Source organism: Phaethon aethereus (genome assembly GCF_964289735.1).
Source record: "Phaethon aethereus genome assembly, chromosome: 1".
Lineage (NCBI taxonomy): Eukaryota > Metazoa > Chordata > Aves > Phaethontiformes > Phaethontidae > Phaethon > Phaethon aethereus.
Window position 1 is genome coordinate 1,781,341 of NC_138575.1, and position 266,985 is coordinate 2,048,325.

General features: G+C 48.3%; 6 protein-coding genes across 6 annotated transcripts; 1 reads left to right on the forward strand and 5 right to left on the reverse strand.

Moving 5' to 3' along the window:
- Window positions 1-12,886: 12,886 nt before the first annotated feature.
- On the reverse strand, window positions 12,887-13,445 carry LOC309411427 (calmodulin, striated muscle; the record flags this gene model as incomplete). Its single annotated transcript, XM_082008057.1, has 1 exon — window positions 12,887-13,445. The coding sequence occupies exon 1, from the start codon at window positions 13,334-13,336 to the stop codon at window positions 12,887-12,889; it is 450 nt and encodes a 149-aa protein (XP_081864183.1). The 5' UTR covers window positions 13,337-13,445.
- Window positions 13,446-19,757: 6,312 nt separating this feature from the next.
- Window positions 19,758-30,989, reverse strand: NET1 (neuroepithelial cell transforming 1; the record flags this gene model as incomplete). The annotated part of the gene is made up of 10 exons (XM_082011154.1): window positions 29,968-30,989; window positions 25,316-25,423; window positions 24,338-24,505; window positions 23,502-23,564; window positions 22,964-23,060; window positions 22,765-22,841; window positions 22,010-22,267; window positions 21,642-21,812; window positions 20,543-20,729; window positions 19,758-20,158 (listed from the first exon to the last, which is right to left on the reverse strand). The coding sequence occupies exons 1-10, from the start codon at window positions 30,058-30,060 to the stop codon at window positions 19,758-19,760; spliced, it is 1,623 nt and encodes a 540-aa protein (XP_081867280.1). The 5' UTR covers window positions 30,061-30,989.
- A 56,827-nt stretch (window positions 30,990-87,816) lies between these two features.
- On the forward strand, window positions 87,817-91,230 carry LOC309409815 (tubulin alpha-1D chain-like; the record flags this gene model as incomplete). The annotated part of the gene is made up of 3 exons (XM_082006038.1): window positions 87,817-88,033; window positions 89,368-89,516; window positions 90,247-91,230. The coding sequence occupies exons 1-3, from the start codon at window positions 87,832-87,834 to the stop codon at window positions 91,228-91,230; spliced, it is 1,335 nt and encodes a 444-aa protein (XP_081862164.1). The 5' UTR covers window positions 87,817-87,831.
- Window positions 91,231-96,064: 4,834 nt separating this feature from the next.
- LOC309408925 (tubulin alpha chain) lies at window positions 96,065-98,353 on the reverse strand (the record flags this gene model as incomplete). Its single annotated transcript, XM_082004931.1, has 3 exons — window positions 98,134-98,353; window positions 97,788-97,936; window positions 96,065-97,033 (listed from the first exon to the last, which is right to left on the reverse strand). Exons 1-3 carry the CDS (start codon window positions 98,312-98,314, stop codon window positions 96,065-96,067), a joined length of 1,299 nt encoding a protein of 432 aa, XP_081861057.1. The 5' UTR covers window positions 98,315-98,353.
- Window positions 98,354-104,827: 6,474 nt separating this feature from the next.
- UCN3 (urocortin 3) lies at window positions 104,828-105,396 on the reverse strand (the record flags this gene model as incomplete). The annotated part of the gene is made up of 1 exon (XM_081999504.1): window positions 104,828-105,396. The coding sequence occupies one exon, from the start codon at window positions 105,394-105,396 to the stop codon at window positions 104,926-104,928; it is 471 nt and encodes a 156-aa protein (XP_081855630.1). The 3' UTR covers window positions 104,828-104,925.
- A 17,505-nt stretch (window positions 105,397-122,901) lies between these two features.
- LOC309416284 (uncharacterized protein) lies at window positions 122,902-229,907 on the reverse strand (the record flags this gene model as incomplete). Its single annotated transcript, XM_082013841.1, has 87 exons — window positions 122,902-122,969; window positions 123,384-123,554; window positions 127,084-127,251; window positions 130,391-130,429; window positions 131,289-131,337; window positions 132,701-132,754; window positions 133,943-134,020; window positions 138,300-138,416; window positions 139,820-139,882; window positions 140,332-140,394; window positions 141,146-141,199; window positions 141,561-141,614; window positions 142,804-142,884; window positions 150,005-150,040; window positions 150,576-150,647; window positions 152,166-152,237; window positions 152,406-152,462; window positions 154,885-154,920; window positions 156,099-156,134; window positions 157,470-157,514; window positions 159,385-159,444; window positions 159,740-159,775; window positions 159,956-160,027; window positions 160,700-160,825; window positions 161,462-161,521; window positions 162,309-162,344; window positions 162,703-162,738; window positions 163,314-163,358; window positions 163,939-163,983; window positions 164,106-164,141; window positions 165,128-165,178; window positions 165,278-165,358; window positions 170,859-170,975; window positions 171,250-171,378; window positions 173,568-173,687; window positions 174,270-174,404; window positions 175,278-175,313; window positions 175,489-175,527; window positions 176,901-176,954; window positions 177,232-177,273; window positions 178,953-178,988; window positions 179,100-179,135; window positions 179,819-179,890; window positions 180,172-180,216; window positions 180,767-180,802; window positions 183,679-183,759; window positions 184,871-184,906; window positions 185,752-185,811; window positions 186,643-186,696; window positions 188,078-188,110; window positions 189,308-189,343; window positions 192,647-192,682; window positions 192,878-192,937; window positions 193,500-193,571; window positions 194,899-194,952; window positions 195,829-195,855; window positions 196,523-196,609; window positions 196,726-196,794; window positions 197,528-197,572; window positions 199,592-199,618; window positions 199,707-199,787; window positions 200,076-200,150; window positions 201,382-201,513; window positions 201,993-202,183; window positions 202,491-202,634; window positions 203,934-204,057; window positions 205,221-205,360; window positions 205,696-205,899; window positions 206,039-206,185; window positions 209,359-209,478; window positions 210,413-210,559; window positions 210,862-210,999; window positions 211,755-211,904; window positions 212,227-212,355; window positions 213,634-213,792; window positions 214,433-214,552; window positions 214,758-214,904; window positions 217,076-217,192; window positions 217,705-217,860; window positions 218,420-218,536; window positions 219,985-220,114; window positions 221,243-221,403; window positions 222,342-222,515; window positions 223,574-223,667; window positions 225,272-225,431; window positions 226,229-226,409; window positions 229,838-229,907. The coding sequence occupies 87 exons, from the start codon at window positions 229,905-229,907 to the stop codon at window positions 122,902-122,904; spliced, it is 7,479 nt and encodes a 2,492-aa protein (XP_081869967.1).
- Between the last annotated feature and the right edge of the window lie 37,078 nt (window positions 229,908-266,985).

Genomic DNA, 266,985 nt, shown 5'->3' on the forward strand with positions numbered 1-266,985 from the left:
CGGTTACTGACTTTCCATGAACTTCAGCGGGCTTTGGCTCAACACCAGCAGTGAGGACAAACTGCTGCCAGATCAGGGTTGACTTTGCTCCTTCCTTGCTGAAGATGAGCCAGCTCTTACTGTAGAGTTCCTCTACGGTAACACCATGTCTAATTTTCAAGCCCAAGCAAGAAGCAGGTCTCTCTGCAGGTCCAAGGATACTTCCCTCCAGACGGCTGGTCCTAAAGAATATTTCTCCACTTGCTCTGAGCAACTGTGGCCACTCTGTTGGTTTTATGTGAAAAATAAGTGGCAGAGCTGCTGCCCAGTGGCACCTGCAGTGTGGCAAGAGCACATCCCTCGTGTAGTGGCGTGGCAGATCCCTGTGGTGTATACCCACACATGAAAGACGATAGGAGGGCTGAACTCTGCCTTGGGTTTTGAGATTTTTATTTTTATTTCTCCCTTTCTGAGTTTCTCTCTAAATCCTGGAGCCTCTTCAGGGGTTGGCAGTGGGATCCAGCCCTGAACCGTGTGCTGCTGAGTGTTGCTCTCAAATCCTTTGGCTTCAGCAGGCACGACTGCAGCTTTGTTCTTCGGTGATTTAAACCTTCGGGGTGACATTTTTATGAGCTGAGCCAAAATTGTCGTCTACCTTCCAGATGAGACGTTACGTGTTGTCTGAAGGTAGTAACCTACAGGGTATGTGGTACTAAGGGGATGGGGCTCCCTGATGTCCTCATGGCAAGTCTTAGCACTGTGATGAGAGCAAATTCCTCCTCTGAGTGACAGCAAATGTTACAAAATCCGCTGTCTAACGTGGCATTGAGCTAACTCGGGGCTCTCAACATCCTTCATGCTGTGAACTAATGCTTGAGAGCAAACGGCCGCTTGCCTGCTGCCTGCAAGACCTTGTGCTCCTGCAGCAGGCACAATGGGGCTCACCCTCGGGAGGGAGGGGGAAAATAGCATAAGCACAGGGTTAAAGAGCTGAGGTGGAGCTGAATGCACTTTAAAGGTGACCAGCAAATCACTTTGTCTTTTTCATTTTTGGTTAGGTTCATTCTCCCCCGCATCCTTTTGTTGTTTTCTCTCTCTTTTTTTTTTTTTTTTCTGTGCTGTATCACATAGAAGAGGACAGAAAAGTTTTCAAGATCCTGCTCTTTGGGGGATTGTCTGTTTATAATACTGATTTTAGTGTTTAAAGTATTAGAAATGTGAAATTGCCAAGAAGCTCAGGGAAGCCCTAGAGATGTTTATTGTGGGATTGATCCCTGTGATTGGTAGGATAAAGGCTTTGTATTGCATCTTTCAAAAAAAGCTTCCTCTGCCCAAAAGGCATGTCATTACAGATAAATATGTGTTAGGAAAGTGCACCTTTTGGTAATCTGGGGTAAAAACCTTCCCTCTTGGTTCAAATTCAAATCCCTTGTTAGGTTGCTTTTTTAACATTGCCTAAGTTGGTGAAGTAATGAAATGGTAGAGTCCAAGTTTCCAATGTAAAAACAAAAGACTCCTCGAACAACAGAGAATAAAATTACAAGTTCCTATTTATGTCAGCTTTAGTTTTTTCCTCTCTTTCAAGTCACCTCTCTGGGTAAGTCCTAAAATTTTGTTATTTCTTTTTTTTTAATCTCTTTTAAGATGTCCTGCTGATCAGTGCATGCATCCAGGAAGGACTTACTGAGAGCGCTAAGCACCTCTCATTTGGTGGCGATAGCCAGACTGGTTCAGTAGCAGTTTTCTTGAGACATCCATTTGTTATGGCTGTGTCTGAAGGGAAAGATGTTCCAGGGAAGTCCTTTGAGAGCCCACGAGCTAGAAAACAGCAACCGAGTCCTTGCCCGGTGTGCTGTGGTACTGAGGCAGGTGGCTGGATCATGTTGATGACCTGATGGTCATGTTTGCTTGTGTGTTTCTGGGTTTCTAAACTGCAAGTGAAAATTGAGATTGAGACTCTTTCTAATCTTTTATCCAACCCGTCTAGCCCTCGGTTCTTTTAATCCTGCAGGCATTTCTCGGCTGGTTCTGAAGCATCTTCTGAGCTATTGCGTTTTACAGCTCAGAGTAGAGGCAAAGTAGATGCCAAATTAAACTGATGTGATGCTTTGGATTCCCTTAATATCTCAGACTGCAATTTTTGCGGCAGTTAGCAGTTACTGCACGAGTAGCGGCGTCATCCTTGCCGCAGGTATAGTCTGGAGAGCTGGGAATCACTGCAGCCATCCCAAATTAAGATAAAAATTAGAAGCTTTGGAAGATAGCGTTGCCCTAACAGGGGTTGGGGGGCTATGCTGGGGGTCAAATTTGGATTACAGTGTCTCCTCTCCTGGTGAATTGCTGAGGGTACCTCCATGTACTGATACAAGAGGCTGTCGCAGGTTGTCAGAGAGCCAACCCCAGCACTCCGCTTCTGCAAACCCATCGCACTGTGCTGCCCTGCTTGATGTGACACACAGGAGCGGACGGCTCAGGATCACCCACAAGACATCCCAGAGGCCGTGGACGCACTGTTGTGTATCCCATTAAGCCATATACTCATCTCTCACGCACCATCACATCGCAGGTGTGGGTTGGGAAAGGCAGTTGTGGCTGCCCCCAAGAGATTCCTCCTCCCTTTATTTTTAGACTGGCTGTGTTTTGTTTCTTATGTTCATAAGAAAGAAGATCTCAAGAAGACCTTATCTTCTGGAAGTTTTATGTACGTCAACTGGGTGATGTGCCCTCTGGCCATGTTGACTGTTCTCAGTTATGGGTTAAAAACCTTGGAGATCCCAAGCACCCAATTCACTCTTAGTATTGGGTGTTTGGTTTTGGTGGAAGCTGAAGGACTGGTGGGTTTGCAAAGAGTTTGGAGATTGTTGGGAATGAAAGAGACTGTCTAAATCTTGGGTATTATTAAGTGAAACTCCTTGGCTGACTCTGCTTGGGTTACACCCTTTGCTTTACTTTTGTGTCAGGTTCTGGCTATTATTAGACTTCCTTCACCCTTTAATCCAAACGTCAAATCAGCGCATGAATCCAATGCAAACAAACCCAAACCCACCAGGCCAGTCCTGCTTTCATCCATCCGATTCTTGGGCTCCCCAAACTGCAAACCCAGTTGAGTATTTTGGGCCACCTCCCCTCTCCTATGGGTTTCTCCTTCCTGCACCACCAGCTTTCCTATGGGTCCAGCAGCATAGAGAGCACTCTGAAATAACCCTGCTGCTTCGGAGAAGCCCAGGTGAGAACAGGGCTTGGCTTTCATCTGTGAAAATCATCTTTCGGACAGTCAGCCTTGCTCCTGGGCGCTGCCGGTTGCTGCTGGCTGGGCTTCCTGAGGTCGGCTCGCGAGCGGGAAGCTTGATCGTAGTAGCTTTTCTCCAACTATGTGAAGTTTGTCCAGAAAAAACAAGGTGTGCCTGAAGCTGATGCCTTGGAAGAAAGCCTCATGGCACTGAAGAATTAAATCCTTGTAATGCCAGCAGCCGTTGCTTTCCCTGGATGAGATGGAGAGGAACCAGCCTTCCCCTCCACGCATGGAGGAAAGGTTTGTGCCGTTGGTTGCAGCTCCCCAAGTCTCAGCGTAAAGATGCAATGGAGGAGGGAAGATGTTGAATGCAAATAGGGTTGGTTTTTTTAATTATTTTTTAATATCTTCAGGAGACTTTGTACAAGAGAACTGCCCTAACCTTAGCAGCAGCAAAGACCTCAGTGTGCTCTGGAAGGTGGCACCTGAAGATGAGTAATGCAGTGGTTGCATCATGTTTGGAGCTAGCATGAGCATGAAGTATCTGTTCTACCTCTTAATTAGAAAAAAAACAAAAAACCCAACAAAATGCTGAAGACCTTGAGTATTTACCTGAGCTTTCACACACCCTGTTCGTTGCTTCCCTCCTTTCTTCAGGGGATCAAGTGATCTTGCAGGCCCTTGCAAGAAGGTGGCGCCTGTCCCATACGCTTGAGTGCAAGCCGGTGTAAATCGAGTTGGGGAGGTCTCTGCTGACTTGCACTTGCCTGAGGTCCAGCCTTGGGCTCAGAGGCTGGTGAATGTCCTGTTCCCCTGCCTGGGGGCAGCTGGAGCACCGGTTGTTTTGAAATCGGAGTTTTTAAGGCTGTGGTGGTTATTTGTGGACTTAAAGCGAGCACCTAAATCTGTAGCAAGGTAGTGAAGCATAAGGGAGGAAAAACCCTACTGGTTTCTTAGGACCTCTGGAAATCTTGACTGTTTTGGGCTTGCTTCTGCTGTTAGTTAACCCTGGGCTCTCCTCCCTGCATGCCACCAGGGACAAAAGCCCTGTCTCCTGCAAAAACACCCCCAACCAACTCACTTCTTCACTCAACAGCGTAGGTGCCGCTTGTGCTTTGGTCAGTACCCTATAACTGTGGTTACCTGATGCTCCTCTGGGTTTAGGCGCCGAGACACTGGGCTCGTAAAGCATTGAACTCTGTTTGGAAAGAATACAGCACACTGTGAAGATGCTCTTTGTATTTATACCTGATTGATTGTCTGATTTTTAATGGTTTTCACGATGGTAAGATTTGGATGGGTGCTGGGTTGCGAACGGGCTGGAGTGTTATTCATGATTAAAACTCAGTCTAAAAGGTTTCATCTCTGCCCGACTGTGTTTCTTCTGTAGAGAGTTGTGGTTGGGCGTGTGGGGTCTGCGCAGGAGCCCTGCTAGCTCCTCTTGCTTGGTCAGCCTCATCCCTAATTGCAACGAGGCTGTGGGCAGGCAGCGCATCAGCCCATGGCTTTATGGTCCTGTGCAACCAGCTGAAATTACCCTCCTGAGGGTGAACCAGCGCAGGTCCATGCTGGCTGGGTGGCCGTGTCCAAGGAGTTACAGACGATGGCTTGATGTCCAAGTGGAAACTAGTAACAAGGTATGTCCCTCAAGGGTCTGTACTGGGACCAATATTCTTTAATATCTCATCAATGGTGTAGTGGCGTTGACTTTGCAGATCATAGAATCATAGAGTCTTTGTGTTGGAAGGGACCTTTAAGGTCGTCTAGTCCAGCCCCCCTGCCATGAGCAGATGACGCCAGGCTGAGTGGTGCGGTTGATTTGCTAGAGGGAAGAGATGCCATCCAGTGGGACCTGGACAGGCTTGAGGAGTGGGCCCATACAAGCCTCATGAAGTTCAACAAGGCCGAATGCAAGGTCCTGCACCTGAGCCCCCCAGTATCAATCGAGGTGATTGAGAGCAGCCCCATGGAGAAGGACTTGGGGGTCCTGGTGGATGAAAAGCTGGACAGGAGCTGGCAATGTGCGCTCGCAGCCCAGAAGCCAACCGTGTCCTGGGCTGCTCCCAAAGCCGCGTGGCCAGCAGGGTGAGGGAGGGGATTCTGCCCCTCTGCCCCGCTCTGGGGAGACCCCCCTGCAGTGCTGCGTCCAGCTCTGGAGCCCTCGGCACAGGAGAGACATGGACCTGCTGGAGCGGGGCCAGAGGAGGCCCCAGCAATGCTCCGAGGGCTGGAACAGCTCTGCTGGGAGGACAGGCTGGGAGAGCTGGGGGGGCTCAGCCTGGAGCAGAGAAGCTCCGGGGAGACCTTCCTGCAGCTGCCAGGGCTGAGAGGGGGCTTGGAAGAAAGATGGGGACGGACGTTTTAGCAGGGCCTGTTGTGATAGGACAAGGGGTAACGGTTTTAAATTGAAAGAGGGCAGATTTAGACTAGATCTAAGGAAGACATTTTTGACAATGAGGGTGGTGAACCCCTGGCCCAGGTTGCCCAGAGAGGTGGTGGATGCCCCATCCCTGGGAACATCCCAGGTCAGGCTGGACGGGGCTCTGAGCAACCTGCTCTGGTTGAAGATGTCCCTGCTCATGGCAGGGGGTTGGACTAGATGGCCTTGAAAGGTCCCTTCCGACCCAAACTGTTCTGTGATTCTATAAAAATAGGCTTGTTTTTATAGTGGTCACAGGCTCTTAGGGACAAACTGGCTGCGAGTTTGAGAACACTGAAATAATGAAAAAAAAGGCCCCCCCTGTGCCCCCATAAAGTGTTGGGTTCTTCCCACGTCTGGCTGGTATGTGGGGAGAAGCGCTGGGACTGGGAAAACCTCTTCCCCCCCGGGGCAGCCTGCGAAGGGGTCGGGGGAAATCCTGAGTCCTGGAGGAAAACGGAGGCTGGGAACAACATCCCCGAGAAATTGGGAGGGGGCTGATGCCGTTGGGGGCGAAGGGACGGTCCCTCTCTTCCCTGAGCTCTCCGGCCAGCCTGCTCACCGGGTCCTTCTCGTGGACTGCAGAAGCCGGTCGGAGGAGGAAAACGTGCCTGTGGGATTTTAGGGAGGTGATTTTGGGGGAATTGGCACCGATTTGTGATGGGGCTGTGAAAAGCTTCAGAACCTGCAGCTTTCGTTGCAGCCGGGGTTGTGGGGAGCCTCTTCCCCCCGCTTGGCGGTGCTGCTCCCCCCAGTAAAACCAGCAGAACCTCCCTGGGGAGTGGGAAGTATTTAACCAGCTGGGTTTGCCCCAGCCACGTTTTTGCGGGAGAAAAGCAAATCCTGGAAAAGCTTTGAAAATCTGTTCCCCGAGACAAGTTTGGGCGCCTTTCCGTGGGTGGATGGCAAAGGCATCGTGGGTTCCCCCGAGCCAAGATGCTCTTTTAGTCCATCAAAGCTCTTAAATCTGCAAACATGGGCCTCGTTTCACCTGTATTTGGGTTTTTCCCCCCCCTTATCCTGGGTAAAAATGAATAGCAACAACAAATCACCTCCGGGCGATTCAATTCCTACCTCCGGGCTTCAATTCTCTGTGTCGTAAAAAGCTTTTTTGCATTCCCCAGATCTGTCAGTAATAAAACTCCCTCTGATCTCGGCTCGGGGGGGTGGTGGTGGTGCGTTTTTAAGGCGAAAAAACAGGAATTGAGGGAAAAGCTGTGCAAACCCAGCCCGGCTGGGGGGAGATGGGGAGTGTGGGGCGGGTTGTGCCTCCCTGGATGGGTTGAAAATAGGGCAAAAAATAGGGATGGAGAGGCTGCAGAGCAACTATTTCTTCCTCTCAGCTTTGCCTGGGCTCATTTTTTTGGCATTTCTTTTTGCGAGGGCTGATTTGGGGCTAGTATGGACCAAAGCGGGCAACTAAGTTGTTTTTTATTTTAAGCTACAAAGAGGGGAAGGTGCTGGGCTCTAAAGCTGCGGACACAGGCATGTTTTTCTTAAATTTTTTGTTTTTTTCTGGGTGTGATTTATAGAGCTACAGCACCATCCTCCTGCCTGTCCCGGGGAGAAAAGAGGGAGAAGACCCCAAAATCTCCTGTGGGTGGGATGCGGTGGGCTGTGGTTACGTGGGGCTGCCGGCACGCGGGCGAGCGGGGCCGCGTGCGTGGCGGCTGAGGTCATGGTGCTATTAATTTCCCGTTAAAAGCTCCAGCGCTGCAGGGATGGAAAATGAAGCAGCTCCGGTTGCGGCCGCCGCAGTTAACCCCTGCAGGGATGCCTGACTTTTTGGGTTGAGAGAGCCAAATCCCACGGTGCCAACGGTAGACTACATCCCTTGAAGGGATGATGGTTGCCACCTTGGCCACCCTATGACTGCCGCAGGTCCTCATCTGGCTCCTGGGGGACTCGGGGTCCCTTCAGACGTCCAGGAAACCCTCCCGGCGCCTGCAAAGACCTCATGCGAGTTAATCCCCCGCCAGCCGGCCGGGCTGGAGCCACATCTGCCCACCCTGCCGAGGCTGGAAACCCGGCCACCGCTGAGAGCCTGGGCGCTGGCGGCTGGTTGCATTTCACGCTCGGAAGGCCCCAGGGCTGAGACCGGGGGCTTATTTTGGTAACTTGAACTTGGGAAACCCCTCGGCCGTGGAAGGGGGGAGAGGAGCCTGGTGAAATGCGGCAGCAGCTGGGGCCTCCCGGCGTTCCCGCGAGGAGCCCCAAACGTCTTCACAAAATCCCTCCGGGCTTTACGTTGAGCCTTGGGAACGCCGGGGAAATGAAATGGGGGAGCCGGGGAGGTGTCCCCCTCCTTGCAGTGGGTCGCAGGGCACTAGAGCAGCCCTGAGGCCACTCTTGGCTCATCTCGAGCCCCAACAAGCTACCCAGCTCTGGAAGAGCCTGGGTCACAGAATCACAGAGTCACTAAGGTTGGAAAAGACCTTTAAGATCATCAAGTCCAACCAAGTCCCTGTCTCGGTCTCCTCTCCTGGCCACACTTGTCCCCATCTCCTGGTTGTTTTGGTCCTCTCTTCTCGTCCCACTTGTCTCCTGCTCCCGCTTACCCCCAGCCCAAAGACTTGTCCTTGTCTCCTGGTCCCACTGGTTCCTTCTCCTAGTCCAACCCATCCCCATCTCCTGTCCCATTTGTTCCATCTTTTGGTCGCATTTTTCTGCCTCTCCTGGTTCTTGTTCCCAAACCCTCATCCCGCTGGTCCCGTCTCTTGGTCACGCTTGTCCCCAACTCCTGGTCTCATTTGTTTCCTTCTCCTGGTCCTGATGGTCTCTTGGTGCTATTTGTCCTCTCTCCTTCTACTCATTCCCATCTCCCTGTCCCACTTGGCCCCTCTCCTTGTCCCACTTGTTCCCTCCCCCTGTCCTACTTGTCCCCTCCCCTGGTCCTGCTCTCAGGGGTAGCAGAGGCAATTTTGGTGCAGACCCAGGGGGATTCAGAGCAGCCTTTTGGGGCCGGAGCCTTTCCCCATTGGGGGAAGCCCAATGCAGCCCCCCAAGCCTCATCACTAGATGCCCCAGCAAGTGCAGCCAGGAGGGTAACGTGATTTTTGTCCCGTCTGTGAGCTGAGACTGGGGAAACTCATGCCATGAAAAGGAGCTCCGTGCCTCGGATGCTGCTGGGCATCCGCATTGTGATGGTACTTGTAGTCCCATGTGGGGCAAAGGGGCTAATGCCAAAAAAAAAAAAAGGAGGGGCAAAACCAACCACTCTGGTCTCCAAATCAAACACTTTGCCCCAAAGCAATTCCCCATCTGGTGCAACCTCGGGCTCGGCGCTGGATCCGTCCCCAAACGGCTCCGTTCAGCATCATCTTGGCCATCCCCAGGCAGCGTGGCCCACCCTGCCCCTACCCGGTGCCTGGTCACGGGGCAATTTGTGGGTTTTCATTTCAATTTTGCCCCCACGCAGTGATTCCTCCTTTCACAAATGACCTGAAAGTGGAAAATCAGTGAGAAAAAGCGCTTTAAAAGAGGTTAAAAAACACCTCTGAGAAATGAAACAGTTTTCCGCCAAACTAAATATTGGAAAAACGTATTTGCAAAGGTGGTTTGGGTTTTTGGGGGGATCTGTTTAGTTATTTATCTCCCCACGCAGAACCTGGGTTGCTGCAACCCAACTGAGCTCCCCTCCGTGGCCCTCCCCACTGCAAAAATCCTTTTTTTCCCCTTTTTTTACGGCAGCTGGGTGTCGAGGGGCCTCCCCTTCCCGCGGGCAGCGACATTTCCCGGGCAATACGTCATGTTTGCTTAAGAGCAGAGTTATTGCCGGGGAGGAGGCAGGGAGCCGCGGCCCCGGGGGACTGTGGGAGGGGGGAAAAATGGGGAAAATGGGGAAAAAATCCTGCCCTTCTTTTCACCATCCTTTGGGAAGGCTCAGAAAAGCTCCTTGGTTCCTCTTGAGGCATCTCGGTGTTGCTTCCCCAACGTTTAATTAACGTGTTTTCAAAGCCCAGTTGCTGAAATGGTATTAAAATGTCTCCTTTTGCTAAAAGAAAAGGGAATGAGGAGAACTTGTGACCGACGCCGCAGCACTGGAGCAGAAGCACCTCCGGTCCCCCGCAGGGGGTGAGGCTGGGGGTTCATGAGCTGCTTTTCTGCAAAAATGTGTCATTTTAGAGAAAAACTGTGTCCAGGTGAAGCAGAAGCATGAGCAGGGGAAGGGGAGCCGTGGGAGGGGTAGGGCTGGGTCCCTGTTTTTCGGTGGTGCTGGAGCCCTCGGTGGCTTTTTTGTTGGAAAGGCTGGCGGAAGACGGTGGTAGAAGATGGTTTGCCAGCAGTGGAGATGAGATCAGCTGCTACAGTCTGGATCCAGGAGATCCCCCCAGGTCCCATCCCAAGGGATGCCCCACGCCCCATCCTGCAGGATCCTCCATGTCCTGTTCTAGGTCTCATCCCAGATGAACCCTCACGTCCCAGCCCAGCTGATCCCCCATGGTCCATTCTAAGCGATCCCTCATCTGCCACCCCGTGTGGCCCCCTCTCAGGTCCCATCTTAGATGATCTCCCAGATCCTATGCTGGGGGATCCCCCAGGTCCAATCGCTTGGAGGATCCTCCAAGCCCCCCAAAGTGCTGCCCCGTGTGCCATCCCAGGTGATCCCCTCCCAGGGCCCGTCTCAGATGCTCCCCCAGCTCTTATTCCAAGGGATCTCCCAGGACTCATCTGAGATAATCCCCCAAGTCCCACCATAGACATTCCCCCACGTCGCATCCCAGGTGACCCTCCTCCAGGTCCCCTCTTGGCGGATCCTGCGGGTCTTTCCCCAAGGGACCCCCAAGTCCTAGCCTAGATGGCCCCTCAGGACCCATCCCAGGTGCCCCTACCCCAGGTCCCATCCTGCGATCTCCACCCCCAAGTGCAGAGGACCATCCCGACCAGGTTTTGCGGTGGAAGTGGCTGGTCTTGCCCTTACCACCCCACGCCCCCACTTTTCACCCTGCATGGACCACCCCCACCAACCTCCCAAGCACCGAGACCATCTCCCACAGCCGCTCAATTAATTTAATCGTTAACCAATGCCCGACCTGAACCGCCCCGTGAGTCACGGACCGGAGGCAGCGCGCAAGGGCCGGGCCGGATCCTGCACACCCCGTCAGCTCCTTCCCCTCCGGCGGGGCGATTTGGGCCTGGAAACCTGGATTTGGGGAGCAAAACCCCCTCCCTTGGCAACGCTGAAGCAAACAGGACCCTCCCGTCCATCCGTCTGTCCATCCCGAGCGACGCTGGCAGAAACCTTCCCGCCATGCTCCCGGGCATCAAATTTTGGGAGAAACGGGCAAATGTCGCGGGTGCAAAAGCACAAATGAATTTTCTTCCCCGGGCTGGCGCCGCTGCTGGCGGGGCTGCGGGGCCGGCGTTTCTGGACGGGGTCCAGCCCCCCGCTAAAGACCTTCGTTAAGAAAAACCAGCTCAGGATAAGCGGCGTGAAAAAATACTCCGGTAATTAAACAACCGCAGAATAGAAGGAGAAAAGGTCAATCCTAAAAATACGGGGTATGGGTCCGTGCTGGAATGTGGCGTTAATGAGTAATCGTGGTTTTGGGAAGGTCTCGTTTTAGCGACTCGGGTGCAGACCGCCTGGCGTGACCCTTCCGCTGGCTTCGGTTTTGTTGGATTTGGGGCTTTTTTTTTTGCTCCTGTCCCGTCCCCGGCAGAGCTGCGGGCAGGTTGGGTGCGCGAGCAAGAGGGCAGCACGTGGTGAAGGCACCGGGTGCTGGGCCAGGGGCCGTGCCCGGGGTGGAGCGAGCGCGGGCGTGCTCAGCCCTGCCGGTTGGCGTGCGGGCACCCGCCCGGCTTTCCCATCGTCGGGAAAACAACTGGGATTGCCAAAGATCCTGGCCCCGAGGGTGGGCTGGAGGTGGGGGGTGACGTCCTCGTGGTGGCTTGAACGTCCCCGGAGCTGCGATGGCCCCCGCGAAACTGCTACGCCCCGCTCGCGCCGCCTCCCCGCTTGCTCGTTAGTGACTGAGCGTTTCTAAGACCCATTATAATTAATTCTCCTTCAAACCCCCCTGTGGAGGGAACCACCCCAGCCCGGGGCGGGACGGCTGCTGCAACGGAGCTTCACCCTCTCTGTGGGGAAACTGAGTCACGGGGGAGCATCCGGGGTGGATTACGGCCAGGAAAGGTGAATCCTGCTCCACTCGTCTTCGGGATGGGGGTTAGGGCTAAATCCAGCTGCCAACTCTCCTCTTAGCTTGGGGGAGAGAAAAGGACCCCTGATACCCTGGGGATGCAGGTAGCAGACCCCAAAAGTGATGGGGATTTGGGGTGGGGACAGCCACAACCTGGGGGGCTGCAGCTGGAGGGTGCCCAGCACCCACGAGGGGCATCTTTCCAGCTTGTAGGGAAAAACATGGGGGGGAAGAGGATGGGGTTGATGCTGGGCTTGACCCTGGCTGGAATCTCAGAATCGCAGAATCATTAAGGTTGGAAAAGACCTTCAAGATCATCAAGTCCAACCGTCAACCCAACACCCCCATGCCCATTAAACCATGTCCCCAAGTACCACGTCCACACGTTCTTTGAACATCTCCAGTGATGGTGACTCCACCACCTCCCTGGGCAGCCTGTGCCAATGCTTGACCGCTCTCTCCGTAAAGAAATTTTTCCTAATATCCAGTCTAATGCATACTGGTGATTTGGGGGGGTTGTTTTTTAGCAGGGACCCCAAAGAGAAGCCAAATGAAGCACTGGCAGCCACCAGGACGTGGGGGGGGAACATTTCTTTATTGGACTCGGCGCCGTGTTGGGGAACGTGCGGTGACCACCGGGACCTCTATGGACATGAGAGGCGCGTCTCTTGGGGAGCGGCGGGGAGGGACCTCCTGTGTCCATCTGCACCCCGAGCCCCATCCTGCCAGGTGGGATGCCCGCATCCGATGCAGATGCTGACTGGTGACGCTCTGGCTGGGATAAAAGAGGATTTTCCAGCCCAGGATGGCGGAGAGAAGGCAGTAGGGGATGGAGGGGCTGGGGGACCACCACAACCTCTGTCCCCTATGAAAAAATGAAGTAAAAATTACAAAAAGCGCTATGAAAGTCAAATTTTCACTTTTTCCAACCGCCGGCATGAGCTGCAGGGCAGGAGGGGGTCGGGATGGGGGAGAGGCAGGATTTGGGGTGGCCGTTGCAATGGCTGGGGTGGACACCTTGGTCCGGGACTTTCCATGGACGCTGGGTTGGGTGCGAAGCCGCATCCCAGAGAGTTACCTGTGAGGTGGGGTTGGAGGTGGGTGGTGGGGGGCTCACTTCTCCGTCATCATCCTCACGAACTCCTCGTAGTTGACCTGCCCGTCATTGTTGCAGTCGGCCTCCTTGATCATCTCATCCACCTCCTCGTCCGTCAACTTCTCACCCAGGTTGGTCATGACGTGCCGCAGCTCCGCCGCGCTGATGTAGCCGTTGCCGTCCTTATCGAAGACGCGGAAAGCCTCGCGGATCTCCTCCTCACTGTCCGTGTCCCTCATCTTCCTCGCCATCAGCGAGAGGAATTCAGGGAAGTCGATGGTGCCGCTGCCGTCGGCATCCACCTCCCCCACCATGTCCTGCAGCTCTGCTTCGGTGGGGTTTTGCCCCAACGAGCGCATGACGGTGCCCAGCTCCTTCGTGGTGATGCAGCCGTCTCCATCCCGGTCAAAAAGGGAAAAAGCCTCCTTGAATTCGGCGATCTGCTCCTCCGACAGCCGCTCGGCCATGGCGCTCCCCGCTCGCACGCGGCTCTGCCCCGGCACGCCGTGACGCCGCGGGGAGGCGCGGATGGGGCCTCCTCCCTCCAGCCTGCCTCTCCCCGGAGGAGGAGGAGGAGGAGGCAGGAGCTGGGGCACGCGGGAGAGCCTGAGCCACGGGGTCAGCAGGAACGGTTCAGCTGGACCCCAGCGGAGCGGGCAGGGGAGTTTCGGGGTGCTGGAGAAGGAGGGTGACCACCAGCCCCCTTGGGCCACCGTCCCGCTTGCTCCACTAGTGGCATGTTGCGGGGCCGGCTCCTAACGAACGCCCTAATTAAGGGATTTGTGCTGTGGCTTGCAGCGAGGTGGTGGTTTCGGGGAGAGGCAGGGCGCTGGCGGAAGGGGGGTGATACACGCTATTTTTGGCTGTTTTAAGACGATTTTGGTAGGGTTTGGAGTTCTGCAAAGGCCTCCAGCCCCACATGGGGGTTTGAGAGGGGTCCCCCTGGTCTCCCCAGCCCCGGGGCCACCACAGCGATGCTGGCAGGGTGCCAAACCTGCCGAGGGAGGATTCCCTCGTGCAGGTCCGGGCAGAGCCTGGCTGCCCGAAGCTGATGTGCTCCGCGCTGACGGAGACCTGAGTCAGCCGTGATGCTTCTTCTGGGCTACCCGAGAACGGCCCCGCAGCCCCCGGGGCAGCTGACGTGGTGGTGCATCAGGTGAGCGGTGCCATGAGTCCTGCCCAGGTTAGTCAGGGGTTAACCCTGGGGATGAGTGAGGGTTAACCATGTTGTAATGGCTCGCTTTCGTTTTTACTCATCTCTTACAGCAGGGAGTACAGGAGGGTTCAGAGACAAATGATGATGAGGGCTATTTCTCTGTCCAGCTGTCCATCCATCCTACTGTCCATCCCTCCATCTAGTCTCACTACCTCCCATCCATCCCTCCATCCATTTATCTGTTCATCCATCCATGCATGCATTTACCCAGCTGTGCATCCATCCACCCAGCCACCTAAGTCTCCATCCATGTGTCCATCCATACACTTAACCACATTACCAACTGTCCCATCCATCCATGCATCCACGCATCCATGCATCCATGCATTCATGCATGCATCCATCCATCCATCCCACCAACCAAACCACCCATCCATCCCACCAACCAAACCATCCATCCACCCAACCACATTATCATCCATCCATCCCTCTGTCCATCCACCCGTGCATCCAGTCACCCAATCATCCATCCTGTCAACTATCCATCCGTCTCTCCAACCATACGTCCATGCATCTGTCCATCCACCCACGCATTTACATTACCATCCCTCTACCTGTCCCTCCAACCATCCATCCCCCTTTCCTATGTGCCCATAACAGTGACCTTCACCAGGCAGGCCAAGGAGCTAATGGACCAGATGACCAGGGTCCACAGCAGAAGATAGTTTGACTTTCTACAGGAAAATGGCACCAGTTTACCCCAGTTTAACCCAGTGAGGAATCAGGGCTGTGGGATTTGGAGGGAAGGCCACAAAACAGAAGCCAATCCATGGGACAACTGAGGAACACGAGGGAAATGGGGCCTCCAGGTGGGACAAATTGTGGGAGGGGATCACCATCCTGAGGAAAAACATCATCTGGAAAAAACTCTGGGCACATAAAATGCTGCAGTTGCTGGGAGGAATCGGCCAAGCTGTGCCGGGAACCCGTCTGGCGAGAGGCGCGGCACTACTCGCCCCGCGAGCGCGTTTCGGGGAGGGGAGGTCCTGGCAGCTCTTCTTGTGCAACGAGCTGCTCCCTAATTGTCTGTCTAATTGCCCGCGCTTGCTGTTCTGCTCCGGATTTAATAAGATCAAATCAAAATTGCTGTGAAAGAGCCTTGGGCAGCCAAGCAAGGAGCCAAGAGGAGGGGGAGCTGGCTCGGACCCAGCTGGGAGAAGCAAAACCCAAGAGATAACCGGGTGTTTTCAAAGCCCGAGAGGATGAAGGTGTGTGCTCAAGCAACTGGCGGAGCTGTTTGAGCTCCAAAATGAGGGTGGGCTGAGTGGGGGGACCCCGGGTCACTTTGCTGAGGACAAAGGGGTTGCTCCACCCTGGGTATCCCTTGGTGCTGAGCGAAGCTGGAAGCTGCTGGGGGTTTTGCTTCCCCATCACCTCTCCATCGAGGGCACCCACCACCTCCTCATCACCTCCCGGTCACCAGCACCCATCGCCAGCACCCATCACCTCCCCATCGCCTCCCCATCAGCAGCACCCATCGCCTCCCCATCAGCAGCACCCATCGCCTCCCACGCTTGCAGCAGTCCTTGGGAGAACGTCAAGCCAGCCCTTGATTTGGACTGTGCTTAACTGCGCCCTCGTTAACATGACAGGATAATTAACCTAATAAAACCGCCTGCTGGCCCATAAAATCCTGCGGTTCATGGCCGAGTCCTATCTACGGCATCCGAGCTGGGCCGCGGGGTAGGAGAGGAAAGTGGCGAGGCCGCCATGGTGGGAGGCAGGAGCACGCAGCCACCGGCTGACGGGTATTTTGGCAGCCGGTTTTCCCTCGGGATGTCTCCAACCGGAGCTGGAAGGGTCGATGCTTTGATGAAGGAGGGTGCACACGGCCGGCGTTAAAGCCTCACGCGGCTTTTTCCAAGTGGCCCCTCCGCCCGGCATCGCCCCGCTCAGCCTCGGCGTCTGGCTTTGGGCGGTCTGATGCAGGTAACCGCTGGAAAAAAAAAAAAGACCCAAACCAGATGGTTAAAAGCACCCAGTTGGATCACCCCGAGCCCGCGCGGCTCGTAACGCCCGCCCAGATGTGCGCAGATGTGTGCGGCGATGTCTGGGTTTGCATTTGCAGACGAGGTGGCGGGGGAGGCTGACGAATTTGTGGAAAAAGAGAAAGTTGGAGGCGGAGAGGGAAACCGCTCCGACGGGAAACCTCCGCGGGGCCCTGTGCCCCGACGTGAGCCCAGACATGCCGAGGCCGGCCGGTCCCACGCGCGTCCGTGGGGATGTGGAGGAACCTCCGCAAAGCCCAGCATAAATTGCATCAGGGTTTAATGTGGAAAACGGGATTTTGGAGAGGCTGAGCTCGGGCACGATCCCACAAAGGCTGCGGGGGTCTCCAGGGGACTGCAGCTGCTGGGTGTAAGATTTGGGCTTTGGTGACTTGTGTTGTATTTTAGGCATCGTTTTAACGGAGGGCGAACTGCAGGGTCTGCAGGGCAGCTCCTAAAGTCGGGTTTTTCTAGCCCAAGCGAAGGGACCCCGGTCCCACTTTTGGGCCTGCCAAACGTCCCTGCGGCGGAGGAGGGAAGCTGGGATGGGGCTGCTGGGGAGATGCTCAGGAAAGGGATGTGCCCCGCTCTGAGCCCGACCCTGGGAAGGTCTCTCCTGTAAAGCAGGGTGCTGGTGGGTCTGCTCCGCACGTAGCACCCGAGCTGGGTGGATCCCCACAGGTAAATACGGGGCTGGGTCACTGCTTACCCAAGGCGGAGGTGCCCACGTGTCCACCGGGCACGGACGCCTTCCCCTTCACTGGCCACGACGGGGACGTTGCTACGGCCGGGGTGGCTGAGGATGGCTCAGCGGGGCTCGGGGACCCCCCTCTGCCCTTGGGTCGCTGTGTCCCAGGGTCCCCCCTACATGGGATGGGGGTCTTGGCTCAGCGGTTTAGCAGCACAGGCGAGGAGAGGGCTGGCCAAGACCCGATGGCGTTCAGCGCCGGAGGAAACCAGGGAAGCCCGGCTTGTTTAGTCTAGCAAAGCCAGGGTGGAGGAGGCGGAGGGCTGCGGTCTGCACATTCCTCCCGGAGGGACGGAGCAGGGATAGGAACCACTGGGAGTCGGGGAGGGGGATTTACTTTTAAAGGGAAATTAAGTTTTTGGCTAATTTGCTGTCTGGCGGCCACAGGACGACGAGACGAAGGTTCAGCCCCAGCCTGACGTGCGGGAGGATAAGCAGGCTCTCGGCAGGATTTCCTCTCTGCTGAGGACAAGCTCACTAATCCTACTTTTTTTTTTTTAAATCTTTTTTTTGGCAAAAGGAGGTTTTTTTCCCCCCCGTTTCCCCCTGCATGGGAAGGGCTGAATCCCCTCCAGATCAAAATGCAGCTTCACAGGTCAAAGCTCAGCTGTAAACCCAGTCCCTGCAAACTGAGCTCTGCCTTCCCTCCCGAGCAGGGCCCCGAGGGCGCAGAGGGGGATCCCGAGGGCACGGGCCTGGAGCCGGGCTCGCAGGGAGCTGCGGCCATGCCCAGACACCACCCTAGATGGTCAGGCTGCAGCGTTTTGGGAGGGCTGCGAGCTTTTCGTCACGCTGCTGATCACCGGGTGCTCCCCACTGCCCTGGCAGAGGGGATTCTGCTCAGTGGGGTCCCCCTTCCGCTCAAGGCTGCTTCAGAAAGTTCGTTTTCTAAGTATTTGCTAAACCAGGACCCTTTCAGTTCTGCAGGGTGGTTTCTGTTCTGTAGGAAGGAGGTTTCAGTGCCCCAGGAGGGCAGGGATTATTGCCACTGCTCCCTTTTCCCCCAGAAACGGAGGAGAGTGATGCAAGTGCCGGCGTGAGTCACGCAGCTGCGCCCTGTTCTGCAGCGACCGCCCGTCGCACTTGAAGGGCAGAGGCTGCCGGGCCCCACGCCGCACACTGAGCTGTAAAACACCAGCTCGTCTCCTGCCCAGCCGCGGCGGCACAAAGAGGAACTGTGACAAGAGAAGAGGGTTTTGAATAAAGCCACGGCTTCCTTCTGCGAGCTCCAGCCCTACGTGCCTGGAGCATGCAGGTACGCGCTTATCTGCTGCCGTCTGGCAGCACCCACTGCATGAGCACATCCCTCCCGGGCAGTAACTCAGACGACGCGGCAAGAGGCTGTCAGGAATTTAATTGTACTTGGCACTTGAAACTGTACAATACATTTACAGAGAACCACAGGTTTGTGTCTATGTACATCCTCTTCCCATTTCCAACATTACTGGCCAAACACGTGACAGGCCATAACCCTTTACATGTGAGTTACGGCTCCTCAAGCACGGATTTCAGGTAACGCTCGAGGCTGGGTATCATGGGATTGCTGTCCTCGCCCTGTAACCACCAGCTGAATTACAGGAACAACCCGTTGTCTTTGCTCAAAGCTGTCACCGCTTTGTTTCCTACAACGCTTTGCAGTGCAGTTACCGAGCTGGCATCTTTCACACGAATCTTTGGACCTCTAGAACATGGCAGTGTCGCCATTATGAGTATATACAACCACTACCTCTTCTCTCCTCACGCTTCATCAGCTTCAAATGCTTCCTCTTCTCTACCTTTCTACCACATGCAATAACCCCTTGGTTGCCTCCAGTCCTGCCTCCCTGCAGAGGGCATTTCATTTCCAAAAGGCAACGATGACAAGAAAAATCTACCTTCACTCCCCGCTATTCCCCTCTAGCTGCTGCTCCTCTTCCCTCCCCAAACCCTTTAAAACGTGCCTAAAACCTTCCTAAAACCCATTAGCGATGCAGTTCTCTTTCAGTAGTCCGGAGCGCACACAAGCCGTTTACGTCGCTCATCGTAACAGGGTACGTTCAGCGTCTCCTCCCAGTCACCGGCTTGTAACGCTACAGCTTGCCTGCGCTCTGCAGAACTGTGGAGCGACATGAGAAACAGTATGTACATGCATACCTCAGAGCAAGAAGGATCAAGTACTTGAAAGGAAATGCCAAGTCTGAACAACAACAAAATACAAAAGTAAAAAAAAAAAAGAAAGAAAAACAAAGAAATCCCCAAACCCCCCAAACAAACTTGAAACAAAACAACTAATAAAAAAAAAATTAAATATCTGGCAGGTTACAAGAGTGAAAATGAGGAATGTACAAAGGACACACTAAGATGAAAGATTCCAGTAGGTAAATTGAGAACCTGTTGAACCTGGGATCTGTTTTTCGTTTTGGTGGTTTTTTTTTTTTTTGAACATGAAAAGTTGTATGGATTATGATAATCATACACTGCAAAACATGCGCTGCACCAGACAAGAAGAAAATGTGAATTCAGGTTTTGAGTCTACTTTAAAAGGACTCGTGCAGCGTTGATCCAAACTCCCTGCAAAGGGAGGTGCTGCCAGGCTCGCAGTGGCGGCCCAAACTTCCGCTTTAGGTTTACTGTTTTCCAGCCTCAAACACCGTGCGTGGAACTCTTTCAGAGATCAAAGTGTGTTCTTCAAATCTGCCATGAGCGGTCAAAGGCACGAGGGCTTCCGAATCACTCACTCAACAGCATTAAAACCAGATTCAAAGTGGCTACGTTTGTAAAAACAGACTCCAGTTCAACAGTGTTAACTGTATACCAGTAGCTGCCATTACAACATAAAAAAACCAACAAAAAATTCTTTTCAGTAGAGTGAATCCAATCATGCTCACATTACAAGAAAAATGTACACGTTATTTATAAATAAACAGTCTTCCACCAGGATGTTGCTGGGCTCCTCTTTACACTAGCGTTTCTTTCCGCTTGCCACTTAGCTGCTTCTCCCTTGTTTTTCTGTGCCCAGACGATGTTCTGTGTGTTTTCACGCCCTGGGCTTCCTCCGAGTCCAGGATGGAGCCACACTCGGATGTGCTTTCGTCTAGCTCCATCTCAGTTATGCCAGACATGGCAGACTGCCTCTTCTGGGCTTTGATGTTGGGCGCAGAGGGGTTGTTCTCCTCCGACTCTTCGCTCAGCTCCGGCAGCTCCTTCAGCTCTGCTGCGGCAGCAGTCCGCTGGAAGGGAGCGATGGCGGTTCGGATGCAATTAACCCATTGCTGCTTGTGGAAGACATCATTGGCCTGCAGCGTGTGGGACTGGCCTGGGGAGGGATCTTGGAAACGAACTCGGAAGATATTTTTAGCTGAAGATAAACATAGGAAAAAGCAGATCAGTTCCTAGCTCAATATTTAGATATTCCATTGCTAGACAAGTGACCTGGACTGCCCTGCTCTATTTCAGGGAAAGTGTTCAAAACCCCACAAAAAAAAAAAACCAAACCCAACCGAGCACAGACATGTTGAAATAAATGTTTTTAATCTGAGCACCCGCTGTGAAGCACCATAAGTAAGTTCACGGCCACCAAATATAAAGCTGCAAAGCCCAGCAGCAACAGTCTAAAGGTAGACATTAACACGTATCACGTGTCTGCTATCCTAAAGGAACCTCAGTGCATGGGGATCTATGCCCTGGTGTACTCTCTCCTCACCAACCAAATCCCACGCAGATGAGCTGGTTTGGTCCATACCTTTATCGGAATTGCCAAAAGCTCCTCGGAAGGATCCTCCCATTTTCACATCACCATCCTGCAGGTCTTCGAGGAGCAGCTCCTGGACGGGGATCGGCTGCCTGTACACTTGGTAGGCCTGACGCTCATTGCGAGTGACCGGCCGGGTCAAAACCAGGATGTCTTGGAAGAGGAAGACGTAGAGCTTCTGAAAGGGAAAACATATTGGAACATGAGCGAAGCGTTGTACTCTGTATTCAAAGTGGTTACACATCCTCTGGGAACCAAGGCCACGTTATCTGAAGTTTCACCCATGTTAACTTTCTGACAGTTTCCTGCTACAGCAACATAGGGCCCTGGCAGTGGTGGCACAGACTTCACATATATCAACAGGTTTATTGTTTTAATGACCCTTAGAAAGTGAATTATGATTTACAGATGGCAAGAATAGGATGATTAGAAGCAGTATCTTTTCTGACAATACAAAATGCTTCATGTATACAGAAGTGTAATGGCCAAATTAAACAAACAAAAAAAAACCAAACCCAAAAACCCAACCAATCAAAAGAATAAAGAAAAAGGTTTAGTTTAAAAGATTTAATGTTTAAAACAGGGTTACCCCTGCAAGCCAGAACAAAAGGCAGCAAACCCTTGAGTACAGCAGGGTCCTTCAGCACTGCTGCAGTGGGAGATAAACTCCTGGCAGTTCATTGCAAAGCCAAACAGGCTTTTGCAGGAACACTTTTGTTTGGAAGAGCTGTGCGCCAGCGCTCATAATGGGGAATGTCAGAGCACCTGAAAGTAAACAGCCAGCAGGAAATCCCTTTTGATGGAGTGCTTGGGCACAGAGCACACTTTCTATGGTAATTTGGTGCTAATTATTCTCCAGCTTCTGAAGGCCAATTGTTAAGCTGTCAGCAGGAAACTTTCCCTTACACCCTGAAATGCAGACTGCCATCAGGTGCTTTCTCTTCTGTTTTTTAAATTGAGTTAATTGTCTAAACTAACCCAAAGGATGCAAGGGCTCCTGGTCCTGCTATAACAGACAAACAGTTTTAACTACCTCTGAGGGAAGGTTTTCAAACTTGAGAATTAATTACCATGAACACGAGGGACTTACATGTCCATTTTTATTCTTCAGCTCGCCATGGCACAGTAAAGCTTTGCTGCCTTCAATCCTTGGGTCCTTCTGCTTCTCATCCAGGTACTCCAGCTTGTCAATGTAATATTGGCACTCTGACTCCCCCTTCTTCAGGTTGATGTCAGAGAGGACTCCTTGGATTATAGTTATCTATAAACCAAAACATTTACAAATTATTAAATCTATGTGGACTGATCCCTCATCTGCTTTCATGAGGGGTTAGTCACAGATTTGTGTCCACCAAGAAAACCACCCCATGAAATTGCTGAGAGTTTAAGAAAACTTCCTGAAACTCCAGAATGACATGCTTATGTCAGAACAACAATCACAAAGTCACTATTACTTACTGCTTCTTCCAGAATCTGGATATCTGGATGGTCTTTGGGAGTGTGCCTCAGGATCTCTTTTAGGAGCAGAGGGTATTTGACCAGCCTACTTCGAGGAATATCCAAGAAGCTCCAAAGGTCTAGCTTGCGGCTGAAAGGAGACTCAAGGCAGCGCTGAAGGAAGTCCTGCACTCTCCGGTCCTGCTTCTTCTGATCCAGAAGTGCTTTGGCTGCCAGCTGATTGCTACAGTAACCTTTGTAGGCATGGAGTCGTGGTAACTGCAGGAGAAGAGAACGATATTCCAGAGTCAAATTCCAGGTATGAAAAGCAAATCATATTAACATGTCAAACTCAGGGAGTTCTACTTCCCTTCCTGCAATACTTTGCCCAATAAAAAAAAGCTAACAGACTACCTTGTATATGTTGCTAGTCTTTTGTGAGGAGAACAAGGGCATCCTGCATGCAATGCCTTTGAAGTTCAGATGTTTGAGATTAACAGTGATAACACTATTGAAATCACATCAGTGGCAAACAGTCCAGAAGATATAGACATTTCAAACATAAATCAGCAAGTAATTGCAGTCACACTAGTGTAAGTCTCTAGGGTGAAATCATGGCCCATTACGGCTGACAGACTCCCATTGTTTCCAGTGTAGCCAGGATTTCCGTTTCAATCTTTTGCTCAAGGCCACAAAAGCCCACAGCTTTTCGGCTTCTAGCTTTAAACGTTCTTTAAGCACATTTTTAGCCTGCTGTCTCTAAGTTATGTACTCACCCACTTCACAAGAATGGGCCCAATCTGCTCCACTGTTCCATCTGGTTTTGTTGCTTCTCCTAAACTTGCCAATAAATCTAGAATTAAAACGCAAGAATAGAAATTGCATCAACTCCCCAGTAAGCTGTTCTAATGTGAGAAAGCATAGAGTTTAACTCTTAGTCAGCAGATTATGTGAAAATGATCCTGTTGCTCTTACCTTCATGCAGAGGAATATAAGAATCCAAGTCCCCGAATATGTGGGTGAGCTCCTCCTCAGACATGATAGAGAGTTTCAGCATGGGATCATGATAGGCCTGTCAAAGAACGTCAGTATTAAAATATATTCAAATCTCCCAAGCCCAAAAGTTGACAATTTAAATATGAGGGGATATATCACGTGCAGGACAGATACGAAGTAAAGCCAAGAGAAAGAGTAACATCGACTTTGGAAAAAGATTCACCTCTGTATGAAGGTATCAAGGCCTTCAAATGAAAAGGACTTTCCTGTCTGAACTGTCCTTATGTGGGAGCGGGACTCCCCAACTAGCTCTGCAGGACTGCGAAGCACAACTTTTTTTGGCTGGGTTTGTTGCAATCAAACCGGTACTGTGGGACTGTTTGTGTCAACTTTCCAGGCCAGCTTTCAAACCGGGGATTCTGGGCCTGACAAAGCTGGTATGTAATGTTTGCAGATGCAAAGAAACTTCATTATTATCTGTAATGCGATCACTGACTGCAGTAAAAAACACACTCACCTTTCTGGCAAGCTTCAGGTCTTCGATTAGGTCCTGCTCTCCCCTGGACATTTCGTATATTGCCTGTGAGGAAGGGGATGAAACATCGAGAGTCATTTTTAATCCCAGTCTTCCTCTGAAAGAGCCTTTCAGCTCACATAATGTACATCCTGTCTCTGCAGCTTGAATAGGCAGTTTTGCCATCTGAATCACTGTATGCCACCTGGGCACGACAACCTCCAGTAAATCTGCCGGCTTTCCCAGCTCTGAGAAAGCAACATTACTTACAACTGTGTGAAAGCTCTGATGCTCACGCACAAGCCAAATTAAATATTAGCGCCTTTTAAATCACTGCTTTTACACAGGCAAGTACGAAAAAAACAAAACCCAGAAAACCACAGAGGTCAAATCCCAGGCGTCTTTAGTCAGCTTCTGTGTTGTCACTAGCAGATTTGTCTAAGAACTACAGGAAAAAGACAAGCCAAGGCCTTGCCATTTGGCTTTCAACCAATTGTCAAGAGCTTTAGAAGAAAGACAGCTGGCTTTACAAGGAACCTGACTTTGGGTCTGCTGCAAAGCAACCAGCATGGCTGGGTCTCGAATTTCAGGAATGCTGGGAAGAGTTTGGCATCTCTGAAGGGTCAAACTGGGGAGATGAACTTCCTAGTGACTCAAGAGAGAGAAGCCTACCTTTTCCCATGCCTAATGCAGAAATAAATCTAGTGGTTCAGAAATGAAGGTGCACAGGAAGAAAAAGTCACCCACAGATGCTCATTACTCCCTTCCCCGCCAAGGAAACGGCACAAGCCAAGGCCTTGGCTGTCTTTCTCAATCCTGCTGTTTAAGAGACAACCTACCTCCTGGCGCTTAATTTCTTTGGTGCTCAGGGACTCTTTCATGTTGACATCTAACATCTCAGACCAAAGTACACTGTTTCTTCTTTTAGGAGGAGTAGGAGCAGCAGATCTGCTACATGACTTCTGGGCACAGCCAGGAGACTTGCTGTCACTGCGAAGGGCAAATGACTATAGGGATTTAAAAAAAAAAAAAAAAATTAAAAAGATATATGTAGACCCAACGTTTCAGAAGTATTATAGTATTATCCATACCCCTCCCAATCCTTCGTCCTCCTCTGTTGTACAGGGCAGGAAAACACACCCAGACACTTTTCCTCAGAAAAAGGAACACTTTAATCAAGCTGCTGAGAAAGCCCTGAGAGCCCAGAGATTAGCAAGCTTTTCCACATGCCTCTCCCCGCACGGATCCAGCGGCAGCACTTGGGAGGAGGATGGGCAGGTAAAGCTTGGGTCTATTTCCAAGGTATGAGGAAGTAAACAAACCAGGATCATAATTCTACCTATAACGGGCCTAATCAGGAGCCACTTGAACTTTGCTCTCGTGATTCACAATGTTACTCAAACCCAGACACAGAAGTGCTCTTATCTGCATGTGTAGGGTATAGTGTTCCTTAGACAACACTTCTCTAACATTATCGAAAGATCACTGAACAGCAGGGTCAGTTTGCATTTAAGCACACGCTCCAATACACATATCTCAAGTACTGGAACAGTTTATCAACTAATTCTCCCTGAATCACTTTTTTTTTTTTTTTTCCTCAATTTAACTGCTTAAACCCTCAATAACATCGTTCTCTACCAAGCTACCTCTGAACTCTTCTTTACCCACAAGTCCCAAGCAAGCTTTCTGTCCTTGCATAAATCATATAGGAGATTTTCAAGAGATGCCTTGAAATCCCAGTACCTGTTTTACACCCATACAGCCAGTACCTTCCCCGTGTCTCTACACTTCTAGGACTAGAAGGGTCTGCTTTTTACCTGTATTGTCTGCCCAAAGCGCCGAACCGCACCATTTCTTACAGGAGAGATCAAGTTCGCCAGGGATGTGACCCGTGCTAAAGGCCGAACCCGCTTATTGCTTGGCTCCTGTAAATAAAGCAGAGAACAAATTGTACTGGCTGTGACTCCCATTTAATTTCTCAAGCTGCCCGGGTAGGTTTAAAAAGCATGAACCCACTCAAGGAGTGGGAAACACAGCAAAGAGAGTGTTTTGAAGTAGGCATTTATCTTAAAAGGAAAGCAGAAGCTGTAAATATTTGTCTGAACTTTAAGGCTGCAATTAAACTGCAGAGACTTTGCCTGGTGTAAAAGAGGCAAGATAACATACACATCAGTCAGAATTCAAAATAGGGCTCGACCAGGGACTGTTATGGTTTGAACATAAATAGACTGAAGCATTCTCTTCTGCAAGGCAAGTGACTGTCATCTAAAGATGGAGCTGTGATCTGCTTCTCCATTTTATCATGTTTTCCTTTGTAGAAAGAATGTGTTTTTCCATTTTAATTTTATTTTGGAGAGAAAAGTAGCAGTTGGAGCCCAGGACAGCCTCAGCAGCTATTCTAACAAATAGCAAATGACCACATGCTGAACATTCCTGTGAGGGACACACACACACGAAGCGGATAAAGTTTAAAACCCTCAGTTTACAAAACTTCCCCCCCCTTCTGCTCCCCTCCATCCCCCACAAGTCATCATATTTTTCTTGTATGTTGTTTAGATTTGAAAGATAGAGCTTCTGCTTTTCTACACCACTAATCCCTGCCGGGAGCGTAGAGCATTTTCAATTCTGTCCTGACCGAAATGCTGCCAAAAAAGAGGAAACGCCCCATGGAACCTCCTGCTGCTTAAGCTCAGATCAGTTTTTAAAATCATGCTGGCAACCCTACATCTTTCACATCAAGAATATCGTGTTGCAAGGACTGTACAGGAAAGGTGCACACAACAGGAAGCCAGGAAGAGATGGCCTCGGAGCTTAAGGCTAAGAGAAAGGCTAGATGAGGTGCTCTGGTGCTCTTAAACATCTGGCAGATGGCTGGACGTGACTCATCATCACAAGGAAGCTTCTTAGCATGAAGTTCAGATGAGCTGATGGAGGCAGCCTCTTTTCTGAGTTCATCTCAGTAGAAATGTTACCAAAGCTTTATTAGGCATTTTTGGTTAATCGCAGTTGAATCTCTCCTCTTATGTTTCAAAAGGCTACAAGGCAAAGTCTGAGAAGACTGCTTAGGACAAGCTCTGCTCTTTCCAGTCTGAGATTGCAAGATGAAGTGCCCAAACTCTTTGCTTCTGTGTAGCAACAGAAGTGACAAATACTGAAAACAAAAAAGGGGACTAGGAACACACAGAGCTGGATTCCAGTTAGGAGACTGAGGAAGCATAAAAGCTACGTGTGCAAGATCTGATTTCAGCAACATGACCCGAGGAGTGGCCCGTCTGTCTGCCTACGCACAGTGTTAAGCAACAGAAGAGGTTAGCTCACACTGAATTAAGCCTTCAAAGTTGCAGGGGGGAAAACATGAAAAGGAACAATTTATGAGTGATGCAGAACAGAAAGACCTCTTGGCACAGCACAAAGCGTCTTCAAAGCTGTGCTCGAAATGTTTGGGTAATCTCAGAACTGTGAGGGTACTAGAGAAATGGGGAAAAGCTGTAAGAAAGCGCCCTCAACCCCAGGACCCTGACCCTCAGCTGTGTTTAGGTACACCACAAGGAACACTGCAGTCACTTTGCCCTTTGCCAACCATGAGCTACTGCACTCAAGATAGAGTCAGTCAGGACAAGGATTATGCAGAAGGCTGGAAAGTTAGTCTGGGCTCAAAAGAAGACAAGGAAACCTGAAATAATCACAGACGTTTCTGAGTGGAGGAAAAGGACAGATAATTTACTTCTTGAAAACCATGTATCAGTGTACTAGAATAAAGGAACGTAAGCCAAGAGAAGCTTAAGAAACTGCAGGAACGTAAGCATAAAATACACAGACATAAGCCACATACAGCTTTGTCAAGGCCAGCAATATAAATAGCATGGAAAAGAAAAAGATGACACTGAATATTAATAGCAAGAAACCTCAGTACTTTAGGACGCTTGAGCAATCACTGTTAAAGGGTCAACTCTGCAGCCTTTACAGACATGAGACACAATGACACGCTATCTGTGCGGAGGGACATGTGCGAATGCCTTCCCAGCACATCTGTGCTAGGCTGAAGCGACATGTGCATATGCACAAGGTCTGGCAGAAGGCATTCCTGCTCTCGGTGCAGGACAGGCGGTACAAAGGGGCTCCCTGGGATTATAAATTGCCACTTTTCCGAACAGTTGACATATCGTGAGACATGCAAAGACAGGCTGGAAGTGAAAAGCACTGGTCTCTTGGACGAGAGGGAGCATGGCTCCCGAGGAGCCCTGCTCTGCTCTGAGGAGGGAGGAATTTCGCACAGATCGGCATGACCAGAGCGTTGTCTGTACATGCAATGTGCTCCCCTGGGGTGTTTGGCCAACAGAAAAACTTCTGTATGCTATAAATTCAGTTTAGCAAAAGGCCATTTCCTCTTCCTTAAAGAGAAACAAATCCCACTTTCTGTCCTGTGAGTACTCTCAGACATGAATGGCTTGACTGCCAAAAAAAAATCATCTGTTTCTTCTCCTTCCAGCAATATCATTTGATCCAAGCTGGGGGGGGGGGGGGGAAATCCCTCTCCTTAGAAACTTCACCTTGTCCGAGATCTGCATTTCAGCTTGCGGTTATGTACTCGACTTACAGTCAAACTCAGTCACGGTGTAAACTGAGACTCAGTGCAGTTCATACTATGGATAACTTTGGCTCAGTATTTTTTCAGTTCTGTACTTGGAAACAACGATTAGTCCGTCTCCATGCTGTAATACTTACAGAAGCCCAGATTAGAATGAAGTCTACAAAGTTCCTGTAACAAGCTAGTGGTGTTAAGCACTACAGCACCCACAGATAATTAAAACCCCAGTGAGTTCAACAGCACTTCTGCTTCCATTCAGATTTTTTTTCTTTCCCCCAGGGGACTCTTTATTAAAACCGAATATAAATATATCATAAACATACACACAAAAGCTAAATCTGTGCCTCAGTGCCTCAGCTGGCAGGCAAGACTTCACACTAGTGGAATTTGTTCAAGTGCTTCTACATGCGGGTTAACTCTTTACATTGTGAAAAGACTGCACCTTGCTGCTCGAAAGAAAACCAAGCTCTACTTTTGAGCAACAAACATTTTCCTCTAGCAGCATGCACATCTCCAACCTTTCCTCCCATACTAGGTAATAATTAGTGGTTTTTACAAGGATCACTTACTAGAGTGCAATGTCCTACGTGCCAGTCCCATACCACTGCGTACAAACACCATGACAAATCCAAAAACCACGCGCAGCAAAACTTTTCCTATTAAGCCAAATAAGCGAAAAGGGATTTCAGTCACCAGCTGGAATAACTCCTGCCAGAAATCATCACCACCTGACTATCTTATTTTAAGATTCACGTGCAAAGGAGCTTGCTGAATCTCAAGCTCTGCTCTGAAAATGGCTGTCTGCACTCAAACCGAACAACCAGCCTCTGGCTTGACACGTCAGTACGGAGATTACAACCCTCGCCTTTCTCAAGTTCAACAAGCTGTTCGTGACCAAGGGAGAAATCTGGCCTTATGCTCCACTGATAACTTCAGGGGCTCTTGATAGCAACTCAGCAGCTGGCACCGATAGGAGTGTTGGCTTAGAAGTCATTACTCAAGCCCAGACCCAGCATACAAGGCTATACCCTACAGAAAATACACTTTTGAAGAATTAGAGACGATTTGCTCTCCTTTAAGAGATCTGGTTTGTGTTATTTCTTTCCCAACATCTGGTTTGCCTTTTGCACAATGAGATTGCCCAAGTTTCGCTGTTTTAAAGCCAGGATTTTAAGAGGCTGGCGACTCAGACTGGAGCCCTCAAACCCCAAAGCTGTCTGGAGCTGCCTTTTTTTTCTTTTCCACCTCATCTCACCGCTAATCTCGGCAATAAAACCCTGCCCAGGGCTGCGGTCCCTACCTGGCTGCTGAACTTTTGCCTTCTGTCGCAGCAGGAGGCATGCGAGCATCTACCAGGAACGCAATTATTCTCATCTACATAACAACAGACGATAAAAATAACAATACTTCAAAGAAAAAAAACACTCAAGCCCCCAACCAACCCCCTTCCCCCTTTTTTTAGGGGGGGAAGGGGGATGTTATGCAGCGAACAAACACCCTAATTAGGAAAAATTCTGTCAATGGAAAGAGCGCACAGAACAGGCGGTTTTTTACTGAAAATCCCGCTGGGAGGAGCGGGGTCAGGTGAGGCGCCGAGCTCGGTTTCGGCTCCCTGGTCTCACTCCTCCAGGGACTATGAACTTGGCATTTGAAAAAAAAAAATATATATATATAAATACTTTTTTTTTTTTTTTCAAATCGCTGCCTACACCTCACTCCGGCGCCGGCTCTCGGCCGGCGGCGCACCCGGCTCGTCGCCTCCTCTCAGGCGTTGAGAGCGGGAAGGTGCGTGGGGGCTCCCAAACCCACGCGCTTCCCCCTCAAAATTCCCCCCTCCATCCTTCCCTTATTCTTCCCCTCTCCGCCGCCGCTTCTCCTCACCTCCTGCTCCCTGAAGGACTGGTTCTGCGCGTCGATCACCCGGATAGTCCTTTTGATGGGCAGCAGCCCCCCGAGCTCGTCGTGCGCCACCATGGCCGCCCGCCGCGGCCTCCCCCGCCCGCCGCTGCCTCAGCCCGCGCTCATCCCCGCTCTGCGCCCGCCGCCGCGCCGCTCCCCGACCTCACCGGCGGGGGCGGGGCTTACCGTCACGGCCCCGCCCCACCCACCCGAAGCCACGCCCATTGGCTGCTAGCCCCGCCCCAGCGACACGGTGCCTGGGGGCGACGACCCTCTGGACCCCTTTCCCAGCCCTTATTTCCTCCTAAACTCCCCCAAAATGGGACCTCCGAGAGGCTCTGCTTCAAGACAAGGTGATGCAGGCACCCACTGAGGGTCAAGGGGAGTGTTCTACCACACCCCACACCGGAAAGCAGTTTGAAAAGCGTGGGGCTTTCATTATGTGTGCTGAAAGAGACAAAACCAAATGTGTGTTTTAGCTTTTGGCTTTTTTTCCCCCCTCCTTTTCATCACTGGCACTTGCAGAGCTGGGGCCCGCCACCGCCTATGGCTGTCTCACAAGCGTGGCGGTGGGACATGCTCCTCCCGAGGGCGGCTATCATTGCCACCGCTGGAACATAAATCATTTGCCCTGTGAGGTTTTTGTTTGGTTTTTTTTGTTTTTGTTTTTTTTTTTACCAGCCTCAGCCCTCCTTGCTCAAAAAAAAATTCTTGTCTAGACCTGTGCTTTTAAGTCTGCTCTCAGCTTTAAAGGTTGCGCTGGCACTGCTCTGTTAGCCAGGGGCTGGGCTGTGCCTCTCCCCCTCAAACAGGGGAGCCTGTCCCAGCAGGCCTGGCCATAGATGCAAAGGGTTTGTATTTTCTGTTTGTTTGTTCAAGTCATATTATTCCTGGCACTGCTACAAATCTCCAAAATAAAAGGTCTCTTGTGCTGGTAAAAATAAACTGAGTTTATTTGGTAATAGGAGGGCAGCTGCATTGCTGCCTACCTATGCTAACCAACCTTTATCTCAGTGGACATAGATTTGCGGTGGCCAGGAACACTGCAGGGTCCCCGCCAAGCTGGTCTGTAGCTCCCATGTGGCTGGCTGGGGGCCTGGCAGAGGGTTTGCAATGGCATCTTTCAGAGAAACAGGCAGGAGGAGAGTCCTCCTGTCCCCTCCCCTGGCTTTTTGGGTCGTGTTTTCCCCCCTTCCCTCCCCCCCTTCTTTTTTTTTTTAAATTTTGTTTGCTTCTCTCCCATGAAGAGCTACTCTCAGCAAATCTGTGCCCATTTAAGCTTTGCGATGCGAGACCAGGACATTTAGGATCGTCCACCGCAGGATTCTCAGAAACTCAGGATACAGCAAGTTTCCGTACCCTTCTTGAAAGGACAGACTGTGACTGTCAGATATGGGTAATCCTTTTTTGGATTACTGAAGTCAACCATTTTTAAGACAACAAAAGACCAAAGGGACGATGACTCTGGCAAGGAGCAGGCAAACTCTCCATTGATTTTGATCATTTTTTTGGGGAGTATCAAACAGGCCCATTTCTTCTGCAGTCAAAGGTTTGTTAAACTTGGTCTAAAGATTCAGGAACACTTCTTCACCCTGAGAGTGTACCTCCCTTCAGTGAGATGTAGACAGGCCGTGCAGAGTCACCTAAAAATAGGGGATGAACAACCAGGAGCTGAGAGGGAAGGTGTGAAACAGAGTCAGGCACACAAAGGTGGCACTTAAACGCTTCTTGTTAGGACTAGAACATGATGTCCTGCGTCTTGAAGCACTTCATGCCATATGAATGTTTTCTGTGATGTAAGTGTTAAGTAGTCCTTCTCCTTCCCTAGCCCTCGGGGAAGGGACCTGCTGCCGTGCACCAGGGAAGCACGTGATTCACTGACTGGGAGATCCCTGACTTTCTGCGTGACACCTTGTGAGGCTAACTAATTTGTGGTGATGCACGGTCCAGCTGATGCAGCCTGCTGATGTCATGTTGTGGAAACTTAAAGCTCTGGCCTGATGCAACAGGGCTCCCTGTGTGCCTCCTGGTGCGGCACGTGCAAAGGGTTACCTGCCCTGGACAACTGCCCTTTGTTCAAAGCAAGGGCTGGGTAAGGCCTTATAGCAACAAAAAAACCCCTCTAAAGATAAGCAGTTCCCAGCTGCCCCTGTAGCAGATGGGATGATTTCTGTATGCCAGCTCCATCTGTATAGATCATCAAGCACCATTTTGAGGCAAAATCCATCCTGAGCGGTGGAGATGCGCACCATGCAGTGGGTAATCACTGACCAACATACAATGCAGAGCACACAGGGAAGGCAATAAATCTGGAGAAGCCTGAAGATAGCAAGGATGGTCTTGCACAGGTAAAATAACCACTCCCCAGGCCCCCGGCGGCCCCTCTACAGCAATATAATCAGCATGGCCCTAGAGCAACTCAGAGCGCACTACGATACCTGCACATTGCTTACCTGCCTCTGCTCTACTTACAACACATGCAAGCGGCAGTGTGAATATGACCTTTAAGTTAGTAAAGTTCATTGTAGCGCAAACCACACTCAACAAGGCTGTGGCACTTGGGAAACCTCTGATGAAAGCCAAAACAAATGGAAAAAGAAAGGACAATTGTTCCTCGTGCAGCAGAAGCAACGAAGATGGACTTAAGGATTTGCACCCTATGCACCCTACACCCTAATCCCAGCTTCTCTCTAACTCAGGACATATTTTTCTACCCAACACCATCTCCCTCTGTCTTCCCAGTGCCCCCTTACCCTTCTACCCCAGCCCCAACCTCCTTCGTGCCCTTCCCTGCCCCTCCAGCCCAGCGGGCAGGGATCAGCCCATACTGTGGTAGCTCTGAAGCCATGAGAATGCAACCTGGCCGGTTGCTGCGCTGAGCGATGGATAACAGACCAGTTCTTCCTGCTCTCCTGCCAGTGGGTATTAATAGCATTCCTCCCCTATACTCAAATGGGGATTTTCACTTCTAGGAGCAAAATACATTGGTGACTCCAATCCTACAATCAAATTTGGGAGCTGGGAAGAGTTCAAGTGACAAAAGGAGTCACCCAGCCTTCGTTGTTTTACTCTTATTTTTAGCTTGGGTTTTCATTTCCACAGAGAAGGGAGGACTGCTGTTACACGGAGCTGTTTGCCTGAAGTCCCTGGCGGCCTCATACCTGCGACATTCCTCGCTCCTGCAAGTTATTCTGGGTAGGGCTGCTACTAAATAAAAAATGCTCTCCAGGGTATTGACATGCCATTTTGTTATTTCAGCCCCAAAGCATCATCAAATAAATTTTAGATTAACAAATGATGAATTCCTAAGAAAACATGCATCCAAATTCCAGTGTACAATTCCAGGCTGATGTAAGTTTTCACAGTTAAAAATACTCAGTTGTTCAAGCGACACATGGCATCTGGCTAGTGCCAGGGTTTGCCAAGCGTGGCATGCAGGAATGCTCCCCCAACAGCTGAATATGTCTGCCAGCACCTGTGTCCAGGGTGGCCAGCACTCATGACCTGATCCTGTCTCTTCTTTTGGCAGTACTCAAGCAAATCACGTGCGAGAACAGCAAGCAGACACAGTTAATATAAAACCCTAGCAGGCTTGGATTGTGACTTTTTAACTTATCATCAGTGGAAGAGAGTCATTACAACACCCTCAATATCCTCATAGTTCAGGTCTGGCCAGGTTACACAGCCCTGACCATCAGCCAGAACACTTCAGGATTGCTTTGTTTTATACCTAACCCTGCAAGAAGGGTGTTTGCTGCTGCTGCCAAGAGCCAACGACAGATCTCAGTTCTGCCACTGGCTGGAGAGGAGAAGGCTTGAGCTGGTGCATTAACAGAGCCTGGAGGCAGGGGCTATTCCTCAGTGGGCAGTTTTCCCAGTTTTCACAGGTCCTGGATGCCTCTAATGTGTCTGACATCTGGATTCAATTTCTTCAAAGAAAGAACCTGCGACATTTTAATCCCTTTGGCGGCTTGAAGTCTCGGGGAAAACGAAAGCATCCATTACATTCATAGCATATACATTTTCATTGTTGTGTGTGTACGTTTTGAAATCCTATTTACTAGGAAATGAAATCCACCTAAAAACTCACTTTACAGCTATTCTTAATATGCTATATATAGCATAACATGCAGAACACTCGAGGACTGGAATAAATAAGACCTCCACAGGCAATCTTCTCCCATACATGTTCACGCGCCCAGGGCAGTCAGACCCCCTCTGCTGTACGCAAAGTTGTTTACTGTCCATGAGCTGTGTTTAACATTCCACTCCCAGATATTTATATTCAGAGCCAAATTCAGAGCAGTATTCTGGAAAATGAGCAAAAGTAGGCTATGACCCATCAAGAGGCTATTGGGTCATCTGAAGAGTTTACTGTCTGGAATCCAGCATTTATTTTGGATGGTGGGAGGTCAGTATGATTAGCTACCATTCAACTCCATTCTACAGTTACAAATAAAAAAAAAAAACCCCACCCCAAACAACCCCAACCCACAGCGCAGATGCATTTTTACTGAAATACAACCTATGACATTCTGCAGACCCCGTAGAAAACGAGTTACCTCAACCATCCCTGAAGTGAACATTTGTGCGCTCAGGCCAGAAAAGCAATTTCCATCTTATGAATATGAATGCAACACCAGAAAACATGGACCATCCAATCTCGTGATATTATTAAACACAACATCTACCCTAACAACAAAGTAATGGAGCGAGAAGCTACAGTTGACTTCAGCTCCCAACCCGCTCATGTGCCAAATGTTGTTTTTCAGAGTTGCATGGTGTAGCCAATGCCAGAGATGTTCGTTTTGATCAAAGTCTATTTCCAAATACAAATTGGTAACTTATGCATGGGCACGTTCTTGCATGAATCAGACACGCCAATAAAATTCCCATAAAAGTCCTTTAGAGCGCTTGTATCTTTGGGAGGGGGAAGGGAGGAGAGGACTGTTTTTGTTGTTTCTTTAAAGCTTGTGGGTATATTTTTCTAAAGGAAGGAATTACTGCTGCAGTTTCTTTCATTATTTAGTGATGGTCTTTAGGCTGTGTTGTCCCTGTCTGAAGCCAAGTTGCTTGTCAGAACTCTGACCATGGAAAGACACTCACTGGTGGTTTCAAATGATCTGGACCAGCAAGAACACAGACACAAGGATTCTCTCTACCCCTCCTCTTTTTCCAAGTAATTTTTTTACATCAGAAAAATTCAATGTTTATCTGTCTGCCTTGTAGAGATTGTCGCTGTCAGCTTTATCGTCACAGTCTTTCTCCGCTGCCAATGCTAGCACAACTCTAGAGCTTGTTTGGGCTGAACTCCTGCCCAGGCTGAGTAATATTCACAGCATTAGTCCCAAAAAAGGTGAGTAAGGCTTTGAGAGGACACAGCATGGAGGTTCATAGAAAGGGTCCCCACTAACACTTCACTTCCTCTCCGAAATCCCTCTTCCTACAGCCTTACAAGGACATCCCATAATCAACAGAAAACACCATCCAGGCGAGACGTGATTCTTACACATTACTCAGCCTGGCTTCATTTTGCCTCTGGTAAAATACACCATCACATCCGTCTATTCCCTGTCATATACTGAAAAGTATTTATCTAGTTGCTAACAAACATTAAGATACACACACCTTCAAAAAACACAGTGCTGCTTCCTCCCATGAATCATTCAACACCTTACATAACCATGGGGGTAATATGGAACTATCTCATATGTGATCACTTAACAAAAAGTTGGTCATAAACCTACCTGAAATGCAAAAATAACTCTCAGTATTAAAGCATAAAGATCTGCTTGAGAAATTCCTGTCCTTAATTTCTTGTTTCTGTCCCTGCACTGCAATTCACTCTCCCTGCTGTCTTATCCAGACAATTATCAACAGCCCACGTTGTAGTACAGCTCCAGACATGATCTGTGGAGAAAATACCTTCCTTCTCCCAAAAGGAAAGTGTTTTGGCACAAGAGAAGTGGTGGCTCGGTGCTGAAGGAAGTGGATGCTGTATCTATGGTTTCAAGTTGTCACTTCCCACTCATATTTTGGTAATGTTTGGAGGGTTTTAGGCTGTATGTCAAATTAGAAACTTAAAAGATCTGGTTCATTTTTGAGTAGGACTCTAGGCAGCAAGGGGGAGGGTAACAAGCCAAAATAAACAAGAATAGCTGGGGCAATGCAATCCATCTGGGCTGGCATGATCTCCCCTGCCATTTCATATACCATCTTCCTGGTATGCAGAACAATGATCTAGAATATGTGAGGTTTAAACATCATTAAAGGACTGCTCAATCTTTTCAGAAAGACAGGTACACATCCGAATTAAATAAATCCTTCTCCTTAAAAAAAAAAAGCATACATTGGGTAGGGTGTCAAGGCTGGGCTACTAGGGTGCAATTCCCTGCTCCAAAGCAGTCCTTAATGGGATCACCATTTATATGGCGGTTTTGTCAGCACAGTTATGTCTGGTAGGAGTGTGAATGCAGCATGCTGGCAAAACTCCTCCGTTATTACAAGTATGGTGACAAAACAGCAGCTTGTCAGCTGAGCTATATTTGCTGGGGGAGACAGTGGAGCTGAAACAACAGTTATGCTGTGGAGTTAGACACTTTATAGAGATAAACTCTGCAAAATCAGTTCCCATCTGCAAGATGGGGATAAAAAATTTAAGAATGTTACGTGTAGGTCAAACCATACACTATCTTGATATTCTCCTGTGACCTTACTTCATCAATGAAAAAGATCTATCAGTGTCTGATGGATCCAAATTTTAGCCTATTTGTTGACCCTCATCAAATCTACAGAGAGCAAAGTACAATCTGTACAACTGTGTAAGTGCTCGATGAGAATCAGAAGTCCTGGTGATGCATTTTCAAAATCTGACTGTAAATAGTTGACTGTGGTCCTTTCGAAACTCTTAATAACCTGGAGAGTCGGTATCACAAAGCCTGAAAATTACAATCCAGTTAGTACCATTAATGTATTTTAACAAGAATACTGGAGTGTATTTGGTGGGTGTGCCTCAAATTCTCAAAAGTCCAGGAGAGCCTGACCCTTTCAAAAGAACAAGTTAAAAAGTCAGGTTAAACAAAAGCTGCAGTCTGAACTCCGACTGTATTAGCCTGGGGATTTCCCTTGTTCCTTGGAAGATTTCTGTTAAAACTCTTAAAAGTCGAGTACACAAATTACTGTTGATATTTTAGTTTCACCTTGAAGTGATTGCTTTGTGAGAGAAGCCCTAATTCATGGAATTTTGTCCAACACCAAAAGTGTAGCTCAATTAAAAAGAAAAAAAAAAAAAAAAAAAGAAAATCCTCTTCCCTGAGGGTAGATTTCCTAGCCATAACGCTCCCATCTGCATCAGAAAACCAGAAAGACCTCAGAAACAAAACAAGCCCAAAGAGAGTCAGTTCAGAGGCATCAGCACTGCTGTGTCACAGGCCTCTGCAGATAATCTTTTTTTGCTCTTTTCTCTCCCCTACTGGGAAATTACAGGGATGGTCCTATCTGGAACAGGAGATCTAGTCTAGAGAGGTCAAAGCCCAGAGTTAACCTGCCAGACAGGACAATCTGTCATGGAAAGTATCCAGCAGTAGCCAGGTTAAGCAAGGCTAATAAATAATGCACAAATGCAAAGTAAGTGACAAAAACAGAGGATGCACTGGTCATTAGGTCAAACAGGAAATTCCCCACTAACAATTTACTTTTAATCCCAGTCTAATAAACCGTAAAACCCACTTAGTTAACTCTCAGCTCAATAGCTACCTTCGCAGGAAAAACCCTATTTCTCTTCCTTCCCCTCTTCAGAGAAGTGTCTCTTCCGGGTGGTGCAGTTTCTCTTTCAGAAAACCAAGCTTGGACAGTCCTTGGAATAAGATGCAACTCTGCACCTCCCCACTCTCATTTTTATAAGTCACTTTAATCCATAGCTTTAAGAACAATTTACCACCCAGCCAGTCCAGCTTGTTTGCAGTACAATGAAGTGCGCTAACTAAAGTCCCACAAAAGCAACATTTGAAGGGGCTTTGCACAGTTTTGCTTCCCAGCACTTGAAAATGCTTATGTTATTGCTAAGGATGAGTTACATACATTTATTTCACACAACATTAAAACTGTGACAGATTTAGGATTCAAATAATTAAAACAGGAGATCACAAACAGTGTTATGGATATCACTAGTAGGATTCAGCCCACCCCAGAGGTGTATGCAAGAGCAAACACAGCTGTGCACGTCTCTAAACTGTTGATAGTGAAATGCAAACACAGAAAGTATGGCATTCCCCAGTAGAAGCCACTATAGTTGACAAAGTGGATGATTGCACAATATTGTAGAGCAACGTGTTTTGATTACCTTAAAGTCAAGGCTGCAAAGACTGACTACATCATCGTCTTTCTCTCGGCGCTTCCTCTTCTGTAAGAAATGAAACAGAGTTATAGCTGTACATTCGATTTGCATTCAGAAAGAAGGCTCTGTTTTTTATAGAGCAGACTAGAGACATTTTCTTCCTTTACACCCCCAACTAACTGTAATAACTTGGAAAAACTAAAGATTGAAAACAAATGCAAAGCATGTTTATGCTCTTTCATGAGGTTTGTCACCTGGTCGATACCTATAAATTATATGCCTATAAGCTTGTTTCTCTGCACTCCCATAATTGTGGTTGTGAGTAAAGTCTTAAGTAGGAAATCTCAGTAGCCCAACAGAATGCAGCAGTTACCACTGTGAAATGATTTGAGATTCATTTAGTTAAATGAAACATTCTTTGTGCTTTCTGAGGTCAGCAATTCAGCAATATAAGTTGGGCTTTTTGGAAGAGTTAGGTACCAAGAGGGTCAGACTTGGTGGTCATTAGGATCTGAGGTCTCTAGGGGACACTAGAAGAAACCATGCTTAATTCTCATAATGTTTGCTCACCAGCACAGCTGGGCTTGGGCAGGGGTCTGTGAGTGAGGGGATCTGCAGATTTCACCCTGGAGGCAGTGCCACCATAAAGCAGTTTTGCACTAGGTTGGTTGTTCCTGCTCCTCAGCTACCCTCTAATACCCAAAACAGATTTTGTTCAGGGGATTCTTACTGTGTATCAGGGATTTGTTTTAGAGTGCAGTTCCCTAAACAGCTGAATGCATGTATGTGAGTGCATTTTGATAACCTACTTAATTCATTACTTTCGACATAGTTAGTAGACAGCTGTGCTGAAGCATCCTTGCTAGGAATGCAACAGGCTAAAAGAATAAGCGTTTTTGTGGAAGAAAGATGAGGCTTTTGGCCAGGGACGTCTCAGCTACTTTCCTTTCTTAAGGAGAGCACAGTGGAACAATGATCAAAGACATCTGCACTAAGCTTCCTGATACCTCCCACTATTTCTGTACTATCTGGGCTTCTACATTATTTTTTCATTACCCAGATAATGGAAAACTAATTGTGGACTTATCCTGTTAGACTGTGCCAGCCTGCAAATCACCTGGTCTGGAAAACATGGGTCACGAGCATAAATTGTTTGGTCACCCATGAAACAAGTAGTTGATTTTCATCCTGTGTTTGACCCTTGTCCTTCAAACATTTCAGAATTAGTCAAGTTCATCCTCTTCCACTTCATTAAGTACAAAGGAAAAAGAAAAGAAATTATTTTGTATTTTATAATGGCTTACATGTTGTTTATCAGTTTAACAGACTAGACATCGAACTAGGTGAAATGGGGAAAACACCCTCTCTGCAGCTGCAGAGGGAACTACTACCACAAGTCCACTCTGAACTTCAGCAAGTTTCAGTTTTGTGCTCTACCAGTTCAGTGGCTTGACCTTCTGTCAGGAGCAAATATTGTAATTCCTGTTTTCTTAGAATTTAATAATCTATCCAAATAACTTAAAAGTTTCATCTTTAATTGAGGTTTGTCATCATCATGGGTGTATTTAAAATGTTTGAATACAAGTATTTATACAAATTATTTTAAAATGCTGACCAGCCTAGTTTCCATGGTTCTTTTGAAAATCTGATGCTGTTGAGAGAATGTCCAGCTTCCCTTGAGCGTTCTCAGAAACCTGTTCTCTTGTTTGCTAGTCCTTCCATACAATGTGTTTTTAGGCTCCAATGTGTCTTCTCACCTGTCCACACTATGCTGACTCTACCATTTAACTATTAAATACACACATGTAATGGTGAGGTATTACAGACGTGCACTCACTAGTTTCTTATATTTTGAGTTTTGGTGCTCTGTTTTTTTTCCTCAGCTATTCACACTAGCTACAGAAGTGGATTCAAGTACAAAGTTCCTCATTGATTTAAGTTTTTCTGCACTTTTTTTCTGTATTTGCAAAGACAAGATACTGAGTCTGTCACGTGAGTCACTTCAACAACAGACTTGCTAACTACAGAGGAAAAAATTCTCACATTAGACATTATGCCTGACAATATTTGTAGCATTGACACTGAATTAATGTCCCAGCACACTCCATACTTTTTGAACAGACCTTTGGCAGGCTTGAGAACACATGCAGATGCAGACGTTTATTTTTTTAGGTTTAGTAAAATATTCAGGGTTGGTTATTTATCAAACCATGCAATAAAAGACTGCTATAACCACACCTTTTTGGTCTGCAGATTATTTTTCCCATATGTAAGTCAAGGATATTAGCAACTATTTAACAGAAGAAAAGTTGCAATAAAGACAAAGACACCACGCCTTTTTGGTCTGAATATTATTCGTTCCTTATGTAGTCAAGTATATTAACATCTTTAACATACAGCTCCAGACCAAAGCCCAGACACGAAAGGAAGGCCAAAGTTTTGTTTTTAAACTGGCTAGACTTATGCAATAAGTATTGCATTGGCTGGACCCCATTTCCTTTGCCCAATATAGTTTCATACAAAAACTTAGACATTTCACTACAAAGCCAGCTGTGTCATTCCTGAGTGGTGCCAGAATAGAAACAGATTCCAAGAAAACGGCCTCTTCAGACCGCTCAAATCTGGGTATTTAGAGCCATATGATAGGAAAGCAACTGCTATGGTACTGCTTTCTCACATTGAGACAGTCACGATCAGAGATCTGATATGCTAACCTTCTCACGAAACTCAAGTCATGTGGAAAAAGTTACTTTTACGAAAGTTATTAAACTGTAAAAACTGTGAGACCCAATTTAGACTCTCAAAGAGGTATTGTAAAAGAGAAGCATAAAAAAATGCTAATCAAGAGGGAAAATCTAAATATTTTGTGACTTATTTTAGAAAGATGTAAACAATGCTAGAAGCATGAATGTTAATTACATTTCAAGGATTCCGATTAAAGCTCCGGGAATGCTTTTTCTTAAAAAGTACTGATTTTCAATTTGAAAACAATTCTAGTCATCTAGTTTTCCTCTCTCCTACTAAGGGCTTTTGCCTAAAACCAGGATATTTTGTTCTTTAGGGATCAGCCAGGTTTTTGCTGCTTATTGCCCACCTGAAGTCATAAAATGCCAATAAGGCTTCAGGTGAGGAATGTGCATCAGGACCGTTAAGTCAACAAAGATCAAGTGCCTGTTTCTCATAAACGAATCCTCCTTAATGAAAAGGGAGAAAGGAAAACAGATCATGAATAACCTTGCTTCTAATCAGAAGCCATCCAGAGGATGTTTTACCCCAAACTGCATTAATCTTTTCTTAGAATTGTGCAGAACAGGCAATAGTCCTTCTCTTTAAACCCACCCCACCTCTGCAGGCATGAAAAGGACACTTGGCTTAGTTACCCACTTCCCCCTCAGACTCAGGCCAGGTACACTTTTACAGACTTTTGGCCAAACAGCTGCATAAACTATGGCATGAAGAGATGCTATTTGTGACCAGAATATGAATACTTGGTGGTCATGGGGAACAAAACCTCATGCGTGACACAATTACTCCAGCACATGAGAGACATGACACCAAGAAAAGTAGTCTTTGCTTGCTTACAGGCTGCTGCTAAAATACAGCTCTCAGGTCAACGTATGTCAGTGTAATTACATTGGCAAGGCCTCTAAACAGACCTGGTCACCAGCCATGTGGTAAGGGTACGTCTGCTGGGCAACTGAACTGCACAGCTACGCACTCTCCTTCATTATTCTTTCCCTCCTGTATTTGCTTCTCTTCCAGTGTTAGGTGTATCAGTCCAAGACTAACCTCTCACTACTCACTGGAGAGTTTGGATCTCCAGAAGAGGGCTGGAGTTCAGGAATGCCCACTGTCTGTAGCTGCAAATGAAGCTATTTGGGCTTGAAGGGAGAAGTGGAGGTGGACTAGGTTGATGAGGGACATTGATGGAGGAATGCAGATAAGCAAGACATACAATACGTTCTAACTGTAATTGAGAGTCGAAATGAATGTGTATAGCCAAATAAAAGAAGATTAAAAAAACATGCAAAGCACAGGAATAACTTGAAACTCAATCAAAATACTGTTGTGATGTTAGAGCACAATATTTTCAAATTTGAGAGAGTATAATTTCTAGGGCTTTGTAATATTCAAATGCATATGCTTAATGTAGCTGCAGTCACCAGATGAAAGTTTCTAAAATTAAGCAAAAGAAAAATCTACAAGAGATTATGGTTTTGTTTAATCCACTCCCACACTGGACTGGTGTTTGTGCAACCTCAAAATTGCACATGGCTGCCCTTCAAGGCACAGCCAGCTAACTGCCTGTCTAAATGCATGCTTTCAGAAGAAGCTCCAGCTGATTTTAGATGGGTTTTCCTTCATAAAAGGTAGTCCTGTCCTTTTCTCCACCTCCAGACATGTTCTCACGCCCTTCCTCTTGCCGACACAGGCATTCATACAGCTTGTGCAGTCAGCTGGATCAGCTCATCCCAAACTCTTTGTTTTCTTTTTGGTAAGGCAAGTTTTTCAACCAGATCAGTTTGCTGGCTGAGGATGGGATTCCCGCTTCCAGGGGCAGTGGGGGGCAAATCATCTTAGATAGCTCATAAAAATGAGCTCTTAAGATGGGACAAGATCTATATACACAACACTAGGCACTATGCACCTACTTCAGCTGACTAATCACCTTGCAATCCTCAGTGTGTGAAGAGGGACAGACTTCATGAAGCAGCAATTCAGAACAGAAACCCAGTTTCTGCTGAACACTCTGCAGAGTGGTTCACCTTTCTCTACCAGCTCTAGAGGCTGCATGTGAATCACTTCCCTAGCAAGCGATGTATGGTTAAAGGATGGAGAGAAGGGAGTACAAGGCTTACAGCAGTAAGGCCATGCACTTGCTTTAGGTAGCTTCTCTGTACCAACCAAAATATAGATTTTTCTTTTTTTATTTAAGAAAAAAAGGTTTATTTCTACACTATGTTTTAAAACTCGCCTATTGCATTGCCAGCTTAGTTAGCAGGACTGCTGAAACACATCAGAAAGTAAGAAGTTTTTAAAGAAACCACAGTGTCCAGGATATTTGGCCTTCTCTTAATTCCTGTGTGCAAAAAGCACCCTCTAGCTAAAGCTCAGAAGCCTTAGTGGCTCAGAAAGTGTCTAGCCAGGTAGAGAGGAATGTGTTGATTTTCTTTCTCCTCCAGGCACAAGGACCTTCACCTCTGTATTCCTGCTTTTGTTTGCATGCTTTTGCAATATGCACCCACCAGTTGTTTTACTCACCAGGGTGAAGTCCCAGTGTGGTCCGGGAGTCAGAAACGTGAAAGAGCTGCCTCGTCTGAGAGGGTACCTGTGAGCATAAGAAAGGAATAAGGTAAATAACTTTAAGTTGCTGTAGCAATTTATAAATTACATCTGATTTCCACAACTTTGATGGTATCATACATCCTTAGCTGTTAGCACAAAAGTCACAAAGACAATGATGTAGCACAATCTTTGGGAAGGAGAGACCGAAAGGATTGCCAGTATTCCCCACGATGACTGCAGGTGTCAGATTAAAAATCCCCATTTCTACAACAAATGGCTCTGTGCAACAGAGGCAGGAAAAAACCTCCCACTGAGCCCTGCAGGCTGGTCTGGAGGAAAATCTCTCTTTGACCACAAACCTGCCAATCTGACCAAGAGGAAGGATAAAACAATAATAATAACAGTAAAAAAAATTAATAATATTGTGGCCTCATTTTCCAAGGTTAATGAAGCTGAAATGAAAGGACACAACAAACTGTACCTTTAACAACACAGCCTTGTCGTTTCCCATAAAATTACAACCAGGAATTGAGTTGTGGTCTTTCATTAAGTCATTGTCGATCCAAGAAAGTTAAACCACCAGAAAGCACTACACACAATAGACCGTTTGTATAATCCTTGCTCTTTGAACAATGGTAAACGAATTGCCTTATGCAAGTCATTTATTGTACTAGCACCGAGTTAAGCAAACAAGTTACATTCCAACTTTCACTGTCTGGTGGACTTAAGGTATGTTTCCAGCAACAATTTTTTAAAGCTTATTCTGGCCATAGTATGGAGAAACATTTTTGTCTGTCATTGAGTCTCTGCATGTAGAATTTTAGTCCCAAACGGGCCACACACTTTTTTTCAAAGGCAGCCAGCTGTATCACCTAATGGGGAGAAGATTTCTCCTTTGCTGTCAAAAACTCAGACAGAAAAGGCAGCTCCTGGCCAGCTGCACCTTTCTTCTTTTGTACTACGATCCCACAGGATTATAAAAACCCTGGAAATAATATAGGAATGCAAATCCTTCTGACTTTCAGGGAACTTGCACTCCAGCATTGCTCAGGCTTTGCTGAGAATTCATCTCGCAGAGTATTGGTAGCATTTAATGTCAGCAGCTCTCCATATTGGAAGAGAAAAAGCATTTGTGTGTGAATGGTTTGTGCAGGGTGGGGTGTTCTGGATTGGTATTTGGAAAATATAAGTCAACCACCCAGGTAACACTTTTGCACTTCTACCAGCCAATGCAGAGCAACAAGGTAAATTTCATATGAAGTGTACCAAGATACTTCTGGTGATGAGGCAAACATTTTCATGGAGACATAGACTGCACAGGTGAGCTTATTCACACTTTTGCTCCATAAATATATTTCTATGCTGACCCTTTGCTTAGCGTATACCTGTTAATACATGCAGCACCATATTTTACTTCAAATTCAGATCTGAGAAGAAATCTAACCAACTGCTGAATGCTTGAGCTGGTTCTGTGCTGCTCACTCCAGGAAGGACCAGTGCTGGGCAGCAGATTTTGTTTCTTGGGATGCCCCAAGCAGATGACCCAAAAACTGTTATCTGGCACCTGGTACCAAAAAGACAAGACCACTACGCATCTTCCCTTCACTCCCTACTCATGAAGGAATGTGTCTGCCACATAAAAAGCTGAAGCAGCCTTAGCAGAAAATTATATACTTTGATGCAGACAGGGAGTGAGAGCTGTTTGGCCACCTCAGTAGGTCACAAAATAGGAGCAACATTTCCCTGCAGCTTCTGGGGTGGCTGAAGTCCCCTTGGGACCCATTTAAGGAGCATTTCACCGGCTTCAAGGGTTTAAGCAAGGCAGCCGCCTTGTAAGCAGTGAAAATGCTAAGCAAGAAGCATCTGCAGTGGAAAGCTAGGAAGCAGGAACATCATCATGGGCTTCAAAGTGGTTAGAATAGTAAAAATACCATATATGCTATATATACACATATACTTAGATATCTAGATATATAGGTATCTAAAATATATACCTAATACATAAAATATGTAAATATAAAAAAATAAGCTTGTTCAAAGTACCATGGACATGAATTACAACTTATGTAAAACCAGAGGAAACTGTTCCTCAGACCACATGACCTTCAGATACCTTCGGATCAGCCAAAAACTTTTAATACAATCACTATGTCTGTGACATGGCTCCAGAAAGGAAAGTGGCATTTCCAAGAGCTGCATACCAGTACATTGATTGCTAGATGGAGAAGAAACTTCTGGAAGGGAACATTCTTTGGGATTTATAAGAGTACATACCGCTCGGGAAGAAAATCTGGAAATGAGCATTGGATTCTTTGAAATGTAAAGTAGAGCCATTTTTTCTCATGAGAAAGAAAAATCCTCACTGCTTAATCCCAACATCTAACCTGCTAGGCTGCCCAGACCAAAATTTATGAGTTTGATTAAGCTGTACATGACTACAGATAGAAAAGCAAAGAGATAATTAATGGTTTGCAAACTGTGCCCTGCACAGCTGTGAAGAGCTACCAGAATGGACTAACCCTCAGTCTCTACGGCAGGCATGAGCTTTCATGCTGGGAAGCAGGAGCACAGTCTTATTCCATGAATCTTGATCTCTGACACCAGAGGCAGCCAAATTGCAGCCTGGAAGCCACGCGAAGCTTGCAAACTGTTCAGAGTAACTCCCAGTCATGCCAGTACAGATGTGGGCTGCTTGTAGCTGCCCCAGCTGCATTATCTGGGGTTCTGGGTGCACCCCAAGTTCTGTCCCCCTGCTGCTGGGAGCAACAGGACCGCAGGTACAAGTTGCCATTGAGAACAAGCACGAGTTTGGCCCGTCTGTACTAGTGCACTCAGTTTCCAACCGAATGGGGACTTTATGGGGTATAATCAAATAAGTTTGGTTACAGCAGCCTTTCAGAAAGCTCAAATGTCCTCTTACATTCATAGGTTTAAAGCAACCACTGTAGGTTTCCTTTTACTGTCCATTTACAGAATCACAGAATCACTAAGGTTGGAAAGGACCTTCAAGATCATCAAGTCCAACCAATAATCCAGCACCACCACGTCCCCTAAACCATGTCCTGAAGCGCCACATCCACATGTTTTTTGAACAATTCCAGAGATGGCGACTCCACCACCTCCCTGGGCAGCCTGTTCCAATGCCTGACCACCCTCTCAGTGAAGAAATTTTTCCTAATATCCAATCTAAACCTCCCCTGGCGCAACTGGAGGCCATTTCCTCTTGTCCTATCACTAGTTACTTGGGAGAAGAGGCCAACACCCTCATCGCCACAACCCCCTTTCAGGTAGTTGTAGAGAGCGATAAGGTCTCCCCTCAGCCTCCTCTTCTCCAGACTGAACACCCCCAGTTCCCTCAGCCACTCCTCATAAGACTTGTGCTCCAGACCCCTCACCAGCTTCGTTGCCCTTCTCTGGACACGCTCCAGCACCTCAACGTCCTTCATGTAGTGAGAGGCCCAAAACTGAACACAGTATTCAAGCTGTGGCCTCACCAGTGCCGAGAACAGGGGCATGATCACTTCCCTACTCCTGCTGTCCACACTATTTCTGATACAGGCCAGGACGCTGTTGGCTTTCTTGGCCACCTGGGCACACTGCCGGCTCATGTTCAGCCGGCTGTCAACCAGCACCCCCAGGTCCCTTTCTGCCGGGCTGCTCTCTAGCCACTCCTCCCCAAGCCTGTAGCATTGCATGGGGTTGTTGTGGCCGAAGTGCAGGACCCTGCACTCGGCCTTATTAAACCTCATACAGTTGACCTCTGCCCATCAATCCAGCCTGTCCAGATCCCTCTGCAGAGCCCTCCTACCCTCCAGCAGATCAACACTCCCACCCAACTTGGTGTCATCTGCAAGCTTACTCAGGGAGTTCATTCCTATTATACAGGCATTATAATAAGGTCCAAATACAATATCCAAAGCAGTGTTTTTTTTGGCATGCACACTTGTAGGACTGCCTATGCAGTATTTCACTTTGCCCTCTGCTCAAGCTGGGGTGGGACTTCTATAGCTAAATGCGTGAGATGCCTCCCACTCTGGCCTCCCCACTGTCCTTGAAAAGGGCTTTTCTTGGTGTCTCCTGGGAACCTGCCTGCTGGTATCTTCCAAAAGACAACCTGCAGAGATCATCACACAGGTATTAACCTCTCTACTGCTCAATATCAAGACCACACTATTCTTTCATGAAAAGGAGAAAAAAATCACATATGAGAGGCATTAACTTCGAAATCTCAGCATTATAAAATGAATTGTAGGGATGGGGAGTACAATAGGATTAAGGTTCAAAAATCTATAGCTAGCTTTGTTTCCAGTTGTCCGCAAGAGTTGGAAAGAAATTTCTCCATCTCAGACTCCATCATCTAAACTTTCACCTTGGTCACTCAGCTGTGGGGAGAAACGCAGCTAATCCCTCCCACAAAAGGCGTGTAATCTGCCCCAGTTAAAAAGTTCCCTTCAGTCCTCCAAACATCCAACACAGACCTTCTGCAACAACAGAGCCTGTTATAGACTGGCTGCTCTATCCTCCTCTTCAATGGTCTAGTAAGAGGACTCAATCAAGAGAAGTACACAAAGTAGAAATCAGAAACCGCTCCCTCTCACATGCCACCAACATCAACAGTGTTCTGGGAGTAGGAATTCTCTTATTTGTTCTAGATCTTGGTATTAAAGACATTTCCCAACCATGTTTTGTTAATAGGAATGAGCCTTTTGTGGTACAAAGATCTTGCTGATCCTCCTTCCTTTTCAAGTCTTTGGCCAAGTATGGGGAGCTCAGATCTGCCAGGAACCATCAGGAATGGCAAATGGACAGGTGTCAAAGGAAGCAGACTCATGTGCTCAGTGGAAAAGAGACCTTTAGGAAAGTGGCCTCTGTCATTTCAAAGTTTCATCACATCTCATCCCGGTGTCCTCTCCCCAGTCACTGCTTGCTGACTGAGCCCTGATGAGGTACCATTTAAGCAATGATCATCAGCATGATTGCCAGCAGAACTGCTTGATTTTTTGCTCTGCCTGTAGCTCTGTTACAGCCTGCAGAGCTCTTCAAAAGTACAGAGCCAAATTTAGTCACCTGCATGACTACCACGTGTATTACATGCAAATGGATGACTCATGATTGCAGTGCTCAGATGGGCATCCCTCGCAAGGTCTGTCAAGAATCTGAAGACAGTGCTGGTGAATTAAAGGTCAGCAATGACCAAAAGAGCAGTCCTGGGAGTTTTACCTAATGCATCTCACAACACAACATGAGAAAAAGCAGAGCTGTGTGACAGACCATTGCACTGTTGGTTATTGCTCAAAACACTGCGTGATTAATTGAATCAAGTACAGAGAGGCCTGGATGTAATGTTTTAGTACCTGAAGACAGCAGAATAAAGTATTGTGCTGGTGCAAACAGTTGGGTATAGTAATTACTGTGTTTAAAGAAAAGCTTTTGCAACAGCCCAGCCCAGTTGTAGGGACATCCATAGATATCCCTGCTGTGTCACCCAAACGAAAAGACTAAAGTTGTGTTCAGTCACTTCCTTGATAAAGATTCTTCTTGATAGACTGTCTCCAGCATAATTCCCTTGTTTAAGACAGGATGAGCAGATATAGACTCTTTCCTTATCTTACCAGGCTCAAGACAAGCAGAAAGTGTTAATTATAGCTGGCTGATTCATGTATCTTTGAAACTTATTTCAAAGTGATGAAGAACTTTGGGGTTATGAAGATGATTACGTGAACACACAAAAATAATTTTTGAGATGTAAGATGTTGCAGCAACACACTGGCAAAGCAAGTCTCTCCAAACTAAGAGCAGGGGAAGGACAATCTTGTTGAGACTGTACAGAAAGAACATACACTTCTGATTTGGTACCCTCTGTTTGCTTCAAGAAGTGAATGTTCCAGGCTGCTTACCAGCAAATGATGATACTGCCAGTCTTGCCAAGAGTAAATCTTTCCAGAGCCTGTTAAAATAGAGATTGCCATGCTGATGGTCCATAGAGAGATTAGTTATGAAATATTTTTTAACCTTAAAAGAGCGTGTGCCATTTGTATTTTCAAGTTGGCCTGCAAGAAAACCAGCTACCAACATTGAGAGAGGCAGGAGAAGTCCTGAACACAAAACCTGTTTGGCAACATAGCAGGAGAGGGGATGGGGCCCCAATAATCTTAATAGAGGAAGTTTGGGCAATTTAGTAGATAACGTATTGATAAAGGCAAGTGGGCAGGCTCAATTGTTTCACATTGAAACCAGACTAAGGAAACAGTCATTGTTCACCGCTTTCCTTGAATAAACACCAGGATCCTCTCACCAGCACAGGACGGCATAGATGAAGCAATAGCAGTGAGCACTTGGCCAAATTTGTCCTCACAATTTAATTTCAGGATTGATGATTCCCTTCAGAGCTCGACACATCTTGAAGTTCAGAAGGGAGGGGTAAACAGCAGTGAAAACACACACCTAATCACCTAATCTTAAATTAATTTATCAGAAAGCAAATGTTTCTGTCAAGTACTGTGTTGCTTCTTAAGCATCTTTTTATTGCTTGTCTTTTCCAGTGACAGTTTTTTTTTTTTCCTGTTGATTTTTGCTATTTTTCTGAGTAAGGGGGGTGGGATGGGAAGCCATAAAGGAGATTTCGGGGTCAACAAAAATCCAAGAGACATCCACAAAGGGCAAGCTAGAATAGATTCCCATTAGTCAGAGCAGAGAAGAGTTAGAGCAACTTCCCATTAATGTTATTTGAAACATTTTTCTCCCTTTTTACTGTAAATCCGCACAGCCTAGTCAGCATCATTTGACAGTCTGCACTCTTTTATGTATTTTTGAAAACTTATCCAGGAAACTGCAGAAATGCCTTGATCTGGCAGTTCTCAACTTTTTAAAGTTCCAAAATACATTCTTCAGACTAGGCAGCAATATCTGTGTTTCCTTCCCCTCTGACTTCCAACACCCCCTTTTTTTTTTTGTTTTCAGTGCAATCTGTTCTTAAATATAAACCACTTGCACCAGTTAAGTACTAAGATGGTGAATATTACAGCAACATGAACAGATGAAAACTAAGTCTTTCCCCAAACAAGCAAGCCACACTGGTGAATCCTGTTTTGAAGGACAAGAACAGAAGTGCTCCATAGACAGTCTTTTGAATTTTAATTTAAAGCTTTTCTGCAGGGGGAAAAAAGAGCCTCTGGATTTCCAACCTACTATAGTTAATATTTCCACTTCAACAATATCCAGAGGCCTTGGCCAGCATGAGAGGCCTCCCAAGCATTGTGCAAACAAACCTCTGACTAACGGCACTTACGGCAGTGCTTGTCATGGTTCCTATCTTGAAAAGCTCCAGAGTAAAAGCCTTACTTGAAGAAAAACCTATTGACAGACATTTTAAATATCTAAAAGCAAGACAGAAGAACTCAGTACTTCAATGGCCGAGAGGAAAATGGTGCCAGTGAACTCTGCATGGAGTTCAAGTTTGCAGACTGCTTCTCCATCATTAATGCTGCCTCATTAATGCTATCGCTGCCAGTAGCACACAAAAGGAAGCGGGATACTTAGAACCGTAATTATAGAGAGAGCAAAAGAATGATGGGTTGCTCTCTGGAAATATGGTTTAGAAAGCTGCAATAACTTTCTGGCAGCAGCAGCAACACAGTTTGCAACACTGGTGCAATTAGTAATTCTAGCAGTCTCAGCTTTCAAATAGCAAAGCCATGAAAACGCATGGCCAGCAGTGGAGTTAAACAGCAGTCAAAAACACTTCAATCCATCTACCACTTGGACAGGACTGAGCAGCGCTACTGCTGAGCTGAGAACTTCTTGTACTTTTCAGACACTCTGGAATAGCTATTATTTTGTTCTTTTATGTTGGAACAACTTCTGCTTCTAAAAGGAAGTGCCTTCAGACACTCTGGGCAGGTTTAATTTATACAAAGAACATTAAATTTTTGTTTAAATAGTTTTATGAAGTTCAGTGCAGACTGAATGGGAAGACTGATTTTCCCTTTCAGAAGTGTTTGCTCCTCACAGGTATTGATGGAACATTATAGCTATTTGCCTGAAGAAGCAATCAACAGCAGCACTGAACACAACGAGATAAGCCCCAAGGAGATTAAACATGCACCGATATCCTTAAATAATCACATGCCTGACCTCTCCAGAGCTGCACATTTAACAGTCTCTCCACAGCCAACACAACAACATCTAGTTTCATCTGAGGACTGAGTGATATCTTTTCACCACAGACTTCCCTTATGACCCAACCATCTTCCTTCCAGTTTGCCTTCACACTTCCCTCCCCAGCTGGGTATCTGCTCCAAGTCAAATTCAGTAAATAACTGAGCACTAGCACTGTTGGTAAGGCTGGAAGCCAGGCCTTTCTGCAGCAGAAAGAGAAGGACTTTTCAGTAGCACATGGTCAAGTGTCCTCTCTTCCCCACCCCAATCCCTGTCCAACTGTTCAAGTTACTTCGATGTTTATGTTTAGCACACAATGGCATTTTTCAAAGGCTTCTGGTCGAATGACGCACTGCAGCACACCATCAACCAAGCACTGAAATGAAACAGGTAACAATAGCTTTTTGTGAAGATTATTTTGAAGAGTACCATTTCAGTGATTTAGTTTACAACATGACTGTGCAAACATTTGCGCTGGACAAACCAAGAGGTAGCAAACATAAGCTTGGGTAGAAAAATCTTTGTTCCGCTTTGCTCGTGAGCTGGCCTGCTGAGACAACTCTGCAGCTGCACAGACCATCTTCAACTGCCATCGTGGCCTAAGGTTGCCCCTAAAAGCACCTGCAAACATGGCGAGGAGGTGGTGGGAACGCTGTGAACATGCCAGAGAACCTGTACTGCTGAGGAAACAAAGAAAACCTGGGTGTCTCAAGGAGTCCACGAGTCCAGGCCATGCCCAAGAAGAGAGGACAGTAGTACCACAAGGCACAAGCTAAAACTGTGGTGCTTCAGAAGTACGGTTCCTCTTACAGGGCACAGGAGGGAGCTGGTGTCCTTACAGACTCATCAGCATTAACATCTTCATGCCAGTGGTGGCCCAGAGCATCACCCAGCTGTTCCCTCACCTGGACATTTGCCCTTGCCTCCATCCATGCTTTGCTTTGGAAGATGGCAAGAGCAGACGCTCCTCCACATAGCCTTATGGCACGCAGGAGCAGAGCTGTACAAAGAGAGCTCCAGTTCTGCAGGTATTTTTGCCTTCAAGAGAGGATTATGGCAATAATCCATCACTAGAAAGAGAAAAACTTTATTCCTCTTTATTAAGAGAAAATGAAAGCTACTGACAGAACTAACATCTCCTGATACATGATTAAGTACATGCTGCATGTAGTAATTCTGCCCACTTCAGAGAGCTATTTGTACTCTCATTTCCAGAGATATGATGTAAATGCTGAAGCGGAGGGGGGAGGAGGATGATGGGGAGAAGCCGTGCAGCTGCTGACAAAATATTTTGCTTGTCAGCAGCCGTGCAAGCGCTCTCACTGCTGCAGGATCATCTCTGGCAGAAGAGCACAGCTCCCTGCGGCAGAGCTAACGCTCCCCCAGCTCTTGAGTCGCCGAGTTTTGTGCATCAGGCCCTTGTCAATCAGGTTTGTCAGCCACGCACGACTTCTCGCATGAACGATGAGCTAGAAGATAATCCTAACAATTAAAAACCAGGAACAGAAATAAAACCACACCAACACCACATGCCAAACCTTGGCTCCCCTTTTCCTGCTGAGTGTATAGCCAGGCCAGGGCTTATCTCATCTGTCAGCCCCCCTGACAGGGAGGCAGTTGTCCAGGCTCCCCTGTCACTCCTGGAGAGAGGCTGACACCTCCAGCCAGGCATTTTAAGCTGGCTTGGTTATGCCCTCGAGGCGCCTCTCTCTCTGCATCAGCTATAAAGGAGCCTTGTGTGCTCAGATTTAGAGCAACCAGCTTTTAGGTGACCAAAGTTAGGTGAAATGAATCTTCCATGCAGTGCTTAGGAGATACCAGCTGACGAAATTTCTAGTTAGAGCTCAGATGCAATATTCATAAATACATTTTTGACTCACTTGATCATGTCATCCTAGCTGTACAGTTGGTAGCAGGTACCTCTAAAAGCTTAGAGAAATCTTTAGTCAGGCTTTATTCTAAATAGTTCACATCCTTTTCAACAATTTTGGTCCCAAGGTCAGAAATGAACTCTGTTCCAGAGAAGCCACCACCGTTAAAAAATAAAAGCAGACTTCTCAATGCAGAGACGTTAAACTTAATGTGACCAAGTGATAATGCACAAGCACAAAAAACACCACGAATAAACACTTAGGTATCTGGACTGCATTCAAGGAGGAAAGAGAAAGGAAGCAAATGTTGTAAACAATAGCCATGCTTACAGGAAAGCACTGTCTCAGAGACTAGACTTGAAGATAAGGCCATCTTCACAGTGTTTTTATGTACCAAATTGTAGGCCACTATCTCTGGGTGCTTTAATGAACCACTAACCCTTTCGGATTAGCTTTACCTGACTTTTTTTAATTCCCACAAAACCAGGCTCTTGAGGGTTCCAAGTGAACTTTAAACTTTTCAAACATTTCCAGGAAGGGAGCAAAAGGCTCCAAGTTCAGCTGAAACTAGTTGTATTTAAACATCACTGTTTCCACTCGGTGTCACCCCTGCGAGCCCCTTCCCCTGCGATACCTATTTTGAACACTCTCAGGGGAGAGCAGTTGGGACAGAGGAATTCCAAGTGCCCAGAAGCCATGGGAGCGAGCTCTGCTGCCCAGCAGCCATGGCAGCCAAGGAAGACTGCATCGATTCAAATCCAGACGACTATTTTGAGTTCTTGTGGGAACCAAGCTTGATCCAGTAAATATTAGAAGTTATCACAAGAGAACACTCAGGAAAACATACATTTTAGTGCTGACAGGCACAAACTTCTCTTTTTAAACTCTAAGCAGCTATGCAAACAGTCACTTCAGCTGTATGTTTTTCTTTTTTATGCAAATTGTCCCTGCAAGCCCCTGGTATGAATGCAGTTATGCCAGTTGTAGGGCTCAAGGGATGGAACAGCAACTTAACGTGGTGTAACAAGTTACCACTGACCAGCTGAAGCACTATGAAGAGTCCACAGGCATTCCTTGCAACCAGCAGCAAACGAGGTAGTCCAAGCAAGAGTTCAGTTAGCCTTGTCCTCAGTGAAAGACAAGCATCTTCTGTTGAGGCTGAACACATGCACGTAAAAGGTTATTAATGAACAGCTGAATCGTGCTTGCTTGCGCTTGCTAGCATAGCTTTTTTTTCTGTTATACAGGACTACACTGCAGCACAAAACTCTCTTAAAACTGGAGGAGGTAGGGGATTTGTAACAGCAGCGGTACTGCCACGTGTGTATTTAAAGGAAGCCATCTTGCCCTTTGCTATAGCACCAGCATCGGGACTCATCAGCACTATAATAATGTGCTTGTAATTACTTATGAATCATAACAAAAACAAACCAAGCCACAGGATGGCTTCTGCTTGAAATAATCTAAGCCAGCATTTTTCCTGCTGCTCAAGGCAGTTCTGCAGAAGCCATAAAATACGGTGTGACTGGGGTGGGGGCAGGTCACATCCTTTTTCCTGCCCATTTCAGTGGAGGAGAGGCTTTCCTGGCCACAGCCCCACCAGGAACACCCCAGGTGAAAAACTGACCTGCAGGACTCCTTGCCAAAAGCTACCCTGGATGCAAGGTCTGCATGGGATCGAGATGGGTCTAGGTACAGCCTTGGGTGAGATTTACTGGGGGCTACTAAGCAGACAACTTGAAAACTGGTGGAGTCTCGGGCAGTACAGGAGAAAGGAGCATCATAAATGTCAGTCTTGTTCTCACTTAGCACCCAAATCGTTGCTGGAAACAGTGCATTGGGTCAGAGACCCCCTTGTTCTGAACCAGCTCTTATGTTCTGAAGAAAGTTCACCTCCTCCTCATGTTTGGCAGGGCTATAAAAAGATGCCCTGCATTGCTTTGCAGGCTGAAGGAGATTAGCACTTATCCCACGCAGGAAAAAAGAAATGGGGGCAGGGTTAGATTCGGGCAGAATAAGCCAGCAGAAGCAGTCTAGGAACCACGGATTAAAAAAATGGACCATAGGAAAAACAGAAAAGGAGACAAGAGAAAAAAATAATCAGAAAATACCAAGGACTAAGGAGCTGGGCAGGAAATGGCTGCAGGGTGGAGCTGTATAATGTAACGTCTATACAATTTAAGGGTAAGATCGGAAGAGAAGCAGGCCTCAGTAGGTGGGTGGTAAGGCAGCACTGAGTGACTTCATATTTTAAATATTTAAACATTACAAGGACTTGAAGGTGTACTTTGCTCTTACAAAGGAGATTGTTTAATGCTTTTACTTTTTGAAGGCACAATCCCTTTCATTCTTTTCTTACTAAATGTAATAATAAGTAAACACATTTAGGACTGATATCCCAGGCAGCTCTGCAAGCCAGTAACAAATTGACCTGTGCTAAGTTGACATAGGCCAGTAACCACCGCAGGAAAACTAATTTTCTCAAACAGGGTTTGCACTGTTTTATTAAATTCATTTAAGGCACTTTAACTAATGCGCCTTCTGTGCTCAGGCAAGATGACTGTTTCCTTTCACTGTGACTACCTTTCTTTACACTATTTTAACGTTGAACTACCTCCTTTCCCCTGCGTTTGGAGGCTTCAGATTCCTCGATGGGTTCCCTTTTCATGCAGCATTTCAGCCTTGCCCTTTCCATGAGAGCTTCAGTAATGGGTCCCAACTGAAGTTGGTCCAAATGGTTGGTACCAGTGTTTGACCTAAGCTTGCAGTCACAGAACCCCAACATAAAACTACATCAATGTTTCTCAGTCCTCCCTGCCTCCATGCCCATCTATATGTGTTTAGGACTTATCTCCTGATGCTTCCTGCTGAGGTCCTCCACTCTCTCCTGCTGGTGGGAAAGAATTAGAGGAGTAACAGTTCAAATGATTTGGTTCAAGTCCTAGACGACAGTTTCCAGTTTGAGATACCTTCCATTCTCCTCATCTGGCCAATTTGGCTCGATTTGCACATGGATGGCGGTAGAGATTAAGTTAGACCTAAGGCTAGAAGCCAATTCTCTACCAGAATGACAGTCTTGGATGTTATTTGGCTATCTGGCCATAGAGGTTTTAGAGGCAGTAGCAGATAAGGAACAGAGTAAAGAAAGACCTGCAAGGAGAGGAAAAGAGCTTGAAACTCAGACAAGACAATACAGATGAAGGATTAAGAAATCACGGAAAATGTAGTTACTGCAGTAGACAAGGAACTGCTCCCTCCAGGGATAATTTTATGGAGGCTGGCAGGGAAAGGCAGCTGCTCGGGGGCCAAGACATATGAGCTAGCCTGATGAGAAAAGGAGGAGAGTTCAGACATGAGTCTCTAATCTCTTTCCCTGGGAGAAGTATAAATACATCTGAAGTCTGTTTTCAAGTTTTAAACAGAGAGTAATAATGAAGTTTTAATAAAAGCGTTATAGCCATTTCCAGTTATTACAACAAACAAACCGAACACCCACACACAAAATAGATCTCACAGTGCAAGGGGAAAATAGCACCTCTCTAGAAAGAATGTACAGTCTTTAGAGAAGAGAAAGTCTGCTAGACATGTCCACAGGAAACCCATTATTAAAACTCACTCAGCTCAACCAGTGGTTATTCATGTTCAAGAGAACATTCTTGGACAGTTAGTGTAAAGATTACTCTGTCTCTGCTAAAGATTATCTTGAAGCAATTCTTTACACAAAGAAAATCGATTTAGGTTCCAGGACAATCTCAAATCTGCCCCCTTCCGTGTATGAATTAGTATTGCAACAGCCCCACTACATGCGACTACAAAGCACAGTAGGCTTGATGCAGAGTGATAATCATTAACAAATCAAAATTAATGTCAAAAACTGAGTGGGAGATACATTAGTCAGCTGAAATAACAAGCAGCAACACAAAACATTACATATGTAAAACTGGTTCAGAAAACACAGCTTGATACGATAAGGATTATTGCATTAACAACATTGTGTATCTCAACACTTCACCTATTACAGAGAGCACCTACTTTCCCAACTGTTGATACAGGACAAGTTAAAACATCAACTCATTTTACTGATATAAACCACCTTAGGGAAGGGGACATGACACCAACGGCAGCTGGCAGCCTTCTAGGCAGGCGAGCCAGAGGCCAGGCTGTGTTGTGGTTAATAGACATTTTGCTGAAAGTCAGCACTTCTGTATCAGCCTTGGTCTGTCCTTAACTGCTGAGTTTCAAAGCTGTTCTAACTGTTTTACAGAGGGGTCAAAGTCAGCTCTTCAGGCCCGCTGCTTTGAAAGATTGCTGTACGAAGTGCAAAGTCCCATGAAACTAATAGCAATGTCATTTGTGAAGGACTTTGAGTATGGGCCGCTAATTAGTTAATGCTTCGTAGTGCCCTCGGTGATATTTTCGAGCCAGTTTAAGGGACTCATGAACACAACTGGTATTTTAAAAAGCAAAAAAGTCACTCATGGGAATTAAAATAATTTAAGGCTTGCTGGAAAACCTTACATCTAGAGGTTTAAACTAAACCAAGCTCTGTAGCTGACTGAGCAAGATACAGAAGCAGTCTTAAGACCTTTATGTGTGCGGGGGAGGGAAATCAGCTTAATTGTAACTTTATGCAATAGGCTTTTTGTGGTCTCTCTGATGCCAAAGATTAACATATTCTGGGTTCTCAGAAATAAATCTGGAACCACCCAGACAACTTTGCAGAAGAGCTTTTAAGTGAAGATACAGGTGATGAATGCTCCCGGCCCTGCTGCGTTCCGCTTCCAGCCCACCCACGTGCTGAGATCCCCGGGCATCCAGGACGTGTTCACGTGCTTTGGTTCCCTGCTTGCTTTTCCTCCCTCAAGTCACCTTTGAGCTGACTGAGTTTAAATGGTTTAGTAAAAGGACATGGTCAGCAGACAGTATGTCATGGAAGAATATTAATTCAGTGTGGGAAAGGAAAAAAAGTCAGCCTGTAGTATTCAAGAAATTATTTCCTGATGAATCCTGGGTGAGGAAGCACTAACCATTTGACTCAGTACAACGAAATTAATCCCAAATGTAGCCTAACTGGTCAATTTGTTGTAAATATTAAGCTCAAAGCAGGAGTGAAATACTAACAACTCAGGTTGTATTTTGGGCTGAAATGGAACAGAAAAGACTGTTTCCCAATCCAGTGGTGACACCTAGAGGGAGAGGATTTCATTGCGTGCTTGGCAGCTCCCGAAGGGACTGAGAAAGAAATTATAGAGCTCTGCCTGAGCCAGCATTGGCTCTGGAGTCCCTTGTTCCGTACTCTGGAGTTCCCACTGTGTGCTCCAGCACAGGAGGACACAGCAAGAAGAAAGCTCCTGGCAGTAACAGTGCTCCAGAAAGACACATGGAAAAGAGGGAGGAGAAAAGGGAGAAGCCTGACCATCTTCCAAAGGGTGCCAGAAGGTCTCTGCCTTCCCAAGTACTCCCCTGCGGCAGCTTCCTGCTGCCTGGCCACCCTTCACACTGTAGGAAGAGCAAAGTATTTTGCACAGCAGCATCAGAAGGATGCACATCATGCTCAGCCACCTCATAGCTGATCATAGCCCAGGAGGGCCCAGGCCCCCAATAGCAGGTAAGCCTATTTATGTCTTTCCTAATAGACCTTACCTCTGTTCCCCAATCTCAAGGGTTCTATCTCCACATGCCTTTTTTTGTTTGTTTGTTTGTTGTTTTTTTTTTTTTTTTTTTTTTTTTTTTAAGCCTTTCTCTCCCAACTTTGCTCATTGTGAATGAACTGTTACACCTCAACCATGGAGGTGGGGAGAAAAAGACGTCAGAGGATCCAAGCACAAGCCAGCTCCATAGGAAACCAGGCTGCATTATTGTCTGTCCTTGGGACTGCTTGCTAAAACATGCAGGAAACTTTAGCCAAGGTTGTTACTACTCCTCCACATAAGGTGGGGCCCACCTGGATTTGCAATTCTAACTACATTATTGGCTTTATGCCTTTTTTGTTGTTGTTGAAGTCTGCATTTTCTTTGACTTCACCAAAATAAAGATCAAGAGTAAAGGTGAGCAGCGAGCCATCCAAGCAGAGCAGGGATAATATTTGCAGCGTGAAGCCTGTAAGACTGTCGCTGAACAGATATACTTTATACCTCTCTCCAGGTAGAAAATGCTTCTTTTTGAGAACTTGTTGACAAGCATCAAGTCCTGCTCAAGGAACAAAGAAATCACCTCACCCACCCAGGCTCTATCCAAACATCTGACAGTCAGGTCTGAAATAATCTGTGCCTTTTTCCTCCTTGTTAAGACTACTTGGGGGGGGGGGGGCATCCTCACTTTAATTTCTGGGAAGACTTCAAAGTAACTCTAAATAAAATTGCCCGAGGAGGACAAGGCACCGGGAAGTCAAGGCCTGTGATCAAGTCTGCCTTCCTGTCCATTTGCAGGTAAAGTTGAAGGTTTGGTCAGATAATTGCTTATAATTATGTCAGCACATCTAATAAGGTACTTCCCCTCTCACCAGGATGTGGTAACTGTGGGACCACCAAGTCTATGGCACCACAGAGTTAAACAGATTTGCTGGCAACCTGTCATTTCAGGTGCAGAGAAACTGAAGAATTATTTATGTTTCTCACAGCAAAGGGATGAGGTACCCCAGCTGAAACAACGAAGCTGCAAATTTCAAACTGTTAAAAGAACAGGGTATGTATTTAGGCATGTGAATACTACATGAAACTGCAGCTGCTTTCCAGGGACCGCTGAAATTTGCCTTCTAGAGTATAAAAAACTGGGGAGAGAGGAAGATGTGCAGCTAGGAATACAAACTTAATGACCATTTAAAATCCTATTTGGAGGCAAGTCACAAACTTTCACCTGCCATTTTCTCCAGCTCATTTGGTGTGTTAATAACATGACATGCTTTAGTTTTGAAGATTAATCTAATTCCTAAGTTCATGCCTGTAACCTTTGCATGCAGACCTTGTCAGGATGTGACAAAGTCACGCTCGAATGGACATTGCCCATGCATGGCTGTGAAGACACACACAAAGTAAAGCAGTGGTTGGCCTCTGAGGACACACTCCTACCACATTTACCGAAGGCCCAGTTCTCCATGACACTCCACCACATGAAGTATTTTTCCCCCATAGGACACAAAGCAGAAATGTCTCAGCAACAGTCATCCCAGTTGCTGTGACAAGCTCTGTGGAGATGGCACATTGGCCAACTCACTATAGGACCCACACTTGCAAGACAAAAATCCTTTCAGGAAGAGCTTAAGTGATACTATTTGTCCCCAAGCCAAATTCAAATTGAATGATCTACTTAGAGTCTTTTCCAGAATCCAGCTGATGCATTTTCCTAATCTGGAGTATTTTATATTTATATTCAGCTGCTAGTCTTGATTAGCAGATGAAGCAATTCCTGCATTCACTTACATTTCAATTACAGCAGTAAAGGGCATCAGAGTACCAGCTTGACTGTTATGGTCACCCACACTAAAACCCCACATTACACAAGAGACACTATCTTCAAGAACAGCTCCGATGCAAACATGAATACTCACTACTTGGGAGCAGAATTCTGAAATTGAAATAAAATAATTCAGTGTATTCGGGATGTTTACATATTTTAACTCTCAAAAAGCAGCCAAACATTGCCAGTATAGAAGGAATGCAAGTACTCAAATTCCATTAGCTTCCCTGGGAATTGTCTATATAGAGCTTAAGCACTGTCTAATCTTCAACTGATTTACACTGGGGGAAAAGGTTTTTCCATCCTCATTAACTGCTTTACCTCAGCAGCCTCAGGATCATCACCAGCTGTTTCCTCCTCACTTATAAATTATTTTTTAGGGAAACTTTCATATAATCATTTTGTTTCTTGCTTCCCATTGTTTATTCATCTCTCACTATCACATTCCTTTCTGGCAAGAGTTCTTCCTTCCACATATTATTGTCAGGGCTGCCTTATCGCTGCTTTTCTTTCTCAGACATTTCAAAACTTTCCTTTAAGTTTCATTGCTGCAGTGGCTTGATGCTCACCAGAAACACCACGTTTCCTGCTGTTTCTTCAGAGCAACACCACAGATGATAGCAGATTTAAAGCTGATGCAGAAATTAAAGTATAAAATATACTGGCAGACCTGACAGGAAAGGAAGAGAAGGGGGAAGGGAAAAAAAGAAGGCAACAAGTAACCTTAGCCAACTAATAGCAGAACTAGAAAACAAGCATCAATAGTAGGGATGAAATTTTTCCAGTATCCAGAGAGGAAATCCTTGCAAGTCAGTAGAGACAGGAAGTTTCCATGGCTGTCAAACTGACTGTCACTTGAAATGAATCCATTATACAAAGCAGTCTAAGCTAAAATCCTGGAATGCTACGGTAAAAATCAGTGAATTTACTGGGAATTTCACCATCTGTTTCAGTGAGGTCATATTTTCACCTGTGTATTGCTTTTAAATCTTAGCAATGTTTTAGAAGAAAATTGTTGCTGAAAAGCCCAACAAGAAAGGAAATCAAATAGTAGTGACAAGTAAACCAATGTCCGTAAGAAACTGGTTGCTTCTAGGTCCATCCAAGATTTATAATCATAAGATCTAAACTCTGTTTTCCACCAGCATGCCTCACTCATTCAGGTACTTGCAGTCATAAGCTTCCAAACTGCACTTGCTTACTCCTACAGACAGCAACATCCACTACAGCTGCCAAAAGATACCACTTCTATAGTTACCACTTCACACAATATATGAATAAATATATTTTAAAATCAGTTACCTTGAACTGTCTTCCCCCAAGCCTCCAGCAAAAATGAGCCCCTATTTAGGAATCGTTCATTTATAAAATTATGTTAATAAGTTTCTAAATTAGCGCTTGTTCATTATCTTCCTACTGAAAGATTCACAGGTTAAATCTGCAGCCACTAGACATGCACACTGAAATGCTTTAAACCATTTCTCCATACTTTTAACATATGTGAATCTAGAAAACTTCTTACCGTATTCCCATGTCATAGATCAGGCAAAGGCTGAGTAAATCTTTCTTTTCAGGCAATAAAAGTTTACCTACAGCTTATCCTGAGTACTTTTAAATAAGATATTGGTAAAACAACCCCCCTAATATTTTAATAAGTTGAATTCAAGAAAAATGTCACCCTCCTGAATACATGAGGAAGGCCAAGAAGTATTTTGCACTTCTCTTGTGCTATTGTAGTAAAAGGAACTGCTTCTGTGAAGTGGAAGAGGAAGACAGCTTGGCAGATTTATTACTTCATAAGAGCTGAAGGGGACTTTAGCTCAGGACATCTACTTTGACACTTCTGAAAAATGGTCTAAGGCATTCACTCACATCCTTTCACACATGTAAGTAATTCCCAGAAGTGAAGCCCAGAGGAATAAGAAACATTTTCAAATCCTAATGGGTTGGGTTTTACCTGGCATAACTTTGGCAAGACAAAGAGCAGAAACGAACAGAAATTAAGCAAAAGCTTCCTAATAGAGCAGAAACCAAAAGCCTTGACATCTGGTATGACATCAAGTGTGAATACTGTGCATTGAGGTCAGTAGGAATAGGAACAAAACAAATATTTAAAGTACACAGCTTTGACATTTGAAAAGCTTGACCCAACACTGGAATTTGACTATGTCTCAAATTCTCTGTTGGTGAAACAGCAGCACAGTCTCATTCTTCTACCATCAGACATGCAAATGCCTCTTCTTCAGCCTGTACAAGCTTCTCCTCCTACCCCTATTTTCTCCATAGCCTTCCCTTTCACAAAGATACCTGGGTCTAGCCCTGCAGAGAGCTGCCACAAGTGCTACAGCACTCTGCTTTCTCAAACCTACTCACATTTCCAACCCTCCTTTGCAGAACATCACACATTAAAGCCTATCCAATGTGACAGGCAATTCTGCAGGTTAACAACAATTTTGCCCCTACTTGACATGCCCAGTGCTCTATTAAACTCAGTCAAATACCATCTCCGTCGAGAAGCAGAAGAGCTTCGGGGCTGCCAGTTTTTCTCACTTCCTTCAGTAATTTGCTTAGCTATGTTTACCAGAGGTAATGCTCCCTCCTTACAAATCGATCACTGCCAGCTTTACAGAGTGCATTGAGATGTCTCTAGCAGGCACACCAAGATGATGAGGTTTTCTGGCTACCACCTGGAAACATGCATGCCAGGATGTGAGAATGAATGACAGGTGATTTAATAATCAGAAGCCTTATGGGTCCACCTGGGCAGGAAAAGATTTTTGGAAGCAGTCTTTACATTTTTCATCTCTGATTTAGACAAGAAAACAACTTGTCAAGAAACTAATTTTCCAATTCTTTTCAACATAAGCTCTTGAAAACACTGGAAACAAAACTGGGAGTTTAAACCCTGTCAAAGGATTAAGGGCAAGCAACGGGAGCTGGTGGATTTCAATTTCAAATGTTTCTAAGGTTTCATGTCAGGCTAGGGCAGTCAGGGAAGCAGTCATACCTTGAGTCTGTGCTGTTTTTACATCCACTCAGCATGATGAAAAGCACCAAAGCACCAGGGTGCTGGTCTGAAGCTCTGTCTCCACATTCCCAGACAGTTAGAGCTCAAGTTCTTACAACTCCTTTTTATTCAGGAGACATGCGAGTACAAGGTCTGTTATGTTTCTGGAGTTGAGGAGAGGATTAAGCAAATAAAACCAGGTCTTTTCTCCTTCACAACTTAAACTTTTCTTTAACCCTTAGGCTGTTCTCATCTAAGCTCGTTAGACTTAAGGTCTAATATGGTGGCAGCATACATGGTACATCCAGGCTGCCTCTCTGGCAGTGGAGTACAAGTCAGGAGGCAAGATAACTTTGCTATGACTTGGACCTCATACTTGAGCATATGTCAAAATCTTGTTGTTCTAGGGAAAAAAAAAAAAAGTCTTTTTCAGGAATAGATGCAGCTTTTCCCAACAGCTAAACTCTACTCACTCTTTGGATAAGCTTTATTATCGATTTAACACTTGTCCCTTATATTTGCTAAAGTCAGGAAAACTACTGCACACTTTTTTGGCAAACCACTACAAAAATGATTTCCTAGTCCTCCACATTAATGACATTATTCCACTCCTCACCCTCCAGCCCCCTATAGAGGATTCATCTTTTTATGTAGCATCCCATGTATTTGCCTTCATTTTAAGGCTCCTCACAAAGACATCCACTGCTATCCTCAAAGGAGCCTGTGCCCACCACTGTTACTTAGAAGGAAGGCTGATAACTTTCTGCTCTTCTTGATTAGCTGAACTCTGGTATTTCCCAATGTAGTCTCAGACTATCTACCCTCCACAGTATCTAACATAGCCATTCTTCCATCCCTTACAAGTTATGCTGTTCTTGTGCTCCCTTGCCTGCCTTTAGCTGTTGTCTCTTTCATTACAGATGCAAGATTCAGTCCTTTGAGAAAGACCATATTTATGTTGTTTCAGTTTCCTCTGATCACACATGCTATAGTCAAGACATGCAGGGTATCCTCCTAAAACTAAGATAACTGAGGTAGATGCCTGGATAGTCTCACTTGCACATTTTCAGTAAAAGGATTCTCCTCATTTGGAGTTAGTCTCCCCTGGCTAGATCAGCAGGACTGTAAGGATTAGCTGCTTTTTCTTGGCCTTTCCCTGCGAAAGCAGCAAGGCCCATTTCATAAAGCTCTTCTTCACGTTAGTTTTTCTATGAGACCAACAGTGTCATTGATTTTTGTCTCTTCTCTTTCCACAGCAGATTCCAGGAGATCAGCGATCATAACCAGCAACTGTGAAACCTGCTCAAGGGACCTGGAAGTGTGTGTAGTCTGTAGTGAGGGAGCATGAAGCAGACATTTTGTAGGCTCTACTGCACTGTCATTCGCAATTGCAGGAAACACCTCTGTGCTCTATTCCTGCCCCAGTAGGAAATTCAGGCATTAACATAATTTGTCATTTTGGAAAGAGTATTTTGACAATGTGCCTCAGATAACAGGACAGTGATATCAATATCTGCTGCAAATGCATTTGATTAAGTGCTTTGGTTTTTTTCTTAAGAACTACTGCAGCTACTCACAAGCAAAAAATCGGGGAAGAGTGAGATCTCCCCATCACACCAAACCATGTCATTGCTGTGTGGGCTTATCCCAACCTTTGCCTGATAACTAGGTCAGAAGCAAGCCCAGTCAGAAGAGACAGAGTTAAGAACATCCCTAATTGTAGAAAAGATACCTTCAGCACACACAAAGATTACTTCACTGGGTTCAAAAGCACTGAAGGGCTCATGTTTACAGGAAAGATGCTATCCTTATCTTTTGACTAGCAGGACTGAAGTTGGCTTGGCTCAGCAGTAATATCCTGTCTTCACCCACTGCAAGTTACTTATCTGAAGGAAGCATTCTGCAAGGCATCTGGAATGAGCTTGCCCTGAAAATATTAATTGAAGCAGTAATAGCTAGGCTTAAGCGACTGTATGTTGAGGATAATGATTTGTGAGTGAAGATAATTATTTGGTAAGTGTAGCATGACTTCTGTTCTACAAGACACTAATAGGCAGGCTATCATCAGCATATAGTAATTAAGAGACTGGTGTTACCCACAATCAGCATTCACATAGAGGGATGTTGAGAGTGCTGCAACATTTTTAAAGGTTTTAATAACTGGCTGGTGGCATATGCCATGTAGGTTGGGAAAGCAGCAGTACCATCATTTAGAAAAAGCAAATTCTGAATGATTTTACAGGTCTGTCTTTCTTGCCCCAACCCTCATCTCATCTTCCCTATGAGAAAGCTCATTCATTTCCAGCAACTCCAAACACTGAGAAACACCAAACTGCACTGGGAACACACGGGGTGGAAGAGCATTCCCACAGGCACTACCAGCATTTCCTAGAGACTCTTGTTCAGAGGCCACCAAAAGTACATGAAGTGTTTACTTCAGCTTGTTTTATTAATTCTGCCTGTGTTTTAACACATTTCCTACATCCTAGCAAAAAACTCAAGAACTATTTCCAGAGCTCTGCAGCTGACTAATCAGGTATGCTCACACCTACTTTGTCCTTGCAGAAAAACATCAGGTCCAACACGGTTGCCTTGCACCAGGTGGTTGGTAATAGGAACCCAGTAAGTTCACAGGTGTCCAGTAAGGTCAGGATTTCATTCCAGTTTGATGGATTTTAATAAACCCTCTGAAACTCAAAGTGTGGGAAAAGAGAAAGACGACCTTCAATTGGTACTAGCTGTTTCACTGAAAAACAGTCTATAGAGGAAGAAAACACAATGTCACAAGATCACTGCTGTCAGTGTAAAACCTGTAATTTTTCGGGATACTTTGTTCCTAGCCCTGTCCCAGTTGCTGAAACATTGTGAGTTCTTGTGCAAAGGACAGCTGAGGAAAAGCACAAGTAACAAAGTACACAAGTGGTGTTTTAACCCTTAAAACGCCCAAACACTTATTTGATTTTTATGAACAATTGCCAAAGTATCAGCATTCTCTTACAGTAACTTCAGGTCAAAATATGGACACATGATTTAGGATACTATGGCTACTGCAGCATTACCCATCTCTTGTGAGTTGTGTGTTTGGGCCCTGTGGAAGGACAGCTGACTGAAGTGGTTGCATATAAACCTGCTGTGCCTTGAACACATTCAGATCCAGACACTCACAGCCTGTTTTTGGAATAAAAAACAGTGGTAATACAAGAGAAGAGCCTCTAGACATTTTCTGAAAGCTACACTGTAGCTTCCAATTATGTTCAAGTGATGCATTTTAATAGCTACCTTCTTCAGTGAAATAAAAGTTTCCATTTGTGCTAACTTTGATGTGATAATAGGAAGGAAAAGTGTATGTTTGCACTCTTCATTACTATTTTACCAGCCCAAGAAAGTCTGATGGAATATAGGCTTTAATCACAACAGAGATCAAGAGCAAACAAACATTCATTTCAGAAAAGCCATAATTAGGGAGAAGAAAGGAAAGGAGGCATCACCATCAAAAACACTTGGCCTTCACAACAGAGTGTTAGGTCACTGGCCAACAAACAACTGACTTTAAATAGGATAAATGTGTATAGTGAATAAATAAAAGTCAACTGAAGAGTTTGCTGCAGATTGTGCCGAACAAGTGGGAGATCAGGGAAGTTTGGTTTTTTTTTTTTTGGGGGGGGGGGTTTAATATGTAGACATATGTATGATTCAGGAAGGGCTCTCTCTCTTCAGATACCTCCCAAAAACCCGTCCTTATCCTGTGTGGACAACCAGCTGCTTTGTTCCCATCTCTGCTACAAAAACCTCTTCCTGACAAACCTCCTACACAGGCTGCAGTGAAGGGTCTCACTTCGTATTACATCTCTCCAGTGTGACTGCAGGCTGCCACCAAAAAAGGCCATCTTTCTCTCTTCCTCCCAGCTGGATCCCTGCAAGCTGGATTCAGCTTTCCATAGGGAAAGGTGGTTCAGCTGCTGTTTTAATGTAAAACTTCTCTTTTTGGGGTGCAGGTTCAACAGAAAACCAACTACCCAATTCACCCTGCAGCCGCAGTGACTGGGACTGCTGCAAGGAAAGCAGCAGGAACAGAGCTGGCTTGGGGAACCCAGACCCCACCTTTGGCAGCAGTTGGCAGTTGCACCATCTGTGAGAAAACACAAAACCAGACTCTCAGCTCTTCTCCAACACCTGCTACTCTACCATGCTCCTTTTGCAGCCTCATCCATTGATCACACCAGACACAAACTGTTTGTCCTTGCTTTCTCACATCAACACCGGTCAGCCTGCTTCAGACCACATTTTGCTCAGGGGCTTTGCCATGACACCACCCTTGCTCACACAACTTGACAACTGAGCATCTTTTCCACCTTCCACCCTAATGTGACCTACATAAAAACACTAGTTTCTTTTAATCCTTCCATACAAAGTCAGACAGTTAATTGAGATTAATCCCATTTGAATAACTACTGAGAAGTGACGGTTACAATTGAAATATTTACAAGTACATGAATATGTACAATCATCTGTGTCTCTCCTTCCCACTGCAGATAGCTTGTCTCAAAGTGACACATCACTGTCTCTTGTTCAGAACTGCACTGTCTTTACAAGGTCTGGGCCTGAGGGAGTACCAACAGATCACAGAACAGGCACACCACAAGCGAGTCAGGATCGGTGGTTGAAAAGAGCTGTGGCTCTGTACTACCAAGGATGCAGACGCTCAAGGGGAGCGTGAGGTAGGGCTTTAATTAGATGTGTGACTTGACAGCCTATCTCTATCCTCAGAAGCTCAGCACAGCAGTACACTCCAACCCTGCATGATTGCCTCTGGCTGCTTCTGCAATATGAAAGCTGCAGAATGTTTCTAGATATCGGAGAGAACAGTTGGCTCTGGGCAAAGATAAAAAGCTTTTACAAGCTCCAGCCTTGCCTGGGGTTGGAGGGTGCCTATCTCCTCCCAGCAAGGTGCTGGGCCATCCCAACTGGAGGGAGTTCCTCCAGAGCCAGCCTCCACACCAGCTCATGCAGCTTGGCAAAAGAGGTCTGCAAGATGCAAGTTGAGGTTAGATAGCGTGTCTGGGGCAGGAGAGAGGACTCACTGTTTTATGTGTGTTATCTCAGAAGAGATAACACGCCCCTGAGCTGTCAGCTTCACCTGGATTCACCTTGAGACTAGATAAACTATGAAGTTGGGAACAAGATTAAAGAGCAAACAAACCCCAAACCAAAGTTTCTTTTATCTGTCCCAGAAGCCTACCTGCAATTTTTTTGCCAGCTCCTAGCTGCCAGAGCTGGGGGGACAAGGTTCAGAGAAGCACTCATCCAGCAACTAGTAATGCTGTCCGATTCTGGGTCAGAAACTACCTGACAACAGACAGAATGCATTCTTGGTAAGTCCATTCCTCATTCCTCCCTCCTTCAGGACTGCTCTTCTTTGGGCATACTCCATATCTTCCTCTCCCTTGGTTCAACAGAGCAATGACTTCTCATGTCTATACCTTAAACCTGATTCACATTGCTGTGCAGGAACTATGGTAGTACTGCCAGTGGGGAAAAGGGAAGAATAGAAAATTAAAAGGTGTTAAAGGAGTCCCCAGATCAGAGCTATCAGAGGAAAAATTCACTGTTCATAATTGTGTGAAGTCACTGTCTCTAGCATGCTATCAGCTGTCTCCTCCCTTTTTAGACACAACTCTGGGATTACACAGAGAAGAGGCTGACTACAAATACTCTGTCCAAACCACACCCCTTCACAGCTCCCTGGCCACATAGCCCTCCTTTGGAAGCGTCAGGAATTCTCTAGCATCACAGAAATGAAACTTGATGCTTCCTATCAAAGTCAAACTAATACTTAAAAAAAACCTCAGATTTGAGACTACTCAGGAATGTTGTAGCCGAGAGTCTAAGGGTAAAAAAGCAAGGCAGGGTCTGCAAGAGGACATGTCTAATAAAGAATATTACCTCACCCTCAAACATCGCTGAATGTATTTAGTGCATTCACAGAGTCTCTCAATCAGAGGCCTCAAGACTGCAACTGGACCTCTGTTTCTGCCCAGACATTTGACTAAAACCAGGCTGCTGGGCAGAGGACTCCTCTTCCATGGTCAGATTACAGGGCTGGAGACAAAAGCTTTTTCATGCATGTATGCACACACACTCACAAAGGTCAAGGCAAATTAACAGGGGGAGTGAGGTAATTTATCATGGATATGTTCAAATATTTTTATGTTCTAGTGCAAAAGTGCTTGCTTAGGGAGTAGGGGCCTTTGCTTAAGTGCTCCATGTGGCTCTCCTGGAGGCTCAGCTGAATTCAACCCCCAGCTCATGGGTTTTCTGTTAAGAGCAGCCCTGTGCAGCAGGCTGGCTGTTCGGACCACAAACACAGTACAAACAGTTGGAGCTCTTGCCTGTCCTAGCCCAGAGACTCAAATACTGATCCTGCCCGCAACAGGTGGATAGATGCAGTCACCATTAAAAAAGAGAAAGTCACATACTAACCTATACTGGCCCATGCAAGGTTTAGACTGGCTTAAAACACAGGAATTGAGCCCAGCAGCAGACCCACTCAGATAGAAGACACAGATTTTGTATATTTGGCTAAAGTGGTTAAACCCCAACAAACCAATCTGGAAACACATTAAAAAAAAATAATTCCAAACAAACCTGTCCGTCCATCCTAATTTGCCACTGCCCCAACAGCTGAAGAGGTTAAACAATTTAAATTCTGTCATTTGATTGTATTTAATTGTAAACAACTGTATGTATTGTTATTTATTTCTGTTATTCTGTTTGCAGCAAGATGATTGGCTCTGCATTACTAAGGTGGCAAAACCACAGCAAGCAGGTCAGATGATGCCAGTCAGTATTTGTAAGACCCCATCTGGATACCGGGTCCAGCTTTGGGTCTCCCAGTACAAGAAACAACAACTGGAGCATGTCCAGCCGAGGGCGAACGAGATGGCATTGGGGCTGAAGCACAGGATGAATGGAGACTGACAGCAGGTTCACTCAGCCTGGGGAAGGGAAGGCAAAGGGGGATCTAACTACTGTCTACAACTATCTCTAAACAACCTGACTTAGATTTGCAGTTAGCCTTGCTTTGAGCAGGTGTTGGACTGGAGACCTCCCAGAAGTCCCTTCCAGTTAAATTTTTTCATTATTTTGTGAAAAAACCTCAAGACAGTGACTTCTTGAATTGCTCTACCTACATCACAAGACCACATCTAGGTGCCGAACTGGCATCATCTTGCCTGTGAGTCTCCAGAGGAAGGTTTAATACATATGTGTCTTATCTGCATAAACTCCTTTCCCAGTTTTATCACAATTTCCCTGGGCCTCTCCACACAGACAAGCCTCACAAAGGAATGTGCAACCATCCCAGAAACTGAGCCGGTGTGTTTTATCACCTCACCGAATCACCGAAGCCTTCAATTATGCTACGCTTTTCAAGTGCGGTAATTAGGGAGCTACAATTTGATCTTCAAGATGATATTGCAGCATGTTTCTATGAAAACATTTATTTTTAAAAGTTCATTAAAACATTCTGCTATCCAGAACATGCAATAGTTACTAAAACCAGCCATTATGAAAACTATGCTCATGGACATTTACCTTGCTTTGATTTAAGTCACCTAATAAAGAACATCCACTCCAGCCTGTGGGGAATTTCACCAGGTTTTAAAACAAGCTCAGTCACCTTCCTCTCACTCATTCCCATGGCACAAATGAAGCTGGAGGAAGAGCAGGAGCACCTCTCACCACTCCAACCCAAGCAGCTGCTGGGCTGGGATGCAAAGGGCTGCAATTCCCCATCAAGCGCAAAGAAGCAGAGCAGCGAGGAGAAGACCCTGATCACACCTGGGAGTGAACCTCTACCCAAATACAGCATCTGGAGGTAGAGGCTGGGCTGAGGTAACTAGAGCCATGTTTGTCAGAAATGGGTGGTTTCTACACCACCTGCACGCTTGGAGAAGTCATTTTCTAACCTTGAGGGCAACAGAAAACACAAGCTGCTTGCTGCTCAGTCTGGATTTGTCTAGGTATGAGTCAATAGGAGATAGGTCACTTGGGGGTCAGCTGCTGATAGGGCATGAGCTGCTTATAGACACATCCAGAAGTGATTATTGGGGTCAACACTGATAAGCTGATCTTCAGGTTAACTTAAGAAGTAATGGTTTCTTTCACTGGGTGGTCTTGGGAAAGTCTCCCTAGTTCAAGTTGTCACAGTAACAGTAATAGGTGGCACACACAAGGATTTAAAAAAATCAGAGTAAAAGCCTAAAAGCCAGGGCTGACACTGGAGCTAAGGCGGGTCTCCCAGTCCCCAGGAGAGGGAGTTGATCAGCTGTTATGGCCTGCAGAAATCCCAGAGGCTCAGCCAATCTCTCCAAGGGATGTAAAAGACATGCCACCCCCGAATTATTCCCACCTAAGGAGCAGGTCCTCCTTCTCCCAAACTGATGTGGGCTGTAGGCAGCCTGCCAGACACCACCACAAGCAATGAGGGAGGAGGAAAGTCTTTGCACGAAAGCCTAGGGGTAGTCTGGCACGCAGAGAGGGAGATAGAAGCAACTTAACCCCCTTATGGGACAGGAACAGGCAGGGACACCGGTTATGACCTGAGGAATGCCTCTCCCCAACTCCTACTGTGTAAGATGGGGCGTTGGCAGCCCCCTCGCCTAATTACAAGATACTCGGGGATCCCCTCAACTCGCGGATGCGTTCACTTTATAAGGCAGGAGAGAAAGCCTGCCGGGGGTGTCCTCCATTATAGAACACAGAGGGAGGCCTCCGGGGGGAAGGAAAGAATTGTCCATCTCATACGGTTGGAGGGCAAGGAGTCCCTTACAGCCTGTAGAAGAGGAATTCCCTTTATGAGGTAGGAGGGGGGGTTCCATACAGCCGAAGGGAGGGAATTTCCCTTGTAACATAGCAGGGTGAGGGGTCCCCCACAGGAGGGCGTAAAGTACCCTGCAGGCTGAGGGGAGGCGCCCCCGCCTTATAAGACAGAAGAACGGTGAAGACCCCTTTTGCGGGGCGCGCACAACCCAGGGAGAACCGCGGGCCACTGACAGGGCTTCAGCCCCTGACGGGGGGACGGGGAGGGATCGCGGCTCCTACCGGCTGCAGGAGGCGGCCGAGGAGGCCGCACCGGGTGTGCTGTCCGCCGGAGGCGAGCGGCTGGCGCGGGCCCCGGCACTAGCCCTGCCCCGTCTCCGCCGAGCGGGCTTCTGACCCACGGGCTCTGCCTCCATGGTGACACGTCGCGCCGGGGAAGGCGGGGACCAGACCAAGCCGCGCCGCTTCCGCTCGGCGGATAATGGCGGCCGCAGTAGCGGCGGCGGCGGCGAAATGACGGTTTGAAAATGGCGGCGGTAGAGGCGGTGGCCAATCAGCGCGATGGGCGGGGCGCGTTGCTAGGAGACGCGTGGGCGGGGCAAGCGAGGGGCACGGCTCTGAGGGAAGAGGGGCGGTGGAGGACGGAGAGAGGGCTGTCGCCCCCAAAGAGCGCAGCGCCCCCTAGTGTCCCGCGGGGTGGGAGGACCCCGGCTGGGGGGAAACTGAGGCACGGAGCCGTTGTGGCCGGCCGTCGCTCCCCCTCTCCGTCCCGGCCAGCGCTGTGCTCCTCCTCCTCCCGTCCTCCGTCCTTCCCTTCAGCCCTTTCTCCTCAGCGAATGCAGGCCAGCACCCCACGGCTCCAGGGAGGGCAGCCACGTCCTAGTGCCCGTTGGAGGGAGGCAGAAATCAACAAGGCATTGGAGAAGAAACAGCTCTCCCCCCACAGAGAAGACTCCATACCTCAGAAATCAGCTCAAATCTCAAGAATTTACCTCAGACACCCCCCACCCACCCCCCCGAAACAGACACAAGTGATTTAAACGGGGTATGAACTTGAGGACGTGCCCTGGGCATGGGGTTGAGGCAGCAGCTTCCTTCACAGAGCTGCCTTCCTGCACTCCCCGGCCCCCTTTTCTTTCTTGCTTTTACAGGGTTTTCCCTCCCTCCAGACAACGTGGGATGTGCCAGGACCAAACCGTCCCCGTGCAGCATCGCAAAACCATGCGAAGGAGGAAGGTGGGATTTCGGGATTTCTTTTGCTCGCTGGTGCAAGGAGGGTGGGATCTCGCAGGCTGTGGTCCGTTGTCCCTGAGCCAAGTGCACTGTGTAAACCATTTGCACCGGGGTCTTCAATTCTGATAGTGCTGGCGAAAAGCAGATGCCTTGGCTAGACAGATGCTGGCAAGCAAACCCCAGAGACTCTGCCTTGAAAAGCAATCCGGAGCCCTCACAGTTCCTCCTGCCCCACTTCAGGTTAAAGTGGTGCTTTGAGCAAGACACTGGGTGAAAATTTAGACACCTCAGGTGAGGGTATCAGCTGGAAATGTGCCCCACTTGGCTGAGATTTTTCCCCTCCATTTCAGCCCTTTCCCTCTGTGGAAAGTGGCTGTCATGGAGGGCATGGGGTCTCTCCCCTCATGGGGTAGCAGCCCCAACCGTTCCTGTGAGAGAGGGTGGGTTATGGTTTATCCTTGCTTATAATTTGGAAGGATCTCCTCTGGAGTTCAAATCTGTCTTTAGACCAGACAATTTTGGCAGAAAGATCTTCCCTTAACAAAGCTGGCACCCCAGGCAGCTATGCTGGAATGGCCTTTTACAGTTTATCGTGTTCATTTCAGTTGCAAGTTGATCTCAACTTCTGTGTAGCAGTTGGATGAAATGCTTTGAAACCCGTTAAAAACCCCACATATGCACAAGGCATTTCACTGACTTGGCTGTATTTTAGTAATGAATCAGAAATGGATTATTCAGAAATACTAAAAAACAAGTCTACCCTTTTGAAGTGGAACCTGCAGCTTGGTTCAGAAAAGTAAATGCCCCCCTTTAAGCTGAACACAGCATCCTGCCGAAAGGTTTAACATAACCATATGCGAGACAAAGGTTTGAAGGTTTCAGAAAGAAGTTGTGCTTCTATTTTGCAACGTACCACTGGGATGCGAGAAAGAGTACGCATACCCAATACACCAGGCTTACTCTCAGCAGAGTATGCCAGAGGAGTCAGACTCAGCGCTGATATTACGCTAAAGCTAAGGGAATTAATTTTGCTGCTTTTATTCCAGTGCAGACTTAACATGACAAAACTGTGAAGTTTCTATTTTTGTTCAAACCTAAACGGTTTAGCAAGTTGTATTGCCTCACTTGGTATTTCATTTATATTGGCTTATAGTTACTGACAGACTTCATACACTTCATCTCTACCAGCCAAATTCTTTCCCTTCTTTCCAGTCCTTCTCCACAGCTGCCTCCTACCCCAGAGACCTTCCCTGCTCAGCTGGACCCTGGTTTCTGCAGCAGCCGTCCACAAACTGGTGTGTCCTCCTTGTTTTGAAAAGCTTCTAGACTTTCAAGACCTCCTGTTTTTTGCATTCTGCAGTGACCACAGCTGCATCCCTCCCCGGTACAGCAGGCAGTGAGCCATGGACTTATCAAATGACTTTTCCATCTAGTTGGAGAACTCAGCACAGACGTTGGTGATCTGAGAGGTGCTTGTGGCAGGCCTTTTCTGCTGCGACTGTAGGTATGTAGGTCATGAGGACAAAGCATATCTGAGGATGTGGTCACCCGCTGTGTCTCTCAGGATGAAGTCGAGACTGAAGGCTCTGTTAAACCAAGGATGCGATGGGGGAGGACATCATCCCATCAGCAGGTACAAGTGGGATGCTGGGTATCCAGGTTTGTGGTTGGTGATGTCACAGATCTATGATATGGTCTTCTTGTCTCCTGTGGAGCCCAAGAGCTCCAGGATGGGGTGGGAGGTCAGCGCAGAGCCACCTGTGGAAGCTGGCAGGTCTCTCTGTCTTCAAGTCAATAGGCAGAGCTACAGCTTGGATCTGAATGACCAGGAACCCTTGCAGGATCCACCGATCAGCAGGCAGTAGAAGGGGGTTCTGAGGGCCTGCTACAGATGGGTCTTCAATCCAAATGTAGATTTTTGAAGGCCATACTTCATTCGGAGTCAATCACAATTGGATTGAGCTGTGGCTGGTCTGGGGAGGGAAACATACCCTGAAATCTGAACTTGAGCAGGGTCAGGTCTGCCTTGTGATCGACTCCTGTCACAACCACCTGTCTTTGCCTTTCAGTTCAAGGCAAAGAATGTCTCCATCTGTCTTAAAGCACGACTGTGACAGAACTCAGACTGCCTCCGCGCTGCACCTATTGTGCTTTATCTGCCATTTTGGAAGTCTCATCAACCAGTGTCCAAATCCAGCGTTACCTTCCCAGGGGCATAGCAGTCTCAGATGGTTGGCACCATCTCCATTCCCATTGGCATGCGGCTCGCAGTGAAAGAACAACAGTGGACACCAATCTGAATTTCAACTGTAGCAAAGCATGTTCACTGGAGATCGTAGTAAAAAGGAGGTCAGGTGGCAGTGGAAAGAGGGGAACAGAACAGAGAGAGGTAGACTGAAAATGAGAGTCACCATTACTTTTCTCTAGAAGGGTCTTAAGTCTTTATATCAGATGAATTTAAGTTACAGAGACTCACCTACAACTCTCCTCAAACTCTCATCCACAGTAGTCACAGGATCTGCTGAACAGTAGAAGGCAAAGGGGAACCTCAAAGTGTGGGCCACAGCTCAGAAGAGGGAAGAACCTCTCATTGTGCGCCACAGGATTCCTAGTGCAAACATTTTAGGAAAGTTGAGAAGCCAGTCCAGCTCAGGGGGCCTTTTCATGTCTCTTGAAATCCTCTGTATTAGTTTTCCACCAATTTTTGGTATCTCTCCAGTGACTGTGAGCTCTGGAGCTAGATGGACGCTCTAGACAGCTGCTCCCCGAATTCTCTCTCGCTAATGAAGGACCCAGAAGAGCTTGTTCATTTGCTTGGTTATGGGAACAGGCCTTGTGGTTGGACTGTCCATCTTACCACCACCCTGTCTGGCAGAGTCAGAAATGCAAAACCCCTGAGTAAGAACAGGGAAGAGGCAAACTGAGATGTTCTGTGAAAGAAACCTTTTTGACAGTTTCCATTCCCCGCTGAGAGGCAACAGCAACAATTTCATCAGAGGGGCCAGAAGCTGCGCAAGAAAATCCTTCCTGATGCCGAGGAGATCTGCCTCTCGCACGTGCCTCTCTTGCTCCGCCTCGTGGCATTGCCTATTAAGCTGGAGACGTGGTGCCCAAGGGGATCCCCAGCTTCTCATCCCAGGCAGCCACGAGGGCAAGCGTGGGGCAGGAAGAGTACGTGACTCTGTTACTCGTGAACCAAAGTCTTCAGCTAGACACGCCAGCCTCACCCTGTATCTTCTTCCCCTGACTTACGCATGAGACTTACCAGCTGCGTAGCCCCGATAACTGCTACTTGTGCAGTTTATGTGCTCGCCAGAGCTTGGAATTTTAATAAGCATAAGTGGATTTAGGATGCTATATAAAGATATTATCTCAAAGTCAGGCATTCAGCTCAACATGGGTTGGTACAACCAGCCTCTTTCATAATGGTCAGGACAGAAGCTCTGCCTTGCTTCAGGCCACATCCTGACTTTATGGCTCAGTCCTCGGTGGTGTCTGAGGCCATTTACACTGCTGAAGATGGACTCGGGAAGCCCAGTGGCCATCAAAGACACGTAATGGTTGAAGATTATGCCCACGAGATATCTGTGCGATCTCATGAGTGGTGCACAACTGGAATTACTACCAGAGCACAGCCTCTCAAGGGCTTGCTAAGAGGGTGGTGAGAATCCCACCGATGCTACAGCACCTACCTGCTCGCAAGTGCTGTCGGGGGTTGCAAAACACTTTCACTGCATTTTTGGAAGGTTGTGATGCTCCAGGACAAATTTTAAGTTTGAGCTTTGCTCCGTGCTTCATCTTCGAGGCCAGAAAAGATTTTGCTCAAAAGAGGACTTTCGCTTGCTAGATTTGCTCCTCCCCACTCTCAGCAAGGAGCAGTAGAGACTCTATTGACCTAAACGTCTGTCTTGTTAGGACTATTCCCTTTCGTAAAGATTTTTTGGATTAGACGGGGGATTAGTAACACATGCATTAAGGACTTGTGGTTCTCAAACAAGCAGACTTAATTAGGCAAAGATTAAAGCACGCTTCATTGACACCGATCTCTTTCACATTCAAAGCATCAAGTTATTTTGTAGAATTTTATACACTTGGCAACGTTGCTCATTTAAGCACTTACACTACTTCGAAAGTAGTCATCTGGAGGATTCAAGGCAGCTTAGACATTTATAGTGTCATAAAACCTTAGGCCATAAATTGCACATGATTAAGGAGTGTGTCACCACCAGTATTTAGAGCCATTTAAAACCCCTCCCAACCTGCCTTGTATTTTCATTTAGAAAAAAACTCCTAGAAAATAAGTGCCACAAAACTACATGAAAATTATCCTTGCATTCCAGGTAGTCAGCAAGCATTAGGCTAGATAATACATGTGGTTCACAGCCACGACAGGAACTCTGCCAAGTGACACAATCAGCTCACGAAAGGTTTCACAGCTCTTCCATGAGGCTTATGAGATGCCCAAGCTGGCCAAACTGCTGCTGTAAGCCTCAGGTGATGCGTTTCCCAACTGTTGCACACCATGCAGAATTGATTCTTTTTAAGAAAAAAAAAAAAAGGCAAATTATTTTGGATAATCCAAGTCACTCTGTTCTTCTGTTCTCAATCCTTGCACCTTCTGCAGACATTAGAGTTGGGCCTTGCCTCTCTAGTCTTAGCCAGAGAGCTGACCAATGTCAAAAAGTCAGTTTTAATGATAGCGCAGCCCCACGTGTGTTTTTACAGTGCATTCCAACTTTCAGAAAATGAAGAAAAAAGTGTTTTGTTTTACGTCTTCGAAACGATTGTTTACGTAGGTTTAATGACACCATTTATCATTGTCAGAGGTTTAGGATCATTAGAAAAGCCCTGTGAACTGCAAGTAATCAGAATTGTCAATCATGTATTAGCTTTGTCTGTGGCAATGGGAAGGGCTCTTGCTCAAAACTTCTCCTTCGCACAGCTTGGCACAGCAGGAGAACAGTTCTCTAACCACAACATTACGACGCCCTTTTGACACTGCTATGGATTTTATTTCAGCAGCTCCAAAACAATCCTTTTCCGTAAGGGAACGGGGATATGTGCAGGAATGAGAAGATCCCATGCTGCCAAGAACAGTCTGGACAAATAAATGTGTCTACCTACCTTTTCCAGCCGTGCAGCAGATGTCTGTGCACTGCACATTCAAATTGATTCCAATAATTCAAATTAAACCTCTGCGCTGAAATCTAATTCTTCCAAAACACTTCAGTTTTAAACCCCACTAAAGGCAGCATTGGTAGCTCTGGCATTTGATTGAAAAACAACTTGCAAGACTGGTAGTAGAGTCAGCTACTAAGAGAGAAGAGAGCTGCTAGGATCCTCTGCAGAACCAGATAACATCACTTTATTGGCAAAGAAAAAGGCACAATTCGGTTTCCTCAAGAAATGTGCACACACAAACACGTTCTTGACTGCTGAGATGGTTTCAGCTTTGTGGACAGGGAAATGCAGGAGACAGATCACGAAGAAAAAAAAAGGGATATTGGAAAGACAAAAACAAGTCACGCAGCAGGAAGTGAGTTACTCGGAGTCCTGCTGAACAAATTGAAACTAAAAGTGCCCGTGAGCGGACACTAACGTTGGGTGAGTGGACGCTAACGTTGGACAACGTTCAAGGGCATGAGACAAACATGGCAGGGAAATGCATCGAGGGTTATTGAGTATGTGGAAACCACATGCAGTTCAGAAAGTCCCTGAGCTGCATAAAAATCAGAGGAGAGACTTCAGGGGATATGTTATACACATTTTCCCAGCCCTTTACACTTCTCCAAGTAGCTGCTCGTGGCCACGGTTGGGAGCAGGGCACCGGGAGGCAGACCTTTGCCTGACACACTACAGCCACCCTGAAACTCATTAAAGAACGTAAGTCCATCTTTCTTCAAGTTACTTTACAAGAAAGCTTTACCTTAAAGCATTTACCTCATTACTCCTAAGACAATTAAAGGGAGAAGAGTAGAAATAGACCTTTGCAACTGGAAAATAAATAAAAATATATCCTTATGCACTCACTATTGCTACAGCCTAACCTCACCACAAAGCAGCCCGTACCCCACAGCTGGTTCCTATCTGTTTTAGGGAACGCAGAAGAGAAGCACAGCTGTGCAGACACAAATAAAGAGATGGTGCTTTCTCCACCCTCAGTTACAGGAATAGCTCTGAGGCAGAGCTGGTTGGGGGAATTCTGCTGGAACTCTGTTCTGCTGAAATATGCAGTTCCACTCCAATCGAGCTGTCTAGCAGAATGAGATGGGCCTGCCAGAGTTTTCTTGGAAAGAAAAAGCAGGGGGAAGAAGTTGGATTGTCAAAACATCCCATCTTGATAGCCTTGAAATGAAGGTTTTTGGTTTTAATCACTTTTGCTGTAACTTTTTGCATTACGATACAGAATGCCAGAAGTTGCTACTGATGCCGAGTGCTTCTTTTGACAGTACTGTATTAGTAATTTACTTTTGTGGCAAGTTTAATTCTTTTTTTTTTTTGTGAGTATATCTGAATGGATCCCCCTGCATCAAAATTGCTCCGCTGTCTCACGCTGCGAGGATGTGTTTGCAGCAAAATCTGTACATTGAAGGATGGGTAGGAAATCACATGAGCAAAACAAGTGGAGTTGTCCCTGCTTGCATCCTTCACGTGCACAAAGCAGAATGGGCTGACGCTGAGGCCAGAAAAGGAGCAGTATAAAAACAAACCATGGATGTACAGAAACAGACACAGTGAAATGCTAGAGATACGCAGGCTCATGCTTGGATAAGTCATCTCTGGTTATCAGTAACAGATGCCTGAGCTGAGGTTGGGGCCTCACTGCATGATAGATAAAGGACGACCACTATCAGGAGCAGCGCTTCAAAGTCAGGCCTGGCAAACCTAAATTAGGGTAACAGTGTCCTGAGGCCTCCCTACAAGGAGAAGCGGGGTTGTCCAGGGGACTGGTTGGCCCATCAATAAGTGGGTGCCCCTTGGGAGGGTCCGCATTTGTTCATAGAACCATAGAATAGTTTGGGTTGGAAGGGACGTCTAAAGACCATCTAGTCCACCCCCCATTCCATGAGCAGGGACATCTTCAACTCATCAGGTTGCTCAGAGCCCCGTCCAACCTGACCTGGGATGTTCCCAGGGATGGGGCATCTACCACCTCTCTGGGCAACCTGGGCCAAGGTTTCACTACCCTCAGTGTCAAAAACTTCTTTCTTAGATCTAAAATCTGCCCTCTTTCAGTTTAAAACCGTTACCCCTTGTCTTATTGCTACAGGCCCCGCTAAAAAGTCTGTCCCCATCTTTCTTCTAAGTCCCCCTTAAGTCCTGGCAGCTGCAGTAAGGTCTCCCCGGAGCTTCTCTGCTCCAGGCTGAACCCCCCCAGCTCTCCCAGCCTGTCCTCCCAGCAGAGCTGTTCCAGCCCTCGGAGCATTGCTGGGGCCTCCTCTGGCCCCGCTCCAGCAGGTCCATGTCTCTGCTGTGCCGAGGGCTCCAGAGCTGGACGCAGCACTGCAGGGGGGTCTCCCCAGAGCGGGGCAGAGGGGCAGAATCCCCTCCCTCGCCCTGCTGGCCACGCGGCTTTGGGGGCAGCCCAGGACACGGTTGGCTTCTGGGCTGCGAGCGCACGTTGCCAGCTCGTGTCCAGCTTTTCATCTCCCAGTGCCCCCAAGCCCTTCTCAGCAGGGCTGCTCTCAACATGAGGGCTCCTCAGACATGACGCTAAAGGCCACATGGCAAAATTTGCAGGGCCAGCATGTGATGGCTACCAAAGCTCCTGAGGGTCGCAATGGCCTTGTGAGATATGGGCTGAGCTTTAGGAACTGTTGGGACAGGCAAGTTCCTCCCCTGTCAGAAGCTTGTTAGTGGATACCGGTGTTAAGTGGGATGAGCCCAGGTTTGCTCACATCATTGCGGAGTTCCCATTAATGATGTTAGTGACTTTATTCCTCTGGAGGACAACGGAGGCAGATGAAGACCTGCTGGGGAAGGGGATCTGGTAGTTCAGGCTAAAGTGGAGGACGGAGATCTCTAGGACTGTTGTTCTGCATATCTGGCCAGCGCTGAATTCACTTGAAAAGACAACAACTGCCTTCGGGGGGATGAGGGTGTGGAAAGTTGGCAGCTTTCATTCCCCAGAAAAAGGCATAATGAGAGCCAGTGGCTGGAAGCTGATGCTAAGGAAATTCACATGTGAAACGGGGAGCAAATTTAACTAGGTGCACAATTAAGCATGGGAGCAAATTATTTCTGAAATGGTGGATTTTGGAACTACATGAAGCATTTATTTGTTCAGTTCAGCCAACAAACCAAAAATACCAAAAAATCCCACATTTGGCTCAGCCTGAAGAAAAGTGAGATTTTCCCCCCCACTTTTTCCTGCTTCAGCAACACTAAAAATTAATATTGAATTAAATAAATTAACATTGAATTAATTATTTTCTCTCCCCAGGGACAAAATCTTTTCATTCCATGGGGGCTTCTCTAACAAAAACAAGCGACAGGCGTAAAAGGTGGCATTTAAGTGCTGTTCTCCAAAGTAGCACAGTACCTTCTCTGTTCCTCGGCAGCCTGGGGGTTCGAGTGCTTGTGCAGAGCGTGGCCACGGATCAGTTCTTCCCTCCATCTCAGGACACTCATCCAGCGTGTTTTGGGACACCACCCACATCCTCATGAGTAAGGATTTGCTCTGCAGAGGCGAAGAGCAGCTGGTCCCACACCACATGGTGAGGACAGCAATAGGAAGACCAGGGAGGGTGAGGAGGCAATATTTAGGACGTGGGAGTGGGAAGAAGGAGGCAGCAGCTGTGAGGTTGGGCTATAAAAAGGCTGGGAGCTGCCGCAATGGGTCCTCTGGGGGGGTGGTCTCTGTCCTTCTTGTCAGTGCCGTTCTAAATATGTCTCAGAGCTGAGAACGCAGGCAGGTTGTCTCTGTCACCACCAGACTATAGCGCTTCTCTCTTTTGCTGTTTTCCAAGACAGACAGAAACCAGCCCCAAAATGTTTTGACTTGGGGTTGACCAAAACCACATCATTTAGTGAACAAATGCTTCATGCTCTAAACGGCCCAAGTTCCTCATTTTCTCTTTTTTTCATTGAGGAACAGATGCCTCTTGGAAAGAAAAGATCTTGTCTGACCGGCAGGCTTGGTGCACACATTTGGGAGGCTCTTTGTTTAGGCCAGAAACGAATAGTTTCTCTGTACTCAGAGGCCAACTTTATTCCCAGCAGAGGTTTGGAGGCCATGATGCTGACAGGGGTGTTTGCATGATGCTCTATCTAAGAAAAGAACCCTGCCTGACCCAATTATGTCTGAATTCCTCCACTTCCAAAACAGGCATAGCCGTGTGCCCAACCTGCTTGGCTTGAATTCCCTAAATCCGTGGCATAGCCCCAGGTGGGAACAGGGTAATGCTCCCATCTGCCCTCAGAGGCAGAGGTTGGGCTGAACATTCCAGTGGAGGAGAGCTCTTCCATAGATGCCTTCCTCCTCCAGGTCAGCTTATCTCTTTGCCCATCAAGGCTGCAGTCTTGTCCTTTGCCTTGGCAGAGCTGGGGTGAATACGCTCCACGCTCCAGGCTCAGCTGAACCCATATGCGGTGCTGACAGTACAAAGGCAAACAAAGCTTCTCTAAAGAAATTTACCCTATGGCTGGGGATGTTCTTACAAACAGGCTGGTGCATACAGGTCCTTGATGAGAGGGTTAATTTTGCCTCCTAAAAATACTTTGAGGTCAACTTAGAACAATCCTTCTAGAACTGTTCCTCAAGAACACTTGAGGACTTGCGCAGGTGAGTTTTGAATATATTCAAGGAGGAAAATTTCCCCTATCTTTAGGTTCCTGCTCCAATATCTGACCACCTTCATGGTGGGTTGAAAGGTCTTCCTGTCTCGATGATTAGCAAACCCCACACTTAACGCTGTCCTCCTACATCCTGTACTCCAAATTCGACCAGCTTGGCGGTCTGTGCTGGACTTGCTCCAGCATACCAATGTCTATCTTGCACTGGGAAGCCCAAGCTGGACCCAGTAAGCAGAGAGGGTCTCACGAACGCTGAATGGAAAAACTCCCTGTCCTTGACTGCCTGGCTGCCCTCGTGCTGATGCAGTCTGTGACATGATTATGACCCCAGAGCTGTCAACCTGTTGCAGCTATGGCTGAACCAAAGAAGGTTTGGGAGCCTTTTAATGGGAGAATGAGAGGTAAATAAAGGAATTAGTAAACAAGTTACCACTAACCACTCTTGTCTACCTGCTGTTAGTAACCACACAGGCACTACTGAGACTTAAGGGCAGATCCAGAGTACTCTTAAAGATGCACCTACCCGTTTGCAGGACGGGGCCAAAACTTGGCAGGAGGGCAAAATGAACCCTTGATAGCCAGTGGGTAAGGCAAGTGGAGGGTCTGAGCCTACACTTGAGTGTCCCAGAGGTGCAAAAGTCAGCAGGTTCCCATGAAAGTCATGGAGCATACGGAACAAAGACCGAAAATTGTGGGATTGTGTCTAAAAATAGACAAGGTACAGCACATCAGTGGCAGTTCCCTGAATAACAATAAGGGGAAGATTGTTTCTGTGGCATAAAGTGAATCAGATAAGGGCACTCAAACTTCCCCAGAGTTTCCTTCTTTTTAGCCAAATCCAAACTTTGGCATGTACTTCCTCCACCCCCCTGCTCAGTTGAGGCTCTTAGAAAAACACATAAAAGAATCTCACATTGCACGGTACCCAAGGCTGTTTAATCACAGAAATCACACCAGCTAGACACTAATAGCTTATTTTATCCCTTGCTATTTCTAGGGATGCAAAGGAAAAGGAGCTCTGTTCCTTTAAGCTAGCAGAAAGCTTCTTTATATTCAGGTGGAGTCAAGCCTTCCTGGGCTATAAAGTTGCAGGGAGAGGCAGGGGCAGCAGCTGTTTTGCTTAGATCTTAGCAGGCTTCCAGTCTCACCATGGTAAGAGCATGCCTTGTATTTGTATTAGCCTAAACTTAAAATGTAGCTTGTATATTTTCCAAGTGTACTGAGCTAAGCAGCTTACTTGCCTTTTCTCTCCTTTCTCCTGGGGATGTTAATTCCAAACAGCTTTGTTTAATTGCCGATTACCTTATGGTTTATTGATTCTGTGTTTGCTCCTTATAAGGGAAAAGTGAGGGACTTGGAGAAGAGCTATTTAGGTGGCCTCTTGCTGCTTTTCACTCTGAGTGTGCAGCTCCTGAGGTGGGGTCTGTAGAGTTGCAAAGTTTCTGTCTCTTTAATGCAAGTTGGGTTTTACTTTTTTTTTGGGGGGACCAGCATATCTTGATACACAACTATGTGATAGAATAAAGTTTAAATTTTGACACTGCTGGCCCTTTTCCCAAAGTTTAACGCTTCAGCTCTTGCACTGCCATAGGGAACTAGTGCAACTTGCAGAGACCTTTAGGGTTTTTTTTCCTTAGGAGTGAGCTGCCATGTTGCCTTTGTCTGCTACAAACCCATGGGTTTAGATATTAAATGAATAAAGTCCCCCTTCCTTCTAGCTTTTTAATGGAATCTTTGAGTCTGTAGCTGTGAAACTGAAGTGGATTGATCTGGTTACTAAAAAACCTGCAACCCTCAGCAGTGCTGGCGGATCTAGCTGAAGCTCTTTGTAAGGACTAACACAACTGTCACCTTACTGTGAATGCAAAAGAGTAACCTGTTGGAAAATCTGATGGTGGCCCTTTGCATGTTGCAAATGGAAGAGAACTTCAAAGTAACTCCTAGCGAGCCAGCTTTTGAACTTTTCCTTTTATCTGCTGACTTCTAGAGTCTGTCTTGGCTATAAAACAGTTAAATATTTACATGGTATTTCCAATGGGAAAATCAGCTGGACAACAATAGGCTGCCTATAGCCAGAGTCTGTAAAATGCAGTTCATCTTGTGGTGAATGTTGGAGACTTGGGATCTCAAAAACCCTTCCAGTTTATTTGATGGGGGGTGGCAGGAGAAAAGCTGCACTTTCTTCTCTTCATCAGGCCCCTCTTTTTTCTTTCTCTCTCTTTTTTTTGTTCCCATTCCCTCTGCTCTGGGCTGAAAATACCAGTGCTCCCTTGAAGCAGGTGCTGGGACCAGGGAGCTGGGAGAGGGTCGTGAGCGGAGCAGCTGTCCCAGCTCGCGCTGGCGAAGCGGCTGCGGTGCTGACCCTTGCAAACTCTGGCGAGGAGCTATTGCAACCATCTTGCTGAGAGGGATGGGCAAATGGCAGCCAGCATTTCCCACATAGTGCAAATATCAACTCGGAGAGGGAGGACTTAAACACAGCCTCCACGCCCAGAAGAACTGGTGGCCTTGGCCCAGACCTGGATTAAGCGGTGTTTAGTCGGCTGTGGGTAAGGGGGTTGGTGTCCCGCTGCGGTACTGGGAATGTTCATCCAGCTAGTGCCTGGCTTTGCGGTGGATGACCTGGCCATGCGGTGGCCATTGGCACGTCCATGCTTGGAGGTGAAGAGGGGAGAAGTTGCATTGCATCCTCTCCCTGATGAGTCCCACTGCTGCCACAAGGGGTGGGTGTCCAGGACCGCCTAGCGTTAATTAGAGGGTAATGACTTCCAAGGGACAGAGTGCCTCTGGCAGGGTAGTTATGCCTGAGGGTGTGTGCACACAGTGTCCTCTCAGCCCTGAGACAACCGCGCTGCCAGTGGCATTTGTTATGCTCTGCCCAAGGTGGGCTACTTGGAGCAGGGGAGATGGGCTCATCTGTGGAGACCCCCAGCTCTGGGTAGGACTTTGAGGGGTGGTGTGAAACAAGGTGAGACCTGAACCAAACTGCGCATCAATGCTACAAATAATGGGATCAGCTGCACTGCTTGCCGTCCCCAGGTAGGATCACCAGCTCCCTTTCATGGTGATCCCTTGGGAAGCAGCACTGATCCCTGCCATGCACTGTAGTAACTGGGAGTCTCTGCTTGGGAGCTGGGACATGAGCCTCTGTCATTGCTGCAGCAGAGCTTTGATCTCGGGGTGGTGGAAACAGCAGAGATGCCAATTACCCAGGGAAGCACGCAACCATCAAAAGTCCCCAGAGAGTCTCCAGAAGACGCCAGTACTTCCAATACTGCCCTGGAGGTAGTTTGAGGCTCCTGGAGGGTGACCTGGTTAAATCGGGACTCTGAACCTCTCCCCAAGTGTCAGCCCGCCCTTGTTCTGGCCCTGGGCAACTGCTGGTTTCCTCCAGCCTCGTTTCCTGCTGTGACTCCCGGCTTGACTGTGAGTTTCCCAAGCTTGGCTTCTCCCTGCTTGCTGCAGAGCTTTTTTAGCTCAGGGAGCCTGGAGCTGTTGTCCCTGATACCTCATTGCTCTGGGACCCAGGGATTGACAGCAGCTCTGCTCCGTGGCCGGGCCAGCTGAGCACTGAGCAAGGCGCCAGCATTGCTCAGCTCTTCCTGCCTCAGCACAAAACCCATCACCTCCTTCCTTCCTCCTACCCTGGACTGGGAGAGTCCTTCCTAGGGACACTATGTGTGCGGCTCGGCTCTGTCCAGCTGCCCTGCTCCTGGCAGGCGGACAGAAGCTGCCACTTTCCCTAATCATCCGCAGCAGCAAATGGCTCAAACAAGAACCATGGGGGCTAGTGCTAAGTCATGGGATGTCTAAAAATCACCTTAACAAACCATTTCCCCTTCCAGAGGGAGTGCATTTCCATCCACATCGGGCAGGCTGGTGTGCAGATGGGCAATGCCTGCTGGGAGCTCTACTGCCTCGAGCACGGGATCCAGGCGGACGGGACGATTCCGGGCCCCAAGCAGGTGAAACCTGTGGAGCCGAAGTCTGAACAAGTGGATTCTTCTTTTGAGACCTTCTTCTGTGAGACAGCGTCTGGGAAGCACGTGCCCCGGGCGGTGTTCATAGACTTGGAGCCCACTGTCATCGGTAATAGTAGGGCAGTTGGGTGTTGTGGCATCTTGAACCATGACTCCTGAACCGTCTTACTTGGGGCTCATGTTGCTGCCCATATCGCCTAGCAGGTCCCACTCCTCTGCTCTAGTAAAATGTCTCCAGCCATCAGAAGGAGACAAAGTTTGCATTTCCAAACGGACCTGGGAGTGACCAACCCATTACCCTTACTACACTGACTTGTCTTTAGTTGATCCCTCCTTTTGAGACATGCTGTCTTGAGCAGGATCCTCAGCAGGTGTAAAGTGGCATGGATTTATTAACCTCAGTGGCTCTGAACTGAGTTACAGCATCCTATGACCTGATGTGGCACATCTGGTTTTAATGTTACCTGTGAAGCTTCTTTGGGCAGATGGGTGCTACACATTTCATGGTTCTGTGGAAACTGGATGTCTTGCTACTGCAAGCTTTCTACTTCCACTTCCAGTCCCAGCTCCTTTAGTGACCTCTGGGTGTTTGACTCAGTCGTGACACTTTGATTTAGAGTACCTTCCTAGAAAACAAATTCTTTTTTTGCTCAAGGAACTGGGTGGAAATGACTCCCAACCCTCTGCATTCATCTACCTGCTTCTGCCCTCTAGGCTTCTTCTGAGTGTTTGCTCCTATCGTACCATCTAGGATGTGTGAGTCATTATTTCATCTAATGGAAGGAATGTAGACTTTTGTTTTGGTTCCACTTAATTTTTAGGCATCTTATTAAGGCATTAAATTTGGAATCTAGTGGGTAAGCCAGTAGAATATGAAATCAATCCAATATTGAGACTGAGTGGGTTTAAACGACCTCTGGAGGTGTCTCCAACCTCATCGACTGCATGGAGCCTAGAGAAACTGCTCCTAATGCTTTATCTTCATAAGGTGCCTGAAGCTGGGTTGGATACATCTAGCAGAAATGTCAACACTGGAGGCATTCTGTCTTCTCTTCAGTGTGGTGTAGAGCAGAGGATGGAGGTAGTGCTTCTAGTCACCTCAAGATGCTTTGCAGCAAGCAGAAACACAAGCTGCATGTGGTAATTTATAATCCTACAATAATGCTGAAAATGTAGGCAATGTCCTAACACTTTAAGCCATATTACATTAGGATCTCAAGGTGGCTGCGGGGTGAAGATGGAGGAGGTATAGTAGGACCATGGCAAATTAGCCTGGACAGGGTTATTCTTACCCCTTCCATTAGTCCCACATTGAACTAACCATGCCATGACTGTCATCTCACATGGGCTCCTGGTAGCTTTGCTATGTGTTTTACTGCATTACACTAATGTCCAGAACCTGTAACTGTGTGCTGTTCTCCATGATTGCTCCTCCTTGTGTAGATGAGATCAGGACTGGGACCTACCATGCGCTGTTCCACCCAGAGCAGCTCATCAGTGGCAAGGAAGATGCTGCCAACAACTATGCCCGTGGCCACTATACCATTGGAAAGGAGATTATAGACACTGTCCTCAGCAGAATTCGTAAAATGGTAAGAGAAAAGGCAGTCTTCTTCCTTAAAATAACACAGCATGGACAACACAAACTTTGGGTTTGGGGTAAAGTCTTAGAAGAAAAACCCCTTTATGTCAGCTGAAGGGCTGCTGCTGCTGTGATTAGGTTTGGGGCTCAGTAAAGCAAGGGATCATGTGAACCTGTATATCTGCCCTAAAAGCAACTGTCATTGCATATCATACATGTATGAAGTGACACAACACTAGAGATGGAAGAGAAAGACTTTTGACCACAGGGAAGCCACACCCTGGTTGTGCAAATGTGGGTATTAATTTTCAATTGACAATTGGTAGCCAGGCTGGCAAGACCAAAGTCCACATTTGATAGGATTGAAGCAGGATTGTAACAACGTACTTGGAAGCCTGTCAGTGAAATCTTTTTGAGACGTCTCCTAAGGGTCTAGGACCCACATGATACCTCCCATCCCCTCTCAGGTGCTGAGGTATGCATTGAGCTGATAATGGAGCAATTTGCCAAGAGTTTCCATCTGACTGTGCAGAGCTACCTGTGGTATCTCCATGGAAATGCTGCAATTAAGACATGTATACTTAAGATGCTCAGTAGGGTGACATACTGAGTGAATCCACTCTAGGGATTGGGTGCACTCTGGCCAGTAAGTGCTCTAAGCAGAATTTATTGTTGTATTATTTGGGATAGTTATTCCAGTCCTTAACAGGGAGAGGTAAATATACATTATTCTGCTGCAGGCTGACCAGTGCAGTGGATTGCAAGGGTTCCTGGTGTTCCACAGCTTTGGGGGAGGCACAGGCTCCGGGTTCACCTCCCTCCTCATGGAGCGGCTCTCCGTGGAGTACAGCAAGAAGTCCAAGCTGGAGTTCTCTGTGTACCCAGCCCCACAGGTCTCCACAGCAGTGGTGGAGCCCTACAACTCCATTCTCACCACACACACCACCCTGGAGCACTCAGACTGCTCCTTCATGGTGGACAATGAGGCCATCTATGACATCTGCAACCGCAACCTGGACATCGAGCGTCCCACCTACACCAACCTCAACAGGCTGATTGGGCAGATTGTCTCATCGGTCACTGCCTCCTTGAGATTTAACGGTGCTTTGAATGTTGACCTGATTGAGTTCCAGACCAACCTGGTGCCCTACCCCCGGATACACTTCCCACTCACAACTTACGCGCCCATCATCTCAGCAGAGAAAGCCTACCACGAGCAGCTGTCGGTGCCGGAGATCACCAACGCTTGCTTTGAGTTCTCCAACCAGATGGTGAAATGTGACCCACGCCGTGGCAAGTACATGGCATGCTGCCTGCTGTACCGGGGTGACGTGGTGCCCAAAGATGTGAACGCAGCCATTGCAGCCATTAAAACACGCCGGTCAATCCAGTTTGTGGACTGGTGCCCCACAGGCTTCAAGGTGGGCATCAACTACCAGCCTCCCACGGTGGTGCCTGGGGGAGACCTGGCCAAGGTGCAGCGGGCTGTCTGCATGCTGAGCAACACCACGGCCATCGCGGAGGCGTGGGCCCGCCTGGACCACAAGTTTGACCTGATGTATGCCAAGCGAGCCTTTGTGCACTGGTACGTGGGGGAGGGTATGGAGGAGGGGGAGTTTTCAGAGGCCAGGGAGGACCTGGCTGCCCTGGAGAAGGATTATGAGGAGGTTGGAAGGGACTCAGCAGATGGTGAAGAAGATGAGGCTGATGAGGATGAGTATTAACAAACTGCAGTCTGCTCTTAATGAAGTCAAACCTCAAATGAAATACAAACCCTCTGTCATCAGGCTAAACTGGTCCTGAGTGCCTGGAGGTGCCAAAGGATAGTCCTGAACCTCAACGCTACTGTTTGACGTATTATACCTTTTCTGCTTGCATAGTCTATGTGCTCATAGCGCACTTTTGTAGCATGGGTGTCTCGATCATTATCACACTGCTGTTTATCGATGAGTGAAGCTGAATAGGTGCCTGGCTTAGTGTTGGGGACGCATCCTGCCTGGGCAGAGGATCCTGGTTCCTAGTCCAAGGGAATGTTGCAAGCTGCCTGCTTTGGCTGAAATGGCAAACTCTTGCTCTGGCTTTTACTGTAAAAGCACCTTTTAATTAGAAATGTATCTGTACACTTCTATGCAACTTTTGTATTTGAATAAAGACTTTTTTTTTTTGCTTTGAGTTCTTTGGATTCAATCAGGTTTTTTGGGGAGGGAGGTCCCTGCTACATGGATGTTGTCTGAGGGAGACTAGCAAATGCTGATAAGGGTGTGCTCTGCGTAGGCCATCTGTGAGGATCATCAACCATAATTACTGCTGTGAAGGAAATGTCCTATATCCTGCAGGGACATGTCTGTCTGGAGCTGGATGCTGCTCTTCTCACCCCCAAGAGCAGCCCAGAGGAAGCGTGTCTGGGAGCAGGCAGGGAATCCCCAGTTTGACCAGTGCCATAATGGGGAGTGGTGCCTGGGTAAAGAGCACCTTTCTGGTGGGGTTTTGCCTCCTCACCATCTTTGGTAAAACTTATTTGTTGTATGAGCAAGTCCTGGTTGTTGGGGCAGTGCTCTGGGCTGGGGTCTTGCTCAGGAGTTGCTGGAGTGGGTGTGAGTGTGAAACCAGCCCCATGTGCCTGGGCTTGGAGTTTGCCCTGAGAAGGTGAGCCAGGCCCATGTGATGGGGTGACTCAAGAGGAAAAGTAAGGAAATGCCCCTGATAAGATATGGAGAGGGAGCGTTTATAAGCCTGTGAGGTAAGAGAAAGCTAGCTCCATGCTGCATTGAGCCCTGCTCATGACTGTTGCATTACATTTTGTGTTTGTTGCATGCCATAGCCCCACATCCACCCTTCATTTCAACGCTGGGCTCTGTCTCAAAGTGGAGTCAGTTATTCCCTCCTAGACCTCCTCCATGCCCTGTAGCTACAGCTGCCCTCTCCCCTGATGGGGGTGTGATTCTGGAAATGTTTCCCAAAGTGATGCATGGAGAGGTCCATCTGGGGATGGTTAGAGAGATGGGGAGGTGTTGCTGTGCTCCATACTTGGGAGATGGAGGTGGAAGGAGCGCAGAGCTCAATGCCCAGAGCTGTTAGCCTAAAAAGCCACATACTGCCCATTTGTGCTGTCAGCCTTGTGCTGCAGATGGGACTCCTCTGTGCTCAACTCACTGCTGTGAGATTACGTGAGCTGAAATGCTAGGCAAGCCCCATTGCTCTCAGAGAGCCTGGTCCTTCTGGGGATGGTAGTCAGCTCCTGCCTCACCTGATGGGTCCTATCCTTCATCTTCAGGTCTACTGGGGTGAGGGGCCCCATTGAAACAGACCAAAGGTGGTCACCTTTGGGCTGAGTGGGTTGCCTCTCACTCATCCTAGACAGTCACTTTCCACCCACTGATCCCTAGGGACAGGACATACCCATCTCCTGGGTTTCCACCTGGTTGTCCCCACACGCTCCCCCTAGCACTGACAATAACCCTCACAGGGGAATGGTAGCTGCTCTATTTGCCAGAAATGAGACTGTTCAGTGCTCAAAGATGCTTTTTTAGAAGTGCAAAGATGACTTCTGTCTCTGTGCCCACAGGTAAACATGCTGGGAGGTTTCCAGGCATGGTCTTGAGGACTGCCAACTTTCCCTGGTGGCTCCATTTCCCACTGGCAGCTGGGGCTGAAAGCTGCTAGTTAAATCCCCCAAAATGTGACAGCAGCCTGGGGTGGGGATGGCACAAGCATCACTCCCCTTTGGACCCACAAGCCAACCCAGCATGGCTGAGCAAGGGCAGAAGTGCAGCCACCTGCTCCTGCAGCTTGGAAAGCCATCAGCACAGCACCAGGGCTGATGTAACTGGAGCAGTTGTTTATTACTGAAATCAATTACTCTGGTACATCCATCAGCACAGATCCGCTCTTGCTCTCCCATGAACACAGTGAGGAAGAGAAGGAAAGGATTTTCCTTGGGGGAAGAGAAATCCCACGGCTTTTGGGGAGTTGCCATCTCCAGGTCCATGGCCATAGGCAATGCTTTGTCCTCTCCCCAAGTGGTGGATCCTCCAGTCCCACACCCAAGAGTGGCACACACTTCATTGCACAGCTTCAACTTTTTTTTCCCCTCTCTGTGTGCTGGAATAGCAAAGCTGGTCATAAAAAACCCATCCACTCAACAGCAACCCATGGAGGAGACTGCAGGATCCCTGTTTCCACCACATTCTTCCAGCCCGTTCACCACCATTCATTCACTACATTACTGCAATAAGGGTAGACCACAGGGGTCAGGGCAGATTTGTTCATCGTTGTCCTGCAGGGAGAAGACTCAAGGTGCCTGTAGAGCTCTGCCTTTGACTTCTCACAAGGCCTTGGGCAAGTTCCCTTTTTCTTGGTGCTACCCAGCCCTGATCCAGTAGGTCTGGCTGCCTCTTAATTCCATCCCATGGCCTGGTGCAAGCCAAGAGCTGTGGCTGGAGCAGCTGGGGAGCTGTGCATGGTCCTCCTGGGGCCAGTGGTGATGAGGCTGCTTAGGGGAGGTTGGTCTTCAGCACAGGGGAATATGATCTTCATTTGGCTGGGGAACAGACTGTTCACTTCACTTCTGGTCCCAACTTAGAGCTATGGCACACAGATATGATGGAAAGGATCCTGCTGCCACTACAAGCAGATGAGCCTGAAGCTCATGAGCATTTACAAAAGTGTCCTAATGGAGCTGCAAGTCTGTCAGGGCAGTGGGCAGAACCACACTGTGCTGCAGAGACCCACATGTCCTCAGCAGACCAACAGACAGACCTGCATTCCCAGGTCAGATGAGGGCTGTGCAGCAGCTCACACCATACAGCTCTGCCCTCACAATAAGCTCTTTGGCACACCAAAAGATTTAAACAAGAATAAAAAATAAAGATAGCACTTTTTCCAAGCAGGATGTTAACCCTCCAGGAATACAGTGTTCAAAAGATCCATGGAGATCAAGCCCTTTCAGTGTCATAAAACCAGATGTTCTAGATGTGTCCTCAGACCACCAGAGTACAGCCACTCTGGCTGCTCTGCTTCCCTCCTGCAGCCCTGCACTATGAGCATTGAGATGATCTGCCTTGACAGTGGGCCACAAGGAGGGCACACCATGAACCCCAAAACAGGACCCCTATCCCAAAGAAACTGTCCTGAGCAGAAGAAAAGCTCTCCCCACCAAAAAAACCCAAGCAACCCTCACTCAGCTCCTGGCCAAGTACTCAGGAGGGGAAGGCAGAGCTGGCATGGCACCTGTCCGAGCTACTTCTGCTCTGTCCCCGGCTTCTTTGCTGGAGGGAAGTTTGGGCATCACTTTGGGGGTCTATGTCAGCCCCGTGCAGAAAAGCATTTCCCAGCACATAAAATGGCATCTGGTGGGGCCAGGAGGCTCAAAGGAGGCACAGGAGAGCTCATTCCCTCTTCGGCAGTCCTCCCATTGCCAGCCCCACCAGTCCAAGCAGCCTTGCTTCCCCAGGCAGCTGGAGGCCAGACAGCCCCCAGGAGCACCCACCTGGGTGACCTTGCAAGGTTGCCATCCCCAGGAGCCCAGCTGCGTAATGGCAAGCGGAGACAGGCTTTAATAATAACCACCCTCCTCCACCCTTGCCTCTGTCTAAACCTTCCTGCAGTGGGACCCAGAGCCAACACTGTCAGCCCTTCAGTTACAGCCTAACTGCAGATCCAGCTTCCCCCCATAGCACAACCAGCTCCTCTTCTTGGATCACTTACTGGGAGGGGAATCCCCAGTGGAGAAATAACCTGCTCCAGTCCCAGGGATCTGCAGAGATCAAGTTAAATCCCCTTTTCAGCTCATTAGCCGTTAGCAGGGATTCTTGTGCTGTGTAATGGCAGCTCCCCAGACAAGAGGGACAAAGTCTAGTTGGGGAAGACAGCACCTTGCTTCAGAGTTTAGAGATCGGACACGGTTTGGGTGCTTTTGCAGGGGCCTGATAGACAGCAGGTATATTTGATTTCTCATCTTGGCTCCAGTTAGACTTCCAGGCAGGCCCAGGCCTGGCAGCTGGACATGGATTGCTTTAGCAGGTCTCTGCACAGCAGCAAGGAACCGGAGAAACCTGATCCGACTCCCTGCTATGCCTTGGAGCAGAGTGGAGCACAGAAAACCCAGAGCCAGCTGTGTTTGAGCACAGAGAGGCCATGGGCAGCCAGTGCCCGAGTGGGATGATCCCAATGTTCATTTTAACACAGCAGTTCCACCCCACAGCAGATGGCTCGCATCATGCTATCACCCACCCCAGCATCTACAAGCAGGAAAGCCCTACGGGTAGGACTGCAGTGGCCAAGACAACATGGGAAGTACCCTGCAGCCACCACCCCCAACTTCCCACGAGCCAGTTTGGTGGCACATCAAGATGGGAAGATGTTTTGCTGGTCACCATTTATTCAACCAATACTGTGTATACACAAGTCTTGACCAAAGAGTTGCTTTTGGCCAAGCTGTAGGCTTTCCTCACAGTGACATTTCCTCAGACCCAGCCCACAATTCCCTTCTCTGGAAGGAATTGTGAGACTAGAATACAAAAAGCTTCATCCAAGCTGACTTCCCGCAGGTAAAAAACGTTACTCATCATATTCTTCACCATCTGCTGAGTCCCTTCCAACCTCCTCATAATCCTTCTCCAGGGCAGCCAGGTCCTCCCTGGCCTCTGAAAACTCCCCCTCCTCCATACCCTCCCCCACGTACCAGTGCACAAAGGCTCGCTTGGCATACATCAGGTCAAACTTGTGGTCCAGGCGAGCCCACGCCTCCGCGATGGCCGTGGTGTTGCTCAGCAAGCAGACAGCCCGCTGCACCTTGGCCAGGTCTCCCCCAGGCACCACCGTGGGAGGCTGGTAGTTGATGCCCACCTTGAAGCCTGTGGGGCACCAGTCCACAAACTGGATTGACCGGCGTGTTTTAATGGCTGCAATGGCTGCATTCACATCCTTGGGCACCACGTCACCCCGGTACAGCAGGCAGCATGCCATGTACTTGCCACGGCGTGGGTCACATTTCACCATCTGGTTGGAGAACTCAAAGCAAGCGTTGGTGATCTCCGGCACCGACAGCTGCTCGTGGTAGGCTTTCTCTGCTGAGATGATGGGCGCGTAAGTTGTGAGTGGGAAGTGTATCCGGGGGTAGGGCACCAGGTTGGTCTGGAACTCAGTCAGGTCAACATTCAAAGCACCGTTAAATCTCAAGGAGGCAGTGACCGATGAGACAATCTGCCCAATCAGCCTGTTGAGGTTGGTGTAGGTGGGACGCTCGATGTCCAGGTTGCGGTTGCAGATGTCATAGATGGCCTCATTGTCCACCATGAAGGAGCAGTCTGAGTGCTCCAGGGTGGTGTGTGTGGTGAGAATGGAGTTGTAGGGCTCCACCACTGCTGTGGAGACCTGTGGGGCTGGGTACACAGAGAACTCCAGCTTGGACTTCTTGCTGTACTCCACGGAGAGCCGCTCCATGAGGAGGGAGGTGAACCCGGAGCCTGTGCCTCCCCCAAAGCTGTGGAACACCAGGAACCCTTGCAATCCACTGCACTGCTCAGTCTGCAGCACCAGGAAAGAGACCAGAAGGACCAAGTTACTAGAGTTATTCAATCTCATGGGAATTAAGCCCAAATACTGTGTTCAACCATCAAGTTTAATTCTTTTTTTACTACTGCTTACACACACCTTCCCCTTCTATCGGGTGAGATCCATTACACACAGCAAATGCAGCTGCTTTGAAATTATCTCATATTTTTAGCAGGCAGAAAGGCCTGGCCTGAGTGTCACATATTGGCTCAGATAGAGACTCATGATACTAACAGTCAAGAAGATGAAGTCTGAAGGCCAATAGGAGGTTACACTGAAATCAAGAGTATCTTAGTGTTATCATAGAGCTTTGAGCATCTACATTGGTGAAACCTTACATTCCAGAGCAAGCCACACAAAGGAAGAGAGGCCTAAGGCAAGAAAGTAGCCAGCAGCTGAGCTGTGACACTGGTTGGGATAAGGTGCTGGATCAGGACTGACACAGAGCAGACACTACACCCATTAGGAGAAAGCCATCTTGCCTAGACAGATCACAGCTGCTTGTTTTCCTGCTTAAATTGAGAGCATCCTTTAGACCCTTGTTTTCCCTTCAAGTCACAATCAGCAAGACACACATCCACATGCATCCCATCATGTTGTTCCAGATCACAGTGGCATGGTTAAGCTGACCAAAATCTGCATGCCCTTCCCCTCCATTGCATCCCTTGATGGCCAGGGCAACAGCAACCAGAAGGCTAATGCAGAAGACCCTCCACAGGGTTATTACCATTTTACGAGCCCTGTCAACAACAGAGTCAATGATCTCCTTCCCGATGGTGTAGTGGCCCCGAGCATAGTTGTTGGCAGCATCTTCTTTGCCACTGATGAGCTGCTCCGGGTGGAAGAGTGTGCGGTACATCCCAGTCCTGATCTCATCTGGAGGAAGTCACAATCTCATGAGTGTCACTGGCACAAGGTCCACTGTCTACCAAGTTACTTGCACTAATTTAGATGCAGTTTCCCATGGAAGCTGGCAGCCTCACCAGCAGTTTAGGTGGCCAATGCCACACTTCACGTTAGAGAAGGCACTCCCCCACTGTCCCCAAGAGGTTTGGGGATCTTCTATGACTTACCAATGACAGTGGGCTCCAGGTCAACAAATATCGCTCTGGGCACATACTTCCCTGATCCTGTCTCACTGAAGAAGGTCCCAAAGGAAGAGTCTACTTGCTCTGAGGAGGCATTGGAGGAGATGATGCCATCTGGCTCAATCCCATGCTCCAGACAATACAGTTCCCAACATGAGTTGCCCATCTGGACACCAGCCTGGCCAATGTGGACAGAAATACACTCCCTCTGTGTGGGGATGGGAGAGAAGAGGAGGTTATGAACATGCCCTGAAGAATTAGACTAAGGCTGGCTCTTCAGGTGTCTTTATAGAGCACATGGCCAACAACCTAGGGACAAGAGGAGCATTATCCCGGCTTGGTGGCAGCCAGGGCATTTTCTCCATAGTAGGCACCCAAGAGCTGCTGAATGAGAAACAACTAAGCATTAGTCCTTCAGAGAAAGGTTACAATGCCCTAATCTCTGCATCTGCCTTCATGGGAGGTTGCAGTAAGTCCCTCTGCATCCCAGCACTGTCCTTGCATTGCTCAATAGCCTTCTTCCCAGGAGCAGCCCACTAAGTCCAACTGCTCATGGCTTCTTCTCTTTGCTCTTCTGATCCTGCCTTGGGGCAGAAGACAGGGCACAGGCAGCCTTCCCAGGTACTTCACCTAGTGCTCTCGGCTGGGGAGGAGGGAACGATTCAGCCCAGCCAGCCTTGGACAGCACTGCAAACACTCCCCCCATGCCCTTCCCTGGGAGGTAGGGGCAAATCTCTCCCCACCCAGATGGGCAGCAGCAGAGGACCTCTACCTCTGATGGGAGAAACCTGTGCTGCTGGGCTCCAAATATTGCCTGTCAGAGCAGTTTCTCCCCTCCATTTAGACTAGATACAACCATGCAGGATCAGCTGGCTGGAGACAGCTAAAGAGGATCCAAGCTAGGATGGGTAGGGACTGATTATTCATCTTCTCCATACAAGACTAGCAGTTGCCCTATGAAGCAACTGCTCTTGGCTCAAGCCGAAGGAAGGAGTCCCTATGCATCAAGTGTTGTTGAGCTGTTGAACCCCTTGACACAGGAGGCTCTGAAAACCAGGCTTTTGGGTTCAGAGAGACTGGACTAGACACTCTCCCCGAGGCTTACTAGGGCAAAAAACCCACATCCTATTCAGGAAGCCTTAAGCTACAAGATAGGGAAGTCTCAGGTGGACTTATCCAAGGCTTAGTCTGCTCTCTCCACCTGCTTTTAATTGTGGCCTGGGCAGGGCACTGGGACAGAGAGGCAGCACAGCAACTCTCACATGATCTTCTTGCAAGAAGCCTGGCACAGTAGGTCCCCTACCAAGCACAGAAACAGGGCAGCAACATCCTACACTAGAGCAGAGAGTCCTGCTTTGATGGTTGGTATCTAATGTATCAGCCCTCAGCCACCACTGCATTTCTCTTCCTACTCAAACAGTTCCAGGACAATCTTAACAATCCTCCACACCAGGGCCAGAACAGGCATGCTAAGCCAGTCTTCACAAGCAAAGACCTTCATCCCCTGCTCCAGGTCTGCCTCAGCCCCACAGCAGCACCAGAGAGATCAGATGCCACCAGCAAGACCTTCAAAGTATCTTTATGCAGGTCTGAAGGCATTTCAGCAGGGTACCTGCTCTTCCTGTCTTGGGGAGGACTAAACACCAGCCTTGCAAGGCCAACCTAGCTCTAGAGATCCCTCTCCCCTTAACATGAGCACTGCACCTCCAGGAGCCCCTTCTCCGGTGCTCACATGCTCCTCTGTAGCCCAAAACTACTTTCTACCCCAAGGGAAGCCCAAAGCAAGGGGCAAGACACTTTCCCCTGGCTGGAAAGAAAAAGCTACCTCCAGCCTCATCCTCCTGCAGAGCTGAGAAGGACCAGCCATGGCTATCAGAGAACAAACCTAAGCCCCACATCTACTCACCATGGCTCTGAACCACCTGGGCTCCTCACCACAATCACAACCACCTCACCAAGAGCACATCCTACCTGCTTCCCTCTTGGGCCTTTTATAGCAGGTAGAGCTGAGCTCTCTGCTAAAGGGCTCCCTCCTCCCACCCGCTCCTCGTGCAGGCACCTGCTGGCAAAGGGTTCAGGTGTTTCTGCTTTGGGGGGGCATAGACATGTGGAGTAATCAAGGTACTTTGGAGGTCTTGCACCTGCAGACCCGTGGAGTGTGAAGTTTCTCTGGCTTTTAGATACTCATTCAGCATTGCTTTCCATGAAATCAGAAAAAGAGCTTCAAATGGTTTGTTTTGGGAGGAGTGTCTGGATTAATTAAAATTTTTTAAATTTTTTTTTAAGAATGAGGCTCATTTTTAAGACTTTCCTTACAATCTCCAGGGCTGGAAAAGTGCTTTCTACTTTCCGTCCCCCTTTTTCAAATGCAAAGAGCACATCTGTTGAATCTCCTGGGGATGGACAGGAGTTGCAGGGTGGGGCTCCTGCCGTGGAGTAACGTCATGGGGCTGGGATGGCTTCTGCAGCACCGGTGCCACCAGAAAGCGTGACTCTCCCAGCTCCAGGACAGCGCTGGCTCCTTGAATGCAACTTAGCTTAGTGCCTGAATTTTGCAGTATCCCCCTCCCTGTCCCCAGGCCATCGACAGTGCAGAGACCAGAGCTCTCCCCAGCCTGCCCCATGGAGCTGGGTCCTGCTGCCAGAGGGGAGCGCAGGACCTGTGCGCTGCAGGCACACTAGTGGGAGATGGGACTTTGTTCCCCAGTGTCCCTTCTCTAAATGAGGGATAACAGCTGTTAGGTGGCAAAAAATCATGAGAGATGTTGATGCTGTTATGTGATGTGGGGATCATGGATGTCCTGGAGGACCTGGAACAGCCATGGGGAGAGGTGATGGTATGTGGCATAAGGCCAGGACTGAGAGACACCAATCCCACTGCAAATGGACAATGGTTTTATTTTCCGTGCAGCATACATGAAAGCAAGAAACACACTGACAGGGGATATGTGTTTGTGTGTCATGTCCCAGAGGTCAGAAACACAAGTTTAAAAATCTTATCTAGACTTAAAACATGGAGACTGCCTCTATGAGAACTATTAAACCTCATGGTCTGGTGCCCTGGACATGGATGGGTTACCCTCTCTCCCATCAACTCTTCTTGGGTTCGGTGGGAGGGTTGGGGTCTTCTAAGAAGGAAAGCAGAAAACGGGACTCTCCTGGGGAACAACCTGCAGAAAATGGTCAGGAAGGCAACCGTCCATGAGTCAAAACAAAACCATGAGAGGGAGCAGAGCAAAGCACCAATCATCAGCCAACGGAGCTGGGACTGAGGGTGGGGGCAGTTCCTCACCCTCCTCTGAAGATCGGGGTTGGCTTTTGCATCTTAATGTACTCCTGTCCATGTCACGAGTTACGTTGAGGGGGATCCATGCAGACCTCCTGGGTGGCTGGGGGTGGCTCTGTTCCTGGGAAAGCTGGTCACAGCCCCTGTAGCCCAGCTCAGAGCAGGAGAGGACATCCCAGGAGCAGAGTGGGACAGGACATCCCAGGAGCAGGGTAGGGCATCCCAGGAGGAGGCTCTCATGACACCAGGGATGGCTCCGTGTAAGCGTATCTGCGGCCTGAAGTGCGTCTCACCCCCCTGCTTAGGATTCAGCTCCTGATGTAACTCTCTGCAAGGCCACCATGTTCCTGTGCTCTCTGTCCTGAAAAGCGTGGGCTAACTCTGCCCGTGGTTGCTGCTGGGAATTGGCTTGGTTTGCCTAGCCAAGACCCCATGGATGTGAACATCGTTACCTCCTTGCGTGGTAGGAGTGCATTTTTGGCCAGATGCTCAACGCTTGTTGAGTTACGCTGCCTGAATCCTTCCCTCAGCCAGGTGGACATGTGTCCTCCTTGATCCCAGGATGGGGTTCAGGAGCTGCCGTCTTTGGGGGTTGCCTAAACCACTGCAGCATCTCTGGTTTGCTCTGATGTGCGTGAAGAAGGCTTTTGAGCACTGGCATGTGGAGGAGGAGGAGGAGGACAAGGAGGGTCCTGGAAGCCAGGGAAGAGCTGGCTGCCTGGGGGAAGGATTATGAAGAGGCTGGAAGGGATTCAGCAGTGGCAGCAGAAAGATATGTTGGCCTGAGTGAGCCTGCAGCAGCTGTGCACCCACGCCTGAGCAAACCACTCTTTTTGAGTGCAATACCAAGAGTTTGGGTTTCGTCCCTGCACGAAATGGCAGAAAAGACCAAGTCCTCACCTGGCTTTTACAAAACTGCACATATCACCCCAAACAGCAACGCTGTCCCTCCCAAGCACGGCGGCCTTGGCTTCACATGCTCCCAGACCCAGGTGGGTGCTGATGGAGATTTCAGTGCTTCTATTTCCATCCAGCTTCCTCAGGAAATCTGGCTGCTCTGAACTCCGCCTGTGTCCCAGCCCCTCCAAGCAACCCCCGGCCTCGCTTGGCAGAGGTTGAGAAGGAGGATTAATTTTGGAAGGGTTTGTCCACGCCCGTGCCGGGTGTGGGGGAGAGTCCCCCGCGGGGATGCAGCTGGGAAGGGAGGATCTCTGCTTTCCCCATCACTCGCCGTGAGCTGGTACCTGCTGTCCCTGTCTCAGCTTTGCACGTGCAACCACAGCCTGGTTCAGTGAGCAGCAAACACTTGGCTCGTCTGCTCCCATGGGGTTGTTTCAGTGCTAATTGCCTTCGTTAAAGGGGAGCAGAAGAAAGACCCAGTGTGCGCCCCAGGGGTGGGATGTTTTGATTTCCATGCCTAGCACAGGGAAAGTTCCCCTCGTCTATCCTGGTGCAGGGCTGGCGCAGATCCCCATGGCAGCTGGTGTTGGGGGAAAGCCTGTTCCCAGCCTGGACCATTGCTTACTGGAGCTCACTGGGGAGCACAGGAGAAAACCTCTTCAACTTTCCAGTCAAAGCAATGATTTCTCCCTTGGCTCTGAGCAAATCCTTCTGTCGCTTCTTGCTGTGCCAAGGCTCCTCTAGACAGCCCTGTGCATCAGAAAGGCTGAGCCTGGACAACCTGGGGACACCTCTGGCCAAATCCACAAAGGAACAAGAGTGCACCCAGCTGGGTGCCTGGCCAGGTCTGACCTTGCTCTGCCCTGATTTACCTGACCTGATGTGAGCGGGCATGTGTGCTTTAGTTTCCCTGGGCGTAAAATGGGCACAAAATGCCTATATCCTGCTGAACAAGAGCTCATTATACTGATGGGGGGTGGGTGTGTAGGCTGTTGGGTTATAAAAATGTATCAAGCTATATACAGTGTACATAAAGGGCCATATAGTCCAAGGCTGCAGCAGATTCCAACAAGGAAAGACCTCACCTGTACACGCTTGGAGCTGAGGCAGGAGGAGGTCATTGCACAGAGATGCTGTGAGCATGTTGGTGTGTTGCCTGCTGGAGATGTGTGCTGTGAGGGGAAGACACTAAAGTGCCCGTTGTATTGTTTTGTTTTTGCTTTTTAGAGTTCAGCTGAATTTGGGTCCTGAGTCCCCAGGCTGTGGGTCATCTAGGAGCCTTGGCCACCTGAGCACGGGTTCACTGGGGCTGAATTCGGGTGTGTTGCATCCTCTGGATACCCAGTGGGGTGGAGAGGAGATGCCTCCAGCTATGCCTCCGCAGATGGCTGGTGGGTCCATCTGCCAACCCTTGAACCGGAGACAGGTTATGTCCCACCTGGAGTGCTCCTCATGGCCATGCCCTGGATGGGACAGGTGGGAGCTGATTTGCTGCTCTTGGCAAACATGTCCTGGGGAAAGAGGACCAAATTTCTGCCCACCTCCCACGCCTGCTACATGCAGGGATGGAGGCCATGAGATGTAGTTTCATCTTGGAGCTGGGCTGGGAGGTGAAGAGAAAGGGATGTTTAGAGGAAGGGTTAAATAGTCCACGGTGAAGGGATGGGAGCTTGGTGAACTGGGTGGAGGGTGGAAAGAGCGTGGTGAATGGGCACGGTCTGTGTGTGGGGAGCTGAAGCTGTACCAGCTGAAAGTCTGGTACAGAGATCCAGCAGGAAAGGGAGAGCGGTGGAAAGGAGGGCAAGGGCAGATTGGGCGACATGGACAGACCCCATGGGGTAGATCTGGAGCAACCAGGGAGGTACCTGCAACCCTTGGTGGCCAAACTCACCTGAGGCCATGGGGTGGCCCTGGCCAGGGCCAACCGATGTCCTGGGAACACTTGTGAAGGGCCATGTGGATAGGGAGGTTGATGATGTTCCAGCTGTGACTGGTGAAGGTGCTGGTGGGGAAAGGGGTGGTTGCAAGACAACTTTAAAACCTAGGGAGCCCTCAGGAGGAGAAACTGGGAAATCCCTCTTGAGGTCCCCTGACCGGTCTTGCTTTTCCCTTCTCAATGCAGCGATGATTGTGTGTAGGGACAGCTCATGTATGGGGACTTGGGAGGGAGCAGGGTCTGGACCATGGTGGGAACAGGGCCATGAGACTGGGCGGGAGGGATGTTTTTGGAAAGGCTATGGGCCCAGACAGACCCGACCGAGCACCCGGTATAGGTAATGGGAGAACAAAGCATTGGAAACTCTAGAGATGGTAGCTTTAATAGGGACCTTCCCGAGGCGACACGTTCCCTTGCCCTGCTGCAGACATGAGCCTCTTCCCCACACGTGGAAATGTCCAGGAGGAGGGATGGAGGAGATCGAGAAGGAGAGAAAGACGAAGAAGAGATCTGAAAGTTAGGTAGCTCTATGGGTCAAAAATATACAACACTGATATCATACATGGCCATCAGTCCCCTCTGGCCTGCAGGCTGGGGCCGGGTGGTAGCCCCATGCAGCCAGCCCTGCTCCGAGTCCCCCCTGCCCTGTGGGGGGTCACTTTCTCCGCCCGATTTGGGCCATGAGGTGTGCATTGGCAGCGGCCTTTGCCCGCAAGTTCTTGGCTTTGGCGATGTTGAAGAGGATGTTCATGATGTTGGTGGGGACGTCGAGGGAGAGGGTGACCTTGGTGCGGCGGTCGCTCTTGGCCTGGTTTTGGTACGTCTTCCCCTTCACCTGCGCTTGGGAGACGTATTTGTAATGGCCTTCACCCGGGAACGTCCTTTTCCCCATCTCTTCATCCACCGCGTCTTCCCCTTCCTCCTCCTCAGAGACCTCCTCCAGCAACGGGGAGTCAAAGCCACGCTTGTCCAAGATGGCGTTTTCCTCCGGGCGGCTCTTCTGGGCTTCAGCGAGGGCTGCGTTGAGGCAGCTGAAGATGGAGGCACTGTTGTAGAGGCAGAGAGCTCGGCTGGTCTTGGCGGCACAGAGGAGGGCGAGGAGGAGCAGCAGCCTGGCGTGGGGCATTGTGGTGGCCTGCCCAGCGGAGAGAGTGAGGGGAGGGCAGAGATGGGCATGAGCTTCCCGTGGGGCCTGGGGCAGAATGCCGTCATCCCCCCATCCCTGGACATCTCATTCTCCCGGGTTCACCTCCCAGGTTCCCCCCAGGTCCCATCTAATGGTTAGGGCAGGTGGGAATGAGTTCCCTGGGGCCTTCTCCTTCAAGGTGTAACCCCCCAGCCCTTGCTTTTGGGGTGTTGGGTGGGAGAGGGGGATTTCCAAGGTGTTTTGCAAAGCTGCAACCTCCATGGAGGGGAGGATTGGGCCATCCCTTTGCCAAAACACAAGTGTCTGCTGCAGGAGAGCTGGTTTCTACCATGCCCCCTGCCCGGGGCGATCTTGTTGCTGTCCTCATGCAGCCCTCTCTCCAACTCGCAAACACCTCCACAGAGTAACCGTGGGTACCACCGGCTGCTGTAAAGCTGGATTTTCCTTTCAGCTCCTCTTTGGTCAGCGTGAAGCCACCAGAGATGTTTCTGTGCTCTCAGAGGTTGGCAATTGCCCGTCTCGCCCAGCTTGCTCCAAAAAGGGCATGGAGAGTGGGGTAGAGCAGCCCCAGTGCTGGAGGTGGGATCCAGTGTGATGGCCCCGTGTCCCCTCTCCAGCCGTGGTCTGGGGAGCTCCAGGGTTGCCTGTTACCCCATGGCTTCGTCCCCAGGACCCCCTTCCACCCTGGGTGCAGGACAGGCTGCCACATCTGATGGCACACCCAGGGCGCATTCCCCACCGAGGACAGCCCTGCCCGGGGACCAAAATCACAGCACAGCAGCATCACTCCCTGCTAGAAATATGGTCATTTTGGGACCTCGGGAAGGCTGAAAACCTCAGGGTAACCCTCCTGCTCTGCAAAACCTCCCCGCCTCTGGGTCCTGTCTCTCTGGGAGGCGACACATCTCCCCGTGTACCCACCCAGCCGCTTAAGGAGGCCACCTGGAAGGCCACAAGAGATCTCCTGGTGGGGGTCTTTGCCCGCCTCGAGGTCAGACGAGCGTCTCTGGGGCCAGCCCCGAGGGCACACGGGCCCTCCCAGTGCCTGGCGGCATGCTGGCATTCCCAATCTTCGGGCCCCATCTTGTGGCAAGCGGATTGCACGGCAAGCCCTGGGCGGGGACAGTCGCCAGGGGCGAGGGGACCCTGCCTGGGGCTGGGCTTTCACTGCTGGTTTGGGGCTGTGAGCTGCGAAGTGACTTCCCTCGGGATCGCGAGTGTGGAGGGGCCAAGGGTGCTGGGGAAGCCCCCGGGAAGCTCTTGTGGAGCAGGATGGCTCCTGGGGGTGTCCTTGGATGTCCGTGTCTTGGGGCCACCGGTGGGAAGGCAGACTGTGCCTTGCTGCACGAAGGGCTGCTGGGTGGGGGAGATGTCCTCAGACCCATCCAAAAGTCAAATCGCTTGTCCCCAGGGAGCTGTCACCTGCTCTTCTGCCGCTGAGACACGGTCCCTGAAACTGCTGTCACCTTAACTCTGCCCTTCGCTGTCCCGTGGCGGGGGGATTGGGGCAGGTCGTACAGGCGGGATTTGAAGGAGCCGCTCGATTTCCACTTCTTTGCCTCACTCACCCCTGCACAAAACCCCACAGAGCTCCCCCAGGCAACACTCATCCCCTTAACTCTGCCCCGCATCCAGATGACAGATGTGCAGCAGCCAAAACTCTCCTTCCTTCAGCCCCAAAGCAGACATTTAAATCCTGGGACTTAGTTTTTGCCTGCAAAAGCTTCACAGGACAAATGACTTTCTCCCACCCCCAAAAAACCCTTTGCAGCTGTGATTTAGCCCCAGATGAAGCAGCCTCCCCCGCCAGCAAACTCCATGCGGCCCTCGCTGCAAGGACAGGAGGCTCGGGGCATGAATTTAGAAATTGCTAAATTTCTCGCCTCTGCCTGCAGCCCCCGCTCTCCTGGGGACACTGCTTGGCCCTGAGCTGCTGGATGGAGAATGGGATCATCACCAAAAGCCCTGAGCTGGCTTGAGCTGCCCCTGCCCTCTCTGGAGCCGTGGAGCAGCATGTCCACCTCGCCTCTCCCGACAGCTATGTCACGACTCTCTGAAATGTGTGGCTTGGCCCCGTGGCTGGCTCGGGATTTTTCCGCTCAGCAGAACTCTTTGGGGACCTTGGCCGAGCGAGGGAAAGGCAGAGCAAGGGGGAAACGTGGCTGAAGCACATCCACACCTGGCGCCTGTTTCCCTGGTCCTCAGCTGTGGGGTGGACAGCCTGGCAAAAAGAGCAAAAATCAAGGCAAAGCAGCAAAAAAAATGCAGCATCCTGCGCTGGCCGGACAGCATGAGCTGATAATTTGGGTTTTGGGTTTTTTTGCATGGTTGTTTTGTGCCCTGGCATGCTGGAAAGGTTTTGTTTTTTTTTTTTTGTCCAGAAAGCAAGCTGGAATTGGGTTTCCCCCTTCAAAATAAAGCAGGAAAAGAAGAAAAAACACCTGCAGCGGATCTGAGGAAGTCAGAGTTAAATCTGCCGCTGCCGGAGGGTGACCTGCGGGTGCCGTTCGCTGCGGGTGGAAATTGCCGGGATGCCCGTGAGGAAGTTACAGGCATTATATTGCGATGGTGCCGACAGCCACGGCAGGACCGTTTGTGTCGGCTGAGGATCTGCCTCTCGGCTTCAATGGAGAAAAGTCAATCGCTCCGGCAAGGCAGCTCTGCAAACTGGGGACAAAGCTATTTGCTGGTGATCGCGGGCTCCTCAGCAGCAGAGGCACTGGATTAAGCTAATTTTTTCCCCATCAAAAAGTAAGTCTGGAATAAAATAATACTGTGGATGAGACCTGGAGACTTTTAAAACTCTTTCTGTCTGATGCCGCCTCCACTTTCCTAATGAATCTCTCCCGACGATGCTGATTCCCAGGGCTCCAACATTTAAGCAGACCCAACGGGGATGAGGCTGTGCCCTCTTCTTCTCCCCGTCTCTTTAACCACAGCAGTGATTTGTGATTAACTTTCCAATTTCCCAATATTTTCAAACCCTTCCCATGCTGCCCAGCCTGACCGCCCTCCAGAAATTGTTATAATAATAAAAAAGACGTTTCTTTGCTTCGGAGGGAGGCTGGGGGGGAGTCTCTCAACACAATATCTTGAGCTGCTTTTCCCTATCCTGCCTTTTCTTCTTTCTTGCAGAGAAACATGGAACCTGATCTCTCAAGGAAAGCACTGAAATATTTAAAGTTTGTGCCAGTGAAGCCGGCCGCTGGTTAATAAATGAAATCCAGGCACTCACCTGGTAGTCCTCGATGGTCGGGACGGGAAGGGGTTGCTGCGGTCTCACTCCGAGGAGAGAGGCATCGGGCACGTTCCCCTGAACTTCTGCACCCTCGCTTTTCTTTTATTGATATTAAGAGGGCTGTGATAGTTTTTCTCTCTATGGAAACGCTTTTCCCCTCCCTCGTGTATATATAAAAATGAGTGATCACGGGGTTTAAGTCGTAACTCCAGACGTGGAGCCTTCATTTGGGCATGATTTCATTAAAATGAAATCAGAGGGAGCTGACAACGTCACGGGGCTGTGGTGCCTCTTCCCATTCAGAAGGAAAAAAAGGGGGGGAAAGAAAAAAGACGTCTGGGCCTGACAGCCCGGTGGGAGTCATCTGAAAACGGGGCTGTTGCCAGCACCGGGACTTTGCAGGGTGATGCAGACACGCTTTTCTCCCGCTCCTCCTGGTAGCCAGGCACCTGGTGCAAGGCGATTTTAAATGCAGAGGTTTTTATGCTCCCTAAGGATGCCTGCTGGCGTTTTCACCCCAAAGCCACTGAGGTCCAGCTGAATTAATTCAGATTGTACCAAGAAAGCAGCCAGGCAGGAAACCTGCCCAGTCTGGGGTCCCAGGACCACTCTGGTCCTGGTGTGATCAGAGAGAGGTCTCCTGCAATGTCCCACAGTACTGGTTTGTAAGCGCACGTACTTTGTGCTCTAAAGAGGGATGGAGATGTCCCTGCTGGAAACAGGGGTTGCTCCATGTGGTCCGGGGCTGAGACACCCAAAGGAGTCAGGTCACTGGTGGAGGGTCTCCCCAATGGCCACTGCAGATTTGTGGCTGGGCTGGGGGCTCCTGGTGGTCCCAGGGCCCTGCTCGGCTCTGACTGCTTATCAGAGCTCCTCTCAAACCTGCTTTGAAATGCCATCACCACCTTCTTCTAGCAAAGGGCTGGCGGAGTGCAGTTATCCCTGGGAAGCGATAAATCCTACCAAAAGTGTGGAAAATCCTCTGAGCAGCCCCGTGAAGGGTGACAGTAGCCAGTAGTGACCCTGGATGGGCTCTGAGTTAGGATGGGGAGATGTTCCTGCTCCTTGATCACACACCAGCGTTGGCCACAGCTGCTCCTTTGGAGAAAAGGAGCCATGACTGTAGATATTCTTGGATGAGCATCTTTGAGCTTCTCATCCAGCCTCTGAAGATGCTGGCCATTGTCTGAGAGGCAGCGGCCGGTAACAATGAGGCTCTACTTTGGCTTCAGTCCTGTGTTTTCCCCTTAATCACCTCCAGCTGTTGGCTGAGAGACATCAGGATCCACTGCTCCAGCACTTCACTCTTTCATTTTCATTTGAAGCTTTCATCTCCTGGACTGACATCTTCCTTTCCCCTCCTTCACTGAGACCTGGAAGACGGTTTGGTTATCCAAATCTTTAGAGCCTTTGGGTCGTATTTTTGGGCAAGCAAACCTGCTTGAGAGATGTCAACGCAAAGAGCTGGGTGGGAAACTCCATTACAGGGACTCATTCCCAGAAAGAGCGAGGGAAATCACCATCTGGCCCGCAGTCCTGGCTCCTCTCCCTCTGGCAAACGCTTGTGGGCTCATTTATCGCAGAGGGACAAGCTTTCTCTAAGGGCTGCATGGTCGCTAGAGCTGATAAAACCCTGCAGCTCCTGCTCTGTGGTGAGGGAGCAGTGATAGATGAGAGCTATTTCTAACCCATCCCCTGCGGTGGAGGTCCATTAAAAATGATTTCCCCTCGTGCTCGTTGTGGCTATGCAAGTGCTGATTCTCAGCGGCCCTCAGCTTCCCCCTGCTTGGCTTGTGTCCTGCCTTTTCGTGACCTCCAAAGGGTAAGAGGGTCTTGAGTCAGCACCGTTACCCAGTAACTTAATTAGTGTTGGTGGACAAAGTGACATTGCAGGGCAAGGCCTGAAGCTTGGCAGAAGGTACCTAACTAGCTTTTTGAAATATATGCAATTCTTTGGGTGGTGCTAAGCTCCCCCCAGGTTTGACTCAACCCAAGTTTGATTACCCATGGAAGAAGGCTTTGTGCCTGGCGGGGACAGTGGGGGCTTCACCAGCATTTCTCTCCCATTGTGCCTCCTTGGAGAGATGTGTTTTGCATCCTTATGCTCCCTGAGGGCTGCAGATGCTGACTGTGGTCCTTGCAGAAAGCTTAGGAGACCCTTGGACCTTGTTTGGCTCAGACCACTAATAGCCCAGCACACTTCAGAGCACGTTAGGGATCCACCTCTGCGGATTTTTTTGGTCTGGGGGTAGAAAAATGGGGTTGACCACATAAATACGTGTGGGATGGGAAGTCTGGGTGCTGACCTGGCCAACTGGTACTTCATGAAAGGTGTGTGGGCACTCACAAAGTGGGTCCCCCTCTGCTTACCAGGCAGGGAATGTTTCCATCCCATGCCCTGGCATCACATCCCATCCCACTGGGGTAGCAGAGCACTTCTTTAGAAGGGCCAGGGCAACTACTGAAAAAGTCTCTGGTGGCATTTTGGACTCAATTGTCACCTGCTCAGAGGAGATCAGCTCAGGAATATAAAAGATGCAGAAAGGCTACTGCTTCTGGCATGGGGCGTGGGTTTGGCATCCCCCAGCCCCTAAGGTAGGGCAAAACTTGTACCCCAGAAATCAAGGCCTGGTGCAGCCCTCTGACACAGGGACCTGGTGTCCCTCGTCACCTCCAGGAGTTTGAGGTCTTCAGGCCAAAACCGAAGCCCTGCTATTGCCAGAATCACTGGAAACTTGTGATTCAGGTGCTTGGGGAAGGGAACATAGGTTAGGAAAAGCACGACATCAAAGTAGATTACTTAAGCCATCCTAAAGCCCACTCTCTCCCAGAGGTCATGAGGTCTTTAACTTATTGCAGTGCATCTCCGAGGTGAATTAAACTATATGAAGACTGTAGGTTGGGACAGGGGAAGGTCTATTTAGCTGCATCTACATGACCGATGGCTGCTCCACCTTTGCAACCGTCCCATCCCTTGTGGTGGGGTGGTAGTTCTCTGTCACTGAAGCTTTCCTGGGGTTGAGAGGAGAGTGTGTGTGATGGAGGGAGAAGGTGCAAGCGTGTAGTTGTTATCCGTTGCAACTGCTTCAGGCTGCCACCATGGGTTGTGCGTGCTCTGGATGGTTGGAAATGGGGAGTTCAGCCCTTCCTGGCTGGTGACTGCAATGAAGTGACTTGGGGACACTGGGAAAGGGCTGACTCACATGCCAGGAGGCCCTGTAGGACCCTGAGGGGGTGTTGGTCAGTGCCAACTCCCACATGGGCCCTTCGATGTCTGCAGCTACTGCTGCAGCCTTGCAAGGGAAGGTGACAAGTGCAGTTACCCACCTCCACCATAGGTCCGTCTTCACATGGTTGGGGTTGAACCTCACCCCATTTGACTGAATTGCATGGTAGTGGATCCCAAAGTTCTCAGGGGACCATGAGACCATGCACAAGAGCAGACTCTAAGGCAGGGACGGACTCAACGCTTAACAAGCTGCTTTCCTGGCCAGCCAGGCTTGAGGCAGATCATTCCCATGGCTGCAAAGGCGAAAAGCAATCAAAACAACCATAAAGACACACGACATTTGAAGGAATGGTATATACACATGGGTCCCCCTCAAAAGTCAATCCTGCTGTCAGAATGACCTGCGTAAATGTGAGTCTATTTATTTTTTTTCCTGCAGTTGACAAAAACTCTCCGAGAGAGAAGTTGGAGCATGGAGGTGAACGCGTCTCCCAGGTCCCCGCTGGAGCCGGGCGGGGAAAGCCATCTCCATCAGATACTAGGGTGTATTTCCATGCTTGATTTACCCATAAACGCTTCGCTGTTGGGAAGGGTGGGTGCAGGACAACGTCCTTGCAAGAAGCAAATCCGCATGCCAGACGTGGAGCCTTCACGGTGATTTCATTAAGGGAAAATGGAAAAGAGGTTGCAGCGCCTAAGAAAGAAAGATGAAAGAAGTCAAACTGCCTGGTTCATCCCTATCAGTCTGCGTTAAAAGCAAACTGGACCATTTTAGCTGTCGCTGGCTACTGCGGCTTGCAGATCCCCGCTTCGGTCTTTGCTTTCGCTGGACATCAGAGAGGAGTTTTTGCTGCAAAACCAAGAATATCACGGCATGAAAATAACCCCAGCTGGTCCTGGGGAAGGAGGGACCCACGCTCCGAACAGCCTGGGGCACCCCTGGGTGCTGAATGCTGGCAGAGGGGACTCAAACTCTCAAAAGTTTATCCAAAAATAACCAAACTTGTGAAAAATGCAGGCTTTGTCATGAGTGTCCTCGCACGTCTCCCCTGTGCGTCTGTCTCTTCAGGAGCAGGACACCTTCCCACCTCTCCGCAGCCTCTCTCGTTCTCACCGAGCTCCATTTCCTTCTGTGAATCATCGATTCAAGCCCAAATGTGGGCAGCTGAAGAGGCTCTTATTAAAGTTTCATCACTACAACCGTTCTGCTGCTGGGAAAAAAACAAGACACAGCGACTCGTGGTCGTATCACACCAGAAGCCTTGAAAGCAAAAATTGTGCCCCAGATGCCAGCAGGGAAGTTTTGCCTGGCCCGGGGAGGGAAAGGCAACGCGATGCGAGGTCCTGTTTACTGCTTCCAGCACCAGAACGGCTCGGAGTCGTCCGGCACGGACGCACTGTGGGTCCACAAAGGGGCAGAAGGGAGTTTTCTGGTCTGCTTTGTCCCTTCTTTAATACCCTGTAAGATTCAATTTGCATTTTCAAGGCTATGGAGGGAGAAGGACCTTGCTGTGGTACAAGATTGCCCACCTCTCATCTCTCTGTAGCCCAACGGTGAACGGCCCTTCCTCTCCCCTGAGGCTGATTTTTGGTGGGTTTCTCTTCCCCATAGCCCCATTTTGGGGGTGATTTTCACTCCTTCCAGCAGCTCAGCAGCAGCAAGTCCCTGCATGTCTCTCCAAGGTGGCTGTCTAGCGGGCGCTGGGGGCTTGGAGAGCTTTGAGCCAGGATCTCAGCAGAGGGAGGAGAGGAGCTGAGGAGTGGGAGTTTGTTAGTTTTGCAGGAGTTGAATTATTGTTTTGCCTTTTTTGACCCTTTTTCACCTTCTTGGGCCCTGAGTCTCTCGGTGCTGCTGCAGGATCACAGGGGATTTACAGCCCTGATTGTATGCAAAGCACTTTGCTGCCTGTAACGAACAGTTACCCGCCCCATCATCAGTGTTTCATGTTCCTGGCAATTAATTAGCTCTGCTTTGAGCTTTTGATGCATGTGTAATATCAAAAAGCCTCTTTGGGATAAAAAATATTTTGCAGACTGCTACATATGTTTCTCCACAAATTGCTCGGGCAAAACCCAAAGATCAACTTCACCTTCATGCCTTCAGGCATGAAATAAAGCTTGGTTCTTGACGCTTTCCCTCCAAAGGAAGAAAAGAAAAAAGAAACGGAGAAGAAAAAATAATCTTAAATCCTCTAAATTGTCTTCCCCAAGAGTTTACTGCAATGGTTTTATCTGTTATCTCTCTGTTGCACCTCCTACCCCTTCTGCAAAGAGGTGTTTGCACCTACCTGTACACATGGTACGTGCCTACAGCTACATGGACATCACATCTCCAGTTGGAAGGAGATATCTAAAATCAAGGAAAAATGTACAGGGAAGCAGCAGGAGCCTGGTTCCATGTGCAGGAGTGGTGCTGGCCTTGGGGAATTTATCCTGACAGTGGGTCTACACATAAAACCCATTTATACCCTGTGAAGTACAAAAAGAGCTGCTTGTCCTTTTTTCTGCCTCCATAAGCAGGGATCGGTCCCACTGGTGAGGCTGCAGCAGCTGGATGAGGCAGGTAGGAGAGACATTGCTCAAGAAATGTGATGGTTGCTCCTCTACAGATCGGTTATATTGCTCCTCCAGCATTTCTTTGCCACTGGGATCATGGCCATGGGTTGGCTCCTTGGCTTCACAATCCATGGGGAGCTGGTTGGGGTGGTTTCAAGGGCAGGGTGGGACACATCTGGGGGATGCAGGGCCCACCAGTGGGGCTCGGGATGTTGGGCTAAGGGATGCCCAAGGTAGGGGATGGGTGAAGAGCCATTCAGAGGAAGCCTGAGGGATGAAATAGGACTTACAGGGGTGGTTTGGGGTGGAAAAAGGGGCAGAACGGACAGCTCCCGGATGGGGAGAGTTTCTCCTTGGTTTTCCTCCTAACCCACACGGCAACGATGTCAGGGGCAAATCCATCCCCACTTTTGCTCCTGCTCGTCCCAGCTCAGATGGGCAGAGCTGCCTTCCTGGCACAGAAGGTTTTTCAAGCTTTTTCAACATTTTCCCTCCTTCTCAAGGGTGTCGTGACTGTTGGGTTGCAATTCCACCCTTGCAGTGGGCAGGGGATATTGTTCACCAGTGGCCTCCCACAGATGCTGGAAAGAGGCTCTTTATACCAGTACAGTGACGTAGCGATTACTATTGCTCCAAAAAGCAATGGATATCACCCAAAAGGGCTGTGGACAGCATGCAAACCTCCACCGCCTCCCACAGAGCCTGAGCAGGAGGGTTTTGCAAGATGGACTTGCCGGTGCTCAGGTCCATTGACTCATGGCCACTTCCCTCCACGGCATCTCCAGAGCCTGAATGACTCCTGCTCTAAAAATATTGTGTAATTAATTAACCTAGCTTAGTGCAATTCAGGCTGGTGACACGGCGATGAACTTTTTTGTTGCTCTTGACTCGGGTGGGAGCGAAGACGGGGGCTTTGGCAGCTGCCTCCCAGACAGCCTGCCCGCTCCGATCTGCTGGGCGCAGCCGGAGGATGCTGGGTGATGCTCGGGGCCCAGCTGTCAGTGCTGGCAGCCGTTTCAGGGACTGTATCATTATCAAATTACTAAATTACGCCGGCCCAGCCTCCTCATCTCTCACCATCCATTTTCTTTTGTCAGGGTTGCTAAGGAACTGCCCGCGGACTTCGGATGCCGCGATGAGGCCGGTTTCTCCTCTCCGCACTTCCCTGCAAGACTTCGCTGGCTGGATGCACGAGAAACCCCCTCCTGCAAAGGGGCTGCGTGTGCCCGAGCTGCAGGTGCACATACATCCGTAGATGCAGACCCATGGGCTCAGTCACTCGTGCTCCAATGTGGCTTTGCACGCTCCACGAGGGCTCGCCAGGCTGCTTCTACGTGCGCTAAAGCCCCGGCTTTTCGCACGCCCGGGGCTGAGCGCTCGTAGCGATGCATTTTGCTTTCTAAGGCCATTCTCCAACGCGTGTTCAGGAATCTTCTGGCTTCGCCCGCTTTGGAGCAGCCCCAGCTCCCCGCGCCTGGAAAGCGAATCATTCAGCCCTAACAGTCTCCCCCACCTCGCAATCAAATAATTTCAAGAAACCCAATTAGAGTGGCATGACATTTCCAAGGAAACACCGAGGATGCATTCCGGTAATGTTTTGGCCCTGCCAAAGCGGTTCAGATGGCAAATCAATAGTAAACATTTAAGGCTAGATGTATTAAAGAAAAATCAAGTTATCAATTTCCCATTACGCCTAAGCTCCCAGAGCACTGATGGGAAATTCAAGCTGCATTTAATACACCTAGCAGCGGACTGAACAGCCTGATCTTATACACTTGCCCACAATATTGGTTTTCACTTCTCAAGTCTTCCAGCCGCTTTGCAAACCTGAATTAAGTCACCTGGCTCCCTGGTGAGCTGCTGCTTTGGCCTGTGCCATAAGCACAGTTTATGGTGAAGGGTCTTGAGCCAAATCACCCCCACTGAGAGACTCTGACCCTTTCCTTTGGCTAAGCTTGCCCATGAAACCAGGTGGCCAAATTTGCCTCCAGACTTGGCTTTGGGATACGTGCACTACGCCAAGCGCGGAGCCAAAAGCTGCCAAGAAATTCTCCGCATGGGGAGGTGAAGACTTATATTAAGTGATGGCCCTGGACTTAAAAGGAAAAGCGAAGGTGTGTCCCACTTGTTTGGTATCTGGAAATAGTGAGGCAGAAGGAGAAATTCCTCATGTTCACTGGGAGGTCCCAGGTCCCCCAAGTCCATTTGCTCACCTGCTGCTGCTCCAGACCCTCGCTGTGCTGCTGATTCACAGCCATGAAAATGATCTTCATGCAATTATTATTGCTGATTGTCTCTTCGGGCTTGATGTCAACGTGCCTGCCAAGGGATTCACCGGCCCCCAGCAGTGCACCTTCCTCTTCTCTAATGCTCTGGTGCAGTTGATAGTTGGAGGGGGATGGTGGAATGCAGGGCTGGGGTCCCTGGGAAAGCAACCATGGAATGGAGAAAGGCTTTCTCCTCTGGGTTGGGTAAATAACTGCCGCTTTGAGTTACTCATGAGCTGTCTGGTGGCAACGGTCCCCGAGGAGGGATGCTGTCGCACCCTGAATTGGAGAAAGGCTCCTGGGAGCATCTCTGTTGTCTTGGTGGAAATCCAACATCGCAGCACACAGGGAGGGCAGAGACAGGGCATGGTGGCAGATGCCCAAGAGGAGAGGTCCTGGGAGGGTCTGGGGACCAAAGGAGGCAGCGGGAGCGTGCACTCTACAGGGCACGGCAATGCCAGCCCAGCTTGTGGGATAGGGACAGGTCACTCGGTGACCCTGAACCATGTGCTGGGGACATCGGGTGATTTGCACACCAAATCACAGAATCACAGAATCACAGAATCACAGAATCACTAGGTTGGAAAGGACCTTTAAGATCATCAAGTCCAACCATTAATCCAGAACCACCATGTCCCCTAAACCATGTCCTGAAGCGCCACATCCACACGTTTTTTGAACACTTCCAGGGATGGCGACTCCACCACCTCCCTGGGCAGCCTGTTCCAATGCCTGACCACCCTCTCAGTGAAGAAATTTTTCCTAATATCCAATCTAAACCTCCCCTGGCGCAACTTGAGGCCATTTCCTCTTGTCCTATCACTAGTTACTTGGGAGAAGAGACCAACACCCTCATCGCCACAACCCCCTTTCAGGTAGTTGTAGAGAGCGATAAGGTCTCCTCTCAGCCTCCTCTTCTCCAGACTAAACAATCCCAGTTCCCTCAGCCGCTCCTCATAAGACTTGTGCTCCAGACCCCTCACCAGCTTCGTTGCCCTTCTCTGGACACGCTCCAGCACCTCAACATCCTTCTTGGAGTGAGGGGCCCAAAACTGAACACAGGATTCAAGGTGCGGCCTCACCAGTGCCGAGTACAGGGGCACGATCACTTCCCTACTCCTGCTGGCCACACTATTCCTGATACAGGCCAGGACGCTGTTGGCCTTCTTGGCCACCTGGGCACACTGCCGGCTCATATTCAGCCGGCTGTCAACCAGCACCCCCAGGTCCCTTTCCGCCAGGCTGCTCTCCAGCCACTCCTCCCCAAGCCTGTAGCATTGCATGGGGTTGTTGTGGCCAAAGTGCAGGACCCGGCACTTGGCCTTATTAAACCTCATACAGTTGGCCTCTGCCCATCGATCCAGCCTGTCCAGATCCCTCTGCAGAGCCCTCCTACCCTCCAGCAGATCAACACTCCCACTCAGCTTGGTGTCATCTGCAAACTTACTGAGGGAGCACTCAATTCCCTCATCCAGATCATCTACAAAGATATTGAACAAGACAAATCCACACAAGGGGTTGGTCTGTAGGGTGGAGATGTGCCCCATGCATCACTGTGTCACCAAAGATGGTGCAGCCACACGTGGGCTGGCTTGGGAGGATAAGGCAGGAATGAGCAGTCCGGCATTTCCTCTGATGACCAACCCGAAGGTTTTCTTCTCCAATACACCTCCTTGGGAAAACCTCCCCACCTTGCTGGGCCAAACCCCACAGCCCTGGGTAGGACTGGCCAAATGCTGGACCCTGAGTAACATGCAGTCTTGGGCATCCCAAGAGAAGCCAAGGACAGGGAGGCTGGTTTGTGGGGACCTCCAGAACTGGGTCAGAATAGAGCTGGTCCAAAGTTACTGCAGCCCCATAAATAAGTACTTTTTTTTGCCACTGCTAGTGAAAGACCACGGGCTTTGCAGTGGCCTGACAGCCTGGGTCAAGTGGTGGTGGCAACGCAAGTATGACAACCCCATATTTCTGCCAGAGGCCACTGGTGCCTTCCCTGAAGGGATGCTGGCAAGGTGAGCACCGTACCAGAGAAAAGGGAGATGGTAGGAGGGTTTTTTCTTGTAATAATAAATATAAGATATGAGCTTTTTCTGTATTAATTCAATTGTGAGAGCTGTTTGCAATGAGTCCCCTTTTGCCCATACAGATATTTTTGCTCCAGTCCAGCCGTGGGCTGATTTGCATCAGGAAGGATAATTTAGGGAATGGGAGTTTGCAAGCAGAGGTGTCCAAAATCAGATCCGCGTGGGTGAACCTTACTGGAGGTGCATCCCCAGCCCTTCATATCTGTGAATTTCTTTCCTCGCCCCTCTTTTAAGGCTCTGAAATGTTGTTTTCTCTGCACAGTTGTGGGAGTTCAATGACTTATGCGCCTCGGCAAGGTCCCACCCGAATAAAGATTTTCATACCAGGGTGCCAGATGAACCTGTGGGTCATGCACTCCATTCAACCTCTGTTTTCTTGTGCTCAGTGATTATTTTTGTCAATGCAATTTAGGAATGAAGGTTTTTCCTGCTGGTTGCAAACGCTTTGCTGCCCTGGATGGTCTCAACTCTCCTGGGCTGATGCAGGAGTTCAAGTCACTCCGTATCTCTTGGGCTGCTGAAGGCCAGAGGCTGCAACACCTGCACAGCCAAGCTCCCCGCGAGCTCCCCAGCCTGGCCATGGCTCTGCAGACATCGGCATCCTGCAACCTCCCTTTACAAAGCGTCCCCCGTCATGGTGCCGGGGAAACGTGAAAATGTGGGGTGTCTCTCAGAAAAACACCTGTTTCTCACTGCTGTGGCCTCACCTGGAAATGCAGAAACGCTTTCTTTTTGGGGATGCGGTACCCGTGTGCTTGGATGGGAACATTTTGTTTCTTTTCCAAAGGGGTATTTTTCTTGCCGTGATGCAATACCTGAATGTTTTTCTTGCCAAAGTACATTTCGATACAGAACAGCATTTCAAGAGGAGAGGATGGAAATGTCAGTCTGAAAATGGCACTTATCCCATTGCCAACATTTACCAAATTCTTTTTTTTGTTTTGAGTAAAAAAGATTTTAGCTGGAGCAGAGGAAATAAAAAATCACAAAAATATCTGCTGGTCCCTCCTTTGGGCTTGGGCTACTGTGGGTAAGGGGAATCCTTCTTCTGCCAGTGCTACCAGTAGCAACGAGGCAACCCTGCTAGGCTGGGGAAATCTGAGCTCAACCTCACCAAATTGTGCAGCCAAACTTTTAACAAAACCCACTGATTTCTTAACTGTCTCCCCCCAGCCCCACTCCAGCATGAATCCTCATTTGGCCATTATGTTCCCACCAAAGGTGTTTGGAGGAGGAAAGGCGATTCCCAGTGCGATCCTTGAAGACACAATGCCATGTGTGTTCTTTAATGAAAACAGGTTTTATAAAAGTCTTGGGCATGTATATTGGGAATGGAGAGAGGAGTGGAGGCTTGCACCCACGGATGTGCACATTGCCAGGGCACAGCAGAGCTCCCCAAACAAAGGACCGGGTGCTCAAAATGCCGGCACCAAAATGTTGAAGAGAGCCCTGCCGAGCCAGCAGTGTGGGCAGCCATGATGTGTTCAACCAACCCATGCCGCACCTGAGAGGTGTCATTTTTAGACACCATGTTTCCTACCTGGTTGCAACACAACAGCCATTTGCTTGCTCCTGGGGAAGGCAGAGCCTTTTGCTTCTGCTGTTTCTTCAGCAAATTCCAAATATTAAAAAAGCTGAGGAAGACTTCCGTGCCATCGGAGCTGCTGTGACCCTTCCCAGGGGCTGGCATGCTGTCCCATGATGTGCACTTGGAGGAGATGCTGTTGGATAGGACCACTCAGCTGGGTCCATGTGGCCACCAAAACCCACAGGTTTACCCTCTCACTTGTTGGATTTCCACACCTCTCCAGGCAGCAGCTCCAAACACCTCAAAGACTTGGGGGTGGCATTTTGCAGGGAGAGGCCATGCCTGGTTTTGAACCCTGTTTTTTTCTTACTGTACAGTTTGGAATGGCTCCTCTTCACCTGCCCAGGGAATGGTCAAGTGAAGGAGAAGGTGGGACTTGCTGAAGGCCGTGGAGAGCTTAGGGACAAGCTTATGGCCTCAAGTTGCGCCAGGGGAGGTTTAGATTGGATATTAGGAAAAATTTCTTCACTGAGAGAGTGGTCAGGCATTGGAACAGGCTGCCCAGGGAGGTGGTGGAGTCGCCATCTCTGGAAGTGTTCAAAAAACGTGTGGATGTGGCGCTTCAGGACATGGTTTAGGGGACATGGTGGCGCTGGATTAATGGTTGGACTTGATGATCTTGAAGGTCCCTTCCAACCTAGTGATTCTGTGTGATTCTGTGATTCTGTGATTCTGTGAAGCTGAAATGTTCTCTGCTAAGGGACAGGGCTCAACCTGCCTACCCAGTCCGACATGGGGCAATGGAAGTTCCCAGCTTTCTCTCTCAAAGGGTTACTGCCTCCAGGGGAATTATGAACTAGAATTATACACAGCAGCATTAACACATCTTTATTTTACAAAAATAAACTCAGGGGTATGTGTTGCCTGGTTTTGCACAGTAGTCCTGCGGGCCAAGTGGTGCAGTGGTGAGCCTCTGGACATCTCTGCTTTCCTGAGCAGTCAGATGTTTCCCTCTCGTCATACCGATTTATTTCCTTCTCATAATCACAGTTTTCCAACACCTTTTTTCAAACACCCTTTGCCTCTTCACATTAAATGGTTGGTCTTGCTTGTCCAGTCTCTGAGATGTCCTGGAGACACTTCTCACAGCTCTGTTTCTCTTCATTTAAACATGGCAATTGCAACCGATCACCTCCCTCTGACTGGTTTTCGAAAGCGAGGAAAGAGAAAACAAAGGGGATGTTGGAGTTTGGCTACAGCTTGGGCTTTGTCTTGGACCTCCCATGCTCACAGTGGCTTGGGAAGTCCCTGACACAATGGGAATGTTCATGCCAGGTCACATCACAACACGTCAGACATCCATAAAGCAAATGTCCTGATCTGGGCCAGCTCCAGGCACCATTTAGGGTCAGTCAGGAGAAATGAGCACATAGAGGACACAAGGACCTGGCTTGGTTTTGGATGATTCCAACTCCCCAGCGGTTGCTTCTTCCCACAAAGGGAGTGCAGACACAGTGCTGAAGGTATCTACAGCTGCTTTGTGGAGCCTACACTATCTCTTAGTGCTTATGGCTGGGGGTAAAGCGCTGGCTGGGAAGAAGTTCACTTATTCCCTGCTGCTGCTGGGACTGGATTTAAAGCACTGAGAGTGGCTTCCCCTCACGCAGTACATCGCGAAGAAGCAGGCCACCAAATGTGGGCACTGACCAGGCTAGATGGGCCCACTGGTCTACCTTGACTGCCCTTATGGTCAACAAACAAGGATGGGCTTCCCAAGGAGTGATGCTAACCCTTGCAGCGGGTGTGGGACAGAAGAGGGCACCCAGTTTGGGCTGGCTCCACTGGGGCAGCAAATCCCTCCTTCCTGGCCGGTCACTACATGCTCCTTCTCCCCAAAGAGCACTTCAGCTCTCCAGGACGGCACTGCCTGTCCTAAACTGGACTTAGAGCAAAGAATATTTGCACTGCCTTCTTCCTTGCAGAGTAGGAAGCCCGGGCTGTGCAAAGTCCTTTGCATATCAGAAAGATTCGAGTGGATGACAACAGCCCGTGCAGTGGTCTTGATTTTATGCATAATAGATGCCTGTCTAAAAACCAACCAACAAAATACAAGCCACCTGAAACTCTGAAATTAACCTGAAATTACGGATCTCCACCTTTAATTTCTGTCTCTTTTTTAACATGCCTTCAAAAACAGAAGACAAGCTTCACCAGAGTTTTTTAGAATGTACTGTGGAGAACTAATGCATTTCTCCTGAATGCCCGAGGTGGTTGTCTCCACGTAGAGGAAAGGCTGAGAGAGGAGCATCTTTCTAGGAAGGCTGGTTTCAGCCACAGCTTGTGCACTACTTGGCAGCAGTAGTGTTTGCATTACCGTCAGGGCCAGCAGGAGCCCATTTTCCCTGTGGTGAGCTACCATATCCTGGAGATGAGGAAGAGTCATGCAGACTGACCCCACAAACCCTAGATCTGGCAGCGGGAGCCCAGCTGGGCTTCCATGAGTGAGTTTTTCCCACTGAACCCCTGGATGAGGTGTAACTCCAGTGCACGGGCATTTGGGACTGCTCATGAGCTGGTCTAGATTAGGGCAGCTCCACCAGCTTCAGGCTCTGCCCAGAGTCCTTGGTGGCTGGAGATTCCAGAGAGGTGCCTGGATGGAGCAGTCCAGGGTTCAGAGAGCACCAGCACCCAAATTCCTGCAAACCTCAGCCCTCAAAAGGCACAAAGTGACTGAGCTTGAGGCGTGCAAACTATGAGGACCCAGCGCTGGTGCCCAAGGGGACCCTCCTCATCACCCACAGATCTACCTGCACCCCATCAGTGGATGTGGCCCGAGAGGGGAGATGTCCAAGAGCTCCTAGGAAGGGCTGTGCGGACCAGAGTGAGCTGGTATGGGAGGGGAATGAGACCTTGCAAACTAGAAGCACTCCTCCAAGTCCTCTCTTGGTCCTGGTGGGGCACCACAAGGCAACAAAGGTGGGCAGATCGTGGGTGGGTTTTCCTGCTTTCACCTCACTCCTGGTTGGAGGAAGAGGAGGGTTGGTGGGCTCAGGGGCTGCCTTACCTGCTGAGGCTTTGCACCGCTGCTCACATTTCCACTTGGTTGCAAAGCGGTTGCTGTTCCCTCGACATCCCCCAAAGATGAAGGGCCGGCAGGCGTTGGCCTCTGCGTGGTAATACCAGAGCAGGGTGTAGCGCTGGCAGGAACCCTCGTCCATCGGCTGCAGGCAGGGTGCTGCAGGGGAACATGCCCCCAACCCTTGTGTGATGGACCTGGGTGGGAAAGGCCACACTCTGCCACCCCCATCCCCTCCCTGGGCAAATGTGTGGGGCTGGTCTAGGGACTTCCACTGCCCCACAGTCAGGACCAAGGGTGGGCATCTGGCAGTGGGCTTCCATAGTGGGAGAAGCACGAGGCTCCTTCTTGCTCCGTGGCACCATCCACCCCTGTGGTGCCCATCATGGTGGTCTCTGACCTTTGCAAGGGAGTAATTCTCCCCTAGGACCTGGGGAGGGGGTGTCTTTGCAGGGGTGGTTGCATTCGGGGTGTTGTCCGGGGGACTCTCACTGTGCATTTTGCTGGGATCGGGTGAAGACACCCTCCAGTTTGTTCACCACCAGCTCGACACCCTGTGGCAAAAGCAGCTGCCTTAAGCCAAGTCCAAAACTGAGTTTTGAGCCTCTGCTTGCTGGCACGTGTAACTCTTTCAGCGCTGCATCCCCTCGATCTCAAAGCCAAAAAGCACTTCCCGCCCGGGAAGTGACTTCCCTAAATGTCACTTAATTCAGTGCATTTCACCTGGTAATAGACTGGGGGCTTCTCGGCGCTTGTGCTGAGAGGGACCCGCTATCTGCTGCACCCGGGGAGCTGCTGGGGAAGCAAATGGAAATCACACGTAACGAGGGCACGCAAACAAATTAGCCACCATTTAAATATAGATCACTGGAGCCTTACATGGCTTTCCGCAGGCTAACAAGTTCTCTTAATAAATGTCACAGAGCAATTGGCGAGGGGAGGGAGGCACCGGTGGCAATAAAATTCTTAATGGTGTTAAACAACTCAGTCAGAAAGGTTGGGTGCTAGTCAGAGAAAATGGAAGTATTTGTGGTTGTTTGCAGGAGATAAATGTCAGGCCGGAGTTTTGTAAATCTTCGAGCTTTGAAAAACCAGGAGCGATTGTAATCTGGCAGTAATAACCCTCTGATTGCAGAATCCTGTTAACATTTAGAGCGCCCATCCACGCTCATCACTTAGCAGAGTGATTTATTAGCCCTCCTACCTCAGCCCCGGGCTTTAATGGGATTGTCGGCTGGCGACGGCTGGGGCTGTGATTCAATAACATGTGGTACGCCCCATCGATCTGAAACGGCCCAGATCCCAAATGCTGCCTTGGTATCAAGTGAGTTTAAACCCAGAAGGACGATGTCTTTGACGCAGACATCAGGAGAGTGCTTGGGGGTGGGCAGGAGGAAGGTGGTGATGGTTGGGGGCCAGTTTCAGGCTTAGCTGGAGTTGGGGAATTTGTTCGGTCCTTAGCAGATTACACAGGGGAAAAAATGAAGGTCATCATCAATGGGTTTGACTTAAAACTCTTCCCAAAACTCAGGGAAAGGGACATCATGGGTAATAAACGTCAATGAGCGTGAACTGTAGGTCAACAGCTTGTATAGGCTACACCTTGTTTTGGGGTGTAAAAGTATGTAACATTGGGGTGTCTTGCTCAGTATGAAAGTGCAATGTGATTGTTAAAAAATTATTTCTAGAGGAGAAGGACTGGTTGGCCAACCCATGTGCTGATTGACCAGCTGATGAGATGACTGGCCAGCTTTTGTGTGATTTGCCACTCAGTTGCTGCATGGCCAACCTGCAGAAAGCTTTGCCCCACAGATGCTGGGAGACCAGAGTTTGGGCAGGAGCATTGTAGGGTCACAGGATCTTGCATTTTAGATGTCTCTCTTCTGCTGAGATACATCTGGCCCTACAAGTACCTAATTCTCTGAGCAGAAGCACTGATGCAGTCCCCCTGCCCATGTCAATGGCAGCTCCACCAATGCTACCCAAACCTTGTCCTCCCGGTGGCTAAATCTGAGCAGACGTATCTTAATTTCTGACTTGCTGAATTGCAAGAAATGAGTTTGAAGTTTCCCTCCTTTTGAGTCCTGACCTGTTTTGGAGTGTGTTTGAACTTTGAGCGCCAAATGCAGAAAGCCCTCTACAAGTAATAGTATATAACATAATCCCGTATGCCTCCCCCTCCAGCCCTTCTACATCATGTTTTCACTCTCTGTATCCCATAAATCAAGATTCAAAGCCAAGTCCTGATGAGGAGGTCAGTGGGTCGAGGGGTGGTTGTGACATGGATTTGAAGATGTGATGGACCTGGAGGAGGGCAGCTCATATGGGTCCTTCTGGGTGAAGGTCATTTCCAGGTTGCTGCTAAAATTTAGGGCAGAGCTACCCAGAAACCCCTCAAGCCAGTCATGCCGAAGGCTGCTTGTTGCCTCCATCAGCATCGTTTCCCATAGGGCCTGGAAAAGCCACCCATGAGCCATTATCCCATGGGGACAGGAGAAGGAGGATATCCGACTGGTAGGTCCTCTGTGCCAATGGGACCATATTGCTCATCAGGTCTGCCATGAAGCTGGGCCAAGCATTCCCTCATTTTAATGCCCACTACAGTGGTTCACGGTCAGAAGAATGGGTAAGTGATCTCAAATGCTGCTAAAACTGCCCCATCCTGTCCTCTCCCTGGAAAGATGGCCGTTCTCAGCCAGGCATTAATAGATTTACCTGTATCCATCGGCCTCATCCCCTGGGCTTTTCCATCAGGACAACTGTGTCCCAATGCATCCCAAGGTGGTCCTGGAGCCTCCTGGGGAACCACCCCATCAGCTGTACCTACAGAGTTGGCCATGAACCTCCCTCCAGCCCATTGGCAGGACTTAGTTCACCTCCCTGTGGCTGAGCAGCCTTCATCCCCAAAACGGTTGCACCTTGGCTAACTAGCACTGCTCAGGATCCTGCTGGGGAGCTTGTTAATACCTAAAAGCATGGCCAATCTTGGATCATGCTCTTGCCCTGTCCAGTTGCCTGGTATAGAGGTAGATGCAGTGTTAGGAGATGCCACAAACTCACGGGTGTTTGTGTACAGGCAGGTCTGTATGGCATTTGTCCTGACGTTGGCCCTTCTCTCTTCCCTCCTCTCTTGGGCAACACAAAGGGACAGAAATAGAGCTGGTTGTTTTCCCATTAGCTGTAATCAGTAGCTTTACCCATTAAAGTGTTCATGAGGCCCTGGGCAGAAATAGTCTGTAATAGCTTGAGTGTTTGGTCTCGGAGATGTAATTTCTGGCTGGTAGGAAGCTTTACTACAAGTTGCAAAGGACATAGTGGAGAAAAGGGGACAAAATCAGCCTGAAAATGGCTGCTTCCTTCCAGCCTTTCAAAATGTATCCTTTTGGAAGTGCTGATCATCACTGAGGCCACACATATTTGGCTTTTCCCTCACCCACCACCCCTTGCAAGGACATCAGTTCACCTCATCCCTGAGCATCCCTTTTCAGCATGGGCCACGGCAGCTTGGGAGCCCTCACTGGAAATCCCATCACTGCCTTATTTCTTCCCAGTTCCAGAGAAGAGGATTTAGCACTGGGTTCACAGGGTGTTGTTCCAAAAGCTACCGGCTGCCACAGTTGGAAAAATGGAAAGCATGCGGCCATGCTTTGGCATTGGCATTGCAATAGCAATAAGCCATTGCACTTACCTGCAATAAGTGAAGGTGGCTCCATGAAGGGCTTCACCGAAGTCACCAGTGTGGCCACACTCTGAGTTTTGTTAAGCATTTCTTCCTGACTTTCAGCGTTCCTTCTGATGTGTTCCCAAGGCTGAAAGTACCCTTGGATCTGCCTGTTGATTTCAGCTGCCTCCAGACCTGTGGATTTAATCATTGGGTCAGTGAGAATGAAATCTAGTGCCACAGTTTGAAAGCCACCATGCTTTGACAAATGGTTGTAGCTCCACAAAATTACTGCCACAGCACAACACAGTGTAGGAGCCAAGTCACAACACAATGTTTTGTTGGCCAAAGCTTACAGACCACTGGGGTATGTGGTCAAGGTAGGAAACCTATTTCCAAATCACAGAAATGTTGAATGGTTTAGGTTGGAAGGGACTTTAAAGATCATCTATTTCCACCCCCCCGCCATGAGCAGGGACACCTTCCACTAGACCAAAGCCCCATCCATCCTGGCCTTGAACACTTCCAGGGTTGGGGCATCCACAACTTCTCTGGGTGGCCTGTTCCACTGTCTCACCACCCTCACAGTGAAATTTCTTCCTTATATCTAATCTAAACTTGCCATCTTTCAGTTTAAAGCCATTACTTCTTGTCCTATCACTACATGCCCTTGTAAAAAGTCCCTTTCCAGCTTTCTCATAGGCCCCCTTTAGGAACTGGAAGGCTGCTGTAAGGTCTCCCCAGAGCCTTCTTTTCTTGAGGATGAACAACCTCAGCTCTCTCAGTCTGTCATCATAGAAGAGGTGCTCCGATCAACCTCATGGCCCTCCTCTGGACACACTCCAAGAGGTCCATGTCCTTTTTATGTCAGGGGCTCCAGGTGGGGTCCCATGAGAGGGGCAGAATCCCCTCCCTTGACCTATTGGTCACGCTTCTTTTGATGCAGCCCAGGATACAGTTGGCTTTCTGGGCTGCGAGTGCACATTGCCAGGTCATGTTGAGCTTCTCATGAATCTCATCAATCACATATGCTCTAGAGAAGGGCAAGCAATTAAGAAGAGATTGTACTGTCTACTGTCTTCTCAAGGAATGGAGCAGGGGATATGTTAAACTTATTCAGAATAAAAGCTGTTTTTGAGGAAGTGGTGCCCAAGAAGTGTAGTGGGCCTCCTTGTGACCTCCATGACTGCAGGGACATGTTCCCAGTGTCAGCTGAGATGGTGTCATAATCAAAAGTACATGAATAATTAAATGCTGCTGCATCAGCATCTCCGTGAGATAGGTCTCCTGAAGTCCTGAGCACTGACAGTCTCCTCAGGTAAGACTTGTTTAGTAAAAGGCTGGAAATCCACAAAAAATTTAGCTAAGTTATGCACGAACAGTTGTTATGTCTGGATGCGTGTGAGGCTGTGGGTCCTTCATACTGGGTATGTTTGGTGCTCAGTGCCTTGAGGGACAAGTGTGATCTGGACCAGGCTGGCAGGCACATTAGCAGAGCAGATATTTTAGCAGTTTTAATTTTATGGTGGATGTACAGAGTTTGCAGGTAGAGGACAGTAGACCTAGCAGAGCCTGGCTGTGCAAAGGTTAACCCAGAAACCTGTTTTGAAGCAATGTGGACAAGCAGACTGAATCCATCCCAGATTAATTCTCTGTGGTGTGTCCACTGTGGTTTTGATCCAGCTTTGTTTTTTCTTCACTAACTTCCCGTTTTATCTAAATGATGCTCTGAGCATGGAGGGATGGAGAGGACCACATGCTCCTGGCTGAAGGATCGACCAGACAGATAACACGCAGGGCCCTTGGGTAACACCTGAGACATGAAGGCAAAACACTTCCATGAGGGTTGTCCTTTGCAGGAGTATGGAGGCTGCTGTGTCCAAGAGCATTCACTGTGCAGGATTGATTTGCTCTTATTTATTTATATTACAGAAGAAAATGGAGGCTAGGGCAAGGGCAGGATTCCAGGTTTGGGACCATGGATAGACATCAGGGAGAGATGTTCTCTACCTTGACAGATTTGCTTTCTAAACACAGAGCAGGAGGGTAAACAGTGCCCAGGAAGGAATATCTCATGTCTCATGTAATTGCGAATATGCCACACCAAGAGAGCTCCCAGCTACTCCAGTCACCTACAACTATACTAGCTTCTTACATCCAGGGCAAGGATGCTGCTTCTTGACCCACCTCTCTGTTTAGAAAGTCCTTGCTTTGTAAAATACTCTGCTTTTGTACACGGTGAAACAATGTGTTATGAAGGCAAAAAAAAAAAAAGTTTAATGTAACAGTTATGAAGGAAAAATTAAAGCAAATCCATTCCTGGAGAACATGAGTTCACTGCAATTTAGAGTCAAATTGCTGCTCTGAAGTTCCTCCTTCGTCTATTCCTGTTTAAAACATTAAAAATAAGCTGTGGTGAGGGACCCTTTCCAGGGCTAATGATGGCCTTGAAATGTAGAAGGAAACATTCAGATTAGATGAGATGTCCCAGGGCAACCGAGTCATCAAAGCCGGGTTGACAGATACGACACAGACCTACAAGACACCTGCGCCCATAGAGAGGATCCAGCAGGATACATAATATGACTTATATATGGGCAACACCCAGGAATGAAGATCAAATCCAGAGCTGGAAACTTTCCTCTGGGTGCCTTCATGTGAGCTGAGTGTCTTCAAAACCTACTATGACCAGCTGAGATCCAGAACCTGGTTCAGTATCTCCCGTGGGGAAACTAGACCCTGAATCACCTGTCAACATGTAGGCAAAGACACGGAGGAACCAACTCCTCCCTGAAGCACAGAGGATGAGCCCCTGACTGAATGTGGGGGTCTACTTTGGGGTTGGCAGGTTGGCGCTCCAGACTTCGTGGATTATATGGATTAGATCTCCACAATGGGAGCTTAAATGATGAATAGACACCTGCACTGTAGGCACCTCACTGGAGCTTATCATGTCGATGGTTTCGGATGGTGGAGCAACGGGATCTGTTTCATGGGCGGGGAGAGGTGTTCCTGTGGGTGCAGCTTTTAAAGCTGTGTGTCAGGAATTGCTTTGATCCTGTCTTATAGTAGAGGGTGGAAGCAGAAGACCTCTCGGTGTCCCTTTCAACCCTGTTTTCTCAGATTCCTCTCAAGAAATACCACCCCCCAGAGCCAGCGTCTAAAAGCAGTCAGTGATCTGGGGTCATTGTCTGCACTGAATCACAGAAAAAATCACTTATTCTTAACAACATCTATTCACTTGCAGTTTCAGGCTGTTTTGGGGCAAGGAGAACATCCTTTACTCTACTGCATGAATTGACATGCACTTCTATGTAGATATCATCAGCCTTACCTCTTTCCATGAGCATCCTTCCCAACTCACCTCCACAATCTGCAAACATAAGACAGACAGGGCATAATTTGTTTGCTACTTTTTTCCCTATGTAAATAAGATTTTTCAACAAAATCATTATTTTTACAGGCAGCACATGCTTTCATGGACTATTTTTCATCCTTTTTTTTCCCCTTCAAAGCATTCAAATGCCCCCTGACACCTCTAGGCAGAAACGAGTGAGGCTCCAGCTTAAACGTCTGAAGCATCTTGGCAAATGTTGGTGAACCCAAACCGCCTTTGGCCATAGGCAGACCCCAGGGAGGGGGGCAGGAGTGGGACATCTCTCTGCTGGCCCTCAGGTAGCTGGACCTCTGCAGGGCAAAGTAAGCAAGACCCCAAAAGCCTGACACCCTTGTGATGTTGGGATTCCGAGGTAAAATCATCCCCAAACGCGGTGGCTTTTGCACTGGTTGGCAGTTATTCACTGCTGGAGAGGAGAGGTTTGTATGTCAAGAAGTTCCACGAAGTAGACAGGAATTAAAAGATTGTTATTAGGCAAAATGCAGCTCCAAACTTTCCCCCGTGACCCGGCGCCTTTCGCCAATCAGCGGGGAAATGGAGATGACCAGGGAGGAAGGCTTTGCTGACAAAACCACGGGGGAGGGAATGGGAAGAGAGAGGATTTAAAGGGAAAAAATTAAGAGTTTGAGTAGGAGGTCAGGACTGTGGCAGAGAACTTGTGGCCCAGAAGCCCGCACTCGTCTCCGAGCGTGGAAAGGCGACGCGTCTCCACTTGCTGCTAATGGGGTGATATTTGCTCTGCCGAGCCAGCGTGTGCTGGCACTCAAATTGTTCCAATTTAGCTGCTGGCAGGTGCCAGAGCGTGGCCCCGAGCATGGCTTGCTGGCCGACTTACCGCATCTGCCTCTTATTTCACTCCTGACCACCTCCTTCACATCTTCCTCCTGTGCCGCGGGGGGAAAGCAGAGGTTAGCAGTGATCTTCTACCCTGGCACCATCACACCATCTGTGCCCCATCCCAATTCTGCTTGCCCCACTGGAGGTGGCCTTTGGTGAAATCACCTTAGCTTGGGTATGCCTGAGATCAGAGACATACATTTGGTGTCACAGGGACCTCAGTTCAAGATTTGTGGTTCATGAGGGAAATTCATGGCCATCCTGTAGCCAGCTCCTCTTGCCACGAGGAGCTGGGATCCCCAGTCCAATGTGAGGACCATGGCACACCTCAAGCCTGGGGCGGCTTTCCAACTAATCTCCCCACCCTTTTGGCACTGTCCCTGAAGCCATGGCCTCTCAGATGTCCCTTAACTCTGAGAAGCTCTATCAAGTCACCTGCATCCCTGTAAAGGGGCTACTCAAATTATATTGCAGGCTTGACCCAGGGAGATGGGTTGTAGCACTAGCTTGGGATGAGCTGCACTTCATTTTGATCTTCTCTGCCTCTTTACTGGTAAGGCCGTTACCCACAGAATGAGACATCTGGTCTCATGGATTTTGGGTCTATACTTCACCCTTCACCCTTGGGCCAGCCAACTGCCACTGTTTCAGCTGAGCATCTTCCATGTGTGATGGTTGCTGTTCTACTGCATTTCACGTGGTCGCCACCTCTTATCCTTTGTAGGGATGACAAATTTTGGGGCACTTTCTACATAGGGAGCTGGGCTTTTCAGCAGCCCACACATAGGGCAACCTTGCCCATAACACCCATGATAAAACTAATCCTGCCTGGCCTCCACACACTGGGAAGTTGAAAGTAGCGCATCGTATCAGTCAAGTGGCACAAAACACATTTGCTCAGGCAACAGGGTGGAGACCCTAATGTCAGGGGAGCTGCAAAGGGGATTTTGCCCTGAGCCAGGTGGGTCAACCACTCCTTCTTCTTCAGGGTTTATAAACCCAGAGCAGCAGCTTTTGCAGTAATGCCAGCTCCCTAATCGCTTTGAAAATGGGGCACATTGCTCTTTCCTGCTCTTTCTTGTATTTGACCAGCCCTGGGGCATTGGCACTGATCCTATCCGCCAAGCAAAAGTTTGAAGCATCATGGGTAGAATGGGAGAGGGAAAATGTGCCTAGGGCTCTGGGTTGCTGTTTGGGCTTGGCATCCTACAGCCCAGCACTGCTCCCGCCTCAGCCTGTGCACGTCTGACGTCTCTGGATAATGGCCAACACTCTCATTTCCCGGATACTCTCTGAATGAATCTGTTTCTTAGCATTTCCCTCCTCCCCTATGCCTCTTAGGGACAGTTTGTCCTATTTTCTCTCTTCAGACCTGTGTAACAGGATGTGATCTTGGGCTGAAGTACTCACAGAAAGACCAGGATCTCCCTTTTCTCCTTTCTGGCCAACAGGACCATTTTCACCCTGTTAAAAACACTTAAGTCATTACAAAAGCTCAGTAGATTGACCATTAAACACTCCAAGAATAAGTACACCTTAGATAGGCTAGGAAGGGAGATGGGGAAAAAGGCTCAAATGTTTTCTTATAAATTTTAAGGATATCTGTGAGCAGCTCACTGAGCAGAAACGAACAGAGTCATCCACGTGCAAGGAAGCAAGAACAAAAGTGTGTATCTGAGAGCTGAGTGCAGGCTCCCAGATTTTTTGGGAGCTCTGCTCTGTCCAAACAATAAGGACGTTAATAGCTACAGTTTAAGTCAGGTTTCTTTGCAATTTGTAAGGGACCACAAAGGATGAGGTGGAGGGGTGGAGAGGATCTGGAACCAGACCAGGCAGAAGATTGCAACTGGGGTTGCAATCTGTGCTGAAAAAATGAAAGACAGGGAGATGCCAAGGTTTGCCGACAAGGCTTTCTGCCTCCTAGGAGAAAATACCTTGAAAAATTTTCCACACAGACCTGGTGAAAACGGGATTTGTTGATTAAAAATACTTAAAAATATTAAAGGAAAAGGAGCACAGGAAGAATTAATGCTGTGATGGTCATTTTTCTCAATCCATGCTCATTTACCGAGGCTGGAGCGTGAGGAAAAATCGCATTACTCTCCACCAACACATGGAGCTAATGCAATGCCACCTCCTGATACAAAAAGGCCTTGAGGTAGCATTGGCAGGACCTGCAGCGTGTAGGGACTGACCCGGAACATGGGTTGCAGGTTGGGATCTTGAGATTAAGCTCATGTTTGTGTTCTCTGGTGTGCATCAAAAAGCTGAGCATTGCCCCTCTGTATTGAAGTACTGCACTGAGTATTGTTTTACTCCTGGTCTGCCATCGCAAGCACAGTTGAGGATGTGCTGGCCCAAAATATGATGTTTTCCCAAAGAAGTCTTATATAAGCAACTGGCAGCCCACAAGGCTCGCAGCAGTTGTCCCAGCTGGAGATACCTTCAGGCAGAAGCATAGGCAGCATTGCCCGTGTCCAGTGCCTGGCACTTGGGAGTAAAATGCTCTCTGTGTTTTCGTTTTGCAAAATTTGGAGACCTGAGAAATGCAACCCAGAGGAGACAGGGTTTATCCAGCCCCAATGCAGAGCTGTGCTGCAGGGTGGTGAGGAACCTCACTGTGAGGCGAGGCTGGCTCATCCCCATACTGACCATTTCTCCTTTTCGTCCATCCATGCCCGGGGGTCCCCTGAGGCAGAGCTGAGGTCTCCCTCTTTTCCCTCGTGGACCCTAGAGAGGGAGAGGAGAGCTGTTAGCAGTGCCTGAGCAACCTCCGGAGACATTCCATGCCACCGGTTGGGCATCCTGGGCATCCTGCCCAACCTGGGCATCAGTAGGAGAAGATACTCAGAGCTCTCTGGATTTCCGATGCTCTCCAGACAGGTCAGACGTGATGGGTCAGAGCCTTTGCCCCCTCTGTCCTGGGCAACCATGAGGTGTTTCCTATGGTTCCTCCCTCCAGGAAGGATGGATGCTGCAGGGGCAGAGGGCAGTTTTCTCTCTCTGACACTCTGTCCTGGCACTAATTTAAGAAACAGAGTCTCAGCAGGAGGAGAAGGATGGAGATAATACCCTCCCACATTAGAAATGAGGGTGGCCTTGCTGCTGCAGCTCAGACCCAGGGACTTTCTCTTTTAATTTAGGGAAAAGACAAGTAGCAGTGTGGGTGTAGAAAGTGGCATCTCACAGTCTCTCTTTAATCAGTGTCCAAACAAAAGCCATTCATTATCTCATACATGGCTTTCTAAGCATGCAGTGCTTGTAACTGTTAATATTAAAACTTCCAGCCTTTTTAAACATAAATGAGGGGATCTCATACTTTTGGCTCCTTCCTCCCTTCTGTGATTCTTTTGATATATTTTTCATTGCAAGGTACAGCCTGGGGAGCAAGGGAAAGAAGACTAATGTTGCTACTATCGTCTAAAGCTGGATCTAGTCTATTTTTTATTGTTTTGGAAGGGTTTTTCTACACCTGATCCCCTTTAGGGGAAGGCTCAGGGGCAGTCCTTCGTATAATCACCCTGTGACTGGTGAAGCACTGGGTGGAATTCAGCTGTAGGCTCATCATAGGCTGATGAGCAATGCTGGAGGCCCAGAGCATCCTCTGTGTGCTTGTACCGTGGAGCAACTTGCTCTAGGTCAAGCCTTTATTTGATGGCATCTCAGGACACAATACCCATGTTCAGTTTGACCACCAGTGCAATGTGGACCTGGCTGCACAACCTGCATTTTTCCTTCCTTAATAATTTTTTCCCTAAGACTTAACACCCAGCGTTGGGTATTTTTTGTTTCACGGCTCCAAAGAGCAGGGTACAGACTTTCCCAACATGTGACACTCTTCCTCTGTATGGGGGAAAACCAGGTTAAGTATCACTAAAGCCTACATAAACACCTTTATACCACCCAAGTCAGAAGTCCAGCAAGGGCTTCTAGGCCAGGGAGATCCTTGAGACCCAGGAGAGCTGATCTAATGAGGTTCAGACTCATTCAGACTTTCACACAAAATTGGGTCTGAATTGTCCCAACTTCTATCCTCAAAAGCCAAAGCAATTTTCAGTGGGGTACCTTTACCAGCACAGTCCTGAACTGTCAGATGCAGCTACACATCAACTAAATTCTCCATGCTATTGAATGTGCTTCTCATTTAGTGAAGGACAATCACTGGTGATTGGAATTTGGATTATTTGTCTGAAATAATTTGGCAAGGCATGGCAGATTAAAGAAGAAAATCCTGCCAGGTTCTCTACCTCCTTTCTTTGTTTTCAAATCAGCAGCACAATCTACTTCTCACCTAGCAGAAAACTCAAGTATTTTACAAACCGTATTGCGTATGTGTGTATACGCAGTCTCTACACACGTGCACATGCATATGCATACATATACACACACACAGAGGAGGATTAAATTCTTACACGTACTTATATAAGGATGCATCACTGAGGGATGAAACATGGCACACTAAATATCTGCCAGACTCACAGGCTGGCAGGAGTTAAACCAGGGCTATCCCTGAGACAGCTTATGGGAAACGGTCTTTCAGGTAGTTACCCAAGTTCAGCTTTTCTGTTGTTCTTGATTCTTTCATGTTAATTTATGTATTCTCTTGTCAAAGCCTGAAACCCAGCCAGTCCCACCAGCACAACTGAGAAGGGTATTTTCATTTCCAGTCTTCTTCCACTTGAAAAGTTCTTTGTTACTTAATGGATGCTGTCTAAGGGTGAGTGATTAGCATTAATCTCCAGCATCATTCCTCCGCATTGTGTTGGCAGCAGCAAGACACTCTTCATTACCATAGATTCTGGGGGCAGCATGTTCCTGCTCATAAACAGTATTAAGATGTCTCATTTCCAAGTCTTTTTGTTACATTTCAAAAGGTGCCCAGCATGTCTTGCATGCAAAGACACTTATTAAGTATGGCCCACAAATGGGGTCTGAAAGCCACCAGCTCCTTCCGAAACCTTGGCATCCTGCTCCCCAGATAATTAGCAACAGGAGGGGTGCACTTGATGCCCTGCTAACTTGAAATTATCAGCCTTCCTTTCTTTACTGAGAGGTCACATCTTACACTGCAGATAGGAGAAGAAGAGAGGAAAGGGAAAAAAAATTCTCTAGTGATAAATGCATCAAGAGGTGAAGTTGACCAAGATCCCACAGAAAGATGGCAGACATTGCAGCCATCCTCTCTCAACATGAAAGACCTCAGGTGCCATTTTATAGGAGGGGGCTGTACATGCACATGGTGACATGTGGTGACATATCTGGGGTGCTATGTCACATGAGAATATGAGGTGCAACCACTTGGGGGGCAGTTGGGGAAAAGAATTCTAGCAGAGCTTCCCTGGGAAAGTGAATCTGTGAGGTCTAGGGCAGCATTGTACCTTCTCCTGCTCTTGGATGAGCATGACTGTGGTTGAATCCGGAAGGGCTGGGAGGAGGATCCAGGGAACTACAGGCCTGTCAGCCTGACCTCAGTACCGGGGAAGATCATGGAGAGGTTCATGTTGAAGGCACTCACAGGCATCTGCAGCACAACCAAGGGATCAGGCCCAGCCAGCACGGGTTCATGAAAGGCAGGTCCTGTTTGACCGACCTGATCTCCTTCTATGACCAGGTGACCCGCCTAGTGGATGAGGGAAAGGCTGTGGATGTTGTCTGCCTGGACTTTAGTAAAGCCTTTGACCGCGTCTCCCACAGCATTCTCCTGGAGAAACTGGCGGCTTGTGGCTTGGACGGGTTTACTCTTTGCTGATTGAGGAACTGGCTGGATGGCCGAGCCCAGAGAGTTGTGGTGAACGGCGTTAAATCCGGCTGGCGGCCGGTCACAAGCGGTGTTCCCCAGGGCTTGGTTCTGGGGCCAGTCTTGTTCAATATCTTTACAGATGATCTGGATGAGGGGATCGAGTGCTCCCTCAGTAAGTTTGCAGATGACACCAAGCTGGGTGGGAGTGTTGATCTGCTGGAGGGTAGGAGGGCTCTGCAGAGGGATCTGGACAGGCTGGATCAATGGGCAGAGGCCAACTGGATGAGGTTTAATAAGGCCAAGTGCCGGGTCCTGCTCTTGGGTCACAACAACCCCATGCAATGCTCCAGGCTTGGGTAGGAGTGGCTGGAGAGCTGCCCGGCGGAAAAGGACCTGGGGGTGCTGCTTGACAGCCGGCTGAACATGAGCCGGCAGTGTGCCCAGGTGGCCAAGAAGGCCAACAGCATCCTGGCCTGGATCAGCAATGGTGTGGTCAGCAGGAACAGGGCAGGGATCGTGCCCCTGTACTCAGCACTGGTGAGGGCGCACCTCGAATCCTGTGTTCAGTTTTGGGCCCCTCACTCCAAGAAGGACATTGAGGTGCTGGAGCGTGTCCAGAGAAGGGCAACGGAGCTGGGGAGGGGTCTGGAGCACAAGTCTGATGAGGAGCAGCTGAGGGAACTGGGGTTGTTCAGTCTGGAGAAGAGGAGGCTGAGGGGAGACCTCATTGCTCTCCACAACTACCTGAAAGGGGGTTGTGGTGAAGTGGGTGTTGGTCTCTTCTCACAAGTAAATAATGATAGAACGAGAGGAAATGGCCTCAAGTTGCACCAGGGGAGGTTTAGACAAGGCAATAGAAAAAATTTCTTTACTGAGAGAGTGGTCAAATGTTGGAACAGGCTGCCCAGGGAGGTGATAGAGTCGCCATCACTGGAGGTGTTCAAAAAACGTGTAGACATGGCACTTGGGGACATGATTTAGTGGGCTTGGTGGTGTTGGGTTGATGGTTGGACTTGATGATCTTAAAAAAATAAACTTAATGATTCTGTGATTCTGTGAATCCTCACTAGGGCTGCCCCAGCATAAGGCTTTCTAGACAGTGGAGGGGCCATGATGGTGTCTGCCCATGTTGGAGGTCCAGGCCTGGCTGCAAGGGAGTGCAGATCCCAGACCTCTTGGAAGACAGCTTATTAGAGTTTATCATTCATGCTCTCCTCACACCAGACCTCACCAGGGTCTAGGGCATGCTACGGACCACTTGCTGCTCACCTGTGGCCCTGGTTCACCCTGTGGCCCTTGAGGCCCATCTGGTCCAGCGACTCCAGTCTTCCCAGGCCATCCCATTTGTCCTTTGAAGCCTCCCAAGCCAGGAACTCCCTTGGCTCCCTGAGAATCACCGACAGAGATCAGTTCAGAGCTTTTATCAAGCACAAATGATTTTAGGGATGGGCCAGTCAAACGCTACCCAAATACTTTCATGGCATTTGCAATAAGAGGAGAATCTTTACATTCTACTTTGCTGTTGTGGTATTTACAGGGCATCAGTAGGATGGTGGAGATCACTTCAGCTTTGTTCTCCACCTTCACTTGCCCAGAAGGCATCTCACTGCTTGGTGACAGGGATGTCCCCTTCTCTAGGATGATACCTAGATAATTTCTAATGCCCAACTCTGTACATCCTTTAGTCTGTAACCCTGGAAAAAACAGTGACTCCTGAGGAGGAAAAAGAGTTACCAAGAGCTGGCCTACAAATTTCATACTCATCTGCACTGTTGAACTTTCTCCTGGAGCTGCTGTGAACAGAAAAGGCTCCCATTAAACACAGCAGGAGGAAAGACCTCCCGTCAGACCAACACCCAACCTTTAGCAGTGGCTGAAAGCAGATGTTTGTGGGAGAGGAGAACAGGAGAGGAAGGGAGTGATATTACCCCAGAAATAATCCCCCAGCCTCCAACCATTCACAGCTCAGAGACCTAATGAGCCAGAGGTGGTGCTTGACAAGAGAAGAACCCTCAGTGTTTGATACAGGTGACCATCAGGGGATGAGGACCAGAAGAGTTGTTATCAATAAAAGCAGCAAATTCTTTAAGATCAGCTGGAGACCAGATAGTGGAGCTGAATGCAAGAAGGGCCTGAGGGGCTGGAAAATGCCAAAAGACTTGATGGAGGCTGCTGGGATTATTGTGTGTTTTTCTTTTTTTTTGAAACAGTTACTGTTTTAACTGAAACCCCATTTTTTTCTCTCCATGGAAAGGTACAAATTTTAGACTTGTTCTTTTAGGGAAGAAAATGAAAAATTAAGCAATGCAGAGTAGGAAGATCAGTGGGGAGTGATGGTGGGGACCCCACAGGGAGCTGAGCAGAGCCCACTCTAGCCCTCTCCAGAGCTTGGAGACCTCTCCCACTCCCACGGCCAACGTGCCCAGGAGGCAGCAGCATTATCTGCTTTTTCTGTCCTGCAGCATCCCAGGCACCCTTTACCCAAGGCATGTGGTGTTGAATAAACTCTGACAATTAATCCCACTTCAAGGGTTTGGATGGCTTTTCCTCGTACTAAGCAGACACCCTCCTGGGCTTTCATACATCGGCGGAGGGTGATTATGAGGAGACCTCCCTCTCCTGCCCTTTCCCACTGCAGTGCCAGCCTTAATGCTCCAGACAGTTGACATTTTCCCACTGGAAAGGGTACCTATGATGTAGAAAGTGTATAATTTTGTTAACTCAACCTGATGGATGTGGGATTTATTCTTTTATAAATGGCAGATTGATGCAGTCTGGCGAGTACTAACCTTTTCTCCTTTCTCCCCAGGAATCCCCGAGGCACCATCGTCTCCTGATGCTCCCTGTTCACCCTGGAGGGAGCCAAGATAAAATCATGGCCAATGCGGACTTGGCAAGGCTGCAATTTGCTGAATGAACCGTCTCTTCTTCAGATTACAATATCATTTACTGAGTGCAACCCAGCAGGGTCTCTCAGCCTGCACATCGGTGGTACTCAAGGAGACTGAAAAAAATTTCATTTAAAAGCTCCATTACTTGACACATGCACTAGCGCCTGTGGAGCATCAGGGCTGGGGTGGATGAACTGGGTCGAGTCTTGCACAGGTGGGTGAAGAGGTCCCTACCCCAGATATCCAAGCATCTTCACCCAGATCTGTGCTATCTTATAGGAATAGATTCAGAATAACCCCATTTGTGCCCTTGGAAAGAAAGAATCATGTTTCAGAGGTGGATTTGCAGCATCTGCAAAACTTTTATGAAACTTCTTACTTGTAGGCAGAGGCATAATTTAGATATTCACCTTTGGTCCATATGGTCCATCCAATCCTGGGATTCCTGGTTTTCCAGGACTGCCAGTTTCTCCCTGTGGATGAAAAAACAGTGTACGGGCTGTAAGCCCACACAACCCCTAAAACTTTGGGAAAACTGGCTCTGGAATGGCAAGGTAAGGGGTACTGAAGGGGGAACGTGATGACACTCCTGGTAAGAGAAAGACTAAGTATAGACAAAGTCCTATTTCAGACCAGTATAAATTTTAGACTGCCCTGACTCCAAGCCTACCTATGTGAAAGCAGGTGGGAAATTCACTGAACAGTAATTCATTTACCCAATAGGCCAGGCTGATGAAGGAAAATCTTAATAACAACAACAATAACAGCATATCCCATTGGCTCAGCTATCAATAGCTCCCTTACTTCTTATCAAGCTTTTTAAAACCCTTCATAAAAAGACAATTAAGGGTCATTTTCCCTCTTTATAGAGGAAGGACCAATGGTGCTGACAATCGGAGCGATGTGCCCAGCAGTAATTGCTAATTGAGTCCAGGCAGTTGCTAAGCCACTGACCAGGAGGGGATTTGGGCAGGGTCTGTTTTTTTTTTACCCCAGATTATCAGAAAGTTCCCTGGAAGCCTTAAAACCTCCCCATGCAGGGCTCCCTGCTCTGCATGGCCACCTCCCCCTGTGCTGCAGCCTGCAGACCTGTGCCACCGAGGGGGACTTCTCCTGCCAGAGTTAGGGTGGCTTCTTCATGCATGATGCTATCCTGGGGATGAGAGGGAAATGCTGCTGGAAATGGGGCAGCTAGAGCAGGATGGAAAGCTGGGCTGAGCTCACCTTGATGCCCTCAGCTCCGGGAGCACCGATGCGTCCTGGGAGCCCTCGTAAGCCCTGAGGATAAAGCAGATCATGGACATTGACGATAAGTCAAGGTGAGGGCAGGTGGGAAGAACGCTGTGTGTACACAGGGCTAGCCCTGATGTAGTGCTACAAACTCTTCCCTTGCCTGCAGCATCTTTCCCTATCAGTCCCACTATGGCCTGGAGCTTGAGCTCTCTTCTCTGTTTGTCCCAAACTTTATTTCACAGAATCATGGGGTGTTTCAGGTAGGAAGGGAATCCTGGAAGTCATCCTGTCCAACTCACCTGTCCAAGCAGGGCCACCTAAAGCTGGTTGATCAGGACCATGTCCAGACAGCTTTTTAATATCTCCACCAGGATGGAAATTTCATAGCCTCTCACCCATTTCCTACCTTTGTTCCTTTCTGCCCAATGTCGCCAGTGGTCCCAGGATCACCTTTCCCTCCCTACATAAAAAAACCAGACAAACATATCATGCACAGCCTGAAAGGTTAAGAATACAGCCCTGGTGATAGCATCACCTTGCATTTATATTGTACTTTTAACCACCAGAGGCTCCTTGAAAATTTGCAGATCGTGGTCAACTTGCTGCTAGAAATGCAGCCAGCGCTGGGGTGGGACAGGGAACGGCCTTGCAGAAGATGGGTGACTTCGAGAGGGCTGCTAGTGAAGTGGGACAAAATACTGTGATGAGTCGCTGCAGGGTCTGTAGCTTACGCTGGGCAATGTTTGGAGAATGACCCCTGAGGACCTGTGTCTTGGAGTGAATGTTACTGAGGTTTGGCAGCTAATGGAGTGGCAATAATCACAAAGACCTACACTGTGGAGATGTTAGATGGTCTCTCTCAGCTCTTGTGTTGGTCACTGCCTGTGGAAACTGAGACTGTCATTCAAAGACTGGATCCTTCAGGCACTACCTGAAGAGGAACCCGATTTAGAGGATGTTCATTAATTTCAGTGAGGTCTTCCTTTCCTGCTCCCTCCCAAAATTTCCTACTGTTGGGGTTTTTTTTCTCTCATGGGAAAACAAAAGAGAAAAACCACCAGCAGATTTCAGCTTGTTTCCGGGAAGTAAAATGAAGACATGTTCCCACCGAGCATCACTTTGGAGATGTGTTTTCAGTAATAAAGGGCCATATGGGGGAACTTATCTGGGGGCAAGGAAGGCATCCTGTTGTGACAGAGGACCAGCCCATCCCAGGAAAGCGAGGTTCATAAGGGCTTCAGCAAAGGATTGCTTTGTTCCCTGCTCCCTCCATCAGGCAGGTCAGCATCTAGGAGAACTGGACTTGGTACATGAAGGAACTTGAAATTTGGGCCTTGGTAAGTAACAAAGGAAAACTCATGATGAAAAACATGGGAAAACTTAGAAGTTGCTAGAGACATGGACACATTATCTGCTGGCATCCAGAGACTGGCACCTCCTAAAAATTGGGCTGGGATGTGCATTAGAGACTTCTCCAGGAGGTTTAGGAACCGATTTCATCTCTCTTTTGGAAAGACTCACCCTGAGCAAGAACCTGCCTCCAGTAATGAGGCACATAGGGTATGGGAGCAGAAATGAACTTAGGGCTGAGAAAGGCACAGAGCCTCTTTCTACCTGCCAAACAAACCATGTCCTTTCCCACTACTCACCGGCTTCCCCTTCTGCCCTTGAAGACCTCTGTCGCCTTTGGCCCCCTTGTTTCCATTCTTCCCATTGAGACCTGCCGCACCCTGCCAGAAAGAGGAGGAAAATGGATTTCTGTGTCAACTCTTGCAGGGAGGTGGCTGAGGACGGTCATCAGGATGGAAACTCAATAGTAGGAGCCTGGAATAGTAGAAGGTCAGAAGCTACCCTAATACTAGCACCGAGACCTGACTCTGGGATGTAGCACAGGTTCCTCATTGACTTGCAAGGCACTAGCAAATGCAACCTGTGAGTTGATTTATTTATGATTACAGCTCGGGAAATTGCAGTACATGGCAGCTAAAGAGTAGTCCTGGGCCACGAACACTGAGGTGGTGATGGCTGTTGTTGAAAATAGGAGCAAAGGTGTGAAGCGGGCAGCATCACACTGCGAGTGACTTAGAGGGATGCACACAACCCTGAGCACTGGGTCTGCAGCTTCAAATGCCGCCAGTGGAGGAAAGCAGTGCTGGGTGGTGAAATTTGGTTTAGTGAATAAGTGGATCCATGCATGGGATTGCTCACAGCTGCATTTCAGAGAAGATCTCCCATCTGGGGAGTTAAGAGCCAAAAGAGAGATCCTCATCCAGCTCAGACTTGTGGGCAATGCTGGACGGAGGTGGTCCCCCAAGATGACACCTTTTTGCCACACTTTGGAGGTTCTCAGCTTGCAGAGCCACTTTGCAGCTCAGCACGGGACATCGGAGCGACATCCGGCATCAGGGACAATTTGTGTGGGGTCTCCCACTGTTTCAATAGCAAACCAAGTTACTAGAAATGCCCTCCCTCCCCCCCTTTTTTTTTTTTACAAGGCTGCCACAGTCTACTCATACATTCTGGCCAATTTTGACTGCAGTTTTCAGAACCTGTATGTGAGATGAAATTGGATTTAGCCCCACTTGAGACACTGGTTGCACAGGGCTCAGCTCACTCAGAGGAGAATGAATTGGCTGTTTAAGCAGATCAAGAGATGAACAAGTGGCATTCTCTACTTGGAATTAATTTGCAGTAGGTTGTTGAAAGGAAACACATTTATCAAAAAAAAAAAATCAGCCACCAGATTTGTATGCCAAGCAGTCTCATCACCTCTCCAATTACTCCTCCTCTCAGTGATAAATGGACACTTCAAACACCATCACAGTGACAAGCAAACATCCCAGAGACACATGGGTGGGACAATGCTGTCCCTGATGATGGCTCAGACTGCAAGGACAGACCTGTTACCTTTTCATTCCCAGATATAAAAATTCAGTTCCTCCTCTGGGAAACATGTTGCTTCTTCAAATCCCTCCCCAAGCCTCAATATATTTTACGTTTCAGGGTAAGAGGAGCATTTGAGAGCTGACCAGGTGCTCCTCCAATGCTCTGCTGGTCACATCTGGATCAGTTAAAGTCCACGTTCCTCAAGCAGGAACGATCAGGCACAAACATCTCATGCAAGCTCTTTATTTACTAGTAACTATTTATTTATGCAATCAATATAAAGTTCCATCTGAGGCAGTAAATGGACCATAAAAAACCCCAGCTAACTAAAGTGTCTCTGTTTGCTAGGACAGATTGCTTGCCTGGAGGGTAATAAACCTTCTGGTTTGATGGTTAAATCTCACAAGCCCAGGATACCTTCAAGTGCCTGGCGTTTTTGAGATAGCTTTGAACTGGGTACAAATCCATCTGGCCAGGGATTTACACACCTGTATCCAAGGGGATGGGTTAAAAAGCTTATTCTTGAGCACTGCCTGATCCTGAAGGAACCTGACACTAGTTAGAGGTTTCCCAATTAGCTTTAGTATTTCTCTTAGTTGTCCCTAGTGTCTCCCGTGTCGTGTAGAGACCTTTCCTTGTTTTCCTGTGCTTCCCCACCTGCCTGTATCCAACTCTCATTTCTTATGTCTGCCTTGGATCATGAGACGCTTCTTGACTGCTCTTGACCTGAAAGGAGCCCTAATGGTTTTAGGAAGAGTTAAGCTCACAATATGAGCTGATAGGCAGAAAGGTATCTGGGTCTAAGCCATGCCTACTTGGTCCAAGGAAGTTTTTGACCTGGGCCTTATCTCACCATAGGTGGACTCCCATTCATCACGGGCTGAAGAGACTTTGTCGTATGGACTAGAAGGTTTATAATAAGGCTTGGACATGACAGCAGGTCTGTCCCTGCTTCAGCTTGCAGGGGGGTGGGAAGCAGGTCAGAGAGGTGATGCTTTTCAAGGCCAACTGCACCCAGGGCAAGAAAAAGATGGAATAGGAGGAAAAAAAAGAGAGGAAGAGGAAAACGTTTGAGCACTAGGCAAGGGAAAGAAGCTGAATGGAAATTTATTCCCTCAGATTTACATTCTGCATTCTGACAGGCAAATAAAGGCTGGGCAGTAAGAGCTATAAAATGGCAGTTTAAAGGCAATTACTGGTGGAGTACTGGAAATGGCTCTTGCTATTTGGTTCTGTTATTGAAGTGTTGCTGGAACAGGCTTCATTTAACTGCAAAGATACCAGGTACCACGAAGGCACGGCAATGAAGAGGTTTAGTCATAAATCCTGAGCACTGGCTGTGACGCAAAGACCCCTTAGATCAGCCAAGGATCTGTGCTTCCAGGCACAAATTCCCATGAAACTTTGGGCTGGAGCCAGGGAGGAGCCTGCCTTGTCTCCAGGCTTATCATTTACACCCAGACGAATGAGCTGTGGAATTGATTGTGTCATTCTGGGGAAGTGTGAAACCCATTGGCAGAAACGTTGCCCCAACAGCAAGCCCCAAAAATGGTCAATCTGTTTGAAGACATACATCAAAGGTCTAATGCATTTCCAAACCATGGTGTAGGCTGCAACCTCTTCTAAAATGTTACCCACCTCCTGGGCTTCAGTGCTCGGTATTTGATGATATATATGAAGTAGCTGGGAGTCTCAACCTCAGAGTTTTGTTTGTGTTTTTATCCCTTCCCTGCTGTGTCTTTTCTCTAGACTGTCCTGCCCACAATTATTTTCTGTAGTCCTGAGCATCCTCCCCAAAAAATCCCTTCTTGGTGTGGGAGCTGCCACTGGTCCTCACATCCATAATGAGCATTCGTTCTCAGGCACTACATCTCAGAGATGGGTCAGCCTGACACCCTACTGCAAAGCTTCCAAGGTATCCTGGGCAGAGCTTTCCACCTGTGGTCAGACCTGGCTGACTATCTTCCCTTTGACCAGTCTGGTCAAAGAGGTGTCATGGAGAGACCTCCCAGGGCAAGAACTTCTTAGGACATGGCTTTTTCCACTCTGAGTCACCAGGGGCATCTCTTGTCAAACCCAGGGCAGACTTCGACACCCCACCTTTCCTATCCTCTGGCTTGAAATGGTCCACTGTTCAGCAAGCAGGAGAACTGGGATGCCATATAGGTTCACCTAAGCCCTCATGCAGCTGATGGAAGGAGTTAGGTCAGTACCTCTTCAGAGTTGCCTACCCACCACTCTTATCTATATCAAGACCTCTTATGCTCTTAATACCTATAGTAAAGTCAAATTCCTGCTTATAACCATGCCTGTGCCTACCATACTCTGGGTTATAGGGACGTAATTATCACTTAGTTTTCAGACCCTGCAGAGTGCTCTCTGGTTTTGATTGTAGCACTGTGCTGTGTCATGGTGGCAAAAGAGTGTCCTTTAGACTTCCTTCGGCCTTCCTGGAATGGCCATATTTAGCATCTGATTGTCCTAGTGTTAACCAAAATCCCCTGACTTGCTTTCACTTCTTGCTTTGTCTTCAGGTGTAGGCTTTGCTTTCATGCCTTGTGAACTCCATCACTCCCAATGATCAGTGTGGACCAAAAAGTCCTGGATTCCTCCCATCCTTCCTCTCATTCACAAGCTGATAGCTCTGCTCCAACACAGGCTTTGGCAGATGTAGTCTGGCAAGCGTTGCCGAACAAAGCCTGTCAGAAATGATTCAGAGAGCAAATAAGAAGGTCCAGGGATCTGGTGGGTCTCCCACCTTCCAGGCAAGTTGAAGCAGGGAATAAGGACATGGCTGTGCAGATGGTGTCACCACAAAGTCCCTGGCTTCTTCAGTGATAGGGCAAGGATCCACAGACTGCTGGCCAACTACAGAGACAAGCTCACAAGAGGAGGTGAGGAACACCTCTGAGTTCCAACTTGTACACCTGGTGAGGAGGATTGCCAACCAGGATGGAGAGGGCCAAGGAACACTGGTAATTGTAGACCCTGGAATCCCAAAATAGGGTGTAATGGCAAGAGAGGGAGAAAGAGGTATTCATAATAGAGCTTTAGGAAGAATAATGGGTTAATTTGCCAGTATATTGGTACACAAAACATAGGAAATAAAGAATCACAGAATCACAGAATCACTAGGTTGGAAAGGACCTTCAAGATCATCAAGTCCAACCATTAATCCAGCGCCACCATGTTCCCTAAACCATGTCTTGAAGTGCCACATCCACACGTTTTTTGAACACTTCCAGAGATGGTGACTCCACCACCTCCCTGGGCAGCCTGTTCCAATGCCTGACCACCCTCTCAGTGAAGAAGTTTTTCCTAATATCCAATCTAAACCTCCCCTGGCCTAACTTGAGGCCATTTCCTCTTGTCCTATCACTAGTTACTTGGGAGAAGAGGCCAACACCCACCTCACCTTTCAGGTAGTTGTAGAGAGCGATAAGGTCTCCCCTCAGCCTCCTCTTCTCCAGACTAAACACCCCCAGTTCCCTCAGCCTCTCCTCATCAGACTTGTGCTCCAGACCCCTCACCAGCTCCCTTGCCCTTCTCTGGACACGCTCCAGCACCTCAGAATCCTTCTTGTAGTGAGGGGCCCAAAACTGAACACAGTGTTCAAGCTGCGGCCTCACTGCAAGAGGTGAAGACGAGCTGGAAGCCTTAATACATGATCAGGATTACAACTTAATAGGCATAACACAGACTGCAATATTAATATAAAAGGGAGCAGCATGGCAGGAATATCGATGTAAAAGAGCGCAGTGCTTTTAGAAAAGAGGAAAAAGGAGTAGGGGGTGTCTTGAATATCAAGAATGCACTCATTTGACTTGAGGCCCACTTGTAAAGTCAACTAGATTCAATTAAACTCTCTGGGTATTGATTGCAGGGAGAAGACACAAATGCTGTCGCTTGGTTGGGAACTCCTACAGATCACCAACTCAAAGAGTAAATGGATGAGGGTTTTACAACTGGTTAAATTACTCAGCATGAATTCAGCAGGACTGAAAGGGATCAGCAAATTTTTGCAATGAGTTGGTGGCAATTTGTGGATATGAAAGACGGAATTAGAGGGAGCTGAAGGAAAATGAGAAGCACTAGCCATTACCTTTGCACAGGACAGATGTGGTACAGGTAGACTGGACCAACTAGTGTCTGTCTTCAAGAAAAAGGGAGAAGAGGACTTAGGGAATGATACACGAGACAGCCTAGCCTACCACACCAGAATAACTTGGGGAAAAAATAATCAAGGTATGTGTTAGCACTTAGAAGATAAGACTTGGGTTTGTGAAGAACAAGTCACATCAGGATGTTGCATCCTAACACAGGTGTCTGAAATAGATGATGTGAATCATGCTCTAAGAGTACCCTAAAGCTGCCAACAAAACAAGTCTGAGCATGGATCTCTCAGATGTAGAAAGTGAACATGGCAGACATCTAACCTGAGGTCAGATGAATTTCACCCAGGATGTCATATATCACGGCCAACACGGCCCCAGCTCTGATCCGACTTTTGCAATTTTAGAAATTTAATGAAGGACCAAAACAGGGCTCTGTTATCTCAGTCTAGCTCCGAGCACAGCACAGATAGCATTAACCTGCAGCAGCAGCATCCCTAAATGTTTTTTCTAAGAAGGATTACTTAGCTTTCCTCAAATATTGATTGACAAGATACCGATTGCTGATAGTTAATTGTATTATGTGCTGATCCCTGCGGGCGCCAGCAGAAAAAAGCACGTCTTCCAACCATGACCGGATGGTTGCTGGCCAGGATGGTGGAGTCCAGCTGTGCTTCCTTTGCACTCAGCAGCCTCAGAAAACATCTTTGCTCTTCTGCACTACTACTGGTTGTCACCTGTGGATTCAGGTGTTCACTACAAAGCAATTCCAAAAATGCACTCGATCCAATGCCTACGTGCGGTGATCCCAGATGATGAGGTCTTACAGCACGTTACGGCCTCATCACTTTGCTCAGAAGATTGTTTACAATTAGGTAGGGGTTGAAATACTTAATTGAATGAGGACCTTTTTCTTAGTGAGCAATTACCAGTCTGGATTATGGGCTTGTAAATAGTTACACAGCTGTGACTTGTAGTCAGTAGGCAGCGCTAAATGGCTATGGGGCCTCCACAGCAACAGAGAGTTGCTGAGAGTCACCCACTCACACACAAAGAGGCATAACTGGGGAACAGGTTAAGAAAATACTGATATTTCTTATTGCAATAAAACAATTGAACATGCTCGTATTTCCTTGACCTGAGAAAAATTCCCGGTCTCCTTTTGGTGTTCCCTCCCCTCCTATTCCTTCCTTTCCCAGATGAAATCAGCCGGGACTTTTTTCACTTTGGACAACATTGGAGACCATTTTTTCACTTGGGGTTTCTTCCAGGTGAAACGGTGAAGTTCAAAGGCAAGTAAACACTTTTGCAAACCAAAATTACTTTACTTCCCCCCACCAATTGCAATTTGTGAGGAAACAAGGTGAACTCAGAGATTATCCAGGTCCTCCAGCATAACTGTTTTCCTCTGGCCAGCAACATGCACCCACTGAGCACTGAGAACAGCCACTTGTAGTCCAGTCTCTTAAGGATATATACATTTCTCATGGGATATACAACCTATAGTCACAATTCCTAAGCCACTTGAACAAGAAACGTCATCTGTTCATGCCTGCCAATGCCCCCAATAGACTAACAGCATTAAAAATAATAAATAAATGCATATTTCATGCATTTCTTGATGCAAAATGCAACATCCTATTAATACATACCTCTGGCTGTGGTCTCCCCTGCCCACGGATGGTTTTCCAGCAAAGCCTCTTTGAACGTGGGCTTTGTAGAGCAACACCAAGCCAGCATCGCCTTATCCCACCCCGTGACCCACGCCCATGGCTGTGGGGAGAGGACTAGCAGTGCAAGCCTGGCTCCACGCCCAAGACTCGCAAAGGCAGAGAAACATGCTCCAACTTACAGCAGAGCCTGGCAAGCCTGGTTCTCCTGGCTCCCCCTGCAAGGAAAACAGTGATGAGTTACCATGGGGAAGAGCTGCATTCCCTCTGGAAATGGAGATTGCTGTAGGTATCTCCTACAGCTGTTGGAAAAGGGGACAAGGGGACCTTTGAGGACCCCTCTGTGGCAGCAGTTGGAGGGGGCAGGTAGGCTCCTCCAACCATCTCATTTGGACAACTGAATGCAACCCTACATCTCCTTTGACTGTAACTGGAGCTTAAACTGCAGTTCACACCTCATGCCTAAATATTGATGTTTCACCAAGTCATTATTGACTATTTTAGCCCAAGAAAGATGCCAGAGCCCTCTGTTACTTTACAAAATGGGAGAAATCTTTAGGGCTCTCCTGGGAAAGTGCAGCTACTTCTTCTGTGTGGTAGCCCCCCAACATTTCAATCAGCTATTCTGGAGAGTGAACACAGAATTATATTCTGTGAGAAAACTGTGAAGGGATTTTACATATCAGTTTTTGCATGATTTTACACATCAGTTCTTGCAGAGGATGCCTTAGCAGAGGTGTTTACTGTACTCACCTTCTGTCCCACTGGTCCTCTTGTTCCAAAAAGCCCCATCATTCCCTTGGAGCCAGCTTCACCTTTGATTCCCTAAAATTTTAAAATCCCTGTCAAATACATTTGAAGCACCTCCTTCTCACCCACACCCTGAGAGAGACCACTAGAGGAACCCATGGAGATGGCAAAGAGGATGACAAAAAGCACCATTCCTATAGCAGACTTCAGCCCCAGGGAGCCCCCAGGTCTCTACGGCAGCCAGCGCTAGGGAGGAAAGCCACCAGCTGCAGAACAGCTCAGCAGAAACCTCAGCAAAATGTTCTGTTGGTGTTTCTGTTGGTGTTTCTTTTGGTGCCCAGTGGTGGCGTTTGAAGGAAAACAAGAAGAAAAGGATCTCAAAGCCTCTGGATGAGCTGCCCCCATGCAAACACTCAAGTACAAGACCCTGCTTGAGTGGAGATACTACTCTGGTGTTCCATCCAAAGCCACTCAGATATTCAGACAAGAGTTATTCTTGCTTTAGGAGACGCTTACATATTGTTTTTTCGTTTGTTTTGTTTGTTTGTTTGCTTGTTTGTTTGTTTGTTTTACTGGAGGGCAATCTGACAGATACAATGTGTGGGATTTAATCTGACTTAAAAAACAGGTACCACCCATGGGATCATCTCCACGGGTCTCCTTTACAGTCACTGGGGACCTAATCAGTGCAATCAGTCATGGTAAGGACACAATTTGCCTCTTCACAAGGGAGATGTCCAAACTGGGTCTCAGGTGATTCCCACCCTAAACAACACTGATTTTACAGGTCTCCATGGGAAATAACAGCTGAATGTCTAGCTCAGATGGGGAAGATGTTGCTGTAGGTACTTGTACTTTCAGCAGAGTTCCCACCCTGGGTCTGACTTCTGGAGCAAAAAACATTAACATAATACAAAACCAGGGATGATTAGCACCGGGAGATTTAATCTGTGACTCAGTCTGAGAGTGGGAGAGTTACGTGACCCCTCCTAGTGGAGTGGTGATGGGTTGAGACCTGAGACCTCCACAGGGTGCTCGCAAAGAGCAAAGGCAGACGGAGGAGCAGGTGACTTGCTCTGCCACCACCCAGGGAACAGCCCTGTGTGAAGAACAGGAACAGAGGAGCCAACCAAGCCTTAACAAAGATGTCACAAGAGCTGCAGGGCTTGAAGTAGTGGGCATGGTGGTGTTGGGCTGACGGTTGGACTTGATGATCTTAAAGGCCTTTTCCAACCTTAATGATTCTGTAAGTAGCACAGCCAGCTCTTGGAGGAAGAGGGAAATGCAGGATTCTTACAGTGCTGCAGTAACTGAATGGTCACTTTTCCCAAAGTGATCCTGTACGGCAGACACCAATTTTACGTTGTCCCACAACTCCAGACCTGACAACTGGCAAACTGGATGTGTATGACATTCCCAAGCTCCAGCCTAGCATCCTCCTCTCCCTTTCTGTGGTAAGAGTTGGGCGAGCGTGTCCTTGCACTGTGTTTTCCAGTGGGCATGTGGGAAGGGAAGATGCAGAGATATCGGTCCCTTCCTCACACAACCAGTGACCTTTTGTTGTCTTTCTCAGTCGCATTGGGAGGTTCATACCTTTTCTCCTACAGGGCCATCCTCTCCCTTCTCACCTTTGTCTCCATCAAAACCTGGCGGGCCCTGTTCACCCTGAAAGGTAAAACAGAAATTAGTGGACTCCGCCTCTCTCCTGGAAGGACCCAGCTCTCAGCCACTGGCTCTGGACCAAAGCCCTGGTTCTCAGTGCTTGTCCCAAGTTGTGCCCAGTGCTGATGTCACAAACAGTGGGAAAGGAACAACTTAAAAAGCCAAACTTACAGGATCTCCTTTACTGCCTTTGTAGCCCTGAGGTCCAAAAATAGTCATGGGTTCACCCTAGAGAAAGGAGACACAGAAGAGATGTAGACACCCAGTGATACATGAACTCATGGGTCCCATTGGATGGAACTACACTTGCTGTGATGGGCAAAATGGTAATTCACATATCTGCAATAAAGGTAAGCGTCCAAATGGACCCAGATGGGGACGGTACAGATGCTCCACAGAACATTAAGTGTTAAGGTTAGTCTGTCCTTAACTAAAGGCTGGATGATGAACTTGCACAGAAAACTACAAGAATTCCTGAGGTTTGACAGTGACCTCTTGCTCCAAAAAATGTTGGGGCTCAGTGGCATAGCCAAAAATGGAGCTGTGCACGGTATGACCCTGAGGTTCAATTCATGATCTGAGGCTGTCAGTGGTGGGACAGGCTCATATCTGACACGGTGGCTTGGCTTTTTGATCGTTGCACATCACTCAGGATGTCAAGGTTGGCATCTCCTCCCAGGTGTGGGAGCTGACCATAAGCAGGATGGTGAATGGGTCTATTCATGGTGTCCTGATTTATAGACACAGAGTTGGAGCTAAGGAAAGGAAATCACACTCAAATGTGTATCAGAGGTAGTTTTTTGAGGGTTAGACCCCCAAACTGTCATTGCAAGACAGCCAGTAGATACGGGTGCGCAGTAACCCCATGGACACACCTGTGCCGAGTCTATTTATCAGCTCGACAGCTGAGGAGTGTGAAAAAAACTGCAACAAGGCTATTCCCATGCAAGAAATGGCTCTGCTCCGGCAAAGCGATGATTGTGTCTCCAAAGTGGTGATGCCATCCATAGTCTGGCGGGAGGAGAGCTGAAGGCACCTTCTAATGGACAGTTGTAGCATGCTTGAAAAGGACTCCCTTTACACCAGCTCTCTGCAGGGGTGCAGACATCCCTGTTCAGGGTGACTGTGCCTTGCTGCTGCAGTCTTGACAAACACCTGCCAATCAATATTCCCCAAACTTTGACAATCTTTTGAAGTTTATCCAACCATCACCATAGGACTCTGACCAAATTCTGGCTCAATATACCCTCCTGCTTCCCTGCTCTGGAGGGTCTTTAACAGAGGCGGAATGGGGCTCAAACAATTTTGGGAACAAAAGGGAGAATAAAGATCCTGCAGTTTAATCCAACACACAGCACAGGCCCTGGGATTCACGCGGTTACTCCTGTATTGATCAAGGGCGAGTTAGAAAGAAAGTTAAGCTGCAATCGTGTGGAACAAACCCAAACCAAATATTCCCCCGCTCCTGTTTTATCTCACACTCCACCTTATATTTTACTAAAGGTATTCTTTGGAAAACGCATTACACATTTCTTCAGCTCGGAAAATGTTTTGGGGCCTCTTCGCAAAGCAGATTACGGATTGATTCGTCTCTGGAGCGAGTCCCCTTTGAAAGTAGCTTCCTCAGAGACAAATCGGCCTTAATCATTGAATACTGCATGACTCAAAGGCAGAATCATCATGTAGGTTTTCTAAAACTCATTTTCTAACAAGCCATTTCAGCCAGGAAGGAAGTTAACAAAACGCTGGGCAGAAGTTCAACATTTTCTGTGCATTTTCCAGAAGCGCTCAGGGAGTTATTTTCACATTGCCTGCTATGACCAGCTCAGGATTTTTAAGATTGTAGTATGCTTTGGGGTCAGCTGGTTATACCAAAACCAGTGGAAATTTTAGTCCCTTAATTCACAGGAGGCATTTTTGTGCCCCAGCAGTTACCGAAATGACTTTTTTTTGTTGTTTTGTAGGATCCTGCCAAAACTATCACGCAAGCTCAACCTGGAGCGCTGCGTCCAGTGCGAGGGTGGCATTGACAAAGTAGATTGAACTCAGTGGAGACCCCAAAGAAGGAGAGGGACACCTACGTGTTTTCTTCCACTATCTACGTGGGTATACAATGTAGAGAGGATGGATCCAGTCTCTCTTTGGAGGCACACAGTGAAAGGACAAGTTGGAACAAGAGAAACTCCTGTTAGACAGAAGGAAAAACTTCACCCTGGGGGTGGCCGGATGCCTGAGCAGGGACACAGAGAAGCACACATGAGGCCCTGAGCCTCAAATCCTGAAGATTTCATTGGCAATGGGATCTGGATCCAGGCACATGGATGGCAGTGCTCATACCACCATGGACCAAAAGTAGGATTTCAAGTCCTCTTCGATTAAAGGCATTTGCACACCAACATCTGGGATCCTGGCTCAGCGCTCCAGACTGGATGGGCTACGCTCACCCACATGGAATGATATGAATCCTATAAAATCACTAAGACCTCAGATATTTGAAAACACGTATAAATATCTTTTACCATTTATGCATCTACCTTGTAAGAGCATGGACTCATTTAAATAACTGCCCATCTGCTCACTGGTAACTATAAAATCCTGAACACCTTTTATCCCATCTGCCCCAGAAGGTCACAATCTGGAATGTCCTTACTCTTTCTCCCTTGGGTCCCAGAAGTCCCCGATCACCCTGAACACAGGAAAGAAAAAAAAGACAGTGAGTGATTCCCTTTTTACTCCTCCTGTGTTGCTCAGTCCATTGATTCACACTCCAAGCCACTATGATCTATCACAGCTGGAAGTCAGTTCCTCTGGGCACTCTGCAAAATGATTAGCTTACCACAAGAGATTGCCTACAACTAGAATTTATCGCATTGACAAAAAAAATAAAGACCCAGAGGACTGAAGTGGTTTGCCTTACTCCATGCTCAGCACATCCATGATGTGGAGCTATTGCTGGATTTTGACTTTCCAATGGGATGTAGCATCTCCATGCTCTAGGGGTGTGCCTACGCTACATCTAGGGTGGGAAGGCATCCTATATAATTCCATATTTCCCAAATTTCAACCTCAAATCTGGCATGCTTTACTGAGAGTGTATGAAATATTAGCTGTTCCTGGAAGTTTTTATAATGGGCATGGGATATGAGGCTGGAAGGGCAGGACTCGTTCCTGATGGCATCTCATAACCTTCTCCAGTGCTCAAGACTGATGTCTTGAGTAGGCAGGAGAAGGGGGAGGCTGCAAGGACCAGGCAGGGCCAGGAGAGTAGAGACAGGCTTTAAAACCGCACTTGAACTGCTTCTGAATGGCAGAACTGTATGTAGATCCCTCCAGCAGTGTCCCATTGCACACCCCTGACATCTGGGACAAAATCTGCTCTTCTCAGTACTACGCTTCCCCAGGGTTGCAAGTGGGATGCAGCAGAAAGGAGACCAAGGGGATGCCTGCTCACTGATAGAAATGAAAGGGTATGTGTTGTCTGGTGGGCAGTCGTCGTCCTGCTAATGCTGCAGGACATCTGCTCCCCAGCCCTGTGCCTCCAGCCCTCCACATCTGGGGACTGGCCAGAGCACACCAGGGGTCTCGTTCTGTCCAAACTCCCATACTTCCTTCCAGAAAGGTCTAGGCATGCATAAAGACAGCATGGACCCTCATCTCAGCCCAGCCATTAGAGCGGGCTGTCAATGCCACTTCACACTTCCACACACTGAAGGAGGTCCCCTCCCAGTCCGCCCCCAGAAGATGCTGGGATTATCTCCACTGTTTTAACAGAAGCATCAGTAGCGTGGGCTGCTGCAGAGAAAGGCTCCCCACAACGGTGCTTTCCTCCACAGGCACTGTGTAGATAAGATGACTGTTGCTTACTCTTTCGCCTTTCACACCTGGGAAGCCTTTCAGACCCTGCAAGAATATAAAACAAGATGTGAAGATAAATACCAGTGGGGGAAGGTGTGAGGAAAGAGCAGCCTCAACCTGAAGGCACAGCCAGCTCCAAGGATAGGCTGCACCATGGAGAAGCTGCTGGTGGGACCAGCACAGGAGCCTCTACTCTCCTTTCTTTCCCCGCAGAGAGCAATTTGAATCACACTGGTGCAAAGAGAAAATTTAGCCTTAAGATTCTGCCCACCATTGCGTCTCAAGCACAACTCAGGATGTCTTGGTAGATGTATAAATATAGCCAACGTCCCCCATTTTGCAAGCCATGTACTGCAATTTTTGTGCCCTTAATGTTCATGAGATGTAGCCCCGACCTCTCAGAGAGAACAAGGGAAGGGTTGCTGCTGGAGAGGTCCTCATAGGTGGGGGTGACGGGGATCTCCAGATGTCCCCCAGGGCAGGTAGGAGCCCTTGGAGACAGAGCCAGGATGGGAACCACACCTGCAGAGCTGAAAAACCACGGTGGTCAACCCAGGTGTAATCTGCTTTCAAGACTGGGGACCAGCAACCTTCCATGAATAAGGAGAGAGGTGGCACCTTCCAACTGCAGAACTGGCAGCTCATCACAGGGGTGGACACAGACAGGAGGGACAAGGAGCACAGACATTTCCCAAAGGGCACAAAACGTGGGCTTTGCTAGTTCACTGTGCCCTGCGCTCCTGCTCTGACCACTGGGACACATCATCCTGCAAGCCCTCGTGGCGTAAGGGCCAGCCTTGCTGGGAATCAACCCTTCAGGGATGAGATCCCAGGGTGAAACTTGGCATTGCAACCATCCTTGGCCTTCTCAGGAACTTCATAAAGGCCCAGACTACTCGTAATAACAGATTCATTCCATTAGAGATGACAGCTTAATAAATAAAAAGGTGTTTATTGAAATACCGGCTGTAGTCTGCATCTCCCCTGACTCAGTCCCCTATCAGTGAAAAGGGAATTTAAAATAGAACAAGACCCTGAAATTCATGCAGGCAAGCAGACCTGACAAAGAACACCTTCTGTGTTCACCTCTGAGCGATATTTTGGGAGGACTTCAAAAGCAGCCTGTAGATGAGTCAGCCAAATGGACAAGAGCATAAAGCAATTGTGGTCTGCATGACTCCTTATGTCTCACAGCTGCCTACAGGACTTACACTCACTCATTCCAACACAACATCAGAATTCAGGTTCCCAAAGTCTCTATTTCCCACTGAAAGCATCAACCCATTTTATGTTTTTCATTGCTCATGGAGATTTTGTCAGCCGTGGGTTCACTGTTGTCTGTGCCTTAAAATCAGCCCTCCATGCTATTTTAACACTCACCATTGTGCCAGTGGGGCCCCGGACTCCCACGATGCCCTTGTCACCCTGTTAGGATGGAGAGGGGTAGTGATGGCCATCAGCAAGGAGAAACGCAACACACACAGTCCCAGCTCTGCAAACCATCCCACTGGGGACAGCAGGAATTACGCATGCGGAAGCCCAGATCCTCGAAGGAGTTGTCCAACCTCTTCACTTAAACCTTGGGATTAGGTGCCGTAATGCTCCTATGGATCTGGATTAAAGAGTCTAAGGGGCTTAAGATCATCCACATGTCACTGCAGGTAGACACTGCAGTGTTTAGAGAATAATGTTTTGGTCAGATTGAAGCTTCAAGCTTCAGCTTCTCCTCAGTGCCTGAGAGAAACAGGCATTTGTAAGATGATCTGCACCTGATTTAGCATGATATAAATCACTCCAAAAAGGTGTCTGTTCCTCTCTGTTGGTATGGAGAGGCCCTGGCAGGACTAGCTCAGAAGCAGCCATCTGAGGCTGGATGACCTGGTGTGTCCCTCCACCAAGATGTACTTACATCTGACAAAGGCATGTGCAAAAAGGGACAGAAGTCTGAGATGTTCCTGGGACACAGAGATTTCTCCCCCCCGATTAGAGGACTCAGTAGCTTTTCTGCACATTCATAACTCATTGCTGAACATGATTTCAGCAGGACTCACCACAACAAATAAGGCAGCCAGGAATTCACCCGGAACTCATACCACTGACTTTCAGAAGGAAGAGGCCACCAGTCAACTGCTCAACAGTAACTTGTGCCTTTGGAGACCAATGTGAGGCTTATCTTCATGCCCAGCTGTGGTTTTCAGATGTTGCAGTCCTTGTTCTGAGCCTCCCTTTAAGGGTGCTATTGGCTTTTTGTAAACCTTGCTACAAGGGATAGCTGTGCTGGTGGGTCTCTTTTATGACCTCCCTAGGTAGATCCTACAAGACTTACCTGTCTTTAAGATGTCTAGACTTAGGCATTGTCCTGTGAGGCCAGATTTATCTCTCTCTTATAAAGCCAATGTAATTTGAGATTCCGTGGCTCACTTTGGATTTATGCTGGAGTCAGAAGAGCAAAACATTATTTCATAATTTCCTTCAGATAATGAAGCTTGGGCAAGGCTTACCCCAGACCTTTCACAGCTGCTGACATTCTCATTAAGTGTTTTGTCTCAGGGGCCTCATTGAACAGCGCTGCTGGCAGATGGGGAGTTTGTCTAAATGGATTGCAGCATAAAATCAGTTTATTCCTGGAACAGCCACAGAAGCAGCACATTGAAACATGGCCTCTGATCACAACTCAAGAAGGTCTCCCTGGGGTCTTTGCCAGAAGGAGACCAAAACTTCTCAGCAGCATGAGGAAAAGTGAATGTTGCTGCCCCAAGGATGATGAGAGCTGGTTTACCTCTGCCAGGACAACAGGAGGGAAGAGGGGAACAAGGATAAAAAAGCTGGAGGCAAATTTCTGAAGGAGCAAGCTTGCAGGTAGCATCCCCAAAGCACACAAAACCAAGGTGGCTCCTCACCGAGCTGTTAGGATTAAAACATGCAGATGTAGGGGTGTAGATATTGCCTTCAATGCTACCATCTAGCCAGTGAAAGCACAGCCCACACAGTCAGTGGGACAGGATTCACTTGGCCATGCAGTTGACCAGTGTGATCTGTAATGCTTGAGGGTGTCTAATTATGGAGGGGATGCTAATTGCGTCCTGTGGACAGATTCTGGTCAGTGCCAGCTCCAGCTGGGCATAGCAATGTCCATCACCTGCAATCCTGGCTGGTGAAAAATTAAGGAGAGCTCTGAAATCAGCCCTTTAGGCATCTTCTAAGATGGGTGAGTGGGAGGTGATGGTATAAAGCTGCCTCCAAAAGAGGGTAGGCTGCAAGAAGCCAAGCCAGATACATTTATAGAGGGACCTACCCGAGGGCCAGGCAGTCCACGGGGACCTCTTGGGCCAGCTGCTCCAACTCCAATTTCTCCCTGAGGAACAGAGAATCCCAGAGGTCTCATTTGGAGCAAGGACACCACATCACATGATTGCTGATTAGTTTGACCATGATTTAAAAGTCACAGAGTCAGTCACTTCCATTGACTATCTGCTGCCCTTTCTGGAGGATGCCCCAGCAACCATGGGGAAGAAGGGCATGGGGGGTGAAAGAGGGATGAAGTGACTAGATGGGATCAGGGATAAGGAGCCACGGGAGGGCAGTGGGCTGTCTCATTGCCATCCTAGGATCTCAGCTGCTTGTGACCTGCCTGGCAGGTTGGCACTGACCTTGTTGCCTTTGGGTCCAGGTATTCCGGGAATCCCCTGTCGGGTGAGGAAAACAAAACAGAAGAGAGGACTTTGCTTTCCACGTCCTTGATGCTCTCCTGTCACAGCGCTCCAAGAGGGCAAAAGCACACCCAGCCCAGACACCAGACCCGCAACCTCTCTCCCCAGCCATCCTTCTGCTGCTCAAAAGACACTGGGGTGGTGTACAAAAGTCACCTCTTTTCCTGGGGATCCTGATGGTCCTGCAGGCCCAGCAAATCCATTGCGTCCTCTCTTCCCACGCTCCCCCTGGAAAACAAAGTCCTTTAAGGAGGAGAAAGCAGGAGCTGGTGCTCCTAGGTGTTCCCTGCACTGGCTGCAAGCAGGAGGAATAGCCATTGGGATACTCCTTGTGTGGGCTTCTTGTTGTTGAGAAGGGACTCCAGCTAGACTGAGACCCTGAGTTGATGTACATTGCTGTCCCCCACCCCACCTCCAGATAATTCTCCTTGTCCCTGCAGTGAGACTTACCCATTGCTTCCTCTGTTCCCAGGGGCTAATGACACCAAAACCCCTTGCTCACATCCCTGTGCTATCACCACCCCTTTTCTTCCCAGTTGTCTCATCAAGTCACATCACTAAGTTTAAAAGGAGAACAACGGGTCCCCATCTGCTCCAGTGTTGGTTTGTTTTTTTTTTTTTAACTTGAAGATCATCCTCCCTGTACCAAACCTTTTGGCATGTTTTTTCCCCAGTTACATCAGTTGGTCTAATATATGCTGCTACCTCTCCTTTTGCAACCAGGTTTTGTTTCTGCTTCTCTCCACTCACTGTGCATAGGATCAGGGTCTGGAGACCTGGATAGGTGGGGCTTGAACCATCATGGACACCCAGTGTAGGCAGTCTCTGTAGGACCATCATTGTTCTCACCTTGAGATGGTTAACACAACACATGCAGTCCCCTCACTGCACACCACCTACCTTCTGTCCTGGCATCCCGGGCAGACCTGGAGCCCCTCTGTCCCCCTGTGACCCGGGGGTGCCAGCGTTGCCGCTAATGCCCTGGATGCCTTGGGCTCCTGGAGGTCCTGGGGCCCCTGGCTCACCCTGTTGAGTGAATCACAAGGAATTTTGATCTTAGGTGGGACTAAGTGCACCCCTAAAGGTCCTAGAGAAAGCCTGAGGTGTCTCCTTGAATTCACATGACCAGTACACCCCCTCCAGCCCTGGTTCATAAGAGAGGTCCTAGGGCTGGAGAAAGGGCCGTACTGTGGCTTGCTAAGCAGGGAGCCCTTACCTGCAGACCTTCAGAGCTCTCCAGTGAATTCAAACCCTGCAGACCTGCAACATCCCAAGGGATCACAGAAACGCATCTCTGCTGAGACCACAACTCTCTGGATTTTTTTCACAGCCATATTTCACAGCCTGATCTAGTTGAAGATTGCAGGGGGGTTCAACTACATGACCTTCCTACCCAAACCATTCTGTGATTCTACAATTCTATGATATTTATCCTCTGGACCTCACCCGCTTTGAAATGGCCCTTTGGAGGACACAGAGCATTCCCTCTGTCCCGTGTAATGGTGTTCCTGCCTTCCCAGACTGGGATTGGCTTTGGTGCGTTATCTTTGTAGCCCCAGCCAGTTCTGTGCTCCAGCCCCAGTGGTGGAAAGCAAGCACTACAAAGAGAAAGACCCATAAAAAAACAAGTGCGATTCTATCTAGAAGAGAATAAAGGCTTACCTTAAATCCAGGTGGCCCAGCCTGACCAATGGGACCTCTGAACCCAATTCCTGGTTCTCCCTGTGAAGAGAAGATGATCGGGAAAAATCAAGATCACTCCTTCCACTGTGGGTCCATCAAAATGAGAGTTTCCTTCATGCTGCTCCCTGGAAACCCAGATGAAGTCCCTCAGAGCTGATCCTACACTGACTGTTTCTACAGAGCCCTCACTGACCATCACATCTCTTCTAGATAATGGGAAGTCTTATCTGACCTGGAGAGACAAAGGTGCTGAGAGCATTTAAAGAGCTTTAGAAAAGAGAAATCTGAGTTGCAGGAATATTACTGGAGATGCTGTCAGAGGACTCTGGGAGAGACTCATATCTTCACAGAATCACAGAATCACAGAATCATTAAGGCTGGAAAAGACCTTCAAGATCATCAAGTCCAACCATCAACCCAGCACCACCACGTCCACTAAACCATGTCCTGAAGTGCCACGTCTACATGTTTTCTGAACACCTGTCTGATGGTGACTCCACCACCTCCCTGGGCAACCTGTTCCAATGCTTGACCACCCTCTGTGTAAAGGAACTTTTCCTAATTTCTAGTCTAAACCTCCCATTACTCATTTATGAGACAGGTGTCCTGCCTATGTGAGCCAACTGGAGTCACTCCTTAGTCAACAGAGAGACATTGGGTCCCCAGCGCATGACAGGCCACACTGAGTCCACATCTCAGGAGGTTATCTGGACACCATCCCCTGAGATGGGGAGGTTATGTACCACAAAAGGAGAAGGCAGAGCAGGAGGCAAGCTCTCGCAGTGTAAGAAGAGACACCCTTGACTGCGGTACCAATGTTGTTTACCTTTTGACCATTTTCACCTCTGTCTCCTTTGGTGCCCTATGAAATGAAGAGAGAGTTTACCAAGGCTGTGCAAGAGGTCATGTGAAGTACAACCTCAGTGCAACCCCAAGCAAGAGCAAAGGTTCCCAGTTGTGCTCATAGCCTATACCAGCATGGAGCAACTGGTCCCTCTGACCTCCACCTCTTTTCCCCAGAGGAGGAGGGCAGTGGCTGTGTGACCGGGGAAGAGCCAAATGCCCTAACACAGAGCCACACTGCTCCCAGGAAGGAGATGGAGTACTGGGCTGACCCAGCAGATTTTGACTTTCCTATGGCAATCTCCAGTGCTGAATTTGGACCACTTAGCTGGTAACGCTGTCCTGCTCCAGCTGCTGATACCGACACCACAGCTCACCTTTTCTCCAGGCTCCCCCATCTCCCCAGGCTGCCCCTGCAAGACAAAACACATCCACCTTCCAGCCACCTCCCTTCCCTCCCTCCCATCTCCTGCCTGTGTCCCCAGGACGCTGCACCTCTCACGTGTTTAAACGCTAGCCCACATGAAGTACCTCCTCCCCGTCGGGCTGTGCCTTCTAATGACAACCCTACCTTGTCTGCCTTTCCCCTGAACAGCTGGGTCCCTCCGGATCCACCATCTGGTCCCTATAAGCTTTTGCTGCCAAAAGTGTTCATGAAATGGTGTTTTGTGTGGTCCTCATGCCAGGCCTGGTTTAGTTCAGTGATCCAGCAGAAAATGAACATCAGGAACCCCCTCCCCCGAATTTTTGCATTTACTCCTGAGAGCGTGGCAGATGCGTGTTAGCATTGCTGGAGCAGAAACACGCAGCCAGGTTCAGGGATGAAGGTGGGACTGTGGAAATCCCAATTTACATCAACACAGCCTCCCCCAGACCCTGAATGTCCTCCCCATCAGCACGTCCCCCGCTGTCTCTCCCTTCCCAGACCCTCTTAGCACAGAAAGACTTCTGGCCTCGGAGGCTCAGGCCAGAAGAGTGCTATTGCTACCTTTTCTCCTTTGTCTCCATGGGCTCCTGGAGCGCCCATTTCTCCCTGGAAAGCAACAGGCAACCCCTTCAGTTTCCAACATGCATCGCTACATTTTTCCTTCCCTCTTTGGACCAGGCAGGTGCTGCTCTTGCCCCTGCCTCAGCTTTTGGCAAACATCTGTGGAGGAACCCCTTGTTTCCACCACTTGCATTCCCAGAGCAGATCGGAGATGTCCCTGACCCCATCCCTCCTACCTTGCCCAGTGGAAATGCAGAGGAAGAAAACATAAACTGCAGAGTAAGGACCAGATATGAGTGGGAAGCTGAGGATCTCCCTGCCTCAGGCTACTGCAGATGTTAAAAGATGCCGTGAGTTTAAGGGAGATGGGAGAAGTTCACAGAAGAGAGATTAAGGATGCCCCAGACACAAACCCACATCTGGATCAGCTTTGAAGGGTTCAAGCCTGGGATCTCTGCTCATTACCAATGGCCAAAACTGTTGATTACTACCCCTTGAACCTACCAGCCTGGCCAATTTTCACCCTCAGCCTCCCAATGAGATTGCCCTGGGAGACGGATCATCATCCTGGCTCTCCCCAGCACCATTTGGTATCTGCATTAAAAGGTGAAACAAAAGCACTGACCTTTTGGCCATGAGAGGGTGGATCTGCTGGGCCAGTTTCCTCCTTCTGTAAGAAAAAAAAAGATGCACGTACAGAACGGGGCTGGGATGCGGCGTGGCCCGGAAAGGACCAGCTGCACCCTCACCACACGCAGCTGTGGTAAGAGGAGTACAACGTGAATGCCGTACCTTAATTCTCCTCGGGCGATGAGGGCCTGGGTGTGCCTTGAATCAAAAAAAAAGGGAAGAGGAAAGTGGGAGAGCAGTTGGAGAAACGTTTTGCGCCGAAGCTATGGAAAAGGCATCTCCAAGCAGCCAGATGTTAGGCAGCCAGTGAAGAGGCTGGAGGCATCTTGTGAGGACACTCTGTGTTACCAGGGATCAGGAGACCCCATCGAAGTGCCCCTGGTTGGATATGGGGTGGCCTCCAGGCTCCTTCTGACCTGCTCCAGCCCAGATGGGATGTCTAAAACCTGGTGTTGCCTGTTGCATATGGGCTGCCAGGGTCCGTGAGCAAAGAAATGCTTCGGTACCAGGCTTTTGGCAACAGCACAGGCATCCCAGCCTTTACTGAGGGCTATGAGAAGATGTGTTTTTTCACGGCGCGGACGAGCTCAGCTCAATGTTCCTGGGAACGCAGGGTGAGGGTCACTCACTGCTTTCAAAGAAATTAATTCAAACTTAGGGGAAATCTGTTGTTCAGAATTTTTCATCCTTAACTCCTGGAAATGGGTCTTTCCTAAATGTTGTAAAAATCAACTCCTTGCACTTTCCATTTCTGGCGTATTGTGTTAAAGTCGACAATGTAATTGTGCCGGTGTATCGGAGATGTGTGTGTTTATAAACACACACATATATTTACACATTTAAACACACATACAAATATCTTCTAAACTCTCAGGACACAAAACATCCTTCAGTTATGCTGCTTTCCCCATGAACCAGGTTATTATGTTCCCTCACTGATTAAGTTTGATTTTCCCTGCTTCTGTTTTCCGAGCATCACATTTCCCTTGCCAGATACAGGGAGAACGATCTGCTCTGCCAAGAAAGATGGCTTCTGCAGGAGCTGTTTCTTGCTTTATTTGTTAATATTTATCACTAAACTTTCACCCCCCTCTACATTCATTGTGACTTTGCACAACCGGCCAACTGGGGTTCCCCTCGTGTCCGTGTGTTTGAAGACACCCTTGTACGTGCTCTTCACTCACCGCAGATTCAGACGGCGATTTCCGAGCTCCCGGGGCACCGGGGGGATGAACCTGTGGTGGAACCAACCGAGAAGGGTCACCGCTTCGTCCTGCGTCATACCTGTGGCTCTGCTCTCGCACGAAGCCGCCGCGGTGAGATGGGGTCTTTACCGCGTGTCTCTCGCGCTCGGCAGATCTCCTGGCTCTAACGTGCCTTGGGAGTGCAGAGCCGTCATCTAAATTCACGTTTTCCTGCGGCAAGAGAAACGGCATCCTGCTGAGCACCTAATGTTATTATTATTAATAATATACTAATATGTATTATTCAATAATATGTAGTTAATAATAAGAAATAGTTAATTTAATAATATATAATAGTAATAATAATATATATATTATTTAGCACTGTGCAATTAACTTACTGCTATTTCAAGGAAATAAGAAACACCTAAAATATTGCAACTTTGAGCTTTAAATGCCTCCCTGCACCAGCCATGTCTGGGTAACACACCCACTATGCATTTAATATAGCCAGTAACCCTGAATGGAGGAACACAACTATTATTGCCTATTAATGTCTACACATTAACCTGCCACTTGGTGATATTTGCAGTGCTCATGATTTTGGCCGGTGTATATTTAAGGTACACACAGTAAAGCTTGTACAAACAGTTACTGGCTTGGATCACAAATTGTTTGCTCTTTTCCATATTAGAAATGGTAAATGATCTGCTTGCTGTTGTAAAAATTACAATATTCCTAGATGGTGGGTATCTCAGTGTACAGCAATTATCCCCCAAACCACACAGTGGAAGCACTGCAGTCGCTTTGGTGAATATTTTGATAGGAAAGCAAAAAAGCAGTGAATTGATTTATAACAAAAGCAAGCTGGGCACTCCTCGTACCTAAACCCCAAGCCTGGGACCTGCGAGGAGCACATGAAGGAGAGGGAAAAATCAGGATGGGGTGCAGTTATTTATCACTATTCCCACATTTTTGCTGCAGAAACAAAGACCTGGATTCATCTTGAATTTCACCTAGAAGTACGTGTTGAGACTTTTAGATGGTCAAAGTTAGGGGAAAGTAAATCCTAAATGAAAGACTTCCAAGAAATGCTGGTTAGTCCAACCCTGGACATTACGCTGTCAGGTTTGCAGGGATGATTGTCCTGTTTTGCTGGATTTTAACTAGACAGATGATAGTTTCACCTAGTGGCTGATGAACCCAGGAAGTTTCTGACTCACCAAAATACGTAAGGAAAAATAAATGTTATTTTTGTCCAATTAAAATTGAAATTCTTTACTGAAAGATGGTGAGGATGGGAGAAGGAGGAATAAAAGGTCGGTGATGTGCTGGCATAGATTGCTCAGGGAGGGCCTGTCTCGGGTGGTTTTTGAGGGACACATTAGAGAAACACCTCCCGGCCTTAGGCAGAGGTGACCATCTGATGGCACCATCAGATGAGACCACGTGGATGCTCCCGTCCATCCCGTACTGGGTCACAGCTCATCTGCGTGCTGACCGGCTGGAGGACGCTGCGACTCCATAGCACGGGTCCATCTTCAACTCGCAGATGTGCGAACAGCCTCACGCGGCAGCGGTGAGGCAATCCCAGGGGTTGCCAAGACCTGGTTGAGGTTTTGAAGGCGACCCGTACGCATGTGATCTCATAAAGCTGCCATTTACTGGGGTGGTGGGAAATTGCAGGGGGTAATAACTCTCCTTCATTCTGCAATTCCTCCGCAATTTTGGCAGTTTCCTGCTCTGAGATGCCAGCGATAAGGCACCTCAAAGAAAAGCAGAGAGGCTGCTGCTTTCTATAGGAATGATTTTCCTGATGGCAGCGTCAAAAAGAAAGAGAAAAGAGAGAAGGGGGAAAAGGAGGAAAGGAACAGATAAAATCACAACAGGAAAGAGAAAAATGGAAATAAAAGGGGGAGTAAAAAAAAATATTCCTGCAAAGAAAGAGGTAGGGAAAAGAGAGACGTAGAAAAGGCCAAGGAGATATCAGGTAGGATAATGAAGTGACTATGGGTTTATCTGCGTGGAGACAACCAGGGACATTTACCTGAATTAACTCTGAAAATGAGTAAGCTTAACTGCAGAGGAGCTGGGAGGTGGAGGCGGCAGGAATTGGCTGGTATGGTCCCGTAACACCAAAAAAGTGGCTCATCCATGGAAAGAGTAACTGGCCACCACTTCTCACATGGGCACGTGTACCTGGGCTTATCCTGCCTCTTTATATCAGTCAATTTGCTTTCCCCATTAACTCCTGCCAGCCAGAAATCGCCCCTCCGAGACGAAGCTCTTGGGCTATTACAGGCTGCTTATCTCTAGGGCCCCATGAACCTTTTAACGGGTAAAATTCACAATTACAGCTGCTGCTGACGGGGGAAAAAAAATGGCTCCGTCTTGCTCCCTTTGCCTCGCCCTCCGCTGAGTTTGGGTCGGCTGTGGGAGCCACCAGGGATGAGAGGATGCGGGAACGGCAGGGAGAGGGGGGCTGCTGCTTTGGACCACACTTCTCCCTCCTCCCGGGGATAAAGGGGATTTTGCACCGAATGAACTGAGGAAAACACCCTTGGGGTGCGGATCCCATCATGCTGGAGTAGGGTAGAACTGCCCTAAAAAATTTGTGGCAGCTGTTTCACTTCTACAAATGCCCCTACCAAAATGGGGGTCACGGGACACGAGAGCAGGAAGGGGGGTGCTATCCGTCCATTGTTCAAACAACTCTTTATTTGATGGGGAATCCTCTGGGCTGGGATTCAGAAAAAGGTGTCTGGTAATACGGGGTTGCAGCATTACACCAATAATTACCTGGACGCAGCATCGCTGTCGGGTGGCACGGATACTGCACGCACTAATCTACAGGGCTTTTGAAGACAAGACCCAATGGGGCAGGAGATCATCTCTATAAACCCAAAGTGAAAACTTTCCCCCAGGCCCTTGTGCTCTGCTCTTGATAACTCAGGCAGTGAAAGATGGGGAATCGCTGCCTTGTCCCATCTCCCTACAGCCTGCTCCTGGGGTTAATCAGCTTGAGCTCTAATTTCCCATTTGAATTATAAGTCTTCACTTTCCTCCCTGCAGCTCTCCTGCCTTTCACCACAAGATTAAAGAGCCTTTTAACACTTGGTATCTCCTCCTTGCGAAAAATCTTCAATGCAGAAATCAAGTCATCTCAGGCACTCTGAGTTTGGCTGAAAAATGTCCAGTGTTGGGTCTCTCATGATAAATGAGCCTTCACAACACCTACAAATCAGTTTTGTGGCTCTGCTCTGCCATGGGGTTTAAAAAAAAAAAAACTTCCCATGGGGTTTAAAAAAAAAAAAAAGGCATCCCACACAGGACACAAGAGATTGCTTTTGGTCCTTGGGATGCAGCAATTAAATTAATTGCTTACACCCCTGATGACTCAGGGTAGTTCTTCTTTCTGCCTAAATGTCACATTTGGCATGCCCACATGGTCCCTTTTTCTCCCCGGTGCCACGGCCACGGTGTCTGGGCATATGGATGCACTTAGTACCCAGACACTGAACAAATAGGAGTCACTCCGATTTCACCAAGGAAGAAGATACGGTGTCTGTGGTGGGTCTGGTTATTACATGACTCCATGCAGGGGCACGTGTGAAGCCTTGAGGACTCTGCTCACAAGGAGCATCCAGCACGGCTAAATTCCACAGTTTCAAATGGAGCCATGGATTTGGGACCCTCCCTAGTTTCATGGCCTCTGCGTGCAGAATCACAGCATAGTTTGGGTTGGAAGGGACCTTTCAAGGCCATCTAGTCCAAGCCTCTGCCATGAGCAGGGATGTCTTCAACTAGAGCAGGTTGCTCAGAGCCCCGTCCAACCTGACCTGGGATGTTTCCAGGGATGGGGCATCGACCACCTCTCTGGGCAACCTGGGCCAGGGGTTCATCACGACTGAGCTCTACCTGCTTTCAAAAGCAGGACACCAAAAAGCTGCCACCTCAGCCAGCATCATGCAGCCCAGGCCCACAAGAAATGAGGGGGTTTGGGCTCCATCCTCTGTGCTGCCAGGTCTCTCTGCAGCTTAACTGTTCCCAGCCAAGGGCAATGGTGCATCCAGGAGGAGAAACAAAACTGATGGATGCTCATGGCACAGGCCACCATCTCCAGAGCTGCAGCTTACACACGTACACGCGTGTGTGTGGGGGGGGGGTGTGTGTGCATGTGTGTGTGCCGGGAGCCCTCTCGTGGCTGCTGCAACCTCGTTTGTTCCAGCTTCGTGATTCAGTGTGGTGTTAATTTGCAGAGCCAGGCAGGAGACGGCTAAAGCGATGGGAGCAGAAGCAAGTGCTCAGCAGGCTACCGAAATCAGAGCGAGATTTCCCCCAACAGGGTCTCTCCACTTTGAGCGACCCCCTCATTGCCATTCCTAGAAATATCCTTGCTAATGCTGTTCCTAGCAGTAACTGTGCCTGTAGCTGCAAGCAAACATTGGAGGGATTTTTCGGTTCGCTTTTTAAGGCTGTTGGTATCACCTCTCTGAATATTTTCAAAAAGAGCATCCCCTCCATCACGCAGGAGCACATCAGTATGCAAAGGTGTTAAAACAGCCTTGGATGAATGCATTTGACCTCTCTCCGTCACGAGGGCTGGTGTCACTCAGCATGTGGTGTTGGGGTAGGGTCTCCCAGCTGGGCTGGACTGTGCGCTTATGATGTTCAAACCAGAGGGTGCTGGGTTTGGTACATGGCAGTGGAGCATGGTTTGGGCTCTCAGAAGAAAATGAATGCCCAGGAGGGCAGAAAAAAAAGAGTGAATTGGGATGTTAGGGGTCAGACAACCACACTGCACCAACACCACAACTTAGCTGGGTAGTGGTAACTGCTGCTACCAGCCTGAATGCACCCTCCAAATTTGCTGAAAATGATATAACGTGTCTTAGAGGGTACGTACACATGCGCTAGTAGAGTGGTTCTAACTCCTGGCTATGGAAGAAACCTCTGCTTTGCTATTGTCCTTCAGCTGAAGTGCAGTTACAAACCACTTCAACTTTTTAAGAGACATCATGTTTCCTCTGGGACAGTCACCTTGGCTCAGCTGATCCACAAAGCCTTGTTAAATTACAATTTGTTCTTGTTGGTGAGTCCTTAAAAAGGAGAAAGTCCACAAATTCCTGCTTAGACCCTAAAATCCTCTTCTTTAAGGGAGTCAGACTCTGCACTCCAGAGCTGGGCTCAGGAAGGTGCATACCAGGGTCTAAAAGACTAATGTGCAGGGAAACCTGAGGGTCTGTGGACTATTCTGAGACAACTGTGGAAAGCAAGAAGGAAAAGGAAATATTTTGTCAGGGGGCATATCTTAATTTCACTGTCTGGGGTCTGTACGGTCCCTGGAGTATTACAAATCTGATTTAAAAAAGTATTGAGAATCATCAACTATTCGGTCAACCAAGCTCAAATAATAGGACGGATGCTGTGGCCAGATGGATTCAGATTAGAAAGAGATTGTCCTTTTTTTCCCCCCCCAAAAAAGTGGGTAATTAACCAACAAGGCATTTGCCAAGGGCACTGGGGGGTTCCTACTTCCCTGCCTGTATGCAAAGGAGAAGGTTGGCCATCAACCTCCTGCCCACTGTCTGAGCAGTGGTGTCCTCCAGGGATGTGGGGGAGCTGCCCCAGGACTCAGAGCACTGGGTGAGAGATGTGCACCCCAGTCCATTCCAGTCTATCATTTATCACCACACTGGTCTACCGCCCAGCATTGCTGGGGAAGACATACATGGCTGGTGTCCTGCTGTGGTGGTCCTTCCACCCTCTCCTCCAAGGACTCGAGAAGCTCCATGGACTGGCTTCCTTGTGGATGATCTTCTGGGTGTGGCGGGGGTACAGCCAAGCTCTGCAGAGGGTGATGGATAAGCAACAACACAGTCTCATTAAGTACCAGAGCAGAGGATGGAAAGCAAGACCCTTTTCCAAGCTCTGACACTGATTCTTGCAGAGATCCTTATCCTTTCTCTAACTTAGCTTTCCACTGTGGTAAAATAGAGGCAAAACTCACAGAATTGCAACAATTTGTCCAATCAAGCTCTGAGAAATGTAACTCCTTCACACCTATTAAATCAGCACAGATGGAAAAGCAATTAGAAGTCACTGAACAAGTATTTACATACACTGCTGATAAAAGTGTTTGACCGTCTTGAGTCTCTCTCCTTCCTTCTTTCCTCGGATGTTTTCTCCAAGGACTCAGGAGGGTTTTCTAGTGACTGGTACTCAGGTTCAGAACCACCAGCAGATGGACCCTGTGGAGACCAAAGAAAGTTACTCCTTTTTCTAAGTCAAGACATCATCCACAATACGCTGCTTTATCAACACTGCCATTTATTAAATTGCATGCTCAGAGACAGCAGGATGAAGCTGGAGAGCCAAGGTGCCAAGACTTCTCTTACACCTTACTTGGGAAGTGCCAACAAGGATGGGCTGGGGCAGACTGCAAGGATCCCCCATGGGTTGGAGGGCTGCTTTGATCCCCTTCGCTCTTTGGTTCAAGTCCAGCCTAGACAGGCTGGTCCAGATAAGCAGAAAGGTCCCCAACCCTTTCTGCCAGATTGGAGACAGCTTTGGTGTCTCTGTACCCCATATCCCAGCACTGCTGGCTCCAGGGTTGCTGGTACACATCCAGTTTGTGTCCCTTGGTGCAAACACATCTACTGGTGAGCACTTCATCCCCTCTCAAGCCCCTAAAATGCTATCATCCAGGTTGCAATGATCCAGAAAAGCAACATGTCTCACCTGAGATCACAGCAGGAGCCTGGAGCTGAAAGGGGATGAGCCTGTCTCACCCTGTCTAAGTGCCTGAGCAACTGGGTCATCACTGAACCAACAACAGAGGAAGATAAAATCATCAGGAGCTGGCTCCAAACACCCCCACAGCTCTTGTACTCCAGTTGGAGACAACATTTTCTATCAGTGACCTGCAAGGGTTTATGGAGAGTGAGTCACTCCTTGGCTGTCATAAAAAGGGGACAAGAAAAGCCCCACCGCAGCTGCAGGCACTATTTCCTGGACTATGTCTTATCAGGACTGTCTAGTATGGGCAAATTAAGATCCATGACTCCTCCAGCAGCTCTGACCTGGATACAGCCCTCTGATGTTGTTCCTGGAGGTGTGCCATACCATGCTGGAACTTGGGTCCAGCATGGAGATTAAGCCCTAACACTGCAAATAAATTCCTAATTCCCATAAACACAAACTCTGTTACTTGCAATCGCAAAGGATGCAGGTAACTAGATTATCCCTAGCAATTAACAACCCCATGCAATGCTACAGGCTTGGGGAGGAGTGGCTGGAGAGCAGCCTGGCGGAAAGGGACCTGGGGGTGCTGGTTGACAGCCGGCTGAACATGAGCCGGCAGTGTGCCCAGGTGGCCAAGAAGGCCAACAGCGTCCTGGCCTGTATCAGGAATAGTGTGGCCAGCAGGAGCAGGGAAGTGATTGTGCCCCTGTACTCGGCACTGGTGAGGCCGCACTTTGAATACTGTGTTCAGTTTTGGGCCCTTCATGCCAAGAAGGACGTTGAGGTGCTGGAGTGTGTCCAGAGAAGGGCAATGGAGCTGGGGAGGGGTCTGCAGCACAAGTCTTATGAGGGGCGGCTGAGGGAACTGGGGTTGTTTAGTCTGGAGAAGAGGAGGCTGAGGGAAGACCTTATCGCTCTCTACAACTACCTGAAAGGGGGTTGTGGCGATGAGGGTGTTGGTCTCTTCTCCCAAGTAACTAGTGATAGGACAAGAGGAAATGGCCTCAAGTTGCGCCAGGGGAGGTTTAGATTGGATATTAGGAAAAATTTCTTCACTGAGAGGGTGGTCAGGCATTGGAACAAGCTGCCCAGGGAGGTGGTGGAGTCGCCATCCCTGGAAGTGTTCAAAAAACGTGTGGATGTGGCGCTTCAGGACATGGTTTAGGGGACATGGTGGTTCTGGATTAATGGTTGGACTTGATGATCTTAAAGGTCCTTTCCAACCTAGTGATTCTGTGATTCTGTGATTCTGTGATTCTGTAATTAGCCTCGTTACTCAAGCAAACGAGGGCTGTGGAGTCAGGGCAGGGACTCCTCTCTTGGGCAATCTCAATCCAACCTGACAGCAAGACTGGATCTATCCCTGCCGGGGCAGGAGAGACGCACCTAGATTACAGCCTCCAAGTGAGAAATGGCAGTGCCAGTTCAACAGATAACCAGCACGGGGATGGCCTGAAACCAGCCCAACCTGTGCTGTTTTTTTTTGCTCAGAAGACAAGAGGAAGTTGTGGTTGTGTGGAAAGGAAGGGAGGATGAGGATCAGCAGGAGGTCTCACTGGAGCATGGACTGGGAGCTCACAGGCAGATGGTACACATTTGATGTGCAATCCCTTAACATTATTGCTGCAGCAGACCAGATGGACAGGAGCACAGATCTACATAACTACACTTCAGCTGCTCTGCTGTCTGTTTTCACCTTAGGGAGTCCTCCAGACACCGGAATCCTAAACTGAGCCTCCACCTCCAAGCTCTGTGCTGCTTCTGTCACTTCGGTGCTGGCCAGGGCATCATGAGAAATATCCAACACCAGTGAATCCTGCAACATCAAAAAAAGTGGGTTGGCGTGGCGATGACAAACCTGAGCTCCCAGGATCCACACATGTGATGAGCTGAATCCTGTTGGGCCTTTCCGAACCCGGGTGGAGTGAGTAGTCAGCAATTCCCTGCTGGCCACCTCCAAGCCTTCCTTCCAAGCTAGTCCTACCTCCCTGGGATCCCTCTTGCTTTTGAGGCCACCCTCATGATTGCTGCTTGTACTTTCAGCTGCTTTGTTCCCCTCACACACCCACAACTCCAACAACCCCCAGCCCTCAAACGGCACAAGGAGGCTGATGGTTTTGGAGGATGGCCTCTAGCTACCTTCATCAACAAGGGTTGACTGATTCCTTTATTTCTGCTGAAGAAAAGAGCGCTTTGCGCAGTTTAACCTGAAGATCCAAGATCCTGGTGCGAGCCATTAGCCTCTTTCAGCTTAACGGTTTCTTACAGTAGCTGCAAGTCACCATAACCTGCTCGATGACAGAAGTGACCCTGAAGCCTTCAATGATTCATTTCTGTCTCTCTCCCATTTCCTTCAAGGTCTGTCTGCCCCCTGAGTATGACAGATGACAATACTCACGCCGTGCTTGGTGGCATGCAGAGCTGCCTGCTTTCTCCTGGAGGTCTTGCTTGTCCTGGAGCCACCCAGCTGCTGCACCAGCCCATCTAGCCCATCCCGCAGGAGCACATTGGAGAGGTCCTTCAGCAGTGCCAGCTGCAACCAGTGAGACAATTGTGCCCAGTGCCACCCTCCTGTTGCCGGCACACAACAGTGCAAGTGCAGCCACCCCAAAAGGACGACTGATGCATTTCCAGTTGGACTCACAGGGCACTTGGTGAAGCGATGTGTCCCGACAGCCAAAAGCTGATTTAAAATCAGGTGTCTACAGTTTGGGCATGTAGGAGCCGATCAATGGAGAGCTACGTGGTGGCTCTCCCAATCCTAAACAAAACCCCTACATTTGACCAGATCAGTCAGTCCCTCACCTTCCTTGGTCACATCTCCAGAGCTTACAGAAAGGAGCTGAAGGTAATGAGCACAGCCATAAACACCTGCCTGGTAGATACTAAAAGCTCAGTCTCATCACACTTACTGAGCTTGATGGCAACCTTGAGAATGGCTAGGGAGGTCATCAGTCTAGCACAGCTGTATTGCACAGTGATTATTCACTATTATTTGTGTAATGAGCTAAGGAACAACCCAAACTGGACTTCGCACTAAACAGGATGCACAGCATGGCTGGAGCACCCAGAGGGCTGTCTGGGTCTCCTCTTGCTGGCTGTGCAGACCCAGTGCAGAAGTACAAGCCAACCCAGGTGGTAGCACCAAGCTCTGAATGGGTATCTGCCAAGACTCAATGTCCCATGGGGCTCAGAGCCACCATTCACCCCATTCACGGCAGCAGAAAAGCCGTCCAAGAAGAATTTATATATAGTTAGCTGTAAAAGGAAATGATTTAACCCTGCCTTCTTGTGAGTGCCAGTGCTGGACCTGGGGGAGCACACAGTCTCTAGGCAGACAGAGGAAATAGATGAAAAAGCTTAATTACAATCACCTTGTCAGAAGGAAGGTCGAAGCATTACCTACCTTGATACCATTTGCTTCAAAAAGCCTCTCCAGGTCCTGCAAGAGGAAAGAAGGGTCAGAACTTCTCCTCCTCTCTCCTCCAGCCCAGGAAGCTGCTCCTGCAGGTGGTGGTGGCTAAGCCTGGGGGCACACACTTGGTCCTCTCTGCCATCCCAACCCCAGGAAGAGAGGGAGGTGTTTCCAACAATAATATGCTCTGAATTTTATTTACCTTCATTTCCACTCCTTTGCCTGGTGGACCGGGTTCTCCCTTCAAATGAACAAGAAGAACTCATTAATTAAGTCATTATCCCAATGAGCAGCAAGAAGAGGAGCTCTGAGGAGGAGCAAGAGTCACATATTTGGCACTTACTCTGCTACCAGCCCACTCAGTGACCCCAGACAAATCCCCATCGGCTCAGAGGGGGGGGATAAATCGCACCCTGCTCAATGAGCTCCTTCACTCCTCCATCGGGCACAGCTGCTGGCTGCATTTCATAGGGCAGGCCTGGACCAAAGCCAGTCATGAGCATCATCAAAGTGGGCTTTGGACCAGAGCTTTACACCATCCCCTTCTTCATTTCTTGCCAATGCACAATGTGTAAAGAAGCAAAGGTTTTTGAGGCCCCCCCAATTGCCACAAATGCTGTCACTGCTGTGGCAGCTGTGGACAGGTAGCAGCAAGGAGGAGGATGGCCAAGGTGCCCCCACGGTTGGTGGTCCCTTCTAGAGGTGGCTGTGGTCCCGGTGGCCCTCCATACTGCCACATGCAGTCCACATCAAATTTCTCAAATGGGTTGGACTCCCAACAGCAAGTCCCATGGATGGGGTGTCTATCTCTTCTCGCTCAGCATGGTGTGGCTCTCCAGCTGAATGATCCCGGGCCATTGTTGCAGATGAAACGACGGATGAACTGCAACAGCTTGGGAAGTCCAGTGGTGGGGTGAGGAACATCTGCTGATGCAGGGGCTAACCTGCCTCTCTGACGGGCTTCATTTCACTGAAATCTGGTCTCTGTATTGACAGATTCCGGTGGAATGAAGGGCGCCAGGAAGGCCCTGATGGTGCTGTATCTCCATGCCAAGGTGTGCCAGGGCAAAGCAGCCACACTGTGAAGGTGCACTATCTGAACTGGGTACATCTAAGGCACAGCCCATGCATGTCACCTGGATGAGTCCTTGCCTTTGCAAAGACCTGGACTTTGTGTCAGTTGGGACATCTACCTGTACCTGCTGATGCTGCCTTCCGTGGCATTTTCCTCTCCATTAAGTGAAGGAGTTGGTCCCACCTCTAAAAATCTCTAGATGTGTGTGGTATCAGAAACCTTTTCTCCTTCCATCACTTTCTGATGTGATCTTCAACTTGCAGGGGGAAAAGAAAGGAAAGAAACATCCCTGAACATTTTAGAAATTTATCCTATCTGTTCCCTGAACATCTTCCTGCCTAAATGTCGTGTATCTGCTTAATCAAGTTGTAGGACTACAGCATCACTGTGACCACAAATTTACGAGCCCTGGTCAGAAACTCTGCTTTGAAAATTCAATCTTCTGAGGGGTCAGAAGAGATCTGAGATGGGTGGTCTTCGCCCCTGGCCAGCACAACACAATGGCACCGCAAAGATGCCTCCACATATTTGGGACATACCTTTGGGCCTGGAGGACCTCTTTCACCTTTCAAGCCATCCTTCCCGCAATCCCCCTGTAAGTCAGCAGGAATATGTTAGTTCTTCATCCCCTCTAAAATCCCCAGTGGAGATGCTGGTTTCATCATGCATTGTGATATTTCTCACACACTGGCCCCAGACTAACAACATCTTTTCCACATGGACCAACCAGCCTTTTCTTGTAACTATCATCTCATGGATTCACATAATTAAGTTAAATTTGGAGCAACTCTGCTCTTCACTTGAAATATGCTGCTTAAATAATCACATATTTAGCTTCAACACACATCTTCTCCAGCAAGGAGATCTTACCTTGTCGCCTTTCAGGGTGATGCTGTTCTCCAGAGAAGACATCTGCAAAAAAATGGAAGAAACCTTGCTCACAATGTGAATGATGATGTCTCACTTCCATGTGTCTTTTATTCCCATTAGCCCTTATCCATGGGCACAGAGCCAACTGCTTTCTCCCAAATCAGCCAGCAACCTAAATCTGCTATGTTTGGACTCAAACCAACAGGGAGCATCTTTGTTCTCACAGGTAAGGGATTCAGGGCAGCTGTGATGTTGGTGTCAACATCTGCATTTCCAATGAATTCCCTCCCAAAGGGAACTGGGGTCACACAGACACCACTTCTCTGCTGCTCAGGACATTGCTTGGGTCCCTCTCTGACATGGGCATTTACTGGGATATTTGAGTAGCTGGTTGGGTAACTGCATGAGTGAGAAGAAGCCTTTTGAACCCTAAGACCACCAGGCTGGGTGATGGAATGAGATGGTTATGCATTATCAGAGGAGGACCTTGCCATACCCTGGAGCAATAAGGCTCTTCCCAGTTTTGAAGGGAACAAGGGATCCTTGATATTTCCATGTCCCATTCCCAAACATACCAGAGTCCAAGTAGTGCAGAACACATGAGAGACAAGTGAACAGGAGCCCCAGTAGATAACAACATCTGAAAATGGGGCTGGAACCAAAAAATGGGCTGGTTTCAAACAGCACATTGGTAGGGTTGGGAGCAGAGAGCTGCAACCATAGAATCATAGAATCTTTGGGTTGGAAGGGACCTGTAAAGGTTATCTAGCCCAAGCCCGCTGCAGTGAGCAGGGACATCTTCAACTAGATCAGGTTGCTCAGAGCCCCGTCCAACCTGACCTGGAATGTTTCCAGGGATGGGGCATCTACCACCACGGTATATGGAGAGAGGCATCCATCAGCAGAAGGCAATGAATCCTTGCTCCTGGCTTGTCCTGAATTCCAAAGTTGGTAGAAACCACTGTTTTGTAGAGGAATAATACTGCTGAAGATGGTTGGCAGCATTTTGCCCAACTTGAAGCAGCCTCTTACTCAGATCTTGCCCATGCCTCACCCCTAAGGATGGCAGATAAAGTCTACCACAGCTCTCCCAAGAGGCTGTGGCTCCCAGTCCTAAGGCAGTGACTCAGTTTTGCACTGGAGTGGCTTTCTCTCCATTGAAGCCAACGAGGTGAAAAAATGCCTTCTTGCATGTACTGAAACACCTTCCTGATCACCTAAATGACCTTTCAAAACATCTTCCAGCCTTATTTTTGATGAATCTGGGTTGAGTTTCTCGCTCTTCATCTGATCCGACTTGATGTTAGGCCTCTTATCCAAAGGAAAACTCCATGCAAAGGCACAGGAGAGTTCTGAGCATGAGTCATCCCATGTGCCTAAGCAACTTTCCTAGAAGGCATCTGTCTGTCTGGACTATAGAAGCAAACCAGATGCCTTGATTACACAACAGATAGTGATTAAATGTATTAGAAGGGTTCATAGCTAGCTTTTAGTCTCTTCTGTGTCACAGTCTTCTTGCATCATCAATAACAAGCCAGTTGGGGTTCATGCATATATCTGTAGAGGAGCTTGCTGCACTGCTTTGCACCTTTGATAAGGCTAGGAGGGAACATCCACTGTTGCAAACGGTAAGTTCTCCGTGGCACTCAGGATTCATGATAAATCTCAATATATCCCTTCCCCCGAAAATGTGTAAGACAACAGAATTAGGCATTACTCACAATGCTTCCAGGAGTCCCAGGCAGCCCAGGCTCACCCTATGAAGATACAACACCGCCCAAAAAATAGTCAGCAGTAAAATTCGACATTTCAGTCCCCAGACACACTCTCTCTCATGCAAGGTTACAAATAGGAATGTGCAAACCTACAGATTCGCCCTTGTCTCCCTTCTCTCCAGTGATTCCCTAGGAGGTGGAGAGAGAGGCAGGATGAGAACAAGCCATGGTAGGGGAGGGGGTCTCAGCAGTTTCCCCTCCTCTTGCCAGCTCAGCATCCAACGGACTAACAAGCCTGTCTTCAAGCAGCTGAGCTAATGAAATCTGGATTTCAACATCTCTGCTGTGGAGGAGTTCTCTGATATTTAATAAGGGGTGAGATTATTAGCCTCCTCCTCAGTGGGTAGGCTCATTAGGGACTTTCCCCTAGTCAGCCGCTCAGTTTCACAAAGTTTGTAGAAACACCAGGTCTTTGAGACCTCTGACAACGTAGCTGATCTTAGCCAGTGTTTTCCAAAGCTATTAGAGGGAGATCAGGCAGACTGTAAGTGCACCATTTCCCTTCCTCACCAGACTGAGACAGCGTTAAGCATATGGCTTCCAGCAACGTGGGGCTGGGGAAGTTTTTGCACACTCAGAAATCCCCAGTGCACAGTCCTGCTATTTAACTTGTGCTCTAGATAATCAAATAGGAAGGGAGAAAGAGCCCTAATCTTCCCTTTGAAGAGGAGACCTGCTCCCCAGGAAAGAGGGAAGGAGCTTTCTATGCCTCGCAGATTGTAAGGTAGAAAAAAATACAGTTGTTTCTTTGATTGGCATTGCACGATCCCAAGTCCTCCCTCTCTCAACTGCTCCTTTAGGGATTGCCTTACATCCTTTCCAGGTTGTCCTGTATCGCCTTTTATCCCCTGCTCTCCAGGCCGTCCTGGGAGTCCAGGTGGACCCTGCGAGAAAGAATCCGGAGAAGCAATCAGGAACTATTTCTGAGCACATGCAGCAGCTCAAAAAAGTAAAACAAACAAGAAAAATGTTACCCTTTATGATTTTTCATTCAGGAAAGAAATATTTGCACATGGACGTTTCTAAGTGGGGACTCTCCTTGGGCTGGAGAAGGAAGTCCTTCCCTCCCGCACAGACCAGGGGTGCCCTGGGCAGCAGCAGAGCAGCCTCCCCTGATGGCCCACCACTCACCTGGGCAGAAAATTATAATGATAACAAGTATTACCCTGATTCCTCTCTTTCCTGGTTCTCCAGGAACACCAGCTTCTCCCTAAAAGAGAGGAGTAGGAGCTTCTAAAAGCTTTTTTTGGCCTTTCTTTTTCAGCCTTTAGCTTTGGAAGATGAAGCCAAAGCTAAAATAACAGAAAAAAAAGCCAAGAGGGAGAGGAAGAGGATTCTTCGTAGTCTTATCTAACCTAAGAACAAGTAAACAGCAAATAAAATGAGCAGGGGTCAGCTTCAAAACACATCAAAGGGTGCCATTTTCCAGCTCCTGCTTAACTAACCTGTGCAACGCCTTGCCCAAGGGAGTTGTGGTGTTGAAGGTTTATGTGGGGTGACTAAACTCATGGAAGCAAAATCTACCAAGGGTTACTAAACCCATGAGACATCACCTTTCATACAGGATTGCTTTTGCATTATTGCCAGGACCTCCAGGGAAGTTGGTCACTCTTGGAGGTGAGATACTGGGATGGATAGACCCTCACTCTAACCCAGTGCAGCCCTTCTCTTACGCTGCTGTAGCCAGAGCTCCAGCTGTGTGAGCCTGCTGTGTTTGGCACCTATGTAACTCTGGAAGGTGTGTGCTCCCCATTGATTACCTTGGTCCCAGAGGTGCCTTTCTTCCCTGGTTCTCCCTACAACACAATGCAAAAGTGCTAGGTTACATTTCCACCTGTGATGAAGTTTTTTACCCTAATTTCCTACTTGGGTTAAGAGCTCTTATTTTGAAATCAGCGTTGACTCTGAAGTCAAGGCTGTTGGGCAGCAGTACCTTAGGATCAGAAACACGGCTGCTGCTTTCTTTTTTTCCAAGCCTCCCCTTGGTGACCCTACTCCACTTGATGTTCAGGGATCAGCTCAGCCCTTCGAACTGAAGAAAGGTCTTCACTGACTGTGGTTAGGAGAGGCTTTCCTGAACTAGTCATGATGCTTTTCAGAGGGGCCACCTTGTTTGATTGTAAGAGGGAACTATTATGCCCTAAAAACAAAAGCAAGTCCTTCAGGGCTGGTGTGGCTGCACACTGTGCTAGTTCCCTTCATGTCAGACAGATGTGACTCAATGTTGAAAGGGTATGATGTTGAATAAAAAGTAAAAAATGCTGTGTCCTGGCAGTGTAACACAAACATCATGGTGCCATGCACTTGTTCCACCGGGACCAAGGGTAAAGAGTACTGCCCCAAAACATAGCCTAAAGCACGACCTAATGACAATCTGCAAAGGCTCTACCTCCTCACAGAATCACAGAATCACAGAATCACTAAGGTTGGAAAGGACCTTCAAGATCACCAAGTCCAACCATTAATCCAGTGCCACTGTGTCCCCTAAACCATGTCCTGAAGTGCCACATCCACACTTCCAGGGATGGTGACTCCACCACCTCCCTGGGCAGCCTGTGCCAATGTTTGACCACCCTCTCGGTGAAGAAATTTTTCCTAATATCCAATCTAAACCTCCCCTGGCACAACTGGAGGCCATTTCCTCTCGTCCTGTCGCTGGTTACTTGGGAGAAGAGACAAACACCCTCGTCGCCACAACCCCCTTTCAGGTAGTTGTGGAGAGCGATGAGGGCTCCCCTCAGCCTCCTCTTCTCCAGACTGAACAACCCCAATTCCCTCAGCCGCTCCTCATCAGACTTGTGCTCCAGACCCCTCCCCAGCTCCGTTGCCCTTCTCTGGACATGCTCCAGCACCTCAACATCCTTCTTGTAGTGAGGGGACCAACACTGAACACAGGATTCAAGGTGCGGCCTCACCAGTGCTGAGTACAGGGGCACAATCCCTGCCCTGCTCCTGCTGGCCACACTATTTCTGATCCAGGCCAGGACGCTGTTGGCCTCCTTGGCCACCTGGGCACACTGCTGGCTCATGTTCAGCCGGCTGTCAACCAGCACCCCCGGGTCCCTTTCCGCCGGGCAGCTCTCCAGCCACTCCTCCCCAAGCCTGGAGCGTTGCATGGGGTTGTTGTGGCCGAAGTGCAGGACCCTGCACTCGGCCTTATTAAACCTCATACAGTTGGCCTCTGCCCATTGATCCAGCCTGTCCAGATCCCTCTGCAGAGCCCTCCTGCCCTCCAGCAAATCAAGACTCCCACCCAACTTGGTGTCATCTGCAAACTTACTGAGGGATCACTCGATCCTCTCATCCAGGTCATCGATAAAGATATTGTACAAGACCAGCCCCAGAACCGAGCCCTGGGGAACACCGCTTGTGACCGGCCGTCAGCTGGATTTAACGCCATTCACCACAACTCTCTGGGCTTGGCCGTCCAGCCAGTTCCTCACCCAGCGAAGAGTAAACCCGTCCAAGCCACAAGCCACCAGTTTCTCCAGGAGAATGCTGTGGGAGATGCTGTCAAAGGCTTTACTAAAGCCCAGGTAGACAACATCCACAGCCTTTCCCTCATCCACTAGGTGGGTCACCTGGTCATAGAAGGAGATCAGGTTGGTCAAGCAGGACCTGCCTTTCGCGAACCCATGCTGGCTGGGCCTGATCCCTTGGTTGTCCTGCACATGCCCTGTGAGCACTCTCAAGACGAACCGCAGTACAGAGGTCAGGCTGACAGGCCTGTAATTCCCAGGATCCTCCTTCCGGCCTTTCTTGTAGATGGGTCTCACACTGGCAAGCCTCCAGTCGTCTGGGACCTCCACTGTTAACCAGGACTGCTGATAAATGATGGAGAGTGGCTTGGCAAGCTCCTCCGCCAGCTCTCTCAATACTCTCAGGTGGATCCTATCAGGTCCCATAGACTTGTGGGTGTCTAGGTGGCTTAACAGGTCCTTAACTGCTTCCTCCTGGATTATGGGCAGGTTATTGTGCTCTCCATCCCCATCTTCCAGCTCAAGGGGCTGAATACCCTGTGGATACCTGGACTGGCTATTAAAGACTGAGGCAAAGAAGGCATTAAGTACCTCAACTTGTCCTCATCCTTGGAGACAATGTCCCCTGCCATATCCAGTAAGGGATGGAGATTCTCCTTGCCTCTCTTTTTGTTGTTAATAAATTTGTAGAAGCATTTTTTATTATCCTTTACGACTGTAGCCAGACTGAGCTCTAGCTGGGCTTTTGCCTTTCTAATTTTGTCCCTGCTTGACCTAACGAGATCCTCGTACTCTTCGTGAGTTGCCTGCCCCTTCTTCCAGAGGTGATAAACTCTCCTCTTTTTCCTGAGTCCCAGCAAAATCTCCCTGTTCAGCCACTTGCAATGGAAGAGCAAAGAAAGCAAATTATTAGATTGTTAGATTGTTAGATTAACAGTTAGATTCCTTGATGAATGAACCATCCTGCCCAATTAAAGGTAGTTTGTCCAGTCTTGTTTGTTGACCACTGTTGTGCTGAGACCTGTCTCTTCCCCAACTAGGTTTGTATAACATGCATGCTTCTGACCGGTCCCACCTTGTCACTTCTTCCTACTTGCTACTGCAAGGGCATAACCTGGAGTTGTTAACTTGGTACAGAGTTACCCCAAGGGGTTCAGCATGACCATCTGACTGGATTGTTAGCTTCTACTTACATCTTTACCTCTTAGGCCGGTCTCGCCTGGTTTCCCAGGTATTCCTGGTTCACCTTTCTCTCCCTTCAGACCTATATCCCCCTAAAGAAAACAAGACTGTTGTTATATTACTCTTCTGCATTTCATATATCCTCATGTTTTAGACATTGTGGGGCATATTCAGACAGCATGCCGGGCCCCATGGCCATGCAATTGCTTCCACACTCCTGGCTGAAGCCTGGGCTCAGAGCACCTACCGTGTGCTAGGAAGGGCTGTGATTGCAGTATTTGCTTAGTGGGCTAGGCTGGAAAGCATCCATTTCTAATGTAGTCCATCCAGACTCCATGATCAGCCTTGGCAAACATTGCAGGACAGACTCTTCCGAGGTTCTCCACCTCCAGGAAGCTTTGCAGCTCAAATGAGGTGGCACATTAGCAAAGACCCAGGAGGTGGGTCTGGTCTTGAGGGAGTGGTGTGGACACAGGGTCAGTTCCCTCTCCATGTTTTAACTTCTATTCCCATGTAAAATCAGTTGAACTCTCATGGATGGGTACTTACGCATCTGCTCTGCTTGACATTTGTACAACTAGAGACCTTCATTGTCACCCAACAACCTCACCATGCCTTCTCCCAACCCAAAATACCTTTTGCTGCCTTCTCCATTTTGCAAACGCATTAACACATCTTGTTAACTCATCCTGTCTTGGATGCATCTCATTTATGTCTTTTGACATCCAATTTCTACATGCCCATGAAGCTGATCCAGCTTAAACATGTATCATGCTGTAACATTTCCCAAATCCATATGCTCCTTCAGCCAAGCCTGAGGAGTAATGCTGTTTAGGAAATGTACACATTGAGACAGATTCACTGAACAAACACCACATTTAGGATGTTTTCCAGACCTCTTTTGACCAGTTTTGAACCCTTGCTAGGAGGAATCCTACAAACCAGGATTTGCAGATTATGTTAAGGTCTCATTAAAGATGCAAGAGCATCTTTTCATTGGTTTTCTGTGCAGGGCTCTGCATGTTCTATGGAGACTCCAGCAAAGCAGGATTTGTTCAGATGTTTCAGTTTTTGATCATTCCCCACGTTTTGACACTATCTCCATGGCAAACATAAAACCCCACTGACTCAAATTGCTTTGGGTGACACAGACATCAGACATGAGACAATGCTTTACGCGTTGCAATCAACGCACAGACTCACCTTCTGACCTGGTTTGCCAGACAAACCTACATTTCCCTGCAGAAATACAGACCGTTAGTCACAGGGCAAGAATGATACAGGTGGAGTAACTACAGGTGAGGGTCCTCTGTTGTATCTAAAGGGTGTAAACATAAGACTCAATGCTGCAAAGTGGCTCTTTGAGTGCAGGTATTAGCAGGTGAAACAGTGTAGTAAAGTGTAGAGAAGGGGAAAACAGATGGTGTCCTGAAAACAGGGGCTGCTGTAAGCACACACTATGTAGATGCATCTGTCTTCTCCACTTTAAAACCATTAATATTTCGATGACTAGCTTTGACAGAGGCGTGGGGACCTCAGAGATGTTAGGTTTTGCGAGTTTTGCTGGTTTAAAATTAAAGGGACTATTAATATCCCTGTAGGAGTGAACATCAAGGCATTAACCAAACCCTTACTAGACATCAGTGAACTCATGTGGGACTCACCAGAAGCTTCCATCTTCTTAGACAGAAAAGTCAGGAAGATAAAGGTCAGATTCACCTTCAGGACAGAAAGCCATTGGAAATGAGGCGTCCTTGGCTTTGCTGTTCACAGAATTACCAGTTGAGCATTGACCGTCTGTGCTTTCTTCCAGACTTGCAAGTGATCTTTCTGCATTTCTGAGGGCCCCTACTTCATGCTGTCTTCCACGGTCAGGTGCAAACTACCCCATCACACAAGAACACCATGGGATCACCAACCACAGGGTGACAGCCTAGCTCCTTGTCACCATCCCAGTATTAATTTCCTGATGACAGGCCTCAGGGGTGAAGGCCAATAAACTCGTGGAGATGACAGAGAGATTTTGTCTTTGAATCTTCTCATTTGCCTTCCCCTTTCCAAATCCAGTGTGTTGCCCCACTCACCCTGTCGCCTGGGTCTCCCTTCAGCCCGGGTTGACCAGGAATGCCGAAACCTGGACTTCCCTGCAAAAATCAATGATAATACATGTCTCAGTGTAATGTTTGGAGAGCTTTTCCTCTCTGCACCTCTGTGTATGACAGAAGGACAGCTAGGACTAAACCCTGTGCTGGTACCACATCTCGGCTTGTCCTTATGGCCACCACATAGTCCCTCTCCCCTCCTAACCGCACTCCTTGCCACCCCTGAGAGATGCTGTTGTGGAGAGCCAACTTTCACAAGAGTGCTATTGGGGAACCCAGTATGTGCCTTGGTTTCCCCATCCCAATCTTGCAGATCTTGGCTGCAATTCTTCCACTGCCACACACAAGCTGTGGTGGCATGACCTTGCTCCACTCGTCATCTCACTCTGGGGAACATGACCTATACCATGCCTAAGAATATGTCCTTAGCCATCTCCTCTCTACCACCACTCTGCAGCCCCCTCAAGGGTCAGCCTGTTTCCCGTCCTCGCTACAACTGCTCGGAGTTAGTTGTTTGGTGATAAGCAAGAGGCAGAGGGAGTTACAGTGTCTTCCCAGAGCAGCTTCCAAGCTCAGGACATAAATCTCCACATCTGAAGCTATCAGGAAAGGACAGAGCAGGTCCTAGGCATTTTCAACAACCATGGGCCGCGGGTGATGTGAGCATTGGTAATTGCATCTCTTACTGACTTCTTTCAAGGAGCTTTTGACTTCTCCATGTGACAAGTCTTTCCTTGGCTTTCAGCACATGGGTGCTCCTTGTTGGCATGACCTGGGAATAAATTCTATCTGCCTCAGAGTTTCCTTTGTGGACACAAACAAAATAAACCCTTCTACCCATAAAGGATGCACTGAGAAAAGCAAGTGCATTACCTTCTCTCCTTTGTCTCCCTGTGGTCCCAGGGCCCCTGTTGGTCCAGTATCTCCCTGTGAATAAAAAACATCCCCAAAGCTAATAATATTATGCAGGAAGCCAAGCTGTGTTCATGTGGCTCCCTAGAGCTGCATTTTGCACTTCTGATACTCTCTGAAAACCATGCCCTTGCCAAATCCACCTACCAACCCATCCATCCATCCATCCTTGGGTTTATACCGAAGCTTCCTCTACGGTAGCTGGGCTTCTGCCATACAAAACCCACCACAGCAGTTACACCCTCTCCAGCCATGCAAAGGATATACTGTAAAGCACCGCGCGTGCATTTATAGTGGTATAAGCAGGATAAAAGTCAGGTCCCAGGCTACTACCTAAATGCTGCCAGCCTAAAAGAAGAGAGACATTTTTGCTAATTGATTTTAAGCAGTCTGGACAATAAGACCAATGAGCAGAGGTGGCTCCAACATCTAAGCCCAAAGAAAAGGACAAACCCCATTGTCTCGAAGGGGTGAGGGAGGTATGAAGCACTGTAGGATACTTAATGAATGTCAGCTGTCAAAAAGCCAAGAGGAGTTAGTCCTGCAGTAAAGACTTCTTACTTAAGGGAGATCTTACTTAAGGGAGATCTTTTATTTCTTTGCAGGTTGGCAATGAGCTATCAAGAATAAAAAAAAAATCAGGGTATTCCAGGCCATATTCCACCATGAGGCCACTGCAAAAGTGAACTGTATCTGCTGTGCTATAAAGCAGATGTACAATACAGACAACAGAATCACAGAATCACAGAATCACTAGGCTGGAAAGGACCTTCAAGATCATCAAGTCCAACCATTAATCCAGCGCCACCATGTCCCCTAAACCATGTCCTGAAAACATAGTCAGGGAACAGCTCTGTCTCAGAGATTGCCTTGGTTTGAGAAATTCAATTTCCTCCGGTAATGGGGAGGCCAAACACTGGGTCAGGGGCCTAAAGATGTGGGGAAATCTCCACCCATGGAGATGTTGAGCACACAAGGTCCTGAGCAACCGGACCCAGCTTTGATGTTGTCTCTGTTTTGAGCAGGAGGTAGGACTAGAGACCTCCAGAAGTCCCTTCCAGCCTCAGCTGTACTTTGATTTTATGTCAATGTCTCCCTTGGCTGGAAAGTAGCTTCTGTGAATGGGCTGTATCTGCTCTTCAGTGATCTTCTACAACTAGCACATGGAAATCATGAATTTCCCCACAGACTAGGGCTAGAAAGAGAACGACAGGTACAAAATGTTAATAAAAGCAAAAGAAGTATCAGCAGGGCAAGACTATTGCTACTTTTCTAACCTCCCTCACCAGTCAATCACATGGGGGATATGATTCATATGGTGAAACATCATACAGCCTTCACTTTTTCAGGCAAAGATCTCCTCTAAGTTTCAAGCAGTGCTAATTAATGGACTTACCCTGACACCTTTCTTGCCTGGAGGTCCCAAAACCTGTGGATAAAAAGAAATCACAGACATGCTCTCTTATTTGGGAAAAAGGATCTCCCTTTCAAAGGAGGGTCTATTCATGTTACCTTTTCCAAAGCAAGAGAATCTCAGCCTTGTTATGGGATAGGACCCATGACCTGCACTGATGGCTAGAAAGGGCTACAAGCCAGAAAGGACTACAAGCCAAATCCCAAACCCAGTGAAGCTTGTGAGGAATACCATGAACTTCAGCAGGTTTTGGCTCCAGGAATGGGACTGAACGATCACTCCCATGCAAGGTGTTATTGGCAGATAGCTGCTGTAGCCTTCACTAACACACACCAAAGACTGACCTTCAGACAGCAATGTCCCTGCTCCTTCAGGCATCCTCCAGTATGCATCAGTCTGAGCTGGTGGTGGGTCTCAGCCCTTAATACAACATCCAGCTGTTCCCACAGCCCTTGCAGCAATGCCATGGGGCATGCAGAGGTGGCCACCACGAAGGTTTCTCCTTAAAAGCTTCCCTAGCATTTGGAGGGGCATGAAGAGCAGTGCCTCTTCAGCAGGGACCAGAGCAGCTTCATTGTGAATGAGGAGCTTGAGCAGGGGTTCAGGTCTGGAGCACACAGCTTCAGTGGTGGGGAGGTTTTATCCGTATGTTTCCTGCACAGCAGTGAAGCTCCTTTGAGGACACAGTGGGCAACTGTGGTGCAGGGCTGGGAATACAAGAAGTGGAGCAAAGGAGCAGAAGACATAGTTGGCTGGAGGGTCAGGGAAAAGGCCTGTTAGTTTTTCCTGCAGTTCAGTGGGACACATCTCTTGGTCCTTGGTCTGCTGGCAGTGATGCTGCATAGCTGTAGCACAAGAAGAGCTGTAATTCACTCATAGTTACCCCCACAGCTGGAGCACCTGGAAATCCTGGGTTCCCCTGCAAGGCAAGAGGACATAAAGTGAACAATTTGGGGCAATGAAAAATTTCTGCTCATTGCTTTCTCCCACCTGTTCCTTAAAACAGCTCAAAACTCATCTCAGAAGCACCAGAGCAAAACAAAGAGGATGCTGAGCTTGGGTACATCCCTGCTGGCTTCACCTCTGTGTAAGCCCTCCATAAACACACTCAGCTGCACTCGCAAGAGCTGCACACATGGAACAAGCTGAGGAAGATCAGGATACCTTCACCTGAGCTAGTCAAACATGTTGTTCTCTTACTGTTTGACTTACTTGGTCTCCCTTCTGCCCTGGAGGTCCTGGAAGTCCCTGTAAGACATCAAAAGAGAATTTCCACCAGACTGAAAACAGATTCAGCATTTTCGGTCCCTGCTGAAGTGAGAAGCTCCCAGCCAGTGGGAGGGAGGGAAGAAGATCTTCAGCCCAATTTTTCATTAACTACAAGACAGCTCTTCCAGACAGCTATAAGGGCTCTTGGGTGAGAGATGGAAATCCCCATGGCTATCTCTAGCCTGGTTGCCATCTACGAGGAGACCAAGTGCAGAGTGGCAAGCTCTCATCCCAGGTAAAGCTATCAAAGATGGTCCTTTGCAAGCAAGAAAAGGTATGGAGACAGCCATGAGATGCATGGGAGCTGCCAGACCAGGTCAGTGCTTTGTCTAATTCTGCCCCAGGGCTCTGCTCAAAGGTGGAAGCTGCCAGTACACAGACCCGCTATTTCCATCTTTCACTACAGTAGCTATTCGTAGGAAAAAATGCTGCCATCTCTTTTGATCTTTGAGGTTACAATCAAATGTGTATGCGGAACAAGTGCAGCTGGGCGAGCTGTGAAAACAGCAAACCTGAAATACAGCTCGGTAAAAGCAACCTGTGAGTACTCAGTATGGAGTGGCAAAGGGTATTCAGGGTTGGCTTGTCAGTGTTTGCTAGCTGCAGACTGGCCCAGGGAGTTACCTTGCTGCAAGGTCTGTCCCGTGTGTGAGAGCACCTTCAGCAGCAGTGAGCTCCTGAACCTTGCAGTTATGTGGTGTATAGCTACGTGGCCCAGTTACACCTGCCCAGACTGGGAAAAGCCTTTGCGGGCGGGACCTCAAATTCCTTCCCTCTGGGTCTCCAAACAGATATCTCAACTGCTTTGTCCTGAGCCCGAAAACAGAGCCAGTGCTTCTTCCCCACCTACTCTGTGCTCCATGTGCTGGCCAGTCTCACCTTTTCCCCTTTAACACCACCTTGCCCTTTGTTACCCTGGAAGACAGAAGATGCTTTAGTTAAGACAAGGCTCCACTGGCACAGCAGGATGAGCCTGGAGGTTTGCACGCTGCAGAAGACCGTGCTGAGCACGTTCCTTCCACTGGAGATTGTGAAAGCAGAGAGGAGACCAAATTAAAAAAAAAAAGGTTTTTTATATATATGTCATATATAGCATGTTATATATATAGTCCATGCATTTCTATATTGTATATTGTACATTAATTACCCATATAGCGTCTATAACATATTCAGATATCTTGTATAATCAAACACATTACTATACATACTTCATATATAAAATGCCTAATATTAAATTGCATGCCTATTGTAATACAGAATTACTATATAGTGATACCATAATCATCCACTATATAATACACACAGATTACTATATGTATATATGGACTATCCTGAGCTTTATCAGACTGTTTCCTCTCAAGGAGCCTGAGAGCTGAAGATGAGAAAAAAGTCTTGGAAAAGTCGAGAGTTTACAGCATAGATAAGGTTCAGGTCTGGGGCTGCGGGGCCCAGGCTTAGCTCAGAGGCTGAGCATAACCAAAGAGGAGCAAGGTGAGATGTTGGTCTAGGGCCCAATTCCTGTGGGTTCTATATTTACATATTTTTTTAATCTTAATCTTTAAAACTTCATTCTGATTTGATTAATTCAGAGGCATGCCCTTGGCTTAATCTGTTCTTCCCCAGGTGGTCCTGGTTCACCCTAAATGAAAATGAGCAGCTGTGCTTGCCTCTCTGCACCTTCTGCTGTCAACTTAGAAAGAGCTCACGAGCAACTCATGAGAACTCATGAGCTCATGAGTTACCTCACCAGCGAGCACCCAGCCAAATTTTGCTCTTTCTCCCCATTGCTTTGCATGGGCAGTCCATGAAAGACTCAGGCACGGACCCGTATTTGTGTGGATCACGACTGGGCAATTCAAGGAGGTCTTTGCTCTTGTGAAGGGCAAGACATGAGCAGCAAACTGGCCATTAGTACATGCAAAGACTTCCCAGATTTAAGGTCCTCTTCTATTTTATGAAATAAAAAAGCACCACTGCAAAAGGAAGAAAACTACTTTTGTTTCAGGCTGAATTAAACATTTCCTTGGATATTATTTTTTCCTTCTTTTTCCACCTCTCCTGGAATTACGAAAATAATTTATTTTGGGGTCAACATGGACTTTTTTGAGCTTAATAGATGTGAAGTAAATGAGTGACTCAGACCCATTTGGCTACCAGCAGTAACTCAAAGAGTATATCCTGAATTACCTGGAGAAGGGCACATGCAGAGAGCCATACAACCCAATCCTAAGTGGTTGCTCCTCCAAGAGCCATAACAACCTGGGACCATGCTGACTTGCCTTAGGTACCTCCTAAACCCACGCCTGGCACTCTCCATACCAGGGAAAACTCAGACTTCCTGAGTCTTTCTCTGGTGTCAAACTCCAACACAAGCTCAAGCCAGGTGCTTCAGGAGGCAAACATCCACTCACACCTGAAGCAAGAGGCATCTCTCTTGGCTCAGGAGAAAGTCTCTTTCCTCCTACAGCAATCGTCCCTGTACACGCCAAGATCAGCTGATTCCTCCTGCACTCGCAGCTTTCCAGGTATTTTATCACATGGAGAAGCCCTGGAGTTGAACTCCCACATCTCCATGAGTAGTGAGAGCTAGGAGGTAGGCAGCAGGCTGCAAGAAAATTTTCCTGCCTAACATGAGTCCCTTCCTGACCAGTCCTTGCCATGCATCATCTTCCCTGGGTTCATGGCAGAGTTGCCAGATTTGGACTGGAGCTACATTTGTTCAGTGCCTTTCCTCTGGCAGCACCAGGACACCAAAATCATTCTTCCCCATGACCTCAGGCTCTTAAGTAACGTGAGAGAATTGGTCAAGTCAAGGTTTCCTTCTCCCCCAACAGTTGGAAAAAGATGGGCACTTCCAGAAGAAAACTCAAACTTCGGGATGGGCTGTATCACCTCTCACAGGGCTGATCTTTCCCTAGTGGAAATGTGGGAGTGAAACTGGGCCTGCATGGTTAAGAGGAAGGTGTCCAAAATGCATATGTGAGACAATCTGGTCCTTACATCTTCCTTCTAAAACACATTTAACATGAACTCCTACAGTTCTGCAGAGTCTCGCTGGCTACAAAAATGCCATTTATTATTTTATTAAAATATCACATCTCGTTGCCATTCCAGGTCTCTGCAGCACCCTGCAGCAAGAACTTCCACAGGCCAGTGACTGCTGATGTGCAAAATTATTCCCTTTCATTGCTTTTGAGTAAGAAGTCAACATTCGCACAGATGATGATGGTTAGAGCTAGAGTACCCGGCACAGGGACTCAGGTTCAGCATTTCAGTACCCACCTTTGGTCCTGGTACTCCTGGAGGTCCCATTACTCCCTGAAAAAACAGAAGAAACAGTGAAAGCTCGGACTTTAAAACCCAATGTCTTCCCTTCTCTGACCCTTTCCATTTGTAACCACAGGATGCGCCCTCCAAAGAAAACCTAGAAGAGGTATTGGAGGAGACTTTAGAGACACTGAGCCCTCCAAAGGGTCTTCAGCTGCAAATCTCACTGCAAAATTGCCAACCCACCTGCTCTCCTTCTTCCCCCTTTGGGCCAACAGTGCCAGGAATGCCAGTTCCTGCCATCCCCTGCAAGATAAGCACAGCGTTGCAACTCAAGAAAGCCGATCCCCAAAATTGCACAGCATGATATGTCCTACCCAGATGTCTGATTCAGAGCTCTGCTCTTAGCCATCCTGCAAAGCAGGAGGGGAAAAATCTGCTCTGTAATCGTTCGGCTAAGACATATGTCTAGCCAGCAACCTTCAGGCAAGGTACAAACAATGACTTGGAGAAGAGAATTAGAAACAGGAGTCTATGGGTGTTTTAGGTGACCATTTGAGGCAGGGTGGGGGATTCAGTGAAGCAGCCCCATCCAGGGCTTGGGTTGTGTTTGGGGGAAAGCACTGCTCCTGACAGCAGGAACTGCAGAGATCTTCCACCAGCTGGAAATACGAGGACTGTGAGAACAACAAGGGCTTGGATGGAGATGGAGCATCTATTCTACCATGCACAAACTCACGCCTGTACAAGCAGGGAGTGGAGGGTAATGGGGGAAAATGCGCTGCCTGCCCTGCTATTACTTGTCTCAGCTATTCTCAGCTCCCCCTTGGGCTGATGGATCCTGCAAGCATCTGATATGAGTAATGACCTTTTCTCCCCTTGGTCCAGGCAGTCCAGGAACACCATCTAGCCCTACAGGGCCTGGCAAGCCGGGTTTCCCCTGAAAAGGAAGATACATTGTCAGATCTTTTTCTTCTGAACTGTTTATTACCAATGATACCAAAGAAAAGATTTGTTTTTAAGTCAAGCAGATAAATGTGTATCCTGATGTACCCAGTTCCTTTGCAACTGAGGAGCTCTAGAGAAGTCTATGTGTTCCCAGATATTCTTTCTCCCTACAATTAAGCTATGAATCACTGGCTTTACTCAGTAGGGGAAAATAAAGTTGTGTGTGTTTGTTACAGGGGAAGACAGAGGCTGGGTACTCATGCTGATTTGTCGGTGGCTGCCTTCTCCAGTGGCTCTTCATGGCTGTGTGGCTGTAAGTGTGACCACAGTTACGCTGCTGGTGTAGAAAAGGTGAAGACTGACATATGGAAATGCCTGGGCTATGGCATATAGCTCTGTGGTATGGCAAAGGTAACTAAAAAGCACCCATATATAATGATGGGCAGTTATAGGCACCTTAGGAAAGACGCAAGAACAGGACATATATAGTCCCTGAGTAAGCTTCCAGCTTTGAGTCATTTGTAACTTTTCAAACCAAGCATGGTTTCTTTTATTCCTAGTAGTCCTCCATGGACTTTTTTCCTTCTCTTATCTCCCTTTGAACTCAAACTACCTACAACCCAAACATCCTTGTGGGACTTCTGTGAAGAAGCACCTCCTTTTCTTTGTCTCTAATCTGCTGCCAGCTCGATCCATTTGCTGTCCCACATTTTTGATTCACCTTCTTGCCCTCCTCTGGGCCTACCCCAGTTCTTCTCTGTCCTCCCAAGACCAGGGGATAGGATGTAGGAAGGAGCAAGGTTACCCCCAGCTGCTCCATGGCTGGTGGGGACAGTGGGGGCTCAAGGGTGAATCACTGTCACTTTGGAGTAGCCTTCATCAGGTGACATTTGTTATCATCTCCCAACATGACTGACTAACACCACAGAGTTTATCATCATGGTGAGCACAGCAATGGATGCACTTGTCACAGCTTTGCTCTGTGCCGTGAGGAAGAACATGTCCTTGCTTTTGACAAAACCAAAGGCTTTTATCATACGTCTTTACTGGGTTTCTAACACTTCCCTTTTGGCAATTCCTGAGTGACGGGTCAACCGGATGAAGCTGACAAAGTGAGAAATGCTTAACTGGCCCTGCTTAATCTGCCAACCCTCATCAGCAGAGTGAAGCATCCCAAAGTGGCAACTGATGAGAACTGGCAGTAGGCATTGTCCCTCTACAACCACCCCAGGTGGCAGAGGGCACCCCAAGGCCAACAGACCTTTCCCACTGTGGCTGGCAGCTCTTCCTTAGCAACTGGCCATCAGTGGACCACTCACCGGCTCTCCCACACCTCCTCTGTCACCCTTGGGGCCGTTCCTTCCACGAGGGCCCTGCATGAAGCACAGGACAGTCTTACTGCGTGTCCCTCTCCTGGTTTCAGCTGGGATGGAGTTAATTTTCTTCCTAGCTAGTATGAGGCTGTTTTGGATTTGTGCTGAAAACGGTTTTGATAATACAGGGATGTTTTAGAAAGGACTGTTGTGGTTTAACCCAGCAGGCAGCTAAACGCCACGCAGATGTTCGCTCACTCCCCACTCCCATTCCCAGTGGGAGAGGGAAGAGAACCGGGGAAAAAAAAAGTAAAATTCATGGGTTGAGATAAAGACAATTTAATAGGATAGAAAAGGGAAAAATAAATAAATAAAATATATACACAAATAAGTATATATTATATATATAATATAAATATATACAAATATATATACACAAAATAAGTGATGCACAATGCAATTGCTCACCACCTGCTGACCGATGCCCAGCCAGTTCCCAACCAGCAGCCCCTGGCCAGATTTTCCCCTAGTTTATATACTGATCATCACGTCGTACGGTATGGAATGTACATTGGGCCAGCTGGGGTCAGCTGTCCTGGCCACGTCCCCTCCCAGCTTCTTGTGCCCCCCCAGCCTCCTCACTGGCAGGGCAGTATGAGAAGCTGAAAAGTTCTTGACTAAGTGTAAACACGGCTTAGCAACATCAGTGTGTTATCAACATTATTCTCATCCTAAATCCAAAACACAGCACTATACCAGTGACTAGGAGGAAAATGAATTCTATCCCAGCTGAAACGAGGACAGTCCCACCAGTTGTTTTGGATCTTGATGGACATCTTGTAAATATGGAAACCAGAGCCTATTAGGCACCTTAGAAATAATAAAAAACCCACTTCTCATCACATGCAAAAGTGAAAGCCAGTCTCAGGTACTTACCCTGATACCTGAATCCCCTGGTTCACCCTGAAACACAAAAGACAAGGAGAATTACCATGAGGTGGCAATCTAGAGAGGGGTCCTCTCTCAACTTAGTCCCAGCAAAAAGCTCCTGCAGGCTGACAGGCCCAGAGACCAAAACTCCCACCATCAAGGGAAGACAGAGCTTTAGTAGAGGTGTCTACTATCTTGCATGCTCCAGACACCTCAACCTGCAAAATCTGATGACAACTCTCCCTTAGGGTAGAGGAGAGGAGTGTTTATCTCTGCTGAGACTTTCTGACCCCCCCCTCAGTGCAAGGAGATATTTGGTGACAGCCATCAGTTTGGTTTTGGCTGTGCACAGCACAAGTGATCCTGGGTATTTCACTCCAGCCACCAAATAACCTTCCTAGGCACCTGGAGAAGTTTCAGTGGCCACTGAATCTGGTCCCATGTCAGACAAGGCTGACCACAACCTTTTCAAGCTCCATCATTGATTCCCACTGTGTTGAACAGCAGGGCCTCGATGAGGAGCACATTTTGCAGAGTTCCTCCTTTTATGCCTTAATGGGAGAATCCCATGATAGAGAGAAGAACTGTTTGTTCCAAAGACCCTTGAATGAACAGAGTATCCAGGGACCCTGGATTATGCTGGGTCTCCTCTTTCTGTGGTACAACATCACAGAACCATGCTTCAAATAACCATGCTCACCTTGATGGAGATCCCTGGTGGCCCCTGTGGCCCTGGTAAACCTGGTGGTCCTGCTACTCCAGGAACCCCTGGCTGCCCTTTCTGTCCCTGCAACAACAAAAACCAGGAGAGGGAGGGACATGGGCTCTCTCCCAGCTCTGTTCACTTCTCTGCCAGCCCTTGAGAGGCTGAAGGGTACACCACACCTGGGATGTGATACTCACAGGGGAGCCAGGCTGCCCATTTCGGCCAGGAATCACCTCCACTCCTCCCAGGACATAGCCTGGTTCACCCTGCATGCAAGGGAAGGAAGACCCATGCTTAGCTGCATTGGGAGGTCCAGGTGCAATCAGGCAGTTTCATAATTTAAAGGCAATTTCCATGATCGGCCTAAGTGACTTTAAAACCAAACAGCCCCTCCCTAATGCTGCAAACCCAAACCACCTGCTTGCAGCAGCTCTTTTGCAGAGGTACCAGAAACCCCATGGCCATGACGTGAGCTCTGCTTACTGGCATGGCAGAAAATCAATCCCAGGGGAAGGAGACTGGCTTTCAGCAGGATCCGCTCCCAGATGTGTAGCCATACAGACAGCTCAGGTGGATGCAAGGAAGGAAGAAGAATATGCATTGGGAGATGGGGGAAGGATGGGACAACGGCTCCTAGCATCTGCCCACAACTGATCTTGAAGCCTTACCTTTTTGCCTTCTAAATGTACGCAGACAGACTTGTTCATACTGGAAACTCAGAAAGGCAGAATGACCCAACCATATCTCCTTCTGCAAATAACCAGCTGAAACGTGCCAAGGGCCTGTGATAAGGACTGAGCACTTTTCTCCCTAAAGACACTAGATTCCTTCTAGCAAAGCTGAAAGACAACTTCCCAGGCTGAAGACTAGCAGTGTAGGGCTAGTTACATAGAGCTCAAAAGTTCATATTCACCAAAGGTCACTGTACAAATGCTTAGAAATTAGGGACCAGAGCAATACAATAGCTTTTTCCCAATGAAATCCAGGAATGAAACTCACTCTGTCTCCTTTTGGCCCCACTGGTCCAGGATACCCAGGAGATCCCTGGAATGAAAAATAAATCCTGCAGCATTAAACAGCAAAGCAGCTGCAAGACGATCATTGTGGGATGTTCAAGTTACAGACCTGTCTCTAATAAAATTTCATTCACTTTTAAAGTGGTCTTGAAAATAGGTTCCTAGAAGTGGATTTTGGTCCCAACGTTGATCAGAAATATATATGTGTCACCTGTGGGTGTGTTATATATCCCTCTCTAGTGATGGGTGCATGTAGGGTGGACATCTGATGTAGTGACAGTGTAATACATTCAAGCACCATGGGAAGCTGTGAGGAATGAGGGGTTGCTGCTCATTTAATCCACCAAAAGAAGGTAAACGAGTCAGAAGGGGCATTCAGTGGCCACAGTGGTTTGTGTCAGACCCCTGTGATCCATGCAAACCATGGCTCACAAACGTCACAACCCTTGCTATAGGTGCTACCTCATCACAGACACTGGCAGTTTGATCCAGATGCACAGACATGGGTGTCCTGGGATATCTGAGATATCCCCAGTTACCCAAGGCACAGGGCTGGCAAACATCCCAGGATTTATGGGAGACCTGTGTCCTTCTGGAGCATCAGCTAGAGGATGGGTGGGATAACAGGGCATCTCAAATTACATGAGAGGACTCATTAAGCAACTGAATTGAGCCCAAAAGATGGACTTAAGTTCAAGATGGTACCACTGAAATGTTGTTTCTGTACAAGAGCTGGCTGTTTACACTGCACTGCGGCTAACAGAGGTCAGGGGCTCAGTTCCATTACACATGCACTGGTGTCTCGTGCCATTTGTGATGCTCTCTGATACCTGCCTGGCCTCCAGCTCTCTCTTCAGGAGTGTCCATCAAGTCCCATATTTTATCAGCCCTGCATGGTTGCCTTGGAAATCCTAGGGCATCTCAGATGACCTGGGCAACTTGGTACCAGCACCTTGTCAACATAGGCCCCAAACCCAAGGGTGATTTAGCTGATGAAACACAGTTGTCTACCAATAGAGCCCTGTTAAAAGTGGGCGAGGGACATTTGTGACCGCTGATCTAGTGTGTAAAGCTGTGCCAGCACCAATGACATCAACAGCATGGAGCAATTAGTACAGCAAAACAAGGGCACATGAGGTTTAGCTGATCTAGCTAGACACATGTTTTCCAAGCAATGCTGTGAACAGTTGCATGGACAATTTTGTATGGGAAGTCTGTGAGCAAATGATGCTGCTGGTGATTATGCAGTAGGGCTGATATATCATAGAATCATTTAGGTTGGAAAAGACCTTTAAGATCATCAAGTCCAACCGTTAACCCAGCACTGCCAAGTCCACCACTAAACTGTGTCCCTAAGCACCACATCTACACGTCTTTTAAAAACCTCCAGGGATGGTGACTCCACCACTTCCCTGGGCAGCCTGTTCCAGTGCTTGACAACCCTTTTGGTGAAGAAATTTTTCCCAATATCCAATCTAAACCTTCTCTGTCCCAACTTGAGGGCATTTCCTCTTGTCCTATTGCTTGTTACTTGGGAGAAGAGACCAACACCCTCGTTGCCACAACCCCCTTTCAGGTAGTTGTAGAGAGTGATAAGGTCTCCCCTCAGCCTCCTCTTCTCCAGACTGAACAACCCCAGTTCCCTCAGCCGCTCCTCATCAGACTTGTGCTCCAAACCCCTCCCCAGCTCCATTGCCCTTCTCTGGACACGCTCCAGCAACTCAATGTCCTTCTTGTAGTGAGTATATATATACTTCTGACTGAAGGCAGAGTTCATAGTCCTTGTTTTTTTTTCTGGACAGCTCTGGTTCATTGAGGGTTACTTGGCTAGAAATGTGCCCATGTTGTATTGCATTATTTGCCAGATCTCTGAACACAAGGAAACCTATTAGGACCTATTTGGTGACAGCAATAGCCACCCATAAAGGCAAAATGGGTCACTTGGTTCTCCTGTCCTGCTCAGCATGACTGGCCTTTGAAAGGCTCGAAAAGCAAAGCTTTAGGGTCCCACTCTATTGATGATCTTTGCTGCATTCAAAATACTTACAATATCACCTTGGATACCAGGGAGACCCTGCAAAACAGGAGAGAGAGATTTGAAAGCCATGCTCACTTTTCTCTTAAATGGTATTTTGGCAAGGTTTGTTAAAACAAATACTTACCATGAGTCCAGGGGGACCAGGAGGACCTGTCCGCCCTGGTCTGCCTGGCAGCCCAGGAATGCCGTCCTTCCCAGGTAGACCCTAAACATACAGAAAGTAACAGCATGCAGGTTATGGGCCCAGACCTGCAAACCCAAACAGCTTCATGCAGCACGAGCCTTCTGTACCTCTTGAGGGAATCCCCAATTGCCAGTACATGCACATATGCATGCCCTTTTGCCTGATTTTCAAAGCTAGTATGGAGCAGGATATACCAAAACACCAACATAAAAGATCTGAAGATGATTCTTTGCTAGATCTCTTCCTTGGTTCTAATAATCTAGTTGCATATCAATTAACAGAGTAGATGGTTCATGCTGGTGGACTCACCCTCTCTCCTTTCTCTCCCTTTGTAGTAAAGCTGTATGGGTCATAGGCTCCATGAGCTGGTGGGCCTCTGAAGCTCTTGAAAAGAAAACAAAAAAAGAACAAATGATAGTGAAATTATTATCTGCTAAAGGATGGCAAATAAATCTAAACCTGAGAGACCACGAAACGCAGACTAGCACACCGCTTGGCTTATGCAACAGAAGAAAGAAGCAAGGTTGGCTATCCAGGAGACCTGTTCCTATCCTCAGGCTATTTAAAGCGCCCCTAAAGGTCATGGGGGGCCTCATAAATAATCATGAATTATCATAAATAATCATGCATTATTTATCACGTCTTCAGCTTGTGTCTTGAAATTGGGAGAACAGGATGGAGAAAACAGTTGTGTTAGGACAAAATGCAGTCAGGGAGCGCATCGATGGCTCATGAATTCTTGGCCCATGCTACACCTACAGTTCAGGATCTTCTTTTTGGCTCAGAGAGACTCTAAATATTCTTTGTTACAGATCTCCAAGACTTCAGGGTAGTGTCAATGCAGTTCTCCCCCATGGGAGAAACTGTGGAAAGGAGTTTGGTAGAGGTGAAATAAAGACTCTGATTCAACCATCCATAGACAACATTCATCTCACCTAATTTTAGACTGCCATAGCATAAACATCACCGTCTGAGCTATTCTTCCAGTGTGGACACCTACCTATGAACTGAAGCATGACCAGACTTTTCTGACCACACTGACTAGCTGTCCACCAAGTGCTATGGAAACTCTAATTTTCTCCAGTGAAGCTAACACAGACTGTTCAGACTTGCTGACTACAGCCACATCAGTAAACTCACTAGCACATGGACTTTGGGGCTGTCCTACCACTCTTCATGTCCTCTGGCTTTCTGCTTGGTAGGAGGAGGGGGTAGATTTGCCTCCCAACATTTTTGTTTCTGAAGTAAGGAGCAGTGGCAGCTTAGTGGTCTGTGCAGTGGCTCACATGAAGTCTAGAGCTATCTTAGATGCCACAGAACATCTGGGACATCTGCATGGGGCTGGCAGATATGAAGCAGGATCTATGGAATACCTGCATTTCACTGGTTTGCTGGGAAGGAGCACTAAGAGGCTGCTGCATTTCCCATGCTGAAACGGCAGCTTCTAGGACGACCTTCCCAAACATAGGTATGGTTTCCAAAGTTAAGGGTCTTTACACTGATATAACTCCACTGAACACCACACAGGTATGAGAAGTGACCTGATCAGAGCAGCGATCAATATGTTTCTTTGAAATTTAATTCCCTGAACAGACACCAGTGAATTAATTCTCACCTTTAAACACCACAGATCACAAGTCTCCTCTTCTTTTTGGATATGTGGTTCAGCTGATGATGGATCAGGGATGTGTGGCTTGCTCTCTGTGCCACCAAATGGCAGTTGCTTGTCGGCTTCATGTCTGGCAACCTACAGCATGAAGTTTGGCTTAGGTTAGTGATCCTCCAGGTTTTAGAACCAGACATCAAACACCAATTTTCAACAGGTCTCAAGAGGTACTTTTGTATCACCAACCTTTTCACTGAAACAGCCATAAAGTTGGAGATACTCTGCAGATGAACTTAATCTGTACCAACGAACCATTGACCAGTGTTAGGAAAGGGCAAAGAATTTATAGGACATTCAAGTGCTCTGCCCCTGCAGTGGCCTTATGCCACAAAACTTTCAAAGCTGTATTCCAGCTTCCCCAATTCCACTCCCTTGATTTAAAAGACTTTGTTCCTTATGTCCACCATTGGACAGTAAGTAAATGAGGCCAGGATTTGACACAGTGTCCTAAATCTGTTCTGGCTTTGCTTTGAAACTTTGCTCAGGGAAGAAGATTGCCCTTGTGCACGACCTGTGCCAAGCAAGCTGGCTTATATTCAAAGGGCTGTGAAGCAGCTCACCTCCCCAGATGGTAGCTGGGCCCCTGAAGGCTGAGGCTCAGAACAAATGACCTCTATCAGCTCTTGAAGGATCTGGGGGAAGTCGTCAAACGTGCTGACATAGAAAATGTTCTGGAGGTTCTGCTGCAGCAAGATACTGTTGAGCTCAACAGGGTCAGCTCCTGAGACACCCACAGCAATGACACGGATCCCTGAAACACATCGCTCACTCAATGGAAGAAAAAATGTTTAGATCAGTGTTTCTAAACCCCTCATCACAATCTTTGTATTAATAATCTCTGCTGGGATTAGGTACTCCAGTAGCCACAAGAGAACTCACCTGGAGCAGCGTAAGTTATAGCAAACCAAGACACTCATGCTAGGAACAGAAAGAAGAAAGGATGAAGGAGCAAAGAAAGCCAACTCAAAGTGCACACATCACATAACGTACCACCCCCAACTCCCTGGAAATTCATAAAGAACCAAGGTCTCAGGGAAATGCAACAGGGCAACTCTTACCCAAAGCATGGGCTACTCTGGCTGGTGGCAACACATCATCCTGGGATTGCCCATCAGTCATGAGGACCAGCACATGAGGAAAATCTGGTCTCATCCCGCTGGAGGACTGGAATATCTCCTTTAGCATGTAGGCTAAACCACGACCTGGGAAAACATGGAGAGGGATGGTGTAAATCTGCCTGTTAAGTCTGCGGGTGGGAACTGTGGGTCTCCTTCCACAGGTGGAGAAAAAAGGGCATTCTGTGTGGCCCCATAAGTGGATAGTAGCGCCTAGCATGGGGCAACATCTTTTGAGGGAAGACAGCAGTAAATCAGATTGGCTGACATGGTTCAGGATGAATTGAGCAGATAGTTTTGGAATGGAAAAATGATACTTTCAAGAGATTTGAAGCATTTTCATTGCATTTTATGAAAAAACCCACAGAATTCTCATTTCCAAATTTCTTTAGAAAGACCAGGAAAGTTTCACAAAGAACTCTCCCCCAAACTGAAATCGTTAAGAAGCCCCAAAACAGTATGGAAAGAGTCCTATGAGGGGTAAAATGCTTCTATTGACACAGCCTCTATAAAAAGAAAGATGAGGGGTAAGGTTACCTAGAAATTTGCAATCTGGCCAGTTTCACGCCTGCTTTCCCTAACCAGTCACATCAAAATTCTTCGATTTTGATCAGCCCCAGTTTTCTGTGTTCCTGACCAATACCACTGAGCCAGGACAAGGTATATAAGCCTTCAGTTAACATACTCGGGTGCCACAAGGCTTCCCATTACGTTGACTGACAGGAAGACATTTAGGTGGGCCATTTAAAAAGGGTAAAGTTAAAACTAACTACCTTTAATTTAATATTACTGCTCATATATCTGCAGGGAACCAGGTATACCCTACTGTCCTGCTGGGAATGAGTAGGTGGAAAGTGCTGTCTGTCTCTGACTTTTTAACTACATAAGAAAAGTGTCTGAATTTCCAAGACACTGAGCTAACGAAGAGCTGTCTTATTTGTACAGCAGAGGTGAACAAAGGACATTTACGTGATGACACACCATGAAAATAGGATGGGGCACATTGTTTTGTTGTTAGGGTAACAAGGCAATAATTGTTGGAATTTGCTGATTAAAATGTGCATACAGTGGGCAATAAGGATGCTTCAGCATCAACTATCCTAACCTAATGTTTATGGGCTTTGTCTCCAAGCCAGGTATAAAAGCCTCCCTCAAGTGGAGGTAAGGCTATAAAATAATGAAGAGAAACCCAATAGTAAAACTAGGACATAGATAGAAGACACTAGGCTAGTCGGAAAGACCAGCCCTGGAAATAAAACTAAATTCAATCATCCGTTCTTCAATTTCCCCAAAATCGGTTCAAAACACTCAAATACTGTCCCTGGTCTCCAGCCTCCGTCTTGGTCCAGAAGGTCCACCCCATGTGTGCAGCTCATCCATACACACCTGTTTTTGTGTTGCCTCCAGCATAGCGCAGCCCCTTGATGGCTTTCAGGGCACTGTTGCGGTCCTGGTGCTGGTTGAAGTGGAAGGCTGCCCTGGGGTCCTCACTGTATTGAGCAACAGCAACCTGCCAAAGAAAAGGGGGTTAAAAAATGTGGAGGGCTCAGGCACACAGCAGATGCGCCATCACTCTGTAAACTGCCTTGAGTTAGATAATACAACTAGCTGTGGTGCACCAGGAGTGGAAAGAGGTTGTGTTTCCTGCAGACTGAAGACAGGCACAAAAATGGCTGTCATATTGGCAGGCACATAGGGCACAACCCATATGCTTAAGCATGGGCAAGGTACAATTTCAGACTTTCTAGGGCATCAGAGATTTTGACACGGGCTGGTGGATACAGCACAGAACTGATGGGAGACCTGCACACTTCAGGCAGCTCATGGTTGGGTGGGAGCACCTCCTGCTGCAGCAGCTCTCATGGCAGCACCTATCCCCCCTGAATGAAACTCTTGATCTCTATTGAGTGCAAAAGGAGGACAGCTACTCAGCTCATATTATAGCCATCTACATTGAAATGTCTTTGTTTCCCCAGAATTATTTGTTATCCCAGGGTAACTTCATCATGTGCCTACACCTTCAAGACTACCTGTAAATAAAGAGTCCAAGAAGCTTCCCATTTCCTGATCAACTGAAAGTAAGCTATGCAGGTCTCCCTTTCAAAGGGCTAGTTTGGATATTTCATTAATTAAATAGAAATGACCCAAAACAAATTATCTACTGAGTATTCCAGTTGGCTTTGCTGAGTAGTTGCTTAATGCTGGAGGCTTCATTTGCCCTCGAGGTGTTTCACAGCATGGCCTGGGGATCTGGTCCTCTGCTTGTCAGGAGGATGCAGCTGCTGGTGTGTGCTGCATCTCCCATCTAGGCCCTCACCTGGGTCTCCATCCATTAGCAGTCTGAATCCTGGCAGAAATGGGGCCCAAGGGGAAGACCCACAACTGACACACCCCATGGCTCCATAACCTAGACAGTATTGCAGTAGGTCTGGGATTTGCTTTATTCCTGGTGACTCACTCTTGGAAAAATAACCAAGAAATGGAAATATATCCAAATGAGTAGGCTGAGATTTAGGAGACTTTTATTCACGTCTTTGTTGCCTTTAGGCAAAGCACTTAGCCCTTCTGAGCCACAACACGTGAGCAAGCAGACTTGCTGTCACCGCAGGGGCGAACAAAAGGTGAACCCTTTGAAGGAAAACACCTTTAGGATATAGAATAAAAAAATCTTGCCTGTGTCCCATCAGGCCCAATCTTAGGGAAGTAGGAAATGATCCGGAAGAGGAAATCCTTCACTTTATTGAAATTGCTCTGGCCAATGCTCGAGGATTCGTCCACCAGAAACCCAATGTCTGCTTTGAACTTGCCACAGACTGCAGAGGGAAGAGAGGAACTCCGTCAGCTGGGGGGTCCTAAAGCAGAAGCATGTTTCTTTGTGTTCAGAGCAACAGAACAAACCAAAGCACAAATGCCTCTTGCAATGCTGTGTTGTTGAGTGAGCAGGCAGCACCTTCACCCTACAGCATAGTGCTGAGAGCTTCACTGCATTTTATGTAGTTTGTGTCTTCCCTTTCCCTGACATTGTCCACTCTCACTACTCGATGAATAAAGATTAGTTTTGGCTCCTGAGATCAGAAAAGACCATGGTCCCTGATGGTTTGGACCTACTGCTACATCATCATCAAATTACACAAGGATACAGACTCACTTGGTCCAGGGAGAGTTGTCAGCAGTGCAGACACTACAGTGGTCGATATTGGGGTCTCTGGGGTCGGTGGTAGCTTTATGGTGGTCACCAGTGGGAGAAGAGTGGTCCCCACATTGCTAGGATATATGGATGGGGATCTCACCGTATCCGGTTTTGCAGAAGTCACTGGAGTGATTGGTGCAGGTGAATCCCTGTCAGGTCCCACTGCAAGAGGCAGACAAAAAAAGGTGTTTGTTAAACCTCTTTTAGTTCTGATGCCTCTACCTAGCAAAGCATCAGAAGGGTAGAGAAGCCAAGAAACTAGCCTAGGTAAAACTGCAACATAAGACTCCAGCCTTCATACCTGTTTGCCCAAGGAGTATTGTCTCTGGTCCCTCTGTATCTCCAAAGACTGGTCTTATAGAAAATGAATATATTTCTTTGACGCTCAGTCCTGTCACTCGATATGATCTAGAAGCTGCGGATAACAGTTCCTGGGAAAGATCAGAAGCTGTAAAAAAGGAAGAAACATGCATGGACTAGGAGCCAGAGAAATTAAAAATAACTCCCATGTCTGAAGCATCCCATCTTCTAATGACACCACCTTTGGCAAACAGGAGCTTGGGAATGAGAAGAGTCCTGGGTTTCAGAGTGGTGGCTCTTGGTAAAATGTGTTTGCAAACCACAACGGTCAGGTCCTAAACCAGATGAAATAAAGTTGTTTTGCATCTGAAAAGGGAGTTCTTGAGTACATGAAGAAGAAAAGAAAATGGGAATTTGTACAAGTGTTTAGAGAGGGCATTTGGTCCAGGTGGTATCCAATGCTGAGCTCCGTGATAGACCAATGAAGGAACATTAATTATGGTTTGCAGTGGTTAGCATGTATAGAAATAGGATTCTTTTTCGTTAATAAATGGAAAGTTTGCTAAAAAGTAAAATCAAACTTACTTGAGGAATTTGGTTGCATACAATAGATAGTTTTGATTTAAAATAATGATAGGAAAAATCTGTGAAAATGTCATAACAATGTATTGATATTTTATAAGTATCTTATTTTGGAAATACTAAATGATGATTTTTGATGCTAGTCAAAGTGAAACATGCACCTTTCAATTCTGAAATAGCATTTTCCCTTTAAAAAAACCCAACATCATTTCTACAGAAACAAATTAAATCAGTGTAAATAATCTGTTTCATTTTAATTAGATGTTCTCAATTACCCGAAAAAAAATTTTGGAAGGGAGGTTTTGCTCCTTTAAAAGAAAAAAAAAATGCCTCTTGCATTCTTGCCTCTTCTACTCCCATCCCTTTGGGTAGGCAAGTCAAAATAATAATAATTGATTTAGATGCCATGCTACCTTGTCTGAAGAGATTCACTGTAGGAAACACAAGATGACAGCTCTGCTGAAACACAGATACATGGCAGCCCACCACCCACCCTCATGGCCTAGACCCCCAAATGGGCAAGTTTAGCTACTTTTCCTTTTGCAGCTATACAGTTGTGTAGCACTAAACCCCTTTGTTTCACATAATGCGTCTTTAACACAGTAAGAAAGAGTGTATGGTTACCACACTCATACTTCGGGACAGAAAAAAGATGTTGATGGTAGACTGACGTAGGAGGTACCTGGATCATACTCAGGGAGGGATGCCCAGCACAAGACTGGCAAGCACATGCGGGAAGAAATCTGCAACCTTTGGAGAAGGAAGATGGTCTTTGCTGGGGACAATTTTCTATGAAGAATGAAGCTGATGTTTTGCAAGGGAGAATAGACTGGGAGGCTCAAGGTGCAAATGCAAGCTTAAACGAGCTTCTCTTGATTAGGTGGATAAGAAAACAATGACCTTGGTGCCCAAGAACAGTCAAAAGAAAGTAGAAAGAAGAGACCGGAGGGCAACATCCAGCTGAACTTCTCCAAGGACCTTCCTGTCGCATGTGGGAGGAAGGCTGGAGCCCCATTGACATACATGGGTTTGGTTTTGTGTAACACTGGACAGAGGAGGTATACAGCTGGGATGAGCTCAAGCGGCATAGGAGTGGACCCAATCTTTTATAGGGCAGACTGACTAGAGTCAGCTGGCAGGGAGGAGGGCATTAAATGACCTTAAAAAGGGGGCAAGGGAAACAGGTAATGAATGAGTATTCATTTAGGAAAAAATCAAGTTGCGAAGAAGAAAATTAATCAAGGCACCAAGAGACCAAAAAAAAAAAAAAAAAGACAAAATTCTTAATAGCCTTTATACACTAATGCTGGCAGCCTGGATAATTAAACAAGAGAAATTGGAATTACTCACTTATGAGCATAAATTTGATCTCGTTGATACTATTGAAACGTGGTGGCAAGATTCATCTGATTGGAATGTTAAATCAATAATTATAAAGCTATTTCAGAAGGATCAATCGAGTGAGGGCACAGGGGGACTGTCAGACACGGTATTATCCGTTTCTGAGCCCTTGACAACTCTGAAACCAATGATTTTTGAATACTTACAGATCGATATTTTAACAGCATGGCACAGGAGGGGAACAGTTGCATTAGATCACTTAAATCACCCTAGAGAACTGAATGTTCAGTTCCCTAATCACTTATCCATAATATGTAGAGCAAAATAATGATGCTACCACAGGAGACTTCATCCTGAGTGACATATGTTGCAAGTCTTAAGCTGCCAATACCAAAATGTCCTTGGAATTAAAAAAAATTAAAGCTGACGACCTGGTAACTCAAAAAGCACTGCAGGGAGCACAGGGGAATTGTGTCAGATCCATTTTCTTTATTGACTTATGAAGATGAACCGATCCCTAGCAAAAAGTTAGCGGCTGAAGCAACAATGACAGGAAACTTGTTATATTCAAAGAGGTTTAAGCCCACTCCAGGAAAAAATAATATAGCTGATGCTTTAAAAGGGCAAAGCCCATAAGGCCAAATCAATTGGAAAAAGATACACACACTAGAAATTGTAATCAATTACTACGAAATTTTAAAAAGCTATTTACTATATAGCAAAGCTTTTAAATAGATTAGAATTAAGGTTGTATGGATGACAAAAACCAACCTTTTTCTGGTCCACTGCAACTATCCCTGATGGACAGGTAGTTACTCTAGAGGAAAAGACACTGATAATGACAACAAGCAGGCTTTTTTCTAAGGAATTTTCACATCTCCTTTTTCTTCCCGTGAGGATTTTGCAATGGCCAAATGGGTCATCTTGTGAGCATCCTCAGTGGGCCACCTTCCATTTTTTTCCCCTCTTTTTCAACCAAATGAAGAAGCTGAGATGAAGCAACATGATGTATGGAAGCCCCCAGGGTCAACTCTCCGTTCTCGTGCTAAACAGGGTCCAGATGGATTCAAAAGAAAGAACAATATTGGTGCTATCAGTGATGGCATCATTTATCCCAGGTCAAAATGGGCAGCACTTGGAGATACAAGTCATGAGACTTGAAGGAAACAGCAGCCACTTCAGGCTAGTGATGGAAAGAAATTTCCCCTTTAATACCATACACTTGCATCTTCTGCAGCATCAGCTGGCTCTAAGACCAGGTGTTGAATCAAACAGACCTCAGGGCAAGCCAGACATTTCCATGCTCCATTCTCAAACCCCTTGGGTGACAGGGCAGCTCACACAGGAGGAGACCAAATTACAAACTATCTTTCCTTTCCCCATCAAAAACAACATTACCTGAGGACAAGCGCCATGTTAATAGGTACGCGGATGCCCCAGAAACAGCTGTCCACATCAGCAAAACGCTGGTCTCCGCAGCCTCCTGCACTGTGAACTCAGTCACTTTGGGTAAATCCACTGTTAGAAAAGAAACAAAGCTTAGGGTGGGTAGAAGCCACCACCGAGAGCTTGCCTGAGCTGAAAGGAAGCTGACGCATCCTTGGGAGGCTCAAATCCTGGCCCCACTGAAATCAAAGGAAAAAAGTCCAGAGAGGAATGATGAGCATGAAGCACATCTCTGCTACACTTGTCCAGAGCTCCAGCTGCTGGTGAACCTCTCAGATATGTACCCCAGCGTGCAAAGATGTGTGTGCCAGGAAACACACCTTAGCCTGCAATCAGCTTTGGAGACCTTCTGCCTCCTTAAATACCACATTTCTGGTGAGAGGAAGGAGTCCCTGCAGCACTTCAGGGGTTTTCCAGAAAACTGAGTCAGATCAGATCCTCAGCTGGTGGACCTTGGTGGAGTTTTAGCAAATAACTGTTGGCAGATCTTCAGCCTGGACTGCCCGGGTGTTTCTCTAAACTGATTATGAAATTTGAGCTGTTGAGACAGGCAATAAAGGTTTTGCCTGCTCACTTGTGCCAGATGCTAGAGCTCCCTGAAACCACAGTGCTGGCTCCACACTCCTCGATCTTCTGCACCACTTGATCTCCAAATCTGCCTATACTGCAGCATCAATTAAGTCGCACGATGCCACAGAGTCATGAGTGATGTTTGCCTTTACTGGAAATGGTCAAGATATTGTAACTAAAGAGGTAATTCCAAGATAATGTGCCACAAAAATAGCATCTCACAGTGATTAATTGGCAGGAAAAAACAGGCAAAGTCCCAACGTTTCTCAGTAATAAGAAGAAAGGCCCAATACATGTTTTCTGGCTGGTGGGACCTGAGAAGTAGTAAGCTGTCTAACAGCCAATATTGCTCTTTTTCCATCCTCACCTCCCATCAACAGCCCCCAGCACTAATGGGGGAGATGCTTTTGTCCCCACCTAGCAGTCCCGTACTCACGGGTTTTGGCTGTGAGGAATGTGGGTCTTCCCTCCCGTACCCCGATCATTGCAGACATACAGATGGTGTAGGTGGTGCTCTCCTTCAGTTTGGGGATCATGAAGGAGACAGTCTCTGCTGTAACTAGCTGGGAGGTTTCCAAGCCACCTAAAAGGAACCATTCAAAAAAACCCACAGTGTACATAGAAAGAGCAAGGTAATTGCTATTAACAATCAGGGAGACACTTCTTTGACTTCCCAAATCCCAACCATGCCTCCATCCAACAGATATCTTTGTTAGAGACTAAAACCTGTCTCAGTTAAAGGACTTCAACCTCCCGCCGTAGACATTACAGTCCTCATCTACCCCACCTGTGGGAAAAGGAATGAGCTAGGATAAGCTCCTATTTTCTGGGGTTCCTTGTGCTCTGTCGTCACACCACACCTGACTAAAAGACCAGGTTGCTTACCATCAAATGGCACCCAGGATATCTTATAGTGAGTTACCCCAGGAAGCCTCCTCCAAGACAGCTTCAAACTATTTATGCCAGTGTCAGTAATCCTCAGATCTTGGATGGTCTGGATGGGGTTAGAGTCTGCAAAAGATGCTGCAAAAATGAACCAGGGTAAGGTGTCTGAAGTAACAGCTCAAGTTACACAGCACCAGGTTCATGGCTCTAAGCTATGACACTGAAAAAAGATTTGGGTATTCATAAAACATCTACTTTCCAGACATTATCCAGGGATTCCTGGCTGCATTTCCTAATGATCCATGAAGAGGAGCACTATGCAGTTAAGCTGAGGGTTCTCATCCACATTTCTTATCGCCTGCACCAAACTCTGGTGACACGACATGGGGACATGAGGAGGAGGCCAAAAGAGGACAAATCATCCAGATGCACCTTCAAAGACCATGGGGAACTGTGATTCAGATGAACTTATGTGAAAAAGACACTGAAAGGACCCAGGGCCCCAGTTTTGAAGCAGCAGAGCCACAAATCAAGGAATGGCAAACCTCAAGAGTGTATGCTGGTGAGTTCACCATGGTGAACTGCATGGTGAACAGTTCAACACGGTGAGTGCATGCTGCGTGATGCCTGCAGCGAGGCTCCAACTGTCCTGAGACAGCTGTGGATAAATAAGACTGGGGAGTGTGTTAATACATCCAGGGTTGTCTACCTATGCCAAGCCTGTTTAACATGCCAGAAGGATGTGTCCACCCCTACCCATGGGAATAGCTATGGATTATTGTTACCAGCTACAAGGATGGCTCATGTCACTCCACCATCAAGGTGCAATGCACAAGACCATGAATCCAGCCTTTGCATCCCAACACAAAGAGGGTTTCTCCACCAGGACATACCTGTGCGGTGAGTCAGAGTCACCTCCGGCCCCTCAGTCTTGCTGAAGACAGCCCTAACACTGACTTTATACAGGGTGTCAGGCAGCAAGTGGTCTATCCGGTAAGCCAACACCCTACTGCCCAGGTACTGAGTCTTGGCAACCTGTTTTTCTGTAAAAAAAAAGGGATACTTCAGAGCCTGTAGCTCACCCATGAGGCTGGTTGCATCCCCCACAAAGGAAACAGCCATTCCTTGCTGTACTATTGTTTCAGAGCTTTGGGGATTATCTTCATAAATAAAAGAAGAGCATTAATACAAAGAGAGAAGGAACCATCACCGATGGGTGCAGGCTGAGGACCATGTTTCTTAACAGTGAGATCTCTTTCCTACCCCAGGCAGTAGATCAGGTGTTTGGAAAGGTGCCTCCCACAGCCATGGTCACAGACATGGGCCTGTGCCAGGAATGAGCACGTGCACCTGCTCTCTGCTCACCTTTGCCTGCTCCCACAGAGCTCCAGGTGACTTTGAATTTGGTGGCAGCTGCTGTGGCACTCCACGCCATAGACAGGCTTGTGCTGGTGTAGGACATCACCTTGAAATTGGAGACATAGCCAAGAGGAGCTGCAAGGTGAGGAGAGCATTAGACAGTGCCCTGAATACTGTCCAACAGGGCTCCTCATTGGCAGTATGAAGCCAAAATTATATAAAAGGGTTAAAAGCAGTATCTTTGCTTATCCTCAGCGTCTCATCATGCTCACCTGGAGAGACTCCAGTTTGTACTGCTTGAGGTCCCAGCTGTGCATGTACATCCTACCTCCCTTAGCACCCAGGAGCATATCCTGCTCTAGATCCAGGTGGGAGCACCTCCGCAAGCCCAGGACAGGCAGTACAGGGATCTAGGGAGTCACGAGGTCCAGATCCCAGTGCCCCCACACTGCCTGTAGAGTGAAACATCCACCCAGAGCTCCCACAGGTGCTGAACATCAGTGTCTGCCCGTGCTCTTCTTCACAAGGGTCAGTCCATTATCTCCATATTGTATTCCAGGGTTGCTAGTCACCTTCTGCCACTTTTAAACCTCTCCAAGGACACATCTGGTACCGTGCAAATCTCGCCTCTGTTTTCTGATCATCATAGAATCATAGAATCTTTGGGTTGGAAGGGACCTTTGAAGGTCTAGTCCAACCCCCCTACAGCGAGCAGGGACATCATGTTCAGCATTGCTGCCTTTCACCCTGCAAGACGCAGCAACTTTGAAGTTTGCCATGGGAGGACGCACTCTGGCCATCAGCTAGACCACTGTCTTTCCCTAATTTACATGAAGAATTTGCATCTACTGCCTCTTGTCCAGGCAACCTCATATTCCAGTACTGCCCTTTGGAGTTTCTTTGAGGTAGGGGACAGCCCTTGTCACCAGGCAGAAAGGACCACATTAGAATGTTCCTCTCCCTTTATCTCCCTATGGCTCCCTACAGCAGAATTTACCCAAGTGTCATCTCTTTTCCAGCTGGACCCTTTGACAGTGTTGAAGACTTTGGCCATTGGTCTAGATTTCAGGATACCTGGAAGCTCAGTGTGCACAGATTGGGCAGTTCATATCTGAAGCTCTGCCCAAGCCCATGGCAGATAAGCAGAGCCACTGCAGAGCACTGCTGAGGTCCACTTTGCATCTGAAGAACCCCAGGTGGAAAACTCAGAGCCTTCGGGGTTCAGGGTCTTGGCTACCAGGCACAGCAGGTCAGCAGGGCAAAGGACCACCACCACAGTGCCCCTGACATGAGGGGGTGGGAGTGGGGTGCAGGAGGCATGGTATAAGGGCTTTGCAGGGATACACAAGGTTGAACCACACACCCAACAGTTGTGTGCTGTGGTAGCTGCTTGAATGTCCTGCCTGTACTCACATGTCTTGGCTGAGGTTGTGATCCCTGGTCCCTCCACTGAGCCAAAGAGCACATAGAGGGAAATCACGTACTCGGTGTCATGGGCCAGGTTGCGGAGTTTGTAGGCTGTGATTGACTTGTTGAGGGCCAGCTGGCGAGGACGGTCTTTGCCAAAGAATTCTTTGGGAAAGAGAAAATAAAATAGAAGAGGATAAAGACTGAAGAGTCTGGAGAGCAGGTCCGTTGCCTACTGGGAAAGACATCACATTTTCCCCAGCAGTCCATCTCCTGACCTAGCTGAACCTCTGTTGTAGGACACCTGTGTGTGCGCTGGGGCAAGAGTTTTCCTATGGTTACTTATTTGGGAATTTAAATGACTAAATGATCCAAACCAGCTGCAAGGAACTGAAGGAACCAAACCAGCTCTCACATCCAGGGCCCACAGTAATGTGGTGCAGTCCAGGGGCGGCTCCAACGTGTGCTCTGCTACTCCCCAGCATCTCCAGGGAGTTGCAAAGCCCCTGAGGTGGATGACCAGTCAAGGTGGTGTAGGACTCTTGCACCCACTGGGATATGCGTTGGGCTGGGGTCAGGCTGAACATAGCTGCTGCAGGGACCCTGCCTGCTGGCATCGTGGGTCAGGTCCAGGAATAATTTCTGGTTTCAGTTCATGCCCTGAAGCTGTGGAAGAAGCTGCTCAGAGCAGTTAATGAGCTGGACCTGCCCCTACACACACCATCCCTGAGGTTCCCACTGCCTTATCTCCCATGCTACAGAAGAAGGTGGAGGTGATGCAGGTTGGAGGAGAGTGGGATCTCACCGGGTGTAGGACCCCAAGCCACTCGGTACCCAGTGGCCCCAGCAACTGAGTCCCAGGAGACCAGAGCGCTGTTGATGGATATCTCACTCACTTTCAGCATCTGGACGGTGCTCGATGCCACTGCAAGAGAGCAAAGTTGACCAACTTCATCAAGGTCCCAACAGCTTCTAAGTTGCCCCCAAAAGCTGTGATGAACCAGACTGCTTTGTGCTCCAGATGGCAGACAGAGCGGTGACAAATGACACCAGCTCTGTGCTGCCAGCACAACCTGACCCCCATCTGTGTCTGCTTGGGCTGGCTCTCACCTCTGCTGCAGGGCACTCACCTGTCGTTGCTTTACTGCTCACCACTGGCCCCTCAATATCCCCAAAGATGGGGTTGATGGTGACGGTGTACTCTGTGCCAGGCTGCAGCCCTTGGATCATGTAGTAGCTGTAGGTGCTGCTGAGGTTAACGTCTTGGATGGTGCCCTCTGTGAAGGGAAATGATGTCTGGGCTACCTTGGGTCAGACCAAGGAGGACCACCCTCCTTGGGTGTCCTTGTCTGAGAGGGTGGTGGACAATCATGCAACCAACCACCTGGGAACCACACAGTGCGTGAGATTAAATGGCATTTCATCCTCCTGGCTCGCACATGTGCCACCAAGGTCCTCAAACGGAAGATGATAGGGATAGGGCTTCGTGCAACAAGCACAAACCTTGGTTGAGGAGCTAATGCATATGCAGGTAGAAATAACCCAGAGCCACTCGGGCAGACCTCAGTGATCACCAATAGATCAAGGCAACTCAGAACTTTGCAGGCTAAAGGAAGTAAATCGGGTAGCAACACACACATGGCCACATACGGGGCTGTGAGCAGTCCCATAAGACAGTCCACACTCAGCCCAGCCCTGGGTGTGTCAGTGCTAGGGCTCTCCTGCCAGTATCTCCTCCAGGATACAGGAGCCAACTGATGCCACAAAAGACATGTTCTCATTTCTGTATCCCTGTTGTGGACTAGAAACCGCTCAGCTAAACCTCTCGGCATCGCTCTAGACAAAGGCACGGCAGGAGAAGAGTTAAAACCTAATCCCTGGGGATCACACCCCGTTTCAGAGGGGCAGAGAGGTGCAGGCAGTAGCAGGTTGGGGGTTTGGGGGGGAAGCTGCCATTTGCAGTTTGGTCACTGGAGGGTGCCATGTCCCCATCTTCTGCTCCACCAGCACCCTGAACCCCATCCCCCTCCCTCTCCCACCCCTCATGCCATGGACCTTCTCTCCACATCAGATATTCGTTTATGTTTATCTAGTCTCTGTCTTAGAAGTCAGAGAAGAAAAATCAAACCCCTCCAGTGCCTGGGACGGCTGCACGGTGATGGGCAGAAGGTGTCTCGATCTCCACGCCACGGCACCATAGCGCACGGCCCCGGGAAGGGACGGAGCATGGGAGGAGGACCCCGCAGGACCCAGCGACTAGGGTGGGCTGCCCCTTGGGATTTTTGCCACCCTTGGATTTGGTGTGAGCCGGTAGCAGGTGAAAGAGCTGCTCGGAAAGAGCAAACCTGGAGCGGAGGCGATGTGCCCTTGCCCCTTCATCCGAGTCCCACGCTGTTCCCTGCAGAAGGGGTATCCCCTCTCCAGAGATGCGGCAGGCTGAGCACGTGTGTGCTCCATTTCTAGCTGAGGTATTGAGCAAGGACTGGGTAAACAGCTGAGTTTTGGGGTGTGTTGTAATTTTTTTCTGGAGAGACATTAATTACAAAGGAATAAAAGAAGTTTTGTACCTTTCCTGTAAAGATTTCTCCCTTGTGATGACCTTTGGAGCTGTTCTCCAACTAACCCCCCCTCCCCTGGTGGGAGATGTCTCCTTACTTCATCACCAGGGGAACCGAGCCAGAGGAAAGCGTGCTATTTATTCAAAGCCTGTGATGGAGCCCAGGTGTCCTGATATCCCGCCTCGTCTTTGAACCACAGCAACATCCATCTTCCAAGGCCAAAATATGCCATCAAACCTGAATTTCTAAATTCTGCTCCCCCACACCAGCAATGAAAATATGTTTGGGTTCAGGGCAGGGGAGAGGTTCCAGCTGCAAATGCAGATCTGTCTTCAAACACCAAAATTTGTCCAAGAATGAGGAGGCATTATGGGGTGCTGGGTGACAAAGACAGGTCTTAGTGCTGCAGAGAGAAAAGCAACAAGCACAGGCGCTTCCAGTCTGTAACGTGGTACCCCCAAAAGGGGTAACCCCAGATGCCCAGGGGCTGTGTGATGTGCAGCTCTGCACAGAGCACTCTACCAGCTTCTCTCCAGCTATTAACCCTCTCCAAGTCTACTCAGGACTCGTAAATCCAGCACTAATCCCATGTTAACAAGGCTGGATAACCCTTAGCCTACTTTATGCATAGCCAGAGCAGGTGTTTTTGCATCCATGGTGGAGTTACCATCAACACCAACGGCACGACTCTCTGTTGCAAGCTGCTGATTTATCCCCATGTGCAGAAAACGCCACCATTCACAAACTCAGAAAACCTGTTTTCCTCCAGCTTCTTGTTGCATGTCTGGATACAGAAGGTGTCAGTGCCCCCAATGTCTTGGGGACCTCACAGCTCCTGTCCCTCCATGTCCCTGCTCACTGATGCATGCATCCCATTCCTGAGTCTCTACCTGCTGATGTCCAGGTGAGTCTGTACCCCGTTGCTCCCCGGACGGGGCTCCACCTTGCCTGGAGTGTGTCAGTGGTCTCGTTCTGCAGCAAGATGCTTTTCACAGGTAGGAGCTTCACTGGAAGGAGGACAGGGAACAAACCTCTCAGGCCACCTACTTGCCAGTGGAGGACTTTGCTGGCTGCCCTCCCTGCATCACTGTTCCTGTCTGCCAGCAGGAGAGGGATTTATAAAGGCTCCTGCTCTCCTGAAAGGCTGAAGGCATCTCATAAAAGTAGTGGTGAAAAAAACCCTTATCTGTGACCATCGCTTTACAGGACCAATGCCTCTAATGCACCAATCTCACTTGCTTTATGCAGTGTAGGTGCAAAACGGGAGGGCAAGCGAGGCTCGCTCAGATCTCTCACCCTTCCTCCCAGTGTGATGGTGTTCAAGGGTGTCCATGTCCATGCATGTGATGGAAGAAGAGCAGAGCTCCAGGTCAGAGTTAGGAAAGACCTGTTGAACGCTGCTCATTTGACGTACATGTAGCTGCAGCACCCACCAACTGTGAGGTGCTTATCAACAGCAAAGGGTGTGAACACAGTGCCCAGGGCAAGAAGGGACCAGCCACAGAGTCAAACCTCTTACATGTTCTTCCTACAGCAGCCACAGGCTGGCTCGGCCCCTGGGGGTACACCGCATAGATGCTGATGGTGTATTCTCTATCATCCTGCAAATTATCCAGCACGTGGGAAGAAACATCGCCCCGCAGAACCTGCTCGTAGGTCATTCCTGGTCTGTTGGCTGCAAAATCAAGGAGAAGAGTGATGAAGCCTTCCCAGTGCCTGAGTTTTACATCCCATGGTGATGTCTTCACAGTGAAGAGCATGCATAGGAGCTGGTTCAAGTGCAAGGCTGAAGTCCTCCAACCCATGAGATGTTGCTGAGGGTTACATCTGTAGCTAAGGCTTGACATATCCATGCTGTCCCCAGCCCTCCAGATCACACAGAGGTGAGTGTGAGCCATACCAAAGGCTTGAACTCATCCCACATCTGCACCAAAACAGGCACCTGAGTATGAAAAAACATCCATGGTAGGTCTGGATGTGACCATGCAAATGGGTCCAAGGGATGCACAGCATCATCCTCATCTTGTTCTTTGGAAGAAAGCCTTTCAAGGGACTCTCCTCCTCTGTCTTAGAGAAACAAACTTTCTGGAAGAGGTTAACCTGGTGTCCTTCCAGAGTAATGCCAAGAGCTCTGTGGTGCATCGTTCCTTGGACAAAATGGCACCTTTCCTGTCCTCAGGTCACTGCTCTTTTTAAAGCAAACTCCAAGACAAATTAATAAATTCTGAACTTACCTCTGGGGATGTAGATCTTGTAGCCCTCCAGCTTGCCCAGTGGAGGTGTCCAAGCCACCTTCAAGCTAAAAAGTCCTTCTTCTATCACACGGAAATTAGTGACTGGAGGCACGGGTGCTTTGGGGTACAAATATATTGCAAAAAATGATGTGACAGTGCTGTAATAAAGTGCCATGGCAAAGATCCTTGGAAAACCTTTCATCTTCAAGGACGAAGAGACACAAAGGTGAGCAGCACTAATTCTCCCTATTCTCTCAGCTGAATCCTCAAAAGCAACCACTCCCCCTCTACCAGACCCTTGTCTGCTTGAAAAGTGAGCTGAAAACGCCCAAGGCAGAGTACTTGTGGGCTTCCTATTTGAATGGTGTTGGGAACTGTGAAATATCTACCCACAAGGCATTTCCTCCTGAGCAGAGAAAAGTCTGCAGTGGTTTCATGCAGACTGAGCAAGGACACATGAATCAAATGCTGCTTGCGCCTATGGATGCAACTCTTACAAAGAGGAGCCCATTTTGATCCAGCCAGCCATAGCAGACAGATTTATAGCTTCTGCCTCTGGCTTCGTGTTGGGGATAATAAGAAGAGATCAAATGACTTTATTTCCACCCATAAAGACATTCCATCTTATTTCTGGCAAATACATGTGAGTCAACCTTATTGAGGTGCTTTATTTATTTATCCTGTTGGAGATCTTCCCTCAAGAACACAAACAATTTAAGTAATTGCCAGGGGGTGGGGGAAGAAACGTAAGAGAAGAAAGGAATAATTCTATTCAAAATCCCTTGGGCAAAGCAGACAGGCACTTCATGAAAAACAGGGGAGGAAGCAGAATTAGTTCATCCCTTAAATTCTTGAAACACCTTACAGTAGTGCAGAGACTTCTGGGACAAAACCTGCTCCAATCCATCACATCTGACCTAGTGCCTTGCACTCCAGGGTTTGGCCAAGAGTGACTTTGCTCCTTTGTTTCCAAGAACCTTGTCATTACAGCCAGCCATGTGACAGCAAGGGGATTTGGCATGGCAGATTGCAATCCTGAGGAAGCCTAGATCATTTCACGGGACCAGAGATCACTACTTGGGGCATTTCCTAAAGACCATGATCATACCACCTTGGTGTTCACCTTGAATGAAATGAAGCCCTAAGTGCATGCATAGTCCCAACCGCTGGACCACCCACTTCAAAGTGTTTAGAATATACATCTCTCCATAAAACTCATGTCTGTATTTCCCAACCCACGGTCTCCCAAAGCTTTCTCACCCCAGATACATGGGTGTTACATTAACTGAATCCCAACCTGGATTCGTTAAATGCTGCTGGTTATTAAATCATATGATGTGAGCTATCCAGCAGGCTGCACCCTCCGCTTTTGAATGGGTTAACTACATGGGTTGCTCAGCACCCACTCACAACCCTGCACCCCACACCATGGACATTTGCACAGAATCCTACCCATTCCTACCCATCCATCCCTCACTCCTCACACATGCGGTTTTGGAGTGGGTTTTTTCCTGTGTCCACACAGACAAGGAACACGCAGGGATGACTGTAGAAGAGACACTCACTTGTTTTCCCCTTGACAGCTGTTGACTCCCCAATGGCATCTGCATAGACGGCCCTCACCGTGAAGACATACTTGGTGTTGGATTTCAGATCAGTCACCAGCACAGTACTTTTGTCACCATCCACTACAATCTGTCACACAGGGAGCAAAGGACATCATTACACCTCCATGACAGTAGAAGACCCCCATATTTGCAACGGGTTAGGAGCATGAGGCTTCACATTTGGTGCAAAATGACTTCCATGAGCAGGAGCCTCTTAAAATGCACTAACTCAGAACATTGCGATCCTCAGATGATATCCAGGTTCATGATGGACATAGCATACCCAAGGGTGGGTTTCACGGGATAGCCCAGAAAAAACTCCACGAAGACAACAGAGTGCATAAGGGTGGTCCTCAACCCCCTTGAAGTAAATGGAGGAAAAGCAACCATCTTTCACAAAGAAAGTTTCTTTTAAGCTCATAGAGGGAGATTTCAATATAACATGAGGGCAATAGAGGTGGAGACACAACTTCTGTGTTTTCACTCTGTTCTTATGAGAGTCTGAAGCAGCCAAGGATGATCATTCTTGTTAAATACAATCTTAATAATTAATACAATTAATAATCTTAACTTTAATAATTTATGCTTTCATAGCTTTGTTCTATTATTAGAAATAAAAGCTTTTACGCATACATCTTCTATCCTTCAATCTTGCTCTCAAACTTTCTGCAGTGACGAAGCTGAACCAAAGTGAGCTGGCACACATGGCAGCATCCTTCACACAAGGACACGGCACATCCAAAACCTAAACACGTGGAGATCTTACCAAGCTGAACAATCTTGGCAGCAAGAGGAACAGGGGATGCTGCTAGGGAAGCTGGATGGGCTTATGTGAGAGGTGGTATCACAGAGGTAAGGAGAGAAAGAGTGTTTCCCATGGACCTGTTCTTATCACCCCAATGGAATTTGTACCAGTTCATGTCGCATCCTTCCTCCACCCTACCTTCCCCTCTGTCACTCCCAGAAACTCCATCTCATCACAACAGCAATGCCAAAATTAGCAGGAGCAATCAACACACCTGAAAATCCGACTATCTATGGACTTTCACTTCAAGCTTCAGGAATTTATGCCAATGCACTGGGCTGTGACCGGGATGGCTGAGGGACATGCTGCCATCTCCTAACCAGGCTGTGCCATCAGCAGCCTCAGCAGAGGACTAACCCCTCACACCAGGACCTGCAACTGGTGCTCTGCAAAATGGGAATGCAACTCTACCTGCCGCTGGTCCTCCGAAACTGGCTGCCCCGAAGGCAGCAAGGGATGCAGATGGACACGGTACCCTGTCACCCTCCCTGTAGCTGGCACCCACGTGAGTCGCAGTGAGCTGTGGCTGTGCTCAGTGACATGTAAACCCCGGGGGCCGATGATCTTCTCAGCTGCAAAAAGAGAAAGGAAAGGCCTTTGGTTTGGAGCATGATGGTACCAGTGCTGTACATGTGCAAGCTGTTCATTGATGGAGTCAACATATTCAGTGCAGAGAAAGCCTTGGGTATAGATGGCACTCACTTAGGTTGAGAGTGTAAGGGCAGCTGGGATCTGTTTCCAGGCCCAAGAATGGAAAACAAAACTGGTCTGGCTGTATTTGCCCTGTGAACACCTGCTTTATGCATAGGGCATCAGCTCCTTCCCGCCTTTCTCTTTACTGCCACCAGAGAAGAGTCTGCCAGAAAGCTTGAACTCTCCATGAAACGTCACAGGAAGCACTGAAGTGCTACAGAACCACAGAGAAATCAAAAAGAGACCCTTTAAGGATTCGGGTGAAGTTCTCCCAAGCTCTGCCCCCAAGCTTTTAACTAATTTCCTGAGTTTGTGTGCCAAGATGGGGGCAGGAATTCATTGCCATCACCTCTGGATTCACTGCAACATCAATATCTCTTTGGGGAGAGATCTAGATCTCTTTGGAGATCTCTTTGGCTGCTCTTTGCATCTTCTGCAAGGAATGAAGTTCCTCTTGAGACCCTAAGCTGTGCTGCTGGAGGCCCATGACGAAAGTCCCCAAGGGGCAGAAATGCCGCCCCAGCCCATTGTTGCTCCTTTTATTTGAATGGGCAGCAAGACTTCCAGGATCCAGCATCACTAGACAAACCACGGAGATGCAGACACAAGCAAAACACACAGGACCACTGACCCCCAAGCAATAGATGCTCCATGAGCTGGCTGCTCCTCTAGGGTCATCCAACCCCTAAAGCTCCCTTGTGATGAACAGAGGGGATGTGGGAGGTCCATCTTCGTGGTGTGGCTGCCATGTCCAGGGACTGGGAAGGGGCTGTTTCGAGCAGGTGGAAAGCAGGATAAAGGGAGAGCCTGTACACACCTTGCACAGTCTGCTTGATGGGCCATGGTGGCTCTGAGGCAGTGAAACAGAGCCTTCGAGAGAGCTTATGGGCCACGTTGTGGAGCAGGTGGAAATCATCAACATAAAGTACATGCTCTGTGGTGGGCTCTGAAGCTATTTTTTTCAGTTCCTTCTTGTCAGCATCCTTAATTCCTAGAAGAAGAAAAGAAGAGGAAAGGAGGACATCAAACACCATCCCTGGGGCAGGCCAGGCATTGGCAAGGCCTGTCAGGAGCAAGTGGGAGCAACCTGCTGGCCTTTGGGTTTTACAGCAGCTTTGCAGTCACGTTGCCCACGGCAAAGGATGAAACAAGGAATGGACTATCAAGCTGGACAGGCAGTGGTGGAGCAGATGAAGCCTCTTTCATCAAGGAAAAGAGGTCAAGGTTTTCTCCAGAGGCATGTTAGAGATTGTCCCAGGGTATTCAGCTGCTCATGGGCCTAGAGGTGGAAAGCTCTCTTGGGGTGGAGAGTGAAAAGGAGCAGGGCAGGATCTGGCCTCATCCTTCCCATTGGATACAGAGACATTTGTACCCTTCTGATGGATGAGCAGACAATGGGACTTTGGGAGGCTGTGTGAAAATTGCAGGCTTTTCCTGTGGTTGAATTAAAAAAAAAGGGGGGGCGAACCCCAACAAACCAACCCTCCCTAATTTTCACTTCTCATTTGTCCAAATGGACTTAGTTACTCTCTATAATGAAACACCACCACCCTCTTCTCCCCTGAAATGTTTGGTGAAGGGAAGGATTTGACTTGTAATTTGACTTAACTCTTAGGGGAAGGGGGGGCACTGAAACTTTTCCTTGCCCATGGAATTATTCTGATGGACATTTTAAATGTAGCTGAGGTTGGTCTCTCAACCCCATTAAGAGAAACCTTCAAAAGTAAAAACATTTCATTTTTGAAAATGTCACATCAAAACATTTTGTGTTTTATGGAACTATTTATTGAACTCCTCCTGAATTCGCAAGTAGTTTTGACAGATGCAAACCCTCAGGTTTCCACTGAATAAATCAGCTATCCACAACAACAAAAAATACCCAAGCACAGCACAGATGTGATTTTCCTGTACTTGCAGTAGTTGCTAGTGACTGAACCTGGGGATGGGTGCAATTTTTAGAGGTTTGTGCATCAGGAATCTTCCCCAGGGTGTAGACCGTGTGTTGGTGCGCACACCGTATTTGGTGTAACTTAGTGTGTTCGTACGTACCTACAGCAAACACTGTCACCCCCCCATCCTGCAGGGCCCGGGCTTCATTTTCAACTGCGTCGCTGGATTTCCCATCTGTGATCAAAACAACTACCTACAGGAATTGGCATAAGAGACAGAGAATGAAAGAGCACAACATGAGGAGAATCCAGAGACAGTTGCAGGATTTTGACACTGACAAGCCAGACCTTGGATGAAGTCCATCTCTCTAAAGGGATGGGCAGTTGAAAATAAATCCTTTGATAACCTACACCTCTGGGGTTAGTCACATGAAATCAGCTTTCATGAGCATGAGCTGTGAAGGAAGCAGAGCATGAATGCTGCTGCTCATGTCAGCATCTTCTCTGCATGTCTTCTCCTGCCCAACTGTGTCTCACCTCTGCTTGGGGCAGTAACTCTGGGTCCAGAAGGTGATCAATGCCAGCACAGAGAGAGGATTCACCCCTACAAGTCCACAAGAGCATCTCTCATAGAAGGACTCAGCTACACCTTGGACAACACACTTGGCCACCAGCACCTGGATGGTGCTATCAGGTGGTAAGAAAATCTCTCAGCCACAGCCTGGGTTTAAACGACAGCCAACTCAGCAACCCCAGACATTTCAAGCTTTTTGGGGAGTCCCGTGTCAGATCACGTAGCAGGAGGTATGGCTGGCACATGGGATACTATAATGAAGACACACCTTGCTGCAACACCTAAGCAGGTGGTTGAGGCGAGTAACACATCCCACCTGTAGCATCGTGTTCTCCCTCCTGCTCTGTGACACAAAACAGGTCTCATTGACCACACTGATCACACTACTCTGATCACAGGGATCACACAGACCACATTTGGCATGCAGGATCTCAGAGCAAAGGAGAAGGTGCTGCACCAAGCTGCAAATGTGGGAGGCCCATGAGAGGCAAAAGCTGGCTGTGATAGTTTCAGATACAATTCGTGGGGTTTATCCACTCCCCATGCGGCTGCCCCCTTCTTGATTTCAAGACCATCTACCACCAGAGCAGAGCAGAGTGAACTGTTTCATACAGCCTGCAGAGCACAACAGAATGCAACACCTTCTCTTTAGCATCCTCAGCATCCTCAGAGCCCCTTAGATATTATGAACAAAATAATTTCTTAAAAAATGATCTGAAGAAACCAATGACCCAGAACAGATGTCTGAAAGGTAAAGACACTGCAACGTGTCTGCTTTTTGAGTAAGATGCTGACTGTACTGCCACTCTCTGTAACCAGAGTGGATGGCAGACTATTAGCAACAGCTGCCTGCACCAATACCACAACTCGTCTCCGTGTCTTAATCATGCCGTGAGCCTGCTCAGTTAGCTTATGCAGTAGCTGTAGACATAGCACTTCAGGACATGGTTTAGTGGGCATGGTGGTGGTGGGTTGACGGTTGGACTTGATGATCTTAGAGGTCTTTTCCAACCTTCATGATTCTATGATTCTAAGTGCCCTGAATTTGGGTACTCATTTGGAGGCATTTAAGATTAGAGCACTGGGTCCTTCTGCAATCCATGCAGAAATATGAGCATTTTAAAAAAGTGAGTCAGTCCTTTGAAAATCTGGAGGTGCCTGTCCCAAAAATCAGATGGGGTAAATAAAACCCAACCATCTAATTTATGCCTTCAGGTAAAGAAGTTAGAGGTCTGATACCTGCCAAGGATGACACCAGGGAAGTCATCACAGAAGGTTGCTTACCTTTGCCGCATCCTCTCGCAGCATGTCCAGGCGAGACATGGTGTGAGCCGCAAAAGCCAGAGCTGACCCTGTTTTCAAGCTGCCACCTTTGAGGGAGAGATCCTGGATTGCCACCAGCATTTCTTCAATGGTCACGTAATCTGTGAGCTCAATACTCATCCTAGGAATGAGAAATGGGGCAATACGGGTGAATAAGGAGCAAGAAAACACTATTGTTGCAGCAAGGATGCATTGCTAATAGTAACAACCAGCAATAATGTTGACATTTAGCTGGTCACAATAGGCTCATATCTGTAGTCACAGAATCACAGAATCATTAAGGTTGGAAAAGACCTTCAAGATCATCAAGTCCAAACATCAACCCAATACCACCATGCCTGCTAAACCATGTCCTGAAGTGCCATGTCTACATGTTTTTTGAATACTTCCAGTGATGGTGACCCCACCACCTCCCTGGGCAGCCTGTTCCAATGTTTGACCACTCAGTAAACAAATTTTTCCTAATATCTAGTCTAAGCCTCCCCTGGTGCAACTTGAAGCCATTTCCTCTCATCCTATTGCTAGTTACTTGGGAGAAGAGACCAACACCTACCTCACCACAACCCCCTTTCAGGTAGTTGTAGAGAGCAATAAAAGAAGAGAGTCCTCTTCACAGTTGTCAAGGGAGTCCAGGGTATGCGCCCCAGCGCCCTGTTACCACAAAATGCTATCTAGAATTAGATGGTGGGGAATTTCTTGTGCCTGCATTAAATATCAGCCTCCCTCCCCTGAAAGAGTCCCCCATGGTCAAGCACCTCTAGACTCTGGTGACACTGCTGGGGGTTGAACTCTTGCTGTGCTCTTATAATGGTTCAGCAGAGCAGCAAGAGCTCTTTAACCATGGGGACATAGTTGCTCGTCTAGAGCTATAGTGCTATAGAAACCTGGGTGCTGGTGGTAGAGGATGGACTGACCCACCTTGGTTTCTCCCCATAGAGTGCCACTGCCAGCCGGATGCCTCCTTTGCCCATCACCACATTCTCGAAGGAACGGGCCATGCTGATGATGAAGTCCTTGACCAGCCAGTATCTCTCCCTCTCTGTGCCCTCTGACTGCCCCACAAGGAACAAAATGTCAGCCACCTCCGCCGTCCTGCATGCTGAGGGAGAAGAGGGGCAAGAAGGCTCATCTCACACCATGCAATAAGCCAGCCAGGAGATAAACCCCACTGAGTCATGAGAACCCCCAAGATACTGCAGCTAAGGAAAACAGACCATGCTTAGGCCCAGTGAAGTGGGTAATCATGGGCTTCCCAGAGCAACAGGCTGCTTTGTTCTCTTTAATTTCCTCATAATTACCCGTTTTATTGTTCTCACCCAGGGGAATTTTCTCATTTGAACCACAAACACCAAGGCCCAGATCCATCAAGGCATGCAGGTCTGTAGGACACGCTGGAAGCAAGTGGATGCCTGGGGCTTCCATATGCCCACAGGCAGACATCAACATCTGATACACACACAACTGAATTTTGGGAACGTGGCAGCTCTGCCACCCCACCAACCTTCCTGGGCTTCTTGCGTCAGGGTCTCCAGAGCCAGCGTAAGAAACCCATGCAGACATGGGGCCACCTGGCCATCCATGCTTTGCCAGCCCTAAAACAACCCAGTCTTCCAGTCCTGCACAGAGTGAGCTCAGGATGCTCCGTGCATTCAGCTCTGCAATGCTCCCCTCTTGCCAAGCTGCCAGAGGCTCCGAGCATGAAAAGTATCTTGTGCAAAGAATGAACAATTTGAGCGTTTTTTCTGTACAAAGCCGGAGCTATCTGATGACAGCTGGCAGGGAAGGGACAGGTGTACAGGGAAATTTGTTTAATGAACATCAAGGCATCTTCCCCTTTACAGTGTTCAGTCTCAATTGAATTTCATTTTCTTTAAGCACCCGATAAATATATTTCATGGACAGAAATCTGATGACTTTTAGGGACGCTTAAATTAGTGAGGGCTCTACAAGGGAAGTTCAAAATTTACATTTTCTTTGGTGTTTCTCTCCCTTGCAGATAGATGCTGAGTTATTACTGTAGGGCTTCTAGAACACAGGCTGCGCTGGCTGCTGGAGGAGGGCTTTTTGTATTGCAGACTTGCTCACCAGGACTGAGCTCAACTTCTTTGATTTTTTTTTTTTTTTTTTTTCATTTTGTGTCACTGCTGCTTTGGACTTCACCCGGCTACTGCCTTGACTTTCAGCTGCAGGTCTGGAAATCAAGTCACACCCAACCAGCCTGCAGCGATCGTTCCAGTTTGCTGGGGAGATGCACTAGGCGGGTTTCTCATGCTCCTGCTGCAATGGAAACCCTGTTTTAGCTTGATCTCTTCAATTTAGACTTTTCTATAAGCAGGCTCCCCAAAGGGCTTGGGAAGATGCAGGTTTTGTGCTCTCCTTCATTGTTGTGTCCCTAGTCCATCCTCTTTGGCCACACAGCAGGATGGAGGATCACTTGCCAGCTGCGGATAGATGGCAGTCCAAGGGCCTTTGTTAGCAAAGGCTTTTTGGTTTCTTCATCTTTCTTTGTGCCTCCTGACACTGAGCTCTTCATGACTTAACAGTTCTGTTTACTGCAGAAATATAATGACTGGCTCTTTTTTGTTTAACTTGTACTCAGCTGGGAATATAAAGCATTTTCCCTTGACAAAAATGGGAGACAATTATTTCAATTTTCCTTCCTAGAGCTCTCTCTTGAGTCCTCCCTTCCCCTCTCAATGCTCTGTAAGTGTTTTTCAGCTGAGATGTCAGGGGTGCCTTGGAGGCAGCTCAGCTGCTAATAGCAGATCATCACTCTTTTCCCAGCTGCCGCTTCTATTTTGGATCTACTCCTTTCCCCTCGCTTGGACCTTGATGTCCCTGTTCCCCTAGAAGGACTCAGGGAAGGCAATGCCAGTCCTTGGCTCTGACCTCAGCACTGGTGGAAACTGTTCAACAGCTTCTCAGAGTAACCACAACCTGTATTACCACAAGAAAAATCCCAACGAAGGTTCAACAAGATGGAGAAGACCATCCACCAGCCCTCCCAAAATCACTCACCTCTTGGAGCTACTCAAGGCAGTGCAGACAGCTTTTCCTGGGAGATCTGGATTTTTGGCCCTGATCCAGAAAACATACTCAAAATGCCGTTGGTATCCGAGGGTCCTTTGCTACCTACCTCTCCACATCCCAAATCCCCAGAAAGCCTCCTCCATCCATGCCTGGCCCCTCAGAGCCTCACTCACCCTGCACAATGCTCCTGCCCTCGTTTGCAGGGATAATGACAAAGACAACAAGCAAGAGCTCCAAGGGATTAAAAAGGGCAGGATTGTGCCCCTTTCTCTATAAAGTGGCAACAAGAGCCCATTCTGTGAGATGCTGGGCCAAGAGCACCTTTCGGGCTCAGCTTGGCAATAAAACCCAAGCATGTTTGTGCTGCTTGGATCAGGTACCTGAGGCTGTCATTGGAAACATGTGATGTTAAGCATATTTGGATTGGTACCTTCTGGAGAAAATACCAAGACGGACAGCTATATTAATCACAGGGGGATATGATTTTATTTGAAATTTTCCATGCACCTCCAAAATTACCACGTTTCATCAATCACAGGTTTGCCAGAGACATCTGTAAACGTTGATTTATTGCACTGTTCCCAGCTTTGAATTAAATAGCATTATAGTCAAGTATATTGGCTTAATTGACAGGCAGGAACTTAATCAAGTTAATTTTGTAGCTGATGCCAAAGCTTCCATTAACTCCTTGTTGAATTTATTGGATTTAGTCCAGGTGCATTTATACCTTCAAAGCCTGGGGGCTTGTTGCTGCAGAACAATTTGATGAGGGAGGACTTATTGGCTCATACACAACCCCATGACAGTCCTGGGAGTTCTGGATTAGCTTCATAGGATGCTCACAAGGAGCCTCCCCCTCCTGCAGGACCCTGAGCCTACAGAGGCATGCTATGGATCATGCTGTAGCTCCATGAGGCTCTTCTCTGGGGTACTTTTGTCTCCTACCTTTTGGCTCTGGCTCCTTCTCCCCAAAAGTCCTTTGTAGACTTGCACAGGCAACAGGGAGCCAGGGAGGAGTTGAGTTGTGCTGTTTCGACTCCCTAAACAGTAGCAGGATGCCTCAAGAATTTCTTGAAGACTTTTCTCTCATATCTTCTGTGTGGTGGCCTGTACCAGCTTTTGGTGATCAGAAGAGGAATCAGGTTGGGACAGGTTTTCCCTTTCTCCCCACCTTCCTCTGGAGCAGCTGAGGTGGGACAGTATCAGAGGCAGGACAGCAAGATTTCCTGATTTCCCCATAAACCCAAGTGCAGCAAGTCAGGTCCTGCCTGCCTTTTGCGGCCAGCTGAGATGCTCTGTTAGCCAGACAATCCTGACCTAAAAGGACCCTATGCAGAAGTTAAAAGGCATTGGCACTACAGCTCCACCCTGACAGCATCTGCGTACGTATCCATGACGTTAGGCGAAACAGCTGCTTGAAAAAGGTCATTTTTCTCCCTGATGTGTCTCAGCATCACCCCCAGCTGCTGCATTCATGGTAGCCCACTTGTCACATACCTTCATGAACAGCCATGGCTCTGTACTGCACCACAGCCACAGCCAGGGCAAGGATCTGGGAATACAACATTTTCCTTTTCCTTGGGAAGAAGCTCCTTGATTCCTGGAGTCAGCACGCAGCCTGGAGAGTCATTCATCTGCAGCAGAAAGAGGTTTTGATGCATGCCATCCAAGTACAATGCTCCCACCTGCCTACAGTGGCAAGGGAAGCTTTTCTCCAGCTATGAAGGCTCATCTTGGCTTAGGCAATCAGCATTAAAGTCCATAAATCCACTAATTCCTCCATCTCTTTGCTGATGCTGGCTACAGGGAAGAGCTCAGCTTTGCTCCTCCAGCATCCTTCCCTAACAGCACCCTTCTTCAGGCAACAACCACCTTAGGCAATTAGTGATGTGATGAAAGAAGGAAGCATCTGCTGCCTCAACCACACAGGGAGGAAAGATCAGCCTATGAGCCTCGCTAGGAGATGACTGTAGACAGCAACCACCCACATTCAAGTCTTTATTAGCCTGTTTTGTGACTAACCTTCAGGTTCCTAAATCCAGGATTAACTGCCTCATGCTTGCTGCCCTTGGACATCCAGCCCACCATCATGGAGCCGCTGAAGGGGGCTGAAAGCTCTGGTTACTGCCTATGGACAGTTTAGTGACTACCCAAACAAATGCTGACTGCCCGTTAAGGCTACAGAAGTCTCCCTCTACAAAGCATGGACTTCCCTCTACGGTGCAACAACTGCAGCAGAAGTGGCATTGCCAGCAGGTGGTTTACTATTTTTTAATGGGCAATAAAAAGTTCTTCTGTTCTGAGCCTCATCTGCTTGTCTTGGGCTGAGCAGATTTCACATGGAGACATGGACTGCTTTCAGGGTAGAAATTACAGATGTGAGGAAAAGATGAGCTTGATGACTTCATCCAGCCTAGCTCTTTGCCAGAGTTGGATTGTTTCTTTCAGTTAACAACAGGCAACCTCAAAATCACATTGTATTATAGACTGGGTCCCTTTTCGAAAACAAGGCTGAGCTCCTGTGCACAGCCTGAGATAATCCCACCTAAATGGATCCCAAAACCAGCAAGATGAAGGTCAAGCAGCTGGAGCAGCCTGGCATGCATCTAGACTGCTGGGGCACCACGGCTGTGGTCACCTTGCCCATCACATAGCCACACCCATCTCTGAGACCCTCAGGACTTAAGTCCCCCTAATGTGCCTTCTTGTTTCTTACCTTCCCCTCTCTCTTCTCCTAATTGCTGGGTTTACCTGGATGTAATCAAGATCTCCGCTGTGCAGCAGTTAACCTGGGCTGTGTCCTTCCTTTGTAACTGCTGTCAAAACCTCTGTGTGGTGTGTGTGGTGCTGCCATTAGTTGCTGTGGAGATGGCTTTCAAAGCAAAAACACAGTCCTCCCCCCCACCAAACAAAAAAAAAAACCACCACAAAAAACCAAGCAAATGTAGGCTTTTTTAACAACAGGCATAAACAAGCTTCTAGAAAATCAAGTAATGGAAGAGGTGTGCCGAGTTGAGACCTAAGAAAACTAGGTTTTACCCCCACCTCTTTTGCAAGAGTTGTGTTACGAGCTTTGGCAAGATCACTCCATCACCCCTCAGATCCCAGCATCCTTCTTGCAATGCCAACCTGGCAGCATCCCCTTTTCCCTTCCCATTTAATCCTCAGCTCCCCAGGGCAGGGTCTGTCCTGGACCATAAGCAAACCCTGCATAGAGCAGGAAGGTAGCAAAACCTTTGTCTGGGCTTCTGATCTCAGTGTTAATAGTATTAAAAACATATGTCCCTGTGGAAATGTTCCTGCAGAGATCCTTATTTCAATGTTTTTCAAAAAGTGACTCCTTCCATCCTCTCTCCTCCTCTTTCTCCCATCATTCACACCTCCACACTTACTCCTGCCCAAAATACAATCTGAATGAAGGATAATTTAGCTTGTAAATACAACACACTCTTCTGAGAATCTCCATATCTAAGATAACACCAGAAATGCAATATAATATGTACTGAGATAGCTAAGGTAGATCCTTCAACAGCACATGTTCGTCACAACAGCTGGCACTGAAGCCTGCCCTAATGGTCTTACTGGTCTGCACAGGCAAGGCTCCCCAGTTCCTGCAAAAGGCACTGTGACCAGCTCACCCGGTCCTGCCCCAAAAATACCAGCTGCCTCATTGAGACAGAAGATCATCCTCCAAAATTTTGATTTTCCTAAGTGCCTCGTGAATCCCTGGTGCCGTGCCCGGGGCAGAGGAACCTGAATGTATTAGCATGTCCAGTGCCACATGTCACCCCATGGATCCTGCCTGGCGTCAAGGTCCTCTAGCACACACACCATCCCTGGAGGCCAACAGTGCTCATGGCCCTCATTGCCTTTAGCACCGTCACTAAGCTGTTCCATCAAATTAAGAGAAGACAGGTAGTAAATTAACATGCTCCAGACTCACCACCTTCAGAGTAGGTTTCTAAGTACCCTCTATCTTCAGACATGAGGCTTGATGTTTGACTTAAGCTAAATCATACCTGCTGCCTTTCCAAATGTGACATGTTCTCCTCTCCCACCTCACCCTCTCCATTCCTGACCTAAATCAAGGATGAAATTTCCTTGCTGCTTGAACCTTTGGGATAGACTGAGCTCAGAATGCATGGAAAATATAATTTAGAAAAAGCTTAAATGTTAACAGAAATCTCCGCTCCTCTTTGTAATTCCAAGGAAATACTGGTTTATTCTAAAAGGAGAATAAGAAAGCCCCTCTATGACAAGGCATGTGCTAATGTCATCCTACAACAGGTCTACTCCAGAGCATTGGCTTCCTTGCACCACCGGTCAGAGTTCTGACCCATGGGACAGGGGTATGTACTGCCGTGGATATCCGAGTGACATGGAGCCAGCAAGGGACAAAGGACAGAAGAAAAAGCACCTCTGAATCTTCAGCATTTGTTGCCCAAGTTCACACATATGCAGGAAATAAAAAAAGGCCTAAGCAACAAAAAGTAAGTCTAAGTTTCTGCCGTCACTTCAGGCAGCTAAGCCAAAGCACACTTTCTGCAGATAAATATTTGACAGGTAATTCTTCTTTTTTTTTCCAGCTCTGATATTGTTTCAGCTCGGAACAAATATAGTAAAAAATGCACATTAACATAGCAATAGAAAAATAGTCATATAAGGAATAAACCCTAGAAGTCTCCACAGAGGCAAAGAAAAAGCACGGTGAGCCCCAGGCCTCCAGTGAGTAAATGTTAATATCTGCAAACACAAAGACCCTGCAGGTGTAGAAAGGCTCGAGCTCAGAACAGTCACACCTTGAATTCACATTGCAGAGGTGAGGAAAAGGATGCAAAAGGGTTTCATAATCTGGGTGCCACAAACCGAAGACGTTTCCTGGCAGACGTTAATACATACATACATGTGTGCGTACAGGTTGAACATTTACATGTTAAATTTTTGAACGTGTTGAGTATTTCTAATTTTTATTACATATATTTTTATAATTTTGGTTAAAGCTATACTCTGCCTTCTAGCAGTGAGCTGCAGATGCTCACTGGGGGTGAAAACCTACCCAACTCCTACCGCTGCGTTGCCAGCAGGGATCCTTGATGGATGATTGCAGCACATCAAGATTACAGATGATCCCAAAGTCAAGGGCACTGTTCTCTGACTTTAAAAGGAAAATGACTAATTTTCTCTCTTGTTGCTCCCCTTTCTGATTCCTTCCAAAATCCCACTGCTTTTAAGAGTTCACCTGGGTATGAAATACCAGCCCTAGGTGAGAAAAGGCAGTGTGGGCCATTTCTATCACGGTGAAGAGCTGCTCTGCAGCTTCCAGACACTCACTGCAACACCTCCCTCCATCCACAGCCCACCAGTGGGCCAAGATCACACCTGGGTTTGTGCCTTCCATGTGCTCAATCTTTCAGGATATGATATTTGGGTAACAGGGCTGATGGAGGACTGCCATTTGCTCTACTGTCATTGTCCCACTCAGGGCAGCTCAGTTCGCTTAGAGCCACCAGCTCACTCAGGTGCCACCATGATGCTCATTATGTACATTCCATCTTAGAAAACTTAAATCCAGCAAGTCTTAGCTGATCTTTGCAGACACTGTCTCCCATCTGTCCTTGCCAAAGACCTCCTAAACTGCTACAGAGAGCTCGAGAGAAACCTCATAGGGGCAGGGAAACGACCCCATAAACTTCAGGGTTTTGCAAGGAATCCCAGCAATTTCCTCGACCTTTTACTGCTCCCTGGTAAATAATTTATAGGGGCAACTTCTCTGGGTTTTACAGTTCCTTGAACAAATTGCCTCCAAATCCCATAAAGTTGATGGACCAGGTTCTCCCTTTACCTCACCTGGATCAGATGACAGCTGTGGGAAGCCTGACAAGATGCAAGAGGGTAAGAGAGTTAAAAAAGCAGGTCTTATGTACTTGCAAGTAGTGCCAGCAGCTGGGCTGTTCCCCTCCATTTATTCTTCCTGTGTCTATGTTTGCAATAAACTCTTCCTTTTTCTTTTACTTTTTTCCAACAAATTTTGGGATAAATAAATAACCCCTGCCAACAAGGTCTGTCTAAAAGGGATGAGGCCCAGTGGATTTGCAGTCTCATCCAGCTGGTGCCTGGCTCCAGCTGCATCTCACACATCTCCTGCCCCAGGATCACCCATGCCAGATGCTGCTAAGTCCATCCACCAAATAACTATCCCTGTCACATACCGACACAAAAATGACATTACAGAGCTGCATCTGGGCATGCCTAGCCTTCCCAGGGGATCCATGTCCCAGCACCCACCAGTGTGCCATAGCACATGTCACACAAGCAGACAGACCCTCTGCCTCACGACCTAGCAAAATATTGACAATTTCAGCCAAATCTGACAGAGGGAAGCAGGTCTCAAATGTTTTCATACAAGACTCCTGAAAACAGCCAGCTAGACAGAGGAAAGATACCCTATTGGCAGCTCCCTCTGGAAGACTGCAGCCTGAGCACAGCCTTCTATTAGCCAACAAAGAATCCACAGGAGCACCTCCTTACGAACGCTCCAGCTAAAGCCAAGGCTTCAGCTGCATCTCACCTTACTAGACATCACTGTACACAGCCCAGCACACCAGAGCTCCTGTTCATGCAGCACTGCCAGGCACATCACAAAATCAGTCAAGATATAAGACATAAGGAAGACATTTTATATCATGAGGGTGGTGAAACCCTGGTCCAGGTTGCCCAGAGAGGTGGTCGATGCCCCATCCCTGGAAACATCCCAGGTTAGGTTGGACGGGGCTCTGAGCAACCTGATCGAGGTGAAGATGTCCCTGCTTATGGCAGGGGGTTGGGCTAGATGAGTTTTACAGGTCCCTTCCAACCCAAACCATTCTATGATTCTACGAAAAATCCTATGGAGAGAGATCCCAGCAGCCCTGCAAAGAGATCACACTGAGATATGTAGCTGAAATATAGAGATTGGCCTGAATGGAGAATTAATAGAAACTTCAGGATGTGGAAGCACCAGTGAGACTGGCAAGAGAAGGGGTGGAGATGAGCCAGGGATTGACGGTACCAGCATTAACAGGTCACCGAGATCCCAGCACATCTACATGTGATTTTGCACGATATTTGGATGGGGAAAAACAAGGCACAGGCTGCACCGACTAAAACAAAGGACAGAGTCAAACCATTGAATGGCAAGATGAAAAATAAAAACAAGGGTTCGAGGCTTAAGACACCAGCAAAGAAGCAAAGGATGCAGTAAATCCTAACAGCTCACAGAGGTGGACAGCAAAGGTCACAACCACTGTCAGCTCCAAAAAGGTACCGACAGCTCATCCAAAAGCAGCATGTTGTCACCAATGTAAAAAACCTCAGGAGATAGATAGGATGAAAATGCAATAGCTGGTGTCAGTTAGAGGGTCTGTCTGTTTTGCAAGCAAATGTGTTCATAATTTGCTGCCGGGGAAATGCCGGTTCTCTCCTTTGGCTTTGAAATGTTCGTATGGAAAAGCCTGGTCGGGGCATTCCTGCGGCTCCTCTCCTGTGATTAGGCACCATTTGCTGCCAGAGAGTTAAAGACATTTTCAAACCTCAAGGAAAATGGTAGATTTGTATGGCAGGAAAAGTCTGGTTAAACACAGGTTGTTCCTTGCTTGACAGAAATAAGCCTCAGGGGGTCAAAAGTTTACAGTCTCTTTTTTAATGGAGTTAATAGTTTTTTATGGTAATTGATTTCTCTCTAAATCCCTTGAATACAGAATTCAAGCTGTTTTCGTAAAGAAATACAAACGCATTGACTTGTTGGTAGTTGAAATATCCAGGAGCAGCTGGAGGGGCTGATCCACAGGGAGGAGATGCTCCCTTTGCAAGCAGAGGTGCAAAACAGTACCGAAAACCAGAACTACAATCAAGTCCAAAGGGGCTGGATTGTCCCCAGTCTTTTCGAAAGCCCCTTGGACACCTTCTCTCAGGCTAAACTCTGATTAGGCTAACACAGTCCAAACCCTTCAGAATTAATTACATGGATCAGGAGCACTAACTCCAGCTGAACATACTCAGGTCCTTCAGCTGGTGTGAGCTGGGAATGGCCATGTCCACCCATTTCATGCCATTCCTCTCGTGTGGGTATTCATACCCCTTTGGGGCTATTTTAATATAGGATTTTCCATTTTCTGGAAGATCCCTTTCACTACAGTGACAGTGAAGTTTTGGCCACATGACTAGGAAAGGAAAAATGAGATGTCCTAAATTCTTAAAAATACCAATAACTGGTATCAAAACAACAAGGCACCGCAACCAAAACCAGCCTCCAACCAGCAGTCCTGTGGTCAGCAGAGATTTTGGTAGCTCCTGGGTTGTGCACGAATGTGGTTTGTCTTTCCTGCCCATCGCTGATGCTTTGGCGTCTACATCCCCATCATTGAGTCAGTTGACTCAGCCCAGCACTCATAAGCAACTTTACAACACTGTGAAAGCAAGCTACCATCTCATGCAACTCTTGTATGAACAGATAAGTGAAAAATCAGTGGGCCTTTTGCTCATCTGCCTCAACATGATGCTTACCCAGATAATTCCCATCTCAAGTTTCTCCTCCATACAATGCAATTCTCCTGCTCTGAGACCTTGGGTGCCAGATGCCACGTGTACCTTGATCCCAGCACTGGGCTCGCCAAGGAGTCAGGGCAGGGTGCATTGCTGGGTGGCTCTGGTTCCTGAGATCCCTAACATCAGACCATCTAGTAGAAGGGGCTGCCAAGAAGTGATTTGATTTTTGTTTGCCCCCAAAAGCAACCTGCAAGCCCTACGCAAGCGATGTTCCCTACCCAAGGTACCTCTGTCCCCTGGGACTACTCACATTCCTGCCCAGGACATGCCTCATGGACCTCTCAGGAGAGGAAAGAGCAGCAAGCTTGGGCTCAGAGTCAGGAGGTCCCTCACTGGCACATGATGGTGCTAGCACCATGGAGCACAGTATTACAGCTGGACTCTCACGCTGGTTGCTGAGAGGAGGGACCAGGGCAGATGGATCCTCCAGAAACCTCCCTCCAGTCTCAGAGCTGCCACATGGCTTTCCAGACCCTATGTAAACACCACTTTGGGTAATTTAAGCTCCCTCTGCAGGACATGTTTGTAACTACAGCTTCACCAGCTCTCCTGGAATTAGAGAGCGATGCAGGTTGGACCCAAGAACCTACTTAATTTCCACTAAGAGAGGGGCACGGGCATCCTTAAGTGCAATAATGAAAGCATTTTGCATAGCCCCCATGGTTTCCCACCCCATATCTCCTATTGCTGTAACATTTGGGCAACACACAGACCAGTTCTGCCTATTACCAGTTTGCCCAGGACTAGTGGGTCAGGCAGAAGGGAAGGAAGCTGAGCTCCCCAAAGAGCCATGCTGGGTCCCTGGCATTCAGCCATTGTGCAGATTTGGCAGAGAAAGTGCAATGGTCCCTGCACAGCAAAGATGACCACAATCCCACCTAGGTTTCTGGTTGCAGTTCTCTCCATAAAGGGCTAAATGAGGTTTTTATCCACCTGACAACCTGATGCCACAGATGGCTGCATTTGGCCGCATGTGCTTTTTAGACCAAAGATTGAAGTCTGATCCAGCACCATTCCGGGTCAAGGTGTGTCCAGAACGAACATCCCAGAAGGAAGCCAGAGGAACATGGGTTAGGGTGTCCCTCATGAGGGCACCCACACAGCAGAAGCCGTTGTTGGTGGTGCAGTGATGGTGTTGGAGGCAAGGGGTGACAGCTCTGTTCGCCAACAGCCCTCCTGGGAGTCCCAGCAAACACCACATCCTCAGAGCTGCAGCTCCCCTCCCCTTCTCCAGATGCATCGATTCACCTTGCTCTCCTGGCAGACCTCCCTCTCAGCCCCAGGCAATTCTGCCATGAAACAGGAGGATTTTAAAGCAAGGAAACCTTTTCCAAGGAGCATTTTTACCCACATGCTGTAGTGTGGAGCCTGTTTAAACAGCAGCGTCAGCAATCATGAGAAACTGCTGCTCCTTGCAGAATGGCTGAACGGCTCCCCTTCCTCCCTCAGAGCAAGAGCTTTCAGAAGGTGTTTTGTTGGGCCTTTTTTAATTTATTAAATAAATACCATTGATTTCCTGATTTAAAGTGGTTGCACTGCATAGTAAAGTTTAACAGAGATGATGGGGAGAGAACGGGGGTAAATCTTGTGAGGCTGCTCAATAAAAGAAGGTGAAGTGAGAGCTGGAGGAAGCCTATTTTCCACTTCGGCACCCAGCTGAATGTGCCTGGTTTGGTCAAAGGCAGTGACCCACAAGGGCTGCTGGCCTCCCTGTCCCACCAACTTGAGGTTTAGACCCCAGAGATGTTGTTTCCCCAGGAAACGTGGTGGGGAAACGGAGGCCATGTATAAAAGCAGCTGGATTAACATCTCAATGGGTCTCCTGAGAACATGGCAAGTGTTGGCTATAAATCTCCTCTGGGGTGGGAGATGTGATGTGGGGAGGTTTCTGCCCCACCCTTTCCTCATCCATCAGGCTCCAGCACAGCTCCTCTGCAACTCCTGCAGTTGTTCCATCAGGGTCACACAACATGCAGCAAAGCACGGCTTAGGATTTGCAGGATTTGATGGAAACAGCCAGTTAAGGGCAAAACTTCATGGAGGAGAGACCTCCTTGGGTTTTTGGCCATTCTGGGGGGAGGGTCCCAAGGCCAATGAAAAGGTGGCAAGTAGCCGGAGATAACTGGCAGGTGACACCTCTTCCCCTGTATGGGACAGTTTGCAAAGTCATGTCCAATTGGGGCTGGTTTTTCCATCTTCCGCCTCCTGCAGAAACTATCCAAGCAGCATCCAGGAGCATTGGATGCAGCATTTCAGCTTAGAAGCACCAAGGAGAAAAGCAGAAAAATACCTTATGAGTCCTGGAAATGAAAGCCAGACCATCCTCTCCTTTCTTCTGCACCATGGTGACTCCCCACACACCAGGTTTTCATATTAACAATAGTAAAAATACCTTCTTGCCTAAACTTATGTGGTGGGTTGACCTTGGTTGGACACCAGGTGCCCACCAAAGCTGCTCTATCACTCCCCTCCTCAGCTGGACGGGGGAGAGAAAATATAATGAAAAGCTTTTCAGCCAAGATAAGGACAGGGAGAGATCACTCACCAATTAGTCACAAGCAAAACAGACTCAACTTGGGGAAATCAAATTAATTTGCCAATCAAACCAGAGTAGGATAATGAGAGATAAAACCAAATCTTAAAACACCTTCCCCGCACCCCTCCCTTCTTCCCAGGCTCAGCTTCACTCCCCATTTCTCTCCCTCCTCCCCTCTGGCGGCGCAGGCGGACGGGGAATGGGGGTTGTGGTCAGTCCATCACACATCTCTGCTGCTCCTTCCTCCTCACGGGGAGGACTCCTCACCCTCTGCCGTGCTCCAGCATGGGGTCCCTCCCACTGGAGACCGTCCTCCACGGACTTCTCCAGCGTGAGTCCTTCCCACGGGCTGCGGTTCTTCATGAGCTGCTCCAGCCTGGGTCCCCCACGGGTGCCGTCCTTCAGGAACAGGTGCTCCGGCCTGGGTCCCCCCACAGGTGCCGTCCTTCAGGAACAGGCTGCTCCGGCCTGGGTCCCCCCACGGGTGCCGTCCTTCAGGAACAGGCCGCTCCAGCCTGGCCTCCGCGGGGTCCCAGGTCCTGCAGCAAACCTGCTCCAGCCGGGGCTCCTCTCTCTCCCCACGGGGCCACAGGCCCTGCCAGGAGCCGGCCCCAGCGCGGGCTGCCCACGGGGTCACGGCCTCCTTCGGGCATCCCCCTGCTCCAGCGTGGGGCCCTCCCCGGGTGCGGGTGCAGATCTGCTCCCCCGTGGAGCTCCATGGCCGCAGGGGCACAGACGGCCTCCTCGTGGGCTTCCCAGGGGCTGCCGGGGACCCTCTGCTCCGGCGCCTGGAGCCCTCCTGCCCCTCCTGCTCTGGGCCAGGGGCTGCGGGGCTGCTCCACTCACACCTTCTCACTTCTCCCTCCGGCTGCAAATGCCACATGCCATTTCTTTCTTCCTCAACTCCGTTCCCCAGCGGCGCTGCCACAGTCGCCAATGAGCTCGGCCGTGGCCAGCGGCGGGTCCGTCTCGGAGCCGGCTGGCGTTGGCTCTGTCGGACATGGGAAGCTTCTGGCAGCTTCTCACAGAAGCCGCCCCTGCAGCTCCCCCCACTACCAAAACCTGGCCACGCAAACCCAATACAACTTAGAAACCTTTTGAAGCAGAAAGTCACAGTCAGGTGGTGGTTGTGAAGATCGTCTTCAGCCAGTCTTTCTTCCTCTCCAAGCAGCCCAGTTTTGGGGGGGGGGTTGGTGTTTTTCCTTGCAGAGCTGTTGCAAACAGCAGACCAGTTTTCTGCCCACCCCCAAACTCTCCTTCTTGGAGAAATGCCAAAAGTACAGTGAAGGTTTGGGGTGGATAACTCTTGCAGGAGAGTTTTGCTGGAGATCACTGCTCATCGGAGGTCTACATGAAACTGCCTCTGCTTCAACCCCAGCGGCCTCCCCGCTGGGCTTCTGATCCTAACACAGCCTTTGATGGCATCACCTGGGCACGCACCAGCTGAGAAGCATCACAATGTGAATCCTGCTTAAAAAATGAATAATACACTTGAAAGGTAGAAAGTTAAAAGAGAAGCAAGTAATAGCAGTCAAACAGTCATCAGGTACGTTCCCAGAAACAGGGAACACCTCGAAACCAGCTTCAACTCCTTTCTGCCACCTCCGTCCCGTTTAATGCTGAGCTTTGAAATGAGACACCCTGTTTCTGTCTGCGAGGCAAGGGGGGATCCTTCACCACGTGTGGCACAGAGACATAAGCTACCCACCAAACACGTATCACAGTTTTAAGGATATTTGCAGTGTCTTCACCTTACTGAGATCTGGAGCATTCGCAAGACAATGCTCATTAATCTGTCTCCCCACAACGGAGGGGGAAGGTCTGCCCCATGGGATTATGCATCAGTGGAGTCAAAGGCAATATTTCCAGGTGGGCATTCAGATGTTATAGACAAGGAGATAATAGATAGTGGTGGTGGGTGGAAAAAAAGGGTTAGGAAGTCAACTGATCAATGGATTGAGTGCTCGGCTGGCAGCCAGGTCTGTATTTCTCAGGTTACTCACACTTAGGCTGGATCTTTTCCAGGAAATGCTCCTTAGCATGACTGAAGGGACTGGGAGTTGGGACAAAGAAAACAAAGATCCCAGCCAGAGGTCCCGCATCCCCTGGGAGCCTCTTGGTTTTGTGGCAGGATAAAATCTCCAAGCAGATCCCTGTTGCCTCTAGGCCAATGCCATTTCACTGCTGCCAGCCGATTCGCTTCACTCTTGCCGGAATAAGGACCATGGCTGAGCGTGGCAGGAGCCAACAAGGGAAGAAAGGCTTGTGCATGGGACTTGCATGTCCCCATCTCCTGCTCAGGACCTTCTGTGGGCAGCTTGACGCTGCCAGTCTGCTCCTCCAAGCTCATGCAATCCCACAGAGACCCGCCAGGACCTACAGCCTAAGTCTATGCCCCCCTGCCCTGGTCAGGAGTCAGCCTCAGTGGGGTACCACAAGACCACCATAGAAGATGACACCTATGGTCTACGCTTGTACAGAGCCTCCTATGATGAGGATGGGCCCTGAATCTTCCCTATAGTCTCTTGACATGATCGTGATGCAAATTCCAGCTCCCCCCTTGTGTTGACAGTCCCTGCTGAAAGGGATGGAGCCGCCATAAATCTCACCTTCAATTTCTATTAAGCAAGTGAAACCCTTCCCAAATGCACCTTCCCATATTTCCCTGGATTTTCATGCTGCTGAGATGGCGCAACTAGATAGGCATCTTGATTTGGACTATTTTTGTCTCCCAGGTCTCACATGCAGCACTGACCGTGTTGCTGGGGCACTGAAGGAAGTGTGTTGTGACAGACAGACAGCACTGGTATAACTTGCCATTTTACTATATGCCTTTTTTTTTAAAACTCTCTACAAACTTGCTGTCCGGTGCAATCATATTTTATACACACCATAAACTGGTGTTAATGGTTAAGAGAGAACTAGCTCCCCGTATCCATCTAGACAGGTTAGGCTTTTTATGGACTGACTGCACAAAATCAGTGCATGAGGTGCTGGTGGGTACGCTGGTGGGCAAGTTGTACAAACAGGAGAGATCAGGCCATGGCAGCAGTGAAACCTTCCCAGAAAGCACTTATCTGTGGCACAAGGTCACAACTTGGCCCCTGCCACCAGGATGTCTTGGTGACTCTGGCCCATTTGCTCCTCTGGGATGCTCCCACCAAAGCTCCTGTGGATGTGGCTAACCCCATTTTGGATGTTTCTGTCTGTTCCTCGCACTCACTCAGAAGTCGCTGCTGTGTCTGTGCTCAGTCAAGACACAAGGGAAAGAGGATTTATGGACAGAGAATTGGAGAGGCTGAGTCAGAGGCACCCGCTCCCCAGCCAGGGCAAAAGCATCTTTCCCCAGGCAGGGCAAGAGCACCCAGTCCCCGAGCTGGAGCCCTCAGCAGCCAACCAGCGGGGTCCACGGGAGGATTTGAACCCAAACCTCTCACTTTTTACACTAATTGCTTTACTGCCTGCCTTCCACTCGAAGGTGAGGCCCGAGATGAACCCATCACCCACCTCTCACCACCACTTGCACCACCTCCCAGAAGCTGGAGCAGGCTGGAAACATCACTCATCCCAGCAAACAGTCGCACTCTGCACTACACTCATCCATCCTTCCCCCGCTCCCCCGACGGGCTTTCCCACTTACGCAGACCCGCACCGCCTGTTTGAGGAGCTCTGGTCCCTGCCAGCTACGAAATGGTCTCCCCAGGGGAAGTCCTTTTCCAAAGCACAGACCTAAAAGGTCCCCAAATTATATCTTTGCCCTGGCTCTCTCCAGCAGTGGTTCCAGGTCTGCTCCCCACCGTGGCTGCAAAGCCTTGGGTGGTGGCAGGGTGAACCTTCCTATAGACAAGGGGACTTCATGCCTGCATCGTTGCCTGGGGCAGTGGTCCACATGGCCGGACAAGGGAATTGGAGACGTCCTGCTGCATTTCTCCTCTTTCCCTTGTCCACTAACTGGAATGAGCAGGGTCAGAGGAAACCCCGCAGGGAGGCAGGACGATCTCAGAACCGCTGAAACTTGAGACAAGCCATGCTCGGCCTGGTAGCTAGGTAGAAAGCTAGGTAGAGAAAGCAGGCAAAGTTTCATACACATAAACCCTCTTTCAGCTGCAAGCCCCAGTGCACCAAAATTTAAGACCAGGGAGAGCTGACAGAGCTGCTCCAGTGAGAAACCCTTGAGTGGCTGCCGTTCAAACAGCCTCTGGAGAGGAAATATCACCCCAAGCATTCCCAGTCCTGCACTGTATAAACATCACACTCTCAGCCAGGCTGAGGACAGTACCAGGACCTGCAAGTGAGGGTGTGTCCCCATATTCATGTGCCAACCCTTCAAACACAACACCAAGCACCTCCTGACCCAACAGATCTCCCCAGGCACAACCTGACCTGAAGCTGCTCAGGGCACTGGAGGAGATGTCTGCAGAAGGGGCCACACTGCAGAAGCACTGAGGAGCCCAAACAGCATCATTCATCCCCCTTCTGCTTCTTTTGATGCACACAATAGTGCAACGCGCGGAGCAATTTCTGCAGACTCCATCCTACAAACCAACCTCTTTGTTAGAGCCACAAAAACTTTGCAAACACTCCATGAATCATCTTCCTGGTGGCTAATTTTCTTCTCTCCCCGGAAGAAAGGCACTTTCTTGTAATTCTTGATTGCAAGCAGAAATTACATTATTTTGGGCCTATGATGGATAGCAGCCAAACGAAATGGTTAATCACTGCTGTTCTCTGCGAGACATCATTTCAGCATCTACAGCGGGAGGTGGGAATGGGTGGACTGATGCTGAAGGATCTCAGTCACCCTAACTGCTGGTGCTACTGAGGCAGGAAAACCTGGGTTGTGTGACTTGTTGCTGGGTTGGGAAAGAAGCCGACCTACAACTCAGAGCTGCACGCACGTAGTCTGCTCCCGAGTGGTCACTGCATTCATTGCAATGCTACAACCTTTGCAGACCCAGGCTGGCCCAGCTGTAGGAAAGCAGAATCTCATCCTGAAGTATGTAACTTCTCCCCTTGAAATCACCTGACTTCCTCAGCCAGGAATGGCCCTAAACCAACCCTTTCTGCTGCTTCTCCCATAACCTGCTGAAATATTAATTTTTCCTGGAGTTATAACAAGTCCCAGGGGGGTCTGCTCCACTGTTGTTATAGCTTTGATCCAGGACTTACTTGCTTTCAGCACTTGCTATTTTACCAGCATCCACCTTGCACAGTCCAACTGAACAAAATTAGAAGAAAAATATAGCTCCTTACTCCGCTGGTGGGAAGTTTACTGGGGCCAGATTCTGTCCATTGCAATGCTTGGACCTCCTGGGTGCATTAAAGGAGGCAACAGGAACTCGCTTCCTCCCAGAAAGCCTCAAAAAATCCCCAAAACAACCCACCATGTGCTGCACACAACAGCACTTCTTCACAACCTCTCCCTGCCTCTGAGCCCAGCTGACATCCCTGAGCTACCTCCCATCATGGGAAGTGCAAAGTCACCCCAAAATTCAGATTTCAGACAGGTTTTGGGCATCTCAGGCACTTCTGAGACAGCAGCAAGGGGGTTGCATGTACAGTCCATGAGGAAGCTGGGAGGCTGTGTGCAGCCCCGGGGGCTGCCGCTTCCTCATCCTCCTCATCGCCCCCAGCCCGCTCTCACGCCTTTCACGCCACAGTTCATTTAACAGCAACCCGAGAATGGGGAGAGCGGAAAAAACACAATGGAGCATACAAAACCCGATACCTGGGCAGACAGACAGACGGACAGCTAGCTACAGGCGGCCGGTGCTGCTTACCTGGGCAAAGCTGCCGCACGTTGGCTTCTCCCCACAGGGGAAGAGGGTCCGACAGCCCCAGAAATGGGCGTCTGTGTTGGCTGGGCTGCAGTGAAACTCTCCGCACGCTTGGAAGAAGAAGTTATGAGGCAGGAGGAGGGGCCGCTCCGGGCATCCCCCCCCTCCACCTCCAACTCCTCTTCGGGCCGGCAGCTGGGACCGCGGCGGTGGAAGGGAGACTGGGACAGGGGATGCCACCCTGCATGCTTTCGGCAGGAATGTGGGAGCGAAGAGGCGGGGGGGCAAAAGGGAGAGGAGAGGAAAAAAAAATCTTTACCTTGTGGGCATAAAATAATAATAAAATAACTGGGATGTTTGCAAAGGAAGGGGCCGGCTTGGGGAAAGGGTTGGGAGGGGGAGAGAAAGTCTCTGTTTCAGGGGCCAGCGTCTAGGCTGGTTATCAACCCCTGGGGAGGATAGGAAACACCAAAAGTGGGGTGCAAAACTAATTTATGGTTCAAATACAGGGGTCTGACAGTGCTGCGTGGGTGTTGGGATGGTATGGAGGGGCATGAGTCAAGACATCTCAAACGAAATTGTGATTGCACTTTATTTGTCTCATCTCACAACACCAGAGAGCTTTCTAAGAGATGGTCTCCTAGATGGAGGACATTGTCATTGATATTAACAGGCATCAAGAAACTGAGGCATAGGGCAGTGAAGGGAACGCAGATGTCTTTGGTGTCCAATTCACAGGTTTGAACATCTGGGAAACGACCCCAAAAGGGACACAAGTGCCACACTTGCCTCCTCAATGTGGGGACAGTAGGGTGGCCACAAAGCTCCAGGTGAGATGGGCAGAACCCCTTCATGGGTCTGGGAACGGGTGAGACACTGGAGGATGAGGCCCCCTGCTAATGGGAGGGAGATCAGCCCCAAACAAGGTCACAGGAGCACATCTGACATCCCACCCTCATGGGAGCACAGGCTTCCCCAGCTCCAACCACCTCCTGAACCCATCAGAGCCTGAGGAGCTGCACCCCGTGGCAGCCCAGCAGCTCTCCAGCCACCCCTAGAGCTTGCACCACACAGATAGAGGATATTTCAGCTTAGAAAAAACTCAGAGGAAGAGCCAGGGACCCCACATCCCAAACAACAAGCAGTTTTGCTCCTCAAAGTAGGGGATCACCTGGGTCTTCTCCCCACACCACTGGTTATTTTGTAGTAACCGGGGTCTTGGGAACTCCAGACCTGATGAAGAACAGGTCTCACTGTGGTAGGTCCCAACCATCCCTGCAGCTAACGATCCTCTGGCCAAAAGATAAGCAGGACAAAAAGGTCAAAGACAGAAAGGAAAAGGGAAAGACAGGAGCCCCCAGGGTGGACAGGAGCATATTGGCTTGAGATGAAAAGGGCAAGTGAATCCCAGGCCCATCCTGTCCCTGGAAGTCCAGGTGAAGCCAAAAGGGATGGGGGAGCGAACAGGACGTAGAAAGTGTCCTCAGGGCTCCACATTTTATTACTGCTTATGGGACTATCACAGCCCCATTAATACATAAGAGTAGTCTCAAATGGCTGCTAAAAGATATTAAAATTATTAATCAGCCCCTGCTTCCAGGTGTTTAGGCACAGGTTTAAAAGTAAGGATAGGTGCAGTGCAGCTCTTCCCATCCCTCCGCACCAGCTCAAGCCCGCAGGGAAAACACTCAGGCTGATGTTTCCCCACTCCAGCAAAACATCCCAGGAATTAACCATTTCATGTCCTCATATACACACAATTTTTTCCCCCCACTCAGACTATTCCTGCCTGAAAACATGACCCAAAGCTCTCCATAATTACGCCGCAGTTTTAAGCGGCAGGATTGCGTGCAGATCACAGACTTCAGAGGAGCACTCCATAAGGCTCAGGCTTAATAATTGTATCTAATTGAACCATATAAAACTCCTAAACCCCTGAATGCCTCGTTATCAGGCTGAATAGACTTAATTGCAATTGTATCTGCATTCAGTAATTAAATCCATTCACAACCCCAGTGTTGGAAAGCGGGGCAATCAGGAGATGTTCGTGCTACACAGCTCAAATACATTTCCAGCAGGAGCAGGGCTCCGACTGCCATTTGCAAGTGCCCGAAGTGATGGCAGACACCGAGCTGTGGTTTTAATCCAGGTCCAGTGGGGTTTCTCCTGGGCTTATTTGGCTTCTTGCTGTTCAGTAGAAATGCAAGAAGCAACCCAACAGGCTCTCTTGCCCTTCGTTGTCTTCAGGATCACTAACAATAAGGCAGTTTGCAGCATGATGGAGGTCAATCTCATCTACAGCCTGCAATAAGTCACGGTGCTGATGAGGCTGGCTGTCCTACATGTCCAGACCTCACGGTCGGCTTCTCAGTTGTTTAGTAAAGAGTGAACAGTGTAATGGGGGTCCTGGTGGATGAAAAGCTGGACGTGAGCCGGCAACGTGCGCTCGCAGCCCAGAAGGCCAACCATGTCCTGAGCTGCCCCCAAAGCCGCGTGGCCAGCAGGGTGAGGGGGGGGTTCTGCCCCTCTGCCCCACTCTGGGGAGACCCCCCTGCAGTGCTGCATCCAGCTCTGGAGCCCTCGGCACAGGAGAGACACAGACCTGCTGGAGTGGGGCCAGAGGAGGCCCCAGCAATGCTCCGAGGGCTGGAACAGCTCTGCTGGGAGGACAGGCTGGGAGAGCTGGGGGGGTTCAGCCTGGAGCAGAGAAGCTCCGGGGAGACCTTCCTGCAGCTGCCAGGGCTGAGAGGGGGCTTGGAAGATGGGGACAGACATTTTAGCAGGGCTTGTTGCGATAGGACAAGGGGTGATGGTTTTAAACTGAAAGAGGGCAGATTCAGACTAGATCTTAAGGAAGACATTTTTGACACTGAGGGTGGTGAAACCCTGGCCCAGGTTGCCCAGAGAGGTGGTAGATGCCCCATCCCTGGGAACACCCCAGGTCAGGTTGGACGGGATTCTGAGCAACCTGCTCTAGTTGCAGGTGTCCCTGCTCATGGCAGGGGTGTTGGACTAGATGGCCTTGAAAGGTCCCTTCCAATCCAAACCATTGTATGATAATGATCCGTGTGGCACATGTAAGTGCTAGCTGAGGTGGCAGAGCAGTGCTGCTGAGTTATCTCCAGCACATCACTGTGCCAGGACAGCCGAAATTCCCATTTTCAAACTTAATTTGCTTGGCACTAGCTCAGGGATCTCTGCAGGCACCTGTATCATGTCCACATTCATATTCTCTGTCCTAATCCACAAAGATGAGCAATGAGAAGAAACCAAGTGTGTCCAGCATCTCCAGTTCAGTGTTGGGGCTGTTGAGATGAGGCCCATTTAGCCCATAACCTGTTTGTATGATGGGCTGCCTTTGCCCAAGGAACTGGTCTCAGACCACATGGTAGTTTCACATTAGGTTGTTGATGGGTGTGATATGAACACCTGGAGCTGAGCAGCGCTGTATGTTGTTACCAAACCCTAGAGCCAAACAGCCTCCATGAAAAGGATAGGGGAGGGGTGAAGAATGAAAACAGGGGGTGAGAAAAAAATCAAACCCAGGCCAAATGCAAATCATAAAAATAAACTGCACTGAAGCATATTTGGTAGATTTCCAAGAGAGGCTTTTCAGCTACTCAAGCAATCAGCAATATTTTAAAGCAATCAAGTGAGGCTAAGGGAAGGCAAACAAAGAGGATCATTCATGTGCAATCGTCACTTGCCTTAATGCCAACCTTTCTGGAAAGGAAAGACTTTCCATTTTCTAAAGTTCAGGCTTAATATTTAGCAAAACGTCTTGGCACCCGCACATAATTCATCAGATAAAAGCCGGGAAAGGTTCAGCAGTGTTTTCTGATCCCCAACCACCTCTGCCTTGAACAACCCATAGAAAGGAAACCAGCTCTTGTTTCTCATGCCCTTGTCCTTCGTTAGCCTGAGGCCTAGAAAGCATCGATGGGGCCAGTGTAGAAACAGCAGTGCCCTCATGGGGCTCACAGCCTGGACATGGTCCAGAGGCAAACAAGAGCTTGAATAAAGATGCTACATGAGGTCTCATTCAGACCAGTTGTGCCTTAAGGATTTAGTTTCCAGGATGGATCTTATCACTCCCACTTCAAGATAAATGCTCTCATTTGATAAATCCAGCCCCCAAAATCACTGGAGTAGCTTTTACTCTTGACCAAAATTAGCCTCCCAGTTATTTTCCTTGCTGAGTGTTCCCACTTTGCCACCACCCCTTGCAGATCTCTCCCCTCTGTTCCTGTTTACCCATCACTTTGCTCTTCTCACATGAAGGTCCTTAACAGCTTCATTTCTTTGGCCTCTGCCTCCCCTTCTCTAACTGCTTCCAGGGCACCCTGACATCTCCATCCAACTGCACAGTCTTCCACAAAGGCCCACCATAGTTTAACCTGATCCCACGTCCACTGAACTCAGCAGAAATAGTGCCCCAGCACAAGGACACTGATGGGATGTCATAGCTCCAAATGAACAGAAAAACAGTTGCAAACATTGGGACTCATCTCCACTGACTTCACCTGCTTGAGAGCCATGCATGCTGAGCTTGATTCAAATGAAAGCACACTGGCATCGATCGAATGACACCTGAGCTGTCTGGGACATTGACTTGGTCACTTCTTTCATGGTTCTTTGTATCTCTGCACAGCCAGATCTTTTAAGAAGCACCTGGACAGAAATAAACCTTTTTCTTATTTCATCCTCAACTCCTCTCTCCAGAAGGGCCAACAAAAAGTAGGCAAAGAAAAGGGACACAGAAACAGAGAAAAATCTGACCTTGCAGAGAACAAGTCTGCTCCTTTCTGGATGAAGCCTTGTGGGATCATCTCCAAAGCATGAGATGGCACTGAGACATGAGGTGACCCAGGACTTCCATAAGAGAGGCACTAAGTACCTGTCGTGGTTTAGCCCCAGCCGGCAACTAAGCCCCACACAGCCACTCTCTCACTCCCCCATGGTGGGACGGGGGAGAGAATCAGAAGAGTAAAAGTGAGAAAACTCGTGGGTTGAGATAAAGACAGTTTCATAGGTAAAGAAAAAGCCGCACACGCAAGCAAAGCAAAACACGGAATCCCTTCCCCACTCCCCATGGGCAGGCAGGGGTTCAGCCATCTCCAGGAGAGCAGGGCTGCATCACATGTAACGGTGACTTGGGAAGACAGACACCATAACTCTGAACATTCCCCCACCCCTTCCTTCTTCTTCGTCCCAGTTTTATATACTGAGCATGACATTATATGGTATGGAATATCCCTTCGGCCAGCCTGGGTCAGCTGTCCTGGCTGTGTCCCCTCCCAGCTTCCCGTGCACCCCCAGCCTTCTTGCTAGCAGGCCAGCACGAGATGCTGGATTGTCCTTGACTGCTTAGCAACAACTCAAAACGACAGCATGTTATCAACACTTCCTCATCCCAAATCCAGAACACAGCCCCACACTAGCTTCTGTGAAGAAAATTAACTCTATCCTGGCTGAAACCAGGACAGTACCCCACAGACACCCAATACCTTTAGGAAAGCTGGCAGGAGGGTTACAGCCCTTTTATAGTGACCATGCCCAGGGCAGCTGCATCTCAGCTCCCATCCTCTTCCACCAGCACCTGCAAGAGCTGTTACCTTGAACCACTTCCAGGTGCTTTCACAGCATGAAAAGCTGGACAGTCCTTGACTGCTTAGCAACAACTGAAAACATCAGTACGTTACCAACATTATTTTAATCTCACAATGCCTTGCAGATTCTGAACGCCATGGGCAGGGGCTCAAGGGCAAAAAATATGAGATGCTATGGGAAGCCAGAGAGGGGTTAGACTGACTTTCAGTCACTTGGGTGAAGGGGTTGCTGGGTGGAGAGGAAGGAAAGCACCAGCTCCTCTCTGTGTCCATCTCCTGCTGGGTCACAACAGCCATGGGTTTTGCAGCCAGTTTGGTGCCTGCTCCACTGGTACATAGCACAGGGATGGAAGGAAAGTGCTGGGAAACAGCAGAGCCCACCTTTTCCTCCCTGCCCTGTCTCAGCTTGGGCAAACCATCTCATTTTGCTGCATCTTCATTTCTTCAGGGGTGAAACAAAGATGATTTAGCTTCCTTTGGATGCACACCAATGTCTCTTAATGAAAAACATAGGGGTGAAACATAGCATTACTTAGAGCAAAATACACACACGTACAGGTGTAAATGGGGTCACATGAAGTGGGTCCTCCTGACCACAGCAGTTTTAACTGGTTCTGCAGGGAGAACATTTCACCCTTTCATTTATTTTTTACTATGCCAAGATTTGCTCATTTTGCAAAGAAAAACACTAGTAATAATATGAAAGATTGAACCAGTACCCAGGGAGACAACAGCAGCCCCCTCTGACAGCAGTGATATGGTTTTGGAGGAGAAGGGGATTGTTACAATTCTTTGGAAAAGAGATTAAAGAATGAGAAGATATGACCAAACCTACTTCCCTGCACAGTCGGCAGCAATGAGCTGCATTTGATCTCCAGCGTGAAACCAAATGCAGCCACTCACCATGGGATACCAGGGCAAGCATGCACAGACAGATTAGTTAAAGGAGCCAGAGGTTTGGTATGTGACACCGGTACTTATCAAAGCATGACCCTCATTTTGTGCCCTGGACAGGATATATTGCAAACAACTTTAAATTTTCCCACTCTGTAGTATTCATCAATTAAAAAAAAAAAAAGAAAAATCATGCAAATGACCTTTTGACCATTAGTACCTCTTAGGTTTTCTAAATTTAGGATGACATAAAACTCACAGGAAAAGTGTTTTTTCTTTTTAAAAAACAGAAATAGCTGTTACAGTGCTTCGCTGGGGACCCTGAAGCATGCGTGTCCAGGAAAATAAAGGCAAATCTCTATCATACCGTGCAGAGCTGGGGGGCAAATCTCCTGGTAGCTCTGAACCAGTGGATACATCACAGTGTAGCATCCAGAGACACTGACTCCAAAAACAGAAGCAGCAGACCTGTATCACTAATTGCCAGGTTGGGATGTATGGCTGCCAGTCCCAGAGCTTACTGGGGATACTGGTGCAGAGCTGCATTGCAATTCAGAGATACAGTCCAAGTAGGCACGGTGAGCAGGTGGCAAAAATATTGCCAAGGATGAAGAAGTGACCTCTTTTTGGTATCTGAGCACTGAAGCAGACTGAGCTCCAAATTTCCAACCCAACAGTCATGGCCTCTCAACTATGCAATGCTTTTTAGACCAAGAGGTCTTTGCCTCGGTCCTGGTCAGCTCCCAGTGGAGCCGTCCTAGCAAAGATGGCCCCTATGGGAAGCAAAATGCCAAAAAAGAGAAGTTCAAGAGAATTTGTGCTCTGGAGACAGCTATGCATCATGGTTGCAGAAACCATCAATGCTGCCAGACTGTGGCAGCGAGGTCTGGACTCACCCCATTTCAATGAGGAGTCCCGTTCAGAAACCTCATTGCTGCCAGGACTGCTGGCAGAACTGCTGTTCAGTTTGGGTCACTCCATCCAGGCAGCAGGACAAATTTGGGCAAAACTCTACTGTTAAAAAAATGTAACTTTGGCTGGAGCAAAAATCAGAAGAGTTGAAATATTTAAAGTTTTATCCATGTGATACATTTCCACTTGCCATTTCAAAGCACATTTTTGAGTCCAGGACAGGGAAATCTATCATTTGTAGATGTTCCCATCCTGAAACCAACGGGACAACAGTCCCTGAAAACATCCTCCAGCAGCACAGCAACACCCAGCAGAGAAGCTGTTAATACAGCACTGTTTGCAAGCGGTACCTTTGCCCCTTGCTGTTGTACAAAGGTCTTCCTTGCAGAGTTAAGGAACCGAGGCTGATTACTTTCCCACTCAGGCTGGAGATTAAGACCATTTTCCCGTCTCTTCTGAAAGCTGTTTTCTCAGCCTGCTTTGCTCTATGAGCTCATTTTAGTCTGGCACGCAGAGCCAGATAGTATTACGCTCCAGGAAGGGATATGATTTGCAATTCAGTGCATTAGGGACCATGGTAATTGCAGAGCAGGGTGACCCTTTGCTTACAATTCAGCAGCAATTTTGCCTGTCCTGCTTTTTGTAATAGAATAAAATCACGTGTAGCTGCTTATTTCAAGCCATTTGCCGTTAGTCAAAAATGTGTTCAAAATTTGCCTCTTCCCTTTTTACCATTTACTAAATAAAAGAGGAAATAAATCAAAGAAAAGCCTTCAAAGAACTCAACTGTGGTTAAGCCTGTAAGTACCTACAAGTTAAGCCTATAAGCACCAACCAGACAATGAAGTGCAGAGACCCAGCCAAAAACTTCGCCTTGACTCTGCCCACATCTACACGAGCACCTGCAATACTATCTGCTTTAAACATGCAGAAATGTTATGTATTTTAAGCAAAATAACATTAAATAGCTGTATGTTGTACAGATGGGGAGATTAAGGGCTTGGATCCATAATCAAATTAGTGTGGTTTAACAAAATACAATGCACAAGCAGAGGGGAAGCCTTTCAGCAAGAAAATGCTCCTAGGCCAGTATATATGCAAGGGGAAAAATGATGTTTTAGAGGCAGAGGGGAAGAGGTATGAGGTCATCTGCTTTAAATCGTACTGGCCATGGGCAGTGCAGGATCATACACAGGCATTTAGGAATACACACACAGGCATTTAGGCTTGGCTGATGCCCAACAACTTGTTAAGACACAGTGGGTTTGGTGCCTTTGCTTAAAACAGGCATTTAGTGCTGTAAGAGGTGCCACCGGGCAGCTGAGACATACATACGGCTTGTAGTTCTGTCTCGGGAATTCGGGCAGACCTCAGCCCGCCTGCAGAGGCTTCTGGAGGCCTGGAGCAATAATCCAGAACCTGAAAATACAGTAAATATTTACATGTTCAGGCCACATGTTCACAGAGATGCCGCTGCTGCGATATGCGACAGCTCCCGCAGAAAGCAGCAAAGCACCAGCGGACCACTGGTGTCCCCACGTGTGTACACGTACGCGCATCACGCAGAAGCAGTGGTCCACGGCCTCTTTATCTAGTGGTATCCTACCCTGTTCCTTGGGAGGATTTCAAATTTTGAGCCATTTCAAAATTCCCCTGCCTGCAAACCAGAATTTTCCAAAAGAAATACGTGTGGAGCACAGCTTGAAACATTTCAGTTTCTCTTAAAGAACATCATCCACCCCCTATCTGATAAAACACTTCCAACTTAAGTCACTTTAAAGCAAATAAAGGAAAATGATCCTTTCAGAAAGCAGCCACACAGCACTCACTTTTCCCTTTGCAGCATCTAAACTCCTGAGCCTAATGCGCTGAGGTGTTACAGACCCAGCTTCATTTCTAAAAAAGCATGATTTTAAAGATAATATCATCTCTGGTGGCTCGAGTTACAATTTTGGATGCCTGGGACCTGATAAGAGACTCCGTTATAGGGCAGAGAAGGATGACTCTTGCCCAGGACACTGGATATGCTGGGAGTCCTGTTATGCCCCATTAGCACAAAGTTGCCCAAGGAGTCGGTGGGAGAAGAGACAGACACACAGCTCGTCTGCTGCACGGGGCCCTGCGAGCTCAGTGCTTGCTCTGATGGGCAATGCAGCGCAGCTGAAGGACTGGTCAGATGTCACTGAATTGTAAAATCACAGTTTCAGTTGGGAAATGAGCCCCAGAGGACCACCTGCCTGACCCCTTCTCCAAGCTGAATGCACTGAAATCTCCAGGCACCTCCTTGCACGTCATGCTCTCCAGCCCCCGATCATCTCAGTGACCTCCACTGGACTCACTCCAGTATATCAACTACCTTCCTGTACTGGGGAGCCTGAAACTGGACGTTGCACTCCAAATGCCATCTCACAAGTGCCAGAGGGGCAGGATCTCTTCCCTGGCCCTGCTGGCTTCACTCTTCCTAATGCAGTCCAAAGGTGCAATTAGCCTTATTTGCTTCAAGGACACACTGCTAAGCACAGCATTCACCCCTCCTTACTCAACCTGCAGGGTGGTTTTTTTAACCTTTTTATGTGTATTTCTTGCAAAGGAGGCATGTGCTGGTGTGTTAAACCTCAGCCCAGGGCTCTCCATTCACAGAGATCACATTTTACTCCTTCCCCCTCGAGCAGCAGATGCTGCCTGTACTTGACAACCTTTCCATCCATACCTGTCCCACGCCAGCTTAAAATTACAGCTTTGAAATTCAATTTGGAGACGCAGGGAGAAACAGGGGAGCTCCTGGGCTTTTATATTTAATGTTGCTCAGCAAGTCCATTTATCTTCCCTGTCAAACCACGCATTTCAGTAGCACGCAGCCCCTGCCATTCCCAAGCCAGAAAGGAAAGTATTAAACACCTGATTACTCCAAGACCTCAGAGCCTCTTCTTTGTTCTAGGACATACCGATGGAAGTGGTGAGAAGTGTCATACATCTCACTGTCTTCACATATACCCTGGAAAAGGGTTGGGAAGTGACTCACCAAGAAGCCGGTCCCTGCGGGATGGGGAGGGAGGTTGTGTTTGTCCTCAAATTTGTGCAAGATACTCAATCCAGCACCCACAGCCTGGTGCATCCTGATTGCAACCAACAGATGTTAAGGTTTCATCAGCTGAGGGTATGGTCCCCATTGGAAGCATCTGAGCAACCACCTCCCACAACTTACACCAGGTTCAACTGCTCATGTCCCACTTTGCTCATCATCAACACAAAAAAGTCTACCATTCTTCTGCCAAGTTTCACAGTAATCCCTGCTCAGAGCTCTGCTTTTGAGGGAGAGAGGGCTGGAGGCACCAGGTGTTTGAAATCACAGCCAGCCCTACCTCAGGGCAACACACCACGTCTTCCAGTCCTTGGCAAAACCGCACAGCGAGAGAGGTGAGTCAAGATGACGACTGAAAGCAGAAGAAGAAAACCCGCAAAAATATAAGGTTCAACATTTTAATACCTTACATCTTCCCCGTGCATTGTTTGGAGCACATGAACCAAATCAACCACTTCCAGCCTGTGCCAGGTCACAGGCTAGCCTGAGATGTTTTCAACAGGCAGCAGTCAAAACAGCCGGTACATACTTTCTTCTCGTAACCTTTCTGCTTAGGCTCAGGCTATTAAAGCAACTGTAGTGTGGCTCTGGGGGCTGCCAAGGGGTTATGAAATATCTGCTCTCTGGACTTCCAGTTCGCTTCTGCTCACACCTGAAATCCATTAGCATCTATCAACTATTTGATGCCCCATATGAGGGGAATCCAGTGGCTAAGATACCACCTGCAGATAGGTGATGGACCAAGGAGGAATGGTCCCCCAGTATCTGTTAGGAAGGCTGCTCAAAGGGAAAGAGACCTCGCCCTGCTATGGCCTCCAAACGCTGTCTGGACGCAGGCAGGCTGTGCAGCACCTTGTGACGAGTCAGAAGCGTTATCACATCAGTAGAGTGCATGCTGGGCCAAACCAGATCCTCATGAAACATCAGTGACTCTGATGGACTGTCACCTCTGGATCCAGGCTAACATCACACAGCAGAGATTTTTTTTTTGAGGGTTTTGTGGGTAGACTTCACAGACAAATTTTCTCTCCTTAGAGCATATCAGGTTCGCCAGCTAAAGCGGCTTTCTTTTCAGTCTCAGACCTATAGGGTGCCAGACTTGCCTTATACAGATATAAAGGGCCACCGATTTCCATACCAACAACCTGAACTGGAGAGCAATGATCCATATACCACTGCAACTGCTGCACAGCAGCTTATGAAGTGCCACTATTGAAACTATGAGTGTACTGAACAAAACCCACACCGTTGGGCACTGATGTTCCCCTGTCTGGTATTCCATGATAGCAACTCAGCAAGCACTGACCACCAAGAATGACCACAGCAGACCCTTAGAGCCATGTATGTGTGGTGGGTTGACCCTGGCTGGACGCCACGTACCCGCCAAAGCTGCTCTATCACTCCCCTCCTCAGCTGGACGGATGAATGAAATGAAAAGCTTGTCAGCCAAGATAAGGACAGGGAGAGATCACTCACCAATTAGTCACAAGCAAAACAGACTCAACTTGGGGAAATCAAATTAATTTGCCAATCAAACCAGAGTAGGATAATGAGAGATAAAACCAAATCTTAAAACCCCTTCCCCACACCCCTCCCTTCTTCTCGGGCTCAGCTTCACTCCCCATTTCTCTCCCTCCTCCCCCTGGCGGCGCAGGGGGATGGGGAATGGGGGCTGTGGTCAGTCCATCACACACTGTCTCTGCTGCTCCTTCCTCCTCACGGGGAGGACTCCTCACCCTCTGCCCTGCTCCAGCCTGGGGTCCCTCCCACTGGAGACCGTCCTCCACGGACTTCTCCAGTGTGAGTCCTTCCCACGGGCTGCAGTTCTTCACGAGCTGCTCCAGCCTGGGTCCCCCCGCGGGTGCCATCCTTCAGGAACAGGCTGCTCCAGCCTGTGTCCCCCCACAGGTGCCATCCTTCAGGAACAGGCTGCTCCAGCCTGGGTCCCCCCACGGGTGCTGTCCTTCAGGAACAGGCCGCTCCAGCCTGGCCTCCGCGGGGTCCCAGGTCCTGCCAGCAAACCTGCTCCAGCCGGGGCTCCTCTCTCTCCCCACGGGGCCACAGGCCCTGCCAGGAGCCGGCCCCAGCGCGGGCTGCCCACGGGGTCACGGCCTCCTTCGGGCATCCCCCTGCCCCGGCGTGGGGCCCTCCCCGGGTGCGGGTGCAGATCTGCTCCCCTGTGGAGCTCCATGGCCGCAGGGGCACAGCCGGCCTCCTCGTGGGCTTCCCAGGGGCTGCCGGGGACCCTCTGCTCCGGCGCCTGGAGCCCTCCTGCCACTCCTGCCCCGGGCCGGGGGCTGCAGGGCTGCCCCTCTCACATGGTCTCGCTCCTCTCTCCGGCTGCAGTTGCCGTTGCCAGTTTTTCCCGTTCTTCAGTCTGTTCCCCAGAAGCGCTGCTGCCGTCACCGATGGGCCCGGCTGTGGCCAGCGGCGGGTCCGTCTTGGAACCGGCTGGCGTTGGCTCTGTCGGACATGGGGGAAGCTTCTGGCAGTCTCTCACAGAAGCCGCCCCTGCAGCTCCCCCCACTACCAAAACCCTGGCCACACAAACCCAATACAATATGAAATATATGGAAATGGTTTGTGCCTTCAAACCAGTGCCACCACAATCACTCCTTTTGCTGGAAAGGTGAGAGATAAGAAGTGTGAAGAACCACTGCCTGAACGGGCCTCCAGCAAATTACGTGTAGTGCCAACGTGAAGCGTCTCTTGGTGCTGCTGGTTTTATTATGGAGAAGAGGAGGATATTTATCTCCTGTGATGCTAAGCCAGACCTCCATATTGGCATATGGATCTCTCTGGAAGTACCCACATGCTGCCTGGAAGCCATCAGGATGCTCTGTAGAGATCTGGGAGATCCCAGCACGATCTCCCTTTTCCCACAGGGAACCTTGTGTTTCCCTCCCCATTCCAGCCTTGCAGTATCACCTGGAGCTCAAGAGACCATTCCTTTGCTTTCTCTGTTAAAGACACCTGCAAAGACATCTTCATGCGTCTTATCCATCCCTTTCTGCTGTCGCTAAAGGGGCCCAAGTCTTTCCTCAATACCACAACCTTTGAAAACACTGTTAGCATGATTTGCCTGTGGGAACAAAGCAAATACGGTCAGCCCATCTGTACGTTTATATATTTGGAGTTTTGCTAATCTTTCCTACAAAATTCCAACCCAAATTTCACAGAAATCAGCAGGCAGAGGAGTCTGGCAGTGTCTTGGTCCAAACACCCCAACTACAGGAAAAATCAGCATGTAGGTCCTAGAGAAACCAGACAGAAGGGAAAACTCAACAGTGAAGGCAACATTACTTGGGACACCACGGAGCAGAAATACCCCTTATTAAATTTCCAATTAATTAGGAACCACTTGTTCAATTAAATCCCACAATGTGAAAGGCACATGTACCTATGCCGGCCAGAAAAAATGCCTTGAGATTAAAAAAAAAAAAAAGGTCCTCTAAACAAGAAGTTACTAAATAAATGAAATTAAGCCCGATCAGAAGAAACAGAGATCTCCCTCATGCCTACCCCTCAGAAATAACACAGAACACATTTCACTGACTGCAGCTGAATATTCTGCAGGAGGTACAGGGAAATACCCTGCTGGGATATATTCCTTTGCCATCAGGATACCACAGCAAGATGGGACTGGGAAAGCTGGGCTGGAGTCTCTGTTGTACTGGTCACACATTCCATTTCAATTACTAGCACCATTTGGTAGCCGAGTTCACTCTCACGTCAGGCAATCAGACACACGGCGGATGTTAGAAATTGGAAACATGGCAGTGAAGAGGTGGTAAGTCCTCAGATCTTACTCCTCCTATGCAGGGAGCGTAACACGATGTTTCCTCATGTGATGGCAGCATTTTGTGCTTCCTGGTGTTGTGCTGTTAGGGACATCTAATCTGAAGCAGTTGGGCAGTTTTCACCAGATGAGGATGTGGCTATGGTATGCACCTACTCTGCTCATCCAGCCTTTTAGCAAGGCAATGCAGGCACACTGCAGAAGTAAGAAGCAGAAGTAAGACCTTCTCTAACTCAGATACAAATGCTTGTCCCAATCTTGCAAGATGCTTCAAGTCCAGAAAGTCACTGTCTTTCAATTCCCAGTGGTCACCACCCACAAAGCTCCACGGGTCTTAAAAATGACAGCAGCTGCCAGATCAGAAGAATAGGGGGTAAAATATGTGGTAGATTATAGCTTGCCTGGGAAGTACTTTCCTGAGTTCACTGAACACAAAGAAATAACTTCCAAACATCTCCAGCTGGATATGGACCAATTAGTAAGATCACCAAACTCCCCCCAAGTATTAGTGAGAACTCTGATGGTTTGCCCTTATCCATCAAGATCCCCAAATGAATGGTGGCTGAAGGAGATTCTGTTTCCAACATGATCCGATGTTGAAAAGGATGAAGCATGCCTGGTCATTCAAAAATGGACCTGTCAGCTTAATTATCAGGAGTCGAAGGCAGTAGGATGCACTGCCAAACTGCTTCTGACACAAGTCATATGTAATTTGATCATATTTTTCATTATTTAGGGCAGACTTTTTAAAATTCTGTGTCTCAGCTGAGTTTTAGATGAGTTCCAGAAGTTTATGCAATTTTGCGAACAGGTGTAGAAGAAACGAGCCTCTTTTTCATCTGAAGTGGGACATGGAACAGAACCCTTCACCCTTCAAAGATGTTGTGTTGGGAGTCACTGGGCTAAATACAATCCCACAAATTGGTGAGTAGCATCCTTGCAATTAGTGTCCTTGTTCTTGTGGGCAATACCCACTGAACTTCATTCAGGCATAAAATTACCTGGAAAGCCCTGAAGCGGGCTTTACCCCAACCACTACTGATGGCCAGCATGGCTAATATATCATGCAAGACAGTTGCACCACTGTCCAGCTGTCCTGTCCCTGCTCCCTCTGGGCTTTTACTGACCCAGACTGATGTTGCAGTAGGGAGCATCAAGCCCCTTCCAGTACAGCTGGTTAGGGTGGGTGATGTATTAGGCTGGGCTTAACTACCCATGAATTGTCAGTATGGCAGCCTGCCTGGAGATGTCTAACCTGGTGGCAATGACAAGAAAGCAGGATAAAACACTACAATTTTGGGCTACGGAGCATCATTCCCAGACCATTAAGCACTTTGGTGCTAATGTCCTTTGCAGGCTAAGAGCTAACAGAGGATTTTCTTTCCATAGTGTAACAAAGGCAGATTTTCTGTCTTCAGCAGGAAGATCCTTGCCCTTGTAGTGGGACTGTTCAAGAGCTGTGTCTGCAGGACAGTGGTTTCCACATGGGTTCATGAGTCTGGAAGCACAAATGGATGTGGGAGCACAAACACAAACACAGAGGGAAAAGCGTGGGCAGCAGGAGTGTACAAAGTCCTTGTAGGAGTGAGTGAGTGTATAGGGCAGTGCTGTGCAGTCCCTTGTATTCTAGAAAGCAAGCAAAGCCCTACCTAAAAATCATCATCGTATTTTTTTCTCAGATAAAAGTACCTACAATGCACAAAGCAAGAAAAGAAAAAGCTTTTTAGTGCATCCCAAGAGCAACCCCGATACTCACGCCTCTGCACAGTGAGCAAAGAGGAGCCTTCAGTGCCCAGCCTGCCGAGGTATAACTAGTGAAAGGATGCCCAAGTGGTCAGATAGCCAGGTTGGGTAGCTCTGCTCAGCACTATTCATTTTTCCAGCAGCAAAAGGGAGCCCCAAAGCACAGCAGATTCCTGTCATAGCTGCATTCACTCAAGATGTCTCTCAGAAGGAGCAAATCTTCACCTTTCACCTGGGCTGGCATTTCTATTTTACACTTGCACATACACACCTGCAACCTGACGATCTTGTGGAAGCACTTAAAGGTAACAGTAAACTCAAAGTGATTGATCTACAGATAATTTACCTTGGCAAGGAGGGCTACAAGTCAGCTATCAAGTTTACTGACAGATGCTGCACTCCCATACGCAGGAGTGAATAGCTTTCCCAGATACTGGCATGTCTACAGCATCAAGAAACTAAATTATTAGGAGCAAAGGTAGCGGTGCCTTAACATAGAGACTGATGAGGACATGCTCTAAAAGCACCCCAAAACCCATCAGCCAAACTAATGTTCCCTCCAACCTGCATGTGGTCAAATGCCACTTTATTCTGCATCATATTGTCAGAATTAAAGGAAGTTGAGAGGGAAAAGAAAAAATGGCTTCTTGCCTTCTTGTCTATGTTTCTTGAACAGAGAAAGGGTGTCCTCTGTTATCAACCCTTCCTGGGGTCACTGCATGGTTCTTGGTGTCCCTCTACCATGCAAAGAAGTGTTTGTGGCTGTGCTACAGGGAATTAAATAGACCATAGAGGTGAAAAGAGGGATAAAAGCCATATATGTCATGAAACACCATCAGGCTGAGACTGCTACTTTAGAAGAGAAAGAAATGGGTCAGGATAAAACTAGGTGCCACATATCAGACTCTCCACATGGTCAAGAGCTGTTTGGCCACATACCTTGCATGGCTGAAGGGTGGGGGATGGCACCACCGTCCCTGGCCTCCCACCACTCCTCAGTAGGGCACAGGTAGACTGGGCATGCCGAATGGCTCCAGGGCAGACTGGTGGGTTTGGCTTGGTTCCACCCCCAGCTGGGGACCCTGCTTACTTGCCAGCCCCTGCGCTATCACAGCCTTGATGACAGCCACCTAATACAACATTAGTATAGGACCCCAACTGCAAGCCAGGTGCAGCTGAGAGCTGTACATAGATTGCAATTCTGACGTATGCGAAGAGAAAGAATAGACAGTGATCATTAAGAATAATTATAGCCACTCTTATACATGAGATTTTAAGCTTCTACTTCAGATTTTATCTATCCTGTACATATTACAGTGCAGGATTAGATCTAATGGGGAGAGGCAGGCAAATTATCCCTAAATATGCATCATGCCCAGCACACATCTCCTGAATCCAAGCGTCCCAAAGAATATTTAGGCGACCTCACAGCTCTCCTCTTTTTTGCCCTTTTTCAAATATGGTTTGCAAAAAGTAGGATTTACAAAACTGAAAATTCTTTAGAAGGTCACAATATAAAGGTCCAGCACAGAGACAATAACAAGTTACAGAATAGCCCTCACTTTCCCCCTTTGCAATATTTTTTGCAGTAGTCTGAATCAAAATGAGAGTCACACTGTCTCATCTCCTCACTTTGGACTGTGACTCACAGTGACTACAAAATAGCTCTTCCATTTTCACTTACCTTGTCCATAGGAGACAAAATGAAAGGGGACCATCTGAAATTTGGCAACCCACGCACCCGTAACGCATTTCAGACTGCTTCTTCCTCTGAAGCCTCGCCAAAGACTGAGACAGAGCTTGAAAAGGGAAGATGAAAACTCCAGCATCTCTGGAGGACACACTGAAAATCCTGCAGACTCTAGGAAAACTAAGATAGTTGACAGTCAACCCTGCTGACTCTCATTCTGCCAGAGAGCTGCAGCTGGTGCCAGTGAAATATTTATGCAAAGACAGCAGATGTTGTGAGCAAAGTATGTAGACAGACATGAGAGCTGCGGTATTAGGTCATGGCATTCAGTGCAGTGTTCACTTCCTACAGTGGTCAACATCAGATGGTTAACAAGAGTGTAAGAGCACAACAAGCACATGGAGACATCTCCATCTTTCCAGCCTTCAGTGACCTAAAGCTTAGGGACTTTCTGAGGCACAGATTGCATCTTGGAAATGTCTTTTCGTTCAGTACCCTGCACAAACTTTTCTTCTATGAATCTTCTTACTTTGGAAACCATTTAAATTTTTAGCATTCCAAATGTCCTGTGGCAATGAGTTCCACAGTTTTACTACATGCTGCATGAAAATGTTATGTCCTTTCATTAGTTTTCAACCTCCATCCTGCTTGTTTCATTTGTTGCCACTCAATTCTTGTATAAGAAGAAACACTAAAAGTTTTTAAAATCTCGGAGAAACGTTGCCTATTTCTTCCATATCACTGCTGCCTTCTCTAAGGCTTGGGAACATTTGTCAGTATATCAACGGCAAGATCAGAAATAATATTTAAGTACCAACAGTGCAACCTGGATAGTACAGAAGTGCCTGTGCTCATGGAGAGACTGAAGAAATCTGGAAGATCCACATGAGCATCTCGTAACACAGAGGGCAGCTCAGTTCAACCCAGACCTTGGCCCAGCAATAAATGCAAATGTCATGTTAACCCAGCAACAAATGCAAATACTTCGAGCCCCTGGAAGTCCCCAGAGTCTGCCTGGCATCAGCCCCTTCTCAGAGACCTTGCAGCTAAGCAAAGTTCACAAGAGCACAGCGTGGCTGGTACCCCGAGAGAGCTGAGCTTAGCTCTCTCCCATATGGGTCAGAGATGATGGCTAGGGCTTGAGTCTCCAGATGGTCAGAAAACAGGTTTCCCTTGTGGCTGAACTGCAGGGAAGCTTTACCATGAGCCCAGAGACAAGGGGCTGACTGTAATTCACATACAACTGGAGAGGATACTAGGAGCAAGCACAGCCCTGCTGAGAAACCCCCACCAGTTTTCCCATTGCCTTCAAACCGTTCTCCCAATTCTCCACCCCTCATCTCGAGGCAAACAAGGATCATCCATAATCCATCCACCCTCGCCAGTGTGAAAGCCCCACCATAAATGCCTGGTACAAAAGAGGAAATACATCTCAAATTGTTCATTTTGGTAAAAAAAAAGGTACGAGGGAGCTGCTGTACTGCTAGCTGAAGGGTTAAATGCAGTGCTACCCAGAGATAGCTCATTTTCTAGCTCATCTCCCAGATGCTGGGCTCTGGCCTGTTTAATGAAGATTGATTGCCTTCAGGAGGCCACCTCTGTCTAGACTGCCTATGGCCCCTTTTTATTACCCCCACCCACACAAGTGAACTCAGGACCCAGACATGGAAAAATTCCAGGCAATGGAGCAGCAAGAGAATAAATTGAGTTTTCTCAGAGCAAATGGAGCCAGGTCTTCCCCGGTCCTTTCTCTTGGGCACAGATTCTCTTGGGTCTAATAACAGCTGAGACACTGACATTGTTTTGTCAGTGGAGGCCCAGTGAACATTTCATTCTTCTACCCTGACGTGTTTTCATGACGTTTGCAGTAATCTACTGCCTCCAAGGCCTCTTGACTTTAGGTTGACTTCAGCACTAGGAAACTTGTGTCCTCGCTGCAGCAGTCTTGCTGAGCTATTACAGCCCCAGGCCAACAGCCTGCACACACCGGCCTGCAGAAAGGCTAAATGTGTGCTGGGTCTGCTGCAGAGCTCCCTGGCCTGCAGGACATCTGCTTTACAGCCCCACCATGAGCCAGTGGGATCCCCACGCAGACAAGGAGGACATGAGATTATTGACGACACGGTGTCCGTGGTTTAGCCCCAGCCGGCAACTAAGCCTCACACAGCCACTCACTCACTCCCCTCTGGTGAGATGGGGGGAGAGAATCAGAAGGGTAAAAGTGAGGTAACTTGTGGATTGAGATAGAGACAGTTTAATAAGTAAAGCAAAAGCCACACAACAGAAGCAAAGCAAAGCAAGGAATTCACTCACCACTTCCCATGGGCAGGCAGGTGGTCAGCCATCTCCAGGAGAGGAGGGCTCCATCACACGTAACAGTTACTTGGGAAGACAAATGCCATCACTTCGAATGCCCCCCTTTCCTTCTTCTTCCCCCAGCTTTATATGCTGAGCATGACGCCGTATGGTCTGGAACATCCCTTTGGACAGTTGAGGTCAGCTGTCCCAGCTGTGTCCCCTCCCAGCTTCTTGTGCCCCCACAGCCTACTCGCTGGTGGGGTGGGATCAGAAGCAGAAAAGACCTTGACTCTGTGTAAGCCCTGCTCAGCAATTACGAAAACATCCCTGTATCATCGACACTGTTTTCAGCACAAATCCAAATCATAGTTCCATACTAGCTACTATGAAGAAAATTAACTATATCCCAGCAAAACCAGCACATGTGGTCAACTAAAGCAAGTCCTCAAGCCATGCCTATCCTACGGAATAAGTGGACCAAGGAAATGTCTTCTAGCCTTGAGGCCAACAGATACAATATAGTTTTTGTTCACAGAGCTAAATTGTCTTTATAACCCCATCCCCAAATAGGAGTCATAGCTACACTGCCTGGTCTTTAGTCCATGCTTGCCCCAGACAGGACCTGTGTGTTACTTGGAGCATGATAGTTTGCTTGGGCTAAAGCCATGCCAGGGACTATGCTAATAATGGAACAAATTTTCCATCCACTAATCTAGGAGACCCAATCCTGTGGCATGACATGTCATCAATCTCCATAACAGGAGTGAACAAAAATCACAGGTGGAGCAATAAATAACATGGACGTAGACACCATGTCTGTTCTCTGAACACGCTCTTGGAGACAGCAAAAGCAAAGCAGTGGAAGAAAGAGCATTGCACAGGAAAAGATGGATGAGAACCAGACGTGGGTATATTTCATGTGGGAAAAAAGAGTTTAGGGTAGTAGAAGATTTCTAGCCCTCTCAGAAAGGATCTTGGAGCAACTTCCCAAAACCTTGTTGGAGCCGATGTGAAGTCATGTCAATTTACTCAGGGGGTGCTGTGGTTTCAAAGGCCATTGACCACAAGACTTCTTCCATAGAATAGACAGGTAGGTCCAATTTTCAAAATCCCACGTCCTGCAGTGCACTGAAAGTAAAGCTTAGTGCTATGAGGTTGGGAAGAACTCTAACTCCCATGATGTGGGAGCCAGAAGTAACACAGGTTGGAAGAGCATTAATAATGGACATAGCACCTAGATAAAAACATATTACTGATAGTTTTCCTTGCTTTTAATGAAGGAAAAGTGAATTTGTGTCCAAAATTTACAACATACTGAATCAAAACCCCAGTGCTGAACAAAGGAAGGTCTGGAAGTTGGACTGCGATGCTGCAGCTTGCAAAACTCTTTAAAAAAACATCTAAAGATGTTGGACTAGATGACCTTTAAAGGTCCCTTCCAACCCAAACTATTCTATGATTCTATGTATTCCCTTTCAATTTCCTTGTCTCCAAAGGCTTTGAAAGCAACAAGCTTTACTGGGGATGAATGCATAGTTTAGATGTCTAATGATAACGATTCTCTAGCGCCTTGAGGGTATAGTGAATTACTGCATTAGTTCTTCATCTCAAGGCACAAGGAGGGCCAAACCCAGTCTTAAATCATAGAAAATACAAAAAGATTTCCTTGGAGGCTCACATGTTAGACTGGCTTCCCTGGCCAGTCCTGAGCTCACCGGTTGC